General features: G+C 37.1%; 2 protein-coding genes, 1 long non-coding RNA gene and 1 pseudogene across 3 annotated transcripts in view; 1 reads left to right on the top strand and 3 right to left on the bottom strand.

Annotated features, from left to right (window-relative positions):
- Window positions 1–7,336: 7,336 nt before the first annotated feature.
- TRPM7 (transient receptor potential cation channel subfamily M member 7) lies at window positions 7,337–135,631 on the bottom strand. The gene is made up of 39 exons (XM_060005233.1): window positions 135,535–135,631; window positions 109,425–109,504; window positions 105,242–105,280; window positions 103,287–103,485; window positions 100,915–101,128; window positions 98,422–98,546; window positions 97,437–97,608; window positions 88,797–88,971; window positions 87,596–87,719; window positions 84,803–84,875; window positions 82,916–83,016; window positions 75,851–75,985; window positions 72,436–72,489; window positions 69,739–69,879; window positions 69,315–69,449; window positions 68,449–68,729; window positions 67,197–67,425; window positions 65,956–66,111; window positions 65,735–65,878; window positions 59,570–59,698; window positions 57,815–58,093; window positions 51,740–51,914; window positions 49,237–49,363; window positions 47,982–48,166; window positions 46,838–46,970; window positions 45,363–46,078; window positions 43,277–43,344; window positions 31,488–31,584; window positions 29,114–29,184; window positions 25,836–25,870; window positions 23,871–23,896; window positions 22,323–22,373; window positions 22,171–22,236; window positions 21,270–21,553; window positions 21,062–21,144; window positions 20,508–20,713; window positions 17,840–17,891; window positions 17,632–17,738; window positions 7,337–9,053 (listed from the first exon to the last, which is right to left on the bottom strand). Exons 1-39 carry the CDS (start codon window positions 135,535–135,537, stop codon window positions 8,923–8,925), a joined length of 5,601 nt encoding a protein of 1,866 aa, XP_059861216.1. The 5' UTR covers window positions 135,538–135,631; the 3' UTR covers window positions 7,337–8,922.
- Window positions 135,632–149,401: 13,770 nt separating this feature from the next.
- Window positions 149,402–201,758, bottom strand: SPPL2A (signal peptide peptidase like 2A). The gene is made up of 15 exons (XM_060005234.1): window positions 201,524–201,758; window positions 184,160–184,279; window positions 183,249–183,431; window positions 182,736–182,825; window positions 182,116–182,249; window positions 178,054–178,205; window positions 173,741–173,837; window positions 173,216–173,317; window positions 172,153–172,234; window positions 171,121–171,195; window positions 167,248–167,304; window positions 166,468–166,570; window positions 163,887–163,961; window positions 161,945–162,105; window positions 149,402–153,239 (listed from the first exon to the last, which is right to left on the bottom strand). The coding sequence occupies exons 1-15, from the start codon at window positions 201,587–201,589 to the stop codon at window positions 153,168–153,170; spliced, it is 1,569 nt and encodes a 522-aa protein (XP_059861217.1). The 5' UTR covers window positions 201,590–201,758; the 3' UTR covers window positions 149,402–153,167.
- A 40,149-nt stretch (window positions 201,759–241,907) lies between these two features.
- Window positions 241,908–242,332, top strand: LOC132418558 (large ribosomal subunit protein eL32-like; annotated as a pseudogene).
- A 4,192-nt stretch (window positions 242,333–246,524) lies between these two features.
- Window positions 246,525–275,304, bottom strand: part of LOC132420630 (uncharacterized) — a 60,462-nt gene continuing 31,682 nt past the window's right edge. The window contains exon 3 of the long non-coding RNA XR_009518401.1: window positions 246,525–246,653. This is a non-coding gene — a long non-coding RNA (uncharacterized lncRNA). The remainder of the gene's footprint in view (window positions 246,654–275,304) is intronic.

The raw sequence follows: 275,304 nt of genomic DNA on the forward strand, positions 1-275,304 counted from the left end.
AAAATAAACTGGAAGAAAAAAGGTGGGAGGAGAAACCTATATATTAAAAGAAAATTTAAAGACAAATCAAGCAACTGCAAAACATGAATCATATCTGGGTCCTGATTCAAGCAAATTATAAAAAATATTTTTTGAGAATGCCTATATTATCTGATATTAAGTAACTTAAGTTTTTTAGATGTGAAGATACTACAGTTCCTGTATTTTAGAAACATATACTAAAACATGTAGTTCCATAATGCAGGACTCCAAACAAATTCCAATGAAAAAACAAGGGTGAGAGCTAAATGTGGGGTGGGACAGTGCATGAAAGAAAGTACCCTGATGAAAAGTACTGTTTACTGTAAACTGGCGCATGTCGCTTTTCTGAAGAATAACCATACCCTTTCCCACCCCTCTCATGCCCACTAAGGTAGAATCAAGAAACCCAGGAAGAAACTCTGCTTTGAGGAATTTCCAAAAGGCCTAGAAAGAGGAAAACATATTCCAGAGAGGATCAGAACCTTACCTTGGGATTTCTCCTAAGAAAAAGCTCACAGATCATCTAATATTGGAAATCTTCTGTGGTACTTCTTCAATACGTACTTATTGAGTACCTATATTGTATGCTACAAAATCCAGCAAGGATCCAAGGGAAATACAAAAATAAGACAACTCTTTGTTGGTAACACAGACGATCTAGTTTTGAGAGACACACATAGTGGGTGAGTAGTTTTATTCCAATATAAAATTACTGAGTATTTAACTAGGTGTTTAACTGTGACAGATCTGAGGAACTGGGTTCCTCAAATACAGATGCCTTGTGTGAAATCTAGCTAGGAAACAATCAGAACAGATGTGGTAAACAAGGAGTACTCAAAAATCCCTCCCTGCCCATAGATGCGCCCCTTCCTGCAAATAATTATTTCATCTCTCTTGTGATAAACAGCTGGGTCTGCACTGGGTGCTTCTGCCTTGTCTACATAAATATACAAGATGGTATCATTTTGATCTATCTTCAAGAGAAAGTTTGATATTGTGGAAAAACACTTAAAAACTCAACTATTTTTACAAAATGTCTGTCAGAAGGCCATGTGGTATACAAGGTGGTGGGTGCTACAGGAGCAAAAAATCTTAAGGGTCCTTTCCTCTGTGAATTGTACAGTCTAATGGGGTATAAAGACACATGGTAACTATGAAAGCAACATAGTTCAACTTAAAGGTCGAAAAGGAGGGTAATTCTATATTTTTCTTTACATTTAAAATTGTTTCCATATGTTCCAATACAATCAACGTGCATTACTTTTAAAATAATAGTGGCTCACATATACCACCAGACCAAGGAAGGCACATTATTAGAGAACATCTGCAGAAGATATTTTATGAAGTAATATTTGGTAAAGAGGTGGAGCTCTGTTCTAAGTAGGATGAGACTGACAAGAAATGTTAAAGAGATTAAAGTAAATGACACTTTCAGACCATGGAGTAATAATGAACTTGAGTAATCTAAAAACAACACTTCTTTGGAATGAGAAATGTGGTTTTCAGGTAAACTGTTACTTTCTACAATTAAAAAAAGTTAATGGAGTAAATCTGTTTCAGAAAAGTGACTAGGAACTGGTACAGAAATCATCATTGGTCATTACGCTTGAAAGTTAATACGGCACGGGGCTTAAAAGCATAGATAAAAGCCTATCTGCCGCTCATCCAGCAGAGGGGAGAGAGCAAAAGCAAGAAGAACTAAAATCTTGCAGCCTGTGGAACAAAAACCACATTCACATAAAGATAGACAAGATGAAAAGGCAGAGGGCTATGTACCAGATGAAAGAACAAGATAAAACCCCAGAAAAACAACTAAATGAAGTGGAGATCAGCAACCTTCCAGAAAGAGAATTCAGAATAATGATAATGAAGATGATCCAGGACCTCGGAAAAAGAATGGAGGCAAAGATCGAGAAGATGCAAGAAATGTTTAACAAAGACCTAGAAGAATTAAAGAACAAATAAACAGAGATGAACAATACAATAACTGAAATGAAAACTATACTAGAAGGAATCAATACCAGAATAACTGAGGCAGAAGAATGGATAAGTGACCTGGAAGACAGAATGGTGGAATTCACTGCTGCAGAACAGAATAAAGAAAAAAGAAAGAAAAGAAATGAAGAAAGCCTAAGAGACCTCTGGAACAACATTAAACTCAACAACATTCGCATTACAGGGGTCCCAGAAGGAGAAGAAAGGACCCGAGAAAATCTTTGAAGAGATTATAGTCGAAAACTTCCCTAACATGGGAAAGGAAACAGCCACCCAAGTCCAGGAAGCGCAGCCCTATACAGGATAAACCCAACAAGAAACATGCCGAGACACATAATAATCAAATTGGCAAAAATTAAAGACAAAGAAAAATTATTGAAAGCAGAAAGGGAAAAACGACAAATAACATACAAGGGAACTCCATGAGGTTAACATCTCATGTCTCACCAGAAACTCTACAAGCCACAAGGGAGTGGCATGATATATTTAAAGTGATGAAAGGGAAGAACCTACAACCAAGATTACTCTACCCGGCAAGGATATCATTCAGATTCGATGGAGAAATCAAAAGCTTTACAGACAAGCAAAAGCTAACAGAATTCAGCACCACCAAACCAGCTCTACAGCAAATGCTAAAGGAACTTCTGTAAGCGGGAAACACAAGAGAAGAAAAGGACCTACAAAAACAAACCCAAAACAATTCAGAAAATGGTCATAGTAACATACATATCGATAATTACCTTAAACATGAATGGATTAAATACTCCAACCAAAAGACACAGGCTTGCTGAATGGATACAAAAACAAGACCCATCTATATGCTGTCTACAAGAGACCCACTTCAGACCTAGGGACACAAACAGACTGAAAGTGAGGGGATGGAAAAAGGTATTCCATGCAAATGAGAATCAAAAGAAAGCTGGAGTAGCTATACTCATATCAGATAAAATACACATTAAAATAAAGAATGTTACAAGATACAATGAAGGACTCTACATAATGATCAAGGGATCAATCCAAGAAGAAGATATAACAATTATAAACATACATGCACCCAACATAGGAGCACCTCAGTACAAAAGGCAACTGCTAACAGCTATAAAAGAGGAAATCTACAGTAACACAGTAATAGTGAGGGACTTTAACACCTCACTTACACCAATGGACCAGATCATCCAAAATGAAAATAAATAAGGAAACAGAAGCTTTAAATGACACAACAGACCAGATAGATTTAATTGATATTTATAAGACATTCCATCCAAAAACAGCAGATTACACTTCCTTCTCAAGTGTGCATAGAACATTCTCCAGGATAGGCCACACCTTGGGTCACAAATCAAGCCTCAGTAAATTTAAGAAAATTGAAATCATATCAAGCATCTTTTCTGACCACAACGCTATGATTAGAAATGAATTACAGGGAAAAAACCGTAAAAAACACAAACACATGGAGGCTAAATAATACATTACTAAATAAACAAGAGATCACTGAAGAAATCAAAGAGGAAATCAAAAAATACCTAGAGACAAATGACAATGAAAGCACAATGAATCAAAACCTATGGGATGCAGCAAAAGCAGTTCTAAGAGGGAAGTTTATAGTTATACAAGCCTACCTCAAGAAACAAGAAAAATCTCAGTAAACAATCTAACCTTACACCTAAAGGAACTAGAGAAAGAAGAACAAACAAAACCCAAAATTAGCAGAAGGAAAGAAATCATAAAGATCAGAGCAGAAATAAATGAAATACAAACAAAAAAAAAACAATAGCAAAGATCAATAAAACTAAAAGCTGGTTCTTTGAGAAGATAAACAAAATTGATAAACCATTAGCCAGACTCATCGAGAAAAAGAAGGAGAGGACTCGAATCAATAAAAGTAGAAATGAAAAAGGAGAAGTTACAACAGACACCGCAGAAATACAAAGCATCCTAAGAGACTACTACAAGCAACTGTATGCCAATAAAATGGACAGTCTGGAAGAAATGGACAAATTCTTACAAAGGTATAACCTTCCAAGACTGAACCAGGAAGAAACAGAAAATACGAACAGACCAATCACAAGTAATGAAATTGAAACTGTGAATAAAAATCTTCCAACAAACAAAAGTCCAGGACCAGATGGCTTCATAACTGAATTCTATCAAACATTTAGAGAAGAGCTAACACCCATCCTTCTCAAACTCTTCCAAAAAATTGCACAGGAAGGAACACTCCCAAACTCATTCTATGAAGCCACCATCACCCTGATACCAAAACCAAAGACACTACAAAAAAAGAAAATTACAGACCAATATCACTGATGAATATACATGCAAAAATCCTCAGCAAAATACTAGCAAACAGAATCCAACAACACATTAAAAGGATCATACACCATGATCAAGTGGGATTTATCCCAGGGAAGCAAGGATTCAATATAGGCAAATCAATCAATGTGATACACCATATTAACAAGTTGAATAAAAACCATATGGTCATCTCAATAGATGCAGAAAAAGCTTTTGAAAAATTCAACACCCATTTATGATAAAAACTCTCCAGAAAGTGGGCATAGAGGGAACCTACCTCAACATAATGAAGGCCATATAGGACAAACCCATAGCAAACATCATTCTCAATGGTGAAAACCTGAAAGCATTTCCTCTCAGATCAGGAACGAGACAAGGATGTCCACACTCACCACTATTATTCAACATAGTTTTGGAAGTCCTAGCCATGGCAATCAGAGAAGAAAAAGAAATAAAAGGAATACAAATTGGAAAAGAAGTAAAACTGTCACTGTTTGCAGATGACAGGATACTATACATAGAGAATCCTAAAAATGCCACCAGAAAACTACTAGAGCTAATCAATGAAATTGGTAAAGTTGCAGGATACAAAATTAATGCACAGAAATCTCTTGCATTCCTATACACTAATGATGAAAAATCTGAAAGAGAAATTATGGAAACACTCCCATTTACCATTGCAACAAAAAGAATAAAATATCTAGGAATAAACCTACCTAGGGAAACAAAACACCTGTATGCAGAAAATTATAAGACACTGATGAAAGAAATTAAAGATGATACCAACAGATGGAGAGATACACCATGTTCTTGGATTGGAAGAATCAATATTGTGAAAATGACTACACTACCCAAAGCAATCTACAGATTCAATGCAATTCCTATGAAATTACTAATGGCATTTTTTATGGAACTAGAACAAATCATCTTAAAATTTGTATGGAGACATAAAATACCCCGAATAGTCACAGCAGTGTTCAGGGAAAAAAATGGAGCTGGAGGAATCGGACTCCCTGACTTCAGACTATACTACAAAGCTATAGTAATCAAGACAATATTGTACTGGCACATAAACAGAAACATAGATCAATGGAACAAGATAGAAAGCCCAGAGATAAACACACTTATGGTCAACTAATCTATGAAAATGGAGGCAAGGATATACAATGGAGAAAAGACAGTCTCTTCAATAAGTGGTGCTGGGACAACTGGACAGCTACATGTAAAAGAATGAAACTAGAATACTCCCTAACACCAAACACAAAAGTAAACTCAAAATGGATTCGAGACCTAAATGTAAGACCAAACACTCTAAAACTCTTAGAGGAAAACATAGGAAGAACACTCTTTGACATAAATCACAGCAAGATCTTTTTTGACCCACCTCCTAGAGTAATGGAAATAAAACCAAGAATAAACAAATGGGACCTAATGAAAGTTAAAAGCTTTTGCACAGCAAAGGAAACTATAAACAAGATGAAAAGACAACCCTCAGAATGGGAGAAAATATTTGCAAACGAATCAACGGACAAAGGATTAATCTCCAAAATATATAAATAGCACATGCAGCTCCATATTAAAGAAACGAACAACCCAATCCAAAAATGGGCAGAAGACATAAATACACATTTCTCCAAAGAAGACATACAGATGGCCAAGAAGCACATGAAAAGCTGCTCAACATCACTGATTATTAGAGGAACGCAAATCAAAACTACAATGAGGTATCACCTCACAGCAGTTAGAATGGCTATCATCAGAAAATCTACAAACAACAAATGCTGGAGAGGGTGTGGAGAAAAGGGAACCCTCTTGCACTGATGGTGGGAATGTAAATTCATACAGCCACTAGGGAGAACAGTATGGAGGTTCCTTAAAAAACTAAAAATAGAATTACCATATGATCCAGCAATCCCACTACTGGGCATATACCTAGAGAAAACCATAGATCAAAAAGACACATACACCCCAATGTTCATTGCAGCACTATTTACAGTAGCTAGGTCATGGAAGCAACCTAAATGCCCATCGACAGATGAATGGATAAAGAAGATGTGGTACCTATATACAATGGAATATTACTCAGCCATAAAAAAGAATGAAATTGAGTCATTTGTTGCAACGTGGATGGATCTAGGGATTTTCACACAGAGTGAAGTAAGTCAGAAAGAGAAAAACAAATATCATATATTAACGCATGTATGTGGAAGCTAGAAAAATGGTATGGATGAACCAGTTTGCAGGGCACAAGTTGAGACACAGATGTAGAGAACAAACGTACGGACATCAACGGGGGAAAACCGTGGTGGGGTGCGGATCATGGTGTGCTGAATTGGGCGATTGGGATTGACATGTATACACTGATGTGTATAAAATTGATGACTAATAAGAACTTACAGAATAAAAAAACAAACAAACAAAAAAGCCTATCTGCCTGTGTTCAAATTCTAGTGCTGCTACTTACTAAGTATAAGAATCTGAGGAAAGTTACTTTACCTAATGCTGTGATCTTCTAATCAGCATCACAGATAATAATAACACCTATTTCATAAAGGATTAAAAGGGTTAATGTATGTAAAGTACTTAGAATAGTACATGACACATATTAAGTACTAAATAAGTGTTTAACTACTATTATTATTATTTGTTTTTAAATTAATTAATTTTATTTATTTTTGGCTGCGTTTAGTCTTCCTTGCTGTGTGCGTGCTTTCTCCAGTTGCGGCGAGCGGGGGCTACCCTTCATTGTGGTGTGCGGGCTTCTCATTGCGGTGGCTTCTCTTGTTGCGGAGCACGGGCTCTAGGCATGCGGGCGTCTGTAGTTGTGGCTCGCGGGCTCTAGAGTGCAGGCTCAGTAGTTGCGGCTCACGGGCTTCGTTGCTCCGCGGCATGTGGGAACTTCCCGGACCAGGGCTTGAACCCACGTCCGTTGCATTGGCAGGCAGATTCTTAACCACTGAGCCACCAGGGAAGCCCTCAACTACTATTATTATCATGTGAAAATAATCAACAAAATATTAAATATCAGTAGACAATTCATATCCCTCTTTTCTGACATAACAAGAAACAGATCCAAAAATAAATAACTAAAAACACAGTAGGAAATCAAGATCACTTTAAACACTGTACAGGACAGGAGATCAAAATGCACAGGCATACAATTGGTTCATTTGAAAAGAACCTGATATTCTGAAAAAAAATTAACAGTGAAAATATTAATTTTTCAGAATGATTATACTCAGTAAAACATCTTTAAACAAGAATAAATTTATTTAATTTCTTTTAAAGATTTAATGACATACAAAATGTATATAGTATAATATCTTTAATACATTTTTTCTTTCTCCCCCCCCCATCAATATTAAACACTATTTGAACAGCTTATCTCTTTTTCCCTTGTCTGTATCTATGAGATACACTACTGAATACAAATAAGATTTACACTGCTCCCTCCCAAATAAAAATTAAAATTAGTACCTAGGGGAAAAAAAAGAAAGAAAAATAGTCAAAGCACAGTACTTCAGACAGATTGAAAGCTTTTCTTGTTGTTGAGTATTCAACAATATCTGGGGCAGTTAAATTACATTTTATTGGCATAAAGTTGCATTGCAATCTCCCAACATCACAAAATGATAATCCAATTCAATTTCTTAAGTACCACAAACAATATTCATGTTCAGATGTTCCTACACAATTTTAAATATATGCAAGAATTCATGTTTACATTCTGATTTGATATACTGGTCAATAAAATCTTTTGAGAAGTATGTAACTTCCAAGTTGTAACTATAGTAGATATAGATAAGAAAAAAGCACTTTAACTTTTCTCACAGGGTAACTTCTCTTGGACAGTGAGTTAAGTTTCTCCTTTGATATATTTAGGTTATACCAGTCTACCATGGCTTTCTTCTACTTAACAATGTTTAAAAAAAAAAAAAAACACTAATACTTTGCACAATTTGGGCTCTATTTAACGAAAAAACTGGCTCTACCTTTTAAATAGGAGCCTAACCCTGATTCATAAGGTCCCTCTTAGAAAATGGTTTTCTGCTTGGGCTTTCTATATCCCTGTAGATCTAGAATTGTAACAAGCCATCTCCTTTCCCATGAGATGGGAAACAACAAGCATCTAGCTGGGCACTAGTGACATCATCACTGAACACACTGAAACACACTGAGGAAGACACCTGACTGCCATTTAACCAAAAGACTGGGTGATTTCTTCATTTTGCTAGCTGAATGGCAGTAAACCAGCTGCCAATAAAATCTGCACGGACACCTAACTTTGGTTAATGGTATTGCACCACATGAAGAGAGGGTATTACCCTCATCAGAACAAAGTCAAATGAAATCCTCTGTTAAAAAGAGCCCTTTAAAAAGTTATAAATACTAATTTTTCTTTACTTTTAAAATTTAACAGCTGCCAGCTGTATTGTATAGGGAGTTCCCGACTAATTTAATCAGGTCAAAAGAATATTGACCTTTTAAATGTGCCAGTTCAGCATATTCAATTAGCACACGCTTTTCTTTATTACCAAACAGTTCCCTCCTAAATGAAAAGTGACAGTAACATTTTTGTGAGATGTAGGCAAAACCAATGATTCAGTAATATTATAACATCAGACGAATAGAATTAGTTGATTCTGATTCTTTGGTGGAATTTCCAGGCTGAAGAGTCAAATCAGAAGGCTCATCCTGAGGAAATATAATTTTGTCAGGTGTATAGTCATTCCTCTTCAGATCTATATTCATGACCCCCAACAAAAAAAGAAAAAAAGAGTATCGCTTAGAAACAAAAAATTAAGAACATTTTCTAAATCAATTTCCCTCTAAACATGCCAGATCTATTTTCTACAAGGTTGTTATAAATTCAAAAGTCACAAAATTTATACACATAAAAATGAAATCATTCAACAAATAATTATTACACTCCGACCATGAGTCAGTAACTCATGTAAGTGTAGAAATGCAGCAGTGAACAAGGCAGGTAAGGTCCCTGTTCTCATGGAGCTTATATTCTTGTAGGTGAAGAAAAACAAATAGAAAAATGACAATTATAAGTAGTAGCAAGTGCTTTGAAGAAAATAGTGTGATGAGGGTCAGGTGGGAGACGGTATGAGGTGATTCTTTTAGATAGGGCTGGGCAGAAAAGCCACAGGAGGTAACATATAAGACCTGAATACTAAGAAATGACCTATCAAAGTCCCAGGAAGAGTACTCTATGCAGAGAAAGTTAACTGCAGACTGCAAAAAGGAAATGGACTTGGTGTGTTCCAAGAATGGCAAGAAGCAGCATGGCTTGCATGTAGTGAATGAGGGAAAGACTAAGAGAAAATGAGGTCAAACAATCATTAACGGTCAGCAGTTGTCAAACTACAGCCTGTGCGCCAAATCTGGCCTACTTGTTTTTGTAAATAGTTTTACTGGAATGCAACCATAGAAATTTGTTTACAGACTGTCTATGGCTGTTTTTGTACTACAATGAGAGAGTTGGGTAGCTGTGACACAGGCCATATGGCCCACAAAGCCTAAAATGTATACTTCCTTTGTTTGCCTTTTACAGAAAAGTTTGCTGACCTCTGATTCATGGTTTGCAAACTAAGTATAGATTACGGTGAAAACCCACTGGAAGGTATTAAGAAGTCTTAAGGGAGGAATGTAATCAAATTTGTTTAAAATGACCATTCCAATCGTCACATGAAGTCATGTTAGAGGGCTACTGGTAAGAATCCAGGAAACAAAATGGTGGCAATGATGATGAAGAGAAATTGATAAATTCTAGGGAGATTTCAGAATTTGAGCAGACAGAATTTGACAGATTGGTTATGAAAAGTAAGAGAACAGGGCTTCCCTGGTGGCGCAGTGGTTGAGAGTCCGCCTGCCGATGCAGGGGGCGTGGGTTCACGCCCCGGTCCGGGAGGATCCCATGTGCCGCGGAGTGGCTGGGCCCGTGAGCTGTGGCCGGGCCCGTGAGCTGTGGCCGCTGGGCCTGTGCGTCCGGAGCCTGTGCTCCGCGGCGGGAGAGACTGTGACAGTGAGAGGCCCGCGTACCGCAAAAAAAAAACCAAACAAACAGAAAGTAAGAGAACAAAGGAACTGGCTAGCTTTTACGTTTTGAGCCTGAGCAACTGGGTAACCATTAATGAGACAGGGAAGCAGAATTTCGTGGGTAGGGGTGGAAAATGAAAGTCAAGAGTTCTGGAGTGAAAGTGTTACTTAAAAGTAATTCAAGTAGCAATGTAGGAAACTCAATATAGAAACAGGAGCTCAGGAAAGAAGTTAGTCTTCAATTAAATTTGGTACTATCAGGATGTAGACTGCCTTTATAGCTATGGGATAGGATGAACTCAGGGAGTAATAGACATATATGACAATGGTTGCAGAACTGGAAAACAATGCAGTAGTATCAAATTTATACTTTATAAACAAACCATAGTCGTGTATATACCCTTATACTTTTATCTCCATGTAAAATAGAACACTCAGAATATGAACTGTTAATTTTAATTTCAGTAATAGTCTATATTCAATGATCCAAATACATATTTGCTACAGTATGAACAATTTTTTTTTTGCGATATGCGGGCCTCTCACTGTTGTGGCCTCTCCTGTTGCGGAGCACAGGCTCCGGACGCGCAGGTTCAGCGGCCATGGCTCACGGGCCCAGACGCTCCGCAGCATGTGGGATCTTCCCGGACTGGGGCACGAACCCGTGTCTCCTGCATCGGCAGGCGGACTCTCAACCACTGCGTGACAAGGGAAGCCCCAGTATGAACAATTTTTGATAAACTTTAAATTCAAGACTTTGCCAGTAAGGCCTTAGGGAATGCAAATTAATTTGTAGCTGAAGTGTACACAAAGAACAATGGACAGAAACACAATTATAATTCAAACACAATTATAATTCAATTCACAATTATAATGCTGTTAACTAATGGTGTAACCATGGGCAAATCATGTAAACTCTTATTTTATGTTCTGTAAAACGATGGACTTGGACTGGGTTGCTTTTAAGGTCCCTTCCAAGCTGTAAAATCCTTTAAATGACAATTTAAAAAACAGATATGCTATTAAATATTGCATTGTATCAAAACCAAATAAAAATTATATCTGGGCTGCCTGTTAAATTCATCATTGTGTGTTCTACTTCTGGCTTAAATGGACTAAGCATATTTCATCCTCTCTCTCTCTCTCACTGATTACAAATAAAAACTGATTACAAGTAAAAACATGATACATAAAGCAACTATCTCAGATTTCTGAAAAGTAACAGCAGACATATAGGAGAAGGAAATCAGAACTTGAAGAACGATTTGTATGGTGGTGAGCTTCCTGTTTTTTTCCCATCTCTTATTTCTGGGCTTAGACTTGAAAATAGCTCAATCATAGAAACATACAGTGAGCATGGACACAAAAAGCTCCAAGACCTTCTCGCCACAGGATAAGGAAGGAGGACCCTGTGGGATGGAAAATGTTGAGGGGAATTCCCTCTTTTTAATTATTCTTTTTGCTCTTCTGCCCTTTACCTAAGCCCTGGTCATGAAGAGGCATTCCTACAGTGGTGGCAGTTGGGCAAGAACCTACAACTCCAAGAGGAAACCCTTCTCTCTGACCAGAAGAACTGAGAATATGTACCTCTATGATCCAAAAAGTATTATTTTCAGCACCAGAAACAGACCTAATTGCAGAATGTGTGTGACAGCACAGGGATGCCAAAATCCTGGCTTTCTAGTCAGTGTACCAAAAAAAAAAAAAAAAAAAGGAAAGAAGAGGCCCCCAGGAGTCACAAAGTTTGGAAGAAATCATGGAGAGGAGGAAAATGGAGAGAGAGATACCCTAAATTTATGTATGAAATCCCAGACTCAGGCTTGAGTGGCACATATATGGGAAGACGGCATAGCATAGGCTTTGAGAACTAAACTATGGTGCAGACCTTCACTTGTGTCCCAGACTTGCCCTTGTTTGACACACATGTGAAAGAGACCTGGTTAATAATGCAAAGCCTTTAAAAACTAAACTGACAGTAGAGGGACAACCACACAGAAAACAGACTGGGACTTGTGAACTGAATTTAACTGAGTTGATTGCCTACTAACACCAAAAATCTCAAGGATTCAAAATTCAAAATTCTCTATAGAGGATTTTTAATAAGACCTCAAAAATCTTATAATATTCAAAATATCCAGGACACATTCTAAAATTACTAGAGATACAACAAACAGGAACATTTCAAAGATTCTCAAAGATTCTCAAAATCTTATAACATAATATTCAAAGTATCCAGGACACATTCTAAAATTACTAGAGATACAACAAACAGGAACATTTCAAAGATTCTCAAAGAAAATCTTTGAATTCTCAAAGATTCTCAAAGAAAAATTCTTGAAAGAAAAAGAATCTTTCAAAAGATTCTCAAAGAAAACCAAGAGAATCCAATCCCAAGGTTACTCAGATGGTAGAATAATTAAAAGACTTTAAACTACTAGAACCATACTCCATGACGCAGGACAAACAGACTTGAAATGAAAGGAAAAGTAAGTTTTCAGCAGAGAAATAATCAGTATAAAAAGACCAACAGGAAATTATAGTACTGAAAAATATAACTGAAATAAAAAATTCAGTGTATGAGCTTAATAGCAGAATGAAGAAATAAAGAATGAGGAGTCAGTGAATTTGTGTGTAGATCAATAGAAATTATCCAATCTGAACTAAAGAAAAAAATTAATTTTTAAGGAAGTAATCAGAGCCACAAGTTCCTGGGTGACAATATCAAAAGGTCTAACATTCTTTTTATGAGAGTCCAGAAAGAGAAGAGATTGATGCGGACAAATATTTGATGAACTAAGAGCTAAAAACTCCCCAAATGTGATAAAAGTCATAAATTGGCAAATTCAAGAAGCTTAGTAAAACTGAAACAGGATAAACTCAGAGAAAGCTACAACTAGACATAACTGCTAACTACAGTTAACATAACCACAGAATCAAACTGCTCAAAACCAAAGATAAAGAATAAATCTTGAAAGAAGATAGATTATAATGATACATTATGTATAAGGGAAGAACAATTCAAATGACTGGAGTTTTCATCATAAATAACAGAGGCTAGAAGACAGCAGAACATTTTTTAAGTGCTGAAAGAAAGAAATGTCAAGCTAAAATTCTAGATCCAGTGAAAATACCCTTCAGGAATGAAAGCGAAATACATTCTTAGGTAAGGGGAACTAAGATCAACCACTAAAAGAACTAAACATAAAGATAAAACAGAATACTAAAACAGAGCAAGGGCTGTGGGGTGTGTGGGGGAGAAAACAACAAAAAAACCAAACCAGAGACATCAAACAGAAAACAATAAAACAGCAAATCAAAATCTAACCATATCAATAATTACATTAAATGTAAAGGGTCTAAAACAGCTATTATAAGATGGAAATGGTTAGATTTTAAAACACAAACCTAGGAACTAACTATACGCTGTCTACAAGAAAACCACTTTAAATAGAATTAATATATACAGGTAAAAAGAATGGGAAAAGATACCTGATGAAACCACTAATCACAAGCTATGTTAATATCAGACAAAGCAGACTTTAGAACAAGGAGAATTACCATGGCATTAATTTAATAAAAATTAAATCACCAAGAAGTCATAACAACTGTAAATCTGTATGTATCTAAGAGCAAAGCTTCAAAATACATGCAGGAAAAATTGATAGAACTGAAAGCAAAGCAGATAAATCAACAATTATACTTAGAGACCTTTCTTCTAAGTAATAAATAGAATAGACAGAAAATCAGCAAGGATATTAAAAACCAGAACAACACTATCAAAAAACTTTCCTTCATTGGGACTTCCCTGGTGGCCCAGTGGTTAAGAATCCACCTGACAATGCAAGGGACATGGGTTTGAGCCCTGGTCTGAGAAGATCTCACAGGCCGCAGAGCAACTAAGCCCGTGTACCACCACTGCTGAATCTGCGCTCTAGAGCCTGTGAGCTACAACTACTGAGCCTGCGTACTGCACCTACTGAAGCCCGCGCACCTAGAGCCCCTGCTCTACAAGAGAAGCCACCACAATGAGAAGCCCGCACACCGCAATTTAGAGTAGCCCCCACTCGCCACAACTAGAGAAAGCCCGTGCATAGCAATGAAGACCCAATGCAGCCAAAAATAAACAAACAAAAAAGACACCTGTAATTAATCGATAGGTCAAAGAAGAAATCTCAAAGGAAATAAGAAATATTTAAAAAATAAAACTAAAACATACCAAAAAAAATTTTTTTTAAATACCAAAATTTGTGGGATGCAGCTAACACAATGCTTAGATGAAAATTTACAGCACTAAAATGTTTTGTTAGAGAAAAAGTCTCAAATGAATATTTTAAATTTTTACCTAACAAACTAGAGAAAAAACAAACTAAACCCAAAGCAATCAGAAACATGGAAATAACAGAGAATAAATCAATGAAACTGACAACAGAAAATAGAGTAAAACAATGAAAACAAAAAGTGGTTCTTTGAAAGTATCAATAAAACTGATACACCTTAGCCACACTGACCAAAAAAACAAAAAGCACAAATTACCCTAATGAAAGATGGGATTCACCACAGACCCCCCCACAGACAAAAAAAAATAAGATGATAGTATCATTGACTCTATGTCCATAAGTTTGACAATTTAAATAAAATGAAGACAAATATTGTATGATCTCACTTATACATGGAACCTAAAAAAACAAACTCACAGAAACAGATGACTTGTGGTTACCAGAGGTAGAGGGGTGAGGGGAGGGAGAACTGGAGGAAGGTGGTCAAAAGGTACAAATTTCCAGGCTTCCCTGGTGGCGCAGTGGTTGAGAGTCCGCCTGCTGATGCAGGGGACACGGGTTCGTGCCCCGGTCTGGGAAGATCCCACATGCCACGGAGTGGCTGGGCCCATGAGCCATGGCTGCTGAGCCTGCGCGTCCGGAGCCTGTGCTCCGCAACGGGAGAGGCCACAACAGGGAGAGGCCCACGTACCGCAAAAAAAAAAAAAAAGTACAAACTTCCAGTTATAAGATAAATAAGTACTATGGACGTAATGTACAACATGGTGACTACAGCTAACACTGTTGTATGATATACAGGAAAGCTGTTAAGAGAGTAAATACTAAGAGTTATCGTGAGGAAAAGCTTTTTTTTTCTTTCTTTTTATTCTATCTATACAAGAAGATGGATGTTAGCTTAATCTAGTGTGGTAATCATTTCACAATATATATAAATCAAACCATCATGCTATCCACTCTAAACTTATAGATATGTATATCATTTCTCAATGAAAGTGGAAAAAAAAAATAAAATGGACCAATTCCCCGAAAGACACAAACTACTAAAACTCACTCAAGAAACTGACATCTATTTTAAAAAACTAAAAATTAAAAAGCATCTGACAAAACTTCAGACTGAGATGGTTTTGCTAGACAATTCTATCAAACATTTGAAGTTGGGATAATATCAATTCTATACAATCTATTCCCCAAAACAAAAGAGGTATAAACACTTAAAACTTATTTTTAAGGTCAGTATTATCCTGACACCAAACAAGACAAAGACAGTACAAGGAAAAAAACCCCATAGACCAATATTCTTCATGAACACAGATATAAAAATCGTCAACAAATATTAGAAAATTGAACCCAACAACACATAAAAAAGATAATATACCGTGACAGGGACTTCCCTGGTGGCGCAGTGGTGAAGACTCTGCACTCCCAATGCAGGGGATCCGGGTTCAATCCCTGGTCAGGGAACTAGATCCCACATGCATGCTGCAACTAAGAGTTCACATGCCGAAACTAAGGAGCCCGTGAGCTGCAACTAAGAAGCCTGCCTGCCACAACAAAGACCCAGCACAACAACAACAACAACAAATATATATATTATAATAATATAATATTATATATAATAATATTTTATATATATATATATATATATATATATATATATATAAAAATATACCATGATAAAGTGGAGTTTGTCCTCGGAATACAAGACTGGCTCAACGTTTAAAAAGTCAATCAATGTAATTCGATGTAATACTAACCAGTTGAAGAAAAACCAAATGATCATACAAATAGATGCAGAAAAGACATCTGACAAATTCAGTGAACATTTAGGATAAGTGTCTTCAAGAAATGAGGCATGGAAGATTAGTCTACTCTCACTACTCCTATTCAACATTGTACTTGAATTCCTTGCCATTACAAAAAGTCAAGAAAAAGAAATAAAAGGCATACAGATTGGAAAGGAGGTAATAAAACTGTCTCTATTGTCTACCCAGAAAATTCCAAGGAATTTACAAACAATAAACAAGAACAAACAAACAAAAACCTCCTAGAAGTGAGTTTAGCAAGAACACAGAATACAAGGTCAATATACAAAAATAAATAATTTCTGTATCTATTAATAATGAACAATTTTTAAAAATTTACAGATAGTAGTATTAACATGCTTACTATGTGCCTGTCACTGTTCTAAGTACGTCACAAATACCAACTAATTTAATCCTCAAAAAAACAACAAACCTCTATGATGTAGGTATTCTCTGAGGCCCTGGAGTCTGGCTCCCAGGTCCAAGCTCTTAACTACTACTATATTATTGGTCATAATGAGAGGGACTTTTAAAAATACAGCTCAAGGATGAGTGCCAGGCACCTGTAATTTTGAAAAAGTTCCACAGGGGATTCTGACACACACCAAAGGGTGAGAACAACTGGTTTGTGATACAACTTATGATTCAATAATAACTTGTAATTCTTCGAATATAAGATGAAGTTACTATCGTGAGAGACTGTATCTTCAGTTCCTCTTCCAGTTTCACAGGATACTCTTTTCCCAACTCTTTTCCAGGCTAACTTGAAAGTCTATTCATCCTTCAGTTTTAGGCAAATCTGTTAGTTCCCCAGGTAGCATTCCCTGACTTCTAAGTTTGTGTTAGGTGATCTGCTTACCTGTTCTATTTTTTCTCCTTGGCATTTATGATAGTCCTATAATTCTCTGTTAATCTTGTCAGTATCCAAGACCTGGGTAAACTCCACCGAGTGCAGGGACCATGTTTGTCTTGTTCACTGTGCATTGTTAATATCTAACACAATTCCTGGCATCCAGCAGACACATAATAAATATGTATTAAGTGAATGGACTTTGTGTTTTTATAAGTAATAAATGAAAGCACAGATCCACTTATAACCAAAAATATGTATTTATGCTTCTGGCCTTATGAAGTTCTGTAGTAATTAACTTTGCTAACAATTTATATATTATACTGATTAAGCAAATGCTTACCTGGAAGTTTAAGCTTTCTACAGCAAGAATTACAGTGATGTTTTGCTCTGAAGTTTTTTATTGCATCTTCTCCTAGGTTTGCTGGGCCAAAAACCATATCACAGGATCTGTGGAATTGGTAGTTAAAAGAAAAAGTCAGTTAATGAAAATAGAAATGTAGAATTTGAAATTACAAAAATGTCTTAATGAAATTATTAAAACTTATTACCTCTTTTCTTCTGCCTTTATCACAGATGGGTCAGTCAAATTTTCACCCACACCTTTATATGTATATATTAAAAAGACAATTTTATTATATAATTGATATAAATACATAAGTATAATAATATAATGTCACAAGAGATTCTACAGCATCATCAACCATTACATGATGTTAAATTATTCAAAAGAGGATAGGTTTTTCACTCTTGATATTTCATAACTTGACTTATGACCTCAACATTGCACTAGGAACAAACACAGTTCCTTTGACATGAACAACAGTTAAATGTCAGAATAGGTAGGTAGGCATGTAATCTCCTGGTGACACCAGTTTCTGATGCAACAAGGCCAAGCTGGAAGTAAATATCTCCTTATTTACAATTTGCCCTTGTTTCACCTTAGTTAGCGAAGAACAATTAGGTACATGAAGGCATGATCTGTAAGTCATTTTACAAGTCTTTTGGATTTTTTAAAATCACAGGCTAATTACATTTTCTTGCAAAAGATTTAGATTACATAAAGAGTAAGATTGTGAACATCTTCCTTCACCTCCAGCCCTCTCCAGAGGTGTTAAAAGTGTGGTTAAATCTTTTCAGTCTCATCTATTCATTCGTATAAAGAACAACTACTGATATTTGAATAATCATAAAATATTTAACCCATTAGAATGAAACCTAATAAAACGGGTAGAATTTCACAATAGGAAAAGCTAGAATTAAAACATGAGTCTAATTTCTACTCAGATTGGCAAAAATTAAGTAAATATTCAGTAATGAAGAGATGGCGAAGAAATGGGCGCAGTGATGAGTGCTCACAGTGCTGAGTATGAATTCACATAACCTTTTGGAAAAGTAACCTGGCCGTTGCTATTGAAATTGTACTCATCTCTAAAACTAAAAATAGGATGACTGTCTCATAATAGAGGATGTAAATCATGCTATGCCTCCATACTACAGCTGTTAAAAGGAATGCCTCAGATTTATCAATAATGATCCAGAAGATGGCCATCATGTATTATTAGGTAGGAAAAAAAAAAGTGAAATACACACACACACGTACATATATATAGCATGATCCCAGCTGAAGGAAAATCACAACACAAAATGATTAAAAGTAAGTTTAAAAATTTGTAATTTGTCTTCACAAAGGTAGAGGAACAGTAAAGATGGGAAGATTTTGTTCTTTATATTTCTATATTGTTTAACTTGTTTGTAGTAACTGTCTAAAATATTTCTATGAAAAAAATGGCTCCATGAACACATTAATTTTGTAGAGAACATCACTATTACTCTGCTTGTTAAAAATAACTGCCATCTTTTAATTAACAGTTTGGCCTCACTTCCTAGGCATATTTGAAGATGATGGACTAGCCCGTCTAATAATATACATCAGAAATTTCACTATATATATCACTTAATCATTTATGTAAAATGATGAATTTACTGAAAAAAGGATAGCTATTTTTACAAAGATTTTCTTTCTTGAGTTGGTATTGAAAATCAATACCAACTGTTTGCTTTTCAACAAATTGTTTATATTTGGGAGTATCTATATAATGAAAGAAGTCATCAAGTGATAAATATTCTAAACAATTGTTTTTATGTGATTGGAAATCTGGTCTTTGTTGACATTTGAAATTAAAGCTGCTCTTTAGGGGCAAAAAAAAAATGGAACCTATAATGTGAAAGTGCCATCCAGGCAGAGCTGGCAATTTGCTCAATTTCATTTTTCTTTGACCCTGCTGTGAAGCTGCATAAATATTACTCTAAGCAAATCATTGCTCTCTCCTAGTCATAATTTCTTTTTTTTCTCCCTTTTACATGTATGAAGGAATCTGTCTACAAAGATGGCTATGCTCAGTTTTCCCCTCCTTGTTTACATGCTGCTCTACCTTCTAAGTGCTTGAATCTATTCTCTACCTCTTAAATCTGAGCTGTCCTTATAACTTACCTTGACCGGTAAAATGTGGCAGAAGGGATATGGGCCCATTCTGGTCCTAACCTAAGAGTTTCTGCTTTCTCTCTGGAGGAAGCCAGCTGTCATGTAAGAAGTCTAATTACCTGAAACTACCATGCTACAAAAAGTCCAAGCTACCCAGCCATGTGGAAAAATCACTTTGTGGTGAACTGAGGAATTCAGCTGTCTTGAACAGAGACCTAAGACATTTGGCTCCAGTCAAGCTGTCCAAACTAGTCTCCAGCCATTCAAACCCTCCAAGGGGACAGTAGAGATGAGCCATCCCCAAATTCCTTAACCAAAGAAGTGTAAGCAAGCAAAATGGCTGTTTTAATCCACTATTAGGTAGTTTAGTTCACAGTAATAGATAACATAAACACCAGGAACAATACAGATAGTTGTTATTGTTTTAAAGAAATGGTCTTTATACTTTTAAAGAAATTAAGGCTACAGATCTATGAGTGGAATAGGGGATTTCACATGATTTTGCTTATTAAAACATCTGTATTACCTAAATAACAATTAAGATAGCATCTCACTCTTCAGGGCCCTGACAGCTATATACTATGGCTGTTATTGACTTGCTTTTTTAACAGCTTCTGCTGACCTAAGATTTTACCTATCCATAAATTAGCAGATTTCGGTATATTGCTCATAACACATGAATAGATGAGAACCTAATGCATAATTCCCTTTTAGCAATATTTTAATAAATTTACCTTGTAAATCAAGTACCAGTAACTCCCCTCTTGTATATTCATAAGTCCAATGGCTAAAGGCTAGCATGATCTCTTCCAGTGTATTTGTTGGAATAATCTCATCACCATTATTGTTGTTGTATTTTCTAAATTCTCCAGTCATACATTCTTCCACAGCGAACCACTGTCCTGCTGAATGGCAATACAGCAGGAAAACTTCAAGGAACCTTATGAAAAACAGTTATAGATATTACTAATAGTTTTTTTTATGATAAACAACCGAATGACAATTTTTATTGATTTAATCTTAACCAATACACAATCTATGCCATATATAATTCTTTCAGCTCTGCAACCACCTACACTTATTCTCATTTTTCAACTCAAGTTCAGTGCCCTCAGAAAGGTTCCTGCTCAATTTAGTCATTTTATCCTATACTAGTAGTTTTCTTAATAAAATTCTAATCCATCTTTAAAATGGGTAAATAATGAAATATTCAGCATCAATAATGAAGGTCAAAAGAGAATGCTATCCACATAACACTAAAAGATCTCAAAAATTTTAAGAGATTTACCTTGGAGAATATGGTATGGATTTGGGTTTCATTTGGTTGAAGGCAAATGTGAGCTTTTGTGCTGCTCTCTGTTGTTGAATTTCCTACAGAACAGAAAAAAGAAACCCTCATTCAACACTGAAATTAAGATTACTTGATTTATCATACTTTAGAAGTGAAAACATGAAGCTCAAATAATGCTTCACTGTATGCATTCACTAGCACTTACTCTAAGACAAAGATGCAGAACTGTATCTTCTTTATAAATACTTGACCATGTATTAACCACCTCAGGAAGAAAAGATTTGATAATATAAAGATGTCCTGATTTGAGGATATCATGTTCTGACCAAGTACACTGTACTTTGACAGCTCTTCGTAAACCTCCTCCCATCTCCTCTTTACTTAAAAACTCTATTTTGGCACAGAGGCCTAGCTGTGACCACGAAGACATGCTGTTATTCAGTATGTTGGGAGAACTCTCTTCCAAGCGATACACTGTGACAGGCTCACCTGCAACATGAATAGACATATTTTAAGGTCAAAGTATGACTCTGAAAATCACAAGGTAGAAATTGGCAGGTATCTTTGGTTAAGATTAAGTGAGGAATAGAATACGAGATGGACCAAGTTGTAGTTTTATAAAAGAAGTTTAAGGGCAAGAAATACTCAGAAACCAAGGATCTAATATCTCTAAATTCACCTGTATTTGGTAATAATAAGCATTTTTGAAATCATGAACATTTTCGAGAAAAACTTTTAGAAAGCAATTAGACGTCTAAACACTTCTAAACTTTTTAACAGGAGGTTAGATCTGTTCCACAAACCCTGTGGTATCAATTTATTAATGCTTTCATTGCTAAACTACGGATCAAGAGCTTTTCTGAATTAAAATACACCACTGCTTCCGATATGCCAGAAAGAGAGAAAATCAATACTTCTGATGCTTCCTTCAGTTTAAACATACCTGAATCTTGTAGTAATCAGACTGATTAAAATTTATATGAAATTAACAATTCTTAATGTGATCCTTCCTCTTTCTGTCACCACCCATGTTCTATATTACAGTTAAAACCACATGTTAATTAAGGGTTTATTTTCCCTCTTATTTCTTTACTTTTTGGATTTACCTCTTGGAGGCACAGGTGTAAATGGAATGCTCTGGGATAATCTCATCAAGTTATTTCTTTCCACAGCTGCATAAAAATGAGAGAGAAATAATGAAATCCCTAAAAGCTCAAAGAACTACTAAATTTTGTTTTTAATATTTACTATTACTAACCTGAGTAATAGTAATTTGTATCCATAACTGGTTTAAATGGAGAAGCAAGACCTAAAATGGTAAATAAACAAATGAGACCCTTTTAAAAGTACTAATGCAGCATAAATTTTTGTTCAAGCATTCTCATTTAATCATCCCAAGTTTCCTTCATGTAAGCTCTGTTCACAAAAACAGAAAAAAACAAGTAATAAATTATGTCCATCATGTGCTTTATTACCCTACTTCATTATGCCAGATTAGTGGTTAACTGTGTAGTATGACACCTGGAAGGGAAAAAGCACATGATGGTTCACACTCTCCTGTTATAAACTGCATTCTTCCCTATTCCCTACTCAAAAAGAAAAGTGTCAGACCTTTGGGGTGTGGGGCTGTAGCCCTGTAACCATTTTAATGGGTTGACCATGAGAAGATATAAAATAACAAAAAAGCCCCTCTTCCATCTCTAAGTATATCTGAGGACTTTACTTTTTTTAATTTTTTTATTGAGGTATAGTTGATTTACAATGTTGTGTTAGTTTCTGTGAGGACTTCACTTTTTTTTTTTTTTTTTTTTGCAGTACACAGGCCTCTCACTGTTGTGGCCTCTCCCGCTGCGGAGCACAGGCTCCAGACGCGCAGGCCCAGCAGCCATGGCTCACGGGCCCAGCCACTCCACGGCATGTGGGATCTTCCTGGACCGGGACACGAACTCTTGTCCCCTGCCATCGGCAGGCGGACTCTCAACCACTGCACCACCAGGGAAGCTCAGGACTTCACTTTTTTATTTTTTGGCCACGCCGTGCAGTTTGCAGGATCTCAGTTCCCCAAACAGGGATTGAACCTGGGGCCATGGCAGTGAAATCCTGGAATCCTAACCACTAGGCCACCAGGGAACTCCCGAGGACTTCACTTTTTAACTGTACTGAGAAAGATGGAGAATAAATTGAACCAGGAGAATAAATTGAACCTGCTACGTGTTAAGTTTCTAGAATATAAATGAAAAAGAACCTATCGTCTTGCAGAAGAAGAAAGCTAGTTAACAGTTGTATCATTGTGTGAGAAGTATAAAATATAGTGTGTGTGTGTGTGTATGTGTGTATGTGTGTGCATGTGTATGTGTGTTCTCACACATGCACACAATACAGGACTGTAGAGGAGGGGTACCAAATGTCTCCTGGTTGAAGAAAGGTTGAAGGATATCTCAGAGGAAGAGGGCTTTGTGAGTGCAAGGTCAAGGGGGTCAAGAATACCTCCTGCTCAGGTTTCACTTAGCTGACTGAAAAAGTACCATTCACTAACACACGGAATATAAGGGAAGAAGCAACCTGGGTAGCAAGGATAAAGGGGAGTGGGGAGACTTTTGTAAAACGATCATCATTCACACGGTGAGTTCTTGTATTTGTGAAACACTTATAATGAAGAGAAACAAGCTGAAGGGAGAACTTTCTACTACCTTGGCTTTTTCAAATATGAAGTCTAAAATTTCTTCCTTAGGACAATGTAGTATTTGCTAAAGTATATCATATACAATCCTCAGTTTTTCGCATTAAATCTACCACACAGACTCACCATTCAACGTTCCTTCTTCAGATGGCCTAAAGAAACAACAAAAAATATAAGTTACAATTTTAGGAACTTAAAATTAGTTTTGGCTACCACAAAATTTTTTATTTTATGAAGTTACTGTTATTTAATATAACATTATTAAAGGAATTCTGAGATTCAGATTCACTTTTGTTTGAATATTTGCCACTTCCCTTAAGCTTGTACCAAATTCATACACGGATATGTATAAATCCATATGCATATACTTTATCAACAACTTTTACCTCCAATTTATGCCTACATAAATATTACTAGTAGTTTGATGCCAAACTGAAGGTTCAGTACTAATACAGTAAAATATTCCATGACTCCTCTATTTGTGGAGATTCATTCCAGTACTTTAATAATGCCTTGAAATGACTTTGCAGGATTCTAAAAATACTTCAACAGAACTGATGGGCAAAGAACAGAGAGAACAGCAATTGTATATCATTTTGCAAAATTCAATTGCTAATGTTGAAAAAAATTTTTTTCCAATGTGAATATGTTTATTTATAACAACATATACTGGTACCAAGTGTAGGTTCTATTAATCCCAAAGATTCCAGTGCAAATTAGAGACAAGTGTAGTGGAAAGGAAAGGGGAATGGGAATCAAGAAAAATAGATTAGAAGCTTAGCTCTCCCATTATACAGTTATGTGGCCTTGCTCAGGACTAGAAGAACTAGATCTAGAAAGAACCACTTGAGCAGGAGACATTGGTAATCTCTTTCTAGCTCTTACATTCTATCTGATCCTAATATTTCCCGTTGGCTTTCACCTTAGTAACATCAATATTTCCTATAGGAAATACTTTGACCCTAGCATCAGCCCTTTGTCTACTGCTGATAAACCACTGTTAGCACATCCAAAGAGTACTGACCAACTCCACCTTTCTGGGTACTTCTATGGGTCAGCATTCTGTAACTCAAAGTTCTCTTGTTAGCCGAATTAACATCAACTTTAAGTACTGATTCTGCATTTCCATCCTACAGTTCTACTTATAAAAGACATTATTCTCTGAAGAGGTCTGATTATAAATAGATTTTCCAAATGCCATTCAGGGCCAGGATACCTCCACAATTTGAACAACTGCATACCCACATAGCACCTGGTTTATTCTCTTCTCCATATATTCACATCTATTTCTGATACAGAGAAGGAAATAGGGAAAACACTATATAATATATGATAAATTCCCTCAAATTGGCCTCCCTTCTCAAGCAGTTCACATTGGAGAGTAACTTTACCATGCTTCTAGTATCAAATGGGTGTCAAAACAAGATTACTTTTTTAATTACTCTTTTTTAATGTCCTTTGGAATCCTAAAATACTAATTTCGAGGCTGGAAAACAGAGATTATCTTTGATTCTTCTTTATCGTTATGTTTAATCTGTACTGAAAATTTTCACTTTCTGGGGATGACTACTTGTAAGATTGCCTTTTGTTTCTACTTTTGGTTCTGGATTATCACATCAGCTTTCTCGTGGAGCTTCCTGTATGCAGGCTTTCTAATGTACACTGTGTATTACTGCTCTAATTATCAAAGTGCTTCCCAAAAGCAGAAGAAAGGCTTGTTGATTAGAATGATGGGCAGAGAAATTATTAGCTAAAGTGTCAAACTAAGTTGTTGAACAAGTTTATTCAAAAGCAAGTTGGAAACAGGACTAAATAATAAAATCATAACTGTATCATTATAATGAAAATTTTATTTGAGTTGTGGTTATAATATGACTAATGTAACTATATAAAATCATAAATTAAAATATATACATTAACTTATAATAAATGATTCCCTAATCTCTTCTATGTAAAGACAGGAGATCACAAAATAAATAATCAGCAATAATTTCAAGAAGTGTTAAAAAAGATGATGCAAAGAGCAGGAAAAAAACAACATTCAATACCTATGATACTTTTCACACTAACGATGAGAAAAGGCTTACTTACATTTCTCTATTTGATGGTCTATCTTGTAGCCAATCCTTTAGTCAGAAACAAACACAAACAGAAAGTTAAAGAAAAAAGTCTCTAGATAAAGCATAACTGTTTATCTGTTTTGTATCCTACATGTTTGATGAATGAAGGGTTGAAAAGTTAATATGAATTTGTTTTATACAACTGAATAAAATAAAAAACTGGTATAAAAGCTACCATAAGGCCATTCCACAAAGTAGAATAAACAATTTCATGAGTGTTATTTCCTACAACATAACTGTAATTGTCTGCTGACAATTTTATTTTCTTAAAATACATATTTGTTTCTATGACTCTAAAAAAAAATATGTGCCTGGTGCCAAAACACATCAAAGTATAAAGATAAAAATTAAAATCATGCGAACTGTGACAAAGAAATCACTAATAACAGGCATATTTCATTGAAGCCCTTTTGTTTGTGTACGTGGTGGGCTTTATTCTGCAGTTTTATAATTATTTTTCTAGGTGTGGATTTATTTTTACCTCCCCACTTTGGGACTTATGCTTCCTGAATTTGAATCTTCATATATTTCATCAATTTGGAAAATTCTAAGTCATTTATAATCTCTTCAAATTGTCTACTCTCTCAAGGCCAATTTAGAGGTATTTTTCCATCTCTTTATGCTTAACACATTTTCCACCTAATTATAATTCTATGTTACATTGTGGTCCAATTTAGCAAAATTCTCCATTCAGCTGTGCCCAATCTGTTATTTTAACCCCCACCGAGATTTTTTTTTTTTTAATTAACTTATTTTATTTTTGGCTGCTTTGGGTCTTTGTTGCTACGTGTGGGCTTTTATCTAGTTGTGGCAAGCAGGGACTACTCTTTGTTGCGGTGCGCGGGCTTCTCATTGCGGTGGCTTCTCTTGTTGAGGAGCACGGGCTCTAGGCATGCAGGCTCAGTATTTGTGGCACACGGGCTTAGCTGCTCCACGGCATGTGAGATCTTCCTGGACCAGGGCTCGAACCCATGTCCCCTGCATTGGCAAGCAAATTGTCAACCACTGCGCCACCACGGAAACCCCTGAGATTTTTTATTTTTTCCCAAATTTTCCAGTATTTCTGAGTAATATCTTTTCTTTTTTAGAAATATTTATAATACTTTTTAATGGCTTTAATCAGACTTATAATCTGTAACCAATAATTCTACTATCTCAAGTTGTCAGAGATCTAATATGTTTGTATAAGCTGGCTCCCACAAGTTTTGTAATTTAGCATCGTGAGGTCATCTTCAATGGAACCTTATTTGTAGCAAAACTATGCAGCTTAGGTTCAGGATGAGTCCTTCAAGAAAGGAGGATTTGTTACTGTGAAACTCTGCGTTCACTAAACACCCTTCCCACTGAAATAATTTTTTTAATAAAATGATTTTTAATAATACAATCTATCTCCTTATAGCACACTGTAAGTTAATATGGTTAATATGTTCTTTTTTTCTTTTCTTCAGGCTTCTAAAATGTTTTAATAAGAATGGGCATCTGGGGGACTTCCCTGGTGGTCCAGAGGTTAAGAATGCGCCTTCCAATGCAGGGGATGCGGATTCGATCCCTGGTCGGGGAACTAAGATCCCACATGCCACAGGGCAACTAAGCCCAAGTGCCGCAACTACTGAGCCCGCACGCTGCAATGAAGATCCCGCGTGCCTCAACTAAGACCCAACGCAGCCAAATAAATACATAAATATTTTTTTTAAAAAAAAAAAAAGAAGAGAAAAAGAATGGGCATCTGGGACAACCGGCAGGCGAGTGAGCAGGGCAAACTGGGATCACTGGGCGGCTGGAACTCCTTGCTGGACCCGATCCTCCTGGTGAGCATTTCTCCGCTCAGGGTCATAGACTGCAGACTGGGCAACACTTTTCTCAAATGTTCCTGGGCAAGGTACGACTGCCAGGGAGGGGATGGATTCCTCACTTCCCATGCTGGGCCGGTTGTGGGCACTGGAATTCACTTCCAAGATTCACTGCTGGCTGGCCTCAGCTGGTGCGAGTGTCGAAAAATTTTTCCCATCATCTTCAGTAAACATTGCAACCTTTGTGCATGCGTGAAGAAAGTTTCCTCTCCCCCAACCCCCTTGCTGTCGCCACAACAAAGGAACATGCATAAATGAGATGAATAAAAATACAGTAATATTTTTTTAAAAAAAAGAATGGGCATCTGATGGACTTAGAAGATCCTCTTGTTTCCTTTCTGCATTAGATGATGGAAATGAGTGAAACAATAGCAGCAGCAGGTCAAAGGCTTCTAACAGGATAAGATAAAAAAAAAAAAAAACCTGGTGTACAAATACACTGACTGGAATATCCAAGGGGTTTCCCTTTCAGTCCATCACAGAAATGAATCCACATCCCATTCGCACACTGAACCACTTATAGTGCCCAGTTCTATGCACAACCTGGGATTTCTCCCCTGCCTGCTCTGGCAGCTTCCTGGAATCTTCTCCATCACCTTTGCTTGCCCCACCTGGGGCTGATAACACCTGGTTGAATGACTTCTTTGTCTTCTGAAGAACCTCCAGGCTCTCATGGTTGCCTTGCTTGCCAGGGTGGGAGCAAGCAAGAGGGTGTGAGTACATGTGTAGCGTTCAGTCCAGGGGGATGGGGCAAAGTTAATATGTTCTTGATGATCCAGGATCATAATTATGAGCACTAATTTCTATACTTGACTAGAAAGGAGCAACTGTTTTTGCTTTCTCCCAAGCTATTTGTCTTGGTTGCCAAAGTCTGCTTTTAAAGAGTGTTTGTAAAATCAAATATTACTCCAGTTGGCTGGGAATAATTTCATATCATTAGCTTCAATTCAAATAGAGATTCCTACCTTTCTTTCTTCTGCATACATTTTTCTTTAATAATTCCTGACTATTCACTACAGGAAGAAACTCTTTTCCATAACTGCTACTATGCACTGAGGTCAGTTTTCTAAGGTTAAACATTTTTTGAAAGCTAGATATAATCTCAGATAAAATATCACCATCTTTCAGCTCTTATCTAATAAATAATTTTTTTTTTTTTGCGATACGCGGGCCTCTCACTCTTGTGGCCTCTCCCGTTGCGGAGCACAGGCTCCGGACGCGCAGGCTCAGCAGCCATGGCTCACGGGCCCAGCCGCTCTGCGGCATGTGGGATCTTCCCGGACCGGGGCACAAACCCGTGTCCCTTGCATCGGCAGGCGAACTCTCAACGACTGCGCCACCAAGGAAGCCCTAAATAAGTATTTTTAAATACGCATATGTTTAATTGAAATGTACAAACCGGTAGTAAAGCTGCTTTGGAATCTACTTCATGACTGTCTTCTATAGATGGCCTTCTACTGTTACTTTCCACTAAAAGAAAATTTAAAAAAATAAAAAAGTTATACAAGTAAAACAAATTTTTTTTAATACCAACTAACCAAACACAAAGTGTTTCGAGGCATAATATAACTTACCTAAGATAACTTATCCTCTCCCCAACACTGATGAATGTAAGAGTTATATGAGTCTCACGGGTCTCTTGACAGGATATCAAAATTATTCAATTTATTTTTGTGAAAAGGCAATATGAAATAAAAGAGTATGGGAAAAAAAGTGTCTTGCTCTTCCTCTGTTCCCAAATTTCTTGTGTATCCTTCCAAAGATATTTTGTGTTTCTATATATACCCCTGAATCTTCTTTTTTAACATAAATGCTAGTATAATATATATATCCTCAGGTTTTTTGTTGTTGGTTTTTTAAATTTAAGCTTGGAGATCTTTCAGTATCAGTACACAGAGGATTTCTCTATTCTACTTTGATATTATGCTGAACTTCATACAATGGATATACAATAATTTATTTAACCAAACTCCTATTGATGGACATTTGACCTGATTTCAATCTCTTGCTGTAACAATGTTGCAATTAATAATCTTAAACATCATTTTACAGTAATGGAAAAAAAATAGTTCATCTTTCCCCCCATTTAAGATGCCACTTTTGTCACATTTTGCTTGTTTATGCTAAACAAACTTTAGAATTAAGCCTATTTTCCAAAAAAAGTGAGGATGTTAAATTTTAAATTAATTTAGAATTTACAACCTCATGATACAATAAAGGAAAACCTCAGAAAGAACAGTGAAGAGAAATCTTAGAACGAAAGAATGAACGGTGAAAGGAAATCTTAGAACATTCCAGGTATAGAGGGCAAAAAGAGCAGATTGAGATATATTAGGGGACTCTGGGCAAAAGTTTTTCAAGATGATGAAACTGAATATTTTGAAAAAATTTATTCAAAGAGCAGAGAATCCAGTGTTGATCTAACCAAAATCATGACATAACTACACTGGTGGGACAGGGTAAAGACATCTGTGCATGCATGTGGGCTAGGGAATAGAGAGGGGTGGGGACGGCAGTAGGGAAGAGCTCAATCCTTGTCTTCTTTAAGTGGGAGGTCAATAGATACTGCCTAAAACTGAAATACGAGGATATAAAATTACAGGCATCCTAACTTTAGAAATAATATCCATGTTATCCAAAAATAGTGAGTTTTATTTCTTCCCTCCTAACCCTTCTACCATTTATTTTTCTTCCTTTTCTTCTTTGGCTGAAATGTTAAATAGAATCCTTGTCTTGTTCTCCTTCTGGGGTGTTCAATATTTCACTATGAAGTATGGTACCCGTGGCAAGTTTTTGTTAGATACCCTTTATTCAGATTAAGGACACTCCATTCTATACTTACTTTGCTAGGAGTTTTAATCATGAATGGATGTTGAATTTCATCAAATTCAGCCTTTTCTGCAGCTATTAAGATAACCATATGATTTTCTTCTTTAATTTGTTACTATCATGCCTTATATTTTTGAATGTTAAACTAATTTGCACTCCTGGAATAAACCCAACTTGAAGAGAATAAAAGGAGAAATGATGGTGAGGGGAATAAGGAAGTACTGCTTTTCTTAAGGAACCTTATAAAGATTAAATGTACATAACTGAAAAGTTAGATAACAATAAATTTATACGCATATAACTATGATCCCAAAAAAGCATGATATGGAAACATCTCCAGATCATTCAACTTTTTAAATGAAAAATTAAAGGTGCAGGACAACATGTATGGTATGCTACCTTTTGTGTAAAAGATGAACAAGTAAAAAAGACTACTGTCATATATGACTACATAAGCATGAAACTAGAGAAAAAACAAAAATAACAGTGGTTACACATGGGGTTGGTGTGAGACTGAGACTGATTTTCAAAGTGCTTGTGTGTGTGTGTGTGTGTGTGTATTTTAATTTTGAACCAAATAAATGTATTAATTATTTTTAAAGGTTAAAGCAGAAAAATAAGTTGATTAAATGACTATACAGATTAAAATACAACCGATTCATTTGTAAAAAAGTCAGCATATTTGTAAAAAGTGAGTCTTTGCCTTTCATCTTTTAAGTCTAAACAATCTGTTGAAAAATATTAGAATGTTCAGATTATGTATTATTCAAGGTTAAGAACAACAATGATGGACCAGAATCTTCATTTTCTTACTTCTGCAACATTCACTGCTCAAGCGTGTGACATACATAAAATACATTTAAAGTTTAATGATGTCCATAAAATACCTGTAAAGCTTAAATGAGTATATTTGTTAGCATAATTCATGAAGTCAAAATACTCACCTTGCTCTGAATGAAGAGGAACAGAAGTTTTGTGACACTCAGTAAATCCAGCATGAGAACTCACATGTTTCAGAGTGTTTTCAGAAGGAATATCATTCTGCATATTATACATATACACAATTTTAAAACAATTGAACTAAATTTCAAATCATTGCTCTAAGTAGTATAAGAGCCTCTGGATCTATTTAGCTCAATATGCTTTAATCTACCTGGACTCCAAGGGGTATATTACAAATTACAGTTATTTTCTTCAATGTCAATTTCAAAAACTGCCATCAAAACACCTTACTTGCTTATTGTTCATAAATCCATCTGAATGAGTTCTTTTTCATAGCAATACAAGTTCATTTAAAAAATTGGAGGAAAATAGGAAACTGTAGGGAAAATAATAAAACATTTATCAATTCACCTTAAAAAGAAAAAAACTATTTTACACTAAAATTGAAACAGCAATACTTTCTTCTTTGGAGAGTAAAAAAGTGGAGGGGGGCTTCCCTGGTGGTGCAGTGGTTGAGAGTCCGCCTGCTGATGCAGGGGACACGGGTTCGTGCCCCGGTCCGGGAAGATCCCACATGCCGCGGAGCGGCTGGGCCCGTGAGCCATGGCCGCTGAGCCTGCGCGTCCGGAGCCTGTGCTCCGCAATGGGAGAGGCCACAGCGGTGAGAGGCCCGCGTACCGCAAAAAAAAAAAAAAAAAAAAAAAAAAAAAGTGGAGGGGAAATTTATTTTGGGGAGTTTTGGTAGCTTTCTTATTGCTTTGTATAAGCTATTTGTATAACAAAGATCTATCTGGTCATTATTTGTCAAATTTCAATTTTTTTCATATTTGTTTTATCTATGCTTTTATATTTTTAGGTACTCATCTCTTTTCATCCTTCCCTTAATATTTGTTCTAAAAGCCCTCCTGGCTTTACTGACTTAATATTTCTATTTTCTTAAGTTTGTTTATACTTTGAATTTTTATATTTAAATCCAGAATTCATCTGAGCTTATGAAGCGATATGAAACAGACGTTTCCTAATTTCTACCCAGTTGTCCAATCTGTGTGTTTACTGACAAAGCATTCCTTTTCTCATCAATTTCTAATCCAACTCTTATTAAATTTGTATTTGTAGAAGGGTTATTTTGGAGTCACCAAAATGTTTCACTAAATATTCATGTTTCAATTATACCACTTGTATAGATATTTTAGAATCTAACAACTAATTCTCCCCCATTTTCTTCTTTTTACCTATTCGTTTTTCCAGATGAACTAACGAAATTCATTAAACTAATGCAGAAGATCTGATACCTTCACCCTGTTTTTTTTTTCAGCTATACACAGGTCATACTACTATGTAACTTTAAAATATTTCCAAACCTCTACCACCGCTCAGAAACAATGAGTTTTAAAATGTTACTACCACAATAAGCTATTACTTTCATTAAATAAATTTAACTTAAACGTCTCAAGAAAATTAAGTTTTTCTACCTTTGATGTTTCACATTCTTCACATTACAGCTGATTTATTGATATATAGCCAAGCAAAAAGTGCTAACCTTTTTCCTATTGTCACAAAGCAACTCTGATTTCCTTTCTGATTTTAGTTGTTCCTTTTGGAACCAGTTCTAGCTATTTCTTGATTGTTTTACTTAAGTATTTTCCTTGATATATACTCTTTGATACAATGACACATCAATTTCATAGAACCGTCTTTGATAGAAATTCTAGTGTGGGACTGATGAGTGGGCTTCAAGGTATTTGTAAAACTCTATACTTTAAAAGAAAAAAGTTTGGGGCTTCCCTGGTGGCGCAGTGGTTGAGGGTCCGCCTGCCGATGCAGGGGGCGCGGGTTCGTGCCCCGGTCCGGGAGGATCCCGCGTGCCGCGGAGCGGCTGGGCCTGTGAGCCATGGCTGCTGAGCCTGCGTGTTTGGAGCCTGTGCTCTGCAGCGGGAGAGGCCACAGCACTGAGAGGCCCGCGTACCAAAAAAAAAAAAAAAAAAAAGAGAGAAAAAAAAAAAAGAAAAAAGTTTGTATATGTGCATTTGCCTGGGAAGGTGGTCTGTAGTTTTCATTAAATTTTCAAAGGGATGTATAACCCACAAATGTTCAAGAACTCAAAACCTCTAACCGTCATGAGCTAGAGCTCATTATTCTATTATTACAGTTCTTTTCCTCTAAGTAAAGTACTCACAGTTGTTAAATTTAAAACATAGCCACCACTTTTCTTCCCACTCACAGAAATTTGTTATTTCTTCTTGTTTTTACCAGGAAGTTATTTGCTCACTTAAAAATTTTCAGCATACTCCTGTTTTAAGTTCATTTAATAGGTCCATTGTTAAAAGGTGCAATCTGTGGGGAAATCCTAACATCTACCATTTACCATTAGGAAATGTCCATTCATTATAAATTATTTCCCACCATATATCAAGTGCTTCACAACAGCAAAATGCCCTCAGAGTGTCATCAAATTCCTTCAACTACTGTTGTGACACCTTGTTAAAGATACCTTAAAAGTTCAATGAAATATAAATTAGAGAATTAACAGCCTAAGTCAGGGTAACTATAACTACTATAACTAAGGATTGAGAAAAGTAGAGGCACTAAAAAAGTATTTAGGAAGCAAAACCAGGTAGACTTGGCTGTTGACTGGAAGGGTAGGATGCTGATGCTATTAACAGAGGTAGGAAATACAGGAGGAAAAGAAATATGTCTGCTGAGAAGGGAGATGACGGTGAATTTGAGGTTTTGACATCATGAGTTTAACAACTCTCAGAGTTCCAGCTAGTTAGCAGTTCTAACCTTTTACTGTGGTGTCATGTCAATTCTCTAAGTCATAATCACTCCAAAGATTTACTTTCTCCATATCCATTCCTAGCCCTCAGAATTTTCCTGGCTAAAATTGAAGTGTACAGGTTTAGAGTCAAACTTGGGGTCAAATGCCACTTAGGCACTAATGCCCCTATTACTAAGTTTTATAATTAACTGCTAAAAGGTATCAATAAATATCTCTAAAATTCTAGGATACCAAGTACTCAACTATAATATTTAAGCATTTAAAAAATTACTTTCACTAATAAAAAATGAACAAATATACTACCCAAATTATCATGTACATCTCTCTTGAACAACTAATTATACTATAAGGAAGGACTAAAATAAGAGGCATTGGGCTCTCTTACACTGACATAAATGGACTCTACAATTGAGCAATATAACATACTGGGTCCATATTTTTAATTAAAGGGTATCTGCATATAGGAGAAAGAGAGTGTGATAGAAATTTTATTAAACTTAAATAATTCCAAATTACAAAAAAACTCTATTAAAAGTTACGAAGGTCCATAAAAAACTTCATTTACTATAAAATCCCCTTCAGTTAAAACCTGTTCAAGAAAAACCCCATATGGAATGTAGATATATCACGTCTACATTTTAAGAATTATAAAACCAACTCTGGTAGAGCTTTATCAGTTCTTCTTTCTACTTATTACTTTTTCTCATTCATTTATTCTTCCCTTGTTTTTCATCATCATGTGTCAGCTAATGCTACCTAAATGCATTCAACCTATTTATTTAGTTCTCTTCTTCTCTGTAAGGCATCATATATAATGGAAAATTCAGATCGTTAGAAGTATGTCACAGAATTAAAATGGTTAGAATACATCATGCAAATTAGTCTTATGGTAAGTTTATCTTACCTACTTCCTCCATCTAAATGTATATGTATATTTTAAGTTAACTTTTTGACTCCCACAAGTACTAAAGAGACTTTACCTGATATTTACGCATCTTTGAATACTCCATAATCATTATTTCTTACATCATTCTGATGGTCTTATTTGAGTTAAGAAATACAAACAAAGGCAAATATGGAAAGAAAGGGACCTCATGGAATCACTACATCTCAATTTCCATATAGTCACCAATTAAATCCAAAGTTAACAAAATCTAGTTAATAGACATTAAATTATTCACTTTCATACAATAATTCAATCAAAATATATGCTATTAAAAATACAAATGTTGGGAGATCACCTTCCTCCCCACAGATACACCAGAAATACATCTACGCGTGGAACAACTCCTACGGAGCACCTACTGAACGCTGGCAGAAGACCTCAGACCTCCCAAAAGGCAAGGAACCCCCCACGTACCTGGTTAGGGCAAAAGAAAAAACTAAACAGAGACAAAAGGATAGGGACGGGTCCTGCACCAGCGGGAGAGAGCTGTGAAGGAGGAAAAGTGTCCACACACTAGGAAGCCCCTTCGCGGGTGGAGACTTCGGGAGGCGGAGTGGGGGAGCTTGGGAGCCGCGGAGGAGAGCACAGCAGCAGGGGTGCGGAGGGCAAAGCGGACAGATTCCAGCGCAGAGGATCGGGCCGACCGGAACTCGCCAGCCGAGAGGCTTGTCTGCTCGCCCGCCGGGGCGGGCGGGACTGGGAGCTGAGGCTCCGGCTTTTGTCGGAGCGCCGGGAGAGGACTGGGGTTGGCGGCGTGAACACAGCCTGCAGGGCGTTAGTGCACCGCGAGAGAGTCCGGGGAAAAGTCTGGACCTGCCGAAGAGGCAAGAGACTTTTACGTCCCTCTTTGTTTCCTGGTGCACGAGGAGAGGGGATTAAGAACGCTGCTTGAGAGAGCTCCAGGGACGGGCGCTAGCCGCGGCTAGAAGTGCGGAGCCCAGAGACAGACATGAGACGCTAGGGCCGCTGCTGCCGCCACCAGGAGGCCTGTGTGCGAACACAGGTCACTAGCCACACGCCCTTCCGGGGAGCCTGTGCAGCCCGCCACTGCCGGGGTCCCGGGATCCAGGGACAACTCCCCCGGGAGAACGCACGGCGCGCCTCAGGCTGCAACGTCATGCCGGCCTCTGCCGCCGCAGGCCTGCCCCACACTCCGTGACCCTCCCTACCCCCCGGCCTGAGTGAGCCAGAGCCTCCGAATCAGCGGCTCCTTTAACCCCGTCCTGTCTGAGCAAAGAACAGACGCCCTCCGGCGACCTACACGCACAGGCGGGGCCAAATCCAAAGCTGAGCCCCTGGGAACTGTGAGAACAAAGAAGAGAAAGGGAAATCTCTCCCAGCAGCCTCAGGAGCAGCGGATTAAAGCTCCACAATCAACTTGATATACCCTGCATCTGTGGAATACCTGAATAGACAACGAATCATCCTAAATTAAGAAGCCCTGTGGATGAAAGGCTCTTGGGGCTGCAGCCAGGAGTCAGTGCTGTGCCTCTGAGGTGGGAGAGCCAACTTCAGGACACTGGTCCACAAGAGGCCTCCCAGCTGCACATAATATCAAACAGCAAAAATCTCCGAGAGATCTCCATCTCAACGCCAGCACCCAGCTTCACTCAACGACCAGCAAGCCACAGGGCTGGACATCCTATGCCAAACAACTAGCAAGACAGGAACACAACCCCACCCATTAGCAGAGAGGCTGCCCAAAATCATAATAAGTCTACAGACACCCCAAAACACATCACCAGACGTGGACCTGCCCACCAGAAAGACAAGATCCAGCCTCATCCACCAGAACACAGGCCCTAGTCCCCTCCACCAGGAAGCCTACACAACCCACTGAACCAACCTTACCCACTGGGGACAGACACAAAAACAACAGGAACTACGAACCTTCAGCCTGCAAAAAAGGAGACCCCAAACACAGTAAGATAAGCAAAATGAAAAGACAGAAAAACACACCGCAGATGAAGGAGCAAGATAAAAACCCACCAGACCTAACAAATGAAGAGGAAATAGGCAGTCTACCTGAAAAAGAATTCAGAATAATGATAGTAAGGTTGATCCGAAATCTTGGAGATAGAATGGACAATAGAATGGACAAAATGCAAGAATCAGTTAACAAGGACCTAGAAGAACTAAAGATGAAACAAGCAATTATGAACAACACAATAAATGAAATTAAAAGTACTCTAGATGGGATCAATAGCAGAATAACTGAGGCAGAAGAACGGATAAGTGACCTGGAAGATAAAATAGTGGAAATAACCAATGCAGAGCAGAATAAAGAAAAAAGAATGAAAAGAACTGAGGACAGTCTCAGAGACCTCTGGGACAACATTAAACGCACCAACATTCGAATTATAGGGGTTCCAGAAGAAGAAGAGAAAAAGAAAGGGACTGAGAAAATATTTGAAGAGATTATAGTTGAAAACTTCCCTAATATGGGAAAGGAAATAGTTAATCAAGTCCAGGAAGCACAGAGAGTTCCATACAGGATAAATCCAAGGAGAAATACGCCAAGACACATATTAATCAAACTGTCAAAAATTAAATACAAAGAAAACATATTAAAAGCAGCAAGGGAAAAACAACAAATAACACATAAGGGAATCCCCATAAGGTTAACAGCTGATCTCTCAGCAGAAACCCTACAAGCCAGAAGGGAGTGGCAGGACATACTGAAAGTGATGAAGGAGAAAAACCTGCAGCCAAGACTACTCTACCCAGCAAGGATCTCATTCAGATTTGATGGAGAAATTAAAACCTTTACAGACAAGCAAAAGCTGAGAGAGTTCAGCACCACCAAACCAGCTTTACAACAAATGCTAAAGGATCTTCTCTAGGCAAGAAACACAAGAGAAGGAAAAGACCTATAATAACGAACCCAAAACAATTTAGAAAATGGGAATAGGAACACACATATCGATAATTACCTTAAATGTAAATGGACTAAATGCTCCCACCAAAAGACACAGATTGGCTGAATGGATACAAAAACAAGACCCTTATATATGCTGTCTACAAGAGACCCACTTCAGACCTAGAGACACATACAGACTGAAAGTAAGGGGATGGAAAAAGATATTCCATGCAAATGGAAACCAAAAGAAAGCTGGAGTAGCAATTCTCATATCAGACAAAATAGACTTTAAAATAAGGACTATTAAAAGAGACAAAGAAGGACACTACATAATGATCAAGGGATCGATCCAAGAAGAAGATATAACAATTGTAAATATTTATGCACCCAACATAGGAGCACCTCAATACATAAGGCAAATACTAACAGCCATAAAAGGGGAAATCGACAGTAACACATTCATAGTAGGGGACTTAAACACCCCACTTTCACCCATGGACAGATCATCCAAAATGAAAATAAATAAGGAAACACAAGCTTTAAATGATACATTAAACAAGATGGACTTAATTGATATTTATAGGACACTCCATCCAAAAACAACAGAATACACATTTTTCTCAAGTGCCCATGGAACATTCTCCAGGATAGATCATATCTTAGGTCACAAATCAAGCCTTGGTAAATTTAAGAAAATTGAAATTGTATCAAGTATCTTTTCTGACCACAACGCCATGAGACTAGATATCAATTACAGGAAAAGATCTGTAAAAAATACAAACACATGGAGGCTAAACAATACACTACTTAATAATGAAGTGATCACTGAAGAAATCAAAGAGGAAATCAAAAAATACCTAGAAACAAATGACAATGGTGACACAACGACCCAAAACCTGTGGGATGCAGCAAAAGCAGTTCTAAGGGGGAAGTTTATAGCAATACAAGCCCACCTTAAGAAGCAGGAAACATCTCGAATAAACAACCTAACCTTGCACCTCAAGCAATTAGCGAAAGAAGAACAAAAAAACCCCAAAGTTAGCAGGAGGAAAGAAATCATAAAAATCAGATCAGAAATAAATGAAAAAGAAATGAAGGAAACGATAGCAAAGATCAATAAAACTAAAAGCTGGTTCTTTGAAAGGATAAACAAAATTGATAAACCATTAGCTAGACTCATCAAGAAAAAAAGGGAGAAGACTCAAATCAATAGAATTAGAAATGAAAAAGGAGAAGTAACAACTGACACTGCAGAAATACAAAAGATCATGAGAGATTACTACAAGCAACTCTATGCCAATAAAATGGACAACCTGGAAGAAATGGACAAATTCTTAGAAAGGCACAACCTGCCAAGACTGAATCAGGAAGAAATAGAAAATATGAACAGACCAATCACAAGCACTGAAATTGAAACTGTGATTAAAAATCTTCCAACAAGCAAAAGCCCAGGACCAGATGGCTTCACAGGCGAATTCTATCAAACATTTAGAGAAGAGCTATCACCTATCCTTCTCAGACTCTTCCAAAATATAGCAGAGGAACACTCCCCAACTCATTCTACGAGGCCACCATCACCCTGATACCAAAACCAGACAAGGATGTCACAAAGAAAGAAAACTACAGGCCAATATCACTGATGAACATAGATGCAAAGATCCTCAACAAAATACTAGCAAACAGAATCCAACAGCACATTAAACGGATCATACACCATGATCAAGTGGGGTTTATTCCAGGAATGCAAGGATTCTTCAATATACGCAAATCAATCAACGTGATACACCATATTAACAAATTGTAGGAGAAAAACCATATGATCATCTCAATAGATGCAGAGAAAGCTTTTGACAAAATTCAACACCCATTTATGATAAAAACCCTGCAGAAAGCAGGCATAGAGGGAACTTTCCTCAACATAATAAAGGCCATATATGACAAGCCCACAGCAAACATCATCCTCAATGGTGAAAAACTGAAAGCATTTCCACTAAGATCACGAACAAGACAAGGTTGCCCACTCTCACCACTCTTATTCAACATAGTTTTGGAAGTTTTAGCCACAGCAATCAGAGAAGAAAAGGAAATAAAAGGAATCCAAATCGGAAAAGAAGAAGTAAAGCTGTCACTGTTTGCAGATGACATGATCCTATACATAGAGAACCCTAAAGATGCTACCAGAAAACTACTAGAGCTAATCAATGAATTTGGTAAAGTTGCAGGATACAAAATTAATGCACAGAAATCTCTGGCATTCCTATATACTAATGATGAAAAATCTGAAAGTGAAATCAAGAAAACACTCCCATTTACTATTGCAACAAAAAGAATAAAATACCTAGGAATAAACCTACCTAAGGAGACAAAAGACCTGTATGCAGAAAATTATAAGACACTGATGAAAGAAATTAAAGATGATACAAATAGATGGAGAGATATACCATGTTCTTGGATTGGAAGAATCAACATTGTGAAAAGGACTCTACTACCCAAAGCAATCTACAGATTCAATGCAATCCCTATGAAACTACCACTGGCATTTTTCACAGAACTAGAACAAAAAATTTCACAATTTGTATGGAAACACAAAAGACCCCGAATAGCCAAAGCAATCTTGAGAACGAAAAATGGAGCTGGAGGAATCAGGCTTCCTGACTTCAGACTATACTACAAAGCTACAGTAATCAAGACAGTATGGTACTGGCACAAAAACAGAAAGATAGATCAATGGAACAGTATAGAAAGCCCAGAGATAAACCCACGCACATATGGTCACCTTATCTTTGACAAAGGAGGCAGAAATGTACAGTGGAGAAAGGACAGCCTATTCAATAAGTGGTGCTGGGAAAACTGGACAGCTACATGTAAAAGTATGAGATTAGATCACTCCCTAACACCATACACAAAAATAAGCTCAAAATGGATTAAAGACCTAAATGTAAGGCCAGAAACTATCAAACTCTTAGAGGAAAACATAGGCAGAACACTCTATGAAATAAATCACAGCAAGGTCCTTTTTGACCCACCTCCTAGAGAAATGGAAATAAAAACAAAAGTAAACAAATGGGACCTAATGAAACTTAAAAGCTTTTGCACAGCAAAGGAAACCATAAAGAAGACAAAAAGAGAACCCTCAGAATGGGAGAAAATATTTGCAAATGAAGCAACTGACAAAGGATTAATCTCCAAAATTTACAAGCAGCTCATGCAGCTTAATAACAAAAAAACAAACAACCCAATCCAAAAATGGGCAGAAGACCTAAATAGACATTTCTCCAAAGAAGATATACAGAGTGCCAACAAACACATGAAAGAATGCTCAACATCACTAATCATTAGAGAAATGCAAATCAAAACTACAATGAGATATCATCTCACACCAGTCAGAATGGCCATCATCAAAAAATCTAGAAACAACAAATGCTGGAGAGGGTGTGGAGAAAAGGGAACCCTCTTACACTGTTGGTGGGAATGTAAATTGATACAGCCACTGTGGAGAACAGTATGGAGGTTCCTTAAAAAGCTACAAATAGAACTACCATATGCCCCAGCAATCCCACTACTGGGCATATACCCTGAGAAAACCATAATTCAAAAAGAGTCATGTACCAAAATGTTCATTGCAGCTCTATTCACAATAGCCCAGAGATGGAAACAACCTAAGTGTCCATCATCGGATGAATGGATAAAGAAGATGTGGCACATATATACAATGGAATATTACTCAGCCATAAAAAGAGATGAAATTGAGCTATTTGTAATGAGGTGGATAGACCTAGAGTCTGTCATACAGAGTGAAGTAAGTCAGAAAGAGAGAGACAAATACTGTATGCTAACACATATATATGGAATTTAAGAAAAAAAAAATGTCATGAAAAACCTAGGGGTGAAACAGGAATAAAGACACAGACTTACTAGAGAATGGACTTGAGGCTATGGGGAGGGGGAAGGGTAAACGGTGACAAAGCGATAAAGAGGCATGGACATATATACACTACTAAACGTAAGGTAGATAGCTAGTGGGAAGCAGCCGCATAGCACAGGGAGATCAGCTCCGTGCTTTGTGACCGCCTGGAGGGGTGGGATAGGGAGGGTGGAAGGGAGGGAGACGCAAGCGGGAAGAGATATGGGAACATATGTGTATATATAACTGATTCATTTTGTTGTGAAGCTGAAACTAACATACCATTGTAAAGCAATTATACTCCAATAAAGATGTTAAAAAAAAAAAAAAATACAAATGTTGGGGAATTCCTTGGCGGTCCAGTGGTTAGGACTCTGTGCTTTTACTACCAAGGGCGCAGGTTCAATCCCTGGTCAGGGAACTAAGATCTTGCAAGCTGAGTGGCACGGCACCCCCCCCTCAAAAAAAGTCGGCATTTATATTATAAAAAATGCACTTGAGTCTACCTTTTAGATGTAGGTTAATAAGTAACATGTCCTGACAGCAATTTCACAATTAACTATAGATCATATGAGAAATAATCATTTATAAAAGCTTATATTATATCATTATCATTTCCTTGACTCTAGTTTTAGGAAAAACTTTATTTCCGTTATATTTATCACTTGATCATTTCTACAACTTAAGTTCTTAAGGGATGGAGAAGCTTAGCACTTTTCCAGGTCTTCCTAATTATCTCGATGTAGCTGTTATTACCCTTAAAGCTCAAATTAGTTATTGGTAATTTATGAAAGCAACAGTTAAAAAATAAAAATTTTCAGCCAGGAAACACACCTTTTTGCTAGTTGTTCTGTATACTTTAAAACTCATTTAACCAACATTTACTGAACAGCTTACACTTGCACGCGATACTGTAGTTACTGGCATATTCAGCTTTTTATTGCTAGACCACAGGGTCCTTGAGAAGCAAGGTTATATTCTAATGACTTTTGGGGCCTGGGAAAGAGTTGAGTTCAATGAGTAGTCTGTGGAAACCATACAGGGAGAAGCATTTTTTAAGAGAAATATTAAATAGGTGATTTTTAACTTCAGTTAAAAAATGCAAGCTATTTGTACATTTTTTCATATTCTTCAACTGTTTCTTCTTTTTTTCAAATTATGTATAAGCTTCAAATATTTGGAACTCTCATGTTGATGATGGTTTCTGCTAACACTGTATTTTTCCTGAAAAATATGTTTAATTCTATTTGAACTAAACTCCAAAATAGCAAAATAATCGCACTGCTATAAGGATTTACTTACAGATAATATTTCTTTTATCTTGTTTGACGTTTCTTTAAACCTCTGTAAATCCATGCTATCTCTGTGTCCTTAAAAAAGAAAAAAGAAAAGATTACAACAAAAAATACTTGTTTTTTTTAGTTCTATCAAAATAATGTCATTGCCTAGTCTATTCAAACAAGTGACGTATGTTGTCTTGTGAGTAGTTTTGATGGCTCTGAAGTTTCCTGTAGCTTTCCTGATAAATACTGAAAATAGGTATCAAAAAGCTGGAGAAGATGAGTAGTTCAAGTTTACAGTAACAGGATCCTAAAAGAATCCAACATGTGATATGAAGTAAACTGCTTGAAATTTAGAAGAGGAGGAGCAGTCATTTTTACTCTCAATAAAAAAAGCATTATATATAATTATTATACATATATACATATTACATATAAATATAGACACCAAACATATGGATATCTATATCTACATATCCATACCAGTGGCAATATATTAACAAACAGACTAAAATATGTTTTTAAAAAATAAATTGGGATAGATTTTATGTAGGAAAAGTTGTCTCTATAAACCCACAGTGAACTCACATAGCCTAGCAGTAGAGATCAGCAGGCTCAGTACCTAGATAATCCATGGGGTTGGCCCTGATGTGGAGAATTTTACATGGACATAACATTCTGTGAACCATCTCTATACATGTTCTGTGACTAGGTAAATTCCTAGGCTGGGAAGGCTCATATAAGTGTTAAAGACAAGGTTGGGAAGCCACCTGAAGGAAAAATTCTAACTTGAAGAGACAGAGGGCCTTCTTCAAACCTTGGAACATTCTGGTTATGTCCACGAACAACCCAAGTTGTTTTCTAAAAATTCTTTGTTAAATACTTTTATCTTTAATAATCTAAGAGGAAGGCTGTTAGAACACTATATTCTACAAATATTTGGGGCTTAGCTAGCTCTACAAAGCATTCCCTCTTCATCTTTTCCTTCCACGTGGCATAATGTCAACATTTAAATAACAAAACATCATCATTAAAAACAAAACAAATAAAACCTTAAACATACAAACCACAATATTAGTTCTTTCTTTCTGCCTTCATTGCCAAGCTTTTGAGTCGCCCCCCCATCACTCTCCACATTCACTCCCATTTGTACTCTATTTCACTATAATCAGGCTTCTTCCTCTATCACTTCCTTCACTGAAACAGGTTTCACCAAGGTTATTAACATGTTATCATTGCCAAAATAAATATATTTTCAGTCCTTATTTTACTTGAGGTGAGGTATAAGAATGAATCATTCCTTTCTGAAATGATCTCTGGGTATATACTCTCTGGGTATATAAATGGGTTGACCATAAATACTCATTTTCCAAGTAGAGTCTTGGCTTTCCCTATTATCCTAATGTAAATATCAGTAACATACCCTTTCACTCTCAAAAGCGTACTGGCTTGGATGAAAAACTATATGGTCAGCCTATTTATAAAACACTGTTCTTTTCCAGTTACTTCTAGCCTCCCCTATACCTTTGTCTTGCAACACTTACACATCACTCAAATTCTTTCAACAAAAGTTGATCAAATTCAAGAGACTATGCTTAAATTCAAAAGACAGAGTCCAGGGCTTCCCTGGTGGCACAATGGTTGAGAGTCCGCCTGCCGATGCAGGGGACACGGGTTCGTGCCCCGGTCCGGGAAGATCCCACATGCCGCAAAGTAGCTGGGCCCGTGAGCCATGGCCGCTGAGCCTGCGCATCCGGAGCCTGTGCTCCGCAACGGGAGAGGCCACAACAGTGAGAGGCCCGCATATTGGAGGAAAAAAAAAAAAAAAAAAAAAAAAAAGTCCAAATAAGTTTTCCATACAATTGTTATTGTAGTAAGTTGCACCAAAGAGGTATGTGCTAATATAACTAGTATAGCCCAATTCAACCTACTTCCCCAACTTCTGACTCCTTAAAAAATTTTTAGAACTATACTCTATGAAAAGGTAATCCACTTGTCACACAAGTACATGATTTTATTAATTAGCAATTTATTTTTATTTCTAAGGTGATAATTATAATTAAAAAATAAATAATATTGATATACAAATATCAGTTTGCCAAACTTACCTACGAATGCTCCAAATTCTACATTATCTCCTTCTGCAGCTTTAGAACAAACAGTTTCTTGATCTTTGGTTACAGTTTCCAAGTGGCTTTTGCAACTTGGCTGGGATGGTGTACTAACAAAAAATTTGGTTGGTGGGGATGATAGATGTGGTATGCTATTAGACGAACTGCCTGATTTTTGATTTTTACTAAACATTTTTAAGGTTTCTACTCCATGTTGTCTCTGTCGCAGTTCTGGAGGAGAGACAGCACTTGGGAATAAGGCACCACAAGAGGAACCAGCCTCTGGAAAATTGAATTCTTTTCTCTGGGGTATTACAGGTAAATCCTGACCTGATATGTTAAATTGGGAATCTTTTTCATCTTTCATAAAAATATTACAAAGAAAAGGATTATTACTTTCAAGACCACCTTGAGGAAGAGAGGAGCTAAGTGTATTTACAACACTGTGCTTTTTCCATACAGAAGGTCTTACAGGACCATCATCAATAAGGTTTTGAGCCAAATGTTTGGAAATGCTCAATTCTCGTGTGATTTCATTGTGAACTTTGCTAGCTTCTGAAGCTTTCTGGGCAGTGAGTGTTTTTAATGTATCTACAGTCAGGGCCGAAAGATCTTGCAAATGGCCAATTTGAGAATCTAATGATTGTAATGATCTTTTGATATAGTTGACGCGATCTCCAACTTCTTTAATCTGAATGGACATCTGCTCCACTCTGTAAGGGAAACACAGGAGTTTTACAAATGTTAAAAATTAATGGTTTCGAAATATCCGCCTGCCAATGCAGGGAACATGGGTTCGATCCCTGGTCAGGTAACTAAGATCCCACGTGCTGTGGGGCAACTAAGCCCGCGTGCTGCAACTACTGAGCCCACAAGCTCTGGAGCCCACACACCATGACTAGAGAGCCCACGCACCATAACAACTGAGCCCACACACTCTTGAGTCCGCACGCCTCAACTAAGACCCAACGTGGCCAAAAATAAATAAATATTAAAAAAAAAAGGATCAAGTGCTAATCCTATTATAATAAAAATATAAGATTTTAAAACACACTTTTGTACCATAGGCTATTTATTCCCCCATCAGAGTAACACAAAACTGTGTATTCAGCTACATACACATAAACTACTATTACCATTATTGTACCTACACAAATACCATATACTTTTAGAACGTAGCAAAACTAATGGAAAGAAACATGTTTTAAAATAATTAAGACAGTTTAACTTTTCTCCACCAACTCTTTTCTGCCCTCTGTAACAAAGGTCAAAAAACAGTTAAGAGACTGACTGACTGACTTACATGAAGTCTTAGAAGTAAAGAACTGAACTGTCTCACAATTTATTATGTAAAACCATTACTAAACTTACTTGTTTGACAAGCATAAATTGAACAATGACCATGTGTAAGAGACATAACTAAGAGAACCCACTCTGACATAAAATCAGTTATAATTAAAGAGTTTCTGAACCTTTCAAAAGTGACACGAATTCTCTCTTCACTCCCAGAATGGAATTTGTCATCTTTTTCGTTAAAATACATCTCAACACACTGCTCTTCAAAATCATGAAGTTTCTTTTGATCTTCTTCTGTTAAAAAAAGTTCTAAGGCGGGAAAAGAAAAAAAAAAATCAACAGAGACATCAAGATAAACTTTAGCTCATGAGTTTTATGTTATTTAGAGTTCATAAGGCTATGTAAATCATCAGCATTTTTTTTTCTTTTTACTGGTGTGTTTCTAAAGCCCTAAACAAGTATTTCTACTTCTTTCTTCACTCACAGTGTGATGTTTGAAGAATAGTTTCCAGTATTTCCTCCTTTTCGAATCTCCTTTTCCTATAAAATACCCTACCCCATCTATCTCTCACACCTCTCCTTCGCATACCCAGGTACAAGAATATAAGAACTGATTTGATAGAATAAAAAGCCACTGTAAAATTTTAGGCAGAGTTTATTATGTCTCACGTAGTATACAGAATGTACTAAAAGTGTTATTGTTTACACAGCAGTCAAAATGGTTTGTAGAACGGCAAGTGTTATGGTTTACACTAGCATTTTAACAAAACCGAATTGAGGTGCCATACCAAAAAGGAAGTTTAATACTAAATTTACTTTTATAGATAAACATATTGCACTTTAAATTCTTTTATGTTTAGGCAAATTCAACAAAAGCCTTTACAATAACATTAACCAGTTAAGTCTTCTGAATAAAATTAATACTTAGCTTTCAGGGACTTCCCTGGTGGCACAATGGTTAAGAATCTGTCTGCCAACGCAGGGGACATAGGTTCGAGCCCTGGTCTGGGAAGATCCCACATGCCGCGGAGCAACTAAGCCCGTGCGCCACAACTACTGGGCCTGCACTCTAGAGGCCGCATGCCGAGAGCCTGTGCTCCACAACAAGAGAAGCCACCACAATGAGAAGCCCGCGCACCGCAACGAAGAGTAGCCCCACTTCACCGCAACTAGAGAAAGCCTGCGTGCAGCAACGAAGACCCAACGCAGCCAAAGATAAATAAATAAATAAATAAATGTATTTTAAAAAAATACTTAGCTTTCAGTGTGATACTGATAAGTGATAAAATAAAAACATTTGCCTTAATATATTTTACTTACTTGGTCCATCCGAAGTCTTGTCTTTTTTTCTTCTTTTACATATGCAGCAAAACAGAGAAACTATATGGCTGAGAATGATAAGTGGTGGAGGCAGAACTGGTTTCTCATGATAAGCCATAATAAAATGATAACGTTGGTACTTCCATACAATATTGGAAATTGCCTTCACTTGTAAATACACATTGCTTGAATAACAAAGAATAAAAATAAACAAACTTAGCTAATCACATTTTAAAATTTTAAATACTAAAATTTTATTGTAATTCTACTCTAAACAAGGATTCAAAGGAGTACTCCACCATAAACAAGACTAAAAGGTAAATGCGAAACCGGAAAAAAACACATGCAACAGTATAAGGCAAAGTTTGATAATGCTGAGGGTCTTAATTATAAACTCCCAGAAAAATAGGCAGAAAATATGATTTTAAGCTTTTTAAATTACATATAAATGACAAAAACAGAAGAAAATATTCAATCTGAGTAGTAACAAAATAAGTGCAAATAAAAACTCTTATGTACTGTCAAATTAGCAACCATTAAAAAGATAATACCTACTGTTAGCAGAGATTTGGAGACACAAGGCCTATTTTGACTTAAATAGAAGAAGTCTGAAATATACATATATTGAATAGTTCTGCTTTTAGGAAAACACTCTAAGGAAATACATAAGGATTAATAAAAAATTTAACCACAATGTGGTTTTGGGGAACAAAAAATTATAAACAATCGAATGGAGCAATATAACATATTGGCTTAAAAATTAGTCTATATCATGGAATACGAGGTAGTCATTAAAAAACTGGAGAGGGATATTTATTAATGTAGGATAATATTCATGTTTTGCTTAGTTAAAAACAGTATACAAAATATAAGAAAATTATTTTTAAAAAGAAAAAGTGGTTCATATATATAAAAAGGATGTATACCAAAATACTAAGAATGGGATTACTGAAGAATTTTCTATTTGCCTTTCTGTTTTGTATACTGCATGTGTATTCCCTGGCCACCTTATAATAAATACAAAATAAAGATTAAATTTATAAAAGAACTGTATGTTGAAAGATAGAGTCTCAAATTTAGAATTAATTTGATTTTGAAAATGCATGCTTTCTTATTTGTAATTTTCAAAAGTAATTTTTAGTAGTTTAAGCCTCAATAAAATCTTTATATACTTTAAATTTTGTATAGTTCCTTCAAAAAGAGAACTATATATTAAATGATCTCATTACAATTAGCAACCAAATAAAATTCTTACTTGAAAAATGCAATAAGAAGATTGACCATAATGATATACTGTACAAAGAGGTAGACTGCTTGAAGAAATGGAGTCAACCATGTCCCAGGACCACAGATTTCAGTGATAGTGGAATCCTTTGCACAAACTTGAGAAAGAAAAAAAAAAAATTAAAACAGTAATTTACCAGTTACTGCTTCTAGTCAATATTTGTGTACGTTTGTTTGAAGGAAGTTTTGATTATGTACATATCTGTTTCACAGATTCTAGCAAAAGCTTCTGGGCAGGCAGCCATACAAACACCAACTTAACAGTATTCCAAGAAAGAAGAATTTTGTGAAGGATGTGGGTACTATTCTACGACTCTACTCCATACAAGGAAGTATATATTTCTGTATTAAATTCTGTATTTCTGTATATATTTCTGTATTATCTAAACCCTCCAAGGTAGGGTTTAGCCAGAGGAGCATTAAGAAGAATAAAACTCCCAGATTCAGCCACACATTTCTATAAGAAAAATAACTGAACCAGAAAAGAGTATGATAAACTCATAGTAAATCTACAAACATAATGATTACTGACTTTAGCTTATTATGCCACAAAGGAGGGTTGAAGGAATGGTTAAAGTGCCTCTTAAATATACAATGATTAGATTTGAATTCCTTGCATTTCATTGCCTCCATCTGGAATGTTTCTGAAGCCATAACACAGCTGAATTAAGGAAGGGAAGAGCTTTAATACCCACCAGAGTTACGAGGAATAAAGTAAAATAAATTCAAGTAGGGCAAGGATTTGAATTAAATAGTCTTGAATTAGTGACAAGTTTTATACAAATATTTATAATACACTTAGCACCTGGTGTTTTGTAAGCATTTAAAAAATATACATCATTGAAATTCTCATCATGGCTGTATCATTCCTTTCACATAAAATGGTTTTACGGGCAAACTGATGCATAAGGTCCTTTCACTCCTAAAAAAAATTTTTTTTTTTTTTTTTGCGGTACGCGGGCCTCTCACTGTTGTGGCCTCTCCGGTAGCAGAGCACAGGATCCGGAAGCGCAGGCTCAGCGGCCATGGCTCACGGGCGCAGCCGCTCTGCGGCATGTGGGATCTTCCCGGACCAGGGCACGAACCCGTGTCCCCTGCATCAGCAGGCGGACTCTCAACCACTGCGCCACCAGGGAAGCCCCTAAAAAATTTTATGAATCTATTTCCACTCTATTCAGATTAGTTTGATGAAGCAAATACCCAAGAAAGAGAATGCAGGAGAGTAAAAAACTATATCCAATGCTGTATAACTAAACTAGAGCCACATAAGAAAAAGCAGACAATAAAAACCTGGAAATGACACTAAACAGGAAGCCATTAAACACAAAATTTTACCAGGCTGGTAAAAACCTCACTGTTTTAACCAACATCTCATAACAACTGATGACTACTATGTGACCATCCCCTGATCTAATCACCTATAAATAGGTGGGTAAGGAGCAACACAGAATGGGGGTGATGGAGGAGTAAAGTAAGATGGGTGAGAGAGAGCAAGAGAGAACATGAGCAAACTAACAAAATAAAGATTCTATAACTCAATGTGAAGGTCAGAAGAACATCCTTGAAAGTTGGCAGTATCAACTATGTCCACAAGTTATCTAGCCTTTTTAACTAAAACAACAGAATAGCTTTATGAAGAGAATGTATTCAGAGTTGAATTTTACAATTCAAGAATATACAATCCGGGCTTCCCTGGTGGCGCAGTGGTTGAGAGTCCGCCTGCCGATGCAGGGGTCACGGGTTCGTGCCCCAGTCCGGGAAGATCCCACATGCCTCAGAGCAGGTGGGCCCATGAGCCATGGCCACTGAGCCTGCGTGTCCAGAGCCTGTGCTCTGCAACGGGAGAGGCCACAACAGTGAGAGGCCCGCATACCGCAAAAAAAAAAAAAAAAAAAAAAAGTATATACAATCCAACTAATCAGTGTAATTCCATTACCCTTGCCCTGGACAGGTAGACTGAAGCCAATCTGAGCTAATGAGATTAAAAAATAGGTTCAATAGAAGGCATCTGGGAAAGGGACTTTTTCCCCTGAAGAGAACCAATGGAAAACAGTGTCTCTTTCCTCCTGTTGCTTGTGACAGAGTCTTACAATTGTAAAGGAAAACCTGTATGAATCAGACACTTATTACAGAGGACTGGGATGAAAAAGAATGTGTCCTTAGCATGAATTAACCAGTCCCAAAGACCACAGACCACTCTACCTCTGAACTTTCTGTTATGTGAGCTAATGTATGTCCTTACTGTGTAAGCCAGTTTAGGCCAGATTCCATTATTTGCAGCTAAAAAAAATTCTGAAATACTTTTTTTTCAATTAATTTTTGTTATGTTTCTTCTGGGATTAACTAATGTATCATGGGAGGACTTAGGCTAGTTAACAGTTTGATTTGTGAAAATTTGTAATATTACTATAATGCAATTTTGACTTTGAAATATGAAATAACCAAAAGATATATCTGTACACATAAATCCTTACCATCAATTTCATATGCATAAACTTCACCAAAAATCATCCAGTATGGATGAAAAACTATGTCTTTAGCAAGAGTCCAAGATGGTGCTTCGCGAGGATAAAGTATTGCCTTTCTGGGAACACCAAAACTAAGTAATACAAGAGCCATAATCACTACAATGTAGAACATATTGGCCACCTGTTAAAAAATGAACACTGTTAAAATACATGGGAATTTAAACACAAAGACAATTCTTCATCTTAAAAAACAGTTTCTAATGTTCCAACAGATAACTTGAATCTTTGAGTTTCTTTTTATTCCTAGCCATTAGCATTCAAGAAACCTCATCACTACATAAAACTTAACATCCAGGAAATTATGTAAAAACTGATCTGAACATCAGGTAAGTCATAGGCATCTTCTACATAATGAACCATATCACAGGCTCAAACTGGAGTCTGCCTATCTCATGTCCATGAAGATTTTAAAGAAGTAAAGACATAAGGGGCAGATTCAGGGAACCAATTTCCATGAGAGTTCTTTCCTAAAACTGTTCTGTTCTTATACAGGAGGTGCAGACTATCTTTTCTACCTTCCTTTGATAGTATCTTTTGCCCACTTCACAAAAGAAAGGCATTATTCTCACCCATCGTGAACCCTACCATGGTGCCTTGTCTCCTGGGCTGTGAAAACCTCCTAGGAGGTAAATAAAACAACAAACTGAATTATCAGTATGGGTGTTGAAAAAATTAGTGATACCCGTATCTGGTTAACAAATTCTTTTGCAAGTCACGTAGTTTGCAATTCTTTAATTTCAACAAAATTGAAAAAGAGCCTAACTGAACTATCACATAATAAATCATTAAAAAACAATTTTTATTACTAAATCACAATGTGAATTTTGACATCATTACTCAGGAACTCAAAGAATTAAGTGAAATGCTATAATGAAACTTCAATTTCTATCCACTTATTTATGTGTACAAGTGTTCAGCACTTACATCTAAGAAAGTGAATGTAGTGTCACTCTGGTAATATGTAATAATATTCATCCACAAATAATATCTAAGGGGAAAATCCCATGGAGATCAAGAGACTACATTTACAATAAATCTGTACTTTAATCTACTATGAACTAACAATAATTGCAGTAATAAATCTATCTAAAAGAAATTACTAAGACATTTTCATATGTTTTGAACAAGTATATAGTGAGAGTAGAAATGGAAGGCAGGACTGTGAAAAGTAAAGAGGACAGTAAGTCTACACTAGATGGAGAAATTATAAAATATTTATTTATAAATAATCATTTAGTCTTGATCCTTTACCTTTAAAATTGTTAGATCTGCCAATAAATTTTTTTAAAATTAAGTTAGAGTTGAGTCCCTGTGACTTACAATAAAAAAATCCCATACACCGCCCAAGATTCAGTTTTTTTCTTTGTAAAATGGTTAAATAATGCCTTATTTGACCACTTAAGAGAACTACTAAAAGAATATATGTTTTCAATAAACAAAATCTTGGGATAAAAGATTTTTAAAGGCAAATAATTCATCAAAACATTACTTGCGGCATTTGCTGTAATTTGGAATCCAATTAAATAAAGAAAAAGCCCAACTCAAAAGTTCAAATCAAAACCCAAACCTGAAATATTCTAAATTTATTCAAGGTCTGTTGGCTGATGATTCAGAGTTCTCTGGATTTCATACCTTTCGCATAAAGCCTATTTGACAATCTTCCTTATATTTGATCTAAATTTAACTAATTAAAATATCTGAATATTCCATTTCTTATATCTAAAATGAGGGTTCCTAGCTTGAATGTATAGGTATATGGAGTGAGTAGGACGAGTTCAGCATTTACCATGTAATTTTCATCAGTCTGATCTCTATTAAAGATGTCAAATGTGAAGATTTCTTCTACTTTAATCTTTCATATCTTTATGAAAGAAATGAAGCTGTTTTCTCTGATTAGAAATTCCCTGCTCAGGAAAAATTCCTACCTATTTTCTAAACTTTTTTCAAATACCATGTTCCTTGTGAAAGCTTTGTCTTCACAAAACAGCTTATCATATCTTTCTCTATCTGCTCACATGCTTGTCTTATATACTAGACTGTGAATTCCATGAGGATCTGGACCACGTCTTATTCATCTTTGTAGTCTCAGCTTAGTATAATGCATAACATAACAGATACCCAATGATTAAAAAATGTTAAGTTACTCTAGGAATCTACTACATGCTATAAAATCATCTCCTTTATTCATTAAAGCTATACTTTAATGAAGGATTTCTTATACTTTGCAGCATCTACTTTAAGCAGATAATTAGAACATTAACCATCTGAGAGTAATGAAGGAGGTAGAAAGGGAAGATGGCACTAGGAGAAAAGAGATAATGATATGATAAATAAATGGTTGACAAGGGGAAAGACATAATCCTGGTGGAGGGTGGTTCTAAAGAAGATCAAAGGTAGAGAAGAAAATGAAATATATATTTCAGCTCCCTATAATTGGGATGGGAGAACCGGTGGGAGTGTTGGGAGTACATTAGAGGTAAGATTCAGATGGAAATCCAGACAGCTCCACTCTCTCTTGGCTTCCTTACTTTTCCCATCTCCATCTGTTATTAAGATTGTTCACTTTTATACTTCCTGCACCTTCCATTTACTGTATATCACCATTAAATTAACCCAATAACACTAAGTCACTAAATAATCTGGTAGACAATGAGAGCTAGAGTGGTTTTTTGCCCTAAAACTTTAGGCTAAAACCAGTTCCTCCCCCAAAACCTTAACTCCCCTAACTTTTCCTGGAAATATCACTACTTCATGAAAGAATGCAAAATGGATAATAAGTACTTCTTTGATGTGACAAATAATAAACCAGTAATTCTTAACTGGGGAGAGTAGGATACACTCTCCTAGAGGGAAAATGTGTAGTGCGGAAAATCAAGTATAATAATGAAACTCTGTATTCAAAAAATGTAAAAATTTTGTCTTCATGATGCAAAGCAATGCTGATAATCCTGTGAGCTAGTGGGGTTACTTAAAAGATAAATTTAATCTAGAAGACCAATTTTAAAAAGAACTGAGAAACAGCATACACATAATGAGCCCATTTCGATAAAACTATTATATACATTTATTCGTGTGAAGTTTGACACAAATAAACACACGTATTCATATATATGTCTTGAAGGATGGAGAGGTATACATCAAACTGTTAATATTGGATGTCTCTGGAGGGTAGTTTGTCTGCACTTGCTAAAATTTTCTACAATGAATAGTAATTTTAGAATAAGGAAAGAAAAGTTACGTTCACAAAAGCAACAGAAGCATAATAGAGTTTGCCTTTTTCAACTTAAAACCGGAAGTAATTTATGGCAGGAGTAGGCCCAAATTTATGGCAGGAGTAGGCCCAGTACATTTTAGATTTTTTCAGCTCAGTGCATAAAATACTGCACATTAAACCTGACATCTGTATTTTAAAAACAAAACCTGCCAGTTGGTTAAGCCTATGGGAAAGAGCAAAATATTGGGCATATTATATCAGGAAAAGATTAGATGTTCTGGATATAAATTTTAAAAACAGTCTGGGTCAGTAAAGATAGGAGGAAAGAGATACCTAAAGATATAAACCACTGACGGTATTTGTTTAGTTAGCATTATTTTGCAAAGTGCATTAATAAGGGACAAGATTAGTGTGGTGGGTTGGAACTGAGCATGAGGAACCCTTGTGAGACTTCTTCGGACTGCCCCACTGGTTGAAAATCATCATAATGAACAATCTGACTAGCTGCTTTCAATATCCATACACTGAAAAGTCACTCCAAGATGATAAGGAAAGACAGAGAAATGTCAACCTACTTCTTTTATGGTAAAGAAAAATCAAAAATTGGCGGGAAAACTCTTCAATGGTTTCCCCTATATTTTTCTTCTCTAAAGTCCTAGTTTTCAATGTTCTAATACTCCAAGCTACTACGCCCTGTCTAACCAATTTGCTAACAAACTATACCTCATCACAAAAAAATTTCCAGTCAGTCTGTTCCTTTTTACTCCCATCTCTCTCAAGCTTTCGAAGAATGGCTCAGATTCCACTGCTTTAACAAAAACCTCCACAAATTCCTCTCTTTCCATGAATCCCTATATCCCCTACTCATTAACTTAATCAATAAACCACATTGATAGTTTTACTAATATCTCATATAATTTCCTAAAATACTTTATGTAGGATAGGCTCCTCAAGCTAGATTATGTAACTGTTAAAAATAACTAGAGGACTGATAAAGTCAAAAAAGAGAAATGTGGTTTCACAAAGTTCAGGGACAATATCCTAATAACCAATCTGCACTGTCTTGCGTAACAGTGAAAATATAATAAACATTAAAAACTACTTGGTGAACAATTACAGTTTTTTAATTTATAATCTGCTGCTAAGGATATAAAAATAAGAGAAAAAAATCTTAACTACCAACCTATGAAAATACAATTAATGTTCAGTATTTTTATGTTGTTTTTTTCCTACTTGAAATGGCTTATCCACCCAACCAACAAATATTTACTAAGGAGGAATCTACTAAAGTGATAAGTATTGAGATACTAGAGATATAAAGGTGACCAACACCAGACAAGGTTTCTACTCCAAGGAATTTAAAGTCTAGAGGAGAATATAAATAATACAATAAGAATGTAGTTTAAAATACAGTTAGACACAGATAAATATTCTGAAGGGAAAAACATGGGTCCCATAAAATTATACAGCAAATAAACTTGATCTAGTTGAAAAAGATCAAAAAAGCTTCCCTGAAAAAAAACATGTTGAAGCCAAGATCTGGAGGACAAAACTAAGTTAATTAATGAAAAAAGCTAAGGATATGAGTGTAGATGAGGGTGATCATTTTACACAGAAAGAACATGAGCTATTCTTGGTTCTCTGATAGGGGCTGTGTTAAAGGAAAAAGATAAAGGTTTGTGTGACTAGAACACAAATAAGAGGTCAAAAATGGTAAGAGGTGAGACTTAAGAAAGCAAGGAAGATGTTACTACTGGAGGAAACTAGGTAAAGAGTACACAGAATCGTTCTGTATTATTTCTTACAACTGCATGTTAATCTGTAACTATCTCAAAATTTAAAGGGAGGGAGGGAGAGAAGAAGGGAAGGAGGGAGGAAGAAAGGAAGGAAAGCAACAGTCAAATTGGACAAGGCTTATGGGTTTCATTATTAAGTACACTGATTTCTAGCAGTAATGCAAAATCATTAAAAGATGTTTTTAAGAAGGAGAACTGACATATACAGATTTGCATTTTGAAATATTACTCTGGCTATAATGTAGATTGAAGACAGGCCAGAGTGCTTGTGAGTAAACAGATTACTATACTACTGCCAGTGCCAGATGATGACAGATTGGGTTTAGGGTAGTGGCAGTAAAGATGAAAAGAAACTCATAGATTGGAGCTGGCAAGTTCATATTTTTCAAATAGTCCTAGCAAGTAACATTTAAAAATTAAAGTATTTCAAGAGAAAACAAATAAAATAAGGTTTCCTAACTTTATCCCCTCAAATATTTTCTTCAAAAGTTAATATCCTGGGCTTTCCTGGTGGCACAGTGGCTAAGAATCCACCTGCCAATGCAGGGGACACAGGTTCGAGCCCTGGTCCGGGAAGATCCCACATGACATGGAGCAACGAAGCCTGTGAGCGACAACTACTAAGCCTGCACTCTAGAGCCCGTAAGCCACAACCACTGAGCCCACATGCCACAACTACTGAAGCCCATGCACCTAGAGTCCATGCTCTGCAACAAGAGAAGCCACCGCAATGAGAAGCCCGCACATCACAACAAAGGGTAGCCCCCGCTCACTGCAACTAGAGAAAGACCACGCGCAGCAACAAAGACCCAACTCAGCCAAAAACAAATAAATAAATAAATTTTTAAAAAAGCTAATATCCTTAGGAATGGGTCTATTTGCAATATGAGGCAAATAAACATGAACTATCATTCTCTGGTTCAAGTAAAACTATATTAATAACATATTTTTATGATTTTAAGAAAAAATATCAATAAACCCATGAGTATTGTCAGACACCTCTCAACTTACCATTTTTCCAATCATCATTACATAAGGTCCTGCCTGTTGATTTACAGCTAGAAAATCTAGCAAACGCACATACCAAAATATTATGTTAAGACAGTAAATTAATCTTCCAGCCACAAAAACATGATTATCATATGCATTCTCAAAGTTCCATTTTGCTCCAAATCTTAGTCCAAATCCAATGAAGAAAGAAATTATGGCAATTGTATCACTGATATTGAAGTAATCACTAAACCACACTTTAATCTTCTGGCTTATTTTTCCAGCTTCAGACATAAAGATCTACAGGTTTAAAAAAAAAAAAAAAAAAAAGGTTTCATCACTTTCTTCCTATTAAAACATATACCAGAATTCAATTATACTGTCAGAGCAGAATTTTATATATCATTTAATATTTCAAAGTATTTTGACTGTCTTGGCATTTGATCACCAAAACAATTCAATAAGATATCAAAGGCAGATACTTCTTATCCTCATTCTCTATACATAGGGGCAAAAAAGGTAAAAAAAAGACCCACAAATAAATGACCTGCTCAACCAAGGTCATCCAACTAAGACACTGAAAATCCTGGATTAGAACACAATTCTCTAGACTTGGAATGTGAGATACCTATCAAAAGTTGTTTTATTTTTCACTGAAACAACACTAGGATATCCAGGTAGGATCTTCCAAAGGTGCCTTATTTGCAGAAAGTAAACAACTCAATGGTTTAAGTAGCTATACTTAGCTCTTTAATATAAAAAATATTTTAAATTTTTTGTGGGGAATGGTAATACATTTAGAGCTTCAAAATCATAGTGTATCAAAAGTAAATACTGAAAAGTCTCCCTTCCACTCTTCAACCCAGCCAACTAATTCTCCTTCCCACTAGAGGCAATCACTTTTATTACTATCTAATAAATCCTTGCAGAACTGTTTTATGAATAAAAAAATTATATGCAACTTGCTTTCACAATTTAACAACTTAATTTCTTCAAACATGTTAGTAAAACAACAGATTTCATAAACATATGGGCTGTGGCACTCAAAGGCATTTAAAATGCATAAGCTATTAAATTCCTATTATACCTAAGTGGGAGGGAAGTACAATGCCTTCTATTTTTGCAATTTCATGTACTCTCTAAATGTAGAGACATGAAATAATTCATATGTATTTAAATAACTGTGTTATAAAACAACATTTATATAGGTACTAGATTAAACAGAAAGTATAAAACTTTTTTAAAAACCTTTTTTTCCAAAATCAGGATATTAGAAAATTTACAATTTTAAACTGAGAACTCTGATAGACATAGGGATCTAAATCTAAATGATAATTCAATGGGCAATACAGTACACTTTAGAGCAGTACAACCTAAGAGCAAAGTAAGAATATACTTATAATTTATCTACCTGATTGGCTATATGTATATTTAATACTTTTTGAGAATGGCAAAGAACACAAATATGAATGTTGAGGAAATAAGACAAAAACAAATCTATTTTTTGAGACAAATCATTATCTTTGTAATTGTGACAAAGTTAACCACACAATCTCTATTCTTTGGCCATCACTTTTAGAACAGCAAAACCAAACAATCTATATACTTCAATAACATCACCTACTGGGTGATATAGGTGGGTATATGAATATACTCACCTACATCATGGTTATGTGTGTGGGTATGAATAACATATACCCACACACATAACCAAAACAAAACGTAACACCCTCCATATATACACTAAGTTATTGGTAGGAAAAACTAAAGACATACCTCACGGACTTTCTCAATAGCATAGGTAAAAATATAAGCAATAACAATCCATTCTTGAACTGAAGGTAATTGTTCCATTTGTACAAGAACGACAAATGTATAAAGCATCAGAAATCCTAAGTATGCCAACTAATAAAAAAAGAAAATACAAGATATGAATAAAATTTATTATAAAATACAATTTCTTTACTATGAAAATTTCCAAGCATACACAAAAAAAGAGACGAAATGAGCCCCTGTGAAGTATCTCCCAGCTTCAATCATTAAAAAAGTTTCGGAAGTAACTCTTCTTCCATGCAGACATTTCATTTATCAATCAACCATTTATAAATGGTCCCCAGGGTAAAAGTGTGTTATTCTAGACTTTAGTTGACTTTTTAGTACTTCTCATAGGAAGAATTTTATAATACCAGGTTTATGTTCTCAGTATAGTCCACATAATTCCACTTAACTTATATTATACCTCAAGTATCATACTATAGAACTTCATCACCATCAAGAAACACATAATATGTGGCTCCTCCTTCCCCCAACCAAGTAGTGTTCCTAAGAAAGACAACTGGTATTGGATTAGCCAAACAGTTCCTTTGGTTTTTAAGTAAAAATAAAAGACACATTTTTCATTTTCACCAAGAACTTTATTGAACAACATAGTCACCCTTTTGTTCCACTACCTTCTGCCATTTTTCAGGCAACTTCATAATTCCATCTTCCCAAAATTTTTGTATTTTTGAGCAAAGAACTGTTCCAGATGCCTTTTACAGTCTCCCAGGAAATGGACATTTTTTCCATTAAGAGAAGTTTGCAAAGGCCAAAATAAATGGAAATCTGAATGTGCATGTCTGGTGAATACGACGGATGAATGAGAACTACTCAGCCAAGCCATAAGAGGTCTTGCCTGGTCATCAAAGAAACATGTGGTCTTGTGGTATCCTGATGGAAGATTATGCATTTTCTGTTGACTAATTCCAGAAGCTTTTCATTGAGTGCTGCTTTCAGTTGCTCTAACTGGGAGCAGTACTTGTTGGAATTAATTGTTTGGTTTTCTGTAAGGAGCCCATAATAGAGGACTCCCTTCCAATCCCACCATATACACAACATCGCCTTCTCTGGATGAAGACCAGCCTTTGGTGTGGTTGGTGGTGGTTCATTTCACTTGCCCCATGATCTTTCCAGTCCACATTATTGTACAGTATCCAGTTTTCATTGCCTGTCACATTTTAAAAACGGAATATTTTCGTTACATTTAAGTAGGGAATCGCATGCAGAAATACGGTCAAGAAGATTTTTTCCACTTATGTGGAATCCAAACATCAAAGTGATTAACATAACCAAGCTGGTGCAAATGATTTTCAACACTTGATTTGGATATTTTGAATATGTCGGCTATCTCCCATGTGGTATAACGTTGATTGTTCTCGATGTCTTGATTTGATCATTATCAACTTCAACTGTCTACCTGACCACGGAGCATCGTCCAGCGAGAAATCTCCAGCATGAAACTTCACAAACCACTTCTGACATATTCAATCAGTCACAGCACCTTCTCCATACACTGCACAAATCTTTTTTTGCATTTCAGTTGTTTTTATCTTTCTTGAAACAATAAAACATAATATGCTGAAAATGTTGCTTTTTTTCTTCCGTCTTCAATATTAAAATGGCTACACAAAAATTCACCGATTTTGATAAGCTTTTTTTAAATGCACGCTGATATGACAGCTGTCACAATACAGCCTAACAAAATTGTTTTGAATGAAGTTGAAGACAACTAAGTGCTACTACAGCCATCTTACAGAAAAGACCCAACGAATTTTTTGGCCAACCCAATATTTTCTTAGCTCCCAATCACTGAGGTTGAATCCCAAGAAATGTAAACAAATATGGAAAACATTCTCCCTAGGTAAGAGAACATCCCACCTTTGAGACTCTTAACAAGAAAGGTTATAAGGAGATGATAAGGAACAATATATAATAACATTTGAAGAGTCATTTCATTTCAGAGGAAAACCCAGACTCTCTGACCCTTGAACAATTGTGGCTGAGAATTCTCTCATCGTTTTCCTTGCCTCTACCAGTTTTAAAATAAGCCATATCTTTGATTTGAACTATGGTGGAGTAGAGAAGTAAACTGCAATATGCAAAGAAAGAAGAAAGAAATTCCTAGAGCCACCTGAATTGTCCATTTTTAAATAGTTGTTCATACGAATGCAAACATACGAAACCTACGTTATTTCCATTAGTGGAGACAGAATTTGGGGATTATATTAGGTAATTCAGATTTACAATTTCAACATCTGAACAAGATGGAGCAAGAAAATTTTCGTATTGGGAAGGAAGCGTAATGAATTAGTCTCAGGTTAATGGGTATGTGTGTAGGTGAGAAAGCAATGGTTGAAGGAACAAATTCTCAAATGTTCATATTAGCATAAAGTTAACAGAGAACTAACATTTGCATACTTTGGCAATTCAAAAAAAGCCTGATAATGATGAAAATGAAACACAACAAACATGACAACAAAAACCAAAAACAACTTAAAAGTTTTCCTGGGGAGTAAAAACTCATTCACTCGGCCCCTGGAAAAAAGTAGGCACCAATCTCATGTGTTTCTCAGATGGAGTCCATTCCTCTATGGACATGTATGCTCTTTAACCTGGTAGTAAAATTTGTTCTTCCACTGGCAAGGGAAAAACCAATTATGTGACAGATAACCAAACATGTACTATGATTAAAGAAATAAGCTATCAGACCACTGAAAAATAAAACTATATGAATAATCTAGATTACTTTTCACCATCAACTAACACTGCAGAAAGGTTTATTTCCAAAATTTTAACATTATCTGCAAAATCCAAAAGCACGAAGAAATTATAATTGTGTATCAGAGAACGTACTATTCTTTTAAGTGGAAAATGGATTTCCAGTGATCTAAGTTATATCAAGATTAGTATGGACTCTAAACCAAAGGTACCCTTAAAGTCTATCTTTTAAAAACATTTTGCTGGCTCTGCGGGGACCTGGGCTCCAGCTCCATTCCGGGCGGGGGGTGGGGGGCAGTGAGGGTGGGGCCGCTCCGCCCTCAGTCACTTGGGGGAGAGTGCAGAATGCATGGCCCCACCCCTAGAGGGTTCCTGGAGGGGGTGCCCCAAGCCGGGGGTGGGGGGCGGGCGCCCACTGCGGCCACAGCCCCAGCCAAATAATACCTAAATGTTGGAGTTTGGAGCAGAGAAAGGTTTACTGCAGGGCAATGCAAGAAGACTGGTGGCTCATGCCCCCAAAAACCCAAACTCCTGAAAGGGTTTCAGCAAAGCATTTTTAAAGGCCAGGAGCTGGTTATTCCTGAGACAAAGGATGAGAGAAATTGGCCTTTTCAGCATTTCAAAGTCAACTATGAAAGTTCGGCTTGTGGGTAGGAGCTGGTGAGGGAGATGTGCTGACACCTTTGAAGGTATATTCTCAAGATGCTGATGTGTTTCTTCAACATAATATTGATGAAAAAACAACCCAGAGCAGGAGGAAGAACAGGAGGAAATGGCAGCTTCTCAGGGACTGTTGACATTCCAAGATGTGGCCATAGATTTCTCTCAAGAGGAATGGGAATGACTGGACTTTGATCAATGGGAATTGTACAGGGACAGATGTTAGAGAGCTATAGGGATCTGGTCAAGGAAATGGAGACAGTAGCCACATACCCAACTATGTCTTCTTACGACACCCAGATTTTGATGACCACAAAGTAGGCACGGAAGATTTATTCCAAAAAATGCTGCTGGGAAAACATGAAAGTTGTCGACTTGGAAATTTAAACTGCAATAAACTGTGTATGGTCTTAACCAAGAGCTCTATTTTTCAATAACTACAACAGCATTTATAATGGAACAACAAGCTATCCCTGCATTGAATCAGACAATAACTTTGACCTAGACTCAAGTCTTATGAAACATCAGGGCACTGAATTTTCAGAAAACCATTCTAAAAGTAATAAATACAGGAATGTCTTTTATCAAAGCTCAAATATTACTACATATAAGAGGATTCATATTGGAGAGAAGACTTACAAATGTAGTGAATGTGATAAAGGTTTTAATCAGTCTTCAACATCAACTTACTCAACATCAGAGTATTCATACTAGAGAGGAATATTACAAGTGTAATAAATGTAGGAAAGTCTTTAATCAATCATTAAATCTAAGTAGACAAAGGAAAATTCATACTGGAGGGAAACTTTATAAATGTAAAGACTGTGGAAAAGCCTTCAAATGGTGCTCAAAATGTACTCAACATCAGAGAATTCATACTGGGGAGAAACTATACAAATGTAAAGAATGTGGCAAAGCCTTTACCCAGGGCTCAAATCTTAAGCAGCATCAGATAATTCACACTGCAGAGAAGACTTACAAAAGTACAGAATGTGGCAGTACCTTTAATCAGCATTCATATCTTATTCAGCAGAGATCTCATACTGGAAAGAAACCTTACAAATGTAGCAAACGTGGCAAAGCCTTTAACTGGCTCTCAAAAACATCAGAAAATAACAGTAGAAAAAGTAGAAAAAAACCATAATAGCAAAAAACATACAAATGTAGAGAACGTGACAAAGCCTTCAACCAGAACTGTTACCTCGCTCAACATCAGAGAATCCATAGTGGAGAGAAACCCTACAAATGTAATAAGTGATGAAAGACATCAGTCCTAAATGTATACTTCAGAAAACACCTGAAGAGTTCACAGTGGAAAGAAACTTGAATGATGAAAAAAATGTGAAAGTACTTAATCAAAAATCAAATCTAAACAAATATCAGAATACATAGTAGAAAACATTAAAGTCAGTAACTTTTCTGGCGTTACTCTAATTGAGAATATTACAGAAAATAATCTAAAGTTAAAACACTTGTAAAATTTGTTTGTGGTATTGATCACAGGGAATGATGTTTGGGCAGGTGTAATTATTATCAGCATCTTTTTTATACTGGCATTATTTGAGATTATTTGAAAATAATATTAGGTAGGAATCATTTATTTTTACTACTCCATGGATGTTTAAAGAGTCTGTAATGTAAAATGTACAATGAAAATCTAAATGGAGATGACATCTGTCATTGATTTAAATCATTCCTATAGATCACCATTAGTTAAGTGTTCAGGGAATCATTCTTTGTATTAAAGACAGAGGATCACTGTAAATTTTAAATAGTTGTGACCATTTGCTTTTAGGATAAAAGGATGTTAATTCATTAAAATCTTGATAAACATTCATTAAATCAACAGAAAGTCATGAATATAAGTTGGCATATTTGAAACAAATACATCTTCATCAATAACTAAGAAAAATACAGGTAACCCTTCCATAAGAAGTTATAAAATTACCGTACATCCATGTTTACTAAATAACTAGGCTTCTTTGTGTAAATCAAAAAAATCACAATTCTCAGATCATTCTATCCAAAGAACAAGAATTCTTCTGAATTACTGTAATCTGTATTTTGATAGAGAATCATAGATGGATTGTTAAAGGTTTATTTAGACCATGTAGGAACTTAATACATTAACTAATAAAACTGAATGGTTTTTAATGTGGTAAAAACAATTTTTGCTCAATTTTAAAATATACCATGTTACTAATTCAAAAAGATACATGCACCCCAATGTTCATAGCAGCATTATTTACAATTGCTAAGATATGGAAGCAACCTAAGTGTCCATCAACAGATGAATGGACAAAGATGTGGTAAATATATACAATGGAATATTACTAAGCCATAAAAAAGAATGAAGTTTTGCCATTTGCAGCAAATGTCTCTGTCTTAAGTGAAGTCAGACAGAGAAAGACAAGTATTGTATGATATCACTTATACGTGGAATCTTAAAAATACAACAAACTAGTGAATATAACAAAAAAGAAGCAGACTCACAGATATAGAGAACAAACTAGTAGTTACCAGTGGGGAGAGGGAAGGGGGGGAGGGGCAATATAAAGGTAGGGGATTAAGAAGTACAAGCTATTAGGTATAAAATAAGCTACAAGGATATATTGTACAACATGGGGACTATAGCCAATATTTTATAATTTTATAAATGGAGTATAACCTTTAAAATTGTGAATCACTATATTATATACACTGTAACATATAGTATCAATTATACTTCAATAAAAAAAATCATACCGTGTTAAACCAGAATTTTACAATTGGTGCATGATAAAAGGCATAAAACTTCCGTGTGATTGGAAGCTTTTTTGATTTTATTTGTATCTCCAATTCATTCTTGCCTTCATTCCTGTCCAATATTCTTACTTCTTTAAATACTTCCTAAAATAAAAAGAACATTTATTGTACATTTATTCACAACAAATTTATGTTTACTTTAAATTTTTTCTCCTCCTTACCATGGGAATCTCTTCTGTTATGTTTTGAAAGTTGTTCTCACTATCTTCCATTGTCATTTGATGAGCATCTTGAGATTGTGGAATATGAGACATTTCAGCCTTAGTTTTATATTCTAACATTAATATGGCAGGTGGAACTAAAATGCTTAGTATGACCTAAAAATTTTAGAAACACAAAAGTTTACATTTTAAAATTAATGGCCTTCAAGAATATAATAAAGGCAATAAAAAGGTATACAATCTCCTGATTATTAGTTAGCCATTTTTCCCCTGGTGGTGCAGGGAAAAAAAACTTCATTTTACTTATATATAAAGAGGCCAGGTTGAATTGTTTTAAAGAGTAACAAAACATTTGAGTATTATGATATAAGGGTATAGAAAAGATTTAATAATTATTATACACTTGTCCTGTTAAAAAATCAGGTTACAATCTGTTCAGAAAATACATTTTTGTCTAAATAAAATGTAAGCCTTATGAAGTTAATATGTGCTTAATTTTATCCTAAATCTCTCTGCAAGTGTTCCATGTCACAACGTGATTACTCAGCTTGTGCCTCTATAAACAAAAAGGTTTATTTCCAAAATGTTATGTATTACCTGCAAAATCCTCAAGCACAAAGAAATTATAATTGTGTGTCAGGGTTTCTATTATAATTGTATATCAGGGTTAATCCTTCACCATTATTTTTAGTATATGATCAGTATTTATTATCCACTTACAATGATCAGTGATTAAACTACTTGCCTGATTTCTGCCTTCTATATTTCTATACCTTTTTTCAGACATAAAATAACAAAAAGGAAAGTGTAAAGTAAAGTCTCTCACTAATGAAACTGAAAGTACCAGACAACATTTTACCCCAATTTTTAACCATAAAAACCGAGCAGATCCAATATACTTCAAGCAAATTAAAAGTACAGATTATTAAGTTAGTAGATAGGTCCTGAATTTTAGAATTTGGGAATCATCTTTTCATAAAGCAACAACTTTTTTTTCATGGCTGCTATAAATGCCAATACTCCCATTTGTTGCTCTCATGCTCCTGGCTCAGACTGGGGAAACAATCACTATACACCACACCTGAAAAGGATTCAGAGTGAAGACTAAGAGGGATAAAATGCCAACACCGCAACCCCTACCACCCTCACAAATCAAGGCATTTTACTATACAGCTGAGCTAATTCCTCTGTTCTTTTTTATCTAATCACACACTTTATATTAAATTATTTCTAAGGTATACCTTGTACCAGGAATTTTTCCTCATATTCAGCCTTCCCATCCACATATCAGATAACAACATTTGTGTACAGGTGTGGGCTACAAAAGGTCTAAGTCTTGAAGAAACTGCTAACTTAAGACAGGTGGAATTACTCCAATTTTTCAGTTCGTAAGTGAGCAATTTCATAGCCATGGTTTCATCTTGTCTGAAGGATTGTTCTAATAATTCAACTGCCAGTTGACCAAAATCACTATCAAAAGATAAAAGCCAAAACATATTCAGATTACCAAATTGCAGTTTTAAACCATTATCCTTAAGTCATTCATAACATGTTCCAGTTTTTAGTATTTTCACACACACACTTAGGGAAATGTGAGGCATCAGAATCATAGTAGCCCTACGTTTTCAGATATCCACTACTATGTGAAAATCACAAAATATTAAAATATGCCACATTAGGAACAAGACTGAAAATGTGACTCCGGAGCACTTTCCCCTGGTCCTAGAAATAAACCTATAGACTCACAGGAAACCAAAACTGACAATATTCAGATGCTCTGTTCAGAAAGTCTCTATATAATATTTCAAACACAGAAGAGGGTTGGTACCCAGTAGAGAGGAAGAATAATGTGAATAGGGACTAACCTAATATGAAGAACATCTTAATCTTAAATCCCTGGTAACATGATCACAGGATCTCTATTTGAGTTATTTCCAGTAACAACTCTTACTCTCTTCCAAAGACAGCCCATTTTTGGGGAAGGTGGTCCTATTCTCTATTATAAAGCTTCCTACAAACTACCTTTCTAGCTTAATATTCTATTACTCCCCTAAGTAGACTGTAAAACTTGTGAACTATTTTATTCTTCTACGTATGTAGTCCCACCAGCTGAAATGCCCTTCCAGCTGAATTAAATTTATTTCCTTAGACTACAGCTCAAACCTCACTTTCTTCCTTTCCCCACCACTTCAAATGGAACTTTTCCTAATCTAATTGCTATTATGTACAACTAATTATTAAACTGATTTCTGGCATTTCTTCTTTCTTGTTGAGATATTTAACTCTTGAACTGCAAACAATATACATGCCTAGGCAGCAAAGTTTCTTTTTGAGTTTTTAAAAAAAAACTTAAACATCTAGAAAGTGGGTTTCTCTTAATTTTTCCAGTAAAATTATAATATGTAACCTAATTAGTGCATGGCACTATAATCTCCACTTAAACCCCCTCTATTTTGTATTTTAAAATGTTTCAAATGATAAAATGTAACTTACTTGGAATACTGTTTCAATTCCTCTGAAGTATCATCTACGAGGTCACTCTGCTTTGCTTCATATGCCATTGAACGATAGATCTTACAGGCAACTAATGCTTTAGCCATTGATTCTTCACCATGCTGCCACAAAAAACGGGCCATGACCTGCCTCTTCATAAGGCAAGCCCAAATTAGCAGTTCATTAAGTGGATAAGGAAAGCGTTTGGTTTCTGGATCATCAATATCTACAATTTCATCTTTGGTTCTTTTCTTCTTTCCTTCTTCCACAGCTGTATCAATCTTTAAGAGAAAATAAATGTTATAAGGCTCATCAAAATAAGGCCATAAGACATTCATGTGAGAATTTTAATAAAATACCCTTTATTATTCAATTTCATACAGCTGCACAAATCAAAATAGCATAAATTTTACACACTTGATTTTTATTATAGCTATTCATTTTATAGAAATGTCATTTCCAAAAAAATGTCTTTGCAACGAAGTTTTCCAGGATTAAAGAAAGGGCCTAAATATTTCAACTAATATCCAATAAAACACAGTATTAATGAAAGGAAAGTTTGGATAACACCTCTGTCTTGCATGTTGTTAATCAAGTAAATATGGAATAAAAGGAGGCAGTTAAGCAATAATCAAAGCATCTAAAAATTCTGGTCATTATCATAGTTAAATACTAAAAAATAACAGAATCATTAACAATGAATATCTTTTGGCATATAGGAAAATGAAGAATCAAGGATATAATACCATATCTAAAAACAAAAGATAATTCTTACTAAAACAAGTAGTTTTTTGCTTCATAATACTAAGTAATTTAGAAAGAACAAAATGTGAAAGCCAGAAAGGGTAATATTTAAACAAATATACCTTTGGTCGGTAGGGCTGTGCTGTTTTAATGAAATGATTATGCCTCATTTTTTCCTTTTTATCTGCTCTATTGCCAAAAGATTCCTGACTCTTTCGCAATTGAGGAGTGCTGCTGGAGGTATTTCTGCCAGACCTCTGAAAACAAAAGCTTATTAGATTTTATAGATTTAAATATGCTGTTATGCTATAAAAAAATCAGTTTTTACTCATGTATGTATATATAAATATGTGTACGCACACCAAAAAAAATATATAGTTTCTTCAGGATTTCAATTACAAAATATTTCTAAGTACTCTTAGTTTAAAATCTCATGTTTTTAAGGCAATCCCACTTTTACCATTCTAAGTAATTTTTAACTTTTAAAGTGTGTAAGTTCATTTTAAAGCACATCTATAGACTTCCCCCCAAATATTAATTACATACCCGATTATTTCCACCAAGACTATTATATATTAATCGAAAACGTTTCCGAGTGTAGGTGCATCTATAGGTTCCTCCCATAAGATATTCAATAACAAGTCCTATATCAATTAGAGTGATCTTATATCCTGGAGGAAGATTCCCCTGAAAACAAAGCATTAGTTTTAAAAAGACAAAATAGTATTTCTCAATATTTCCATGCCATGCCTAGAAATGTGCCTACTACTCTCCAAAATAACAAATGTTTACTTGTTACAGGAAGCTGGAGTTGCCAGCAGCTAACTTTACAGAAGAAGGGAGTGATTTGTTTCTGTTTCCTTTTGTAAGAAGAGAGATTCTGAAGTTTTGAAGTCCCAACGGTGTGGCTCAGGACAGGAGTATGGCTTACAACAGGAAGATAATTCGATCTCTCCACTGTACTAATACTTCACACACACAGGCAAAGAAACCTCTAAGTGCCAAGTATTCTGTTTCGCCGTGGCACATAAGTTGCATTTTCCTGCATAAATAATGCTATAAATGTTTCCTGAGGGGCCCATTAATACTTATAAATATTTTTAACCAAAATTATATTGGCCACATTGTAGATTACACGTTTTTATAGCCTTGACTAGAATTCAACTGCCGCCTATAACATTGTTCAGAGATAAAAATTCATTTTCCCAGGGTATCAATTTACAAATGAACTTTTGGAACATAATCCATTTGTGAGTTTGGAAAGACAGTTTCAGAATGAATTATTGGTTAAAGGGTTTAATCATCAGATGAGTTATATATGTTAACCAATTCTGCCCTCTTATACCATCCATCACCATTCTTTTCATTTCCCTAATTATAACTTCATGAACTTAGTACTTTTTAAAATGCTTATACTTTTTATATTTTGGCTGCATCTGTGAAGTTTCTAATTTCTAGATACCTATATTCTTTAGATCGCTAATTTAAAAACTAATCAAAAAACATATTTTCACCTTAAATACACGATTTTTGTTTTTATTTCATCTTAAGCAACCTCAAAATATGCTCTATGATTAAGGATGTCAGGTATGATAGATATTTTAGTTTTATTTTTTTTTAAATCTGACAAATACCCTTATGTTATGAATTCACTTGTATGGGAAATACTTAATTTAAGGAAAATAATGTGAGTTATCTAAAAAAAAGATAAGCAATTTCTCAAGTTATACAAATAACTCTTAGAAAACTCATTAATTTGAATTAGAAAATATTCAATTACTGCTTTTACTTCAGGATTTTTCACTTATGCAAGTAGAAAAACTGGGCTTGTTATTATAGCCATCAATGTAAAAGAAGTTAACATATAACAAATCTCCTATGTGAGGTTCCCAGAATTAATAACTATAGTTCTGCTAAACCACATAAGTAAATCATAATGCAAATGTGTTTAAGAAATCCCTGGACTGAAGGTCTCCCTCATTATTCAAGCTTTCTGGGAAGAAAAAAAAAAAAAAGAAAGCTTTAGTTACTTAAACAAAACGAACAAAAATTAATGTGAACTGTCCAGAATAGGAAAATCCACAGAGATAGAAAAGAATTAACAGTTGCTTAGGGCGGGCTCAGAGGCAAGGAGTAGACAAGTAGCAGGAATGGGGAGAGACTGCTAATGGGTATGAAGTTACTTTGGGGGGTACTGTAAATACTCTAAAATTGTGGTGACGGTGGCACTACCCTAAATATAGAAAGTCACTGAACTATATATACACTTCACATGGATGAATGTTATGGTATGTGAAATACATTTCAATAAAGCTACAAAGAAAAGCACATGGAAAAAAATAAAAAAAATTTTAAGTATGAAAAAGTCTAAGTTCTTTCTATGAAATGTTAGTTTAGTATTAAACATATTACAAAACACAGAAAATGACATTTCTATCAAGTTTTCCATTTTTTAATAGTATACTCACACTTAATGGCAAGTAAAACATTTGAATGAAGAATTCTAGAAGGAAAGCATTTCAGTTCAAAAACTTTAAAAATAATTCAGTTAACTAACTATGAGTACTTTTTCATCAAGGGAAATAAAACTATTGGATATCAATAGTTTAAATTGTTATAATTTTTAAATAAGCGTTTAAAACTATTAATTCACAGAGAATTCAGTAGAAAAGAAGAGGAATATCAGTGTATCAAATTTAGTCACCACAGAATGGCTTCAGACCATATGAGAGCCTTATATATGAAATCACTACCAATACTGAATATAAAAGAAGGGGGAAGAGGGAGAGAGACAGAGATGGTGGCGGGGGGCGGGAGAAAGACATACACAGAAAGAAAGACAGAACATTTACAGCCTTTTTATTGGCAAAATCTGCCATTGAAGATCACCAATCTGTGTTTCTCTCAATGTCCTTTACATGCCCAGGGAACAAATTTCTTCTTAACACAGACAAAGAAGACCTTCCTTTATGAACAAATGAGCATTAAGAAATTCATCATACTGTATCCTGGATGACTAGAAGCTCAGATTTTAATTTCATAAACTTTCCTTTCTCTTGATTTCTGATACATTATGCTCTTTACTCCTGTATTACTACAAATTTATCCCTTATTTTAATCTCGATCTAAAAAAAGTCACTTTATTGCTAATTTTAAGATGCACTGAAATGCTTTCTAGAAACAGATGAAGTATAAATGACTTTTTTAAAATAACATTTTTCGAAAACAAAAATAATCTTTTACCTGTTTGACATCTCGAACAAGATGAAATAGCATTGGATTAGTTGGGCCTTGTTTCTTTAAGGAGAAAATAATTAGAGCAAACTATTATTTTTCTTCTAAAATAACTTAAACAACTTCCTTTTTGTTACAGGACTTTTGTTCTTACACAAATTATACTGTTTTTGAGTTATACAAGTTCTGTTCATAAAATGGAACAAAGAAAAAGATGTAACTATTTCATGTTGTCATATTTACCTTTAACAAGATATATAATTTCTTATGCTCTTACATTTTTACTTATGCAAAACACAAAAGCTTTTCTTTTCTAAAAGTCATGCAAACATTGCAAGCTTCACAATTATATGTTAAATTTAATTTATATTTCATTGATAATGGAGGCATACATTCTCTTTCCTCTTGTTAAAATGTCTGTACCTCTGTTTCTGCCACTAATCATCAAGCTGTAGCAATACATTAAATATTTTGGGTAACAAACTTTTAACATTTATATAGGCCATCTTTTCCCTATTATCTTAATTCTATTTAAATATAATATTACAGTAGACTAATGACAAGTTTCATTTTTACATTAATCTTATTTTGATGGTATCCTGTATTTTGAAAAAATACCCAGGAGTATATGTTCCCCCATCAAAACTGAGATAAATGGGCCAAAAAGATATTCTTCTAAACTTTTTGGACAGTGCTCTGACCTATATGAAGTTTACTGCAATTGATTCTATGTAGCACAAATCAAGAGAATTATTGTCAATACTTTAAATCTATTGTTTAAAAGAAATACCAAATGAGATTTTTCTCCCACCACTGTGTTACTGTTAATTTTTATGAGGTCATTGTAGTAATCAATTCAATGTACTTCTCCATTTTGATTACATATACTTGGTAATACATTTTCAAATCTAAGTGGGTAAACTTATTATTCCTTTGAAAACAATATTATTTTCTTTGATTTTACGGGCTTTCAAATTCTATATAATATCTAAAGATGGCTATAACTGATACTGCATTCTTTTTACAGTATTTAGTCTATAGACTTAAGAGCTGAGTTCCCTCAGCTCATTCTCCCCTGTAAGTTAATTTTTTTTATTTAAAATGTCATTTATTTTTAACATAAAGAAACTTAGTAGAAATATTTACAAAAAATTGGTAATATTTTAGTGCACTTAGCCTTACAAAATATTTACAGCTCAAACATTTCTGAAATGCAAAGGATTATAAAAAATAAAGACAGAAGGCCTGTAAGTTAATTTTTTAAAAATAAATGTGTCTTCTAAGTGAATGTGAATTATTTCATAGTTTTTAAGTATTAGGAAGCTTCATTGTATTTTCTCTAATAATATATAATCAGAGAGAAACGCAATTTTTGTAATTCTATTTTATCTTAATTCATTAATGTTTATTCATTAAATATAACTTCTTAGTAAAAAAATAAGTATACTTTAACACAGCAGTTCTCAAAAGTACAATCTGGGGACTCCTGAAGGCCCCCAAGACCCTTTTAGGAGGCCCACAAGATCAAAAGTGTTTTCAGAACCATGTTAAAATGTTATTTGCATTTATTCATTCTCATTCTCTCAGTGTTCAGTGGAGTTTTCCAGAGGCTTCATGATGTGTGATATTAAATTCAAAAGCAAACATGAGAATCCAGCTGCCTTCTATGAAACCAGACATTAAAGAGATTTGTAAGCCATAAAAGTATTCTACTCTCCTCATTAATTCTTTTTTGTTTTCTTGGGAAATGTTATATACATTAACATGTAATGGATTTATTATTTGTATTGAAGTACAAATTAATAAATATTTTTAAAATTTCTTGGTGTTACATTCCAATATGGTACATATCAACACACATAAGCAAAACCTCTCTAGAACAGCTCTTTGATGTCCTCAATAATTTTATGTAATAGGATCTTGATAACAAAAAGTTTGAGAACCACTGCTTTATCATGTTATATATAATCCCTTAAATTTAAAAAATTTTATCAATAATTGATGCTGAATGTTAACTATTATCTTAATAACTTTGAGTTATACAGTTAAAAAAATTACTTTCCTTGCTAATGGGATCAATTTTTATTTTTAGTGTTTTATATTTGCTTTACATTTCAGGGATAAACCTTACTTTGGCACAATGAATAATTTTTACATCTATTTGCTAGAGACAGTAGAACGCCAACAAATCCCTACTCAAAGGAAATTTACAATCCACAGTAGAAGACATAACTGTACTTAACAAACTGCCCCACTGGGCTTCAATGTAGTACTGCCTCGGCATTTTAACTAGGTTCCAAACAAAGAATAAAATCCAGTAAGTGGGTAGTAGTAGCTGGAAGAAAAACACATACCAGCACTGTGTAAACAATTAATGCTTTTTAAAAAAGTTTATATTTTGGGGAAATAGTACGTAGATGACATAGTTGAAATATCCACTATGCGGAGGTGGGAGATAGGAATTAAAAGGCCAAGTGAGAGAGATAGCTGAGGCACAATTTCAAAAGCTGAAGAGCTCTGAAAATCAAGCGAAGGGTTTGAGTATTATTCTATACATACTGGGGAGCCATCAAAAGTTTTTAAACTGGGGAAAGATATGATAAAATATGTCACTATAAGAATATTTAGGTTAAAGATTTGAAAATAGACAAGGAAATGAGATTACTGAAGTAGTATAGGCTGGAAATGATTGAGTAGTACAAAGACATTAGGAATGAAAAGAAAGAGATAAATAGGTAGAAACTGATAAATAAAAGTAAACAGCTTTGCAGAGAAGTCAAAGTTAGAAAGCTAGGATTTGGTCCTAGTACTCCTCAAGGTATACTTCTATTAGTAATGAAAAACCATTAAGAAGAGTAGTATTTACCCTCTCCAATGTTAGTGATATGAAATTTGAAACAAAATGAGAAAGGCTTTGTAAAAGGAATAATTAGTTTTCAGGAGCTCTTTAAAAGAAAAATTGAAAAACAGTACGTAAGCTGAAAGTACGACACCACAAGGTCAAAATCATGAATGTAAACAACAAAAAGGAGAAAAGAAAAAGCAATGTGTAATTTCTCCATTGGTCAAAGGAATCAAAAGAAATTTGGTGTAACAAATGACCACCAAGAAAAAGAAGAAATATAATGACTCTATAATTAAGAACTTGATCTTATAGTTTTAAAAAGGGTTGAGGTGAAGGAAAGGGTTAACACTAACGACATCTCTTTCCTATGTGGCTATGGTGACAGAGAAGGTCTCCAGAAACAGGGAAAGGGTTTCAGACTGTCATATAAACAATCTATACTAAGACTGGCTGTAATTTTTCCATGTAATCCAGCAAAATATTAAAGGTTTTACCAATAGGAATGAATATACTCAGGTAAAATGACACTTTCCAAAGATGATAAAGCTTAGTCCACAAAGAATTTTAACATACACTTACAGTGTTGTAAAGTTCTTCCAGTCTAGGAATGGTAAGGAATTTATGCATGCTTACTCCATTTTCAATAAGAAGTTTTACAAATGCAACTCTATCCATTACAAGAGCATCAAGCATAGCTTGTTCCAAGGATCCAACCTAAAACAGTATCAAAATTAATAAAATTATACAAACAGTTCTACATGCAAGTCCTTAGGATTTATACATATTTGTTCCTAAACAGTTTTAAAACAAAATAAAAAAGATGCAAAGTAATAAAAGGCTAGGACTTAAGGTATATAGGGAATAGATAAAAAGATCTCACTAGGGTAGCATTCCCTAAAAAACATTCTGTAGGACAGCAAGGGTTACGTGGGGGTGAAAACAAGAAAGAATCCACCATCAAGTAAATTTTGGGAAAAATACCTTAGAGCAATGGTTCTCAGTGTTTAAGAAAGGTTTTTTAGAGGGATCATTTCAATAATTGGGGGCCACTACTACATTTAATGGACACGGTCAAAAGATACCAGAAATCATGCAATATGCCAGACAATGTCACTCAAAAAGGAATTGCCTTGTATCTCATACAACTTTCTATTATCCTGTTAGATTCTCACAAATGAAAATCCAGTAATTCTGCTTTACATATAAACACAAAGTATTCTGTCACAAACTTTCCAAAAATACAACTACTATGTAAGTCAGAAAAGATTGTACTTAGTTTTCTTTAGAACTTTAACAGAAACCATTCACCGTCAGAGAAAAATCATATCTCTTAACAGCAATACAACATGCGGCACTGCAGTTTAATATAACACGCGTATCAGTCAGCATTTGTAGCGCTCCCTTGTAAGTTTTTAGAGACACTTTTACAGACTTCAACAGACACTGAATCAAACACTCTAAAATCAGTAAAGACACAAATACAGAAATTTCACTGAGAAGCATTATAAAAGTCATCTTATTAATGTAATAATATTAGTATGTTTAGTATTACTGATATATTAATATTTTAATAATACCTCATTGCTTCTGTAAAATTTTAAATATTTTGGTATCATAGGATAAAAAACTTTGTGAAAATCAATACCAGAATCACTGGGGTTGGGCTTCCCTGGTGGCGCAGTGGTTAAGAATCCGCCTGCCAAAGCAGGGGACACGGGTTCGAGTCCTGGTCTGGGAAGATCCCACATGCCGTGGAGCAACTAAGCCTGTGCGCCACAACTACTGAGCCTGCACTCTAGAGCCCATGACCCACAGCTACTGAGCCCGCGTGCCTAGAGCCCGTGCTCTGCAACAAGAGAAGCCACCGCAATAAGAAGCCTGCACACGGCAAACGAAGAGTAGCCCCCACTCCCCGCAACTAGAGAAAGCCCGCGTGCAGCAACAAACACCCAACGCAGCCAAAACTAAATAAATTTTTAAAAAATCATTGAGTTTTTTCACCTCTTGTTTTTAAATCTTTATTGTCTTCAAAAGTTTACCATACAACTATACAACTTCTCTACAGCAGTTTCTATTACCATTTCTTTACCCAATCTACCCGATTTCCATTACTTTGCAAAGGATAGGGTCTCCAAAATCTTTTTAGCATACAGACTAAATGCATGCCTTATGCATGATGGATGATGATCAGACAGCAGATATGTTTTCTATCATTTTTTTTTCACCACTCAGTTCTATTTCATAACAAGGAAAATATTTTGGCATTGCACTTAAAAACAAGGCACAACTAACTTATAAGAATGTAATACTTATTCAATTTCTCATATATTAACAGCCTATAATTGATCATGGCATGTTATTCCTATTTTAGTTAAGATTATCTCCTACTTTCTCGTATCACATACAAATCTGATTTGTTATTAACTTATTCTAACATTAACAACATTTACTCTATTGCTCAGTTGGTCTTCTCTCCTTTCTTTTCTTATCCTGTACTTGTAAGGGGTGTTCTTCTGTTCCCCATGGGTTTTAAGTTACCAACAATAACATTCCTGTATTAGTCTGGTTAATTAAAAAAATCATCACCAAAACCTATGTCAAGGATCTTACCACCTATGTTTTCTTTTAAAAGTTTTATGGTTTCAGGTCTTATGTTCAAGTCTTTAATCCATTTTGAATTAATTTTTGTGTGTGGTATAAGACAGTGGTCAAGTTTCAGTCTTCTGCATGTGGCTGTCCAATTTGCCCAACATCAATAATTGAAAACACTGTCCTTCTCCCATTGTATATTCTTGACTATTCTGTCGTAAATTAATTGACCATATGTGCATGAGTTTATTTCTGGGCTCTCTATTCTGTTCCACTGACCTATATACCTATTTTTATGCCAATACCATACTGTTTAAATTACCATAGCTTTGTGACACAGTCTGACATCAGGAAGCATAATGCCTCCAGTTTTGTTCTTCTTTCTCAAGATTGTTTTGGCTATTCAGGATCTTTTGTGGTTCCATACAAATTTTAGAATTGCTTGTTTTATTTCTGTGAAAAATGCCATTGGAATTTCGATAGAGATTGCACGGAATCTGTAGATTGCTTTGGGTAGTATAGACATTTTAGCAATACTAATTCTCCCAATCAATGAGCACAAAATATCTTTCCATTTCTCTGTATCTTCTTCAATTTCTTTCATCAACATATTATAGTTTTTAGTTCACAGATCTTTCACCTCCTTGGTTGAATTTATTCCTAGGTTATTTATTCTTTTTGATGCAATTGCAAGTGGGATTGTTTTCTTAATTTCTCTTTCAGATATTTTGTTATTAGTGTATAGAAACACAACAAATTCATGCATATTTATTTTGTATCCTACAACTTTGCTGAACTCATTTATTAGTTCTAACAGTTTTTTGGTGAAGTCTTTAGGGTTTTCTACACATAGTATCATGTCATCAGCAAAGAGTGACAGTTTTATTTCTTCCTTTCCAATTTAGATGCCTTTTATTACTTTTCCCTTCCTAACTGCTGTGGCTAGGGCTTCCAATACTATGCTGAATAAAAGTAGCAAGAGCGGGCATCCTTGTCTTGTTCCTGTTCTTAGAGGAAAAGCTTTCAACTCTTCACCATTGAATATGATGTTAGCTGTAGGCCTTTATTATGTCATATATGCCTTTATTATGTTGAGGTGCCTTCCCTCTATACCTGCTTTGTTGAGAGTCTTTATCATAAATGGATATAGAATCATGTGAAATGTTTTTTCTGTATCCACTGAGTTGATTATACGATTTTTATCATCGTTTTTCTTAATGTGATATATCACGTTGACTGATTTGCAGATCCCCGGAATAATCCCACTTGATTATGGTATATGGTCCTTTGAAAGTATTGTTGAATTCAGTTTCCTAAATATTCTGAAGATTTTCAAAAGATGTTGTCTGAGGGTATGGATTCCAGTCAGTCTGAATCTGGATGCTGAAATACTCCCCTTAGGGACCCTGATAGGTAACTGCACATTCTCCACTACTGGGAGCTAGTAAAAATACAATACGTTGCTTGAACAAGCAGAAAGGTTTGAGAGAGAACAAAAAGCTGAGTCAAGGTTGATTGACAAGGCTCATCCGCTACACAAGGCTACTTCTTCAAGACTGGAAGAGGTGGTTATTTCATCTACTGTACAGAAACCAAAACACAGTCAAGTAAAATGGAGAAACTGAGAAATATGTTCCAAATGAAAGAACAAGATAAAACCTCAGGGAAAAACCTCAATGAAATGGAGATAAGTAATTTACCTGATAAAGAGTTGAAAGTAATTATTATAATGATGCTCACCAAATTGTGGAAAAGAATGAACACAGTGAGAACTTCAACAAAGAGATGGAAAATCTAAGAAAGTACCAAATAGAAGTCACAGAGCTGAAGAATAAAAAACTGAACTGAAAAATACACTAACAGGGTTCAAGAGCAGACTAGATGAAGCAGAAGAAAGGATCTGTCAACTTGGAGACAAGGTAGTGTAATTCACCCAGAGTAGCAAAAAGAACTTTTAAAAAAGTTAAGTTAGCTTAAGGGACTTATGGGACAACATCAAATGGACTGATACATTTTAGGGTTCCCAGAAGAAGAGAGAGACAAAGGGGCAGAAATTGTATTTGAAGAAATAATGGCTGAAACTTCCCTAACCTGGGGAAGAAAACAGACATCCAGATACAGGAAGCTCAGAGAGTTTCAAATGAACCTATAGAGACTCACACCAAGACACATAATTGAAATGCCAAAAGTTAAAGACAAGGAAAGAATATTAAAAGCAGCAAGAGAAAAACAACTTGTTACATACAAGGGAACCTCCATAAGACTATCAGCATATTTTTCAGCAGAAACTTTGCAGGCCAGAAGGGAGTGGCATGATATATTCAAAGTACAGAAAGAAAAAACTTCCAACCAAGAATACTCTACCTGGCAAAAATTCTTATTCTGAATTGAAAGAGAGAAAGACTTTTCCAAACTAGCAAAAGCTAAAGAGGTTGATTACCACTAAACCAGCCTTTCAAGAAATGTTAAAGGAGCTTCTTTTAAGCTGAAAAGAAAGGGTGGTAATTAGTAACAAGAAAACACATGAAAGAAATCTCACTGAAAAGGTAAATATATAGTAAAAATAGTAGATTAATCACTTATGAAGTTAGAATAAAGGTTGAAAGACAAAAGTAGTAAAAATAGCCATGATTACAATAATTAGTTAAGGGATACTCGAGGTAAAAAGATGTAAACTGTGACATGAAAAACAGAAAAGAGGAAAATAAAAATGTTGAGATTTAGAATGGGATCAAACAAATGGTTATCAACATAAAATAGACATTACAGATGTAAGTTATTATATGTAACCCTCATAGTAAACACAAAGCAAAAACCTATACACAAAAGACAAATACACAAAAGACAAAGAGAAAAAAATATAAGCATATCACTAAAGTCATCAAATCATAAAAGAAGAGAGCAAGAGAGAGAGAAAAAAGGAACAGAATGGAACTACAAAAACAGTCAGAAAACAATTAACAAAATATCAGTGAGTACATACTTATAATAATTATTTTAAATGCAAATGGACTAAGTTCAACAATTCAAACACACAGAGTAGCTGAATGGATAAAAACACAAGACCTATCTATACGCTGCCTATAAGACACTCACTTTAGATGTAAAGACACACATATAGACTGAAAGTGAAGAAATGGAAAAGGATATTCCATGCAAATGGAAACCAAAAGGAAGCTTACTTGTATCAGACAAAATAAACTTTAAAAAAAAGACTGTAATAAGAAACAAAGATGGATGGCACATAATGATAAAGGGGTCAATTCAACAAGAAGATACAATATATGTAAATATTTATGTACCCATCATAGGATCATATAAATACATAAAATAAATATTAACAGTCTTAAAGGGAGAAACAGACAGCAATACAAAATAATAGAGGACTTTAATACCCACTTACATCAGTGGAGAGATCATCCAGACAGAAAATCAGTAAGAAAACATCAGCCTTAAATGACACATTAGACCAATGGACTTAACAGATATACAGAACGTTCCATCCAAAAGCAAGAGAATACACATTCTTCTCAAGTGCACACAGAAAATTTTGCAAGATAGACCATGTTAGACCATAAAACAAGTCCTAATAAATTTAAGAAGACTGAAATCATGTCAAGCATCTTTTCTGACCACAATGGTATGAAACTAGAAATTACACAAAGAAAACTGGAAAATTCATAAATACATGAAGATCAAACAACATACTACTCAACAACCAATGGGTCAAAGAAGAAATCAAAAGAGAAATTAAGAAGTACCTTGAGAGGGCTTCCCTGGTGGCGCAGTGGTTAAGAATCTGCCTGCCAATGCAGGGGACACGTGTTCGAGCCCTGGCCCAGGAAGATCCCACATGCCACAGAGCAACTAAGCCCGTGCACCACAACTACTGAGCCTGCACTCTAGAGCTTGCGTGCCACAACTACTGAAGCCTATGTGCCTAGAGCCCGTGCTCTGAAACAAGAGAAGCCACTGCAATGAGAAGCCCGCACACTGCAACGAAGAGTAGACCCCGCTCGCCGCAACCAGAGGAAAGCCCACGCACAGCAACAAAGACCCAACGCAGCCAAATAAATAAATAAATAAAAAGTACCTAGAGAGAAACAAAAATGGAAATATAACATACCAAAATTTGTGGGATGCAGCAAAAGCAGTTCCAACAGGGAAGATCACAGCGATAAATGCCTACCTCAAAAAACAAGAAAAGTCTCAAATAACCTAACTTTACACCTCAAGAAACCACAAAAAGAAGAACAAACGATACTCAAAGTTAGTAGAAGGAAGAAAGTAATGAAAATTAGAACAGATATAAATGAAACAGATTGAAAAGACAACTAGAATGAAACTAGAACTAGTTCTCTGAAAAGATAAAATTGACAAACCCTTAGCTAGACTCAGGAAGAAAAAAAAGAGAGGACTCAAATAAATAAAATCAAAAATGAAACAGATGTTACAACTGATACCACAGAAATACAAAGGATCATTAAGAGGTTAATATGAATAATTACATGCCAACAAACTGGACAGCCTAGAAGAAACAGATAAATTCCTAGAAACATACAACCTATCAAGACCAAATCATGATGAAATAGAAATTCTGAACAGTCTGATTACTAGTAAGGACCAGATAGCTTCACTGGTGAATTTAACCAAACATTCAAAGAACTAATACCAATCCTTTTCAAACTCTTCCAAACTCATTTTATGAGTCCAGCATTACTCTGATACCAAAACCAGACAAGGACCCCAGAAGAAAAGAAAATTACAGGCCAACATTCCTGACAAATACAGATGCAAAGAGCACTATTTCTAAAACTTTTTTCAGTTACAGGATTTTTAAAGATCTATACCCTATAAAAAACACAGTTTTTATCAAGAGGCAAATAGAACTTATTAAATCCTAAATGGATCTGAATGTTGCAGAAATGTTTGGCTACAATAAGTTTGCACTTTTGACTGACAGGTAAATGTCAAGTTAGGTAACAGTTGCAGCAAATACTTTGATATTAACTTAGCTTAATTAAATTATACTGTTTATATAGATTATTTACATACCAGCCACTGCTGTCCATAAACAAATACATGATTTTTGGCAATGTCAACTCTATCCCATGCCAATGTAAGGATGAGCTGGTCAAATGCAGATGCATTAGTGCCTAATCAAATAAAGAAAACAGTCGACAAGTTCAATTAATTTATCTCCATAAAATATGAACACTTATGAATTCCCCTCCTCCCCCTTTAATTACACAGCTGGTGTCAGTCACTATTCAGAGGTAGCCTGCCTCAGAAAGATACGGTTACCCCAGGGTTGAGGACTTTTATTTTCCAACTATAGAAAAGACACAGCCTCATCCATCGCAAACAATTCAGAATGCACAAGAATGAATAGAAAAGAAAGATGATCTGTTTCTATCACAGCGATAGTATTGACTGTTAATATTATGAAAAATATCCTTACAGGTGTTTTCTGTGCATATATAAGTTCATACATATACTTTTAATTGTTTATGCAAAAGCAGGTCATACTATACAAAATACTCAGCCTGCTTTATGTATCATATTTAGTTTTCAATAACAGTACATACAGATGTACCTTATATATATATAAATACCTTTTAAAGGTGAACTAAAATTTATTCAACAAATATTCTAACTAGTGGACATTTCACGTTATTTTGAATTTTCTGGTGAGTGTATCTTTGTGCACATATTTAACAGGATGAATCTGTAGAAGCCAAATTGCTGTGTAGAAGGGTATATAATTTAAAGCTTTGGATACACTGCCAAAATATATTACAGAAAGGTTATACCATCCATCAGGAGTATACAAATACCCAGTAGGAGGATAAAAAGCTTTTTTTTTTAAATTTATGTTTTTTTTTAAATTATAACATCTTTCCATCATTTCCACATTTCCCCCAAGTATTTGTATTCTGCTAAAATCTTTCACTTAAATTTTGACTCATTTTTCCATGAGGTATTCATCTTTTTATTACTAATTTACAACACCTTTTTGTGATCCTTCCACATTCCTGTTCTCAGTTTTCTCATCTATAAAATGAGGAAAATAATAGGAAATCTTCCTCTTAGGGCTGTCACAAGGGTAAACAACATAAACCACTAAAGCACAGTAGCTAGTACACAGAAAGTACACAGCAAATATTAGGTGCTCTCTTTTTATTTTTTATTTTTATGCAATCGCATTTATTGATCTTGCCCTTTATGGTTTCTAGGCTTCCTATTACTTATGATCTCTTATTCTCAGATGATGTAAATATGTTATATTTTATTATAGTATTTTTCAAATGTCTGATCTATTGGCAATTCATTGTAGTCTGATATTTGGGAAATTCTTGTGAATGATAAGATAGTGCCCTCTTGCTCTGCTTCTGCCACCTCACTGCATATTGGACTTTCAGGTACTCGGACAGAACAACATTTTAATTTCTAATTTTTGAAAAGATTTTTCACTACAGTATTGTTTGTCTTATCAGTTAGATGTCTTTGGAAAGATAATAAGAGGAAAACAATTCAACTGCGTGTGCATTAACCCCTTAGTCCTAGAAGATACCATTAGTTTTCTTTCCAAATTTTCCTCCCTAATGAAAATAGCACATTTAAGAATGCTATCCTTAATTTCTATTAACTAATACTCTATTACTTTTAACACTTATTTTTCAGCCAATTAAAAATGTGACATGTTTGACACATTCTTAACAGGATAATTAAACAGGTCTAATGGCATAAATCCTGGTATGAACTTTTTAAAAAGTTATAAGATTAAAAACAAAAGCAAATTTGTCAAAGAAAGTGAACACTGTGTCTTTTTCAAAGAAAAACTATTGAAAAATTCAGTTCTCAAACATTTAGTCAAATTAAAAAATCCTAACTTATATAAAAACACCATAAATGAAAGACCTAACAAATTTTAAGTCTTACCTTTAAGCAGTGCAGTAAGTATTGCTACATCTATATCTTGATGTTCCTCTGATCCAATGTGGAAAACAGTAATCTATTTAAAGATCAATTCATAATATTATGCCTTTATATTTTATAAGCTAAGACATAAGGCATATAAATCGCAAAGTAACTGCAAACTACTTGGCAGATATATAGTTTTTTTGAGTCAGGAATAATTTCATTACCATCAAAACACAGAAAATTAAAGAATTTGTATCATTTACCAAATAAAATTCAAGTAGGGACTTCCCAGGTGGCACAGTGGTTAAGAATCCACCTGCCAATGCAGGGGACATGAGTTTGATTCCTTGTCCAGGAAGATCCCACATGCCGTGGAGCAACTAAGCCTGGGCGCCACAACTATTGAGCCTGCGCTCTAGAGCCCGTGTGCCACAATTACTGAGCCCACGTCCCACAACTACTGAAGCCCGCGCGCCTAGAGCCTGTGTTCCGCAACAAGAGAAGCCACTGCAATGAGAAGCCCACACACTGCAACGAAGAGTAGCCCCCACTCGCTGCAACTAGAAAAAGCCCACGCGCAGCAACGAAGACCCAACGCAGCTAAAAATAAATAATAAATTAAAAAAAAATAAAATTCCAGTATATTCAAAATGTTTGGTTTCATATTATATTAATTTTTTATATATTTTATGTCCATTACTAGAATAAGCAATTTATGAGCTAAGGCTATAGATTACTAATCTGAGTAAATCCTGCTGTTTCTTCTGCAGAGTGGACACTTACTCAGTTCAAGTAAATATATGTGTTCTTGAATGAGAAGTGTTTTGTTGAATCCTTTTACTGGAAATTTATTTAAAATTATTTGAAACATAATACCATTAGAGAAAGGTTTTCATTTAATAACCTTTTCATAAAATAAAAGTCTATTGTTATAACCCCAATACGAATTTTTCAACTAACTTCATTTCACAGTATACAAAAATGAAATGCATGAAAGAAAACAGCAGATCAAACCATGTTATCATCCACCTACTTAGAGAACTGTTAAAATTTTTTGTCTCTGTAAACTTAAGCCCATGTCTAGATGACTGAAATTAAGCAACACTGGTCTCTATTTTTTTTTATTGGAGTATAATTGCTTTACAATATTGTGTTAGTTTATACTGTACAGCAAAGTGAAACAGCTATACGTATACATATATCCCCTCTCTTTTGGGATTTCCTTCTCATTTAGGTCACCACAGAGCACTGAGTAGAGCTCCCTGTGCTATACTATACAGCAGGTTCTCATTAGTTATCTGTTTTACACATAGCATCAATAGTGAAGCAGCACTGATCTTTAATTTGAGCACTCACTCAGAGGAAAATAGGGTTTTTTCCTCCAAATATATTTTAGAGAAGCCAATAATAACTCTTTAGAGTTCTTCCTTGATCCTGAACATAATCTACTGAGGCTTAGTTATGAAACTTTTCCAAAAATAGAAGTGTAATACATGTCTCCACACCATATAAAAACTATATTCTAGGGGCTTCCCTGGTGGCACAGTGGTTGAGAATCCACCTGCCAATGCAGGGGACACGGGTTCAATCCCTGGTCCGGGAGGATCCCACATGCTGCAGAGCAACTAAGCCCATGCGCCACAACTATTGAGCCTGTGCTCTAGAGCCCATGAGCCACAACTACTGAGCCCACGTGCCGCAACTACGGAAGCCCGTACACCTAGAGCCCCTGCTCCACAACAAGAGAAGCCACCACAATGAGAAGCCCGCACACCACAACGAAGAGCAGCCCCCGCTCACAGCAACTAGAGAGAGCCCGCGCGCAGCAACAGAGACCCAACCCAGCCAAAGTAAATAAATAAATAAAATAAATTAATTTAAAAAAAAAACCTATAATCCTTCTATGCTATCTCTTAGCTTGAACAAAATTATAAATGACATCTTTACATGGTTAGAAAAGATTTTAAAATTTTAAATCCAAAGTTTTTAAAAAAGTATTTCTCCAATTGGGAATTCTCTGGAGGTCCAGTGGTTAGGACTCCATGCTTTCACTGCAGAGGGCCTGGGTTCAATCCCTGGTCAGGGAACTAAGATACCATAAGCCATGGGGAGCAGCCAAAAATTAATTAATTAATTAAAAAGCATTTATCCAGGGCTTCCCTGGTGGCGCAGCGGCTGACAGTCCGCCTGCCAATGCAGGGGACGCGGGTTCATGCCCCGGTCTGGGAAGATCCCACATGCTGCGGAGCGGCTGGGCCTGTGAGCCATGGCAGCTGAGCCTGTGCATCCGGAGCCTGTGCTTTACAATGGGGGAGGTCGCGGCAGTGGGAGGCCCGCGTACCACAAAAAATAAATAAAATAAAAATTAAAAATTAAAAAAATAAAAAAGCATTTATCCAATTTAGAATGTATTTGAATGAAATAAAAAGGCTTATTCTGGGCCTCCCAGGTGGCGCAGTGGTTAAGAATCCACCTACCAATGCAGGGGGACACAGGTTCAAGTCCTGGTCCGGGAATATCCCACATGCTGCAGAGCAACTAAGCCTGTGCGCCACAACTACTGAGCCTGTGCTCTAGGGCCCGTGTGCCACAACTACTGAGCCCACGTGCCACAGCTACTGAAGTCCATGTGCCTAGAGCCCGTGCTCCGCAACAAGAGAAGCCACCACATGAGAAGCCCACTCACCACAACAAAGAGTAGCCTCCGCTCGCTGCAGCTAGAGAAAGCCCGCACACAGCAATGGAGACCCAATGCAGCCAAAATAAATTTATATTAAAAAAAAAAAGGCTTATTCTGTGAAATGTACTTACGAGCTCCTTTCTTTTCATACATTCCATCAGTGTTTGAAATAAATGAACTGCTTCACTCTGGCCAAAGTTAAATGTTTTTTTGATGGTTGAAATAATATCAGGCTCTGCTGCATCATGAAGATTCCTAAAGTAAGAGGAAACATAACTCAATCCACTGATTTCAAATTCCATTATTTGCAGAATCTAATATCAAGTCCTAGTGGATCCAGGCAAGACATTTAAAGATACTGTATTAATATTAAATACTTGACCCTGAGTGAAATTTTCTCCTTCATTAGACTCCTACTATAAGTCATAAGGGTGGAAAATGGAATGGAGTGATTTTTCTCTTTGAATTATTTCTAATTTTTTTTATAAGGCATGTGTTAATGTTATCAGTTATACAGTATCTTATCATGTAAGATATTGTATAAAGATAATTTTAAGATTAATATGGTGTAAAAAGCAGTATTTTAACAAAATGTGTTAAATATCAGCACATTTGCACTTTTATTTTTTTCTCAATACAGAATATATTTACATGCTCAAAAATATAATATAAAATATAAAACTGTGAAAATTCATATTGAAAGTCTTTCCCACTGTCTTCCATCAGCCATTCCATCTCAACTGCTTTCAAGAAACGCTATTACTTTGTATAATGTTTGAGGATCTCTTTCAATACATACAATTATCTCCTTGTCTTTTTTCCTTCATAAAAGGTGCCAAAATCTACATGTTACTGTACATTTTCCTTTTTTTACATATATATTTTGGTAATCTTTCCAAATCTAATATACAGATACCTTATGTAACTACAAACTACTCCATTGTGCAGAGGTACCTTAAGTTATTTATCTAGTCTCCTTGATATAAATGTTCTATTTTGTTCCAATCTTTTACTGTTACAAACCACACTGTATTGAGTAACTTTATATATGTTATTTCACATGTGTGCAAGTACACTTGTAGGAACAATTATCAGAAATGGAACTGTTGCGTCAAAAGATACGTGCCTCTGTCTATTTAACAGGTCTTTGAAAACTGTCCACTACAAAGACTTATATTTTAATTCATTCCAATAATGTAACAGACAGGCTATTTCCTCAAGACTTAAGAAGGTATTTTCATATTATTAAAACACTGAAATGAATCTAATATTCTAAAAACCACAGCTTCTTTACATAAAATTATTAAAAATATGTTGTAATCATACACTTACCCTCCTTCTTCTGTCTGTTTATGAATATATGCTAGTAGATCTGCAGCCCTGCCTGTTCCTTCACATACGACGACTGGAACAGGAGGACTTTCCTGAAGGTATTCTAAAACTGTGAGGATAACGTTTGGCCCACCCTCAAATATAAGTGCCACCACAGGAACACCTTGACCAATTCCTTAAAAAAGGTAAAAGATTAATTATGATATTAGACAAAATTCAGTAATTTAATCTTAGTTTTCACTCAATCAAAAATAAAATGCCAAAATATAATTTCTTATAAGACTGTGTTGACTTAATTTTATGTACTCAACATGATATATAGTCTGATATAAATAAATTAAATACTGAATAAATTACTTTTGCACTGACTTTAAGTCTGTTCTAAATAACAAAATTAGAAAATCCAATATATAATGAGGCACACACTATAATTTATATATTCACTGAAAAGCAATAATTATTTTGTATATTTCACTAACTTTAACTCGACAAGAAATTAAAACACCAATTTTGTTTTCAGTTTTTTAATACTTTATGAGTTGAACTTCTCATATGTATTTGTCTTTAATCACTTTTAAAATGTCTATTGTTGATTCCAAATGCATTGAGACATTAATATAGAAATTAACAGAATCAGGATTACATAGACAAAACAGATCAAAAAAATCCAAGACCTCTACTAAGAGTAACAAAAAATTTAGTGAATACCAATTTTTGTTTTACAATAACTTGTACTGCAGTGAACGAATCCAAAATATAGGCATTCCCTAGTGGGGTATGAAGGATAATAAGATATTCCTAATTTTTAGGAAATGCTATGACTCCATCATAATCTGAAAATACTGTTCTATAAGTTTGTATTTCTATTTCACTTTGTCATAGAGCTCACCTCCTTGATCTCCTAAAATAATAAAATTTTTTTTTTGGAAGTAAAAATCCAGATGTTGAGCCAGAAAGTTTGACCATGGTCAGACAGGAAGACCAGAAAACGAGGGGAAGATGGCGGAAGAGTAAGATGCAGAGATCACCTTCCTCCCCACAGATACACCAGAAATACATCTACACGTGGCACAACTCCTACAGAACACCTACTGAACGCTGGCAGAAGACCTCAGACCTCCCAAAAGGCAAGAAACTCCCCATGTACCTGCGTAGGGCAAAAGAAAAAATAAACAGAGACAAAAGGATAGGGACGGGACCTGCACCAGTGAGAGGGAGCTGTGAAGGAGGAAAGGTTTCCACACACTAGGAAGCCCCTTCGCGGGCGGAGACTGCGGGTGATGGAGGGGGAAAGCTTCAGGGCCGCAGAGGAAAGCACAGCAACAGGGGTGCGGAGGGCAAAGTGGGGAGATTCCCGCACAGAGGATCGGTGCCAACCGGCACTCACCAGCCCGAGAGGCTTGTCTGCTCAACGGCCGGGGCGGGTGGGGCTGGGAGCTGAGGCTCGGGCTTCAGTCGGAGCGCAGGGAGAGGACTGGAGTTGGCGGCTAGAACACAGCCTGCAGGGGGTTAGTGCACCACGGCTAGCCGGGAGGGAGTCCGGGGAAAAGTCTGGACCTGCCGAAGAGGCAAGAGACTTTTTCTTCCCTCTTTGTTTCCTGGTGCGCGAGGACAGGGGATTAAGAGCGCTGCTTAAAGGAGCTCCAGAGAACGGGCGCGAGCTGCAGCTAACAGCGCGGACCCCAGAGACTGGCAAGAGATGCTAAGGCTGCTGCTGCCGCCACCAAGAAGCCTGTGTGTGCGAGCACAGGTCACTAACCACACACCCCCTTCCGGGGAGCCTGTGCAGCCCACCACTGCCAGGGTCCCAGGATCCAGGGACAACTTCCACGGGAGAACGCACAGTGCACCTCAGTCTAGTGCAACGTAACGCCGGCCTCTGCCACAAGCTACCCACCCCCACCCCGCACTCCGTGCCCCTCCCTCCCCCCCCCACCCCCGGGCTGAGTGAGCCAAACTCCCTGAAGCAGCTGCTCCTTTAACCCCGTCGTGTCTGAGCGAAGAACAGACCTACACGCAGAGGCGGGGCCAAATCCAAAGCAGAGCCCCGGGAGCTGTGAGAACAAAGAAGAGAAAGGGAAATCTCTCCCAGAAGCCTCAGAAGCAGTGGATTAAAGCTCCACAATCAACGTGATGTACCCTGCATCTACGGAATACATGAATAGACAACGAATCATCCCAAATTGAGGAGGTGGACTTTGAAAGCAAGATTTATGATTTTTTCCTTTTCCACTTTTTGTCAGTGTGTATGTGTATGCTTCTGCGTGAGATTTTGTCTGTATAGCTTTGCTTCCACCATTTGTCCTAGGGTTCTATCCGTCCGTTTTTTTTTTTTTAATTTTTTCTTAATATTTTTTGTTTTAATAACTTTATTATATTTTATCTTACTTTATTTTATCTTACTTTATCTTCTTTCGTTTTCTCCTTCCTTCCCTTGATCCCTCCTTCCTTCCTTCCTCCTTCCCTCCCTTCTTTCCTTCCTTCCTTCCTTCTTTTCTTTCTTTCTTTCTTTCTTCTAATTCTTTCTTTCTACTTTATCCCCCTTTTATTCTGAGCCGTGTGGATGAAAGGCTCTGGATGAAAGGCTCTTGGTGCTGCAGCCAGGAGTCAGTGCTGTGCCTCTGAGGTGGGAGAGTCAACTTCAGGACACTGGTCAACAAGAGACCTCCCAGCTCCACATAATATCAAATGGCGAAAATCTCCCAAAGATCTCCATCTCAACACCAACACCCAGCTTCACTCAACGACCAGCAATCTACAGTGCGGGACACCCTATGACAAACAAGCAAGACAGGAACACAACCCCACCCATTAGCAGAGAGGCTACCTAAAATCATAATAAGTCCACAGACACACCAAAACACACCACCAGACATGGACCTGCCCACCAGAAAGACAAGACCAGCCTCATCCACCAGAACACAGACACTAGTCCCCTCCACGAGGAACCCTACACAACCCACTGAATCAACCTTAGCCACTGGGGACAGACACCAAAAACAACGGGAACTACGAACCTGCAGCCTGCAAAAAGGAGACCCCAAACACAGTAAGATAAGCAAAAGGAGAAGACAGAAAAACACACCACAGATGAAGGGACAAGATAAAAACCCACCAGACCTAACAAATGAAGAGGAAATACGCAGTCTACCTGAAAAAGCATTCAGAATAATGATAGTAAAGATGATCCAAAATCTTGGAAATAGACAAAATGCAAGAAACATTTAACAAGGACCTAGAAGAACTAAAGATGAAACAAACAGCAATGAACAACACAGTAAATGAAATGAAAAATACTCTAGATGGGATCAATAGCAGAATAACTGAGGCAGAAGAACGGATAAGTGACCTGGAAAATAAAATAGTGGAAGTAACTACTGCAGAGCAGAATAAAGAAAAAAGAATGAAAAGAATTGAGGACAATCTCAGAACCTCTGGGACAACATTAAACGCACCAACATTCAAATTATAGGGGTCCCAGAAGAAGAGGAGAAAAAGAAAGGGACTGAGAAAATATTTGAAGAGATTATAGCTGAAAACTTCCCAAACATGGGAAAGGAAATAGGTAATCAAGTCCAGGAAGCACAGAGACTCCCATACAGGATAAATCCAAGGAGAAACACGCCAAGACACATATTAATCAAACTGTCAAAAATAAACACAAAGAAAACATATTAAAAGCAGCAAGGGAAAAACAACAAAATCACACAAGGGAATCCCCATAAGGTTAACAGCTGATCTTTCAGCAGAAACTCTGCAAGCCAGAAGGGAGTGGCAGGACATATTTAAAGTGATGAAGGAGAAAAACCTGCAACCTAGAATACTCTACCCAGCAAGGATCTCATGCAGATTTGATGGAGAAATTAAAACCTTTACAGACAAGCAAAAGCTGAGGGAGTTCAGCACCACCAAACCAGCTTTACAACAAATGCTAAAGGAACTTCTGTACGCAAAAAAAACAAGAGAAGGAAAAGACCTACAATAACGAACCCAAAACAATTAAGAAAATGGGAATAGGAACATACATATCGATAATTACCTTAAATGTAAATGGACTAAATGCTCCCACCAAAAGACAGAGATTGGCTGAATGGATACAAAAACAAGACCCATCTATATGCTGTCTACAAGAAACCCACTTCAGACCTAGAGACACATACAGACTGAAAGTAAGAGGATGGAAAAAGATATTCCATGCAAATGGAAACCAAAAGAAAGCTGGAGTAGCAATTCCCATATCAGACCAAAAAGACTTTAAAATAGAGACTATTAGAAGAGACAAAGAAGGACACTACATAATGATCAAGGGATCGATCCAAGAAGAAGGTATAACAATTGTAAATATTTATGCACCCAACATACAAGCACCTCAATACATAAGGCAAATATTAACAGCCATAAAAGGGAAAATCGACAGTAACACATTCATAGTAGGGAACTTTAACACCCCACTTTCACCAATGCACAGATCATCCAAAATGAAAATAAATAAGGAAACACATTCTTTAAATGATACATTAAACACGATGGACTTAATTGATATTTATAGGACATTCCATCCAAAAACAACAGAATACACTTTTTCTCAAGTGCTCATGGAACACTCTCCAGGATAGATCATATCTTGGGTCACAAATCAAGCCTTGGTAAATTTAAGAACATTGAAATTGTATCAAGTATCTTTTCCGACCACAACGCTATGAGACTAGATATCAATTCCAGGAAAAGATCTGTAAAAAATACAAACACATGGAGGCTAAACAATACACTACTTAATAACGAAGTGATCACTGAAGAAATCAAAGAGAAATTAAAAATACCTAGAAACAAATGACAATGGAGACATGACAACCCAAAACCTATGGGATGCAGCAAAAGCAGTTCTAAGAGGGAAGTTTATAGCAATACAATCCTACCTTAAGAAACAGGAAACATCTCGAATAAACAACCTAACCTTGCACCTAAAGCAATCAGAGAAAGAAGAACAAAAACACCCAAAGTTAGCAGACAGAAAGAAATCATAAAGATCAGAGCAGAAATAAATGAAAAAGAAATGAAGGAAATGATAGCAAAGATCAATAAAACTAAAAGCTGGTTCATTGAGAAGATAAACAAAATTGATAAACCATTAGCCAGACTCATCAAGAAAAAAAGGGAGAAGACTCAAATCAATAGAATTAGAAATGAAAAAGGAGAAGTAACAACTGACACTGCAGAAATACAAAAGATCATGAGAGATTACTACAAGCAACTCTATGCCAATAAAATGGACAACCTGGAAGAAATGGACAAATTCTTAGAAAGGCACAACCTGCCAAGACTGAATCAGGAAGAAATAGAAAATATGAACAGACCAATCACAAGCACTGAAATTGAAACTGATTAAAAATCTTCCAACAGACAAAAGCCCAGGACCAGATGGCTTCACAGGCGAATTCTATCAAACATTTAGAGAAGAGCTATCACCTATCCTTCTCAAACTCTTCCAAAATACAGCAGAGGGAGGAACGCTCCCAAACTCATTTTACGAGGCCACCATCACCCTGATACCAAAACCAGACAAGGATGTCACAAAGAAAGAAAACTACAGGCCAATATCACTGATGAACATAGATGTAAAAATCCTCAACAAAATACTAGCAAACAGAATCCAACAGCACGTTAAAAGGATCATACACCATGATCAAGTGGGGTTTATTCCAGGAATGCAAGGATTCTTCAATATACGCAAATCAATCAACGTGATACACCATCTTAACAAATTGAAGGAGAAAAACCATATGATCATCTCAATAGATGCAGAGAAAGCCTTTGACAAAATTCAACACCCATTTATGATAAAAACCCTGCAGAAAGTAGGCATAGAGGGAACTTTCCTCAACATAATAAAGGCCATATATGACAAACCCACAGCCAACATCGTTCTCAATGGTGAAAAACTGAAACCATTTCCACTAAGATCAGGAACAAGACAAGGTTGCCCACTCTCACCATCTTATTCAACATAGTTTTGGAAGTTTTAGCCACAGCAGTCAGAGAAGAAAAGGAAATAAAAAGAATCCAAATCGGAAAAGAAGAAGTAAAGCTGTCACTGTTTGCAGATGACAGGACACTATACATAGAGACATAAAGATGCTACCAGAAAACTACTAGAGCTAATCAATGAATTTGGTAAAGTAGTAGGATACAAAATTAATGCACAGAAATCTCTTGCATTCCTATACACTAATGAAAAATCTGAAAGTGAAATCAAGAAATCACTCACATTTACCATTGCAACAGAAAGAATAAAATATCTAGGAATAAACCTACCTAAGGAGACAAAAGACCTGTATGCAGAAAATTATAAGACACCGATGAAAGAAATTAAACATGATACAAATAGACGGACAGATATACTATGTTCTTGGATTGGAAGAATCAACATTGTGAAAATGACTCTAGTACCCAAAGCAATCTACAGATTCAATGCAATCCCTATCAAACTACCACTGGCATTTTTCACAGAACTAGAACAAAAAATTTCATAATTTGTATGGAAACACAAAAGACCCCGAATAGCCAAAGCAATCTTGAGAATGAAAAACGGAGCTGGAGGAATCAGGCTCCCTGACTTCAGACTATACTACAAAGCTACAGTAATCAAGACAGTATGGTACTGGCACAAAAACAGAAAGATAGATCAATGGAACAGGATAGAAAGCCCAGAGATAAACCCACACACATATGGTCACCTTATCTTTGATAAAGGAGGCAGGAACGTACAGTGGAGAAGGACAGCCTCTTCAATAAGTGGTGCTGGGAAAGCTGGACAGGTACATGTAAAAGGTTGAGATTAGATCACTCCCTAACACCATACACAAAAATAAGCTCAAAATGGATTAAAGACCTAAATGTAAGGCCAGAAACTATCAAACTCTTAGAAGAAAACATAGGCAGAACACTCTATGACATAAATCACAGCAAGATCCTTTTTGACCCACCTCCTAGAGAAATGGAAATAAAAACATAAATAAATGGGACCTATGAAACTTCAAAGCTTTTGCACAGCAAAGGAAACCATAAACAAGACCAAAGGACAACCCTCAGAATGGGAGAAAATATTTGCAAACGAAGCAACTGACAAAGGATTAATCTCCAAAATTTATAAGCAGCTCATGCAGCTCAATAACAGAAAAACAAACAACCCAATCCAAAAATGGGCAGAAGACCTAAATACACATTTCTCCAAAGAAGATATACAGACTACCAGCCAATAAACACATGAAAGAATGCTCAACATCATTAATCATTAGAGAAATGCAAATCAAAACTACAATGAGATATCATCTCACACCAGTCAGAATGGCCATCATCAAAAATTTAGAAACAATAAATGCTGGAGAGGGTGTGGAGAAAAGGGAACACTCTTGCACTGCTGGTGGGAATGTCAACTGGTACAGCCACTATGGAGAACAGTATGGAGGTTCCTTAAAAAACTACAAATAGAACTACCATATGACCCAGCAATCCCACTACTGGGCATATACCCTGAGAAAACCATAATTCAAAAAGAGTCATGTACCAAAATGTTCATTGCAGCTCTATTTACAATAGCCAGGAGATGGAAACAACCTAAGTGTCCATCATCGGATGAATGGATAAAGAAGATGTGGCACATATATACAATGGAATATTACTCAGCCATAAAAAGAAACGAAATTGAGCTATTTGTAATGAGGTGGATAGACCTAGAGTGCATACAGAGTGAAGTAAGTCAGAAAGAGAAAGACAAATACCGTATGCTAACACATATATATGGAATTTAAGGGGAAAAAAATGTCATGAAGGACCTAGGGGTAAGACAGGAATAAAGACACAGAGCTACTAGAGAATGGACTTGAGGATATGGGGAGGGGGAAGGGTAATCTGTGACAAAGCGAGAGAGAGGCATGGACATATATACACTACCAAACGTAAGGTAGATAGCTGGTGGGGGGCAGCCGCATGGCACAGGGGGATCAGCTCGGTGCTTTGTGACCACCTGGAGGGGTGGGATGGGGAGGGTGGGAGAGAGGGAGACGCAAGAGGGAAGAGATATGGGAACATATGTGTATGTATGACTGATTCACTTTGTTATAAAGCATAAACTAGCACACCATTGTAAAGCAATTATACTCCAATAAAGATGTAAAAAAAAAAAAGAAAGGAAGACCAGTGTCAAAAATACCAACTTTTAAGACATTATCTACCAAAGAGTGATACCTACTCGTGTTATCAACTTTAAGCAAGGTGATTCTTACTTCACAATAAAGTATATTTTTCCTCTTCAATCTTGAATTTCAAAGTCGGGTATTGGAATATGTCATACATTAAGAATATTTCTGAATTCCTTGAGCTGCAGTGGGATTACAATAGCAACAAAGCTTCCAATGAACCTCTGTGGCTTTGGCTTTGTTATCTGAGTACCCTATTTAATCTCAGACTTCCTTTCCTAGATCTTATTTTGTGTAAGGTCAGTCATTCATGGTTGTTTTGTATGTTATCCTGCTACATAAGGAAATGAACACTTAAAGAACAGTCTACCTTTTTTAGAATGCTGCTGGCAAGTAATACAGCCCAGGATAATTTCAACAACAAAAAATTTATAAATTCCCTTACTAGCATGAATTCTTTGCTGATTAATAGTTTTTTCAAGTTCTCTTCTCAGTCTGACTTCTGCCCCATACTTTCCAACAGTGCCATCATCCACCAATATGAAATGGGAATGTAGATTATTCAGAACATTCAATTTGCTCAGAGGGTTCAATAACGTTTGGTAAGGAGCAACCACCTAAACAATAGCAAACATTGAGAGTTAGTGGGCAGGATTAAATTTAATATAAAGTAAAAACAAATTTTGAAATAATCTGTAAAGGCAAGTAGGAGGTAAGATTATATTTATGCATAGCAACAAATAGAAAATGTAAAAGAATATATCAAAAAGCATGAGCTTTTAAGCAGCTGAAGATTATTCAATAATGGGTTGAACCACAGTATTGTATTTCGGCTATCACTGCAGAATATACCATATTTCATCATCATCCCATGCAAAGGAAACAGCAGCAAACAAGCAAATAAACAAACAATGTGAAGAAACTATTAAGTTATTACTGAATAAAGTGAAATATATAAAGGACACTGAATAAAAGCAATCAAATGTCATAGTTATTTTTCCAGTCATAAGTAGAATCTTTAAAATTGATGTTAGAAATTTAATTGCACTTGAAAGTGATCATTATAATTCAGTAATTCCTTTTTAATAATCTCTTGAAAGATATCTATAAGCAATTCATATGTCTTTAACCTACTTGAATAAAACACTGGTATTTGATTACTACTCTTACAGACAATACAATTAATTCTTAATAGAATGTCACCATTAAAAATATAATTACAAAGACTGGCATGACATGGAAACGGTGTGAAATAGTTATACAAAAGAAGGCAGAAACAATGTATTAACACTACTTTTTGTATCTATGAATGCATTTTCGAAACGGTCGTGGTATGATCATGAATATTTTAGGTTGACTTCGCATTATTCTTGCTCTAATTTTGTTTATACATAAGTTTAAATGTAAGAAAATTTAAAAAGCACTCTTACATCTCTCCCAACAAGATCATTTCTGTTTTCAATCACTCCCCACGGAGCTATTCCGATAGTGCAAATCTTTCGAGATGATCTGGAAGTATGTTCTTTAAGGGCATCACCAACATGTTTTGCCACACCTGTTCATACAAAATTTAATTCATTTTATTTGGAAGTCTTTACAGTGTTCAGAAGAATCCTTTGCTCAATAACATTACAATTGGTGGTATTTTTCTTTACATACACTAGATAAAAGGCAACAAGGTCCAAAAGACAAACTTACAAAAGAAAATACAAGGACAAAAAAGAAAAAAAAACCCCACAATGTCAAATCACTACAACTGCCTGAAACACACGTAAAACTAACTTTTACCATGTTGTTAGACCTAGTCTCCTCTCTTAGATTCCTCATGTTAACTGTAGTTTTTGTTACTGCTCTAAACATCATCTTAAAAAAAAGAAGAGTATGGCTCAGGACTATAAGCAAAGCACACATGCTCACAAAAAACTACAAAAGTTTTCCAACTGAGTCAAAACTGGGAGGAAAGTAAAAAAGATAATTCAAAAGAGCACACAACTTCTCATTATCACTTGTTATGGACTGAACTGTAACCTCTCCAAAATTCCTATGTTGCAATCCTAATCCCAGTACCTCAGAATGTGACTGTATTTGGAAATCGGTTCTTTAGGTTATCATGTGAAAATGAGGCTGTTAGGGTGGGCCCTAATCCAATCTGACTGGTGTCCTTATAAGAAGGGGAAATTTGGACACAAAAAGAGACACCAGGGATGCACATGCACAGGGGGAAGGCCACAGGAGGACACAGGGAGAAGAGAGCCATCTGAAAGTCAAGGAGATGCCTGAGGAGGAACCAAACCTGCTAACATCTTGATCTTGGGTCTCCAGAACCGTGAGAAAATAAATTTCTTTTGTTTAAGCCACCAAGTCTGTGGTATTTTATTACAGCAGCCCTAGCAAACCAGTGCATCACTCGATTTGATTTTTATAATGCATTAAATCTCATTCCTAACATGGATTATGGAAACAGCACCTTCACTGTTCTTCCAAGTGATGCCTTGCCTGTTTACAGTCTATTTTTAAACGATCATTCAAGTGATCTTTGCTCTTGTCAACTCTCTGTTTAAAATCTCCCCTTCTCATTCGATTAAAAGTCATAGTGCTTATGATGGCCTACAAGGCCTTATATAATGATCTGTCTATTGCCCATGCTATTCACCACCCCACCCCACGCCAGGCCTACCACCACCACCACTCACCCATGACTTTCTGATTTCATCACTTGGCACTCCTTGCTCATTCCAGTCAAGCTACACTGGACCTTTCTTACTATTCTTCCAACACTTGCCACTTCTCCTTTAAATGCTCTGCCCCACATTATTCTTATCTTGCTCACTTCATTTCCTTACATCTCTACTCAAATGTCACCTTATCAATGAAGTCCCCTCGACCATCCCTCACTATCCCTCCTCTGTATTTCATGTGTCTCCAAAGCACTTATCATCTAATTTATTATACACTATTTAGTTATGTTCGTTGTTTGCATCTTCCCCACTAGAATATAAGTTCCATGAAGGTAAATATTTTATTTTGTGGAATGATATATTTTCAGCAGCCAGAAGAGTGCCTGACACACCATGAGGTTCAAAACACAGTTGCTGATAACAAATTAGATTTTTCCAAGCTAATTTAAATAATAACTATGTTTTACTTTGGATATTAAAATTAATTTGCCTTCAATATATTCAACCTGTATATCTGACAGGGAAGACTTAGAATGAAAGATTATAGTACATTAAAAATTAATTTGAAAAGCTATTTCTTACCAGTGTCTAGGCAATGAATTGCCATTCTTCTCTCAATTTACCAGTAGTCACAGAGAGACAAGAACAACACTTCACTTTACAGTAGGGAGTCAACAAACTTTCTTATAAAGGACCAAATTGTAAATATTTTAGGCTTTGCAGGGCATACAGTCTTTGTCAGACCACTCAGCTCTGCTTTTGTAGCACAAAAGTATGATACAAATGAGTGTGGCTGCATTCCAAAAAACCTTTATTTACAAAAATAAGGAGTAGGCTGGATTTGGTGCATGGAGCCACAGTTTGCAAACCCCTGCTCTAAAGCATATTATTCTTGGGGATTCCCTGGCAGTCCAGTGGTTAGGACTTGGTGCTTTCACGGAGGGACGGGAGTCCCGGATTCAATCCCTGGTCCGGGAACTAAGATCCCACAAGCCGCACAGCATGGCCAGAAATAAATAAATAAATAAAGTCTTAATTAAAAAAAAGTGAATGATAAAGCATATTATTCTTTTAAAAGAATAAATGAAAACCAAATACTTTTTCAGTTAGCATTTATACTTAGGAAGTAGATTATTTAACAGAAGAATTGAATATATTTATATTCAGTGTTGACTTTTCAAATATCTAATTGATATTATGAAGAATTTACAAGCACATCAAATAAAATTGGTATAATCACATTACCTGTGTTTACTCCTCCTGTTAAAATCCAGGCTCCAGTTGTAACTGCAGCTTTAATAAGACCCTTTCCAAGCAACTGCTTGATTCGTGGGTGAAGCTCAAATTTCTGCATGCCACCGTGTACAGAGATAACAAGTTTGGGTAATTCCATTTGCCATTCTTTAAGCAGAAGTTGTAGAATGACTTCAGGTTTGGTGTCATATGATAGCCTCACATACTAATAAAAAAGATTTTAAAACAATAATTAACAATTGAATATTCATAGGTTTCAAAATGCAACAAAATTCATAGGTTTCAAAATGCAACAAAATTCATAGGTTTCAAAATGCAACAAAATTCAAAAATTTTGTTTGGATCAGATTATTATAAAATAGATTTCACAGGCTACTTGCAATATATTTACACTTCTAGGAATAAGCAATAGCAAACGATTTTAAAGTTGGAAAATCATTCCATAAGAGCTACAGAAGTAGTGGCACTGTAATTTTTAAACCAAGACGTAAATTTGTTACTCTTTCTGTTTATATAAACTTAATTACCATTCATCTGATTTACAAATTTATCCACAGTACTCATTGCCTTGTTTAACTATAAGTATGCATTGAGTGAGAAGTGTTAAGGATAGGTATGATGATGGGAAAAGGGAAAATAAGAGAAGAATGGTGAAAACATGGAGTCTTCTACAACTCTTGCAACTATGAGAGGCAAATACTGAATTATCTGTTTGAAAGTTTGATCAATGATCTAATCCATTGATCAGAATTGTGACTATGCAGTAAAGTAACACAGATTTTTTTAATACAGATGATTGTTTCCTTCACTGGAAGTAACTGTGGATTTGACTCACAAATTGCTGAAAATAATAAATTTTGCTCAGTATTTCAAGGTGTTCAGATGGAATCACCACTTTAATTTTTGAAAAATCATTCTATAAGAAAATAAGCTATCATATCTGTGGAGTAAGTTCCTCTGGTTTGAAAGATTAAAAAAAGGATCTTTCTGGTAGGTGACATCACAAAATTTACTTGCTATGACTACTGTAATTCATTTTCTTTATCTAAAGCACCTATGACTTAGCTCGTAAGAAATCTAAAATATTCAGATGTTGGAAGAAAAACACTTTTTTTTTTGTGGTACACAGGCCTCTCACTGTTGTGGCCTCTCCCGTTGCGGAGCACAGGCTCCAGACGCGCAGGCTCAGCGGCCATGGCTCACGGGCCTAGCCGCTCTGCGGCATGTGGGATCTTCCCGGACCGGGGCACAAACCCGTGTCCCCTGCAACGGCAGGCGGACTCTCAACCACTGCGCCACCAGGGAAGCCCAGAAAAACACTTTTAATCATCTCTAATAAAGGTTCTTTGCAAAACAACATATTGCCAATTCCTTTACAAATAGAGATCAAACACCAAGGAAAATTATCCCAAAATATCAGAATTATATAAAACTGAGAAGACTCCAGAATCCTTTAAGAATGATTTGTAATGAGATTTGTTCTGTACTCTTTCTGCATTAGTTCTGTTTAACTCATTACTATACTTGAGTACATTAAGTAGTGTTTGGAAAACAATCTAAAGTTATTTTTTTTTAAAAAAAGATTATGTTAGTAATAAATGAGGAATTCCATTTCCAGCAATGATGGACTAGGTTGTTTTCGACTAACTGCCCCTGGGAACTAAAGAAACTAGAAACTAGATAAATAACACCTGTTGTTAAGCTATCAGTGAGCTACCAAAGCAGTGACAACTTGTGGGATCAGGATCCAAGAGAATAGAAAAAATGGAGAGACAGGCCCAGCATTTGGCACTGCTTATCAAATCAAGGCAGGGAGGGAGGCAGGTGGAACAATCTACGGGATAATATGTTGATACATCTAAATGAATAATAATTATGATTTGGAAGTTTAATACACGAAGAAATAAAATTCATGCCAACAAGAGCACATTAGTCATGAGGGAAAAAAATGTAGTCACAAGTATTCTAAAGTTTCTTGCGTTGTCCAGGAAGTGGTAAAAGTACTAATTTATAATAGTAACAAGTTATAAATGCATTTTATAGTATTTATTATAAGATTAATCTAAAGAATAGAAAAACAATGTATAAATAAAATGCTATAAAGAAGGAAAGCTTAATAAAAAAATACTTAATCCAAAAGATCAAAAAGAAAAGAAAAAGTGAGATAGTAGACTAAACTAAAAAAAAAGGTTCAATTCAACAAGATATAACAATTCTATATTCATATATGTACCTATACAAAGAACTTCAAAATACATAAGGAAATGATTGAAACTAATTTTCTGACACAATATTATTGTCAGGTAATAAACGTACATTATTAGGTAATAAGGTAAATGAAGAAACTCAAATACATGACATACCTTAGCTCTGTAGGAATGAGAACCCCCTTGAAAATTTATGACTCCATAAGCATCCGTTGGGCTCTGTTCTGTATGTTTTTCCACAGACCACTCTTCTAATGTCTGATTAAAATGGTCACCCAATTTCACATCTGAGTATTTCATGGCAAGACTTGCAGTAAAACAAGCATGTTGCTTGACCAAGCGACCACAAAAACACCTAAAGGAAAAAAGTAATAAAATTTTAAAAAGCCCTTTCAAAAAATTAGTCAATGAAAAACCATATGAAAATAAATGAACTCAAGAGTATGAAAATTAACCTTTTTGATTTTAGGATATCAGTAAATTAATACCTTCACCATAGAATTAAAATAGTATAAATACATTAGTATTTGATGATACAGTCTTCTAAATTTAGTATGGGGCATCTACTTCCTACTGGATGGGCAAAACAGCATTGGAGATTGCAGAAGTAAGTGTTACTGAACCTGAAGACAGATCAATACAAATGATCTAATCTAATAAATGGGAAAAATTATTTTAATTAAATAAAAATGAAACAGGGCCTCAGTGACTTGTGGAAAATATCAAGCAATCTAATATATGTATAACTGGAGTTTCTGAGGGAAAAGAGATAGAGAATGGGGCAGGAAAGTATTTTAGGAAACAATGGCTGAAAACTTATAAATTTGGTGAAAAATATGAACTTGCAGATATTTATGCAAGAAGTACAAAAAGAACCATTCCTAGGCACATCATAGACCTAGGAATGAAATCCAGAATTACAGGGAAATTCTGGGGAAAAAAAAAAATCCTTAAAATAGCCAGAGGAAAAAAAGACCCATTACACACAGGAGAGCAACTACACTAACGACAGCTGACTTCTCACTAGAAACCAACAGCTAGAAGACAATATAATGGTATCTTCAAAGCACTGGAACGAGAAAAGTGTCAACTCAGAATTCCACATTCAGTGAAAATATCCTTTAAAAATGAGAGTAAAATAAACATATTTTCAGATAAACCAAGCTGAGAAAATTCCTCTCCAGTATATCTGCATTATACCAAATGCTAAAGAAAGCTCTTCAGCCTGAGTGTAAAGACACCAGACAGAAAACTTCCCATCTAGAGGAACAAATTAACAGGACTGGAGATGCTAAAACAACTCAATATATCTAAATGAACATATTCTATGCAATTCTTTTCCTAGCCCACCACCAAGAGACCTTCTCATCTTCCTCTTGTCTTCTTTCATCACAGCTTAAAAGAACAACATTACTCTTTAATTAGTTGCCTAAGTAAGAAATTTAGGTACCATCCTCAAATCTTCCCTTTCTCCATACATCCACCAAATCCTACTGAATTTGTCTGATTAATCCCTTCAAATATGCCTACTTCTCCTTCATCACCATAGCCACTATCTTAATTCAGGCTCTCATTTTTTGCCAGAATTACTCCAAAAGTTTCTAAACTATTTTTTTCTCCCAATCCAATCTCCTCAAAATACCAACTGCTTTTATTGAGGAAGAAAAAAAAAACTAAACATGTTACTTCCCTATATAATACCCTTTTAACATGAAATCAAAACTGTGTGGCATAGTACACAAAGAGCTTAAATGATCTGGCCCTACTTATTTCTCCAGACTCTGATCTCTCCAATATCCATCTTACATTCTACAGCCTACAGTTTCCTGACAGAACCATAATCTTTTTCACTGCCAGGCCTTCCCACATCCTGTTCTCTCTGCCTAAAATCCCTTTCCCTCAATCTTTACCTAAGTCACATTCAGCTTTAGAACTCTGCTCAGATACCTACACTTGAGTTTCAAGCAGCTTTGCCTGATCCTTCACCTCCCAAGTCTGAGTAAAGTAACCCTTAAACATAATGGCCTGTGAATTTATCCCAATGTATTCTGATTTCTTTTATACATTAGTTTTATTTTTCAAAATTTGTGCAATGAAGTTATGAAAATTACCTGACGAGTTGTTGACAAATTTGACATCCTGGAAGGCACCTATAAAACAAGGTAAATCTATTACTTAAAGGGAAAAATTTTTTTTAGTTTTAACTATATAAAATCCATTAAAAAATACAAAACAAAGGAAAAATTATGTATTTAGTTTAATTTTTCAGTAGATAGCACAAGACATTTATACCTTAATTTACATATTCAAATAACTACTTTTTAAAACTAACATGATTTTCATATTTTAAATATAATTAGTTGTGACTTAAAACCCAGAAACCATAAGAGAAAAGACTGACAGATTTAACTACATAAAAAATACAACATTTTTATGTGGCAAAAATATGTCACTCATAAAGTCTAAAGGTAAACTGAGAAAAAATATTTGCAGACAAGATGTTAGTTTTCCTAATATATAAGAGCTTCACTGAATCAATATAAAATAGGAAAATATATAAACAGATAATTCACAGTAAAAACAAACATGAAAAGGTATTTGATTAGAAAAAAAAATTTTTTAATCCTTTAAGACAATATCTTGGTGAGAATATAGAGGAAAGTTGCCTCGTATCTGCTGGGAGGAGTATAAACTGATAAACTCTCTATGGAGGGCAATTTGGCAATACTTATCAAAATGAAAAATGCAGACTCTTTCTCTAAGTCTAAAGTACTAAGAGTGAAGGTTAAAAAATATCTACAGCATATGTGTAAAATGATTCACTTATAAGGTTATTTACTATAGAATTTTTATTCATTCATTCATTCATTCATTCATTCATTTATTGTGGTGAAGGAAAGAGCAGCATTTATTGTAAGGTACCAAACAAGGAGTCAGGGACGGCTACTGCTGAAAAACCCAACAGAATTTTTTTTTCTAACAGCAAAAAAACAGAATAGCTAAAATGTCCTAAGGGAATATTAAAATTATGATCCAGATATATAATTAAAAAGGATGCAAAAATTAAGAGCAAAGTGGTTATTGCCAAGATAATAAACACGAGATAAACAGTATGAATTTAATAGGGAAGAGGGAGGAATAAATATACATCTGCTTGGTCAGACAAAGAGTATATCTATTTCTGAAAGGTATCCCAAGGAATAGGTAACACCAGTTTCCTTTAGGGAGGGGAACTTATAGTTAAGGCACAGTGGTAAAAACGAGGCTTTCACTTATAATTTTTGGTACCTTGTAAATCAATGATTAACCTATTCATATTAAATTAATTTTAAAATCCAATTAGTGTAGGAAAAAATGACCAGCTAATGGTGTTTGTAAATTAGGTCTCATATGGATGGCTACAGGCAAGGGTATTTAATAACAGCTTGAGATTTCTTTAACACCTAATGAGGATTTGTATTATTTCTACTGCAAAGTAAAATGAACAAAATTACAAGAAATAAGCTCCTTAATGATAATACAATCTATTTCTTAATAAAGCAAAACTATAATTTTCTCTAAATGGAAGAACAACACAGTCTTATTTAGAACTGGCAGATCTAAATTCTAATCCAATCTTTATGAATTATTAGCCATGTGACCTGGGAAATGTCACTTATGCTCTCTGGTTAAGAAATGTAATCTTATCTTGTAATAAAACCTATCTTTAATAATTGGTAAGAAATACAAATAAATCATAGAATAATGATTGGAAGAGACATTAAGGTTATCTATTTTAATGATCTAAAAAGACATTTACAGAAATTAACAAAAATTGGGGGAATATTAAAGAATATTAAAAATGTTTTCTCAACAGTAATCAAATAAATGCAAATTTAATACATACACTATTTTCTACTCATCACTTTTTCTTGAAGATGATGGATCATATTACTCTAGTTAATATTCAGGCAATCTCGTCACTACTGGTGATAATGTGTATTCTTTTATCTTTTGTAAAGTTTTTTGGCATTACACATACTAAGCGGGAATAAAACTTTAAACACAAAAAAGTTTTATCCACTAAGATCTCCATTGTGACCTAATTTTAATTTATAATGCTAAAAACTGAAAATAACTCAAACGGCAAAGAGGATAGGTATATGAATTGTGATACATACACTAACAGAATATTAACTACCGTTCTTATAAAATATCTGTATCATGAAAAAATGTAATTCCTATAACATTTTGTTAAAAAGCAGATTCAAAGCTTTACGTATAGACTGAATTTAGCAATATTTTAAAACGAAAGCTATGCACTGAGAAAAGATTAAAAATAGGTGCAATGTTATTAATAATGACTGTCTTCATGTTTTGAAACTAAGTATTGTGCCTACTTTCTTTTTTTTAATGACAGAGTAACTTTTTTAATTAAATAAATAAATATATTTATTTATTTATTTTTGGCTGCTCTGGGTCTTGGCTGCTGTGTGCGGGCTTTCTCTGGTTGTGGCGAGCGGGGGCTACTCTTCATTGCGGTGCATGGGCTTCTCATTGCAGTGGTTTCTCTTGTTGCGGAGCACGGTCTCTAGGCGCACGGGCTTCAGTAGCTGTGGCTCGCAGGCTCTACAGCGCAGGCTCAGTAGTTGGGGCACACAGGCTTAGATGCTCCGCTGCATGTGACAACTTCCTGGACCAGGGATCAAACCCATGTCCCCTGCATTGGCAGGTGGATTCTTAACCACTGCGCCACAAGGGAAGTCCCTGAGCCTACTTTCTGCATCTCAAAACTTTCCAAAAGTTATTATGCACATTCCTCTTATGATGGAAATTTGTTTAAGTGAGAGATATATTCAAAATAGGTATTTTTTGCTGTTTAAAAAAAAAGAGAAATGTTGAATTCAAACAGCAGGTTTATGTAATGTAACAAACAAAAGGTTCAGAAATTCTATTCAACAAATATTTACCAAAAACTCACTATGGACAATAATGGTGACAGGTGCTATAATTTAAAATACATCAGTTAATAAAAGATTACTTACTTGGCTGTATTTTCATAAGAGCCATATAGTAAATGGAAGTAAAGTTGCAGAGATTACTACATAGCAAACAGGGTTTAACAGGAGACAGCAAAGGTAAGAAGACTAAAAATCCTTGTAAATGCCTTTTTCAATTAATTTTTCCTAAATGCCTGTGAAAAGAGGTGCTCTGTAGGCCAGAAAATAACTGTATTTTTGATTTACCCTTTTAAGCTTCTTGCTATTTTTAGGTCTAAAGAAAAAGAAAAAAATTAGGAAAAATATTTCTTCAATAAATACCTCAACAGGTCTTTTTCTTGAATTCTAACTCCTGTCCTTTACTTAAAATTTTTTCTATTATCAAAGCCATTTTAAAGACCAAAAGACAATCAGAGATGCCAACAGAATCTCTGGTGACAAGTTTTCCACTAAGTGCTCATTATAGCTATATTTTGGCAAACAAAACCAGCAACTATTAGGTTCATATTGGTTTCTTCAGCATAAACCATAGTGTTGGGCACTCAGTAGATGCCCATTAAACCGATACACAAACATTTTTAAGTTCTCAGTATCAGTGAATCAATTAAAAAAGAGAGCCTTAACTGTCTTTGTAATACACTAGTATGATACGGGGGAGATTAGGGATGGAACAACACTTTGAAGAAGAGATTAGGGATGGAACACCACTTTGAAGAAGATGTTGTGAAATGTCATTAAGAACTCCAGAACACTGATATTTTGCTATGATAGCTCCTTCTCCTAATCCTAAAAGAATAATTAACAGTAAGCACAAAAGTTAACAGTAACTACAAATAATAATTTAAATTTTTAATAAATAAATAGCAATATAATTTACATCTAAATTTCTAGAAGAGGGACTTCCTTGGTGGTCCAGTGGTAAAGAATCCGCCTTCCAATGCAGCAGACGCAGGTTCAATCCCTGGTCAGGGAACTAAGATCCCACATGCCGCGCGGCAACTAAGCCCACGCACCTCGACAAGAGAGCCCACGCACCACAGCTACAGAGCCCATGTGCACTGGAGCCCTCGCGCCACAACAAGAGACAAAAATCCCACACATCGCAACTAAAGAGAAGCCCAAGTGCCACAACAAAGAGACCGTGCTCCATAATGAAAGATCCTGCATGCCTCAACGAAGATCTCGTGTGCCACAATTAAGACCCAACGTAGCCAAAAATATAAGGTAGGTAGGTAAATAAATAAATTTATTTATTTATTTATTTATTTATTTATTTATTTCTAGAAGAACCCAGAAGAAAGAGAAGTATGCTTACCTGTGAGGGTCTTTTGAACTTGGTATAATGTATACACATTCCCTCTTGGTCAAAGTGCTTTCTATCCAGGATTTCTGGGACTAAAACAGAAAGTTTAAAAAAGATGATTTATAAATTAACCAACTAATATTACAAGGAAAAATTTAATGATAAATACATTAAAATAATTTAATTCACTAAATATTTACTATATACAAACATGTTGACTGACGACAGCACACCTAAAATATTAGAATCATTCCATTTAAGTCCAGTGAGATTGAGATTACTAAATCAACAGTGCTATGCAGATACTGTGGCTTCAAATAACCAGAGAGGAGGGAAATCGAGTTTCAGCCAGAAACTTCAAGAGGGGCTGGTATGATCCTGGGAACTGGATCATTTTAAGGCCAATTAAAAGTGACTGTCAGGGCTTCCCTGGTGGCGCAGTGGTTGAGAGTCCGCCTGCCGATGCAGGGGACACGCGTTCGTGCCCTGGTCTGGGAAGATCCCACATGCCGCGAAGCGGCTAGCCCTGTGAGCCATGGCCGCTGAGCCTGTGTGTCCTGAGCCTGCACTCTGCAACGGGAGAGGCCACAACAGTGAGAGGCCCGCGTACCACACACACACAAAAAAAGTGACTGTCAGATTCAACTAAAAATAAAATAAAACCTAATAATAGCTATACTCTGTTTCTAAGACAAATACCTAAAGCATAGGCCATGGAATGGCTAATGGTACAGGGACAGAAAGAGATATCAAGCAAATTCTAATCAAAAGAAAGACAATACTAAAAAAAAAATAGATGCTAAACATCAATAGGGATAGTGCAGGTTATTATATGATTTCAAATATTCACCAGACTACTACAACAATCTTAAATATGAATCACCAAATAAAGTAGTCTCAAAATGCATAAAGCAAAACCATCAATATGGAGAATAAGACAAATCTAGGACGACAGTGGAAGATTAACACATTTCCGTCAATTACTGTAAACTTGAAATAATTTCAAATTTAAAAGTTTTTTTTAAATTACTTTTTATAAAAGCAAAACCATCAATATGGAGAATAAGACAAATCTAGGACGACAGTGGAAGATTAACACATTTCCGTCAATTACTGTAAACCTGAAATAATTTCAAATTTAAAAGTTTTTTTTAAATTACTTTTTATACCACCACTTAAGCTTCTGCTGGATCCCTAGACTCTGTATCCTGCTACTGGTGATTGATTAAAAAGGGATGAGGTGGACTTCCCTGGTGGCTTAGTGGTTAAGAATCCACCTGCCAATGCAGGGGACACGGGTTCGAGCCCTGGTCTGGGAAGATCCCACATGCCGCGGAGCACATAAGCCCGTCTACCACAACTACTGAGCCTGCACTCTAGAGCCTGCGAGCCACAACTACTGAAGCCCACACACTTAGAGCCCATGCTCTGCAACAAGAGAAGCCACCGCAATGAGAAGCCCGTGCACAGCAACAAAGAGTAGCCCCCGCTCACTGCAACTAGAGAAAGCCCGCATGCAGCAATGAAGACCCAAGGCAGCCAAAAATAAAATAAAATAAATAAATTTATTTTTTAAAAAAAGGGATGAGGCATTACATACTGAGATAGGTGAAACTCCATAAATTCGGACTGAGTAGATTGAAGATCTTGAGCTTCATCCTCCACATAATATATATATTAGACATATAAACATTAAACATCTAATATATCTATAGATATTAGATATATATTAAATATAGATATTAGCACGCTCTCTCTCTCAAAATCTCTCGCCCTTATCTCCCTCTTTCTTACCAGTACAGTACAAAAAGGAAGAGCCTGTATTCCAAAAAGAAACCTCTAGGGAACTCTCTGGGGGTCCATTGGTTAGGATTCTTCTGTGCTTCCACTGCAGGGGGCATGGGTTCGATCCATGGTTGGGGAACTAAGATCCTGCAAGCCACCACCTTCTTTTTCTAACTAAAGTCTGGTAGTATTCCTTTGAAGAATCTGCTTCCCTACATACCCCTCGGGGGGCGGGGGGGGGAATAGTAATCTCTCCAGTTTTACTGTACTAGGAATACACCTAGCAAACACAACCCTGATTCAATCCAATTCCCCATCTATTCCATAACTGCCTATATTAATATGACTACGGAAAAAAACAAACAAAACAACACCCTCTGGTTTCACTTTAAAGCCCTGACCACAAACCTCAAATGTCCCTTCATGATGCCCAACAGTCACACCATATTTCCCTGGTCCATTTTCTCATTCTTCTGTATGATTTCACACCACCTCCTCCTCCCTCAAACCTCCAACACTCCTTCACCATTCTTACTCTCAAGTGATGACCTACTTCCCATTTCACTCAGAAAATTAAGCAGCAAGAAGAGAACTTCTACAAACCTCTACCACATCTGTCCACCAATGAGTATCTATACCCACACATTCTGCCTTCCTTCCTGTGACTGTGTTCCTATTTAAGTCTAATCACTCTTGTGCTCTAGACCCCATACCCTTACTAACTCTCCACCAGTTCTCCCTGATTTTTTCCCCTTCTTTATTAACTTATTCCTATCAGCACGTAACATGCTATTATTCTTCCCATTTTAAACACAACAAATTTTGCATGACTCCATTTGCCCCTCAAGCTAACACATAATGTTTCTGTCTCTATCTACAGTAAAGATCATTGGAAGAAGTGTTTCCCTCTTTTCTTCTCTTCCTATGCTTTCTAAAACCCACTCCAGTCAGACTTTCAAGGCAAGCACTCTCCTAAAATAAGTTTCAACAAGATCATCAACGATTTTCTCTAAATCCAAAGGTCAACTTTCAGGACTCATCTTCATTGATATATCAGCAGCATTTAACAATATCAACCATTCTTATCTTCTTAAAACATTTTCATCAGTTAGTTTGATTTTCTTCCCTTCACTGGCCACTCCATTGCTGATTTCTCCTCTTCTCCTCAATCTTTAGACTTCTTTTTTCCAATTATATTCACTCAGACTTTGGACTTCTTTTTTCCAGTTATATTCACTCAGACTTTGGACTTCTTTTTTCCAGTTATATTCACTCAGACTTTGGACTTTTTTTCCAGTTATATTCATTCTTTTAGTGCTCACATCCAGTTTGCCATCAATACACTGGATAACTCTCTAATTTGTATTTCCATGTCAGATCTTTCCCTGAACTCCATGCTCACATATCCAACTGCCTACTTAACAGCTTCATTTTGATGTCTAACAGGCATCTCAAACGTAACATAGCCAAAACTGAGCTCATCTTTCACCCAAACACTATTTCTCATAAAGTCTTCCCCATCTCAGTAAATGGTAACTCTATTCTTCCAGTTGTAATTCTTTCTTTTTTTTTTTAAGGCAAAAAATCTTTTTCTTTTTTTTTTTGGCTGCATGGCATGCAGGATCTTAGTTCCCCAACCAGGGATCGAACCTGTGGCCCCTGCAGTGGAAGTGTGGAATCTTGACCGCCAGGGAAGTCCCTTAAGGCAAAAATTTTAATGTCATCTTTGATTTCCTCTTCCTATGTACTTCATATATAATCCCATGGCAAAACCTGTCAGCTTGCCTTCAAAACCCATCCAATATCCAACCACTTCTCACACCTCCACTGCTACTATTCTGGCCCAAGCCATCATCACCTCTTGCCTGGCTTACTGCAGAAACCACTCATGCCACCCTTGGCAAAAGAAATAAAATAATCTTTTTAAAACATTTTTATTTTATTTATTTATTTTTGGCCATGCCACACAGCATATGGAATCTTAGTTCCCTGACCAGGGATCGAACCCATGGCACCTGCAATGGAAGTGCAGAGTCTTAACCACTGGACCACCAGGGAAGTCCCTAAAGTAATCCTTTTAAAATATGTCATTATGTCACTTCTCTGCTCAAAACTCTCCAGTATTTTCACATTTTACTCAAAGAAGTTTTATAAAAGCCAAAGTCTTTATAATAATCTTTAAGGTCCTAGTGCTCTGCATCTCTGCATCCTGACTCATTACTTTCATTCTATCACCTCCTTCAAGTCTTTGAGCAAACGTTACCTTTCTCAATGAGACTTACACTATTTAGGAATGCAATCTCCATCACCTCCTACTCCCTTATGCACCTGTAGAGCAATAGAACCATCCCCAGGATCACATTTAGAGCATTCTCCTGAGAACCAAAAGATCTGGCCACGTCAGTTAGACTGCTGGTATATTATTGCTATCCTGGCCCCTTCTCCCACTCCACAACCATAGTACACTGAAGGTAGGCAGAGCATCTGGACCTGAAGACATTTATTCATGTGACTTCTGCTTGTAACTTGAAAAAATACCATTTGGTAGGCTGCTCTGACACGTGATAACGTGAGGTTGAATTTCTACCAAAACCAACTTAACCTACTGCTTTAAACTCATGAAATTTTCATTAAGCTCCTATTATTAAAAATGCAGGGTTTAGGGGTAGCACTAAAATTATACTGTGATTTATCATTTAAAGGGTTGCTTCTCTCTTCTAGAAAAAATTGGAACTGGTTTGAGGGGGAAAAACAGATTAGTGGTTGTACTTGCTGCTATATTTTTACTGGTTGTTAAAGCAAGACAAAGATTTGTTTGGAATTTCTCCCTGTGAGCTTCTTTGCAAACAAATGGCAATGACCACAGCTCAGTCTCATGCTATGGTAATGAAGTCCACCAAAATCAGATTCTAGAACTAGACATTTAACATATGCAAATAACCTACTAAAATAATGGCAATATACATGCATGAGAAGCACTCAGACTACTCCGGTACGAATTATATATATATGTTTTTAACTAAATCATTTGCAGTTCATGAGCGTATGTCTAAAGCCTACAATATGAATGAAAGATGGGCAAAAAGGGAACACAACATGAGCAAATTTATTAATTAACAGTGGACCTTTCTAAGGAGTTCTGTCAAAGACAACCACTTGACAAAAGAGGAAAACGTCTTAGGGAGAACTTGGAAATATACGGGCATAGATAAATGCTATGAAATGCAATCCTGTACAGTTCACATCCCCTTTTTTTTCTTTTTTTTTTAACCTCGTCTTTTTCTTGATAGGAAAACTAGAAAGAATAGAGTAGACTTAAACAACACTGTCAATCAATTTTACCTGATGGAACTTATAAAATACTCCACCCAAAATAGCATATACTGATTTAGGACTTATTTGCAAATAAGATAAAGGAGTCAGAAAACTCAACATTAAAAAAAAAAATCCAATTCACAAATGGGCAAAAGACATGGAGAGACATTTCACCAAAGAGAATATGCTTACTTTACCAAATAAGTATAAGAAAAGGTGCTCAATTTCACTGGCTATTAGGGAAATGCAAATTTAAAACTACAATGCAATACCACTTCACAACCACTAGAAAGGCTTTAATCAAAGGCTGACAATACCCAGTGCAAGCACAGATGTATAAACTGGAATCTCATACTTTACTAGTCGGAATGCAGAATGGTATCAACACTTACAAAGGAAAAGTCTGGTTGTTTATTGAAATGTTAAACATAAACTTACATATGACTCCAAGATTCCATTCCTAACTATCTTCCCCCCAAAAATGAAAACATGTCCACACAAAGATTTGTATTTGAATGTTCTAGAAACATTATTCATAATAACCAACAAAGTGATATATCCATGCAATGATATATACTACTTAACAATAAAGAGGGACAAACTAAAGATAACACGCAACACTGCTGGACCTCAAAAACATTATGGTAATGGAAAAACCCAGACATAAGGTATTCTGATTTCATTTACATGAAATTTCTAGAAAGGCAAAACCATAGAAACAGTAAGTTTAGTAATTACCTGGGGCTGAGAGTGAGAGCAGGGATAAACTGCAAACAAGTACAAGGAAACTTTGTGAGGTATCTAAAACTGGATTATGTTGGTTATAAAAGTAAATAAATTTATTAAAAACCATCAAATGAAAAAAAAAAGGAAAAAAAACCCACCAAATGGGGAACTCCCTGGCAGTCCACTAGTTAGGACTCTGTGCTTTCACTGCCGAGAGCCTTGGTTCAATCCCTGGTTGGGGAACTAAGATCCCACGAGTCACACAGCATGGCCAAAATCAAACAAACAAAACAAAAAAACCCATCAAATGTGTATACTTACAAATGGCAAATTTTATAGTATGAGCATTATTCCACAACAAATCTGTTAAAAAGGCAGGGGAGGGTTACAAGACATGTAAAACAGAATGAGAAGATCAAACGTAAGTTTAATCAGAGCTCCAGAAAGAGAAAAGGCAAGGTATGGGCAGAGACTTAGACATGAAAGTTACAAGACTGTCCAAAGTCACACAGCTAGTAGTTTACCCTGACTCCAAAGCCTCTACTAGCTTTCTTTTTTTAGCTTTTTAAAAGAAATTTAAGATAAGCATTTCAAAATCGTTTGATGATATGCTTTAAATAAGCACCTTTCTTACATCTTTTTTTGAAACCAATGAGTACAAATATATTAATTACTTTCAAAAGTAGAATTCCTATGTAATCACTATGTATATAATTTTCTGAACATGGAGAAAAATAGAAAGAACAGAGAGTTAACATACCTCTCCTAAAAGGTATTGTTAATTGCTAACTACTGCTAAGCAGTATTAGCTTTTCCCCTTTTCTTTCTCCAATTCCACTCCTCAGCAACAGTCTACCTGAAGCAACTCTAACTATAGCTATTCAAACCCAAGTGGCGATAGGGATGGAAGAATAATATCAATAGATTTCAAAATGACTGTTCTACAGCAACGAACTAATGCCCCAGTTAAGTCTAAATGCTGGCTTGTAAAACTTTGGATAGTTATTAATTGAAATACTCATAAAAGTGAAACACAGGTATATATACTTTTCATACCTTATGCCTTCCTATTAAATGTAAATATAAACATTTTCATTGACATTTTAATTTACATACGGAAGAAAAATGAATCCCAAGTAGCATTTAACATAAGAAATCATCAGAGCTCTCTTTAGGAAAATTAATCAGGGAGATAAGTAAAAGTAAGCTAGAGCCACCAGTCTTTTGGGGAGGGGCAATGGGAGCCTGGACTAGTAAAGGAATGGATACAACAGATAATTTCCAAATCCTTTATAGTTTAACACAATGCCTTACAAAAAAATAAACACTACAGATCAATTATTAATATAGTCCTGGTTTCTCATCCTTCCTTCAAATTCACCTCTGCAATTATTTGTCCAACAACAGACAACTCATCAGGGCCTAAAGGAACACCTTTCCCCTTAAACTGATGCTTCCTTCAACTTCCCCGCTTCTTAGAGAAGTATGGCTATACTCTAAATAGGCAATCAGTAAATTTTTTCTATTAAGAGCCAGATGGTAAATGTTTTAGGCTTTCTGAACCACATACTGTCTCCATCACCTATTCTTTGTTTTGTTTTTTAACCACTAAAAAACATAAGAACCATTCTTAGCTCAAGGCCATACAGAACAGGCCTTGGCCAGATTTGGCATACATAACATAGTTTGCCAACTCACACTCTAAATCCCACAAAAGCTTCCCACAAAAAAATCTCACCATTCCACTGAGTCAATTCAATCTAACAAGTACGTGCCAAGCCCTTCAGATTCTTCCCCTACACTGTTTCTTGGATATTACTAATGTCCCTTCTACCAGCCCTACAATCCCAAAAGATCCTTGTATTAAGAGTTGCTTTCTAGAGGAGGAACCAAGATGGCGGAGCAGAAGGACGTGCTCTCACTCCCTCTTGCGAGAACACCAAAATCACAACTAGCTGCTAGACAATCATCGACAGGAAGACACTGGAACTCACCAGAAAAGATACCCCACATCCAAAGACAAAGGAGAAGCCACAATGAGACAGTAGGAGGGGTGCAGTCACAGTAAAATCAAATCCCATAACTGGTGGGTGGGTGAATCACAGACTGGTGAACACTTATACTACAGAAGTCCACCCACTGGAGTAAAGGTTCTGAGCCCCACATCAGGCTTCCCAACCTGGGGGTCCGGCAATGGGAGGAGGAATTCCTAGAGAATCAGACTTTGAAGCCTAGGAGGAATTGATTGCAGGACTTCGACAGGACGGGGGAAACAGAGACTCCACTCTTGGAGGACATACACAAAGTAGTGTCCGCCTCGGGACTCAGGGGAAGGAGCAGTGACCCCAGGGTAGAAAGAGACCTACCTGCTAGTGTTGGAGGGTTTCCTGCAGAGGCGGGTGTGGCTCTGTTTCACCGTGGGGACAAGGACACTGGCAGCAGAAGTTCTGGGAAGTACTCCTTAGCGTGAGACCTCCCAGAGTCTGCCATTAGCCCGACCAAAGACCCCAGGCAGGTTCAAAGGTTGGGTGGCCTCAGGGAGGGAACCCAGCCCCACCCATCAACAGTCAAGTGGATTAAAGTTTTACTGAGCTCTGCCCACCAGATCAACAGTAACCTCTACCCACCACCAGTCCCTCCCTTCGAGCCTCTTAGATGGCCTCATCCACCAGAGGGCAGACAGCAGAAGCAAGAGGAACTACAGTCCTGCAGCCTGTGGAACAAAAACCACATTCACATAAAGATAGACAAGATGAAAAGGCAGAGAGCCATATACCAAATAAAGGAACAAGATAAAACCCCAGAAAAACAACTAAATGTAGTGGAGATAAGCAACCTTCCAGAAAAAGAATTCAGAATAATGATACTGAAGATGATCAAGGACCTCGGAAAAAGGATGGAGGCAAAGATCGAGAAGATGCAAGAAATGTTGAACAAAGACCTAGAAGAATTAAAGAACAAACAAACAGAGATGAACAATACAATAACTGAAATGAAAACTACACTTGAAGGAATCAATAGCAGAATAACTGAGGCAGAAGAACAGATAAGTGACCTGGAAGACAGAATGGTGGAATTCACTGCTGTGGAACAGAATAAAGAAAAAAAAATGAAAAGAAATGAAGACAGCCTGAGAGACCTCTGGGACAACATTAAACGCAACAACATTCTCATTATAGGGGCCCCAGAAGGAGAAGAGAGAGAGAAAGGACCAGAGAAAATATTTGAAGAGATTATAGTCGAAAACTTCCCTAACATGGGAAAGGAAACAGCCACCCAAGTCCAGGAAGTACAGCAAGTCTCATACAGGATAAACCCAAGGAAAAACATGCTGAGACACATAGTAATCAAATTAGCAAAAAATAAAGACAAAGAAAAATTATTGAAAGCACCAAGGGAAAAATGACAACATACAAGGGAACTCCCATAAGGTTAACAGCTGATTTCTCAGCAGAAACTCTGCAAGCCAGAAGGGAGTAGTATGAAATATTTAAAGTGATGAAGGGGAAGAACCTATAACCAAGATTACTCTACCCAGCAAGGATCTCATTTAGGTTTGATGGAGAAATCAAAAGCTTTACAGACAAGCAAAAGCTAAGAAAATTCAGCACTACTAAACCAGCTCTACAACAAATGCTAAAGGAACTTCTCTAAGTGGGAAACACAAGAGAAGAAAAGGACCTACAAAAACAAACCCAAAACAATGAAGAAAATGGTCATTGGAACATACATATCGATAATTACCTTAAACGTGAATGGATTAAATGCTCCAACCAAAAGACACAGGCTTGTTGAATGGATACAAAAACAAGACCCATCTATATGCTGTCTACAAGAGACCCACTTCAGACCTAGGGACACATACAGACAGAAAGTGAGGATATGGAAAAAGATATTCCATGCAAATGGAAATCAAAAGAAAGCTGGAGTAGCTATACTCACATCAGATAAGATAAAATTGAATTAAAATAAAGAATGTTACAAGAGACAAGGAAGGACACTACATAATGATCAAAGGATCAATCCAAGAAGAAGATATAACAATTATAAATATATGTGCATCCAACATAGGAGCACCTCAATATATAAGGCAACTGCTAACAGTTATAAAAGAGGAAATCGACAGTAACGCATAATAGTGGGGGACTTTAACACTTTACTTACACGAATGGACAAATCATCCAAAAATGAAAATAAATAAGGAAACAGAAGCTTTAAATGACACAATAGACAACAGAGATTTAATCGATATTTATAGGACATTCCATCCAAAAACAGGAGATTACACTTTCTTCTCAAGTGCGCACGGAATATTCTCCAGGATAGATCACATCTTGGGTCACAAATCAAGCCTCAGTAAATTTAAGAAAACTGAAATCATATCAGCATCTTTTCTGACCACAATACTATGAGATTAGAAATGAATTACAGGGGAAAAAACATAAAAAACACAAACACATGGAGGCTAAATAATATATTACTAAATAAACAAGAGATCACTGAAGAAATCAAAGAGGAAATCAAAAAATACCTAGAGACAAATGACAATGAAAGCACAATGAATCAAAACCTATGGGATGAAGCAAAAGCAGCTCTAAGAGGGAAGTTTATAGCTATAAAAGCCTACCTCAAGAAACAAGAAAAATCTCAAGTAAACAATCTAACCTTACACCTAAAGGAACTAGAGAAAGAAGAACAAACAAAACCCAAAGTTAGCAGAAGGAAAGAAATCATAAAGATCAGAGCAGAAATAAATGAAATACAAACAAAGAAAACAACAGCAAAGATCAATAAAACTAAAAGCTGGTTCTTTGAGAAGATAAACAAAATTGATAAACCATTAGCCAGACTCATCGAGAAAAAGAGAGAGAGGACTCAAATCAATAAAAGTAGAAATGAAAAAGGAGAAGTTACAACAGACACCGCAGAAATACAAAGCATCCTAAGAGACTACTACAAGCAACTGTATGCCAGTAAAATGGACAGTCTGGAAGAAATGGACAAATTCTTACAAAGGTATAACCTTCCAAGACTGAACCAGGAAGAAACAGAAAATATGAACAGACCAATCACAAGTAATGAAATTGAAACTGTGAATAAAAATCTTCCAACAAACAGAAGTCCAGGACCAGATGGGTTCACAACTGAATTCTATCAAACATTTAGAGAAGAGCTAACACCCATCCGTCTCAAACTTCCAAAAAATTGCAGAGGAAGGAACACTCCCAAACTCATTCTATGAGGCCACCATCACCCTGATACCAAAACCAGACAAAGACACTACAAAATAAGAAAATTACAGACCTATATCACTGATGAATATAGATGCAAAACTCCTCAACAAAATACTAGCAAACAGAATCCAACAACACATTAAAAGGATCATACACAATGATCAAGTGGGACTTATCCCAGGGATGCAAGGATTCTTCAACATATGCAAATCAATCAATGTGATACACTATATTAACAAACTGAAGAATAAAAGCCATATGATCGTCTCAATAGATGCAGAAAAAGCTTTTGACAAAATTCAACACCCATTTATCATAAAAACTCTCCAGAAAGTGGGCATAGAGGGAAACTACCTCAACATAATAAAGGCCATATAGGACAAACCCACAGCAAACATCATTCTCAATGGTGAAAAACTGAAAGCATTTCCTCTCAGATCAGGAACAAGACAAGGATGTCCACTCTCACCACTATTATTCAACATAGTTTTGGAAGTCCTAGCCACGGCAATCAGAGAAGAAAAAGAAATAAAAGGAATACAAATTGGGAAAAGAAGAAGTAAAACTGTCACTGTTTGCAGATGACATGACATTATACATAGAGAATCCTAAAAATGCCACCAGAACACTACTAGACCTAATTAATGAATCTGGTAAAGTTGCAGGATACAAAATTAATGCACAGAAATCTCTTGCATTCCTATACACTAATGATGAAAAATCTGAAACAGAAATTATGGAAACAATCCCATTTACCATTGCAACAAAAAGAATAAAATACCTAGGAATAAACCTAACTAGGGAGACAAAAGACCTGTATGCAGAAAACTATAAGACACTGAGGAAAGAAATTAAAGATACCAACAGATGGAGAGATATACCATGTTCTTGGATTGGAACAATCAATATTGTGAAAATGACTACACCACCCAAAGCAATCTACAGATTCAATGCAATCCCTATCAAATTATCAATGGCATTTTTTATGGAACTAGAACAAATCAACTTAAAATTTGTATGTAGACACAAAAGACCCCGAATAGCCAAAGCAGTCTTGAGGGAAAAAAACAGAGCTGGAGGAATCAGACTCCCTGACTTCACACTACACTACAAAGCTACAGTAATCAAGACAATATGATACTGGCACAAAAACAGAAACATAGGTCAATTGTACAAGATAGAAAGCCCAGAGATAAATCCACGCACTTATGGTCAACTAATCTATGAAAATGGAGGCAAGGATATACAATGGAGAAAAGACAGTCTCTCCAATAAGTGGTGCTGGGAGAACTGGACAGCTACATATAAAAGAATGAAATTAGAACACTCCCTAACACCACACACAAAAATAAATTCAAAATGGATTCCCGACCTAAATGTAAGACCGGACACTACAAAACTCTTAGAGGAAAACATAGGAAGAACACTCTTTGACATAAATCACAGCAAGATCTTTTTTGATCCACCTCCTAGAGTAATGAAAATAAAAACAGAAATAAACAAATGGGACCTAATGAAACTTCAAAGTTTTTGCACAGCAAAGGAAACCATAAACAAGACGAAAAGACAACCCTCAGAATGGGAGAAAATATTTGCAGACAAATCAATGGACAAAGGATTAATCTCCAAAATATTCAAACAGCTCATGCAGCTCAATATTAAAGAAACGAACAACCCAATCCAAAAATGGGCAGAAGACCTAAATACACATTTCTCCAAAGAAGATATACAGATGGCCAAGAAGCACATGAAAAGCTGCCCAACATCACTAATTATTAGAGAAATGCAAATCAAAACTACAATGAGGTATCACCTCATACGAGTTAGAATGGCCATCATCAGAAAATCTACAAACAACAAATGCTGGAGAGGGTGTGGAGAAAAGGGAACTCTCTTGCACTGTTGGTGGTAATGTAAATTGATACAGCCACTATGGAGAACAGTATGGAGGTTCCTTAAAAAACTAAAAATAGAATTACCATATGATCCAGCAATCCCACTACTGGGCATATACCCAAAGAAAACCATAATTCAAAAAGACACATGCACCCCAATGTTCACTGCAGCACTATTTACAATAGCCAGGTCATGGAAGCAACCTAAATGCCCATCGACAGACAAATGGATAAAGAAGTTGTGGTACATATATACAATGGAATATTACTCAGCCCTAAAAAGGAACGAAATTGAGTCATTTGTTGAGACGTGGATGCATCTAGAGACTGTCATACAGAGTGAAGTAAATCAGAAAGAGAAAAACAAATATCGTATATTAACACACGTATGTGGAACCTAGAACAATGGTACAGATGAACCGCTTTGCAGGGCAGAAGTTGAGAGACAGATGTCGAGAACAAACGTATGGACACCAAGAGGGGAAAACCGCGGTGGGGTGGGGGATGGTGGTATGCTGAATTGGGCGATTGGGATTGCCATGTATACACTGATGTGTATAAAACTGATGACTAATAAGAACCTGCAGTATAAAAAAAAAACAAAAAAACTAATACTAAACTCTCTTTGGGTTAATTTGTATGGAAATATGTTAATATAAATGTTTCAGACATTACATGAAATTTCTAAAAATCTTATATGTTCTGATATAATGTTATAAGTCATAATTCTAGTTATTACTTTAAAATGTATATCTCAGAAATAACTAAATTTCCTTGTCAATTATTATGAACTTTCACCAAATCTTTAACCGTGGTCATTTTTAAGTCTTTTTTCATTTACAGACAGTTCTGGATGTACTCTGATGCTTTTCCAAAAATGTTCCTGTAAAAGGGTTTCATCTTCAAGGAATTCATGGAAAAGACTCTGACAAGTACAGGTTTCTGGTAACTGACTATACTGCTGAACTGAATGAATAAGCATTTTCAGAACTCTAACGGAAAACTGATGAATTCATAAAAGTGCTAACAAAATATCAAGATAAATAAATTAATTACATGGGACTGAGTGAACTGATTAGGATGATTATAATTTTTGTGACTTTCTGTTTGAATAAAAAAAAAAAATCCCGTAAGGACTCAGAGGCAAAAAACATACAAATCAATTTTCACTGCAAAGTAAAGGAGCTGTTACAGTAGAGGATTACTGGACTGAATGTCAATATTATGACATAGTATGAGTGTGTTTCGTGTTTGGTAAACTGCAGTCATTGTTGCTTTTGTTGTGGTCAAAAAAATAAATAAAAATAAATAAAAATATTTTTAAAGAAAAAAAAAGAGTTGCTTTCTAATGAGGTGAAAAAAGAGGTGGGGCTAAAGAGTTTTAGATGTAGATTAACAAAAGTTATTTTTCCTGCAGGTTTCCTATAGCTGATAGTCACATATCCCAGCTGATAACTGCAAATCCTTCCCAATGACTGGTTTCTGCAATTTTTGAGATTCTGAGTTTCTGCTCTGCCATCAGGTATCCAATCAAATGTACCCTGGATTACAAATATATGTATATTTATATTCCTGATTTTATACTTCTTTTGCTAGCCTGTATTACTGAATTTTACCAAAAGGTGGCACACTACAAACACAAATCTGAAAATTCCTAACTTAGGAACTTTTACTAGGTAAAGTAAAAACTAACTATATCCACAGAACATTAGCAAAAGAGGGAAACTTAGGGATCACTTAGTGATCTTCAGTGGTTAAAGAGCACAGATTCTGGAGTCAGATTAACCTGTTAGAATTCTAGCTTTGTTGTTTATACTGTCGATGCAACCTTAAGCAAGTTCCTGAATTTGTACCCTCACCTATAATACAGAAAAATAACAGTACCTAATTCACAATGTTGCTCTGAAGACTATGGTCCGTGTTTTAGCAAAATGCCACACACACAGTCATATTTCAACAATTCTTCAAAATTCAGTTATAAATTCTTCCTGTCTCCTAGCAATAAGGGGCACATATGCTATAAATAAATCTTCTAACCACATATGACTCTTCAAACAAGTCAGTAATAGCACATCCTTCTTGCCTATATGCTGAGAACAAAAATTGGGGGAAAAAAAGATTGCTTTAAAAATTCTACTTTCAAGGTAACATATGAAAATCAATCTATTTTTACAACTAAATACACTCTATGGTTCTATATATTAATATTAGAAAGGAGCTTCCAGCTATGGAGGTTCTACTGGATTAACCCTCCCACAGATAACCATAAACTCTGGACAAAATAAAAATTAAAAACAAAAAACAACTACTTAACGGCACTGGAGAGGCAACCAAAAGCAAGCAGAAATCAGATGAAGTTTGTACTTAAGATATAGGGACAGCACTGAGCGAGTTTCCCATTTTTTGCCTAAGACAGTCCCCACTCCACATCTACTATGTAGCTAAAACTCCAATAGAAATTCCACAGTCTTACTCGCTTGAAGAACCAGAACAGCAACTTCAAGGTGACAACAGCAGCTGGAAAGTGATGGGAAAAGTGACTCTGCAAAGGACAGAGTCACAGAAAGGGAAGCTTAAATGCTGCACAATAACTCTGTTCAAATCTAGCTGACCCATGAAGTACGTATACATGGGGCAGATTTCAAGCATGTCAGTTAAGAATAAAATAACTGAACAGATATTTTTGCTGCCCACTGAAGGAGACACAGTTTGGAATTTGAGTACAGTCAAGTTAATCAACTACTATCCTAGTCTGCTTTGACTGCTGTAACAAATACTGGAAGACTTAACTGTGGTTTCAACAACCAAAATTCATTTTCTCACTTCTAGAGACTGGAATCCAAGATTAAGGTACTAGTAAGGTCTGTGTCTGGTGAGAGCCCCCTCCTTGGGTTGCAGACAGCTGTCTTTTCACTGTGTCGGGGAGAGGGAGCAAGCTCTCTGGTGTCTCTTCGTATAAGGACCCTACCTTCATCACCTCATCTAACTCTAATTACCTCCACAAAGCCCCATCTTTAAATACCATCAACACTGAATTCTGGGAAGACACAAACATTCAGTCCATAACAACTACTTTTAAAAACAAAATCAGTAGTCTTCAGAGGACTATAACAGAACCCAGAGTCTCTCCAAAGTAACATTCACAACACCTATGATAACAATCCAAAATTACTAGATATAAGAAGAAACAGGAAAATGTGACCCATACTCAAGAAAAAAGGCAATCAAATTAAGAGGAAGTTTGCCTACTAATAAAATGCAATAGCTTAAAAAAGTTAAATGACACTACAGATCTAGAAATTTTGAGTTACATGATAATTTTGTACATAGGTCAACATGCCTGCCAGCAACAGCACAATGACAAAGAAAAATTAAGGCTAGCCTGAAGCAAAATGTTGAAAACAGCTGGCACTCTTTGACTTCCTCTGTCAAGTCCAATTTATTTGATCTCCTGGCACTCCTACAGGCCCTTACGCTAGAGTTCTGCTCTTGTGCTTAATTGGCTGCCAACCACTTATTAATAATTACATATTACTGATAATTCAAATATGAATCCTCTGAACAGGTTTTTAAGACAGTGTTGAAAAGCTTCTGTGGAATGATAAACAGTTGGGGAAGTTTTATATATTAAAAAATAAACAGGGCTTCCCTGGTGGCTCAGTGGTTGAGAGTCCGCCTGCCAACGCAGGGGACACGGGTTCATGCCCTGGTCCGGGAAGATCCCACATGCTGCGGAGCAGCTGGGCCCGTGAGCCATGGCCACTGAGCCTGCGCGTCCGGAGCCTGTGCTCCGCAATGGGAGAGGCCACAACAGTGAGAGGCCCGTGTACCGCAAAAATAAATAATAATAAAAATAAATAAATAAACAGAATCAGATTCAGACCATGACTATGTTTGTAAAGAGTCCAACTACTACAACCCGTCTTATTTTCTGTTGGTTTTGCTGTCCTGCTGACCTCGTGGAGATTGCTACCCTGACTGCTTACCAGCCCAATACTGCCCTCAATTTAAGGGATAGAAAATGTTTGATAAAGATAAGTATGAGCAGTTACCATCATGCCATACCATCGAGTCCAAGACATTAAATAATTGAAGACTAGACATTGAGTCTAAAAAGTGACCAACCTCCATTTAGCTCAAACAGCAGTAATTTTTTCCTCAGTTATTCCAGATAAAGTCTTACCCAGAATAATTCATTTTATCATAAAGAATTATTATTAAAATGAAAAGGGATCAAAATTCATCATTTTAGGAGAAAAAAAGATAAGTATGTTGGCAAAAAAAAAAAAAAAATTAAATTTCTTACACTAACTCAAGAAATTTTACCAGACTCCTAAGATTGCTAAAAAATCCAAATAAATATATTGACACAAAAGACAAACAGAACAACTGAGTAAATCACTTAGAAACTTGCACTTAAGGAAACTTGGTGTGTGACAGACACAGCAATACAAATCAGGAGATAATACCAATATACTATATGTATATGAACTATCACACTAGAATTCAAAATGAATACTAGATGGGTTAATAAAGTCATAACTTTAAAACTTCTACCAAAAAATAAATAACTTTATAACCTCAAGATAAGAAAAAGCACATGCTATAAAGAAAATACTGATAAATTATTACCTAAAATTAAAAACCAATGTACACCAACAACCTAAAAATAAGTAAATAGCCCACCATTAACAAAGTAAAAATTTTAAAAGCTAGAGACTGAAGAAGGTATTTGTAGCTCATAAAACAAACAAACAAACAAAAAAACAAAAATTAGTATCCAGAATACATAAAGAACTTCTAGAAGTAAATAATAAAAAAGAAAAAGATAATCCATTAGAAAACTGAGCAAAGCAATTCATCAAAGAGGAGGTAACCATAGCCAAAAACTTGTAACCTGAAATGATACACAACATTATCGGTGGACAGGGACATGCAAATTAAAACAATGAGGAACTACTACACATTCATGAATCTGGCAAAATAAAAGAACTGCATCAAAAGTGCTGGCAAAGGCGTTGGGGGAAAAAAAAGAATTCTCATATATTTCTAGAGGGAGTGGACACTGCACAACTACTTTGGTCAACACTTTGGCAATATCTACAAAGATGAAGATGCACCTACCCTATGACCCAGCAATTCTACGTCTAGATATATACTTCCTAGAAAAATTCTCACATGTGTACATAAGACGATACATATAAGAATGTTACATCATTATTTGTAAAAAAAACTGGAAACAACCTAAATGCCCAGTAACAGTAAAATGGACAACATACAGCATATTCCTATCGTGGAATAATATATAGCAGCTGAAAGGGATAAACTAAACCTTACATGTATCAACATGAATTAATCTCCAAAACCGAATATTCATTAAAAAGAAAAAAAAGAGGTCTTCCCTGGTGGCGCAGTGGTTGAAAGTCCGCCTGCCGATGCAGCGGACACGGGTTCGTGCCCCGGTCCGGAAGATTCCGCATGCTGCGGAGCGGCTGGGCCCATGAGCCATGGCCACTGAGCCTGCGTGTCCGGAGCCTGTGCTCCGCAACGGGAGAGGCCACAACAGTGAGAGGCCAAAAAAAAAAAAAAGCTGTAAGGATATATGGTTCAGCACAGGAAATATATCCTGTATTTAATAACTTTATTTTTTTAATATCTTTATTGAAGTATAATTACTTTACAATGTTGTGTTAGTTTCTGTTGTACAACAAAGTGAATCAGACATAAATGTACATGTATCCCCATATCCCCTGCCTTATAATAACTGTAAATGGAGTATAATCTATAAAAATATTGAATCACTATGTTGTACACCTGAACCTAATATTGTATATCAATTATATTTCAATAAAAAAAGAAAACGAAAAAAAAAAGATCCATAAAGCGATGTACATAATTCTATATATATCAAACATAGAAATACCAAAAGACCACTATATAGTATACATACTCTTGGTAACAACATTACAAAAGCATCCAAAGGAACAATAAAGGCTAAATTTAGAATAAAAGTTATATCTGAAAAAGTAGAAAGTGGAATGGGATTTTGATGGGGTACATCAAATTTTGTCTGTAATATTTTATTTCTTAAGCTGGGTGATAAGCACTGTCTGCTATATTATGATCTACACACCTGAATTCCATAACAAAAACAACCAGCAAAGAACTCAAATTATATACATTTATTTTAAAATATTATGTACTTTCAGTCAAATAGTATACAATTTAAATTCTGCACCTTTTTTCCTGGCTCCTTATTACCTAATAAAATATTTTTTCCAAAGCAACAGCATCTGTTGAATTAAATGGATCTATCACATATACCTAATTCAATGACCACTGATTGATATGTTTTCAGATGATACCACAAAAATTAATCTGAAAAAGAGAAATCTAAAGAAGTATTGGACATTCTCTATTACAAATCTTGAGCCTTCATATTGGAGTAAACCATAACAACCTATTCTCTGTCCCTGAGTAGTGTGATGATACTTTGTTGATACACTCATTATAGGCATCTATGGTTTTTATTAATGAGTTCTACCTATAACAAAATCTATTTAGTTTAGTTAATGACTTTTCCAATCTATTAAGGATTCCCTCAGAATAGTAAATCTCTGCACTTCGTCAAAATACCATGTAAACAACTGAGTTATAAATAACCTATCCTAAAGTTATTACATAGAAATTTGGTAGTAAAGGAAATTCTACTAAGCTTTATAGCATTTAAAGAAAATATGGTACGACAAAATTTTTTTAAAGGTGACACATCTTTTTTTTTTTAAAGGATGCACCTTGCCTTTATTGAAGTCTTTAAAGAATTCAGTAGCTTACTTCATATTTTTTTTAACATCTTTATTGGAGTATAATTGCTTTACAATGGTGTTAGTTTCTGCTTCATAACAAAGTGAATCAGTTATACATATACATATGTTCCCGTATCTCTTCCCTCTTGCATCTCCCTCCCTCCCACCCTCCCTATCCCACCCCTCCAGGCGGTCACAAAGCACCAAGCCGATATCCCTGTGCCATGCGGCTGCTTCCCACTAGCTATCTACCTTAGGTTTGTTAGTGTATATATGTCCATGACTCTCTCTCGCCCTGTCACAGCTCACCCTTCCCCCTCCCCATATCCTCAAGTCCGTTCTCCAGTACGTCTGTGTCTTTATTCCTGTCTTACCCTAGGTTCTTCATGACATTTTTTTTCTTAAATTCCATATATATGTGTTAGCATACGGTATTTGTCTTTCTCTTTCTGACTTACTTCACTCTGTATGACAGACTCTAGGTCTATCCACCTCATTACAAATAGCTCAATTTCGTTTCTTTTTATGGCTGAGTAATATTCCATTGTATATACTACTCAGCCATAAATGACACATCTTTTTAAATGACCTTAACTTTTTTACTTAACAGTAACACCTGTCATCTGACATCTCGCTAATAAAGATCCTTCTCCAGGTTTCTATAATTTGGCAAGTCAACAACTACTCTTCCACTTATAAGCCTTATGACCTCTGGTGAGTGATTCTGCTTCTCTGTTCTTTATACAAATAATGGAGGGCGGAAAAAGTGTCTACTTCATAATGGAGTCTTGAGAGTGATATATGTAATTGATATATGTATAGCATTTAGAACGATGGCCACAAAATGCTAATACATGTTAGCTAATATTGTGAAAATTTGTCTAAAGCCTATAACACACTTTGTTTAGTCAGGAGTACCTTCTGGGTAGAGCACCTTCCAGGTGCTGGGTATGGTAAATTATACTCAAAAACAAGGAAGACTGCTAGTTCACATACTGAAGGGTAATTTACAGTCCCATCTTTCTATTCTAGTTAATGTTTCTCCAGTCTCCTCCTTATAGTATTAGTCTGCTTCCCAGATAACTTTCCTTCTATCATTCCTAATGTACTACCAAACTGTCAGAGAAAAGTAGGTAACTAAGCCTATTAAATTTCACTTTGCACATATTTTTCAACCAGTGAACTCTGGGCTTAAGGGTGCTATATTTCTGATAATGGCTTGGCTCAAAAGCTTTTTTTCTTTCTATGAGGAGTTGGGTTTCCAAAGGATGAAGTTTTCAGAAGTCTGGCAGCTGGGATAGTTGAGGTGTTAAGTTATTAACATGTTTTCATGACGCAAGGAGGGACAAATAGTGTTTCACAGACTTTAATCCTAGTACTGCTCCTGAGGTGAAGTAGAAAAAAGATTACCATCTGTCTTTCACAGAGTAACAGTGTGACTTGGCAAAGATGCTTAGGTAAACAGGCAAGTCTATCAATTTCAAAGAACTGCTTACCGCCATACACCAAAATTTCTTCAACAGGGTTCTAAAACCTTTAGATAGTCAGGAAACTAAACACATATTCCCCCAAAAGATCCAGAGTAATTTTCTAAATCCTAGGTGAACCGAACCAAAGGGTCAACAAAATATCTAAAAGTAGTAACTTAATTCAAATTAAACCAACATTTTTATAAAGATAAACTAGAAGAGGTCCAATTCTCCAAGTCACACATTTCACTTATATTCAAACTAATCTAATAATTACAAAGCCCCTTCTAAGAGTGACACACATCTAAGTGTTTTTATACCAATTCATATAAATGACTCAGTTCAAATTCCCATAGATAACCAAATGTTCCTCATGTTCTAAACTAATCTCAACCACTCTGAACTTTGCCTCCAGGCAACAAACTTAAAACAGGCATTTTTAAGACTGCTCATTTTAAGAGCAGTCTCTTAAAAACAGAAACAACAACAACAAAAAAAACTGTAAAATTTAATCATATGCTGAAAGGTTCCCCCAAAAAGAAAGGAGAAACAGAAACCCAGAGTGAAATAACTGAGCAATGGCAATAATCATCAATTGCTACCATTATGTGAATGTATGATGGGGAACGTCACAACTCAAAGATCAGGCAGCTGACAACACCAACCCACTGGTCAATCTTAACATCAAAAAAAGAAAAACAACCAGACAGCATGTGCCTCTTAATGTAATGCAATAAAAAGTACACAGCACCACCTGTGAAGCAGTCTTGCCAAAACATTCAACTAGAATCTCATAGAGTCTTTAGATTAACCACTCGTTCACAGGAAATACAGAGGAGAAAGGAACATGTTACAGGATGCTATATGGATACATTCAACAAAATCCAAACTGTGGGAAATTCTACAGGGCAAATGATCTGGATTTTTTTTTTCATTAAATAAATGTTAAATGACAAGACCAAAAAAGGGGGGGAGGGGATACAAGAGACTGAGATTTATCAACCAAATGCTGTGTGGACTTCTTTGGATCCTGATTCAAACAAACCAACTGGGAAAAAAAACATGAGAAAATTAAGGAAATATACTGAATATTTAATGATATCAAAGAATTATTAATTTTAGGTGTGCTAATAGTACTGTGGATATGTTAAAGTTTTAGAGATACACATAATGAAGTACCTGTAGATGGAACATGTCTGGGATTTGCTTTTAAATTATCCAGTTGAGGAGGAATGAGAGGGATAATAGCAGAAACAATATTCACATGTTTCAAACTGTTGAAAAGGGTCATGGGTATATGGTGATTCATTGTACTGTTATACCTTTGTAAGTTTGAAATCTCCCACATTAGAATGTTAAAGAAAGAGATTATCAGAGTACTGTATCAAAAATATCTATGGTTGGCAAAACTCTCAAACTTAAATTTTAGAAGTGTTTGCTTCAATAGACCTTCATTTAAAAATCAAAACCAGGGACTTCCCTGGTGGCAGAGTGGTTGGGAATCCGCCTGCCAATGCAGGGAACAAGAGTTCAAGCCCTGGTCGGGGAGGATCCCACATGCCACGGAGCAGCTAGGCCCATGCACAACAACTACTGAGCCTGCACTCTAGAGCCCGCAAGCCACAATTGCTGAAGCCCGCATGCCTAGAGCCCATGCTCTGCAACGAGAGGCCACCGCAGTGAGAAGCCCGTGCACTGCAACGAAGAGTAGCCCCCCTCCGCTCACTGCAACTATAGAAAGCCCGCGCAGCCATGAAGACCCAATGCAGCTATAAATAAATAAATTTGTAAAAAAAATAAATCAAAGTCAAAAATACAATTTTAAGTACTGCCTTTAAATATTATATTTGCACATATTAAGTAATGACTTCAACTATTACATGTTTTCACTTTATGTCTGGTTCTTCTTACTGACGTTTGCTAACACACACACACACACCCCTCCTCGAAAGGAACCAAGTTCTAAATATTCTAACGCCTAAACATCTCAATCAGTTCCTTCTTTTCTTCTACTACTTCTTTACGTCAAGCCCTAAATATTTTGGTCAGTCTTGCTACAGCCTCCTTATGGACTCTCTTTTCAGCTTAAACACACAGCAAGTCACCCTCCATACTGATTCCTTCAGTGGACCCCTCATCTCCAGAATAAAATCCAAACTTCTTTGCATAACATACATTGCCCTCAGAAATCTGGTCCCTGCCTATCTTTATAACACTCCCAGACTAGTACCCCATATATTATCCCATACTCCACTCTTTCTAAACTACATACAGTACTCGTACAACAGATCTTAAGATAAACTATGGATGCTTTTTTTTTTTTTTTTTTTTTTAGCCGCACAGCACAGCTTTCAGGATCTTAGCTCCCCGACCAGGGGTCGAACTCAGGCCCTCAGGAGTGAAAGCGCCGAGTCCTAAACACTGGACCAGGGATTTCCCTGGATGCTCTTCTCTTCTAAAGCTCAGTTCCCTTAGACTAACACCACCAATACCAAATTCTACATACCTTCTATTTCCAGGTTAATTAATTCCTATTGCCTCTACGACACTCACTTCTCCTATCAGCTCCTTTGCAAGCCTAACTAGACTTTCCTTTCTCTCTCCCTGACTAGCCTATACATTCACAGTAATCTATGCAGTAATATCAAACTACCTTTTTGCTTTTTGCATATCTATACTGCCCTTCAAGACAGAGTATCACAGAGCCTGCTAGACACTAAATGTTTGTTTTGTGATGTATGCATCTCCCATTGACAACAGACAGGTAGTTCTTTTATAAATAACTGGAATGTAAGCGGTTTGAAAGTGGGAAATTTGTCTAACACATCTTTGCCACTCCAGTGCTTGGAATATATTAAACACTAAGTGTTTACCAAATGAATGAAACAAATATTTCTAATAGCCATGGTTTTTAATTTTGTAACAAAATTTATTCCACTGCAGTTTCCCTTGTGTTTCTTGGTATTTTATTTGTTTTGTGTTGTTTTTTGGTCTGTTGGCTGATTAGTTTTAAAGCAAAGGCCTTAAACAAGAGTTTACAATAAGAATTATACAGTGTAGCTACAACATACTTAGGGAAACTTTCAGGTCACAGTGTTTACCTTAAAGTTGAGGAGGCTCAACGAATTATCATTATTGGAGAACCTCAGTATTAGGTTATCCTAAGGTTTCACTGTAATTTAATTGGAAATTGTAGGGAAAAATCACAAAACTCAATAGCAGTCAGGACCCAAGCAACGTAAAAAATAAAATCAGATTCTTAATTTCAAATTTTAAAGTGAAAACTTCTCCCTGTAGAAACAACAATGCTGCATACAAACGTTGTTTCGGAGGCGGGGGGTGCATCTGCCACAAAAATGGAAAGACAACAAACACAAGAGAAACTCTGACCACGTCAATTTTTGAAGGCTAGATTTCAAAGTGTGTAGATAGCGACATTAAGAGGCTGAACTTAAGAACAGCACCTGAGGTAAGACTAAGAAATTGACTTTCACTAGAATGTCACTAGAAACAAAGTCATCTGGTTGCTTTAACCAAACAGTAGGAAGCAATGGCTTTTAAGATGATGAATCGTCTTCATTTCCATTTTCTAACGTATCCAAATTTTTTTCTAAATACTTAAGTGGCATGTTCAAATGTATGCTATTTACCATATAAAAAAAGGAAAACTAGACACATCACTGAACAGTATTAATGGTTTGCTTTTTTTTTAATGAAAGGCACTTTGATTCAACTTCCCCCCCCAAAATAGATTCCCTTAAAATCCACTTAAGTAATAAATGTTAAAATTTAGCGTCGGTAGAGGAACTTAACAAATCCTTCTTTTAAAAATTACGAAAAAAGGTAAAATGACGTTTTTATTGACTTTACCGAAAAATGTGGAAAATAATGGAAAGGTGTACTATTTATTCAAAGCATAACTACTTTCGTGGTTTCAATTTGTATGGTACTTGAATTAGTTTCTAGAGAAAAGTAAACCTGCCAGACTCCAGCAAAGAGAGAATTGTTTGCATGAAGCCTATCTAGTTCAACTACTGACCAGGAATACCTATCCGCTCGTCAAGTCTCTGATCTAAATGACTTTCTCTGTGAGAAATCTTCTAATTTTATTCCTGGCCTTAACAAAAACCTCTATCAGAAGGTGAAATGCGCCGCATCCCTCTCGCAACTTTGGTTTAAAACACGACCAACCCTTCTCTGGGGCAACGGATGAGGCGGTTCGACACAAATCCAGACAACACATCGCCTCGGTACCTACAGCAGCGCCCCAATAAAACCCTTAATTCTTGCTAAAGAAAATTCCAAACCAGATTTAGCGTCAATATCGTCTACTCCCTCCTCTTGGGCTCCAAAGGAAAATGGACCTGTGGAGTACACGCTGCGCAGCAAACAAGGCACAGCTCCAAAGCCGTATCCTCTATCCCGTTTTTGCTCCCTCTCAGCCCTCCCTCTGCTTCCATGCAGAACTTGAGCAGAGCATTTGGCTGCCTTATCTGCCAGCAACAAGCGCCAGGAGGAACGCGCTCCCGGGAGATGCGGAGCTTGCAGGCTGAGCGCTGCCTCTGGCGCGCTGCGGCCGCTCAGCTCTGCCAGGTCCTCCGCGGCTCCCGCCTCTGCCGCCCCGAAGAGCCCTCGCTTGAGCCCTGGCTCCGCTCAGGGGATTCCCGCGACGAGGTGTCGCGCTAGATTTGCTACCTGCTTCCTGCTCCTCACCCGCGAAAGAACTGCACTCCCATCCCGCCACGGCAAGTCCGGAAGCCTCAAGGCAAACCGGCGGTGCATAGCCCCAGGAAGAGCGGCTCCGCGCACACACTTGCCAGCCGAGTCCTCCCCCTTCCCTGCCCGCAACCCCCAGGGCCATTCCCCCGCCTGGGCCTGCGTGGGTCCAGTACCATTCTCCTCACGGGGCGGACTCCGGAAGGGCAGCAACTCCACCTCCTCCTCCTCCGCGGCCTGTAGCCATCTATCGGGAAGCGTCTCCGGAGGCGGCAGCAGAGGCCGCCGGACAAGGACAGCCCAGGGAAACCTTCTCAGAACTAACTCAGCTCCGGCACTAGCAGCAGAAACTGAGTCTTTCATAATTGTGCGACCAACTCCGCCGGGTGACTGGCCACAGGGACGCGCCCGCGCCCGCCTCCGCCGGCGACGGGGCTGGAGACAGACCACGTGAGGGGCGCGTCGTGTGCGTAGCCGCCCGCGGCCCGGGTCACGTGAGAGGCGCGCGCTCCCTCACTTCCAGGCCGCCTCCATGCGCGCCGCGCGTACGCGTCGGGCACGAGCGCCCCCGTCCCAGCCCCTCGGCTATGCCGAGTTGGGTGAGGTGTTCTCCCCAGATCTCCGTGGGATACCTAGGCGGGACTTGCACAAACATCTGCCTTAGCTCGGGGAGTGGAACTTAAGGAAGCGATAGTTGAGGTTTAAGGTTTCAGGCCGCTGGGATCCCGCCGGGAGTTGTGGCGTGGTCTTGTCTGTGTTAACTGGGCCTGGCGTCTGCCTGCAACCCCGTAGCTGTGCCTCAGCGAGGGTGGAGGCCTTCCATGTTTTTCTCTCCTAGTCCAAAATGGAAAATTATCTTGACCCAAATCATGTTCTTCCTCTAGCTTCCCCTGTTTGTGCCAGCAAAAATTCTTCTGGCTTTAACTGTGGGCACTAGCCTTTCCCTCCAGAGATATCTCCCGCCGGCGCAGACACACCACACACCTGAACCTAAGACTGTGGCTTTTCTGTCTTTCCTTTTCCTTTGTTCTCACACCAGCCCAGGTTTGACCATTAGGGTTGCTTTTCACACTCCGGAAAAACGTCAAGAGTTCCTCTGTCTGATGCTAATCTTATCTCTTTTTTAAAAACAGTTTTATTGGGACTTCCCTGGTGGTGCAGAGGTTAAGAACCTTCCTGCCAATGCAGGGGACACGGGTTTGAGCCCTGGTCCTGGAAAGTTCCACACGCCAGGGAGCAACTAGGCAGGTGCGCCACAACTACTGAGCCCGCAAGCCTAGAGTCTGTGCTCTGCAACGAGAGAAGCCACCTCGATCACCTCAATGAGGCACCTGTGCACCGCAACTAGAGAAAGCCTGTGAGCAGCAACAAAGACCCAATACAGCCAAAAATAAATAAATAAAGTAAAATTATTTTAAAAACAGCTTTATTGAGGGATAATTGACATGTCAATTAAGTAACCTATGCCTATTTAAATGTACGATTGGACAAGTATTGACATATTTATACACCCATGAAATCGTCACACTCAAGGCAGTGAACGTATTCATTACCTCACATTTTCCTTCTGCCCTTTATAATTCTTCCATCCTGTCCCTCCCCATCTCCATCCTTTAGCAACTACTGATCTGCTTTCACTCACTATAGATTAGTTTGCATATTCTAAAGTTTTATGTAGTGGAATTATACCATATGTACTTTTTTGGGGGAAGGGAGAGGAGGTCTGGCTTCTTTCACTCAGCATAGCTATAACCTTGTAAACCTTTTAAAACACAATTCACTGAAGTAGGATCTTCTCTTCAACAAAACTGATCCACCCATTTTCCCTAACAAGCTTTGGCCATACTTGTGAACAATCTTCAATTACAGGCATACCCTGGAGATATTTCAAGTTCCATTCCAGACCACTGCAATAAAGTGAATATTGCACTAAACTGTGTCACATAAATGTTTTGGTTTCCCAGTGCATATAAAAGTTATGTTTACACTATACTGAGGTCTATTAAGTGTACAATAGCATTATGTCTAAAAAAAACTACATACCTTAATTTAAAAATACTTTATTGCTTTGAAAATAGTATCTTTGGGCTTCCCTGGTGGCGCAGTGGTTGAGAGTCCACCTGCCAATGCAGGGGACACGGGTTCGTGCCCCGGTCCGGGAAGATCCCACATGCCGCAGAGCGTCTGGGCCCGTGAGCCATGGCCGCTGAGCCTGTGCGTCCTGAGCCTGCGCGTCCTGAGCCTGTGCTCCGCAACGGGAGAGGCCACAGCAGTGAGAGGCCCGCGTACCACAAAAAAAATAAAATAGTATCTTTGAAGAGCAATAAAATGAAGTTCAATAAAACAAGGTATGCCTGTATTGTATATTCCTTCCCCATCTGGCAGGTCCAGCAGGACCAAGGTTTAAAAAATGGTTTTTTTTTTCTTTTTGGCGGTATTGGGTCTTTGTTGCTGAGCGCAGGCTTTTCCCTAATTATGGAGAGCGGGGGCTACTCTTCGCTGCTGTACGTGGGCTTCTCATTGCGGTGGCTTCACTTGTTGCAGAGCACAGGCTCTAGGCGCTTGGGCTTCAGTAGTTGTGGCATGCAAGCTCAGTAGTTGTGGCTCGCAGGCTCTAGAGCACAAGCTCAGTAGTTGTGGCTCACTTAGTTGCCCCGCGGCATGTGGGCTCTTCCCAGGCCAGGGGTTGAACCCATGTCCCCTGCATTGGCAGGCAGATTCTTAACCACTGTGCCACCAGGGAAGTCCTAAAAAAATGTTTTAAAACATGTGTCATACCTTTCCTACTAGATTGTCAGCCCCTTGGGGCAGGGATCTAAATGTTTATTTTCTAGATCTCAGCTGGGCCTACGCACTTTCTGCCTTTAGGGAGTTTATAATCTAGAAGGTGGAAACAAACCAGAAAATCAAAATAAAATGAGATAAGAGTGCTCTGTTCTCCTTGGTCTTTGTGTCTCTGGCCTTTTTGTACCCACAAGTCCCCTTGCTTGGATGGTGTAGAAAAGAAACAAGAATAGCTCAATGATAGTTGGTCTCCAGAAATTTTTGGTAAATTGGAGCATTTAGTGTAGAGTTAGAAATGTTGCTTGCCATTTCAGTAAACAGCGAATGTTGCCCATGATCAAGCCATCAACCACTATCACCTTGTGCTCTGAGGGGAATTCAGGATAGAGAAAGACAGGATACTGGCTCTAGATAGTTAAGATGCATATCAAAGGAATAATTTCAATGAGCCCAGACCCTTATTTATTTATTTGGCTACATCAGGTCTTAGTTGCAGCATGCGGGATCTTTCATTGCGGCACACGGGCATCTCGCTAGTTGTGGTGCACAGGCTCAGTAATTGCGGCATGTGGGCTCTAGAGCGCTCAGGCTTAGTTGCCCCGCAGCATGTGGGATCTTATTCCCGCCCCCCCCCCCCCCCCCGCCAGGGATTGAACTGGCATCTCCTGCATTGGAAGGCAGATTCTCAACCACTGGACCACCAGGGAAGTCCCTCAATGAGCCCAGACTCTTGCATCTTCCCATACATAGAAAAGCACTAACATCATTAACTTGAGATATCTGTTTTTTTGTAATTAGCAGTAATGTTTTGATGTTCGACTACATGTCTTTTTCTAGCAAAGACTCCTACATAACCTGGCTCCTCCCTTACCTCTTTGAAACAGTTTCTCAAAGCTATCTGAGAATCTGTTTCCAGGCTACAGTACTCAGTAATGTTCTTGAATAAAACATAATTCTCAACTTTTAGGTTGTGCATTTTTTCCCACTGACACCTTAATTGAACTACTGAAAATAAATTATTTAATTTACAGGTGATCAGACAGCCCTGAAGTTCACATATGCTGACCTTCAGTGAGCAATCAGTTCTGGAGGATGAATATATTCATTCAAAAAAAAGTGTTGGGACTTCCCTTGTGGTCCAGTGGGTAAGACTCCGCGTTCCCAATGCAGAGGATCCGGGTTCGATCCCTGGTGGGGGAACTAGACCCCACATGCATGCTGCAACTAAGACACGCCTCAGCCAAAGTAAATAAATATATTTTTTAAAAGACACTCAAACAGCCTCTGAAGAGGTACATGTGGCAAGGGGCTGAGACCTCCCAACAGCCAATACCAAGTTACTGGCAAGAAAGTGGAGCAACAGGAACTCTCATTCATTGCTTGTGGGAATACAAAATAGTAGTGACACTTTGGAAGATAGTATGACAAAAACTAAACATACTCTTTTGATAGGATCCAGAAAGTGTGCTCTTTGGTATTTACCCAAATGAGGTAAAAACTTTTGTCTACATAAAAGCATGCAAATAGTTGTTAATAGCAGCCTTATTTATAATTGCCAAATATTCAGAGCAATCAAGATGTCCTTCAGTGAGTGGATAAACTAACTGTGGTACATCCACAGAATGGAATATTATTCTGTGATAAAAGAAATGAATTATCATGCCATGAAAAGACATGTAGAAAACTTAAATAAATATTTCTAAGTGAAAGAAGCCAATCTGAAAGGCTACAAACTGTATGATTCCAACTGTGTGACACTCTGGAAAAGGCAAACTATGGAGACATTTAAAAGATCCGTGGTTGCCAGAGGTTTGAGAGGAGGGAGGGAGGGAGGGATGTATAGGTGGAGGACAGGGCATTTTTAGGGCAGTGAAACTACACTATATGATACTGTAATGTGGATACCTGTCATTATACATTTGTCAAAGCCTGTAGAATGTACAACGCAAAGAGTGAATGCCAATGTAAATTACGAACTTTAATTAATAATAAAGTATCAATATGTGCTTATCAACTGTGACTAATGTACCACACTAATGCAAGATGTTAATAATAGGGGAAACTGGGGGGAGGGAGGAGGGTTGTGAAAGGGGTATACGAGAACTTTCTATACTTTCTCACTCAATTTTTCTGTAAATATAAAACTGCTCTAAAAATAAAGTGTATTAATTTTTTTAAAAGCATATGGGCAAAGTAGAATAGAAACACAAGTTAAGGACAAAAAAAGAATAATGCAAAATTTCCTATTCTTGAGAAGGTTACCTTTCTTAAATGAATAATGATGGGTATCAAGTCATATTTAAAATCTAAGTGATAAAATTTACATTTTAAAGTCTATAAATTTTTAATATTCTGTTAATTACATTTATTGCAAATATTTTAAATTATGATAAAATATACAAGGGTTACATAGTATTTTTTACACTGATACATATTTTATTGAGATATAATTGACATATAATATTATATTAGTTTCAGGTGTACATCATAATGATTTGATATATGTATATATTGCAGAATGTTCACCACAATAAGTCCAGTTAATATCCATCCATCCATAGTAGTTTCTCAAAATTATTTTAAGTGGTATGTAAACAAAAATACTTGAAGACCATCACTCCAAGTCTCTTTCATTATTTTGGAAGAAGATAGATACAGCCATAGTGTTTTAGACTTCACGTTTCATAAGGACATTTAAAAAAATAAGATTAAGAACCATGAGAAAAGAAATGGATTATATAACTTCCAAACTGTAGAGGAGAAATGGATTAAAACAAAAACAAAAACTCGGTCAATCTAAAATATGTCAGTGATTAGTCCACAATTTCCTCTTGGTTTTTGTAATTTAAATTTGTTAACTAAAATATACAATACTTGGTGTTGTATTTACATTTAGAATGTTTCAGAAGCACATTTTGCTGTTTTAAACACATCAACAGCTGCAGTAAGGATGTGGCAATTATAAAACAACCATTTTAAACATTAGCAGATTCTTTGTGGTTTTAGGGTATTTAATAATAAAGAGGCTAAATTTTAACCTAGGAAAAGTATTTTTAGAATGCTGCAAGTTTATTGTAATTTATATTTAAAGGGACCAATAAATAGTGCAGTTTATGAGTGATGACTATCTCTGACACTAGCCAGGTTTTATGACTTCCCACAATTATTTAAAACATGTTTCACCTTGATGTCCACACAAATGTGTATAGAGGTTTACATTCAGATAAGTAAAAGCAGGCTCCATAGTAAAACAGTTGGAAAGCATCAGAGTCCTTACTTCCTAACACTGAAGAGCAAGCATTTATTGAATGGTTTCTCTCTGCCAGGTATTATTCTAGTCACTCAACTTGTATTAACTTAGGTCCTCTGAACTCTATGAGCTACATACTATTATTATCATCCCTATTGTACAGAGGAGGAAACTGAGGCACAGGGCAGAACCACAGTTTCAACCAAGGCAGCCTAATTCCAGAGTTTATGTCCTTAACACTTCTGCTATATTACCTCTTGTGACAGTAAAACACATTGAGAAAGCTGTTACTAATAATAGAGAACAGATTATATATGATTCAGCCTTTCACAAAATCTTTTCTTCAAACTACTTAATCAGCTAATCAAGATTCTTTATTTACTTCACTAGGTCCAAATATTTGGCTTATATGATTGTTTTCACATTAATCATGCTCTAACTTCTCCCTAAACGGATTTGCCACCAGCATTAAGTCCCTGAGCAACCTGAGAAGGGGACACTGTGTTGAAAACTGAAGAACACTGGCAACATTAAAACAATTAAAATTGATTAAAGCATCAAATTAAAACAATTAAAAAGAGAGCCAATATATAAAGTATATGTTTTATGATCAATTTCCCTGTCACTTAAAATTAGACCCTCATAAATGTTTGGCAAATCCTTTGTATAAGCAGAGCTATTAAACCAGTTCCAAGAAATTTTGCAGTAATTTGGATTGAGGATTAATGGATTTTCTTTCTTAGGCATTCTTTCAAAAGAATTAACCTGTTTTGTAAGAGGAAAGCTAATAAAATGGCACCAAAAATACCTGGAATCTTTCAAATATTTTTTTTAATTAATTTATTTTTGGCTGTGTTGGGTCTTCGTTGCTGCGCGCAGGCTTTCTCTAGTTGGCAGTGAGCTGGGGCTACTCTTCGTTGTGGTGTGCGGGCTTCTCATTGCGGTGGCTTCTCCTGTTGCGGAGCACGGGCTCTAGGGCACGTGGGCTCAGTAGTTGTGGCACACTGGCTTAGTTGCTCCGCGGCACGTGGGATCTTCCCAGACCAGGGCTCGAACCCGTGTTCCCTTCATTGGCAGGGGGATTCGTAACCACTGCACCACCAGGGAAGACCCTCAAGTATTAATCTCTAACCCCAATAGTTTAGTACAGTGCCTGGTATATCATAAGTATTCAATAAATAGTTCTTGAATAATTGAGAGGATGAAAATCAGGCTTCTTGAATTAGAGTGTATGCATATATGTTATTTATGCAATATACAAGTAATAAACATTTTTTATAACTGTTTTCTTTGCCCCTAGTTTATTTTTAAAATAAATGAAAATCATAGGGCTTCCCTGGTGGCACAGTGGTTAAGAATCTGTCTGCTGGTGCTGGTCAGGGATGATCCCACATGCTGTGGAGCAACTAAGCCCGTGCACCACAACTACTGAGCCTGCACTCCAGAGCCCTCGAGCCACAACTACTGAGCCTGCATGTCACAACTACTGAAGCCTGCACACCTAGAGTTGGTGCTCTACAACAAGAGAAGCCACCGCAATGAGAAGCCCGCGTAGCACAACGAAGAGTAGCCCCCGTTTGCTGCAACTAGGGAAAGCCCATGCCCAGCAACAAAGACCCAATGCAGCCAAAAATAAATAAATAAAATTAATAAAATTATTTTAAAAATAAAATAAAATAAATCATAGACATCATGCCATTTTGCTTCTCTATACTTCAAAATACATCTGTTTAATAAAATGGACATGATGTCATTATCACATCTAAAAAAACAATATTATTTGGTATTGTTTTATATCTGGTTCATAACCAAATTTTCCCAGTTGGCTCACAAATGTCTTGTTTAATTGGTTTATTAAATTGGGATCCAAACAGCATCCACACAAGTGATTTGGATGTCATGTCACAGAAAAGTCTTTTAATTTAGAGCAGCCCTTCCTTCCACACTTTTTCCCCCATGGTATTCATTTATCACAAGAACCAATTCAGTTGTCCTTGAGAATGTTGCATATTCTGTATTTGTAAATTTGCTCCCTTGAGTGTCATTTAACTTCTCCCTTCATCCTCTATATTTCCCATAGTTGGAAGTTTGTGCTGTAGATTTGATGAGATTTCAGGTTATCTTTTTTTTGGAAGAACACTTCATGGTGCTTTGTGCTTCATACTATACCATGTTGAAATGCCTACAATGTCTGGTTGTCCCACACTTAACAATGCTAAGATTAATCAATGATTTCAGGTGCTGACAGATTTAGCCCTCCTCTCATCTAATGGTTTTATACCCTGATGATCATTGCCTAAACCAATTATTTCGTGTGGGATTACAAAATTGTTATTTTCTAATCCTATCATTCATGAAGAACCACAAATCTCCTCTTATACTTCATGTAGCTGGGCAAATTTTTTTCCCTGACTCTGGCAGAAAACTGGAGCTTTGTTCTTTGGAGAGAGTAAAACAGGGGTTTTACTGACTGGGATGATACCAGTTACAATCGAGGGTGTGCATGGGTAACAGACTGAAAATTGTGTTTGAGTGAATGTTTGCGTGTAGAATGCTGAGACCCTCAACACTTTCCCAACCACATGACTCCAAAAGATTTGGAGACATTTTTCTGAGAAATCTGATCATCCCAAGAGAAAACATTTAAATATACTGGTATTGGGGTTTCCCAGCAGCAAAGCCAGATCATCCTACAATGTACCTCACATTTAATAAGCCCATTTATGTGCTCAGAGTATCCAACTGTATTTTTAGCCTCTCACTCTTAAACATGAGCAGAAAACTAAAGATTACCTTCTCTCTGAAGAAAGCTTCTAAGAAATAACACACAAAAATGGAGTTGAAAGAAAACGGTGGTTATACACAGAGGACAATTTCAAAAACAAGCAAACAGAAACCCTACGATTAATATTTTCAGAGCGTTAAGAGAATATATGGCATCAATGAAACAGCAATAGAATACAATAAAAAATAAAGTATCAGAGAGCAAAAAAGAGCTCTTGGAAATTTTTAAATGTTAGCAGAAATAAATTCAATAAAAGGATTAGATACTGTTAAGGAAATCTTCCAGATAATGGGCAAAAAGACAAGAGGTGGAATATTTGAGAAAACAGGTAAGACAGGAGGTACAATATCAATATATTAGGGATTCCAGAAAGAAAGAACAGAGAAAATGAAGGGGAGGAAATAACCAAATAATTTAAGAAAATATCCCAAAATTGAAGGACAGAGGTTACTAGGCTGAAGGGTCCCATTGTAAGATCAGCATAATGGATGAAAATAAACCCTTTCTAAGTATACTTTGGAACATACTTATACTAAGAAGTATCCATTGTTTATCTAAAATTCAAATTTAAATGGGCATCATGTATTTCATCTGGGAAACCTACATTGACCTTATCATTACCAGTAATGGCAATTCCTCATAATTTCCACTTCTAACAATCATCTTGGACCACCACTTTCCATCTATTGAACTTTTTCTACTATTCCAAACCCAACAATCATTCAGTTCTATAGGTATCTATAATGCATTTATCCTAACACCTTTTCACCATCATTTACTGCCCCCCCAAACCCTCATGTTCTTCTTTACCTAGCTTAAATTTCATGGTTAATAAGTTATATTCACTCCTTCACACACATCCTAAATTCCCTTGCTCCTCTTTTGCTTTTGAATTTGCTTGGCTAAATCACAGCCCTGGTTCAATTCAATATTATACCTGTATAACTGAATGTGGCTGGGGAAACATACACACACAAACAGAAAGTCCAATTTAAATTTAAGACTACGGACCTCATGATATGCCCCTGATGCAACTATATCATACTATATTTCCTTAGACCAGTAGTTCTCAAAGTGTGGTCCGCTGGCCAGCAGTACCAACTTCATCTGGGAACTTGTTAGAAATGGAAATTCTTGGTTGGGTTCCACCCCAGACCTGAATTAGAAAATCTGAGACTGGGGCCCAGCTGCCTGTGGTTCAATAAGCCTTCCAAGTGAGTCTGATATGCCTGGTCTCAAATTTTAGCTTGTAAAAGAATCACCTGTAAAGCTTGTTAAAAACCAGATTGCTGTGCCCCACCCTTGGAGTTTCTGATTCAGGTCTGGGTGGGGACCAAAATTTTGCATATTTAACCAAGTGATGCAGTTGCTGAGCCAGGGATCACACTTTGAGAACCTGTCCCTATACCAATCATTCTTACTTTTGAAAGATTAACTTTTTTCTTTCTCTTCAAACTTTCTGCATCTGCTCCCGAAACTGACTCAGCTGATGACCCTGATTAGCACTTCATTGGCAGAATATAAAAGCAATCAGAATAGAACTTTCCATGCCCACGCCTATCACATCTACCTCCCTATTATGCATTTATACTTACATACACTACCTTATCTCCAGTTACTGGAGGCGAACGCTCCATATTTCTATTTAATGCAAGCCCTTCCACTTGGGCACTAGATCCCATCACCTCTGGCCTACTTAAGGAAATAAACTTAGTTAATTCTCCAATCTCTTTCCAACATCATCAAAATATCCCCTTTTATTGGATCCCCATTAACATTCACAAATGCTGTTATTTCTTCCCTTGTCAATACCCCACCCCCATTCCAAACTTCTTTTTTAAAAAAATTTTTAATTTTTTTAAACTTTTTATTTTATATTGGAGTATAGTTGGTTAACAATGTTGTGACAGTGACAGTTTCAGGTGTACAGCAAAGTGATTCAGTTATACATGTATCTATTCTTTTTCAAATTCTTTTCCCATTTACCAAACTTATTTCTTGAGCCCATTTCTCATCTTCCTTTTTAATAAAACTCCATAAAGGAATTGTATTTGTTCTTTCCACATTTATCTCTTCCCATTCCAAACAGTGATACCTAAACTGAGATTTGAAGGGGATGGCTGGGTGTGGGAGGTGGGAGTGTGTTTAGAAGAGCTTCCTAGGAAGAGTGTAAGGGGGCAGGAATGAAGGAGAGGAAAATAATGGGAGATTAAGTTGGAAAGAAACAGGGACTAGAAAAACCACATTAAGGTATCTAGACTATTCTTAAACAAATTTGGTGCTATTAAAGGGTTTTTTTAAAGTGCTTGAATTGCATGATTAGATTTTCATCTTGGAAAGATCACTGGCTATGATGTGGAAGGGGGATTGATAGTGAAATTAGTATTTGGAAGACCAATTAAAAGTCTGTTACAGTACAGATGAATTAAATTGAGTTAGTGGCAGTGGGGATAGCGAGTACCAGGATTCTTCGAGAGACGTTTAGAAGAGTATGGAGAGGACTTGGCACTTGAATTTGTCTATTTTATTTCTCTGCACTGAAAGGGGCTGGGGTAGATTTTATAGAAAAAATAATAATACGTGAGGCTTCAATCAGTGTTCCAAACACATATAATAAATTTTTGGATGAAGCACTCTTCATTTGTAAAAAATTACTTGGTTTTCCATAGCTAGCAGAGCCTATTAACACGTAACTATTAATTAGAATCCAATTGATACCTTTCCCACTTATCTAAAGAAGTGACCCTATGATCTAAATTGGAAAGTTGTTTTTAACATAATGACATGCCAAACCATAGACTTTCATTTACAGCTAAGGTTAAGAACTATTTACAGTAAACTTTCAAGTTGTGAACTTTCAAAGATGCAAACCTGTGTTCACGTGTCCAATCACGTTAGTTCACATGTCTGGCATACATTGTCACGTGCATGCATCGTCTACAAGTGGTTGTGCTGTTGTGGACTTACCTTGTGTAGCTTACTAATGAAGACCTGATGGAATTGGAAGCCCAGAGAAAGGACGAAGAGAGACAAGAGGAAGAAGTAATTGAAGAACTAAAGAGATTTACTATGCAGGAAATGGCAAGGGGATAGTCTTCATTTGAGGAGGCACTATTAGTTTGTTTTTGTTTTTAATTTATTTTTGGCTGTGTTCGTTCTTAGTTGCCGCACGTTGGATCTTTTGTTGGGGCACACGAGCTTCTCTCTAGTTGTGGTGCCTGGGCTCAGTAGTTGTGGCATGCCTGCTTAGTTGCCCTGCTACATGTGGGATCTTAGTTCCCTGACCAGGGATCGAACCCTCATCCCCTGCATTAGAAGGTGGATTCTCAACCACTGCACCACCAGGGAAGTCCGGAGGCACTGTTAGTTTTTGAGGCACAGGACCAGAACATAGAATGGTACACGAAGTTTGCAGCAGCCGTTCAGAATGCAATCCAGTGCTACCGTGTCATCTATGACGAGAAAAAATGAGCTACTACCCAGACATCACTGGATCGTTTTTTCAAGAGAGTAGATAGAATTGAATCCAGCAAGGAAACAGAACCTGTGCCATCAACGTCAGGCATGAATGAAATTGCAGCTTGCTCTCCTTGTCTATTGCTGACAATCCTTCAGCTCTACCACCTCCCACCTCCTCTCCCTCCATCAGTCAGTAACTCTTCTTGGCTCTTCACTTGATGCCAGCCCCTGTATGCCAGCTGTTGCATTGTACTACTATACTTTTCAAGGTACTGTACTGTAAGATGAAAAATGTTTTATTTTTGTGTTTGGGTTTATGTATTATTTGTGTGAAAAGTATTATAAACCTATTACCCTATATAGCCGATTGTGTTAGTTGGGTACCTAGGCTTTGTTGGACTTACAAACAAATTGGACCTACGAACACGGTCTCAGAATGGAACTCGTTCGTATGTAGGGGACTTACTGTACCCATAACCTCCTAAGAGAGCTGTTAAGAATTAGTGCCTTACTGCAATTTACAGACCTCTCTCTCCAGAATTCTGCTGAGTCTGGCTATTGCTGCAAGTGCCAAGTGTCTATTCTAAGAGCTCATATGCAGGTTGTTGAAATTTCCAAAATTTTTAGGAAGGATACTTTGTTATCATTAGTGTTGCCTGGAATTGGACATTGTTTTCCATTGTCAATGCTTTTCAGTGATTCATTATTTTTACTTTTTATTTTTTTTTGGCCAGGTCACACAGCTTGTGGGATCTTAGTTCCTGGACCAGGGACTGAACCCTGGCTCCAGCAGTGAAAGCACTGAGTCCTAACCACTGGACCGCCAGGGAATTCCCACTTTTGCTTTATTTTTAATTTGTGTGGGTCATTTGGTTAAGGGCCACAAAGAAATATTAAGTTGAGAACTTCTGATCTCAATTCTAGAGTCTTTATGGGATTATAGAAATGGGAATGAGCTCATAAAATTTAGTTCTACTCTTATTTTCTAGCAAAAAATGAATTTCAAGCTAATAAATTTGTACAGAACATAAATTTCAAGACAAAAAACATGACAACTGGTTATTTCTCCCTCTTCTCCCACTATACATATTAGACTGTTTCCAAGGCTTACTATCTTAAGAAAAATGAGTAATTTATTAGTTAACCATCTATTTAGTATGAATACCTATTAAGAGGAAAATAATTCAACAGATTTTTATGATTTGTATTTTGAATCTTAATAGAAGTATATGATAGAAAATGTAAAAGGTACTAAGTCTCCCTCTAACTCCTGTGCTCAACCCATCTTATCCCCTCTCTTCTTAAAGAGAGCCTCTCTTTCCAGTTTCTTATGCATCTTTTCAGGTATATGGGCCTGTGGGATGAAACAAGCTTCCTCTGAACAGGACTCCTCAACATATGGTCGAGACAAAACCACTACAGATACATATCTGGGCCATCCACACCTAAGTTTAAAAAAAAAAAATACCCCATACAATGGCAGCAGGGATCTTAGTAATTTGTGAGAACATAAGCAAAGCTGCAAATGTCAGGGATGTTCATTACAACAGGTAGGATAGTTTCTTGGTAAAAAAAAGTCTATAGATATATCAATTCAATAAATATTTATTAAGAGCTATTATATGTCAATATAAATTTCCAGTAAATGACACTTATGGAATCTAGGTTTTATGGATAATTTGTCAGATTTAAAATAACCACACAATTTCATAAGTGGTTATTATCATTTTCACCTTATGTGAACATGATCTAGTAGCTTTTAGTTCATTTTCAATTATTTTTCACCATTCAAAATAAAACAAACTCAAATTTTATTTTAAAATAGAATTTATTGAATACCATAGTGAATTCAATACATTAAAAAAACTGTTTTTCTTGTCAGTATTGGCACATAATGAAGAGTTTTAAAGCACTGCCAGATTAACACTTCAAAAAATTTTAAATCATGTTCCATAAAAAAATAAAGCCTAGTAGTGCTATTAAAGTACTAATTTACACTAACATATCAAAGTGTTAAAAGAAAAGAATTTCACACTCAAACCTCCATCTAAGAAGTAAAAATTCAGTCATGTACTTTGAAAAAGGTTCTCATATGATCAAAAGACAACAGAAGGTATAAAACAAGCAAAACCCACGTAATTTAACTTGACTTGTCTCATTGGGAAATCTCAAGGCTAACCAGGTAAACTTTAGATACTGAAAAAAAAATCCATATTCCAAAGCAAAATAAGTTGTTTACTTTTTATGCCTAATCAAAGAAACAAATAATGACATTAAATATTCCACATTTTTTTCTTCTAGTTGCCCCTTAATTGCAAATAATGTAGGACTATTCTAAAAAATTTAGTTAAAAAAATTTTCCCCAGTGAACATTTTCTTAGATACAAAAAGCTGTCCTTATGGAAACATTAAACAAGAAAATTTACATATATGATTTTCACTGTAATATGGCCTGTATATTACTCTTATAAATCATTTTGTTTACTCTGAAAATTCAGTAACCCAAATTGTGAGTACTACATAGTTTCTTTCAAATTCCAAAAGGTTAAGTCATTTGATTCAGATCTCTTGAATTTATAGAGTATCTTTCTTCCAGGAAGCATAAACTGATTTTTACTCAGTATTTTGATTTTATTTTCATTACCCTCCCCTACCTCCTTTAGAATTACCTCTGAGGTAAATAGAGCACTGAAAATAAATTTTTTAAACTGTAAAACGGGTTGTTTGGCATAACAACTTTTTTCCTTGTTAATGGGAAAATATAAAGCCTTTCAAACTAGTACAATCCACTAGTCTGAAAAGCAATTCCTGTTTGTGAAGTCTCATTAGCTGAGATCAAGTTGACATTTTAGAGACCAAACTTAAATAAATTAGTTTCTGCTTATATCTAAGGCAGAAATTAAAAAAACAAAGGAAAACTGGAAAGCTCATTTGTATTTACTCTAAATGTACCATTTCATCAAAATCTCTATGAACATGTAACTAAAATCAATGAATGCCAACAGCAGATGGGTTAAAATTTTCTTCCTTCAAAAGAGAAATAAATTGCTGAGTCTACTAATAAGGTATTGCTAATCTAAAAAAAAAATCTACAAGCTAGAAGGAAACATAACATTGTAAAATATCAAAGTCCTTTCCCACAAACCTCATATTTATCTTTGCTGAACTAAACTGAAGTAAAAATCATTGACTTTACAATTTGAGGTATTTAATAATTTGTTTGATAAACTAGAAACATGTTCACAGGGAATTTCTCACTTTTTTTTTTTGCAGTAAGTAATCTCCTACAATATTTCTTATTGTTTTAAAGACATGTTTAGGAAAAAACCAAACTTCTCTTCCCCTTAAAGTTATTGGTGGTGGGAGGGCAAGAGAGGAAGAAACGATACAGTCTTCTAAAGCCAAATTTCCATCTCCGCTATCTTTTGCTTATATTTTGATTCCCCAACCATTTCTGCACTTTATTGTAATTTCTATAAATATTTTCAGTTCAGTTGCTAGAAGGACTAAGTACAATATAAAGTTGATATTGAAGATGGAGAAACTTAAGAAAGTTCACTTTTTATGTTATTTCTATTTAATCTGTAAGATTTAAATAGCAAACTAGAACAAGGTTATACCTTCTTGATAACTAATGGTTGGATAAAGTAGAATTTGCATCAAAGAATTAAGATTCCAGACTTCTAGATGTAAAATTTTCTCTTAACATTCTTCATAAAATGTGGTTGAGGCTTTTGAATATTCTAAAGCTGGGATAAGAGTGCAGATAATTTTACTTAAAAAAGCTGTATTTTGGCAAACATTTTATTGATATTATAAATGAAAATATAGTTGGAGCTTTAACATGGCACTTAATCTGTTCTCTCTATCAGAGTCTGCCAAATAAATTAAATTCTTTGGAAAAAATTCAAACTTTATATTATAGAGGCAAAATTAACATGAACTCTTACTTGTCAGATACTTGTCATTTGCCATAAACCAAATGACCCATAAGTGTATTAAGTAGAAAGAAGGGCTGACTGTCAAGGGAGCTTCTACATCTATAAATTACCCAGCAACTTAACAATTAATCAAAAGCATCTAATTCCCTCAAATACTAAATTTAGTTCAAACATCAAAGGTCTGATCCATTTTTAAAGGCATTAGCTTTATCTTTTAATCAGTTAAACTGGCCTTAGGATGAAAAATCATGGATTTGTTCACATATCTTGTACATTATTCACAGAGAAATACAAAATCCTGCTGTCTTTGCAATCACTTTTCATTTGGGAATTTCTTAGAGAAAATAAAAGAAAATGGAAAGATAATGTGACCTATGACTCCCAGGATAATGTTCAAGTCCACATCTGAGATTTAGCAAAGAATGAGAAAGATTTTTTCAAGTTGGAAGATACCAAAGTGATTAGTTGGTCTAACATACTCATTTTGCAGATGAGAAAGCTGAGATACAGTTTTATTGCGCTAATAAAATTTACTCAAACTCTTGTAATTAAATTGAGACTAACACCCAGTCTCCTGTCTTCTGTCTCCAATTCTTTTCTCTGAAGCACACTTTGTATATTAGTAAACCACTCTCCATCCAAATTTTAAAAAGTTAACAGTGGTTTCCTATGGAGAAAGGAGTAGGGATCAGGGGAAAAAAAGGTAGGGGAGGGGATTATTAGGGATGTTAACACTCAAACAATGAGTCATATGTATTAATACATAATTTAATAAGAAAAATAATTTTTACAAAATATTAAGTCTTAACATTAGCAGAACCAAACTTCAGAGATCAGAAATACCATAGTGGAATTAAATGTTAGTTTAGAAATTTAAGCTACATCTTCAAGGAAACAGCAGAACTGAAAACTGTGGATTTCAGTTTTTGTTTCCTTTTAATGACTAGTTCTATATATTATGTTTCTCTATATCTGGAAAAATATTCTAATATAATACATATGTAGTCTGAAGTAATTTAGGTTCTCAAGTTTAAAAAAGGATTGGGATTTTTTTAAACTTGCTACAAAAATACACATTTATATATATTCCCAAATTATATATTTCTAACCTCTGCAGTGATAAAAGGTCTAAAATTCCATTGCTGAACTGCCTTCTTACATGGTCTTAAACAGTTGTTTCTATACAGCATAAAATTTGCATAATTCTTTACAGTAAAATCTGCTCAGAAATTCACTTTGACAAATACTTTTAACTATCATTAGAGTTGAAAGAAAGAGATTTCAGTAAGAAAAGTACAGGGGTGGGTGAAGACTTTTTTTTTTAGAAAAATATACTGTATATATTACATCTTAAAAATTACACAGACCATATGCTTTTATTTAATGTGAAGGCACAACTTTAATGTAGTTAAAAGCAAATGTATTTTAATTACTTATCATGTAGTCGTCAGTACCAGCTCTTAAAAATACATATTTGCAAGCACAGCATTGAAGTTTCTTTCAGATTGTCAATTCAAAAGCCAATTTAAAATGGCCAACTCTATTTGTAGAAAGTCAATTGACACATTATTGCAAGTCCACATAATATTATTATTGGACAATCTGTTCACCAGCAGTCACAGGGTTTTCTTCATTTGTTGCATAGTCCAGATGGTCCATCATCTAGGCATAAATAAAAGATGTTAGGAAATGCAAATTTTCAACTTGCCCCTAGCATTCACTAATTTGGCAAAAGAAGTCCCAGTTTTTAAGAGACACAGAGTGCTCCATGGAACTGAGCACTCCTTTTGGAGCAATGTACTGTTTCAACATCCACACTCCTAAGGAAGGACATGCTCAGAGTCCTTACTCTTTCAGGAAGCTTAATCATTAGACTAGGGCCAATCTGATAAGTGCTTTCTCTGGATCTTCCACTATTTCCATCTCCCAATATGAATACTGCCCTGCATGGCAGTGGGAATATCCATCACAAGATATTCCTGATGCTTATTCCAGGACACTATTCCAAGCAGTGTCCACTCCTACAAGTGGAAAAACTAAAAACGGCACCACAAATCACTGTGAGAATACTAGCTGGTTCAGGGACAGTATAACCTGGTTGACACCTTGAATTGACCTTAGGATCATTTAAAAATGATACATGAAATATTAAAAAGACTGTATGACAAAAATTTCTACTAAGAGCAAAGAAATTAAAGTCAAATGATATCTGAAAACAAAAACAAGAATATACTTGCCATAGACTATTTTAGGGGAATTACCAGTTGAACTTCTCTCAAATGATCACTTCAGTTCCTCCCATATTCTCATAAAAATCTTTACATGTTTGGGAATGAAGGAAGAAACACTTAAATGTTTTCAGTGTTTTTACCCTGTTCTTCAGATAAAACTAATTAAAAATAGGAAAAAAGGGACTTCCCTGGTGATGCAGTGGTTAAGAATCCACCTACCAATGCAGGGGACACAGGTTCGAGCCCTGGTCCAGGAAGATCCCACGTGCCACAGAGCAACTAAGCCCGTGCACCACAACTACTGAGCCTGCACTCTAGAGCCCATGAGCCACAACTACTGAGCCCACGTACCACAACTACTGAGCCCACAAGCTGTAACTACTGAAGCCTGTGCACCAAGAGACCGTGCTCCGCAACAAAGAGAAGCCACTGCAATGAGAAGCCCGCACACCACAACGAAGAGTAGCCCCTGCTCGCCGCAACTAGAGAAAGCCCACGTGCAGCAACGACCCAATGCAGCCAAAAATTAATTAATTTAAAAAAATAAAGTGTGACCTATAAAAAAAATAGGAAAAGAAAAAGTACTTAATGTCTTTCTGAAGATTGGCAAAGATTTTTAGATTGGTGATTAAATTTAAGTATTGTGATGTAGTTTTTCCCTTCTCCTTTACTAAGAAGTAGAAGACAAGCAAGATAAATGTTCCCATTTTTATAAACTGATTCTAAAAGCTTTAGTGTTTTTTGGAAGAGGAAGCAGAGAGAGCATTAATTTTCAAATGGGGTCTCTGGACATGCCAGACAAAGAAGAATACAAACATGAGCTGAGGCTTTCAGCTGACAACTGTCTCAAGTGACGGAGACACCTTATAAAACCCAAACCTGCTGATACTCTGAGTCATTTCAAGCCCCTAAACAATCAGTTTTGAGGTCCTCTATTTGCCAAAGATATCCCCTAGATTAATGTAGTTGCATATTCATAGCGCTTCTGCAGCAGGTCAGTGGGGGGGGTGGGTGGCACATAAAAGCCAAATCAAGATAGGTAACAAAAAGACGAAGTTGTTGAAGAGCTGATTTTAGTCACAATTTAAACGAGAGAGGGAAAGAAGAAGCACATAAGATATATTTAGCCTCCCTCTTTTTCTATAGACACTCCAGTGTAAGAGGCTGGAGCTGTGGGGACAGAGAACTGCAGAATGGATGTTGGGGAAAAACCCTCTTTCTTCCCCAAGACCTGCTGATCCTGGTAACTATAACCTAATGAAATAATAGCCTACATAACTCTAAGTTATAATGTGCCTCTTCTTTCCTAATCCTCTGGTACCTCATTGGTACTGTAATCTAATCTCTAAATATAGAAATATATTAGTTAAAAAGAAAAAAACTTGCAAAATCAACCTATTGAGAAGTGACATCTCTACTCTGTATTTACTTTTCTTTACTGACTTTTCAAAAAAAAACAACACAGAGAAATAAAGAGCAAACTTGAAACAGGATTTTAAAAACACAACAAAAATTAACATAGATAATAAAATTAACCAGAAAATTCATGTAAATTTTTTTCTTAATATTTGTAAATAGGCAAGGTCAATTTAGAAAAGATGTTCTCTGAAACTGGGTCGACTAACCTGGCATTACTGATAGCTCTGAACCAATCTCCAGAAACAGCCTAATAAAATGCTCATTAAAGTGCAGGAACTGGAGAGTTGTTGATAGTACAGCAAAGTTGTTCTAAGTATTTCTGTATTCTGACTTGTCAGTTACAGCTTGTGACTTCTAAAAATAATTAGAAGCACTAGTGACATTTAACAGAGACAAACCCACTGTTTACTGGATCTTCACAAACTGAAAACTTACTTCCCAACCAGAGTAAAACAGCCCATTGGAGGTTGCTGCATAAATCTAACTCCACTGATTTAGGATTAGAAACAAAAAAAATTCTCCCCAAAGGATGATTTCTATTAATTGTTCTATATGCCGAAGTAATTATGTCACCGCTTAATTTTTCTCCTTAGAGAAAAAACACCTTAACTTTCTCTACACTCATTATAAAATAAGGGAAACTGAATATTGTAGCTCTTAAAGCACTCCAGAAAAATAGTTCATAAAAAATATAGTGTAAGTAGCTTTGAGGTACAGAAAAGAATATACAATTAAGATTTCCAAAATAGTATCATTTAATGAAATCCTATAGGAAACTTTACTTTTTTGATTAGAGAAATTCATGGAAGGGCTGAATGACTCCAAGTAAAATACTGAAGTATCTCTATGAAGTCTCTAAGTTTCAGCAAAAAACAAGGTATAATTTGCCCTTTGAAAACAGTATAAAAAGGCTATCAGGGCTACCCATGACTTTTAAAAATCTCCAGTGGAAAAGTCCTGCTTTCTGCTACTCTTACACTCAATGCTAATATCAGGAATTAGAATGAATCAAATGATAACAGCATAAACAAATGTGCTGTTAGATTCTGACTTTAATTTATATTATTTGCTTTACATTTGATTTTTTTTTCAAAACAGTAGCAAAAACTTTTGGTACTTGCAAAAAATGGTTATATATAAAGACTGTAGAGATATGTCTAGTTCAATGTTTCAAAAGTGCCACACTTTTACAATACCTTATTAACATTTTTGGTAATTTTATGAAGGTTGCTTAAACACAACCCAGAAGTTTACACACACACACAGAAGTGATTAAAGGTCAGTGCCTTAAGGACTGAACATTATAATTGCTTTGCATGAAGAATTTCAATAACATAGACTGAGAATTTACAGTGTATAAAAACACTGTTATCAGCACTGTGGGTTCCTAACACCTAGGAGCTAATAACTTAAGTGAGGGAAGCATACACAAATATCTACACTACAAGGCAGGTGTCAATAAGTATTTAAAGTCAAAGTCTAAAGAAAATATGGGGAAAGGTGAACCTGATTTCAATTGGAGAACTCTTGGATATCTGCTTGGAGAAGGCAGATTTTGAGTTGGGAGTTATATAAGGGATATTCTGGAAAGAGATACTGGAGGTAGGGGGAGAACAGGGAAAGAATTATTATACTGTTAGCCAAAGAAATGAACCAGTAATGGCCTGAGGGTTGTCTTCAGGGCTGATTCTCAGGCCTCTCCTACACTAAGTCCATACCTAGTCTCCCTTTATTTTCCCAGGCTTGTTGAGGTTCCCTGTTCTACTTCCAAAGCCTCTGCTAGCCTTATCTGATTTCAACATCCACTTGCCTCACTAAGCTTTGGGATAACCTACCTCTATAGATTAGATTCTCCTACCTCCCTGTAAGTCCAACCTCATTTTATCAACGAGGAGTCTTCAGAGATTAAATAATTTGCCAGAACTGATGCCAAAGCTATAATATACTGTCTTCCACAAATGACAACATTTGAGCTAAATTAAGTTGGACTTTAAAGGCTGGACAAAAGGAATGAGAGATTTTCTTTTTCACATTAACAGAAGGCATTACATTCTATAACTTTTAAAAAGGCTAGTTTTTTTGAAAAATAGACTCTCTCCTGGCAGCAGTTTATAATATTCTGCAACTAGCTTGCCTAAAATTTCAGGAAATGTCCATGCTTAATATTTTCTGTGGGAAAATGACCATGTTTAACAAAATCTTTTCTCTGAGGCTTCTGATGGCCTTTTACAAATAAGTTAAAAGGAAGCAGATTTATCAAAGACCCAAAGTTTTAATATCCAAACCAGGAAAGTAGAAATCAGTTAATGAATTGAAAAATAACCACCAAACCAACAAATAAACCAAAACAAGAAAACTCAATTCCTACAAATAATAATAGCAAATACATTTATAGTGCTAACAACGTGCCAGGTACTGTACTAAGCAATTTGCGTCTATTACAGCAACATTCTGAAGCAGGTTGATTATTATCCCATCTTACATTGGAGGAAACTGAGGCACCGAGAAGCTAAGTAACTTGCCTAAGGTCACATGGCTAATAATTAACAAAATCAGAATTCAAACTTAGGCAGTCTGGCACCAGACTCCATGCTTTTTATTACTGTGTGGTATTTTATATTCTGAATGTCTTATGTAATAAAATTATGATACCACACTACAAAAGTGAGAAGTGTATTACCAAAATTGTCTTATTTTTTGACACTTTAAGATGGATTTTCCTACAATCAACTGTCTTATTTACTGTCTCTGTCTTAGAGTGAAGGCCCTGGAGACCACCCTTCTGTAACTATTTACTATGGCTTTGTGTCCAGCTGCAATTATCTTTAACTTTATATGTAGCTGTTGTGAATCAGAATCATCATTTCTTTCAAGGTCACAATTTTTAAGAATGAAATTTGAATGGTCCAGGGCAGAGCACTTATTCATAGGGAATATAAATGCATCCCTTGGTTGAAGTCCATTCTTACCTACCATCCCCATTCTCCTCAATAAAAAGCATGGAGAGAGAAAGGTGCTATAATAAACCACCCGACCCTTAAAGCTGCATTAAAGGGGAAGGAAAATTTTACAAGTAAAAATAAAATGCTGGTGATGAAAATAACAACAAACATACTTCATTCTGTAAGATAGTACCATGTGCTCTCATTAACTGTCCCAAATTTAAACTTTAACCCTAAACAAAGTTTCCCCATGTTGCTCATCCTCTTTGTCCTGATTTGCCTCATAATCAGTTAATAAGATAAGTGCCCCTAAAAGGAGAAACCTCTTGGCCACAGTTCTGTCCTGAGCCTTTTCTTCTCCCTCTACATTCTCACTCACGGAGTATGCTAGTGACACTCCCAAATTTCTGTCTCTAGCTAGGCCTGTCTCCTGCATATCAGGAGATGTTTATTCAACTGCTTACTTCTCTTTTCCTGGTAGTCCCATAGGTATTCTGAAATGTCCAACATTGAATCATCATATTATCTCTCAAATCTGTTGCCCTTCTTAATCTCAGTGAGTGGGTGTCACCATCCACCCACTCAGCTACCCAAGTCAAAAATCTTGGACTCCACTTCCTCTCCCTACACTGAATCTATCACCAGATCACATTAATTATGCCTCTAAATTTCTCTTGACCTTGTTCTCTTCTCTCAATCTCACTACCTTTCTAACTCTGGCTACCACTGCTTCTAATTGTAATAGCTACCTCAAGTTTTGCTCCCTCCTCCAATCCATTTTCTAGATTTTTTAAAACTCTTAAAATGGTCTCCAATATTCTTAGGATAGAGTCCAAGCCCTTGAATGTGGCTTACAAGACCCTACAGATTCTTTCCCTTGCTTCCTTCTCCAGTTTTCATCTCCTACTGCTCCCCTATTCTTACTCAATAGGATAGCCACCCTAAACTTCATTTCATTCCTAAATCTGTCAATGCTCTTCCCTCCAAGCCTTTTTTTTTTTGCACTACACGGGCCTCTCACTGCTGTGGCCTCTCCCATTGAGGAGCACAGGCCCCGGATGCACAGGCTCAGCGGCCATGGCTCACGGGCCTAGCCACTCTGAGGCATGTGGGATCTTCCCGGACCGGGGCACAAACCCGTGTCCCCTGCACTGACAGGCAGGCTCTCAACCACTGTGCCACCAGGGAAGCCCCCTCCAAGCCTTTGAAGTTATGGTTCTCTCAATATGGAAAACATGGCTCAGTCTTAAAGTCTCAACATAAACTTAACATTCTTTTTTTTTTCTTTTTGGCTGTGTTGGGTCTTTGTTGCTGTGCACGGGCTTTCTCTAGTTGTGGCCAGTGGGGGCTACTCTTTGTGGCAGTGAGCAGGCTTCTCATTGTGGTGGCTTCTCTTGTTGCAGAGCACAGGCATGCGGGATTCAGTAGTTGCAGCACGTGGACTCAGTAGTTGTGGCTCGTGGGCTCTAGAGCGCAGGCTCAGTAGTCGTGGTGCACAGGCTTAGTCGCTCTGTGGCATGTGGCACCTTCCCAGACCAGGGCTTGAACCCTTGTCCCCTGCATTGGCAGGCGGATTCTTAACCACTGCACCAACAGGGAAGTCCCATAAACTTAACATTCTTTAAGAAGCTTCCCTTCCTCAAATCACCTTTGACTGTCTCAAAACCATAAGCACTGGGTGTCCCACTTCTAGTTTTCATGGCACCTGCCATAACTAACATTCATCACACTTTATTGTTAGTGACTCTATTTGTATCCTCCACTAGACTCTAACTTTCAAGAGGCCATGAGAGTAGGCCTGCTTCTAACTTGTTCATCTTTTATCAACAGCACATACAACAGTACCTGGCTCAATAGAACTGCTCAATAAACATTTGCTAAGTGAAGAAATAGAAAACTATTTTTAAAACATGATGACAAAGAGCACTTCTTGGGATGTGACTTTCAAAAACTAGTATTAGGGACTTCTCTGGTGGCACAGTGGTTAAGACTCCGTGCTCCCAACGCACAGGGCACAGGTTCGATCCCTGGTCAGGTAACTAGATCCCACATGCATGCCACAACTAAGAGTTTGCATGCCACAATTAAGGAGCCCATGTGTCACAACTAAGGAGCCCACCTGCTGCAACTAAGGAACCTGCCTGCCACAACTAAGACCTGGAGCAACCAACCAAATAAATAAATAAATATTAAAAACAAAACAAAACAAGTATTAGAGTATGTGTTGTAGGACATACTTTTACTTTTCAAAATCTATAAAACATTCCACGTGGGTGTCCTCTTTATGGAAGTTACAAGCTGTCTTACTAGTTTAGTCAAGGACCTTGTGGCCATAAACTAATTCTATGTGTATAAATACAAGTTGAGACAATGGCATTGTGAGGTAGGAAAGGCAGGTATTTATCCTAATCTCAAAGAAATTATAAGACTTAACCCAAAGAATTCTAAGCTGGTGCTTTTTCAATTATAGTAGTCTAACTTAATGTGCTAATCACCTCTTGTTAAATAAAGATGACACTACAGGGTTTCCCTGGTGGCGCAGTGGTTGAGATTCCGCCTGCCGATGCAGGGGACACGGGTTCGTGCCCCGGTCCGGGAAGATCCCACATGCCATGGAGTGGCTGGGCCCGTGAACCATGGCCACTGAGCCTGCGCTCCGCAACGGGAGAGGCCACAACAGTGAGAGGCCTGAGTACCGCCAAAAAAAAAAAAAAAAAACCAACCACAAGGTGGATATGAACTTTGAACTGTTTATCTACTAACAGAATTGCAGCCATCTACCCAAAGTATCTCTATTTTTGTTCATGTGATCACTGACATGCATGCATGAGGGTGGATGACAGAGGGTAGTTTGTTGTAATAGGGCAAAGAAGAGCTAACTGCCTCATGAAGGGATCAATGCCATGACCATGACCTCAACAGGCAAGGGTTTCCCAACCCTCTTTAATTTCGAAGCAAACAAACAAACTTTACAGGAATACCAAGAACATTTAGGAAAAGAAGAAAGGGGTTTAACTTCAATGAAGAAATAACTCAAACATGATAGATTCTGGTATCTGATATTCTCTGTTCTAGGAATTTTACAGAAAGGTTAATCTTGATCAATTTAAATCTGAGGGGCTTCCCTGGTGGCGCAGTGGTTGGGGGTCCGCCTGCCGATGCAGGGGACATGGGTTCGGGAGGATCCCACATGCCGCAGAGCGGCTGGGCCTGTGGGCCATGGCCGCTGGGCCTGTGCGTCTGGAGCCCGTGCTCTGCAATGGGAGAGGCTGCAGCAGTGAGAGGCCCGCGTACCGGGGAAAAAAAAAAGAAAAAAAATCTGAAATGAGTGCCCTCTTTCATTTCGTTAGGCCCATTTAGATGCTGGAGAGAGTACTTTTTATCTGCAAAATCTCAGGACTCTTACTATAAATAGCTAATGTCAGTATCAAAATTTATTACTTAAACAAGGGTTTTATCTTTCATGAAGGCGACTTTTGTGTGGATTTTGAAAACTCATGTTGAAATGCCGTTTTGATTTTCCCTGATGCCCTCCCATGCTTCTTGGTAGTTTTATCTTGAGTCACCAGAATTTTGGCATCAGATTGCAGTGGGGATGAGAACTGATGATGCAGCAGGTGAATAGTAAGGGAGTAGTAGTGGAAAAAGCTTAGGACATCCTGACAAATTCAAGGCAACTTTTTGGCATGTAAAAGCTTTGATATATACAAGCAGTTCCCATCCAAAGTTAGGCAGTGTCATAAGATAACTTGGTAACCAAGATATAAGCACATACCTGATAGCCGCTACCTTTCCAGAACTTTTTCATTTCCTTACGTCTCCAAGCAACAACTGAGGCAGTAATAAGTGTGCAAGGTACTAAATAGAGGAGAGCAGGTTGCCCCTTTTTCATCAGCACCAGAACAACAAATGTAAGTATCATACCGACGGCATAGGCTGAAAGAATAATATCAAGTATCAGCAATTTCTATATGCTATCAAAGGTGGATTTTAACTCTGTCACTAAAGTACTGGTTTTCGAATACTTCTAAGGACGTTTTTGCTCTATGACTTCTTTTCATAATTTCATTATTTTCCTAGATAGTAGTTAGGAGAGACATTCTACAGAGCTTTTGAAAAATTTGGAAACTGGTTAGTGTTTTCATTATAATTACCCTAATCATTAATCATTGATAAAGATAATAATTCAAGGAAGCCTCAATTATCTGCCACTATTAGGATATTGAGTTGTTCCACATTTTAGGTAACTAAAATCTGTGCCTCTAGGTACTAAAGTTTGCTTTTAAAAATCTTCCTAATATTGATTATATACTTCCTGGTCTTCTTCAACAAGTGCACACCAAACATCATTTGATCTTTTATTAATGATTGAGGGTCTCATTATGAACACAGGATCTCAGAATATTGGAGCCAGAAGGGGCTTTATGGACAATGCAGTCCACATTCTTGCTTTATAGATGAGACAATGGAGGACCAGTGAAGTTAAGTGAGTTGCCCAAAGTTACACAGCAGAGTTGACAGTCCTATTATCTGTCTTTTCATTGAGTTCTTTTATTCTATCACACTGATTGGTGCTGGACTCTAATATGTTCATACCTTTTGGGAGTACTATACTTAATGGCCTCAGACTGCTTTTCTTATTCCTTTATAATTTCCCCTTTTTCATCCTTTCACTTACTTAGCTGTTCTTTCTTACTGTCAGGGTAACTATTTCTAGCAACACCCTTTTCTACCACTAATGTACACTTTTAATTTACTAGATTTAATTCCACTGTGGAATTGAAAACCTTGCTAGAACAGTATCTAAATGGCTCTGGTGCAGGCCATTTACCTAAGAATAAAGAACTTTGGTGTACAGACTTTGAGATATCTATTTGATATGTTCAGAAGCAGAAAAGTATTTTTTGGCTTACAGCCTGTTCCTGTCTGTTTTCGATAATAGAAATAAAAGGATGAGTGACAACTACCGCTGCTGTCCCAGGTGAAATGTTATTGTGCCATAAATTTATTTATATTAATACGTAATTATTGTACCGTATTTTTAAAGATTTATTATTTATTTAATTTTTGGCTGCATCAGATCTCAGTTGCAGCACGTGGGATCTTCATTGAGGCACACAGGATCTTTCGTTGTAGCACACGGGCTTCTCTCTAGCTGTGGCATACGGGTTCTCTCTCTCTAGTTGTGGCACACATGCTCCAGGGTGCATGGGCTCTGTAGTTGTGGCATGTGGGCTCTGTAGTTTGCTGTAAGCAGGCTCTCTGAGGTGAGTGAGCTCAGTAGTTGTGGCATGTTGTTGTGGCATGTAGGCTTAGTTGCCCCACAGCATGTGGGATCTTAGTTCCCTGACCAGGGATCGAGCCCATGTCCCCTGCATTGGAAGGTGGATTCTTTAACAGTATAGGGACCATCAGGGAAGTCCCTATACTGTATTTTTTAAAAATCTAGTATTATAGACTTTATTGACTACTTATGTGCCATGTGCTTTAATAAGAATTTTATGTGTAGAACCTAAAGTTTTTCTTTCACATATAATTTCCTTTTTAAACCTCCAAAACCTTGTGATATAGGTAGTAAAGTATAATTACCTTTTTGATGGAAAAAATATGTCTGATTCATTCATGGTGAAGAACTAGAATCCAGGACTCTTTATTTTTAGACCTTTTCCTACAGACAGTACAATTCAATATAATAAAAAGAAAAAACAAAAACTTACCAACTGTGGAGGAAACATAGTATATAGAAGAACCAGCCTGAACATCAAATCTTCTACAGTATGCAATCAACAGGCCTAAAAAAACACTCTACATTATTTTCTTAAAACAACAACAGCAATACAAATTCAACTGTTAACTATGGCAACAGAACATGTTGTATTGTATCTAACCTTCATTTTTGCATCATTAGAACATTAAACTACCTCAAATTCTGGACAAAATTTTACATGCTGATTTTTTTAAACTTAATATCATATATTAAACATTTTCCTAAGCCATCAAACAGTCTTTAAAGATATGATTTTTATTAGCTGCTTAATATTCCATCTCATGGAGAAATTTTTCTAATATTTTTGTGGTATCACTTGTAATGTCTCCTCTTTCATTTATAACTTTACTGATTTTTTCTTGGTTAGTCTAGCTAGAGTTTTGTCAATGTTGTTTATCTTTCTAAAGATTCAACTCTTGGTTTTGTTAATCTTTCCTATTATTTTCCTGTTCTCTATTTATTTTTGCCCTAATCTTTATTATTTCCTTCATTCTGCTAACTTTGGGCTTAGTTTGTTCTTCTTTTTCTAGTTCTTGTAGGTGTAAAGAAAGGTTGTTTATTTGAGATCTTTCTATTTTCTTGATGTATATGCTTATCAGTGTAAACTTCTTAGAACTGCTTTTGCTGCATCCCATAAGTTTTGAAATGTTGTGCTTCTCTTTTCATTTGTCTCACAACACATTTTTACTTCTCTTTTAATATTTTCTTTGATCCACTGGTTGTTCAGGAGTGTGTGTTAATATCCATGTGTTTGTGAATTTTCCAGTTATCCTCCTGTTACTGATTTCTAGTTTCATTCCACTGTGGTCAGAAAATATACTTGGTATGATTTCAATCTTCTTAAATTTGCTAAGATTTGTTTTGTGGCCTAACATATGATCTATCCTAGAAAACGTTCCCTGTGTGCTTCGGAAACGTGTATTCTGCTGTTGCTGGATGGAATATTCTGTATATGTCTCTAGTCTATTTGGTCTCTAGTGTTGACAAAAATTTTTAAATGTATCATCAAAAAAAATGTATTGAAAGAGCATCAAGGAAGACAATTTCAAATTGTGATCAAAGAAATCTCTTTTCCAAGGAGAATAAAATAATTTGGAATTTTAATACAGAGAGTTCAAATGGCAATGAAATATAAGGTTTAATTTGTAAGCATGCAAGTGTACAGGAAAAAAAAATTTATTACCTATTTAAGAAATGTGTTGAACCTCTCCAAAGAAGAAATCTCAGACTGTATTTATTTGCTAAACACTATTATGAAACAGTAAGAATGACATTCAACTGCTTAAAAATATCAGAAAATAATTTTACTATCTTTATTAGTTGTTTCAGTTAATTAGTTTTGGTCCTTACATAATTAATCAAATACGATTCTTGGTAGTTCCTTGTTATTTTTTACTATATTTGCTGTTTAATCAACATTTCCATACATTAAAAACAGTGATATCCATCCTCCCAAATTAGAATTTACCTTTTAGAATTAAGTCACATATTATAAAACACTCTGCTTTTTGGGGAAATATTTGTTAGTGACCTTTGTCATTTACTTCAAGAATGCAGTATTTACATACGATCACACTATTTTCACCAATTCTATGCTATGTGCTTTTTATAGCACATGGTGTTGGACTGGTAAAGTTGGGGATAAGTTTAAAGATATTCAAGAAACCTTAAGTTTACTCAACAGAATGCTTTCCCTACTTAATCAATTATGTGAATGGAGACTCACTGAGCTAAGAGAGCTGCTACACTGGTCTTTGCGATCCAGCTCACACGGCAACACTTTTTGCTTATTTCTCTATCCAGCTTTACTATGTCAATGAAAGGGCTTTTTCAGAAGAGCCAGTACTCTTTACCCAGCCACAGGCAGTTAGTACATAAGGAGACTATAAGAAAAGTGAGGAAGGAAAAACTCTCAGCTGATTGAGAAACATTATTAATTATTTCTACACTATATTATTCCTGGGCTGGGATTAACTTTATTCTACAGGTAGCCCAGTGAGGAAAATAATGCAGAACTGCAATAACTGTCAGAGAAGACATGCTAGGAGAAGGTGATCAATTTCCACCACATGCTGTATTTTTTTTGCATTATAGTGCCCTACAAGCTATTGTTGTTCTACTATGTTTTCCACTTGGTCATGACCTTGCTTAGTATTCCTAAACCACTTTTCCTAGAATATAACTATTATTTTATTATGATACATTTGGTAATATTAAATTCAACTTTTAAAGGGGGATTTGTTATATACTTTCTTGGGAAAGAAGGTCAAACTGATACTAGTTACTTCTTCTAAGACACTTTTTGAGCCATGGAAAATATACTTTGGTTGTTACTATTTGGGCTTTATCTTCTACCCCCCAAAACACTTTTTCTCCACCTCTGTCTCTGTGGCTGATCCCAGATCTAGCTATAGCCAGAAATACTTAATACAGAGTAGGTAACTTTTAACATTTGACATTTGATACTATACATATGACAATGTTAAACCATCAGTATATTTCCACTCAAATTGTTACAAACAACCGCTTACCTGGTACAATAATGTCTCCAAAACCCAATATTGAAACTGGCATGAGGCACACACTCATTACTGAGAAATAGGCCAGCTTTGGTACTCTGATGACTACTGGTAACTGTAATTACAAAAAAAAAAAAAAAGAGGCCACCAATAAACCTCTTAGGAATCTTTACCCATATCTTTAGAAATGGAAGGAATGATATTAGAATAATTGTTTTAACATTTGAGAATTAACATTTTAGGAAAGCTTAGAATCAGAGAACATAAATTAGGCATATATATACTCTGAATTTATAGAAAGCTTGAAAGAAATAGATATGTAGTTTTGGAAAAACAAAACCCAACACACATGTAGGGTTAACAGTATTAATCCAGTATCCGCATATCTAACCTTTTTCTCTTTCCTTTTTACCAAAAATAGGACTCAGGCCTTGAAACTTTTTTTTTTTTTTGGCAATCTGGATTTTTTTTCCCCAAAGAAGAGTCTTGTCTCAGAGGGTATGATTTAAAGTCCAATGAACATATCTGAAATACAATCCTTACTTTCTCATGGGGAGCTGAGGGTTGAGCAGTGGCTTCCACCAAGTTTCCATCATTCTAGGATGAAACCCAAGTCAATAGGTATTTAATAATTTAGAATAACTAATAAAAGGGCTATATTTTGTGAGAAATAAAGTTTTACAATACCTTAACATGCACTACGTGACCAATGAATTACACAAGAAGGTAAAATTATTAACTGGACACACACACATACACTGGCAGCCATTTGTATTTAATTGCCATCCCTACCTTTTCATTATTTCCAAAAGGTCCAGCTGCAAGTTCAATCATGATACTCTCACCATTCTAAAATTGAGAAGAAAGGTGAAAGAAATTGTTCAATCACTTAAAGGGAACAATCTGTCAGTGTTCAAGACAGATTTGACCCCATTGCTCATGGCCTACTGTAAGCTGATGAAAAATGGGTTGTAGACTGATTTTTTCCTAAAACGGTCTCTGTAGATAGCAAAACTTGGAGTCATCTAAAACAAATTTCATCTAGCATGCTGTTCCACTTTATCAGAGCTCAACAATTATCAGAAACTTACAGATAAACCATACAAAGATTATCCAATTGAGTTTGAGCACTGATTTATGCTGACAACTAATATCTAACATTTCTAATGGGCTATAAATTTTAAGTGCTTTTAATTACATTTGTCATATACTATGTGTCCTTAGTCATTCTTAGCAATAACAATGAACAGAGACACAAGAAATATTGAAATTTTTTATATTTAGATTTGTAATAAATATTGGTAACTTTATTTACATTTGACCTTCCGACTACTCACCACAATAACAATGAAGCCAAACTTGAAAAGACCCAGCCCTAAAGAACTTGAGAACATTTCTCTATCCTGACTCCTGTCCAATTTCAGCCCTGCCTGCTTTTTATCCACCAATCAAAATATTAACCTTAGCTGAAGTTTTTCTTTGTGTATGCCTAAGGTCTTTTTATGTGGGCTGTATTTATTAAAAAGTTATTTCCTGACAGCCAAATCTACTGGGGAGAGGGAAAACATTTAGATGTAGCTAAGACTGCATGAGCACCCATCTTACACTTCACATTATGATAAATACATGCCCCAAATAGGCAGTCGGAAGATAAATAAATGCTGAATTTTAGGAAAATTTGATTGATTAGCTATACTATTTGCCATGTGGGTGGGGTGCATAGGAGAAATTACTTGAGTATTTTTAAGAAGACTTAAAAATATTTTTAACACTCACTGACACCTGAGCTGAGTAGAAAGAAGGCTAAAATCCTTAGTTACAGAAATCTTTTCCTCATGTTAAGCTTCGGGTTACAGAAGGGTTAAATCACAGGAATTTATAAAAATAAACTAATATTAAATACAGTTCTTTACAGCAAACTCCCATGATATGATTCAATTTCCAGATAGAGTTCACGTTGGTTCATTTTTGAATTGCTATTTAAAACATTTAACTGAAGACCATTATTAACATCCTCTTATACATTCATAGATACCTACCTGAGTAACTACTATTTGCAAGATACTATACCTAGTGTGGTGGTGGATGAAAAAAAAAATGAAGACAGGCTCTTATTACCGGTACTCCTATGGCTACCTGTCCTGCCAACTCATTAACAGTCTACTAATACCAGGGTCAAGAACATGTTTAGAATGTCTAATATTTAATCCTTGAAATTTTCAGTGAAAACCACAAAAATCAGAAATTACGTATCTAATTTTCATTTTGAGTTGCCTAACAAACAAACCAGACTGAGAAGAAGGTGTTAAGGTAAATCTACAACAGTGAACACTAAAGAGCACTTCAATCTTTTCCAGTGGATCAGATTACCAGAAATCACATTCCTAGTCACTGGGAACAAAGAAGGAAAAAAAGAAGATGAAAAATTCCCTAAGCACAGAAGAAAGAAGACTCAAAGATATCTTTATTATTACCATATACCTTTAATATACTAAAACTTTTTATGTGTAGCGAATGGACATAGTTTGCTGGCAGACAAGTTTGGCATTTATAAAGTGATACTAGTGTTAAAACAGAATGGAAAAATAATTTTTATAGAGTTTAGTTAGGGGCTTCTCTGGTGACGCAGTGGTTAAGAATCTGCTGCCAATGCAGGGGACACGGGTTCGAGCCCTGGTCCGGGAAGATCCCACATGCCGTGGAGCAACTAAGCCTGTGTGCCACAACTACTGAGCCTGCGCTCTACAGCCCGCGCGCCACAACTACTAAGCCCACGTGCTGCAACTACTGAGCCCATGTGCTGCATCTACTGAAGCCCGCACACTCTAGAGCCCGTGCTCTGAAACACGAGAAGATACCGCAACAAGAAGCACGCGCACCGCAATGAACAGTAGCCCCCACTCGCCGCATCTACAGAAAGCCCGTGCACAGCAATGAAGACCCAATGCAGCCAAAAATAAATAAATAGAGAGTTTAGTTATAGTTCATAGCTATGCCCACTGTGCAATATATGTATCATATGGTATAACTACGTGTTGACTTATGGAAATGCCTTTGTAGAGAGAATGCTTTACTTTCATTATGAGATCTCTGATGGAGTGACTTATAGAAACATTTTTTTTTAACCAAATAAATTGACACAAGCTAGAACAGCTTTGGATAGAACTTTAAAATATGCTTTAGTAAATTAACAATTTTGTTATAATCCATAATACTAGTGCTATGCTTTTTTAGGTTACTATTGCAAATGAAGTCAGTGAGCCAGATGGCTCATCATTAAAGCATGGAAAGGTGCTAATGTTTTGGGACAGTTAACTACATTTGTTACCTAGTTGCAATTTTAGCTCCCCAATGGAGCACATGTTTGTCTTATGCCATTATAGCAAATATCAGAAATGCAGAGATTTCACAGATAGTAGGGGCTAAAGAATAAAGAACTACTAGGGAAAAAAGCAGTGATTATAATATCAATCACTAAATATATGAGAGTGACAAAGGATAAAGAAATGATATAAAGTTACAAAGCAAGACTCAAAGTGGGGAAAGTGGAAGAATTAAGCAATAATTAAAAATATGTTCATGAGACAGGAATAGGCACAAGGTAGAAAAACTGGGCAACGAAGGACTACCACACTCATCCAACACCTCTCCCTTATTCTAAGAACAGCACCAGGATTTTATTGAGGAGCTAATGGTAAAGCTGGGAATAGATGAACTAATTTTTTTTAATTTACTTTCATTTATTCCAAGGATATTTATTGATCACTTATGAGGGTCAAAACACATGAGAAAAGTAAAAATACAAATATGAGAACAAATATAACTTATAAGTGAAGGGACTATTATTTGTGTTACAATAATTACTTTCAAATTCATTCATAGCAGAATTTATTAAGATTTAAAACGTGACAAGTGATTCCAGATTTTTGATCAGTCAACATTCAACAGATATTTGAGTGCTATAATTCTAAACTCATGGAAAAAGCCAGTCTGAGACAATGAACATATGGACAGAAGCAGAAAGGAAGAGCATGTGCCCCTGAGTCTAGTTTCTCCTGAGGCCAGGCCCAACCTGGCCTTTGCACATGTCCTGGGTAGATGGGACCTCTTTCATATAGAAAGGTTAGGTTGGGTTCTGGCAGTGGCAACCAAAAGAATCCTACTGATGGAAAGAGAGGATGGAATGCTAGCAATACTCCCTCACCTAACTGATTAGGAAACTGAGGGCTAAGTGACTAGCAGCCCAGGGTTATAAAGTTACAGACCTACACTTGAGGTCTTCAGACTTTCAGTGTGGTGCTCTTTCTTAGTCTCACACTAGGGTTACAGAAATCAAAGTAGCAATGACACTTTTTTTATTCTTTTTGCTGTCTATATTCTCTATAGCACATATTTATAGTTTTACAATAATAAGAAAAGTTACTTTAAAATGGGTAGGAAAATTTATATTCTCATGTTTACATCAATCAGGACAGATATTTTTATTTAGCAGAATGGCTTAAAGGCTTAAAAATATCCTCTACGAAAAGGCCAATTTCAATGATAATTCTCTTAAGAGAATTAAAACTCAGTCAGTGGTAAACATCTGCAAAATCAATACTCTAAGAGCATGTTTAAGATTCTCATCTTTTAGCATGTTTCTCATGGATTTCAAAAATATCATACCTTTGTGATGAATGGTGTTATGAAAACAAAAAATACATCATAGAGGAGGAGAAGGCTTAGAAGTATCACACATGACTGTTGAAGAAAGAAACAAATTTAAAGGTCAAACTTCCCATATCTAAATTAAGAGATATTATTTTACAAATACAAATAAACATGTAACATACATTTGAACACTTTTTAAAGGCATTTAATGTTATTACTATTTGTAGTTTTATTCTACAAATCACATTCAAACTTTTATCTGCTTTAAGTCCTTCTTTTTTTTTTTTTTTTTTTGCGGTACGCGGGCCTCTCACTGCTGTGGCCTCTCCCGTTGCAGAGCACAGGCTCCGGACGCGCAGGCTCAGCGGCCATGGCCCACGGGCCCAGCTGCTCCGCGGCACACAGGATCCTCCCAGACCGGGGCACAAACCCGCGTCCCCTGCATCAACAGGCGGACTCCCAACCACAGCACCACCAGGGAAACCGTAAGTCATTCTTTTAAAAAAAAAATCACTGAAGGACTTCCCTGCTGGTCCAGTGGTTAAGACTCCGCGCTCCCAATGCAGGGGGCCTGGGTTCAACCCCTGGTCAGGGAACTAGATCCCACATGCATGTTGCAACTAATAGTTTGCATGCCGCAACCAAGGAGCAGGCAAGCCGCAACTAAGGAGCTGCCTGCCGCAACTAAGGAGCCCACACACAAAAAAATCACTGAATCAAAGAAATGTTCTTCCCTGATATCTAGTCTTGCACAGATTATATGAATTTGGCATATTATATGAATGATTAAAAATATTTTAGCTAGCAAATTAGTGGTTGCTTGGGGTTGGGGATTAGGATTGACTGCTAAAGGGCATGACAGAGCTTTTGAAAAGATAAGAAATATTCTCTAATTGATTGGGATGGTGGTTACAAAGTTACATATTTGTAAAATTTCAACAATCTGTACACCTGAAATGGGTGATTTAATTCTCTGTAAATTATACCTTAATAAAGTTGTTTTAAAAAGAAAAAAATTATTTTAGCTAGCAAAGTAGTATACTTTACCTTGAAGTTGGGTAACTTCAGTGTTTTAATTAAATTCAGACAGAAAGCAATCCCTAAAATATCCTGTAAAATCCAAGCCCACCTAAAATCAAAAGAAATTACTCTATTGTTTTATTCAGTTATTTTTAAATGGAACATTTCAAAAGAAACAGATCACTAAAGTAATACTGTTCAATTGCTATGATATGAGTATTCAATTATTAAGCAGCAATTATAACAACAGAAAAACCTCTTATATTCTCCATATTTAGTAATTTACTGTCCTAGTAGAATAATGAATACTACTACTACACTAAGAAAAAGTTGAAAGGCTACCTCAGAAGAATGTATATCATGTAAGTGCATATTTATCTTTAATCTTTGATTTTATACATGTCTCTTTTAAGAAAGGTAGCTCATAACAAAGGACATTGATGTTAATATACATCCAGATAGCTAAAACATAAAGGAAATGAGAGCTATACAACATACTGTACCAGAAACTGACATGAATAATTATCAATTATCATACCTGAAGCTGCCTAAAATTGTATGAGCTTTGCTCTCAAACTTTAGGCTGTTAAATCCTTTGGGGTATTAATAATTTTATTAATAAACTGTTAAATTTTTTATTCTTCGTGCAAATGGACAGATACCTATATATTTTCTGATATTTCCTTTCTCATATGAAAGGTAACATACTCTAGATATTCTTTCATATTTTGCTTTTTTCACTTAAAAATATATCCTGGAAATCACTGCATATTAATTCAGAGAGATCTTCATTCTTTACAGCTGCATTGCACTCCACTGTGCGGCTATACCATAATTAAGTATATTTTTGAAGCGTATTTCAGCTTAGATGTTTAAATCCTAATTCATTATTTCCTTCTCTAGACAACCTCAAATCCATTAGCACAAGATCTGCTTATTTAAGAATTTATTTAGCATGTTTCAAGACTATGATGTTCTGGGATAAAAGCCAAAAAAATCCATAATAATCATAATGAACAATTATAAAGGCAAGATATAAAGTAATCCATCCTTAGACTAATCTAAAAGTAAATACAATGAGTATTCATACCTATCTTCATTTCGAAATACAGCCCAAACAACAGCTATTGCTATGCACAGTCCAGAGAGAAAAATAAGTCTCACTTCAATGCTTTTGCCACGACACATAATCCTAAAAGAGAGAGTGAAATAGGTTAATTCACCCTGCAGATGAAACACAATGTTCAGTTAATGTAACAAATCAATGTTAGCCACAGTGACAAGAAAACTTCTGAAATATCAATTTAAAAGTCTTGATTTTAAGTATAACAAATGATACATAATAAAATATTTATCAGTTCAGTAGAACTGTGATGATGAAAATGCTTTATATCTGTGCTGTCCAATACTGTAGCCACTAGCAACATGTGGTTATTTAGCACTTGAAATGCAGATAATGAGACTGGGCAACTGAATTTTTAATTTTATTATTTTAAATTAAAATAGCGACATGCATATTGGACTGCACAGGTTTAAAATAACGCTCCTGTTTTTCCTTGTATTATTTTAAATTACAAAACCCAACATTATAGGCTTCCTCATAAGAGATACATACATGCATTGTCCACATGGTATCTTCTGAATTAGTGCAGCAAGACAGTTGTACAGACTCATCGCTGATGCTATGCAGAAAATTGCTATCATAACATAAACTAGAAAAAAAAAGACACTAAATTACATGAGAACAGAAAGAAACATGATAAGAAAATATTTATACAATCAATATTAATTCTTTAGCTTTTTTACTGGATCATAATACTTTCAATGCAGAGACCATACCATAATCTGAATTGGTTACTAAACTGAAAATATTTAGATCTTGAGCTTTAAGGGTGGGTATTTTATGTGTTGTTTTAGTTCCATTACACACTGGTAGGATTTCTTTAGGGGCTGAAGCTGGCTCCACAGTTTCTTTCTTTTTGAAAAAATTTACTATTTTTTTTTATTGAACTATAGTTGATTTACAATATTGTATTAGTTTCAGGTGTACAGCTTCAGATTCTTTTCCATTATAGGTTATTACAAGATATTAAATATACTCCCCTATGCTATACAGTAAATCCTTGTTTATCTTTTTAATATATAGTGGTGTGTATCTGTTAATCCCATACTCTTAATTTATCCCTCCCCCTTCCCTTTCCCCTTTAGTAACCATAAGTTTCTTTTCTATGTCTGTGAGCCTGTTTCTGATTTGTAAATAAGGTGATTTGTATTATGTTTTAGATTCCACATATGTGATATCATATAGTATTAGTCTTTCTGTCTGACTTACTTCATTTAGCATGACAATCTCTAGGTCCATCCATGTTACTGCAAATGGCATTATTTCATTCTTTTTAATGGCTGCATAATATTACACTGTGTGTGTGCGTGCGTGTGTGTGTGTGTGTGTGTGTATATATATATATATATATATACACCACATCTTCTTTATCTATTCATCTATAGATGGGCACTTAGGTTGCTTTTATAATTTGGCTATTGTAAATAATGCTGCAATGAACATAGGGGTGCATATATCTTTTCTAATTAAGTTTTTTTCTTAGAATAAATACCCAGAAGTGGAATTGCTGGATCATATGGTAGCTCTAATTTTAGTTTTTATGGAACCTCCATACTGTTTTCATAGTGGCTGCACCAATTTACATTCCCACCAACAGTGTAGGAGGGTTTCCTTTTCTCCACATCCTCTCCAACATTTATCTGTAGACTTTTTGAAGATGGTCATTCTGAGAGGTGTGAGATGAAACCTCATTGTAGTTTTGATTTGCAGTTTTCTAATAATTAGCGATGTTGAGCATCTTCTCAAGTGCCTATTGACCATCTGAATGTCTTCTTTGGAGAAATGTCTATTTAGGTCTTCTGCCCAGTTTTGGATTAGGTTGTTTGTTTTTTTGATATTGAGTTGTATGAGCTGTTTGTGTGTTTTGGATATTAACCTCTTGTTGGTTGCATCTTTTGCAAATATTTTCTCCCAGTCCATAGGCTGTCTTTTCATTTTGTTTATGGTTTCCTTTGCTGTGCAAAAGCTTATAAATTTAATTAGGTCCCATTTGTTTATTTTTGCTTTTATTTCTTTTGCCTTCGGAGACTGATTTAAGAAAATATTGCTACTATTTATGTCAGTGGCTCTGCATTTTCTATCATTCAATGATTCAAACTCACATGTTTGCTAAAGATGTCTATAAAGTGAGTTGTAGACATTTGTATTTAATTTAAATGTAACGAATGGAGCAATTAATAAAACATTATAAATGCTTTTTAAATTGCAGCTTAAGGATGAGAACTGACACCTACCTTGGACGTTAATCATGATGTCTATATTTTCCTACAGTGGAACTTATCTCTAACAACTTTATATGTGTAAAACTAAATCCACTTAAACAAACCTCTTTGTCTAGATACAATACTAAGGTAGTTAAAATTCACAAATGTTTTTCTATATTAGCTATACTTATTTGAGAATTATTTAAAATTAAAAACATTTGATCTCGCTATTGTTAAAAAGGGGGAGAAATTATTGTACTCTAAAAGTGTTTGTTTTCTGAACTTTCTCAAAATTTCACAATGGAAATACAAATTTTAACTGAATTTTGCAAATTCCACTAGATTTCAGAAAACTATAACTCTGTTTTGTATGTGAGAAAAGAGAGTAAACTAGAGACAGTAAATAAGGGATAGACACTTTCTAATTGGTGACCTTGGACAAATTATTTTTTCGTTCCCTTATTATTCGTTATTGTTATTATTGGATACATATGGTAATCTGAGAAGTAAGATTGACAGTCAAAGATTGCCAAATTGAGTTTGGTTAGTCATCCACCAAAGGTCTCCAACCCAAGATTTAAAACTCTGGTGGAAATCATGCTCTGGAGGCCCTAAGAGAGTTTTAAGGTGTCTCATTCAATGTCATACTATACCTAAGAAAATGATTTGACATGAGAAAGAATTTGGTTAATATAACTATCTTTAGTTACTTTTTTGTGTATGACAACATAAAATGGTAAGGAGAACCTGCAATTTCGTACATTGAACATATTAAGAAATGGCAGCAATTTTAGCCACAACGAACCATTTGAAAGTATACTAAATCTTGCAATATCACACACCATTGTCAGAGTCATAATTAAATCCCATGTCCTAGGATAACCATGAGGTTAATTGATTTTCCTCCTACATTGAAAATTAGTTATAAGCAGGGTTAACTTTTTAAATACGGATGAGTTTAAGGAAATTCCTTACCAAAAATGAAAACATGCTTTAGGGTAAGGTAGAAAAATCTCTTTTTTCTGTCAAAGACCTCTATATATATCAACTGAGGGTCAGACACAAACAGTTGAAAGCTGAGAATTAAATCAGAAAAATTAGCTGTGCAATGATGACCTAATACAAATATCACCCTGGTATCCACTCTCCCAGCAACATATTGAAATATGAGTGATATTCAAAGAAAATTTTTTCTAATTGGAAATATATGTCTTAAGTATAGTTTTAAAGCTGCTGCCATAGGACAGGAGAAATTGAACAATAAGCTGAAACTAACCTTGGGGCCTCATTTTTCTAATCCAGAAACTTATACTAATATTCTCTAAATAAGCATTATAGCCTGTGGTGGTTTTTACAAAGGGTTTCTAATTCTCATCAGGCACACTCTCTCTTTCCCTGGGCTCCCTCCTCTTTTTGCTATATGTCGGCCACAAATAGCAAATTTCCATCCTAATAGACCACTAAGAAGACAGGCCAGGGGATGGGCAAGCCATTATCCTACCTTCTTAAAGGAAAAAGTGTAATTTATTCTCTAGACCACAGGCAAGTACCTGTGTGTTTTTAGATGTAGTATGATCTGAAATGTTTATATAAGTAAAACAAAATTGGAGCAATACAACATCTTGGTTTGCAAAATGACAAAAAGAACAAACAACACTTTGGGGGTAAGCAGAAGCAATAAATCCATAATTTGAATAATCTTCTATTTCATATAACTATATATAGCCACCAAGAAATCCTTAGTCTGCTGCTTAGATACTGGCCTATCATGCTTTAACTGCAGAGAGGGAAACTTAAGGGCCATAGCAATTCTTTCAAGTCATCCATGAAGAAGTGTTCTTATTTCAAGACACTGTATATTTTTTTCCTTTTTTTTTTTTTTTAAATTGGGGTATAGTTGCTTTACAATGTTGTGCTAGCTTCTGCTGTACAGCGAAGTGAATCGGCTATACGTATACATACATCCCCTCTTTTTTGGATTTCTTTCCTATCTAGGTCACCACAGAGCATTAGAAGAGTTCTCTGTGCTATACAGTAGGTTCTCATTAGTCATCTATTTTATACATATTAGTGCATATATGTCAATCCCAACCTCCAAATTCACCCCCTCCTCCCTTCCCACCTTGGTGTCCACACGTTTGTTCTCTACATCTGTAGGACACACTATTTTTTAATTTTTACTATTTTTAAATTGCTTTTCTTTTCTTTTTTTAAAATTTTTTTATTGGGGTATAGTTGTTTTAAAATGTTGTGTTAGTTTCTACTGCACAGCAAAGTGAAGTAGAGTTCCCTGTGCTATACAGCAGGTTCTTATTAGTCATCTATTTCATACATAGTAGTGCATACATGTCAATCCCAACCTCCCAGTTCATCCCACCACCACCCCCACACCGGACACAGTATTTTTTTAATTGGAATATATTTTTTTTAATCCCAGAGTAATAGGGGCCTAACACTTCTGACAGTTTAAAAAGTTCATATCACTCTTTAACTATTCACTGAAGTTTTCCAGGTAGAATGCCTTAAAGGAAAAGATAAATCTGGCAAAGTAAATAAAAAGATGTATGCTAAAAGTAGCAAATATAAAATATGATTTCTTACCCAACCATTTGTAGAAGAAATAAAGTAAGACCATCATAACACAGCAGATGACCACAAATATTACAACTGTTAGAGGACTAAAAGTAAAATATTCTTCCTTCTTTTTCCTCATTTCTCTATCTTCAGTGTTTGTCACTGCCTTCATGCTTTCCCTGCATAAACATACACAGGAACTTCAGCAAATCTCTGCCAAGTATAGTTATTTTAAAAATCTATCTCTAACACCAACTTAGATTTGTTTCTGATTACAAAGTAATATACTTAAAAATTACACACCAAAAGGAAATATTTAATCTAGAAAGTAAAAACTCCCTATAATTCTACCCTCAAGAGTCGATCTGTTATTAACCACTAACTTTTGAAATAGCATTTTTTTCTGGAGGCAAAATTGTTGAAACAGATGACATTTATTACATAAACAAATTAATGTGTATATTATCTAATTTGGAAACTACATTGACGTAATAAGTTTCAAATGATAACCAATTCTTTTTACACACTTAATATTACCAACTTGCAGATAGGAAAGTACATTTAAAATTAGCTTCTCTTCAATGTAAAACACTAAATTCTTCTCTCAGTCAACTCAGTATTTTCTATATGTCTGTTCAGGGCTCACTGACATACTATGAAGGATTCAAAAGGAGTTCAAGACATAGCTTTGTCCTGCCTTGATATAAGATAGCAAAATAGTTTCTAATTCTCCCAACAACATTGCTGGGTCACACAGCTAATAAAAGGCAGACACAGGAGTTGAAGAGGAAAGGGTCACAAGCTTCTTTTGTTGAGCAGTGAGTCTCTGTTCTGTCACCTAATTGTCTCTTCCCAGTTATATGGAACCCACTACATACTTTTCCAGCTCCAGTTCCTTCAACTCTGGTCTACTAAATTCTGTTCCCTTTTCGTATATCCTGACCCTTTTCATCAGGTCTGGGCTCAATACAAACTTTAGGTTAAAAAAAGATTTATTTCTATGAAACTGTACATTTGCCAAACTGCTTATTTACCAACATGCCACTTTCTTATTAGAAAACTGTGGATTGGGATGGTTACTATTCTAGGCATCTGTGACTCTAGGGAGGCTGCCTGGGAAAAGAGCTGGGAGAGGGTCTGGGGAGAGACACACAGTACCTCCCTGAAACTGTAGAGCTGGATGACAGGGTATTAACAAAAGTTTCAATGAAAGTAGTACCTGAGTGGGAAAACATGCCAACCTTTGGTATCTATCATTGCAAACAGATTCATTTAAAGACATTTCTATCACAGAACATATATAAGCCATAATAATCAAAGAGTCATATATTCATATTCAGTGTACTAAAAAGCACCAGGCAATTTCTTGAAGGAAAACATATACTAGATTTAAATCATGTTAAAATAATATAATTCATCTTTTTAAAAAATCGTACTCTTAAATCAGCTCAAGAGCCACATGCAATGAAAAGCTAAGCTTTCTTTCCTGCCATCTTGAGTTTATGATGAGAACCAGTTATAAGAAGGACTCATTATAATAGACTTTAACTCTCTACTGAAAAGTCTTTATACAGAATCAAGGCATGTTTCCCTTTTGCAAAAAGTACCTCTTTCATTTGGCAGGGTAATTCTGGGTTATGAGATCCTGTTCTGATAAATTTTCCATTCCCTAAGCCTTATTCTCTTTTCCCTTTTCTTTCAGTCTAACTCTCTTTACTTGCTAAATAACAGTCCTTGTTTTATTTTTTAAATTAAGATATAATTGACATATCATATTAGTTTCAGATGTACGACACAATTTGATATTTGTATATACTGCAAAATGATCACCATAATAAGTCTAGTTCACATCCATCACCACACAGTTAAAACATTTATTTTCTTGTGATGAGAACTTTTAAGAACTACTTTCTTAGTAACTTTCATATATGCAGTACAGTATTATTAACTATGGTCACCATGCTGTACATTACATCCCCAGGACTTATTTATTTTATAACTGGAAGTTTGTACCTTCACCCATTTTGCCCCCTCCCCACCTGTGGTAACCACCCATCTGTTCTCTGCTCTATGAGTTCTTTTTTTTTTTTTTTTTAAGATTCCACACATAAATGAGATCATTTGGTATTTCTTTGTTTGACTTATTTCACTAAGCATAATGCCATCAAAATCCAGCCATGTTGTTGCGAACAGTCCTTATGTCCTCAATAATTCTACTTTTTATGAAACTTTCTCCATTTTATTACTGATTCATACTCTCTTTCTCTATACTGTCACCCCCACCACCACCAACACACACACTTAGTTCTTTCTATCTTTATCCTGCTCTTAGAATCAGCCTCCTCAATTTCAAAATCCATAATCCTGCAGGTAAAGGACATCTCTCCCAACCCGGCTACTGAAGGCAACACATTCTTTGCTTTTGCCCATCATGTTTTATGAATAAAAGAACTTATACGTGCTGCTCTCCCACCTCCAATTTTCTTGAGGAGGAGCCTGCCCTGACATGTATATGAAGCTTGCCTTGCTAACTCAAAGTGTGGTCCACGGGCCAGTCTGTCAAAAATGCAGAGTCTCAGCACGCATCCTAAGCCTACTAAATCTGAATTTTTAAAAATTTTAATGAGCTCTCAAGACAGTTTGTATGCACATTACAGTTTGAGAAGCACTACTCTAGAGAAGAAACAATTTACATTATAATGTAACTATAGTGAAGATATATATTAAATGGAAAAACATTTTCAATGAATCAGTAGCTTTTGGGAAATTATTTATAAAGTTTCACCATATAATCTAGAAAATGATTTTGGAGCTCTTACATACTATGCTTTATAAAGATTAATAATGAAGAAAAATAATGCTTACTCATGTGAAATCATGTGACTAATACATGCTGAAATGTGTTTTCCAAATATGTAAAATATTTTAAGCTCAATACTCTAGGAATCTACACATGTTAAACCCTAGACTTCTCTCTTGATGAAAGTCAATCAAATTTTAGTACTTTAAGAAATTACAAATAAGCTTATTAGCTTTGGCTAGCGTCAAGTAAGCCCTTTTTAATGGAATCTATAGATCAATTCACAAGTGAATATATCGTCCTTTATGCATAAAATAATATGCTCTGAGCACAATTTTTTACTCAGAGTTATAAATATGAACTGATCCTTCTAAACTACATTGCTGGGACTTTCCTGGTGGTCCAGTGGTAAAGAATCTGCCTTACAGTGCAGAGAATGTGGGTTCGATCCCTGGTCAGGGAACTAAGATCCCAAATGCCGCGGGGCAACTAAGCATGTGTGCCACAACTACTGAGCTCACACACCACAACTAGAGCCCGCATGCTGCAAACTGCAGAGCCCACGTGCTCTGGAGCCTGTGCGCCACAACTAGAGAGAAGCCTGTGCCCCAACAAAAGATCCCGCATGGCTCAACGAAGATCCTGCGTGTCACAGCTAAGACCCGATGCAGCCAAAAGTAAATTAAATACATAAATAAATAATAAATAAATCTTTAAAAAAATAAACAAACTACATTGCTTGCTTTAGTCTACAGCCAAAGGTACGTAACTGTAAGAAGACTGGGCCTAGGTTGTTATTAAATAGAGAAATCTAAATTTCACATACATTTGGCATTTCTATATTTAAATTAAAATATGGACATGTTTAATTAATACCCTTAGAATTACTAAAGCATTAAATAGAATGATGAGGTCACACTGTAATGACTCAACTCAGGAGGAGCTGAAAAACTTCCCACCTTCTCTTGTTTATTTTCTTCCAATCTAAATAGGCACATTAGAATGTTAACTATCTCCACCTTTTCTGGGAGAGGTAATTAAACATTTTAATTTAAGAGTCTCTGGTGAAATTTCAATGTTTCCTTCCCAGCAGAAGAACAAGAGGAACCTATGACTCCCTTCTTCTCAGTGAAAAGTTAAAGACCTGTATGAGGACAAACCTGGCAATCTAATGGTCAGCACTATATTCTAAGAACAAGCAGAACTTTATCTGTTGTTACACGATAAAATGATTAACAAACAATTTTTAACCATTTATCTTAAAAACAATGAAGTTTAATTAAGCTTACAATTCAATTAGCCCACTCCAGTATCCTCCTAATGCCACAGTGAACACAGCAATTACAAAAATAACCACCATAGTATAGTCAAAGTTAGGCCACGATGGAGAATACATTTTCACAGTAATGTTATCTCCGAGAGTCTGAAAGGCAAAATAACAGTTAATACACTGGAATTAGTTTTCTTTTTACTATAGCATATGGCAGCAATATTCCAATTTCATTCTGGAATGGACACTATACATAAGATAGCCAAGAATAATAGAACTGTTTTGACAACATGATATATAGTCTCTTGTCAAAATTATGAGGCTATGCTTTGGTTTATTAAATCTTGAAAGTGCAATGTTCCACACATCACATTTTGTTCAAGGATTTAAAGTTAAATGATACAACACAAAGATTTCTAAAGAGGTCAAAGTAAAGAAATATCCCTTCTAAAGTCAGGACTCTGAAACACCTTGTGCTCAATGGGGGGGGTGCATACTTTCCAAATAAAAACTTGATAGGCCTTTATAACTTCCTGTTAGCAAATGGAACACATATAATAATTTAAATTAAATATCATGGTTAAAAGTAAAAAGCTGTACTATTTATAAACTTTATCTAATATATAATTACTAATTTACCTGCTTTGTATCTTTAAAGTCTTTGTGGTTTATAAATGCAATCAGTATTTTCACATCATGAAATTCAGATTTGTTCCCTGAGGGAGGAAACTAAAAGAAAAAAACATATTGTGAAGACTTATGAACTACTAGTGTATTTACAGAATAAAATACAAGTTATTCATTAAGTACAAACATTACATCTTTTTAAAGTAATAAAACGAAGTTCCATGTGTTCTTAATGTTATAGTAAGAGTTCTCAAACTGGAATCCTTTTAGCATAAACTTAAACTGATATTTTACACACACATACACACACACACACATTCCTAACATAGTCTTGTCTACTTTAGGAATGGAAAAGAAACAAAATTTTCCAAACACCTATCATAACCAGAATGTTTATTTAAAAAGAATCCTACCATCAGATTATTCAAAACTCAGCCCCTAAACCACACACAAAGAAGATAGTTCAATTCCTGTGAAATTTGATATCATGAATTCAAAAGAAGTTATTATAGTTTTATAACTTACGAGGACACTGTTATTGGCAACCAACAATGCTTCAGCACCTCCTGTTTGTGCAATTCTGGCTTTTTCAAGAAAATGGCACGTTCCCCACTGTACCACAACTGCTTTGTTCTTTATTCCATCAGGAGGAATATCAGAAAGGTTGCACAGTGGTGTGGTAGTCAGATTCATCAAACTAATGGAAGTCTGGAAAGAAGAAATGTCTTTAATATTATAAATATCATATTTCACCCTAAATGCATTCAATGACAAAGTGTCAACATTGGTTTAATACAAGGTTCTTTTTTTTTTAAAATTTTATTTATTTATTTATTTTTGGCTGTGTTGGGTCTTCGTTGCTGCACACGGGCTTTCTCTAGTTGTGGTGAGCGGGGGCTACTCTTCATTGCGGTATGTGGGCTTCTCATTATGGTGGCTTCTTTTGTTGCGGAGCATGGGCTCTAGTCACGCGGGCTTCAGTAGTTGTGGCACGTGGGCTCAGTAGTTGTGGCTCGCATGGCTCACAGGCTCTAGAGTGCAGGCTCAGTAGTTGTGGAGCCCAGGCTTAGGTGCTCCGTGGCATGTGGGATCTTCCCAGACCAGGGCTCGAACCCGTGTCCCCTGCATTGGCAGCTGGATTCTTAACCACTGTGCCACCAGGGAAGTCCCAAGGTTCTTTTAAATTAGAAATATTTGATGACAATCAGGCTTTGAGGCAAGTATTTTTATTTTTTTTAATTTATTTATTTATTTTGAGGCAAGTATTTTTAAATTCTCTAACTTGTTTTTCTCACAGACAGAAATACTTAAGCAAAAGCAATAAATATTTATTAATCATAATATAACTAGTTTACATTCTAAAACATAATAATCACTCATTCTTACCATTCAATATTTTTATGTTTATAAATAAATAGAAGCTGTGATTTACTTACTGCGTTTTCTAGGGTACTTGGAAGAGCTGTCCAATGAGGGTTATATAGCATGCAGTAGTCCTTAGATGGTGAAGGCATGCCATTTCCAGATGCATGCAGGATTGCTTCCTGAGCAGCTGTCTAGGACACAAACAATAATTTTCACAGTGGCAATAATTCGGCTTGCCAAGAACTAAGGATTTTAATAAAGCTATTTATATACAGGTTTGACCACATTTCCTTAAGGGGGAAGGTCCTCCAATAAATTGATTTCTTCTTGTTTGAGGAAGTGGTAAAACTGTACATGGTTGCCCAGAACACATTCTTTAAGGAAGATAAGTCACTTTCTTACAGGCCCTTGTTATAAGGGCCATATCCCAGGGAGGAATCTTGTTATGATTTTATAAGTTCAATACTCCCTTTACAGTCTGAAACTTTATTTCCCAATCTCTTATGAGTTATTATTCCATTGTTCATATTCTATAAAAGAAAATGAACTTGAAATCCCTCAACCTATATTACCTTCCATATTCTACGAGTAACTGGGGTGAAAAAAAAAAAAGGTATCATTATTTCTAAGTGCTATCTTTGGAAGAGAACCAGAGCAACTGGAAATCTCAAGTTTTCAAGACCCTGCAACTGCCTATTGCAAAAGACCAGTCTAGAGTTTAGAGTGGAAAAAGAAGATATAGAAACATGTTCGTTCCTTTTACCTCATTTCTCACTACCTAGAAAAGAGAGACAAGAGGTAAGAAGTGACTAAAAAGAACATCCATTGTACATGGGGGTGGGGGGTGGGAGTGGAGCCTATGACATGAAGAAACAGCCTAAGATAACTAGAATACCACTCCACATCTCAATTCCCTTCAAACTTGCATCAGTCCAGATCCTTCCTCTCTCCTCCTTTGAGAAAATCTTACTCTACAACATAAGGGAGAAAAATGATTGTTTGGCAGATAAATATGTTGTACTACTAAGCCTCTGCCACTAAAGCATGCATTAGGTCGAGCTACAGGAAACTGCTGATATTTGATCATTTTTGATCTATAAAATTGTTTATTACATAGAAGTCAATTTACATGTCTAAGAAGTACAGAAATGCTCTAATCCATGCTCTCCTACCTGAAATCTCCCTTGAACATTCGAGATTAGAAAACTTTCTAGCATACTTGGGACTTTATTAGCTTATGGATCTAAACAAGTATAGGGAATTCTTGAAACATGCCATCAGATTACATAAAGTAATTACATAAGGAATCTACTTCTGGAAAAAAGAAATGTAGTTTTCATTCAGCTATATACTTGGTGGCTATGAATGCATTCTGACAGGAGAGGTAAACTGATATGTTAAATTCTTACTGTATACAAACTATTTTTAGGTGTAAACAAACTACACAAATTCAACAAAGTATATTTAGGTTATTGTCATACATTTATTTGATTCACTGTCACTGTTTTATAAATGATGGCTCTGAGACTCAGAGTAGTTACTAACAACCTACGTAAGGTCACACTAACATCATCTACAGTTCTAACTATTGCTGGTAATTTTACAGATAATCATAAGGGTTGATTAGACCCTTATGACATTAAATATTTTTTAAAGAATACTATGTAAGTGAATTGGGTACTTCTTATTGCACCCAACAAAATGGCGCATGATATCAGGATGTCCCGCTATTAGCAATGCTGAGTTTGATTATTTGGTTAACATAGTAACTGCAGGGTTTCTCCAGTGTAAAGTTAAATATTTTTTCCCCTTGTGATTAGTAAGTAATCTGTAGTACAATGTGAACAGTTCAGCAACTTATCACCTAGTGTTTTAGCCTCCATGCCTGAATTTAATTTTACATATTATGTTGGGGGTTGTGAAATGGTGAATGTCAATCCTCTATATTTATTAGCTTGTACTCTTCTTTTTTTTTATAAATTTATTTTATTTATTTATTTTTGGCTGCGTTGGGTCTTCATTGCTGCGTGTGGCCTTTCTCTAGTTGCAGCAAGCGGGGGCTACTCTTCGTTGCAGTGCGCGGGCTTCTCATTGCAGCGGCTTCTCTTGTTGCGGAGCACGGGCTCTAGGCACGCAGGTTTCAGGAGTTGTGGCACACGGGCTCTAGAGCACAGGCTCAGCAGTTGTGGCACATGGCCTCAGTAGTTGTGGCTCGCAGGCTCAGTAGTTGTGGCACGCGGGCCCTAGAGCACAGGCTCAGTAGTTGTGGAGCACGGGCTTAGTTGCTCCGCGGCATGTGGGAACCTCCCAGACCAGGGCTTGAACCCGTGTCCCCTGCATTGGCAGGCGGATTCTTAACCACTGCACCACCACAGAAGCCCTTGTACTCTTCTTTTCTAAAAAAAAAAAGAGCTTTACTCTCTCTCTCTACCACCTTTTGTTTACTATCACTAGAGATTAATTGACTTTTTAAAATTCAATGTAGTGCAATTACAATTATTTGTCTGATGTTCAAATTACCCCAAATTTGGCCAGTAGGGCCTCTTCCACCTTGCTCTTTGTATCCTTTTGGCAAGACCCCATTAGTCTTTGAGGACTTCCTTGTTTTAGGCTGACTTTATCCTTTACCTGCCATAGGTTGGAACCAGTAATTCTACTAAGCTCCTTTTAGAGAGAACTGTATTTAAATTAGGATTTGGGTTTTAACAATGCACACTGCTGAAGTGGTATAACCTTTACAATAGACAATTGGCAATATCAATCAAACTTTTTTAATACTTATAATTCTCTGATTCATATCCTACAGATGTATTACATAATGCACAAAGATTATACAAAGATAGATGTACAAGGACATTCACTGCAATATGTTATAGCAAAAACAAAAAACATCTTCCACAGATAAGAATCCATTACATTATGGTATGCATAGTACACAGCTATTAAAAAGAAAGAACTAGAGGACTTCCCAGGTGGTGCAGTGGTTAAGAGTCTGCCTGCCAATGTAGGGGGCACAGGTCCGAGCCCTGGTCTGGAAATATCCCACATGCCGTGGAGCAACTAAGCCCGTGCGCCACAACTACTGAGCCTGAGCTCTAGAGCCCGCATGCCACAACTACTGAAGCCTGAGCGCCTAGAGTCCATGCTCCACAGCAAAGAGAAGCCACCGCAATGAGAAGCCCACACACCACAACAAAAAGTAGCCCCACTTGCCACAACTAGAGAAAGCCAGTGAGCAGCAATAAAGACCCAATGCAGCCAAAAATAAATGAATAAATAAATTTATTAAAAAATTTAAAAAAAGAAATAACTAGATCTACCTGTAGAAATAGATGTCCATGGTGAGAAAAGCAAGTTCCAGAAAGATATTTATAGTGTTTTCTATTTTTATAAAAATGACCCCCCCTCAAAGCTCCCTATATGTATTTGTACTGTAATGTGAACCTAAAGAATGATGTGGAGAGAGATCAGGCTATTAAAAAAAAGGAGAGGAAAACAAAAGCAAAGATGAGGGTGTAAAAAGATTGGAATGAGAAAATTTAAAAAGGAAAGAAATAATCAAACAAAACAAAAAGGTATGAAGTCCCTCTCCTCTCATCCTGGTTCTCACAGTCACCCCTTAGGGGCTTCTCTTATGTCTTTCCAGATACTATCTATGAATATTTAAGATAGATAGATGTTGGGTTGGCCAAAAAGTTCCTTCGGTTTTTAAGTAAAAATAACAGACACATTTTTCATTTTCACCAAGAACTTTATTGAACAACGTATTCACCCTTTTGTTCCACTACCTTCTGCCATTTTTCAGGCAACTTCATAATTCCCTCTTCCCAAAACTTTTTATATTTTTGAGCAAAGAACTGTTCCAGGTGCCTTTTACAGTATTCCAGGGAAAGGAAATGATTTCCATTAAGAGAATTTTGTAAAGACCAAAATAAATGGAAATCCAAAGGTGCAATGTCTGGTGAATATGGCGGATGAATCAGAACTTCCCAGCCAAGCTGTACAATTTTTGCCTGGTCATCAAAGAAACATGAGGTCTTGCATTATCCTGATGGAAGATTATGCATCTTCTCTTGACTGATTCTGGACACTTTTCATCAAGTGCTGCTTTCAGTTGGTCTACTTGGGAGAAGTACCTGTTGGGATTAATCATTTGGTTTTCTGGAAGGAGCTCATCATAGAGGACTCCCTTCCAATCCCACCATATACACAACATCACCTTCTTTGGTTGAAGACCGGCCTTTGGTGTGGTTGGTGGTGGTTCATTTCACTTGCCCCACAATCTCATCTATACCACATTATTGTACAGCATTCACTTTTCATCACCCATTACAATTTGTTTTAAAAACAGAAACTTCGTTACATTTCAGTAGAGAATCACGTGAGGAAATATGGTCAAGGAGGTTTTTCTCACTTAACTTATGTGGAACCCAAACTTCAAAGTGATTAACATAACCAAGTTATTGCAAATGATTTTCAACGTTTGACTTGGATATTTTGAGTATGTTGGCTATCTCCTGCACGGTATAAAGTTGATTGTTCTCAATTAATGTCTCGGTTTGATCGCTATCGACCTCAACTGGTCTACCCGACCATGGAGCATCGTCCAGTGAGAAATCTCCAGCATGAAACTTTGCAAACCACTTTTGACACGTTCGATCAGTCACAGAACCTTCTCCATACACTACCCAACTCTCTTTTTGCGTTTCAGTTGCATTTTTACCTGTCTTGAAATAATGAAGCATAATATGCTGAAAACGTTGCTTTTTTCTCCCATCTTCAATTTAATAATGGCTATACAAAAATTCACCAATTTTGATTTTTTTTAATGCATGCTGATATGACAACTGTCACATTACAATCTAACAAAATTGCTTCGAATGAAGTTAAAGACAACTAAGCCCTACCAGAGCCATCTTATGGAAAAACCGAATGAACCTTTTGGCCAACCCGATAGATAGATAGATAGATAGATAGATAGATAGATAGATAGATAGATAGATCTCAAACATATACATTGTTGTCTGTTTTACACATATGGGATCATACTATATATACTACTGTGTAGCTTTTCTCAAATTTTACTTTTTAAAGTTTATTTCTTTGAAGTATAACCGATTTACAATGTTAGTCTCTACTGTATAGCAAAGCGATTCTGTCATATATATATTCTTTTCCATTATGGTTTATTACAGGATATTGAATATAGTTCCCTGTGCTATACAATAGGACCTTGTAGTCCATCCTATATATAATAGTTTGCACCTGCTAATCCCAAACTCCCAATCCTTCCCTCCCCCACGCCCCTCCCCCTTGGCAACCACAAGTCTGTTCTCTATGTCTGTGAGTCTGTTTCTGTTTCATAGATAAGTTTGTGTCATATTTTAGATTCCACATGTAAGTGATATCATATGGTATTTGTCTCTTTCTGATTTACTTCACTTAGTATGATAATCTCTAGGTCCGTCCATGTTGCTTCAAGTGGCATTATTGCATTCTTTTTTATGGCTGAGTAGTATTCCATAGTATATGTGTACCACACCTTCTTTATCCATTCATCTGTTGATGGACATTTAGGCTGCTTCTATGTCTCTGCTACTGTAAATAGTGCTGCTATGAACACTGGGGTGCATGTATCTTCTTGAATTATAGTTTTCTCTGGATATACGCCTAGGAATGGGATTGCAGGATCATATGGCAACTCTATTTTTAGCTTTTTGAGGAACCTCCATACTGTTTTCCATAGTGGCTGCATCAATTTACATTCCCACCAACAATGTAGGAGGGTTTCCTTTTCTCTATACCCTCTCCAGTATTTGCTATTTGTAGACTTTTCAATGCTGGCCATTCTGACTGGTGTGAGGTGGTACCTCATTATAGTTTTTTGTTTTTTGTTTTTTTTTGGTCGTACGCGGGCCTCTCACTGTTGTGGCCTCTCCTGTTGCAGAGCACAGGCTCCAGACGTGCAGGCTTAGCGGCCATGGCTCACGGGCCCAGCTGCTCTGCGGCATGTGGGATCTTCCCAGACCGGGCCACGAACCCGTGTCCCCTGCATCGGCAGGCAGACTCTCAACCACTACGCCACCAGGGAAGCCCTGTATGTCTTTTTGGAGAAATGTCTATTTAGCTCATTTGCCCATTTTTCAATTGGGTTGTTCTTTTGTTGTTGACTTGTATGAGCTGTTTGAATATTTTGGAAATCAAGCCCTTGTGGGTTGCCTCATTTGCAAATACTTTCTCCCAGTCTGTAGGTTTGTCTTTTCATTTTGTTTATGATTTCCTTTGCTGTACAAAAGCTTGTAAGTTTGATTAGGTCTCATTTGTTTATTTTTGCTTTTATTTCTATTGCCCTGGGAGACTGACCAAAGAAAACACTGGTATGATTTATGTCAGAGAATGTTTTGCCTATGTTCTCTTCTAAGAGTATTATGGTGTCACATCTTATATTTAAGTCTTTAAGCCGTAAAATTTAAATTTTATATGTTAGATTTTCCATATTGATACATATACACTACCTCCTCTTACACAACTGTATAATAGTCAGTGTTACTTTTATAATTACAAAAGCTAAGGGATTTTTTAAAAAGCTTAAAAGTACAAGGAAGTACAAAGGTATCCAACTATGAGTAACATTTATTGCTATAGACAGATTACAGTCTTTTCTACAGTGGTAGAAAATTTATCATTGATATAAGCAAAATTCATTGATATGGGAATTACTAAGGCAAAACACAAATTTTAGTGGAAGATTAGTATGAGAGAGGAAAGTATAACCATACGTAATTGTAGAATAGTTCATATTGGATGTGCAACATGCAGCAAATTTCATGAGCAAGCTAATATACCCAAATAACTTAAGCATTTCCACTACATTTTAACATCTTAGTAAAATTTCTCATAGAGATGATATAGTTTTGAAAATTCAGTTTATCAACAATAGATATCATATGTTCTGGAGTTAGAGACCTGGGACAGAATGGCAATTTCACCATTTACTGGCTATGTTACAAGTCATTTAAACTGTTTAAGCGTCAACATCTTGGTTTTTTTGTTTTTTGCTTTTGGTCCCGCCTCGAGGCTTGCGGGATCTTAGTTCCCCGACCAGGGATTAAACCTGGGCCCTGGCAGTAAAAGCACGGAGTCCTAACCACTGGACCTCCAGGGGATTCCCTCCTCAGCTTTGAGATGACAAAAAATGTCCAGACCTCACAGAGCTGTCATGATGATTAAGTCAGATGATGCAAATGTTTACACATATTAAGCTCTTAATAAATGGTAACTATTATTATTAATAATACATCTAGCACCTTGCCAAGTACTTGCACAATGCAGAAGAAATACAAGATGATTAGTGGTTGCTTAGGGTTTGGTAGGATGTGGGGATGGGGGTGATAGCTACAGAATATGAGGTTTCTTTCTTTCTTTTTTTAAAATAGACCTTATGTTTTAGATCACCTTTAGGGTCACAGCAAAACTGAGCATGAAGTACAGTGTTCCTACATATCCCCTTACCACACACACGCATAGCCTCCCTCCAACCTCCATTATTAACGTTTGTTACCATCTATGAACCTACACTGACAATTCATTACCACCCAAAGTCCACATTTTACATTTAGGGTCTCTCCTGGTGTTTTACATTCTATAGGTTTTGACAAATATGTAATGACATGTATACACCACTACAGTATCGTATGGAATATGAAGTAGTTTTATTGCCCTAAAAATCCTCTGTGCTCTACCTATTTGGTTTCTTTTTGAGGTGATGTAGATGTTTTAAAATTGACTATAGTAACGGTTGTACATATCTGTAAATATACTAAAAGCCACTGAATTGTACACTTTAAATGGGTGAATTTTATGGTATATGAACTATATCTCAATAAATCTGCCCCCACCAAGAAACACTAAACAAGAAATTATAGTCTTACTGGGAAGATTAAAAAGAAACCTGAAAAAGATAATGACAAACAGAATATGATTTAAGTCAGTCTCTAGTAAAAGCTTTAGTAGTTCTTAGGGTGTTGGAAATGCAAATTTTTGGACCCTATTCCAGACCTACTGAATCAGAAACTCTGAGAAGTTTATTTCTAACAAGGCCTTATGGAGATTTTGATGCTTGTTAAGGTTTGAGTACCATAGCTATAGGAGCAGTGCTTCTCAAGACTTAATGTGCATACAAATCACTTAGTGATCATATTAAAATGGAGATTCTGATTCAGTTGGCCTGGGTGGAATGTGGGATTCTGCATGTCTAACAAGCTCCCAGGTGATCCTGATGCTGCTGCTCTGTGGGCCCAACCTTGAGCAGCAAAAGCTATATGGGAACAAGAGCACAGTCATCCCTCGGTATCTGAGGGAGACTGGTTCCAGGACAGATAACAAAATCCAGGTATGCTCAAATCCCATAGATTTGATTCCACACAAATTCAACAAATTGTAGATCATAAACAACGTATATGTATTGAAAAAATCCAAGTATAAGTGGACCCGCGCAGTTTAAACCCATGTTGTTCAAGGGCCAACTGTAGTAGAAACCACATCACTGTGGGCCAGTTAGGTTGGGAAGCACAGAGGCCTGAAGCTCAAGTGTCCCTTTAAACATTACAAGTACCAAATCAGGAAAGACCTGTGGTCTACCCGCGCTAGTATTAGATCATCTGACAAAGGCCCTACGGTGGATGGACAGGATACCTTCCTTTATATTTTTCAAGTTAGAAACATGCTTCAAGACATCTGAATTTTCCTTTGTAATCAACTGTGGTCTGTTCTTCTATGACTTTACTCAACCCTTAAAAAATATCTGTTTATATTTTCAACCAATAATGAAAATATTCTTTGTAAAAAGCTTAGTATCAAGAGCTTGAAGGGATTTAGGGATATCTAGTCCCTTCATTTCACAGCTCAAACAGGTCCAAAATGATCAAAATGAAGTCTCAGGGGCCAGATTAGAATTGAGCTCTCTAAAACCCAGACCAGCAGTCTTTCAGCTCTGCTATCACTTCAAGTTTCCTTATGCAGCTAGATCTGCCAGCACCCCTTAGTACCCAATCATCACCCTCCAGTTTTAATATTGGTCATATATATCTCTGCATTAGCTGTCAACTCCCTCTCTGCTGTGATTCTGGGCATGGGTCTCCTACCACCACTCAAATTCCTCTAATACCCAATTAGTTCCTCCCACACCCTAAACATCCCAAACTCTAACTCCTTTCCTTACCCTCTTCCAAGTACCCCCACTTCTAGGACTCTAGAGTTTCATGGAATTCCTTTCCCTATGACAAGTGCTCCTTACTGCTCACCCCAAATCCTGCCTCTTAATGGCAGTTCCTACAACCACTGGCGGTGGAATCAAGTGCTCTTCATGGCCATCAAATCTTTATATTCCACATCTTGCTTGATCCTCACACGCAAGGGAAGCAAGTTTACTAGCCCACAGTGTGAAGTAGTACTTCCTGTTTTTCCGATTCAAATATACCTCACATAAAAATTCATCGGATGCCTTTTGTTTGTGAACATTTCCAAATTTACTTTACCCAGATCACTTGACTTCAGTCTTATTCCATATCATCTTCTTTTTAAATCAATGTTTAAGTCTATCTTAATGTCAGAGTTGCCTATTCTTTTGATCATTTTTCTCCTAAATAATTTTTGGTATGATAAGTGCCAAATGATTACTCAAAGTCTAAAAACACCTCAACTGTAATGGAGTACACTATACTCACATCCTTGCAGGTGTCCCATTTCCTCATTTTCCCAAACCAATCAGAGCTTAAACAATAGGACATATATAAAGAGCTTTATTTCGTCAGTGTACTTTCACTGAGTCAGTCTTGCACTGACCTTCACGTCCCTGTCTCTTGAGGCTATATCTATGCTTTATACTCCAGTCTCTTGGTAGTCCCAAGCATGGGCATTTGTATTCCTGGCCTCTGTTCAAACGGCCTCCTGATGCTGACTCACCAGCCCAATATTAACCTAGGAAACAGGCCTTTCTACTCCTGTCCAAGCTAATAGCACAGTTCAATTCTTCTGTGACTTTGTTTCACAGGTTTAGTTTGCCTTCTACTCTTCTTTCTCCTTCAAAAGGTATCTACCAGCACTGGATCTACTTTCCATATTTAAGTCTTCACACATTCCTTTTGAAAATAAAAATTCTTTAGCTAAAAATTTATCTAATATACTACCCCCTACCCTGAATCCACGCCATACTTTGGGTCTGCCAGGACTCTGTATCTTGGCCCATTTTCACCTCATCATGATGGAGCTCTGACTAATACAATGCTAACTTTTACCCACGTATATATTTAATTCCCTTTAAAAACCTTAAAAGATTAGTAAAGCATGGTTCTTCTTTTTTATTAGAGATTATGGTGAGTAATCTGGGCAACAATTTCTTACCCTTTATTATAAATCAGTGCTTCTTGAATTTAATGTTCTGTTAAAATCAGATTCTGATCCAGCAGGTCTTAGGAGGAGCCCATGATTATACATTTCTAACAAGCTTCCAAGTGATGCTTTGATGTTGGTCTGCAGAGTACATGGTTATAGACTTCATCATGAATAGCAGTGAAACTCATCAGATTTCCAGACATTACTCGGGTTCTCCTAGGAATTTTCTTAAGAGGTGAAAGTCGCACTGTACCTGCAGTATGCTGGTATAGCCAACGTTCATGTATTGGCCAGCAGTTCTCCCATTTCACCCATAAGTTCATTCAAAACTCTTCAGCATTTGTATCACTGGGTCCCAGCTTCCCCACCCACCTCCACAGTCTGTCAATTAAACATGGTTCACATTATTCATATTGTTATCCATTAGATATACTTAATCCTTTGGTTTCAAGGGACAATGTGTGAATATGATGAACTCTCTCTCCAATGAACCCCCCTTACAATCTTTCTTCATAAAATCTACAAATTAAACTACTCCTCTATCTTTAGATACCGAATATGAGGGCTGGGGGTTTGGGGCAAGTTTTGCTAATAAACAGAATTTATTTAAAATGAGAACTAGCAATTTAAAAAAAAATTATTTCTAAACCAGAAGGTAAAAGTTAAAATGTAATCACTGAGTGCTAGATGCCAAAGAGTAATAGTCATCTACCCATTACCCTTATTTCATAGCAATGTAGGAGGTATCCTTTTCTTTACAAACATCTTTCTCCTTACACAGATTGAGTTTTAAGTCAATAGCAATACATTAAGAGTTGAAAGCAGCCTCTACAAGAAAGGCAGAATTGGGGTTATATGTCTGAATGACACATGTTCCAAAGCCAGGTCTAAATAACTTCCAGATTCACTATTCACTATTATATTTTCTATGCCTCTTTCCTCACTAATAAGTTAGACAATCAAGACAATCTATGTTCTTTCTACTCCTACTTCCAATATTCAAGGTTTATGGAAACCATGCACTGAAACTGACTAGACTCAGACCCTCAGAGATGAAGTGAAATCTTGATTACTTAATTAGTGGCTCAGTGGGAGCTAGGGCACCAAACAGGGATTTATAGAGAATCAGAGGAGTCTGTGGGACATGGGGAAAGTAGATCCCCAGGATCATTCCTTACACTTGGAGAATCTGGGGCATGTAACAGGCTAAGATGTACTAGGGTGGAGGGAAGAGACAAGGTAACCATTCTTCATTCAGTACTCTGCAAACTATGAGGTGCTAAGGGAGACAGCAGAGAATGAGTCAGGTAGCTTCTCCTTCATGGGGCCTATATTCTACGTTACCTAGATCCAGCCCTCTCCCTGGGTTTCCTTAAGTAATCTTACTACTTAACTATTATAGAATTTACGATTTACACTAGAATTCATAAACTCAAATGCGTAAAAGGCCAGGCAGGTAAATAAGAGTTGATTTAAGACCATAGGACATGGTAACATTTGGCAAATTCTGGCCTAAAGGCAATGAAATTTTTGAAAAAAAATTTAGTATCTTGGGGTAAGAATCCATACCTGGAGACTTTATGGTCTAGATTTCTGTAAACAGAACCAATTTCAGGTAAATTTTTAACAAAGACAAATTATTAAATATATAATAAACATGACTTCTATCTTTAAACCTTTTTTCATGAAAATAAATTCACAAATTTTTCCAATCAGTCTTGTGATCTATTTTTGATCCAAAAAAAAAAAACCACTTAGTGGAAATGTATAAACAAATGTCTTAGAAACTCTGGGTTCTAGTCCTCTTTTTCATGACTTTCTATCTGGTCTAGGACAAATTGTAATCTTCCTGAAACTTCTCTCAGGATCATTTTGAGATTCTAAGGAGATGTATGTTTAGGTGTTGTATTTTGAGAAGGAGATAAACAGCAATTAGTGCCTTAAAAATTGGACAACGGGATGCAGAATCCACAGAGACAGCTCTGATTGTGAAGAATCTGACAGTTAAAGGAGGAATGTGACATAACCAGCATGTCTAAGCTTGGGCTTAGACATGTACCACAGACTAGGTGGTTTAAACAACAGAAATTTATTTTTCACAGCCTGGAGCCTAGAAGTTTCAAGGTGCCAGCATGGTCCAGTTCTGGTAAGGGCTCTCTTCCTGGCTTGTAGAGAGCCACCTTTTCACTGTGTCCTCACATGGTTGTGGGGGGCAGAGGGAGAGAGAGCAAGGCAATAATCCCATTGTAAGGGCCCCACCCTGATAACCTCATCTAAACCTAATTATCCTCAAAGGCCCAGTCAATCTCCAAATACCATCACACTGGGAGTTAGGGCTTCAACATGAGAATTCAGAGGCACACAATTCAGTTCATAGCATTTCTCCCCTGGCTCCCAAAATTCATATCCTTCTCACATGCAAAATATTTATATTCATTCCATCCCACAGCCCTAAAAGTCTTAATTCATTCCAGCATCAACTCTAAAAAGTCCAAAAGCTCATCTAAATGTCGTCTAAATCTGATATGGGTGAGATGCAAGATTCTTCATGAGGTAAGATTCCTCTCCAGCTGTGAACCTGTAAAACCAGACAAGTTATGTGCTTCCAAAATATAATGGTGGGACAGGTATAGGATAGACATTCCCATTCCAAAAGAAGAAATCAGAAGGAAGAAAGGGATGAGGGGACCCAAGGAAGTCCAAAACCTAGTAAGACATAGATCTTAAGGCTCAAGAAGTATCCTTTTTGGCTCTATGTCCCACTTTCCAGGCCCACTGGGGAGGAAGTGTCACGCCCATGGCTCTGTGGGGTAGCCTTTGGTTCTGTGGGATACCACCCCCAAGGCTCCTGGTAGAGGCCAAAAGGTGTTGAAACTGAAGCTGTGGCCCTGATGATCTCTGAATCACCTTTGGGGGTCATTTCTCCCTCTTCTTGAAGAATAATGCACGTTCACAGCCTAATAGCTCTATCATCCCATCCTGTCAGATCCAAAAGGTCCAACAGCCTTTCTTCATTTCATCCTGTCTCCTTCCCCCGGAGTTAAAAGTGGCAGTGTTTTTGCTCATAGAATCCCATAAGCTACTTATCAAGTGATTGTTCAGCCACACTCTTAGTGTTCTTTCCAGAACAAACTTTCTCTCTTTTTTTTTTTTTTTTTTGCAACATGGATAGGCTGAGAATTTTCCAAATCTTCAAATTCTGGTTCCTTTTTGCTTAACAATTCCTTCTTCAATTCCTCTGTCCCCTTTGCATTTCACTAAAAGCAGTTAGAAAGAACCAAGCTGCTCCTCCAATGCTTTGCTTAGAAATCTCCTCAGCTAAATATATTTCACTGCTTACAATTCTTCCTTCCACACAACACTAGAACATAGTTCAGCCAAGTTCTTTACCATTTTATGACAAGAATTGCCTTTCCTCTAGTTTCCAATAAACTGTTCCTCATTTCCATCTGCGTTCTCACCAGAATCACCTTTAATGTTCATATTTCTAGCCTCTACCCATTACCCAGTTACAAAGTTGCTTCCACATGTTTAGGTATTTGTTACCACAGAACCCCACTCCTGGTACCAAAATCTTAGTCAGCTTGGGCTGCCATAAAAAAATACGATAGGGAGAGGGGGAGGGGGCAGGGAGAGCAAGCTCTCTGGTGTCTTTTCTCATAAGGGCACCAATCCCATCACAAGGGACCTACTCTCTGACCTCATCTAAACCTAATTATCAATATCTCCCAAAGGCCCCATCTCCAAATACCATCAATACTGGGGGTTAGTGCTTCAAGATATGGATTTTGGGAGGACATGATTCAGTCCATAGTACAGTAGCTCAGCATGTCTCTGATAGGTTGGGTAGCAGAACACTACTAGTTTCTGCAGGAGGTTGAGGCAGGAGGACAGAAGAGAAGGAATTAAAGAAGACTCTTTGAGTTGGTGTAGTATACCAAAGGAATGCAGATTTCAGTAAGAGATTTTCCTGTTGGGGATTCTTATTACCACTTCATTTTCATAAGCTCAAGATGTGGCTATATGACACTTCAAATTCTTTGAAGTAATGAAAACATGAATACAACTTTTATAAAAACATTATGAGAAAGACTCAGGATTCTTCAGAGAACTCTGAAGCAATTTTAGAAAACAGATCCAGGCTAAATTTCAGTCATTGTCTTTGAAACAGAACCCTGTGACTGGGTCCGAATAACACTAAAATAAAGGTCTAACAGTTGGGGCTAGCAGTGGGAGTTGGACTAGGGAAGGACAAGTGTGATATGGAAATATGTCAAAGCCAAGAGAGAATTAATTACCCGCCAGGCACTCTTTTCATGTCTAGACTTAAATGTTTAATGGGTTTAGAAGTTATTAAAACAGCCAGATGTGCTGTAGTTTGTGTTCAAGATACACGGTAAGGTCACTCTGATGTGATGAGGACAAACAGAGTAGGGTAGGCTACATGATGTTGAAGGGGCTTTCCAATGCTAAATACTCTGCCTCTTCTACAAGGATGTGACTCTTTCTGGAGATTAAGTGCTGCTTCTACATGAGGATGATGACCCTTATTTTTTCTTTTAATTTTTGGCTGCGTTGGGTCTTCGTTGATGCACATGGGCTTTCTCTAGTTGCGGTGAGGGGGGGCTACTCTTCGATGAGGTGTGAGGGCTTCTCATTGCAGTGGTTTCTCTTGTTGTGGAGCATGGGCTCTAGGTGCGCAGGCTTCAGTAGTTGCAGCACGCGGGCTCAGTAGTTGTGGCTCACGGGCTCTAGAGTGCAGGCTCAGTAGTTGTGGTGCACAGGCTTAGTTGCTCCGCGGCATGTGGGATCTTCCCAGGCCAGGGCTCGAATCCTTGTCCCCTACATTGGCAGGTGGATTCTTAACCACTGCGCCACCAGGGAAGCCCATGATGACCCTTTTCTAACATGACCAAGGGGAAAGAGGCTCAGTAGGGCCAGCTTCCACAGACCAGAAAGAAGAAATGAAATGATTAAGCTGGCATCATTCATTCAAATGAACTCAGAGAGGCCACCTAGGGCTGTAAGAGTAGGGAAGAGGAGTAAACAAGGGCTTCAGGTAGAAAATGGTTAAAATAACAAAAAACTTAAAATAGTGGAGGAAAGGAACTAGGTATCTAGTAAACAGAAGGAAAGAGAGAGCTCCTGCTGAGAAAAAGGATACCAGATTTATTTGAGTTCCTCAGAAAAGGAAAGGAATGAGAAAGAGATCCTTTCATGAATTTAAAGGAAGAAAGAGTGTAGAAAAAAAAAATCCACTATGGAATCACTAAGAAATAGAAAATCAATAATACTAGTTAGCACTGAAAAAGATCTTCCCAATTTCGAAACATCTTGTCAGTGTATTCACAGTTACCAGCACAGCTCCTGGCATATAAGAGATACCACACTAAATATTTGTGGAGTGAAAGAATGCTACTGAGTCCTCACAACAACCCCGCAACCGGGGAATATAGAACTCAAGATTAACATGGTGAAATATGACAAAATATATATGTGCAATATAAAAAGAATAAAATCTAGAATATGGGAGAGACAGACTAGCTACAATTTAGAACACGGACAAACTTTAGACTTGTGAAGCACTTGAAATTACATGAAAATTTTGCTTCCATTTTTCTAGTGAGAGGCTTCAGAGCTTTTATTAAGAATTTCAATAAGAGTTTTTGAGCAATTGATGTATTATTAGGTTAATTATTAATTTGTGTTGAGAAAGGACAGGTGGGAATTTATACACACATGTATATATTCTTACAATTAGCTTAAGAAGTTCAAATGAAAATGAGTGCAAAAACACTCAAAAAAATTCATACCTAGGTTATAGTTTTATGTGTATTTACATACTACCTGAATTATCTTCTGGACACGTCTGATTACAAGGTAAACAACACCTCAAAGATTCAGACCAACACTGCCACTTTGCTATTCTCTTTATATCCTACTCCTCCCCCCGACCCACCTCAAGCAATTTTTACATACATTCTTCCTAATGCTGCCTAGCAAAGTTATGAATACAAGGAAGGCACTTAACCACTTCAGGCTTTGAGTTTGGTTTCTCAATAAATGTTAAAAACACTTTCATATTGAATATATTCACTGGTAGTAATCATTTAAACTGGAGAGTAAGCAAAATATACTCTTTCAGAGAAGTTACACATTCTAATGGAAAGAACTAGACAGGCATACACCATACCAATTCTGTATAAAGCTCATAAAAGTTTCCAACCTGAAACTCCCTAAGTGAAATTTACAAGAAACAAAAACTGAACACTGGCGTCCTTATCACCCATTCACTGAACCTTCTGCTTGGTGTTGAATTTTAAGACATTATTACTTTTCTCTAATTACGAAAACAAACTTGTGTACACATATTTGTTACTGTTACTTAACCGGCTCTCCTCCCCTTTAAACTAGGCCCCTTTAAACTCCCCTTTAAACTAGAATTGAAACCCACTAAAACCCACTAAAAGAATTACACTTTGGTGTGTTCTTTAAGAAATTATTTTAAATTATTACTGTTACCAGAAAGCCCCAAAATGGAATCAAATGAGCCCTAAGGCGAAACAGAAACTAGAGAAAGAAAAAAATCTGTATGAGAGCAATTAAACTAAAGCGCAGTCCTTGAACCGCTAAACATCCAGGGATCGCGTATACGTTTTTTCCTTCTTTCGGGGTTGGGGGTAGTGCGGGTTAAGCAGCGGTAAGAAAGACTGGACAATAAAATTCAGAGGTCAATTCAAAACGCCTGGAACAGTGAAACTACAGAGGAGAAGCACCAAAGTCCGAGTCGTATTAGGGGCTCGGCAGGTAGCTTTCTCGGGGGTAGGTACCGGGACTTCAAAGGACGGGAATGGGGGCTGGACCAAAAGGGAGTAGTGGGACAGGGATGGGTATGAAAGCAAAAACCCAGAGCAGGCCGCGTAGGCGCGGGAGAGGGCAGGCCGGCAGGGAGCCAGTGGGGGTGAGGCGGCAGCAGCGGCGGCGGAAGGTGGGGGGCCCGGCCCCGCCCCGGGGAGGCCCGAGCGCCCGCCCGTCCCCCTTACCAGAGGGAGCAGGAAGCCCCACAGCAGGGCGGCGGCGGCGGGGGTCAGCGGTTGCTGCAGCCCCATCAGACTGCCTGGTGAGCGCCCGGCGGCGCGAGGCGGGGCGGGTTCCGGGGTCCCCTCGCGGCGCTGCTTCGGTGGCTGGGCCGGACAGGGGCGGGCAGCGGGGTTGGGTTGGGGCCGCCGCGGCTGCTGGAGCCGCCACTGCAGCGCCGACTTCCTCTTCCGGCCCCGCCCGGAGGCCGCGGAAACCCCCACGGGGCAAGTGGAGGCTGGGTCAGCGCGCGCCGCCCGCCGGGCTCTCTCAGGCTCCCGGCGCTGGCGAGCACCGGCAGCGGGTCTGGGCGTGTCTCTTTACAGCTGCGTGACCTGAACTGTTGCCCGGTCCGGGCAGGCGAAGGGACTTTTTCAAGCCCTCCTTCTTCCTAGAAGCGGCGGAGCGCCTGTTCAGTTCCCCACCAACTACCCAGGTGCTCGAGCCAAAAACCTACATGCTCTGAGTCTTAATTCACCTGCTCATCAGCCGTCCTAGGCTCTCTCACATGTATGTCCCCAAAACGCCCACCTTCTCCTAAACCGCAGTGACCACCCCCAGACCACCGTTGCTTCTCTCCTCCAAACTGGTTTCCGTTTCCACTCCCCACAGCCCATTATCCACACAGCTGTCCTGGAGAGATCTTTTTGAAAATGTAAATCAGATCATGTCACTCCCAACCACACTTAGAATAAAATCAAAGCTCTACTCCAGGACTTCCCTGGTGTCCCAGTGGTTAAGAATCCACCTGCCAATGCAGGGGACAGGCGTTTGAGCCCTGGTCCCAGAAGATCCCACAAGCCATGGAGCTACTGAAGCCCACGCGCCTAGCGCCCGTGCTCTGCAACAAGAGAAGCCACCGCAATGAGAAGCCTGCCACTGCAACAAAAACCCAACACAGCCATAAATAAATAAATTTATTTTTTTAAAAAAAACGGAACACTCTACTCTGGAGGACAAAGTTTATATAACATGGTCCGTGCCTGCTTCTCTGACCCCATCTTCACTGTTTTCCCACGCTCGTTTCAAGCCACATGGGCCGCCTTCGGTTCTTCCGGCCTTTGTACTGGTAGTCCTCCCTGCTGGAACGCTCCTCTCTCTGAATACCTGGCACGCTGGCATTCACTTATCAGCTTAAATGTCACTTCCTCAGAGGGAACTTATTTATTTACTTTTTAAGTTAATTAATTAATTAATTTTGGGCTGCATTGGGTCTTCGTTGCTGCGTGTGGGCTTTCTCTAGTTGCAGTGAGCAGGGGTTACTCTTTGTTGTGGTGCATGGGCTTCTCATTGCGGTGGCTTCTCTTGTTGCAGAACTCGGGCTCTAGGTGCGCGGGCTTCAGTAGTTGTGGCACATAGACTCAGTAGTTGTGGCTCACGGGCTCTAGAGCGCAGGCCCAGTAGTTGTGGCACACAAGCTTAGCTGCCCCACAGCATGTGGGATCTTCCCAGACCGGGGCTTGAACCCGTGGCCCCTGCATTTGCAGGCGGATTCTCAACCACTGCGCCACCAGGGAAGTCCCGAGGGAACTTATTGACATACCCAATCTAAAGTAGCCACCCAGTCACTTTCATATCACATGATTTAATTCTCTGCACAGCACTTTTCACTCTTACTTATTTATCTCATCGTTTATTTATGATGTAGATTCCCACTTGATAGAAAGGTGTATCTTTGCTTTGGTCACTGCTGTATCCATTACAACATTTGGCTTAAATTTGGTCCTCAAATATTTGTTGGATGAATATTCAATACCAAACACTGAATAGAATGCTGTCCCTGCCATCCCACAGCTCATGGTTTAGTGAAGGACATAGATGTGTGAGCAAACAGTTCAGGGTGAGTAGTGACCCTTTTGTTTGCACAAGATGCTATGGGAGTATCAAAGGGACATTTTACAGGGGTGCCAGGAAATATTTCAACCTAAGCTGAGTCTAGAAGGCTGAGTTAATTTTAGCCAGGCAATGGGTAGGAGAAGGGGGAGACTTCCAGGAAGAATGAACCATTAGTGTCAAAGCCAAAGGTGACATTGGAGGAACTGCAAAACTTGGGCTTGGCTGAAGTTATGAGTGATGATAGATGAAGTGAGAGAAGAAGGCAGAGGCCAAATCACAAATAGATAGGGGTATCCTGCTTGGAACTTAAGGCTTCGTCTAGTTGGTGATGGAAAGCACAGTGACAGACAATTTTTGTTTTAGAAAGCGCTCTGTGATGGCAGGAGGGGTGGCAGATGGATTGAAACAGGGCAAGAGTAGAAGCCAGGAGACCTATTGGACAACAGTAGTAACCTAACCCAGGCAGGGATAGTGAGGGCCTGAACTGAGACAGTGGCAGAAGAAATGGAAAGGAGGAGGAGGTGGTGGATCTGAAAATTCATAGCAGAATTTGGTATAACTGAGGGTACATGAGAGATGAAGGAGAGGGATGATTCCCAGGATCCTGCCCTGGGCCCTTTATTGAGATGATCATCCCAGGAGATGGAGGAGGTGGGGGATGGGTGAGGAAGAGGAAAGAATTTTGGACTTGAGTTTGAAATGTTTGTGGGACATCCAATTGCAAATGTCTGTAGGTTGATGGCTAAGTGGGTTGGTCTGAAACTTAGTGGCACAATGAGACCAGAACTCAGGTCTCCTGCCTGTCAATCTGAGACTTTTCACATTTTCTAGCTGCCTAGGGCAAGCCAGATTTCCCTTTTGTAAAATGACTGTGATTAGATGACTTCATCTCTAAATATTCCCTTCTGTCCATAATGGTCCTTCGCCTAGTGAATCTCCAAGGTGGCTCCTGAAGCTGAAGATCTCTGGTTTTCCTGTCTAGAGTTATGCACATTTTTTCTTCCCCTCAGTCGGAGAAAATTTTGTACCTGCAGTCAAAGAACCTGTGTTATAGGCTAGTTCCTTGTGCAGTCTCTCTTTGCCTGCTTTAGTTTTCTCAGCTGAAAAATATGGAGAGTAATACCTGTTCTGCCTGTCTCAGATGAGTATTGTAAAAATTACATGACTTGTAATTTGGGTATAATTACTCTGAAAATTTTTTAAAAAAGAAAAAGAGGGAGAGGAGAGGAAAAACAGAAGACTGTGTTATTGCTGTAGTCCAGTGTCAGCACTGTTTGTCATAATTCTTCTGCCAGAATTTTTTCTTCTTGGTCAAAGTCCCTGTGCATGATGAAGGAAAATGGGAGGGTTAATGGAATATTGAAAAGATTCTTATTTCATGACTTTACTGTTGGAATGGCTGTTAAAGGATATTTGGAGTATACCTCTATTACACAAGAATTTCCCTGGAAGTATTAGGTAGGATAAAATTTACCTGCATAATTTTTAGTCGATATTTTTCTTCTCTAAATAAGCTATGTATAAAAACCCAATTATGGAAAATAACTATCATTAAAGATTGTTTTAATTTCTAAATATATTTAGTTAATGGAATTTTTTCCCCAATGATGAAAGATAGAATGTTATTGGTTGTCAGAACCTTTCTATAGTCTAAGAAATGGTCAAGAACTATTGGCTTCATTTTACAAATGTGTTAGATGACAGCAGCAGAGGAGGAGCTAAAACTCAGTCTCCTACCTTAGTACACTAACAGTAAGTAAACCTGTTGTTTGCTGTACTTCCACAGTGTTTTTTACTCAGAGGACATTGATGAAGTGTTAGTAATGAGCCCCAAAGACTTTCTTGCGCAATCTAGATCATTACTTTAGTATAGAGCAGTGATTCTTAGTCTTGATTATTTATTAGAGTCACATAGGAGAGCTTAAAGGATACTGATGCCTGGGTCCCACTACTCCCCTTTCCCCATGCAGATCCTAAATTTAATTGGTCTGGATGTAGCCTGTGTATCATAATTTTTAAGGCTCCTCAGGTGATTATAATATGCAACCGAGGTTGAGAAAGTGGCTTAATCAGTGATTTTTAAAATGTGGCCTCGTGGACCAGCAGTATTGACACCACCTGGGAACTGTGAGCAGTGCAAATTCCTCCAGACCTATAGAATCAGAAACTCTGGTTCTTCTGACTATAGAATCAGAAACAAAAGCAATTTGTGTTTTAATAAGCCCCCTAAGCAATTCTGATGCGTGCTAAAGTTTGAGAACTATTGGTTTCAGAGCAACATTCCTTAATTCTGCCTGCATATTAGAATCAGATGCAAAGTTAAAATAAAAAGCAAACCATTTGCTCTAACACTAATCAAACTGAAAGGAAAAACAGACAAATCCACAATTACAGTTAAAGATTTCAACTCTTCTCTTTCAATAATTGAAAGAATGAGTAGGCAGCAAATCAGTAAATACAGAAGACTTGATCAACATTATCAACCAATTTGACCTAATTGGCATTTATAGAACACGCCACCCAACTTATGCATGATACACATGATTTTCAAGTGTACATGGGACCTTGACCAAAATAAACCATTTGGCCATAAAACACGTCTCAATAAATTTAAAGTTTCCAAATCATACCAAGTATGTTCTTTGCCCACAACATAATTCAATTAGCAATTAATAACAGAAGGATACCTTGAAGATCTTCAAATAATTAGAAACCCAACACACTTTTCTAAATTACCCATGAACCAAAGAAGTCACAGGAATTAAGAAAATATTTTGAATTGAAGGAAAATGCAAACATGACACGTCAAAAGTTGTGGGGTGCTTAAAAGAAATTTGTAGCACTTACAATAGAAAGGTATAAACATTTAAAATCAATGACTGGGACTTCCCTGGTGGCGCAGTGGTTAAGAACTCATCTGCCAATTCAGGGGACGTGGGTTTGAGCCCTGGTTGGGGAAGATCCCACATGCTGCAGAGCAACTAAGCCCGTGTGCCACAACTACTGAGCCTGTGCTCTAGGGCCCGTGAGCCACAACTACTGAGCCCATGTGCCACAACTACTGAAGCCCGCGCACCTAGAGCCCGTGCTCTGCAGCAAGAGAAGCCACCGCAGTGAGAAGCCCGCGCGCCACGACAAAGAGTAGCCCCCACTCGCCACAACTAGGGAAAGCCTGCGTGCAGCAATGAAGACCCAACACAGCCAAAAATAAATAAGTTTAAAAAATAAATAAATTTATTTATAAATAAAATCAATGACCTAAGCTTCTATCTTAAGAAACTAGAAAAGAAGAGCAAATTAAATCCAAAGGTGAGCAGAAGAAAGGAAATTAAAATATCTGAGAAGAAATCAACAAAATAGAAAACAAACAAACAAAAACAATAGGAGAATTGGTGAAGCCGAAGACTGGCTTTTTGAGAAAATTGATAAGTGTTGGGAAAACTCTAGTCAAACTGATTAGAGGAAAAAGAGAAGATCCAAATTACTAATATCAGGAACAATAAAAAAAATATTACTAAACATCCTAAAGACATTAAAAGGATAACATGTAAGTATTATGAACAACTTTATGCCAATAAATTTGACAACCTAAGTGAAATGGAGAAAGTCCTTGAAAGACAAACTACTTAAAAAGAAATAGATATTAGTGATAGATTATCTATTTAAAAATTTGAACTTGGGGAATTCCCTGGCATTCCAGTGGTTAGGACTCCATGCTTTCACTGCTGAGGGCCTGGGTTCTATCCCTGGTCAGGGAACTAAACTCCCATAAGCTGCATGGTGCAGCAAAAAAAAAAAAAAAAAAAAAAATTAATTTGTCATCAAAAACCTTCCCACAGAGAAAACTCTAGGCTCACATGGCTTCAAGAGTGAATTTTACCAAACATTTGAGGAATAAATAATATCAATTCTACACAAACATTTTCAAAAACTTGAAGAGGGGGTAATACTTCCCAATTCATATTTTGAATCTAGCGAAATAAAAAAATGATATATCAGTTCTAATTAAGATTCATCCAAAACATGCAAGGTTATTCAACATTTGTAAATTAATCAATGTACCTCACCATCTCCACACTACTACAAGGTCAATAATAAAAGAATCAACTGTATTTCTCTACACTAGAAACAAACATTTGGAAATTGAAAATACCATTTACTATAACATCAAATAATATCAAATACTTAGGGATAAATTTGGCAAAGATGTGCAAGACTGAAACATCAAAACCTACAAAACATTACTGTAATCTCTTGATTATTAAGTAGTGTATTGTTTAGCCTCCATGTGTTTGTATTTTTACAGATTTTTTCCTATGTTCATTGCAGCTCTGTTTACAATAGCTAGGACATGGAAGCAACCTAAGTATCCATCAACAGATGAATGGATAAAGAAGATGTGGCACATATATACAAGGGAATCTTACTCAGCCATAAAAAGAAATGAAATTGAGTTATTTGTAGTGAGGTGGATGGACCTAGAGTCTGTCATACAGAGTGAAGTAAGTCAGAAAGAGAAAGACAAATACCGTATGCTAACACATATATATGGAATCTAAAAAAAAAAAAAAAAAAGGTTATGAAGAACCTAGGGGCAGGACAGGAATAAAGACACAGATGTAGAGAATGGACTTGAGGACATGGGGAGGGAGAAGGGTAAGCTGGGACGAAGTGAGAGAGCGACATGGACTTATATATACTTCCAAATGTAAAATAGATAGCTAGTGGGAAGCAGCCGCATAGTACAGGGAGATCAGCTCGGTGCTTTGTGACCACCTAGAGGGGTGGGATAGGGAGGGTGGGAGGGAAACACGAGAGAGGAGATATGGGGATATATGTATATGTATAGCTGATTCACTTTGTTATAAAGCAGAAACTAACACACCATTGTAAAGCAATTATACTCCAATAAAGATGTTAAAAAAATTACTGTGAAGTGTTAAAGGGGGACCTAAATAAATAGGGAGATACACTATGCTCATGGATTGGGAAAGTCAAAATACTGTTAGGATGTCAGTTCTGGGACTTCCCTGGTGGCGCAGTGGTTAAGAATCTGCCTGCCAATGCAGGGGACACGGGTTCGAGCTCTGGTCCTGGAGGATACCACATGCTGTGGAGTAACTAAACCTGCGAGCCACAATTACTGAAGCCCGCGCGCCTAGAGCCTGTGTTCCACAACAAGAGAAGCCACTGCAATGAGAAGCCCGGGTAACACAACAAAGAGTAGACCCCACTTGCCGCAACTAGAGAAAGCCCGTGCGCAGCAATGAAGACCCAACACAGCCAAAAATAAATAAATAAATTTATTTTTTAAAAAGTCAGTTCTTTCTAAATTGATCTTTAGAAATAATGCAATTCCAATCAAAATCACAGCCAGATTTTTGTTGTTGTTTTTGAAACTAGGATGCCAATTACAAATTTATATGGAAATATAGAAGAGCTAGAGTAGCCAAAATAATTTTGAGGAAAAAAAAAGAACCAAATGGAGGACTTAAATACATGATTTCAAGACTTTTTAAAGCTCGACAGTAATCGAGTGGGGTAGTGGATATATATATATGTGTGTGTGTGTGTATATATATATATATATATATACACACACACATACACACACACATATATACATATAGATCAATGAAAGAGCATAGAGAGTCTGTAATTAGACCTACACATATATAGCCAATTGATTATTGATAAAGATGCTAAGGCAATTCAATGGGGTAAGGATAATCTTTTCAATAAATAACTGGGTTATTTGGTCATGCCTCCCAAAACAAAACTTCCCCCAAAATGAAACTCAGTTCTCACCTCATAACATATTCTAAATTTAACTTGAAATAGATCACAGACCTAAATGCAAAGGCTAAAACCAAAAAATTTCAAAGAGAAAACATAGGAGAAAATCTTTTTCTCCTTTTTCTCTGCTACCTTTTGTTAGGCAAAGATTTCTTAAATAAAACACAAAAACCAGAAACTATAAAAGAATAAAAATTGATAAACTGGACTTCATCAAAATGAAAATTTTCTTTTCTTTGAAAGATAATGTTAAGAGAAGTAAAGGCTAGCCACAGACTGGGAGCAAATATTTGCAAAACATATCCAACAAAGACTTGTATCCAGGATATATAAGAAATTCTCATATCTCAATAATTAGAAGACAAAAAACGCAATTGAAAAAATGAAGAAAATATTTGAAAAATATAATCTTACAAATAGTCACCAAAAGCAGATTCATCGTTCCCTGGGGAGGATATGGATGGAGGGATGGGATATGAGAGTACATAAAGAAATTTTGGAAGATGATAGAAATATTTGTTATCTTGATTGTGGTGACGGATTCACAAATGTATATTTACATCAAAACTTGTCACACTTTCAATATGTACAGTTTACTGTAGCCATATATACCCCAATAAAGCTGTAAACACACACACACACACACACACACACACACACACTAATAAACGATACCAAAAAAGATTCTATGCCCAAACCTCATCCCCAAGAAATTCTGATTTATTTGGTCTGGGGTAGGGCCAGTCGTCGATATTTTAAAAGCTCCCTAGGTGATTCTACTGTGCAGCCAGAGCTGGGAATTACTGGTAGAGAGAAATCAACTCATTATTACTAGGAAACTCAGACTTTCTAGGCGTTTCCAATAGAGGAGGCTATAGGCCAGATCTCATTCCTTCCTTCTTCTCTAAGAGTGGGAAAAAGTATCCCACGAGTTTTCATTTAGCGTTTTGTGTTGTTGGGGTTGGATACATGTGTTGCAATCTATCTCTGAGCGCAACTTATAGGAGACAATCTTTTTTATTATTTTATTTTATTTTTGGCTGCATTGGGTCTTCGTTGCTGCGTGTGGGCTTTCTCTAGTTGTGGTGAGCGTGGGCTACTCTTCATTGAGGTGCACAGGCTTCTCACTGAGGTGGCTTCTCTTGTTGCGGAGCATGGGCTCTAGGCGCACAGGCTTCAGTAGTTGTGGCACATGGGCTTCAGTAGTTGTGGCTCGCGGGCTCTAGAGCGCAGGCTCAGTAGTTGTGGCGCACGGGCTTAGTTACTCTGGGGCACGTGGGATCTTCCCGGGCCAGGGCTCGAACCCGTATCCCCTGCCTTGGCAGGCGGATTCTTAACCACTGTGTTACCAGGAAGCCCAATCTTATTTTTTCTTAAACAGCTCTTTTGAGGTGTAATTGACATACAAGCATTGTATATGTTTAAGGTGTACAACTTAGTGGTTTGATACATATACATTGTGAAATGATCACTACAACAAGCTAATTAATATATCTATCACTTCCACATAGTTACCATTTGTGTGTGTGTGTGTGATGAAAAAACTTCATTTAAGATCTACCCTTTTAGCAAATTTCAAGTATTCAATACAGTGTTGTTAACTGTCATTACCATGCTGTATGTTAAATCTCAAGAATTTATTCATCCTGCATAATTGAAACTTTGTACCCTTTGACCAACTTCACCCCATTTCCCCCTTCCCCCAGTCCCTGGCAACCACCATTCTATTTTCTGCTTCTATGAGTTTGACTAATTGGATTCACATATAAGTGAAATCATGCAGCATTTGTCTTTCTGAGTTTGACTTATTTCACTTAATATAATGTCCTCTAGGGCTTCCCTGGTGGCGCAGTGGTTGAGAATCTGCCTGCCAGTGCAGGGGACACTGGTTCGAGCCCTGGTCTGGGAAGATCCCACATGCTGTGGAGCAACTGGGCCCGTGAGCCACAATTACTGAGCCTGCACGTCTGGAGCCTGTGCTCCGCAACAAGAGAAGCCGCGATAGTGAGAGGCCCGCACACGGCGATGAAGAGTGGCCCCCGCTTGCCACAACTAGAGAAAGCCCTTGCACAGAAACGAAAACCCAACACAGCCATAAATAAATAAATAAATAAATTTTAAAAATAAATAAATAATGTCCTCTAGGTTCATCCATGTTTTTGCAAATGGCAGGATTTCCTTCCTTTTAAAGGCTAAATAATATTCCACTGTGTATCTATTTTATCTATCTATCTACCTATCTATCTAAATGTGTATGTGTGTGTGTATCACATTTTAAAATCCATTCATTCATTGAAGGACATCTGAGTTACTTCCATGTCTTGGCTATTGTGAATAGTGCTGCAATGAACGTGGGAATGCAGGTATCTCTGCGAGATCCTGATTTCAATTCTTTTGGAAATATACCCAAAAGTGGGATTGCTGGTACACATAGTAGTCCTAATTTTAATTCTTTTTCAAGAATCTCTGTAGTGTTTTTCATAGTGGCTTCATCATTTTATATTCTCACTAACAGTGTGCAACTCTTCTAGTGTCTCCACACTTGTTATCTTTTGGGGTTTTTTAATAATGGCCATCCTAACAGATATAAAGTGATACATCAATGTGGTTTTGTCTTGTATCTCCCTGATGATTAATGATGTTGAGCATCTTTTCATATACTCGGCCATTTGTATGTCTTCTTTGGAGAAATGTCTGTTCAAGTCCTTTGCCCATTTTTAAATTAGCTTTTTAACTATATAGAGTTTTAGAAGTTCTTTATACGTTTTGGAGATTAACCCTTTATCAGATATATAGTTAGCAAATATTTTCTCCCATTCCATAGGTTGCTTTTCATCTTGTTGTTTGTTTCCTTTGCTGTGCAGAAATTTTTTAGTTTGATGTAGTCCCACTTGTTTGTTTTTGTTGCCTGTGCTTTTGGTGTCATTATCTATGAAATCATTACCAAGCCTGAAGTCCTGAAGTTTTTCCCCTATTTTTTCTTCTAAGAGTTTTATAGTTTCAGGTCTTATGTTTAAGTCTTTAACCCATTTTGAGTTTATTTTTGTGCTTATAACTCTTTTGATAGGAATAATCAATGTTGCCACCTCAGCCTCAGTAATTATCCTGTCTGCAGATTAAAAAGCTGCTTAGTTTCCTGGTATTGTTTTCCTGTAGCAACTACGTGGCTTTGGTTAAACACTTTCCTCCTCTAATACCTGTTTCTGAGGTATTTATCCTTGAGCAGAACATGTGATTTGAATGCTTCCTGGGTCATAGGAGGTGACTAGGAGCAGAGACGCAAGCTGACAGCTGTGGTTTTATCACCAGATCTTCTGTTTACCTGTGCAACATATATACTGTTCTTGATGGAGCTGCCTCCCAGTTGGAATTTTGTCAGTAAGTGAAACATAGTAGACACTTCCTACTGAGAGGTGAATTTACATATTAACTTGAATCTCAGGGCATGCAGAAGAGAAATATGCAATGGACGGAAATACTCTGAGAAAAAATTCATGAAGCTCACAGTTGTGGGGGAGCAGGTGACTCAAGGTGACAGGACCAAAATGCAGGCTCTGGTCACCTTCTCTTGGGAAATCTTTGTAAGCTCTTAGCAAGGGAACTTCTTGAAGGCAAAGCAATGCAAAGTTTAATAATAATGTCTTATAAACTACTTTATTATCATTTTAAAGCTCCTATTTACTTCTGGGTTAGATGCTTTGTATACATTATCTAATTTAATTAATTTGAAGCAATTTTATGAGATAAATTATTGCTCCCATTTTGCAGATTAGGAAATTTAGATATCAAATTATGCATATGAAATCTCCCAGCAAGTTATAGAGCAGGAATTGAAACCCAATCAGAGAGGATTCTGGAAAGATAGCAGAGTAGGAAGCACCGGGAATCTGCCAGTTGGATTCCTATGTATATCATTGTAGGTGCTCAATAAATGTTTCCTGAATTAGTAAAATTTGTCAATAATTAAGAAGCCTGTATTCTGGTTTTGAATATTTTTGGATTCAACGAAAGCATCATCTCAAGCTTAAAGAAATCTAGTCTTTTGAGGAATAGCCAGATCTAATTTTTCAAACAAAATCAGTTCTTTGAATTTTGATTTGCCTGGAAAATCTGAGTCTCCTCACTGACTGGTAACAAGGAGGAAGAAAGTTAAGTTGCATATTCAATATTAAGATGAATCATTTTGACAATTAAGACTTATTAAATCCCAGAAATTTTTTTAAAGTTTTGTAACTTTCTGAACAATTTAAATTTACCAAGTGAGTCCCTAATAATAGCTTTGATTTTTTTCCTTCCAGGACATATTTCCACACTAAAAATGAAAAGATAACCTGATACATACATAAGATAATCTTAAAGATTATAGAATACCCATATGTGTATATATATTTTTGTACATATTTGTATGAATGAATTTTTTAAAGTAAACTTTCTGAAAGTGATAACCTATTGTTTTGTAAACTAGAGTTATATTGTTCTTGCTGTTGAGGCATAACAAGAGGTGCTATTGTCTGTATAAATCAGTGTGAGGAGCAGTGGTTGATTTTAGATGTTTCTGGGAAAGACAAAGCCTAGCTCGTTCCCAAGCTTCCCAGGCAGAGCAGATTGACTCACATGTTGCTAAAATCCCCCCCTGGCTCCAGATGAATGAATGAATCGATGCGGTATTCTTGCTTGGGCATTACAGTATTGTCTATTGACATGTTGAGACTACTCTGGGCTTTTAAAACCAAAGAAGCTTATTTATAGGAGCCTCCAGATTAATAACTTATCACACTCAGCAAGTAAATGCAACTAGATGCTCTTTGATACACAAGGATGCTTTCAAGCCTCTAAGGTGCCATACATTATACAACAGAGTACTTTCCACATGACTTTTCTGGCTCTATTTTGCTGTGATTCTATGAACTATTACCTGCTCAGAAGAAAACGGACTCAGGACTTTTTGGCTAATAGTGCAATTCAACAACAAAACTGTATTCAGCCTCTATTATGTGCAAGATGAATAAGGGATATTCTGGGTCATAAACCAGTACCCTCCCCACTGCCAGATAAAGGATGATACAAACTCACAAAAATAAATTAACATTTTAAGTCAATGTTTTATCAACTGTCTGATTTAGTAGGAAGATTATTACATTCATCCCAATGTGTAGGCTGACCTCCATGAGTTATTTGCTGAAAATGCAAAGTATATATTTTCTAATTAACAAGCCTTGACAGTATTGAGCTTTTCCCCTGCCTTTCCTTGTTTTTCATTAACCTACACCTGCCATTCTGTGTCAGGTGTACATGCCAGAGATCCCAATGATAGGGCCATGTGATATTGACAGCCTAGTCTAGGGATTAGTGTGCAACCCAGTCAGCAACTGCAGCTGGTCATTTCCAGCCACTTGGATCAGCTGAGATGAGAACATCAATTTAAATGAAAGTGTAATTAGAGTGGTGACCCACTGTCACGAGATACAGACTTAAGGCCAGGAGTTTAAAATTCAATAACAAAAGTGTGGAGCACAGGAAATAGGAAAGAGTGAGAGAAGTATTTTACAATTTATGAAGATGAAAGAGCTCTCTGTACCTTTAAATTAACTTTTTCTTCAAGTACAATACACAGACAGGAAAGCACACATATTGTAAGGGTTCACCGCAGTTCTACACATCTGTGTATCCAGCACCTAATCAAGAAACTGAACATAACTAACTCCTGAGAAATCCCTGTTGTATTTCCTTCTAGCTAGTATTCGCTCCCAAGAGTAACTGCTTTCTGACTTCTTTATTTCCCCAGTGTTATTGAGATATAATTGACGGACGTACAGCATTGTTTACCTTTAAGGTGTACAATATGACGGCTTGGTATTTCTGTATATTGTGAAATAATTACCACAATAAGTTTAATTAACACATACGTTTCCTTACATAGTTACCTTGGGGTTTTTTGTTTGTTTGTTTGTTGTTTTGGTGGTGAGAACATTTAAGATCTTCTCTCTTAGCAACTTTCAAGTATACAATACAGTATTGTTAACTATAGTTACTAGGCTGAATATTAAATCCCCAGAACGAATTCATTTTATGACTGGAAGTTTGAATCTTTTGAACAACATCTCCACGTTTCTGCCACCCTCCAGCCTCTGGCAACCATCAATCTACTGTTTCTATGAATTCAACTCTTTTAGATTCTACATATAAGTTAAATCATACAGTATTTGTCTTTCTCTGCCTGACTTATTTCACTTAACATAATGCCCTCAAAATTCATGTTATCACAAATGGCAGGATTTCCTTCTTTTTTTATGGTATTGTATCATATTCCATTGTATATATATGCCATATTTTCTTTATTCATTCATGTTTTTCTTTTTTTTTGGCTGCGCTGGGTCTTCACTGTGGCACGCAGGCTTATCTAGTTGTGGTGAGTGGGCTCCAGAGCATGGGCTTAGTAGTTGGGGGGCTCAGGCTCTCTAGCTCTGGCACGCGGGCTACAGGGCACACTGCTAGCGTGGGCTTAGTTGCCCCGAGGCATGTGGGATCTTAGTTCCCCGACCAGGGATTGAACCTGCATCCCCTGCATTGAAAGGCGGATTCTTAACCACTGGACCACCAGGGAAGTCCCTATTCATTCATCTGTTGAGGGACACTTAGGTTGTTTCCATGTCTTGGCAATTGTGAATAGTGCTGCAATGGACGTAGGAGTACAGATATCTCTTCAAGATCCTGATTTCACTTCCTTCAGATATATACCCGTAAGTGGGATTGCTAGGTCATATGGTAGTTCAATTTTTAATTTTTTGATGACTCTCCATACTATTTTCCATAATGGCTCTATGAATTTATATTCCCACCAGCAGTGCACAAGGGTTCCCTTTTTTCCATATCCTTGCCAACAGTTGTGATCTTTTGGGGTTTTTTGGTAATAATCATGCTAACAAGTGTGAGGTGATACTTCACTGTGGTTTTGATTTGCATTTCCCTGATGATTAGTGATGTTGTACACCTTTTCATGTACCTGTTGGAATTGCTTTCTGATTTCTATCACCCCATATTTAGTTTTGTCTCTTCTTAAACTTCAAATAATCGAAATCGTACAATTTTTACTCTTTTGTGTTTTGCTTTTCTCTCAACATTGTGAAATTCATCCACATTGTTGCATATGGTTGTAGTTCAGTCATTTGCACTGCTATATAGTATTCCATTTTATAAATGTACTACAATTTTTTATCCATCCTTTGCTCATGAGTATTTGGGTAGTTCTCTACGTTTGGTTAATACAAAAAGGAAAAACACATATCTTAAACAATGAAAAACTTGATTTTACAAGGTCCTGGTGACCTGGCCTGAACTCATTCCTCCAGCCTCAGGCCTTGTTATTTCCCTGGTCTCATTGAAAGTTCCAGTTATACTGAACTTTCTGTTGTAGAATCCATCTCTTGCTCATTTCCTGGCCTTTGAACATTCGGTTCTTTCTTTCTGGAATATGTGTTTCCCACCGCCTATGCCTTAACCTGGATAACACCCACTCCTCCGTTGGGTCTCAGTTTGGATGCCTTTTCCTCTAGAAAACAACCACCTCCCTCTAATTGACTAATTAGGTTATCCTCCTGCATTGCCAGTTTACTCGAATATGTCCCCAGGAGACTCCGGAGAGAGGCTGCCTTATTCTCTGTGTATTCTATCTCCGGTGCTTAGTGTAGAGTGCGCGCAGGTTTGGCTGGATACATTTATTTATTACAATCTAATAAGTAATTAATCCAGTGATACACACTCATCATTTTAAGACCTAGTAAACTTTCATAGAAACAGGACATGATCTGGTTATTTTGTAATTTCTCCTCAGTTTTGATGAATACAGAAATCGAATATGCACATTTTCAAAAGGAAAATATGTTTCTTTTCAAACATCATTCTTGAAACACAGCCTCCTACATATCCTGCTGTTTCAATGGTATTTTATACTTGTTGGTTAGAGAACTGGGACCATTGTGAAGCTAGATTCAAAACATGTCTGCAGTACTCTCAAGTCTCCATGTTCTCTGGAAAAAGAGGTGGGTTGAAGGTTTGTCAGGAGTTTTCCCACCGAGTCTCTGTATTTTTGTTTGGATGATAGGCTGGTTTCTCCAAATTCTCTGGCCGAAGGCTAGTTTTCAGCTTTGGAAGGAATAACCTGAGTTGGAAGGTGAATGTGGATTGGGCTACCTTGAGGATAAGAAGCACGTAGGGTATTTGTTAAAAATATAAATTCCCGGGACTTCCCTGGTTGCGCAGTGGTTAAGAATCCGCCTGCCAATGCAAGGGACACGAGATCGAGTCCTGGTCCAGGAATATCCCACAAGCCGCAGAGCAACTAAGCCCGCACGCCACAACTATGGACCCGCATGCCTAGAGCCTGTGCTCTGCAACAAAGAGAAGCCACTGCAAGGAGAAGGCCACACACCGCAATGAAAAGTAGCCCCCACTCGCCACAACTAGAGAAAGCCTGCGCACAACAACGAAGACCCAATGCAGCTTTCTCTTCGTTGTAGTGTGTGGGCTTCTCATTGTGGTGGCTTCTCTTTGTTGCAGAGCACAGGCTCTAGACACGCAGGCTAATTTATTTATCTATCTATCTATCTATCTATTTATTTATTTATGGTTGCATTTAATCTTCATTGCTGCGCAATGAAGCAATATATATATATATAACTCCCAACGTAAATTGGTGAAAGCACTATGGAGAACAGTATAGAGGTTCCTTAAAAAACTAAAAATAGAGCTACCATGATCCACTCCTGGGTATATAGCCAGAAAAAAATGAAAACACTTTTTTGAAAAGATACATGTACCCCAGTGTTCATAGCAGCACTGCCTAGAATAGCCAAGATATGGAAGCAACACAAGTGCCCATCAACAGACGGTTGGATTAAGATATACACATATCTGTCTATATATATATATATACACAATGGGATATTATACTTAGTGAAATAAGTCAGAGAAAGACAAATACTATATGATATCACTTACATGTGGAATCTAAAAATAAAATAGAAATGAATGTATATGCAAAGCATAAACAGACTCTTAGACATAGAAAACAAATGTGTGATTACCAAAGGGGAGAGGGAAGTGGAGGTGGGACAAATTAGGGGTATAGGATTAACAGATACAAACCACTACATATAAAATAGATAAATAACAAAGATATACAGTTACAGCACAGGAAATTATACCCATGATCTTTTAAAAACCTATAATGGAGTGTAATCTGCAAAAATACTGAATAACTATGCTATACACCTGAAACTAACACAACTTTACCTCAATTAATAAAATCAAATTCTCAGTTCCCATCAGAGCCTCTTAATCAGAATCCCCAGGGGAGGGGATTAACTAGGTTTTACCCTGTTTTAAGAGCCCTGGGTAATTCTTATCAAGAGCAAAGTATAGGAAATGCTGTTTGACAAATTCCAAGTGTTTTAGGAATTGGGGTATAGTTAATGGTGTGCTAGAGCTGGCTTGATTTGCAAGTTGATTGTGCATATCTCTTCCCAGATCCACGTTGGGTAAATTCTTGTTGGTAAACTGAAATTGTTCATAGTAGGAGTACTTATACCACAGAAATTGGCAAATGCTACAAATCAGGGCATTTCCCTCCCAAAGAGCCAGTTTTTAAACATTTATGTGCATAACACTGACTATAGAAGTAAACAAACCAAGGAAAATCCTTGCCCTCGTGGAACTCACATTCCATTCTAATTGGGCAGACGGACAAAATAAGTAAGTGAATTATGTTAGAAGTATGTTAGAAGGAGCTAAACACTAAAGAGACAGAGTTGCAGAAAGAGATAAGGAGTATGCATGATGATGGGCATTGCAATTCTAAATAAAGTGGTCAGGAAAGTTTTCACTGAGAACATAATATTTTAGCATTAATTTGAAGGAGAGGAGGGAGTAAGCCATGCATATAGCTAAGAGAACAGTGGTTGAGACAGAAAGAAGCATCAGTGGGAAGGCCCTGAAACAGGAATGCTGCAAGGGGCCCACTAGAGCTGGAGCTAAGTGAGGAAGGGGTAGAGTACTAGGAGCTGAGATCCTACAGGTAATGGATGAAGAAGCAGGAGAGGGGTGGAAGGCCAGAATATGAAGAGTCTAGAAGGCCATTGTGAAGACTTGAGATAAATTAATAGGAGCAATTGCAGATTTTTACAGAGTTAAAATATATTATCAAATGTTAACTTGTTAGATTCCCTGCTGAATTCAAAGCTGACTTCCGAATTGCTTTCTTTCCGCTGGTTTAACCTCTAGACTTGCCTTGGTAGCATTAGTCACAGATGGCTATTTAAATTTAAATTAATTTAAACATTAATTACTAATTTAAATCTATTAATTTAAGTTAAATAAAACTAATTTAAATTATTAAAAATAAAATGAAACTAAGAATTTAGTTCCTTGCTTGCAGTGGCCACATTTCAACTGTTCAACAGCCACAGGTGGTTAATAGTGACCACGTAGGACAGCACAGATGTAGAACATTCCCATCATTGCAGAAGGTTCAATTGGATGGGGCTGCTCTAGGCAGTAACCTTGGTGAGATTAACTATAGACTGGGCACGAAGAAGAACTACAACCTGCAGCCTATGGAACAAAAACCACATTCACAGAAAGATAGACAAGATGAAAAGGCAGAGGGCTATGTACCAGATGAAGAAACAAGATAAAACCCAAGAAAAACAACTAAATGAAGTGGAGATAGGCAACCTTCCAGGAAAAGAATTCAGAATAATGATAGTGAAGATGATCCAGGCCCTCAGAAAAAGAATGGAGGCAAAGATCGAGAAGGTGCAAGAAATGTTTAACAAAGACCTAGAAGAATTAAAGAACAAACAAACAAGATGAACAATACAATAACTGAAATGAAAACTACACTAGAAGGAACCAATAGCAGAATAACTGAGGCAGAAGAACAGATAAGTGACCTGGAAGACAAAATGGTGGAATTCACTGCTGTGGAACAGAATAAAGAAAAAAGAATGAAAAGAAATGAAGGCAGCCTAAGAGACCTCTGGGACAACATTAAACGCAACAACATTCACATTATAGGGGTCCCAGAAGGAGAAGGGAGAGAGAAAGGACCAGAGAAACTATTTGAAGAGATTATAGTCAAAAACTTCCCTAACATGGGAAAGGAAATAGCCACCCAAGTCCAGGAAGTGCATAGAGTCCCATACAGGATAAAACCAAAGAGAAACACGCCGAGACACATAGCAATCAAATTGGCAAAAATTAAAGAAAAGAAAAATTATTGAAAGCACCAAGGGAAAAACGACAAATAACATACAAGGGAACTCCCATAAGGTTAACAGCTGATTTCTCAGCAGAAACTCTACAAGTCAGAGGGAGTGGCATGATATACTTAAAGTGATGAAAGAGAAGACCCTACAACCAAGATTACTCAACCCGGCAAGGATCCCATTCAGATTCGATGGAGAAATCAAAAGCTTTACAGACAAACAAAAGCTAAGAGAATTCAGCACCACCAAACCAGCTCTACAACAAATGCTAAAGGAACTTCTCTAAGTGGGAAACAGAAGAGAAGAAAAGGACCTACAAAAACAAACCCAAAACAATTAAGAAAATGGTCATAGGAACATACACATTGATAATTACCTTAAATGTGAATGGATTAAATGCTCCAACCAAAAGACACAGGCTTGTTGAATGGATACAAAAACAAGACCCATCTATATGCTGTCTACAAGAGACACACTTCAGACCTAGGGACACATACAGACTGAAAGTGGGGGGATGGAAAAAGATATTCCATGCAAATTGAACTCAAAAGAAAGCTGGAGTAGCAATACCCATATCAGATAAAATAGACTTTAAAATAAAGAATGTTACAAGAGACAAGGAAGGACACTACATAATGATCAAGGGATCAATCCAAGAAGAAGATATAACAATTATAAATATATATGCACCCAACATAGGAGCACATCAATACATAAGGCAACTGCTAACAGTTATAAAACAGGAAATCAACAGTAACACAATAATAGTGGGGGACTTTAACACCTCACTTACACCAATGGACAGATCATCCAAAATGAAAATAAATAAGGAAACAGAAGCTTTAAATGATACAAGAGACCAGATAGATTTAATTGATATTTATAGGACATTCTATCCAAAAACAGCAGATTACATTTTCTTCTCAAGTGCGCACAGAACATTCTCCAGGATAGACCACATCTTGAGTCATAAATCAAGTCTCAGTAAATTTAAGAAAATTGAAATCATATCAAGCATCTATTCTGACCACAATGCTATGAGATTAGAAATGAATTACAGGGAAAAAAATGTAAAAAGCACAAACACATGGAAGCTAAACAATACGTTACTAAATAACCAAGAGATCACTGAAGAAATCAAAGAGGAAATCAAAAATACCTAGAGACAAATGACAATGAAAATACGTCAATCCAAAACGTATGGGATGCAGCAAAAGCAGTTCTAAGAGGGAAGTTTATAGCTATACAAGCCTACCTCAAGAAACAAGAAAAATCTCAAACAAAAAATGAAACCTTACACCTAAAGGAACTAGAGAAAGAAGAACAAACAAACCCCAAAGTTAGCAGAAGGAAAGAAATCATAAAGATCAGAGCAGAAATAAATGAAATAGAAACAAAGAAAACAATAGCAAAGATCAATAAAATTAAAAGCTGGTTCTTTGAGAAAATAAACAAAATTGATAAACCATTAGCCAGACTCATCAAGAAAAAGAGGGAGAGGACTCAAATCAATGAAATCAGAAATGAAAAAGGAGAAGTTACAACAGACACCGCTGAAATACAAAGCATCCTAAGAGACTACTACAAGCAACTGTATGCCAATAAAATGGACAACCTGGAAGAAATGGACAAATTCTTAGAAAGGTATAACCTTCCAAGGCTGAACCAGGAAGAAACAGAAAATATGAACAGACCAATCACAAGTAATGAAATTGAAACTATGATTAAAAATCTTCCAACAAACAAAAGTCCAGGACCAGATGGCTTCACAGGTAAATTCTATCAAACATTTAGAGAAGAGATAACACCCATTCTTCTCAAACTCTTTCAAAAAATTGCAAAGGAAGGAACACTCCCAAACTCTTTCTATGAGGCCACCATCACCTTGATACCAAAACCAGTCAAAGATACTACAAGAAAAGAAAATTACTGGCCAATATCACTAATGAGTATAGATGCAAAACTCCTCAACAAAATACTAGCAAACAGAATCCAACAACACATTAAAAGGATCATACACCATGATCAAGTGGGATTTAACCCAGGGATGAAAGGATTCTCCAATATACGCAAATCAATCAATGTGATACACCATATTAACAAATAGAAGAATAACAACCATATGGTCATCTCAAAAGATGCAGAAAAAGCTTTGGACAAAATTCAACACCCATTTATGACAAAAACTCTCCAGAAAGTGGGCATAGAGGGAAGCTACCTCAACATAATAAAGGCCATATAGGACAAACCCACAGCAAACATCATTCTCAATGTTGAAAAACTGAAAGCATTTCCTTTCAGATCAGGAACAAGACAAGGATGTCCACTCTCACCACTATTATTCAACATAGTTTTGGAAGTCATAGCCATGGCAATCAGAGAAGAAAAAGAAATAAAAGGAATACAAATTGGAAAAGAAGAATGAAAACTGTCACTGTTTGCAGATGACATACTATACATAGAGAATCCTAAAAGTGCCACCAGAAAACTACTAGAGCTAATCAATGAATTTGGTAACGTTGCAGGACACAAAATTAATGCACAGAAATCTCTTGCATTCCTATACACTAATGATGAAAAATCTGAAAGAGAAATTAAGGAAACACTCCCATTTACCACTGCAACAAACAGAGTAAAATACCTAGGAATAAACCTACCTAGGGAGACAAAAGACCTGGATGCAGAAAACTATAAGACACTGATGAAAGAAGGTAAAGATGATACCAACAGATGCAGAGATATACCATGTTCTTGGATTGTTCTAGTATAGTCATTTCTTGTGAAAATGACTATACTACCCAAAGCAATGTACAGATTCAATGCAATCCCTATCAAATTACCAATGGCATTTTTTTTTTTTTTTTTTTTTTTTTTTTTGCGGTACGCGGGCCTCTCACTGTTTTGGCCTCTCCCGTTGCGGAGCACAGGCTCCGGATGCGCAGGCTCAGCGGCCACGGCTCACGGGCCTAGCCACTCCGCGGCATGTGGGATCTTCCCGGACCGGGGCATGAACCCATGTCCCCTGCATCGGCAGGTAGACTCTCAACCACTGTGCCACCAGGGAAGCCCTACAATGGCATTTTTTATGGAACTAGAACAAAACATCTTAAAATTTGTATGGAGACACAAAAGACCCCAAATAGCCAAAGCAGTATTGAGGGAAAAAAACGGAGCTGGAGGAATCAGACTCCCTGACTTCACACTATACTACAAAGCTACAATAATGAAGACAATATGGTACTGGCACAAAAACAGAAACATAGATCAATGGAACAAGATAGAAAGCCCAGAGACAAACCCACGCACCTATGGTCAACTAATCTATGACAAAGGAGACAAGGATATACAATGGAGAAAAGACAGACTCTTCAGTAAGTGGTGCTGGGAAAACTGGACAGCTATATGTAAAACAATGAAATTAGAACACTCCCTAATACCATACACAAAATAAACTCAAAATGGATTCGAGACCTAAATGTAAGACCAGACACTATAAAACTCTTAGAGGAAAACATAGGAAGAACACTCTTTGACATAAATCACAGCAAGATCTTTTTTGATCCACTTCCTAGAGTAATGGAAATAAAAACAAAAATAAACAAATGGGACCTCTTGAAACTTCAAAGCTTTTGCACAGCAAAGGAAACCATAAACAAGGCAAAAAGACAACCCTCAGAATGGCAGAAAATATTTGCAAACAAATCAACGGACAAAGGGTTAATTTCCAAAATATATAAACAGCTCATGCAGCTCAATATTAAAGAAACAAACAACCCAATCCAAAACTGGGCAGAAGACCTAAATTGACATTGCTCCAAAGAAGACATACAGATGGCCAAGAAGCACATGAAAAGCTGCTCAACATCACTAATTATTAGAGAAATGCAAATCAAAACTACAATGAGGTATCACCTCACACCAGTTAGAATGGGCTTCATCAGAAAATTTACAAACAACAAATGCTGGAGAGAGTGTGGAGAAAAGGAAACCCTCTTGCACTGTTGGTGAGAATGCAAACTGATACAGCCACTATGGAGAATGGTATGGAGGTTCCTTAAAAAACTAAAAATAGGGCTTCCCTGGTGGCGCAGTGGTTGAGAGTCCACCTGCCGATGCAGGAGACACGGGTTCGTGCCCCGGTCCGGGAAGATCCCACATGCCGCGGAGCGGCTAGGCCCATGAGCCATGGCCGCTGAGCCTGCGCATCGAGAGCCTGTGCTCCGCAACGGGAGAGGCCACAACAGTGAGAGGCCCGCATACCGCCAAAAAAAAAAAAAAAAAAAAAAAAAACTAAAAATAGAATTACCATATGACCCAGCAATCCCACTACTGGGCATATACCCAGAGAAGACCATAATTCAAAAAGACTCATGCACCCCAATGTTCATTGTAGTGCTATTTACAATAGCCAGGTCATGGAAGCAACCTAAATGCCCATCGACAGACAAATGGAAAAAGAAGATGTGGTACATATATTCAATGGAATATTACTCAGCCATGAAAAGGAATGAAATTGGGTCATTTGTTGAGATGTGGATGGATCTAGAGACTGTCATACAGAGTGAAGTAAGTCAGAAAGAGAAAAACAAATATTGTATATTAACACATGTATGTGGAACCTAGAAAAATGGTACAGATGAACTGGTTTGCAGGGCAGAAGTTGAGACACAGATGTAGAGAAAAAACGTATGGACACCAAGGGGGGAAAGCTGGAGGGGGGTGGGGATGGTGGTGTGATGAATTGGGCAATTGGGATTGACATGTATATACTGATGTGTATAAAATTGATGACTAATAAGAACCTGCTGTATAAAAAAGTAAATAAAATAAAATTTAAAAAACCCCGAAACCAAAAAAAAGCTATAGGCTGTGCACTTGTTCTTAGCCTTTTCATGGATGGTGCATTTTTTAAAAATTGAAATATAGTTGACATACAATGTTATATTAGTTTCAGGTGTACTACATAATGATTTGACATTGTATACATTATTAAATGATTACCATGGTAAATCTAGTAACTATCTGTCCCTATACAAAATTATTATAATATTATTGACCATATTCCTTATGTTGTATATTACATCCCTGTGACTTACTTGTTATATAACTAGAGGTTTGTAGCTCTTAATCTCTTTCACTTATTTTGCCCACCCCTCACCCTTTCCTGCTGGCAATCGCCCATTTGTTTTCTGTATCTATAAATCTGTTTTTATTTTGTTTTGTTTGTTTGATAGCCTCTAGATCTAGCCATACTGTCATAAATAACAAAATTTCTTCTTTTTTATGGCTAATGTTCCTCTGTGTGTGTGTGTGTGTGTGTGTGTATGTGTATATACATACCACAATTTCTTTGTCCATTCGTCCATCAATGGACACTTAGGTTGCTTTCATATCTTGGCTGTTGTAAATAATACTGCAGTGAACATTGGAATGCACATATCTTTTTGAATTAGTGTTTCTGGGTAAATACACAGAAGTGAAATTTCTGGATCATATGGCAGTTCTACTTTTAATTTTTTGAGGAACCTCCACACTGTTTTCCACAGAGGTTGCACCAATTTACAATCCCACTAACAGAGGGTTCCCTTTTCTCCACATTCTCACCAACACTTGTTATTCCTTGTCTTTTTGATGATAATCATTCTAACAGGTGTGAGGTGATATCTCATTGTGGTTTTGATTTGCATTTCCCTGATGATTAGTGGTGCTGAGCATTTTTCATATGTCTGTTAGCCATCTCTATGTCTTCTTTGGAAAAATGTCTATTCAGGTCCTCTGCCCATTTTTTTTTTTTTTTTTTTTTTTGTAAAAGAGAAAATTCGGTTGAACTTCTTATTTATTTATTTATTTTTATTTTTGCTGTGTTGGGTCTTCATTTCTGTGTGAGGGCTTTCTCTAGTTGTGGCAAGCGGGGGCCACTCTTCATCGCGGTGCGCGGGCCTCTGACTATCGCAGCCTCTCTTGTTGCGGAGCACAGGCTCCAGACGCGCAGGCTCAGTAGTTGTGGCTCACAGGCCTAGTTGCTCCGCGGCATGTGAGATCCTCCCAGACCAGGGCTCGAACCCGTGTCCCCTGCATTAGCAGGCAGATTCTCAACCACTGCACCATCAGGGAAGCCCCCTCTGCCCATTTTTAATTAATTTATTTTTTTGGCTGCACCGCGTGGCTTGTGAAATCTTAGTTTCCCAAGCAGGGATCGAACCCAGTCCCTTGGCAGTGAAAGTGTGGAGTCCTAACCACTGGACCACCAGGGAATTCCCTTTGCACATTTTTTAATTGAGTTGTTTGTTATTTTGATGTTGAGTTGTATGAGTTCTTTGTATATTTTGGATATTAACTGCTCATCAGATATATCATTTGCAAATATCTTCTCCCATTCAGTAGGCTGCCTTTTCATTTTGTTGATGGTTTCCTTCATTGTGCAAGAGCTTTTTTAGTTTGATATTGTTCCATTTGTTTATTTTTAGTTTTGTTTCCCTTGACTGAGGCGACATATCCAAAAAAATATTGCTAAAACTGATGAACTGATTACTGTAGCTTTGTACTATAATTTGAAATCAGGGTGCATGATACCTCCAGCTTTGTTCTTCTTTCTCAAGATTGTTTTGGCTATTCATGGTCTTTTGTGTTACAAATTTTAGAATTATTTGTTCTGTTTTGTGAAAAATGCCAACAGTATTTTGATAGGAATTGCAATGAATCTATAGATTGCCTTGGGTAGTATGGTTATTTTAAATATATTAATTCTTCTAATCCATGAGCATGGTATATCTTTCCATTTGTTGTATTGTCTTCAATTTCTGTCCTCAATGTTATAGTTTCCCAAGTACATGTCTTTTATCTTCTTGGTTAGGTTTACTCCCAGATATTTTATTCTTTTTGGTGCAATTGTACATGGGATTGTTTTCTTAATTTCTCTTTCTGATAGTTTGTTGTTAGTGTATAGATGTACAACAGATTTCTGTATATTAATTTTGCATCCTAAAACTTTACTGAATTCATTTATTATTTCTAATAGTTTTTTGGTTACATCTTTAGGATTTTCTATATATAATGTCATGTCATCTGCAAACAATGACAGTTTTACTTCTTCCTTTCCAATTTGGATTCCTTTTATTTCTTTTTATTGTCTGAATGCTGTGGCTAGGACTTCCAATACTATGTTAAATAAAGTGGCAAGAGTGGGCATCCTTGTCTTGTTCCTGATCTTAGAGGAAATGCTTTCAGTTTTTCACCACTGAGCATGATGTTGGCTGTGGCCTTTTTTTATGTTGAGGTATGTTGCATATATACTCACTTTGAATTTTTGTCATAAATGGATGTTGAATTTTGTCAAAAGCCTTTTCTGCATCTATTGAGATAATCATGTGATTTTTATTCTTTGGTTTGTTAATATCATGTATCACATTAATTGATTTGCAAATACTGAGCCATCCTAATTCCCTGGAATAGATCCCACTTGATCATGGTGTATGATCCTTTAATATACTGTTGAATTTGGTTTGCTAATATTTTATTGAGGATTTTTGCATCTGTGTTCATCAGTGGAATTGGCCTGTAATTTTTTTGTGGTGTCTTTGCCTAGTTTTGGTATCAGGGTGATGTTGGCCTCGTAGAATGAGTTCAGAACTGTTCCTTCCTCTTCAGGTTTTTGGAATAGTTTGAGAAAGATAGGTGTTAACTCTTCTTTAAATGTTTTATAGAATTCACATTCTAAGCTGTCTGGTCCTGAACTTTTGTTTGTTGGAAGTTTTTAAATTGCTGTGTTAATTTCATTGCTGGTAATCATTCTCTTTGTATTTTCTATTTCTTTCTGATTAAGTGTTGGGAGATTGTACATTTTAAGGAATTTATCCATTTCTTCTAGGCTATTTTATTGGCATAATTGTTTGTAGTAATCTCTTATAATCCTTTGTATTTCTGTGGTGTAGATTGTAACTTCTCTTTCATTTCTGATTTTATTGATTCAGGCCTCTTTCTTTTTTCCTTGATGAGTCTGGCTAAAAGCTTATCAATTTTGTTTATCTCTTCAAAGAACCACCTCTTAGTTTCATTGACCTTTTCTATTTTTTAGTCTTTTATTTATTTCTGCTCTGATATTTATTACGTCTTTCCTTCTACTAACTATGGGTTTTGTTTGTTTTTCTTTTTCTAGTTCCTTTAGATGTGACATTAGATTTTTTATTTAAAGTTTTTTTGTGTCCTGAGATAGTCTTTTATTGCTATAAACTTCCCTCTTGGAACTGCTTTTGCTGCATCCCATAGATTTTGGATTGTTGTGTTTCTATTTTCATTTTTCTGCAGGTATTTTTGATATACTCTGATTTCTCCAGTGACTTATGGATGGCGTAGTTGCCCTAGCAGAACTTTTGGCAAGGACAACTTGGTACAGGCATCCTGGAGCCATTTGATTTCTGCTCAGATTGTAAGTTTCTATTTCAGGACCTTATTTCTGAAAGCAGCTTTACATAAAACCTGTAATCTTCTCCAGAGACATCCTCCAGTTCATTTATATATTCATAAAATGTGAGTGGTCACTGGCTATTACCTGGCTTGTATAACCTGTTGTTGTGAAAAGCAAGGATGAGGTAGATGCAAATTACTGGTCAAAAATGGCCCAAATTATAGCCTAGAGACTTTAATTTATTCATTTATTTATTTTGTGGTTGTTTTCAATACTAAGGATTCACATTAAATAGTGATTAAATCTAAGATGTATATTGCTCAGAGTCAAGAAATGCAAAACAACTCTTTAAAAGAAAGGATGTTTTGGAGGGTTAGCTCAGGGTTCTTCACCTCCTACTTCTCCAGTGCTTCCTGAATTGGGAATAGAACCATCAAAACTTAGTGGTCTGACCAGAGACTTTTCTCTAGCTGGCTCTGTGTGATGAAGGGAATGCAGTCTCTAAACTTCATAAAAATGGCAGTTATCCTGTGAGTGTCTAAGCTGGCTTATTTGGAGCAAGGTGATTCATAAGCAGCTGGGAGCTCGTCCTTTATATTCTGCTAGAAATGAGATCTTTATATTCTGCTAGAGATGTGTCCCCTGGGGCTAGGTGAGCATGGATCCTTTGGGCCAATGAGGCTTGCCCGGCCTTGTGGTTCCTTGTGGATATTTCTCTGAGTTAAGACTAGGTCTTATGGTCAAGGTCATCCTCAGACTTCTCCAGCTTCCCTCATGCAGTGTTCTTTCCCTTTTCCCTCAGCCAAATACAGTCCAGAATTCAACAGACTGGCTTTTCCTCTCCCTCCAAGCTTGCCCTCTGGGAAGAATCTGAAAGGTTTATTCATGTTAAAATATAAATTACTGGACTTCCCTGGTGGGGCAGTAATTAAGAATCTGCCTGCCAACGCAGGGGACACGGGTTCGAGCTGTGGTCCGGGAAGATCCCACATTCTGTGGAGAAACTAAGCCCATGTGCCACAACTACTGAGCCTGCACGCCACAACTACTGAGGCCCACACACCCTAGAGCCCGCACGCCACAACTACTGAGTCCATGCATCACAACTACTGAAGCCTGCAAGCTCTAGGGCCCACATGCTGCAACTACTGAGCCCACGTGCTGCAACTACTGAAGCCCACGTGCCTAGAGCTCGTGCTCCTCAACAAGAGAAGCCACTGCAATGAGAAGCCCACGCACAGCAACGAAGACCAAAAGCAACCAAAAAAAAAAGACAAAGAAATAAAGCTCTAATTGTGGAATTTCAGACATCAGCTGAGGATCTATCTACTTCCTCAGAAATAACATCATGGTTACAATTAGAGGAATTATATACATCTGATTTGCTTGGGACAGTCCTGATTTATACCTATTACTCTTGTATATTTATTAACCAGTGTTCCCTTTCACTTTCAAAATATCTGCATGATAAATTAGTTACCTTATTTATAACCCTTTCTCTGCCTAAAGTCTGAAGAATAGGTGCAAGGCAGAATCTTCTCAAAGTTACTTCCTTGAGTTGGCTGCCCCTAATAATCTCTAAGCCTTTCCCTCCTTTTTCAAATTTCATATTCAAATTGGAAAGCACCAGGAAACAAATGACAGCATGTGGAGTATTACTTTTTTTCAGCAAGTGGTTAAATAACGTAATAAGTCTTGATCCTTGAATAAAATCCTAAAGGGGCACATCTTTTCAAGGCTACTCATCAATTTAGTAATCTTGATTTCAAATATTTTCCTTTCTGCTTGTCTACGAAAACATGATTCCTCTGAGAACTCCCTTTTTTGAATTATTTCCTCATATTAGCATTGTGATTGGATTGATTCCACTTTCTATTTTTAGAACTGCAGTGACTTTATTCACAGATTTTTGTCTGAAGTGTACACAATTAGAATTTGTTATAATCTTGCCTTTGGGCCCCACATCTTATCTGAGATAAGAGCCTGGAGTATCCGTCATTTTCAAAATTCATTACCAGCTAGACTAGCCTAGAGGCAAACTGGAACACTAGTCACTAGCATGAGTTACACCTGCATGCATATAAATGGCATTTTAAGAAGAAGAAAGCATAAAGCCACAAAGTCATAACGTTAATTTACAGCTGGACTGTAACTATAAAAATCACACCATGTAGGCACTTACATTTTTAGCTGTTCTAAGTTCTCCACTGGTTTTTATGAAAGTAAATGTGTATTCATTTGGATTTTTATATCAAGGAAATAGTCTGACAGTTCTCTTTGCTCGTGCAGCTATTTTCCTTAAAAATTTCATTATTTATCTTTATAAGCTAGGCCCAAAAGGATTTGTCTTGACACTTTCCTTAGCACTTTAGATTATAGAATTTCCAAATGCAAGCATGACCTAAGCATTTTCATAATTTTGCCCCTGTAACCCTTGGATTCCAATTAGTTAGAAATTAACCTATTTAATGTCCTTGGGAGCAAAGGGTTAAATCCTAGCATCAAAGTTAATTTAAAACAACAGTTGGCCTCTTGTGCAAATAGTCTCTTCCACTTAAGGACACACTCCCCCCCTTTTTTTTTCCATTCCAAATGCCAGTTTACGATTCAGTGAGCTACTTTTCTATTTATAGTCTCCTCACCTTAAATGTAGTCCCTCAAATAGTATCAGGAGTTATTTCTAAAACACAAGGAAGGGATATCTATCCTCATACCAAAAAAAAAATCTATGTTGGCCAGGAAAATTATCTGGGTAGTAATAGCAGTGACAATATGAAAACTATTAGTGCAAATGAGAAGATATTAACAGTCTAACTCGTTCCATTTACCGAAGAACTTAGACAATGAAACAGTAACTGAGTAGAAATAAAAATGAACTTTCTATCTGAAGGAAAGGGAGGATGCATTCTAGCTAGACAGAAAGGTGAGATCCAACTTTAATAATTAGAATCTCCAAACTTAAGGTTATAGTTAGAGAGATGTGCTGGTTGTGGACTATGAAGGCGGATTACTCAGGGGAGCTGACTTTGATGTGGGTCTTTAGGCCTTGGCTCAGACTCAGCACAGGCCCTGAGACTCGTTTTTGTCAGGACATCTACAAGAAATCACAAGAAAGGGAATGAGCAAACAAGAATCTTCATGTGTTCATTTTTAACTTTTAATAATTTGTATCAATATATGTATATATAAATAACTATGTCTGTATATGTGCTTGCCTGCAGGTGCTAAATGATTTATTTGGATCTCAGGTGCAGAAGGTTAGTTAATGACATTCTTCAATTACTGGCATGTTATCATTATCGGTACCACTGAGACCACTCTGTCCTATTTATATATCTATCTATCCATCCGTTCATTTTTTTGATCATCATACTCTACTCCCATTCCCCATCCCCATAGGTAATTTAATGTATTTAATGTATTTAATATGTATCTTTTTTTTTTTTCTTTTGCAGTACTTGGGCCTCTCACTGCTGTGGCCTCTCCCGTTGCGGAGCACAGGCTCTGGACGCGCAGGCTCAGCAGCCATGGCTCACGGGCCCAGCCGCTCTGCGGCATGTGGGATCCTCCCAGACCAGGGCACGAACCCGTGTCCCCTGCATCAGCAGGCAGACTCTCAACCACTGCGCCACCAGAGAAGCCCTAATGTGTATCTTTTTATTTGAATGTGTTATGCAAACTGTATATTATGTGCTTGTATTTTTAGTTTATATGAATAGTATTGCATTCTATATCTTTTGTCATTAAGTATTATATATTAAAGACCTATTCTTGTTGCTATATGGTACCTCTAATCCATTGCATCCAACCTGTTCACTCTCTCAGTGATGGCCACCCAGGTTACCTTCAACTCTCCAGAACCATAATCAAAGCTCTAATGAATGCCCTCCTGTGTGTTCCCTAAGAGACCAGTCTAACTGATGTAAACTTGATGTCTCATTGTCTTTGTGAAATTTTGTTTAAAATTTTTCTCCCAAATGGGGAGCCAGTTTTCCCAACATCTCCTAAACAACTTGTTCCTTTTACAGTGATTTGTGTTTCCACTTTTATTGCATAATAAGTTTCAATTTGGACATGGGTATGTCTCTGAGCTCTTCTCTCTGTCCAAGTGCAAGTATTTATTTCCAGTGGGAACTCTGTACTCTCAGAGAAACAATAACGCCTGTAGACTCACCAAGGGAGCTCCCTCTCCCTTCCTGGTTTCTGCTTACTTGGCAGATCAAATGAAGAACCAGAAAATTTCCTGGTGAGCATGGAGTCAAGAGAAATCATTTTAAGGGATGTTTTTATGTGTACATCTAATCCAGCTGAACAATCTCTGCCCCGTAGAAGAACAGTTCTCTGCTGAGCCGAATCTTTGTGAATTGTGCTTATATGGCTCTTCATCTCTAGGCTCCAAACAAATCCATTCCCTTTTTTTAGATAGCATACTCATTCTTCAGGCTGCCATGATACAAGTAATCAAAGTTGAGCATGTTTAGAACAATGGCGTTCCAGGTTTGCCTTCTGAGATGACTTCGGGTCACCTCAGCTACAGTTAATTCAACAGATGCAAAGTAGTATAGCTTTGGATACAGATGGGTTGAATCTTGGCTATACTATTTCTTAGCTATGGCATACATGTTTAATGCCTTTCCCCACTTCCATTCCCCACTTACCTCCATGTCTTCCTTGCTAGATTTTTTTTTTTTTTAAGCTGGCAATGTGTCCAGTCTCAGGGGGAATGAATTGTGTTTCTAGCCACATACAGAGGTGACACTTGCAGCAGAGATAGCCATCTTGTGACCATGAGGAAATAGCCTAAGATAAAAAACTTATTTATGATGGCACATCAGGTAGATGGAAAGAGTCTGTGTCCTGAAGGACACTGTAGAGCTGTTGAATAAATCCTGGAACTGCCTACCTCCAAACCTCTCACTAAGTAAACAATAAGTGTTTTTGTGGTTAAACACTTGCTATTCACTGTATGGTCTCCAGACCAGCACTGGCATCACTTGGTTGCTTATTGAAAATGTAGAATCTCACCCCCAATTCCCAACCTACTAAACTAGAACCTGCAGTTTAACAAGATCCTAGGTGATTCTTATTCACATTAAAATCTGAGAGGCACTGGTATTAGCCACTCCTCATAAGTTTTTATTTCTTGCAGCCGAATTCATCCTAATTGACACACTGTGACATTGACCAAGTTCCCTAAAGCATCTAAACCTCTGTTTCTTTATCTGTAAAATAGGAGGGATAGTAATAATCATAGCACCTACCTTGTAAAAATGCTGCAATGAGTAAAGGAGTATGTAAAATGTGCTGCCCAATATCTGGCATATAGTTCACACTCAGTGTTAGCTATCTCACTGGATTCTGCAAACATCCTTAGTGTAGATAATAAAGTTTGAGTGAAAATGCAATTCTCTGCCATTCTAGGATGGAAACTGGGTGTTTCCAGAACATCTGTAGGGCAAGGCTTTTATTGTCATTGTTGCTGCCAGGAGTATAGGACAGACTACTTCTAGTAGCTGCTTTCCCGAGAATTGACTATTGGCAACTCGTACCTACATGTAGCAAGTTTGATTTTATTTTTTAATTTCCTTAAGCTCAATAATAAAAGTCATTGTTTAGAAATGACTTTGTCTATTTAGCTGGACAGTAAAAATATAGGCCAGCAAACGAAAGCAAGGTACATTAGAAAAGACTGTAGGACAAAAATGAGATTAAAGAAGAAAGGCACTTTAAATGCTTGGGTATTTGGTGACTGTGCAATAGGACGACTGGCTAGGACTTTAGTAAACTTGCATATTAAGTCATTAACGGTTAAGCTGAGGTACCAGTAGACTTGATTTAGTGCAATAAAATAATGTTTGCATGCCAAGCATGCCCTAAATGTAATGTAGTGTATCCATATCTCATAAAAATATAAGGCTCTAAAACCATTAACCTATTTGCTATACTCTAAAATTAAAGTATATTTATCACAATATAAAACATTCACTGAAACACTAAATGCAATGAAAAACAAAGGACCTGATGACATCTGAACTGTGCTAATCTCAGAACGTCCCTGTGAGGCTGCACTGCTTACTCTAGGCTGGAGAGGAATGTCAGGAGGATACTTTGCCCCAGACCCACCCATCCCAGGTGGTGAAAGGAAGGTGTGGGCCCAGCTGAATGTAAAGGCTCTGACAGCTCAGCAGGGCAAAGGTGCCTCAGTGAACTGCAGGAGAAATAGACATAGTTTAAGCAAATGTTTGGTCTGCAGCTAGGTCATCAGGGCAGAGCGAGGTTTCCCAGCATAAGTTATGAAGGGGGTAGGCAAAACTCAAGACTACAAACAGACAGAAAGCCAACTTACCATGCTCACCATGGTTAATTAACATGTAATGGCCTTTGGATTAGGGGGCAGAGCTCTGGTGCAGGACCCAGCAAAAGCGAAGCAAGGTCTCATTCTTAGGAACTCCTGGGATATTAAGCTAAAAAATCCAAAAGCAGGACTAAGCTTTATAAACAGTGTTGGAACCCAGCCTCAGGAAGCAGTGCCCATTACCAGAACAGGGCACCTCGTGGGCATAAAGAACTGCAACTCCTTAGTTCTCCGCTGGCAGCACTGACCAAGTCCCATTCTAGATCTCAGTCAGGGAGGAAGCGATGGAAAACACAGGAGCCAGGGGTCAGCACTACAAGAGAACCTGCTTCTTTCAAGTACTTACAGATTGGGGGGGATGACTGGTGTGTGCCAGGCTGCTTAAGTGCTTTTTATCCCAGCCCTGCATGGGTGAATATAAGGCTCTGAAGGTGATAAACAATCCAAAATCCCAATGCCTAACAGAATAATCATTTCTTATTAATCTCATAGTCCAATTTGATTGGTTGGGATGAAGTAAATGAAGTAAGTAGAAGTTTACTCCACACAGTCATTCAGGCACTCAAGTTCCAAGCACTTTTCATCTGGTGGCTCCAGCATCTTCTCAGGTATTGGTATCCTCCATTGGTTTCTCTGCATCCAACAGAGGGGACCAACAGATAGGGAGGATCTCAAGGAAGGTATTTTATGGGCTCAGCTTGAAGGAAGATACATCATTTCTGCTTACTTTCCATTGGTGAGAATTAGTCACAAAGCACTGCCTAGTTGCAAGGGGAATGATAAATATTTTCCAGAAGTATGTTATGGAAGAGGACACAATTTTAATAAATAGGTAGCCAGTCTGCCATGAGAGAAGAAAGCAGCAGGAATGAGATGAGGCTTATAGGAAGTAGGTTAAAATGGTTCCCCTTTGAAAAAGTCAGTTTACTTATGGGGAAAGGCAAGAGATAATCATTTATTCATTAATTGATTTATTCATTGCTCTATTCATCCAATCAATAAAAATTTATTAAAGATGGACTGTGCTGAGCACATCAAGAAGAGTTTACTTAACAAATATTAGTAGAACACTTCTTATTGCCGAACAGAGTGTTCTAGGTGCTGGGAATAGAACTGCAAACAAAATCAGACAATGCCACTAACTTCTAGTTATTCATAGGTTAATGGGGAATATAGGCATGGATGTAAAAAAATATAATGGAAGACAGTTAATGTTATAATAGAGGCACTATTGAAACCAAGAGGAAAATGCATCTGAATTGAGCTGGGGTGGTGGAGGCCTGGAAATAATAATACAGCTAGTATTTTTCCTATGTGGTAAACATTGCACTAAGCAATTTATACCCCTGATGTTATTTAATCTCACAAATATCCAATGAAGTTATTTTCCTCACTTTGTAGATAAGGAAACTAGAGCAGAGAAAGTTTTAATAACTTTTCTCACATTGCCTAGCTTTTAAGAGATGGAACCACATTTGAACCTGAGCCTAGCAAATTCTGAAACCCATACTCTTTTCTCTGTATGTCATTCTGCATTTCATTAGGCACAAGATACTGGGGCTGGATCCTGAAATAAAGAGCTGGCTTGATGGTTGAGGTGCCAGGACCTTTCAGGTATTGTGAACAGCATGTGCAAAAGCATGAGGAGTGAAAGAACAGGTTGCATTTAAGGAAGTATTGTGAATTGGGACAGACTAAATTAAATTATTGTAAAAAACAACCCCCAAAGTTGCAGTGGTTTAAAACAACAAAAATTTATTTCTCTGACACACTGTTCCAGGCTGGTAGGCAGTGGGTTTTACTCCACATTGTCACTCAAGGACCCATGAGGCCACTCGAGTCAGAGTGGAAGGAAGGAAATCTAGAGAATCAAGCACTGGCTTTTTTCTGCCTTGACCTGGAAGTGACACACATCAGTTCCCGTCAAAGCCCATTGACCAGATCTAGTCACATGGCTCCAACTACTTGCTATAAGCTGGGTAGAAGTGGGAGAAAGTGTATGAGAGAAAATGAGTATTGTGTGAGTATTACTGTCTGCTGCATCTTGCATTTACTTAAAAAAATATATTTTAGGTAATTTTTAAAAAATAATTAAGGTAGAACGCATCAAAGTGAAAAATTCTCATCCCCAACTTAGACCTTGGTCTGATTTTAACTTGTTTTAGGTAAATTCTCATTGGAGGATTTCTGGAGGGACTAGTTCAATTCTAGGCCAAACCAAGGTTTTGAATCTCTTTGAGCTGGTAGAGCGGTCCAAATTTTCAGATCAAACCTTCCTTAGGTCCAGAACTGAACCACTATGCTCTGTGCAACACAGATTAACCTGGGCTGAACTAAACCTCTTAGCACTTGAACCAGATAAAAGTGTATTAAATTATAACTTCAGTGTATTTTATATAATTTCATTGAAAGCTTTTCTTAGAATATGACTGCATGATAAATCAGTTTTAAAATGAAAATAGCTGTATAAAAAAATAGAAATGATTTTTCAAATTTTAATGTTTATAAAATCTCTCAATAGGCTTTCTGTTTAACAGTAAACAATTGGAAAAAATGCAAGCAATCCCAAGATTATAGTTCCTTAATAATATGGAACATTAGTATATTTTGATAAAATATTTCATATTCCAAAACTGTGTGTATAAACTTTTAGTATTAGAAGGGGGAAGGGGTTAGTGAGAGGTTAAGGAGATTAATAAATTGATTATTTGTACTAAAATCTCCTGTTACCAGTCTTGTTTTTGTTTTTTAAAAAATATTTTTCTATTTATTTATTTATTTATTTTTTGCTGCATTGGGTCTTTGTTGCTGCGCGTGTGTTTTCTCTAGTTGTGGAGAGCGGGGGCTACTCTTCGTTGTGGTGTGCAGGCTTATTGCAGTGGCTTCTCTTGTTGTGGAGCATGGGCTCTAGGTGCACAGGCTTCAGCAGTTGTGGTGCATGAGCTTAGCAGTTGTGACTTGCAGGCTCTAGAGCGCAGGCTCAGTAGTTGTGGCGCACGGGCTTAGTTGCTCCGCAGCATGTGGGATCTTCCCAGACCAGGGCTTGAACCCATGTCCCCCACATTGGCAGGCGGATTCTTAACCACTGCGCCACCAGGGAAGTCCCCTGTTACCAGTTTTGTGATTAATCTCTCAGGAGTTTTTAGATTGGTATACTTTATTCCAAATTTGTATCAAAACCTGGTTCTCAATCTTTTAACAACAAAGCACAAAACAGTTCCTAGGTATTCACCATTGGTCAGTGCTATTATGTTCTTATTTTACAGATGAAGAAAGCAATCACCTGAAAAGTTCAATAATCTGGCCAAGGCATAGCTGGAATTTGTATCCAGGCTGACTGATTTCAGAGCCTATAGCTTTTTCCATGTTTACTTGTTCAGTAGACAAGGTGAGAGCAAGCAACAGGATAATTGGCAAGAGGGTGAATGAAAAGTGCTCTTTATCCTATGGCCCATATTTAAACCTGGGCCATCAAGCAAATTTTCAAAACAATGTTCTTTATTTTCCCAATCTGCTCATGCAAGAAATGTTCTTGCTGCATACCCTTGGGATCCTTTTTTAATTCCCTGAACCATTGTGGGTAGGCTGGACACATTAACAAGTCATAACATGAAATCAGCCGTGACAGGCCTTTATCTGTCCTGTCATCAGTTTCCCAAGTGTCAGAGAGGTGGCTCAATCTGAGCTTCAGTTTATGTTGTCACCAACTAGAGAAAAAAAAAATGTACTGGGAATACTCTGTGCCAATCATTTCAAGATAAAACTCTAGTAATTTCTTTTTAATAACATAATTATCCCATTAGAGAAAGTATTTATAAGTTCAATTCAGTAATGGTGAATAGAATTTTTAATGGACTTTATTTTTTAGAGCAATTTTATGTTCACAGCAAAATTGAGTGGAAAGTACAGAGAGTTCCCACACGCCCCATGCCTCCACACATGAATAGCTTTTCCTATTATCAACATCGCTCACCAGTGTCATACATTTGGGTTTTTTTTGTTTGGTTTTTTTTGGCCACATTTTGTGGCCTGTGGGATGACCAGGGATTGAACCCCGGGCCCACAGCAGTGAAAGCGTGAAGTCCAAACCACTAGACCACCAGGGAATTCCCACCAGAGTCATACATTTGTGACAATTGATGAAACTACACTGACACATCATTATCACCCAAAGAATAGAATTTTTTTAAATTAATTAATTAATTAATTAATTTTTGGCTGCATTGGGTCTTCGTTTCTGCACGCGGGCTTTCTGTAGTTGCAGCGAGCAGGGCTACTCTTCGTTGCGGTGCACAGGCTTCTTATTGCGGTGGCTTCTCTTGTTGCAGAGCATGGGCTCTAGGTGCACGGGCTTCAGTAGTTGTGGCTCACGGGCTCTAGAGCGCAGGCTCAGTAGTTGTGGCGCACAGGCTTAGTTGCTCCGGGGCATGTGGGATCTTCCCGGACCAGGGCTCGAACCTGTGTCCCCTGCATTGGCAGACGGATTCTTAACCACTGTGCCACCAGGGAAGCCCCGAATTTTTTTACTTGAAAGATTTAGTTGTGTCATTTCAAATGACCCAACCACAGCTGATGAATTCATTGTGAATATTAAGACTAAGCATTATCAAATGTCACCTTTAGTTAGAAATACATATTTCCAGTATGATATTCAGAGATTTTCAGAAGATTTTGATTTTTTATTTTTGCAATGGCAATAGCTTTGTAAATTTTTTGTTGCTGTTTTTCCTCCCTGGTTTTATTTTATTTTATTAAAAAAGTTTTTTTTTTGGCCATGCAGCTTGCGGGATTTCAGTTCCCCTACCAGGGACTGAACCCGGGCCATGGCAGTGATAGCCCGGAATTCTAACCACTAGGCAACCAGGGAACTCCCCTCCTCACTGGTTTTAAGTCCCTAAGGGCAGGGAAGAATGGATTGACAGGACACCCAGAAAACAAGGTCTGTGTGCAGACTGACTCTAACCCTGACTAACCCTGAGCCATTCTCATTCTCATTATCATGAGGTAATCAGAGTGAGAGGAAGCACTGTCTTTTCTCCTCTAACACAAGTTGGAAAAACAGAAATTCAAAGTTTTGTTTGGAACCAGCAGAAAATGTTAGAAATAATAACATGAAAAGATAATAGTATTTATTGATTAAATAGCATTTATACTATGTGCCAGACACTGTGCTTAGTCCTTTGCATATGTTGTCTTATTTAATTCTCACAAGCATTCTGTAAGATAGGTATTATTATTATTTCCATCATAAAAATGGGTAAATAAAGGCTAAGTACCACACAGAAAGTCACACTAGACTGGTGGATTATAGTGCTGGATTTTAATCTCAAGTGTATTAGGGTAGGGTAACTGGTTTAGCAATCCCAAAATCATAGTAATGTAACACAATAAAATGTGTTTCTTGCTGGGGCAAAGTGCATCATGGATGGTCCTCATCAGGTGGCTCTCTTAGGCAGCTCACCTCTAAGCAGTGACTCATGTACACAGGCCCCTTCCATCTTACGGCTTAAGCATATTGTAGCTTCAAGATCTCCCCATCATCAGTCAGCCTGGAGTGATGGAAAGAGAGCATGGAAGACTGAATAGGATGTTTCAAGGTCAGACCTGGAAGTAGTGACATCACTTCTGCCCACATTCCATCATCTAGAACTCAGTCTCGTGGGAATCTAGGATGCAAGGGAACCTGCGAAATGTGGTTTAGCTCCATGTTCTGGAAGGTGAGGCAACCTGTATATTGGTGAGCCCAAGAAATCTCTCCACAGCAGGTTTGTCTGACTCAGGACCCTTAACCATTAGACTCTGCTGTAACTCTAATCTCCACCCCTACTCTTTGACCAGAGGGAAAGTATCAAGTCTCTCTGAGACTTAACACTACATGAAATAAATCAATTTGGGAGTTTAAACAGCAAGAAGAAATAGCATAGTGCAGCCATTATGAGCCTGGGAACTAATGCTAAATCTGATGACCTGTTTATTAACTAGGTGACCTTGGGCACGTTTCTGAATTTCTGCTTTTCCTTATCTATAAATTGAAAATAATATTTTCCTTTGCATGTCTTGCAGATTGCTGTGAGAGTCAAAGGGAATAGTTTATGTAAAAATACTTAGTAAAAGGTAAAATGATACACAAAACACAAATGTCAGAGGTTGTTGGTGTTATTATTGTTACTTCCTAAGTGTCAATATGATTGATATAGGTAATAATCACTCTGTAATATCGGAGAAGAAATCACTGTGAGTTGGGCTGGTCAGGGAATGCTTTACAGGAGAGTGGAATTTGAATCTGATCTAGAAAGATGAATAAGATTTACATAGTAGAGGAGTAAGGAAAAGGCATTCAAGGCAGGGAGTATTGGACCACCAAAGAAGTAGAAGCCAGGATGAACAGAGTGCTCCTGAAACACTGAAAAAACTGTTTGCTCTTGGAGGCTTCTGAGATTGGGTTGGGCAGGAGCAAGTGAACTTCAGGCTGCTGCCACCTCTGCTTCACTTCAGCCGTCTGTTGAGACATTTCTCCGTGGGTCATTCCCATTCTGCAAGTCCTGTAAATGAGGCACCAACTGCACTTTGTTCCAGACTACCTTTTCAAGAATGTTTGATGGCAACAGGGTGTCCTTCTGGAGTAAAGGGTAGGCATATTTACTGCCCATTATAAAAGATTCAGGGGAGGTAGCAGCCATCTCCAACCCAGCATCATGACTGTTCTCAGACACCTTATGAAGCCCACAGTGATCAAAGAGAAGACCAAGAAGTTCATCCAGCACCAGTCAGGCTGATATGTCAAAATTAAGCGTAACTGGCAGAAACCCAGAGGCATCGATAACAGGGTACAGAGAAGATTCAAGTGCCAGATCTTGATGCCCAATATTGGTCATGGCAGCAACAAGAAAATGAAGCACATGCTGCCTAGTGGCTTCTAGAAGTTTCTGGTCTACAACATCAAAAAGCTGGAAGTGCTGCTGATGTGCAACAAATCTTGCTGAGATGGCTCTCATTTCCTCCAAGAACCTCAAAGGCATTGTGGAAAGAGCAGCCCAGCTGGCCGTGAGTCACTGATCACAATGCCAGGCTGCACAGTGAAGAAAATGAACAGTTCATGTGCAAGTTTTATTTGTGTTAAATAAAACCATGAAAATTCTGCAAAGTAAAACAAAGATTTTGGCTCCCTAAGCTCAGAGTTCTTCATGTACAGGTGTTAACTGGCCCTATTCCCATTGCCCTATGGAAACTAGGTCTTGGGGAACTGACTTTAAAAAGGCAGATACTCTAGCTACTACTATTGCTATGAGTAATAAACCATTTTTGACTCTGACACAGGAGTCTCATGTCTTCTACCAGCATCCATGAAACTATGACAGGCTAACTTGTTAACTTGCAAGTAGGGTAAAACTCAGACTCTTTACACTTCTTGACAGAATCTATCTCTAGGAGGGATTTCACTGAACTGTACTACATACCAGGCGGGGTACTAAGTGCTGGGGATACAGAACCAAAAGGCACGGTTCTTGCTTGCAAGGAGCCTCCAGTGTACAAATTAGGAGCTTACTGAGCTTGGTACTAATAGAGTTTCAGAGTGGTTAAATCGTTAAGCTAGTGAATACACACAGAAAAAGGTCAAACTCAGACTAATAAAATTCTAGCCATGATTGCGACTATATCCCAACAACAGGGTGGAGACCATATGGTTTTTCAGTCCTCTGAGAACAGGTGTATTCTCTATAGATGGCAGAAGCTGAGAAACACAGAGGTACATGGAGCCTTACAGAAGGCTTTAAAACAATACCCTTCAGTCCTCAGTGCCAAGAAAGAAGGTTGCTTTTAGATGGACTTGCCCTTTCTACAACTCTTCCCTAAATAAATTGCCCTGAAGGGTGACAGTAGAAGCATCACTTTCTGGCCCAGAGATCAAAGGGTATCTCTCGTGTGGATAACTGGTGGTGTTGGTAAGGGAATTTCTAACTTTGGGATTGTATCTAGGATGGGAGAGAAGGCAGGTACTATGTTAAATGTGGGCACAACCAAGGAACAGAACTATACTATGAAGGGTGGAAAAGTTGCATATAGATGGAGAAGGATCTAGAGCCCTAAGGCTGTGGTCTCTGAAACAGAATTGGTTTCACATACAGGGCCAAAGAAACCCTGGATCTATGATAGGGGCTCCATCAGAAAAGTGGGATTAGGACTTAGGAAGGGAGTGAGGAAAACTGGCAAGCGAAGTACTTAGTTGACTGTGCATAACAGACAGTGCTAAAGGTGCTAAAACAATTTAATAAATAAACAGGGTATTCTAGGCTCATCCGACACATTAGATACAAAGATGTATTATATGGCATTTGGCAAAAATGAGTGCCTGACACTGACACCTAATATGTGACAGCACAAAACCAGGAGCTTTACACAATGTGGCAGGTGGGAGTTTGGTCCTTGGCACTGGAAGCAAGAATCCATTCATTCAACAAAGTGTATTGGCACTGTTCTAGGTGCTAGGGATAAAGCAGTGAACAAGATAGAGAAAAATCCATGCCCCTATTTTGTTCTAAATGAAGTTAAATCTGGCTCTGAGCCACCTAGGTCAAGGGAGATGAGAAATTCAGGATTTGTCATGTTTACTTTAGGGGGAAGACAATTTATTAGGGGTTTCTATACCATCCCAGGGTCCTACACATTCCATAATATTCTGAGATGGGCTCTCTGTTCTTCAGACCACATTAGCTACCACTGTTGGTTGTTCATGATCCAAGTCCTTATGGCCCCTTTTCCAGGCCACCCCAAATATTTACAGGGCCTAGGACAAGGATACAAATGGAGGTTCATATACCATATGTTAAACATCTTAAAATTATAAATCCAGCCGAAAAACTGTTAAATAGGTTCTATCATTCTATCTTGACACATACAATTTTGTAACAAGCTGGCCACCATCAGAGGCCCTGGATCCTGCTACTGTGTGGGAGTAGGGCACATGTCCCTGACTCTCTTGAAATCCATAAATGCATCCCCTCGAAACATGGGGAGGTGTTTCCCAAATAGTTTACTGTCTAGTGTTGGTCCACTTCTTCTCCCAACCCTTAATGTCTCCTGCCATCTGCAACAATCTAGCTGGATCACCTTCAGGACTAGACCAAAGGTTATGCTCTGAGTGTCAGACAACTTTTAATTTTGGCCCTGCAACATTAAAGCCGTTAACTACTCCTGGAGGCAGACATGGTTGCTTTCCTTGGATGGGGGAGGCAGAAATACTTATAGCAGCCTGAACAAGATATAAATTAACATCTCAAACAGCTGCCCCACCAACTACATATTATCTCATTCATTTCTTTATAACAGTCTTATTAAGGAAATAAAACTGAAGCTCAGGAAGATTAAACAAACTTGCTGAATGCCATAAAAGGAAAAGAACAAGAATTCAGTCCCAGAGTTGTCACCATCCACACTTCCATCTACCACACCTAAGAGCTTTGAAGAAATTCAGAAACAAATTTGTGAAACTGCCTGCCAAGGTGTACAAACTTGTATAACTGTTCCATTCACTAGAATAGATCCTGAGATTTGTTTTTGAGACTTCACAGTACAGCAGTCCCCCTTATCCGTAGGGATATCTTCCAAGACCCGCAGTGGATATCTGAAACCTCAGATAGTACCAAACCCTAGGTATGCTGTTTTTTCCTATACTAACTAGTGGGTAGTGTATACTCCATGGATATTCTGGACAAAGGGATGTTTGCGTCCCAGGTGGATGGAGCAGGATGGCACAAGATTCATCACGCTACTCAGAATGGTGCCCAATTTAAAAGTTATGAATTGTTTATTTCTGGAATTTTCCATTTAATATTTTCCGACAGTGGTTAACCACAGGTAAAAGAAACCATTGATAAGGAAAGACTACTACATTATAAGGGATGCAGTGAGAGAGAAATCAGAGCCTATTAGAGGATGCATTTCTGTTATGTGATCTTGCAGCATTTTATCAAAATGTCGATCAACTCATTTTGCACTACAGTTTTAGTTCCAAAAGGCCACTAAGAAGCTCAGCAAAAAAGCCAGACATTGTCAAAAATAAAATTAGATAAATATCACTTGTAAATAAAATAAAATCGATTGTGAAATGCTGTTTGGTCAGTTCTTATTGTTTGCTGTTCTTTTGTTCCCTTATTCCTATTATCCTGCTCAGGGCAGAACGTGTCCTCCTAAAGGGCAGGGCAGAAAGACTCTCCAGTCTTGGTTTTGTTGATGGTTTTATATTGCTCATTATGAGTTTCAAGAATATACACCCAGGGTGAAGAATAAACAAACATTTAAATCTTGGAACACAAAAGTTTTTTTCCCATTATTTTTATGCAAAAACTCAGACACTATCAAATTCAGATCCTGTCTCGAAGACGCCCTTTTTTAAGGGTGTAGAGGGAGTAGGATAGGGATGGGGTAAATGAAGCAAGCACGGGTGCCTGTGCCGTTTCATGAAGCCCTGGCCTTGGCCTGATCCTGTGAGGAGCTCTGGAGCATAAATTATACCTCAGGGTTCATCCAGCCTTGAGGCAAAGGTGGTGGGCTTTCTATTCAGGCACCAATCAATCAATGGCTATGGTTCCCCCAGGGCAATTCTGAATTTCTGCAAATACTGACAAAGCATCTTCTTTGGAAGCAAAGCAAACACAGAAGTGTTTGATCACAGAAGTGATCAAAAGTGATCAGAGGGTCTGTGAGTGATACACCAACAGCGTCAGCTATGCTAGTGACCATCTATTCTGCAGTTTGTAATTCTTTCACTGTAGGTTTGACTCTTCTGATCAGCAAAGGGTCCATTAACAATCAGTAAGTGGTGGAGAAAGAAATTCTAAGTGATTTGAATTGTTAGAGCAGCGAAGGATTTTTTTTTTTAAGTTCTCCAACAATTTATATATTGTATTTTTTTGGCCGTGCCACACTCTTGTGGGATCTTAGTTCCCCAACCAGGGATTGAATCCAGCCCTGGGCAGTGAGAGCACAGAGTCCTAACCACTGGACTTCCAGGGAATTCCCAGAGGAATTTTTTAAAATCCGCTACTCAGAATTCTAGGGGAGTCAGATTGGCAGGAATATGCTCATATATCCTTGTACAGTGTAAAAAAAAAAAATCCCTTTAGGCAATTGATCACTAAGTATATACCACATCACCAGCCCTGTAGGGAAGGCAAATTTATCTGACTCAGTCCTTATCTTGAGATGCTTACACTATAGTCGGGTAGATGAGGTTCACATGCATGAAACAAGTATAAGCAACATCAACACTGTATAATTAAAGACTGTTGGATTCTGAGAAAAGAGAAATAGAATTCCCTTGGCTACATTTTTTTTCAGATACTCACAGTAGGAGTGGTGAATAAGGTCACATCAAGCCCATGCATGCATTGATTCCATCAATCTAAGTGACCTCTTTGTGCCAGATGATAAGCATGTTAGGCCTGGGGAAAGAGATGGTAAGATACTGTGATAAATACAATAATAAAGGGTGTACTTTGGAGGATTATTTGGGTGCTATTAGTATTTTTTAGCAGAAAGCTCAATTACTCTATTTCATTGAATTTAAGATGCCATGAATTTTAAGATTTGCCATTATTTTATTTAGCATTAAGAAAGAAAAAACCCTGCTAGTTAAGCAGTGTAAGATGTATCCCTATTGCAGAGGTGTTATAATGTGAAATAAATGTTCATTTTAGAATTGATGAACTGGGGCTACAAGAGACATGACTTGGCTTAATCCTCTTCTCTGACTATCCTTTGCTTTCAGAGGATAGACAGAAGAGTGCCTGCTTTTCCCTTTCTATAGTTCCTAATGTTGTCAGTCTCTGCATTTCCTAAGGAAAGAGGGAAAATGATAACAGCAAGGCCTTTGATTTCTTTCTCTTATTTCTAATTAGAAATAGCTCGATAGTGTAATGGAAGGCAATAACAGTATTTGAAATAGTTGCTAATATTGATCAGGTGCTTAATATGGATCCAGGACTGGGCTAATTGCTTTTTACCCATTACTTAATTCTTACTTAATCCATTGGGAAAAGGTATTAATATCTCTATTTTACTGATAGGTAAAGTGAGATTAAAAGATGGTAAGCGGCGCCTTTCCGGCTTTGCACGCGGCGCCGGGGGAGAACCCTGGGGGCGCTGTGCTGCAGCCTCTTGGTCCCTGTTATATCTGTTCGAGCCCTGCACTCAGGGGTCCGTCCCTTGCCACCCCGGTACCCTTACGTCTCTCAGCCCCCAGCTTTTGCTCTGAGAGGCCCTGACCGGGCGCCGAGAGGGGGGCAGTGTTGTGTGCTACCACCCCTCTCCCCCGAAGGCAGCGTCCTGTGCTAAAGAAAGGACTTGAGAGGAAGAACCACCGTAGGATGGTGAGCTGAAAGTGAGAACCTATAGGCAAAGTGTAAAGGGCAGCTTCCCAAGTTTATTGCTCCCTTGTATCTCCACAGCAATTAAAACACTGGAGGTGAACTGGAAAGATCTGGAAAGACCTAGATCCTACCACCTCAGATCAGAAGAAATGTCAGCAGCAACCCCTGCTCACCAGAAGGAATCAAGAAAGGACAGCTCTCCTGCTCAAATATTTGTCCTGCTCTTTTTACCATCCCAGTCATCATTGCACAGAGTTTACGTTTAATACCAAATGCTTGTAGGGCTACCAGGTCCCATCTCTTTTTTTTTTTTTTTTTTTGCGGTATGAGGGCCTCTCACTGTTGTGGCCTCCCCCGTTGCGGAGCACAGGCTCCGGACGCGCAGGCTCAGCGGCCATGGCTCACGGGCCCAGCCACTCCGCGGCATGTGGGATCCTCCCGGAACGGGGCACGAATCCGTGTCCCCTGCATCGGCAGGCGGACTCTCAATCACTGCGCCAGCAGGGAAGCCCCCCATCTCTTTTTTAATTGTATTCTATTTGTATCTTTAAAGTGCTTCTCTTATAGACAATACAGGTATGCAATGCTTTTTGAAAGTTTGCTTTACCTCCTTCACTTTGATGAAAGACCTACATTGGTACCTGTTGTCGCTAAATGAAAGAAATCTGAAGAGGATTTTCACTTTTACGAAAAAAGGTGAAAACCGAAAATAGCTTTCAGTGTTTGTTGTGCAGTGAGCTGCTTTAGAGGCGGTGCAAACCCTGAGCATCAAGAGCGGCACCTCCAAGCTCCTTCCCTGGGAACTACACTCAGAATCCCAGCATTAGGCCGCCATAGCTTTGAGCATCTGTGCTTTATCTTGATTTATTTTGTGCATCTATTAACAAGATGTGTCCTAAGGTAATTGCTTTTTTGCTTTATGCCATTTTGGCTTACAAAAGTTTTCACAGGAATCCTCCACTTTTGGATAGTGGGGGAGACCTGTATATGGTTGAGTATTACTTTTTCATACAAATTAACAACCTGTGTCTTTTAACTGGAGTCCATTTACACTTAATGTAATTACTGATATGGTTGGATTTAAATATGTCATCTTGGTATTTGTTTTCTAATTGTTCCATCTGATCTTTAGTTTCTCCTTCCTTTCCTGCCTTCTTTTGGGTGAATAGAATATTTTTAGCTATGCTTCTTTGTGTTATTTCACATAAAAGTACTACTTATCCATAAAAAAATTTTTTTAAAGTAAAAAATAAAATAGAATAAAAGATGGTAAGCAATTTGCCTGAGGTCACACAGCTACTAAGTATCTGAGCTGAGATTGGAATGCAGGTTTGCCTACCAGGCAAGTTTTTAACCACTATGCCTGTAGGTGACTTGATAAGACCTGATTTCCTGCAAAGGAAAAGAATTAAGACAGTTTCAGTCAGCATTTACCAGAAACATCTTTTCTCAAGGATCTTTTAGAAAGCAAAACATGGTTATACAGACTAAAAGAAGACTGAGTGACCTATCTTAAACTATGACTATATTTCTGATGTCACTATTTTATAACTAGTCTTTATACAGTCTTTGCGAATTATATGCTGGATAATGAATTTTAAATTGTATGTCTAAGTAAAATAAGAACTCTAAAATTAGTGGGTTATGTTTAAGTGACCACAAAATAGATAAGGTGCACAATTAAAAAGTACATTTCTTTCAAACCCCTAATTTGTGTTAGAATATTCAACTGCCATCCTCTATGTGCAGGCATGAATTTTGATCCAGTAGCAATAAAGTCAGGCCCAGAAGTTTGCAGATTCAGAATTATTTATCAGCAAGCAGTATTACTTAACCCACATTTGACAAAACTGTTTATGTTCACAGACAATTTTGGGTTTTATCTGAATCTAGAAGAGTTTGGAGATTAGCCTGATTAACCTGAGGTAATGGGTAAAATTTTAGGTGAGAAATGTCATTTTGTTAGTATCTTAATGGGTTTGTCTGATCACCCTATAAACTGGACCAGCAATTCTCAAAATTTTGGGTCTTGGGACAACTTTACACGCTTAACAATATTGAGAACCCCAAAGTTTTTGTTTGTGTAGATTTTATCTATCACTATTTTCCATATTAGATATTAGAGAAAATATTAAAATACTTACTAATTCATTTAAAATTATAATAATAATCCTATTACATGTTAATGTAACAGGGAAGAGCCAAATCTGACTACATGTTGGATCTGTTTCTTTTATTTAACCTTTGCTTCCCGTTGCTTTTCTTCACTAAAAGAAGGAAAGCAACGGGAAGCTTGCTTATGTATCATGTGTCGGGGAACCCTGCTCCTCTGCCTGAATGTTAAACCAAAGTGCCTTTGTTTAGGGAAACATCTAGACCCTGTCCACCTGTGGATGGCTGTGAGAAAGAAGAAATTAACACATCCCCTCCCTGAGGCTGGCCATTCCAGGGGATATTTGCAAAACTTATGGCCTTTTTACTTTACTTCCTCATCTCCTCCCCCTCTCTGTGCTATAAAAGAAACTGGCATCCAAACCCCATAAGATGGTTTTTAGGAGACTAGTCTGCCATCTTGCTGGCTTTCTGAATAAAGTTGTATTCCTTGCCTCAGCACCTCCTCTCTGATTCATTGGCCTGTCATGTGGTGAGCAGAGAGAGTTTGGACTTGGTAACATTAACATAAATAATATATTTTATGAAAATAACTATATTTTTGGAGACAAATTTGTCAGACAAAAATATGTCTGATTTAATTTAATTTAATTTAAGAGAGTAGAATTCTCCTTGCTGCTTCTGAATTCAGTCTTTTGTGATAACATATGTCATATAACCTTTGCAGAACTCCCATATTTACTCATGAGAGAATGAAGGTAAAAAAAACACAAATAACATCTTCGTATTGCTATGAAAATAATTTTGACTTTATGAGTTTCCTGTAAAGGTATTGGTGACCTCCAAGGGTCCCCAGATCACACTTTAAGAACCACTGAACTGGGAAAATGGGTTATTCAGAGTTCAGAGCTACAAAATAAAGAGCTAAAACAATATCAGATACTTTCTAATGACCAATATTCTTTAAAAATTTTTGTCAACATTTTTCTTTTTTTATTGTGGTAAAATATATATTACATAAAGTTTATCATTCTAACCATTTCTAAGTATATAGTTCAATGGTTTTACATACATTTACATTATTGTGAACCATCACCACCATCCATCTCCAGAATTTTCTCATCTTCCCAAACTGAAACTTTGTACTCATTAAACAATAACGCCTCACTCTCTCTTTTCCCCAGACCCTGGCAACCACGGTTCTACTTTCTGTCTCTAAATTTGACTATTTCTAGGTACCTCTTTTAAGTGGAATCATACATTATTTGTCTTTTTGTGACTAGCTTATTTCACTTTCACTTAGCACCGTGTTTTCAAGGTTGATCCATATTAAAGCATGTGTCAGAATTTCGTTTTTTTTTTTTTTTTTTTTTTTAGTATTTCATTATTTGGCTGCATTGGGTCTTAGTTGCAGCATGTGGAATCTTTAGTTGTGGCATACGGGATTTTTTAGTTATGGCATGTGAACTCTTAGTTGCGGCATGTGGGTTCTAGTTCCCTGACACAGGAATCGCACCTGGGCCCCCTGCATTGGGAGTGCAGAGTCTTAGCCACTGGACCACCAGGGAAGTCCCAGAATTTCATTTCTTTTTAAAGCTGAATAATATTCCATTGCATGTATATACCACATTTTAAAAAAATCCATTCATTTGTTGATAGACATTATGGGTTGCTTTCACCTTTTAGCCATTGTGGATAATGCTGTTGTTACAGGGAAGAACAAAATCTGGCTACATGTCAGATCTGTTTCTTTTACTTTAACCTTTGCTTCCCACTGCTTTTATTCACTAAAAGGATACTGTCTATACATAATGGCCTGCCTCAGGGAACCCTGCCCCTCTGCCTGAATGTTAAATCAAAGTGCCTGTATTCAGGGAAACATCCAGACCCTGTCCACCTGTGAATGGCTACAAGAAAGAAGAAATTAACACATCCCCTCCCTGAGGCTGGCCATTCCAGGAGATATTGGCAAGACTTATGGCCTTTTTACTTTACTTCCTCACCTCCTCCACCTCTCTGTTCTATGAAAGAAACTGGCATCCAGACCCCGATAAGATGGTCCTTTTTTTGTTGTTATAAATTTATTTATTTGTTTTTATTTTTGGCTGTGTTGGGTCTTCATTGCTGCATGCGGGCTTTCTCTAGCTGCAGCAAGTGGGGGCTGCTCTTCGTTGTGGTACTCAGGCTTCTCATTGTGGTGGCTTCTCTTGTTGCTGAGCACGGTCTCTAGGCACGTGGGCTCAGTAGTTGTGGCTCACGGGCTTTAGAGTGCAGGCTCAGTAGTTGTGGTGCACAGGCTTAGTTGCTACGCGGCATGTGGGATCTTCCCAGACCAGGGATCGAACCCCTGTGCCCTGCATTGGCAGGTGGATTCTTAACCATTGCTCCACCAGGGAAGCCCAAGATAGTCTTTTTGAGACACTAGTCTGCCACCTTCTCACAGTCTGCCAGCTTTCCGAATAAAGTCATTATTCCTTGCCTCAACACCTCGTTTCCCGATTTATTGGCCTATCGTGCTGCAGGCAGAGTGAGATTGGACTCGGTAACACTGCTGTGAACACTGATGTACAAAGATCTGTTCGTGGGCTTCCCTGGTGGCGCAGTGGTTGAGAGTCCGCCTGCCGATGCAGGGGACACGGGTTCGTGACCCGGTTCGGGAAGATCCCACATGCCACGGAGCGGCTGGGCCCGTGAGCCATGGCCCCTGAGCCTGCGCGTCCGGAGCCTGTGCTCTGCAACGGGAGAGGCCACAACAGTGAGAGGCCTGCGTAACGCAAAAATAAATAAATAAATAAATAAATAAAATTAAAAAAAAAAAAAAAAAAAAAAGATCTGTTCGTGTCTCTGCTTTCACTTCTGTTGGGTGTATACCCAGAAGTGGAATTGCTGGATCATATGGTTGTTCTATATTTAATTTTTTGAGGAACCACCATATAGTTTTCTCACATCAATATTTTTAACACTACTTATTTCTTGCTAAAACTTTTAAAATACATTATTTGTAGTACAGAAATATTTTTTATTTTCATTGGATTTTGTCCAATAACTAACATTCAATGGATTTTATATACATTGTAAAGAATGATGAATTCTCTGGAAGATAGCTTTCCCATAGCTCTAGCTTTCAAGGAACTCTCAAACTACATTTAGAACATGTAAATTAAATTCCACTAGTAAAAGAATAAATATAAGAGAAGAAATAATATTTATTGGGCACTGAGTATATTCCGAATACAGTTCTAAGTACTGGGGATATAAGCAGTGAACATGACGGAGTCCTTCCCTCAAAGGTGAGCTGTAGTTTATCACAAATGTTCTGGAACAGTGACCCTCAGACCACAAGTGATCAATGTACCTTCAGGTGGTCTGGGAGCTGTCAGAAAAATCAACAGTAAATCATCATGATAGTGTGTATCCTTCACCAGTGGTGCAACACTGGGCAACCTTGAGAAACAATCCCAGTAGCATAAATCCCTGTCCACCAAGAATTCAGGGACAGATAACCATGAAATGCTAAATATCTATGCTTGCCAACACCCAGAACTCCAAGGGTCAGAGAAGTTTTTAGAAGCTTTTCTAGAAAATGCAGACGAACAGGAGAGGATAAAGAAAAAACTTGTCAGAGGGAAGGAGTGGGCAGTAGTTCTAGGTGTCTTTGTGCTCCCTCTACCTTGAAGCTCTAAGTCTGGTGGTCCTTAGGTGAGCCTAAGCTGTGACTTCTCTCCAAGATCTGGGCAGCTGGGGAATAGTGTGGGCTCAATTGACTGTCCACCTATCCTATCCTTCAAGGAGTTCGGCTACGGCTAAGTAGCAATGGCATTCACAGCAGAAATGGTGTCTTTATCTGGTCATTGTGGTAAGAGGAGAAGGTGTTAAAAGTATCCACATATATCTTCCTCTTTCCGCCCCATTTTTCTTCTCTTACTAGCTTTCTTGTCCCCTCAAATTATCAGTTGGTAATGTGAAATTGCATATTTGAGTGCGATGACTTTTTGTGCATATATTCTGCTATAATTACTCATGTCAAAATATCCTAGTTCAGGACAGATTTGCCACAGAAGAACATTAGAGTAAAAAATATGAATAAGATTGATTTATATTTGTTTGTTTCAAGTGCAAAGTCAACAGGATTATGTGAATTCCAGGAAGGTGAAGAAACAGTCAAGTATGAAAACTATGACTTCTGATTTGGTATCCTTCTGAACAGGTGAGAAGCAGATCCCAGCACTCAATAGATTCTGTACTGTGAAAAGTTATCATTATAAAACAATGAAGCACTGCCTTAACTGTGACAGTTTATATACTCTGATGAAGTTCATTCAGTCTTGAACCTGAACACAAGGAATACATTGGAATGATACAAAAACCTCCCACACTAAAAATACACATTAAAAAATCCATAAAAGAAACGCTTGATTGCTTATTTTTTCTCCTGGAAGATACACTAATGTTACACAGAATAAGAAGGAGGTACCATTGATAGTAATAAATGATGCAAATCACAATGCAGGAAAAAAAAAAAGAGTACTGTATTTTAATACAATTAGGGTAAAGAACACCACAGAAAAAATTTTGAAATACATTCTATAAGGTCAGTAAGATTCATGGCTGACAATGTAGAATGTGAGCACTTCACAGGTTATTGTCAGAGACTGTGCATTTCATTTTTCTCCACATCTCCCTTAATACAGAGGCCGATGGTTCTAAGTTTCTGGTCTATTTTAGCTATTCATGGTCAGGCTATAACTGATGGCTATTCTGCTGGCCATAATGTGCACCACCATGATAGGAGAAGCGATTCTCAAAGAAAACAGTAGAAAATCAGTTCAAACAATTTAGCGTTAGAATAAATTGTGCCTTAACAAAACCCATGAGTTGGGTTATTGGTAGCAGTGAGCATTCATTCATTCATTCTTTCTTTCTTTCAACATTTATTGGGCGCCTGCTATGGGCCAAGCACTGTGGTAAGCACTGGGTATAGAGTGGTGAGCAAAATAAACCTTGACCCTGTCCTTAGATCCGTTTCTTGCTGTTCCAAATTTATTTATTAATTCTGTAGTGATATTGTTTTGGCCCTTGTGCCAGTTTATAAATATCATCTCTCACCTCCATACCCACCCTTCATTTCTCCTGGTTTGTGATGCTGGAGCTGGGACCATGCAAACCACATTTCTCCTTTGCCAGTTTCCCTCTGTTAGGTGCTTCTAATAGGAAGTGTCAGAGAGAGACTTAAAAGCTGGAGGAGGGAGGAGGGATTTCCTCATTTCTCGTTTTCCTGCTCTTTTCAGTGGCACCTCAGCCTCACTTCTTCACTAGGACAGTGTTGCTTTGATCCAGGAGAAGCATAGTCAGTTACAAAGTCCAATTTACAGTCACTGTTTGTTTAACACTTGCAGAACCAGCCTCATTGCAGCCCCTCAAAGACCTCAGCACCAGCTGGTCAGCACCTCTTCCTTACAGGTCTGGGTCACAGTTCTACTGAGCTCCTCTTCTAAGAGACCCCAGAACCAGCTAAGCAACACTCCCTTCTCAGAAGCCTGGTACTCAGTTCATTGGGGCCCCTTCTCAAAGTTGCAATATATCTATATCTATATCTATATCTATATCTATATCTATATCTATATCTATGTTTATCTATAATCTTATTGTTCCTTTTTTCCCTTTCAATTCTTCAGTACTTAGTTAACAATTCTTCAACTCCCTTGGTTAAAATAGCTAGTATGGTTTCTGGCTCCTGATTGGATCCTGACTAATACAGTCTTAATTTGTTTCCTAAATTCTATGTTCTCTCTTTTACAAATCTCATTTTGTTGTTTTATCATTTTCTAAGTTCTTATTTTATCATAAACATGCCAGCAGAAAGAACTCTTACATTTTTTCTATACTTTGTGTTGTTTTCCAGACTGCATTTGGTGTGCCATGTTCCTTTCCTTGTTACTCGGTTGTTTTTTTTGTTTTGTTTTGTTTTGTTTTGTTTTATGAGTATATTTGCATAGTTGCTATGTGTTTCTTTCATCTTGCCCATGCATAACATGGTCAACTCTTTTCTAGACATGTTTTGCTCTGATACAAAACAGGTAAATCTCTCTTGACAGCCTTTCTTCCTACCTGACAAGTGTTTGTCTTTTCCTATAGCTACGGTTTGAGAATTTGTATCAGGAAGAGATTAAGACCTATGAAATGAGAAATAAATATACCATATTTTCTTATTATAGAATCTCAGTAATTGTTACATAATGAAATCTCTCCCTGCTGGATTATGACCTTTTCTAATTTCAGATGTCACTCTGCAAATATGAATCATGCTGAACAGAGTATGGTCATATTTTTATTGTATTTTTAAAATGGACAATTAAGGGCAACTTGTATTAAGTGTATAACTAAGTAATGTTCATTAAGAAACTTTAATTTTGGCTTTCAGGTTGCAAAAATAATGTAACCTCAAGATTAAAGAAAAAAAGCATATCATACAACCTTGCTATCCTTGCTGCTATTAACTGGACTAGGGCTGTGGACATTGGATCCTGGTCAGAGGTCTACAGTGTGGTCTTGTATAAGAGCTCTGCTGAAGAAAGACCCCCCCCCCACACCCAATATCACATAGCAAATGTCAAAAACAAACAGTTACTCTTTTTGAGGGCATTTGAACTTGAGACATAAGAGAAATAGTTTGGTAGTAGTAGGAATAGTAGAAGTAAAGTTAAAGAGTATCTAAATCTCCTTAAAAGCAGAGTACCAGAGTTGGGACTGAGAGGTTATCATTGTTTGATGATGACAATACAACTTAATGTCTTATACTTTAAGACTTTCCAGTTCTGGAACTGTGACATTCCTATAAGCCATGCTATTATCTTTCAATAAATCACCATTATTTAACATGGCTTGAAACATAAAAGAGTATAACTTATAATTTGTTTCTAGTTTTTCACTCTTCTATATAAACAGCTTCATGTATACAATTTTAATCTTCGGTTAAATTATTTCCATAATATAAACTCCCAGATGTGGTCTTAATGGTTTCAAGAAATAAAGATTATGGTTTTTGCTACCTATGTTGCCATATTACTTTCCAAAACTATTGTAGGAATTTATCAGCAAGATTTGAATAAAGTCTTAGGTATTGATTTTGTATTTATGCTAATTTTATAGGTATACAATTGTACCTCAAAACTTTCTTAGTTTATATTTATTTCTTTGATTTATATCCAATATTGTTGAGAAAATTTTGATGAACTTTGTGCAGACCCCCTAGTCCACATGCCCTATGAACCAGCAGACACAACTTCAAAGCTGCAAGTTGATGACATTTGAGTCAGCAATGTGTAGATCTTAGATTGAATTCTAGCATTTGTGCATTTGAAAACAAAGACTTGATTAAATATAGACCACAATGTGAGATCGACAGGCTTCTGCTTGGACTAGACATGATCTCATCAGTGCTTCAACAAAAGACCACTATTCATTGCATTAATTTTGATGTGAGGATTGGCTTTTATTCTCTTTCCTTTTGGTCTTAACTAACAGGAATAATCAAAATGAAATCTCAAAAATTTGGGGGTCCCCAGATTGATTTTCCACTTGAACTCATGTATAATTGCCAAACCAATGCTTTCATATACTTCTATTATCATATAGCTGTCACTTTTAATAGGATGTCTTCAGATTTCATTGTGGTCCTGAAATTACCTACTCTGAATAAAGAAAAACTCTTCTGATTTTGTTTTGATGGTTTTGATAACTAAGAACTTCCAGCATGGAAGGGCAAACAGACAGAAAGCACCAGTTAATACCTGCTTTTGGATCCACTCTCTGGTTTCTCAAGATAATCTGTACCAAAGTAAAAGAGATAATGTGGAGGGATTCAGCCAAGATGGTGTACTGAGTAGAATCGTTTTACCCCATTCAACATACAGAAATGCTAGATTAAAAAATAATTTAAAAAAATTTATACCCAAGTTCAAAATTCGGGAAAAAAAATTCTCCAGAAACCTATAGACATAGAGGGGAGAAGGAGTTGACACTTTGCTGCCTGTAGGAGGAACCAAACTGACCTATGCCTTTGGGTTGGACAAATCTAGCCATGGAAGCTGAGGCTGCTGGTCCTGCACCTGCAGGGAGCTGTGAAATTACTGCACTGTCCAAGAATGGGGACCAGGAAAGCTCAAGGCCCAGAGTTCTTGCAAATGTGAGCCAACTAGCCATGGATGAAAACAGGATGACATGCAAGTGATGGAGACCTCACGGACTACTCAGAGTGAGAGTTACCCTAAATTTGGACTGCCCAAATCAAGAAACAAACATAAAAATGTGTGAAAACCATAGTACTCAGGCATAAGTAACAGTGAAACCATCCCATAGGGAGGCTTCCATCACCCTGGTACTCATGGGACACCATGTAATTCTAGCTGAAGAGAAACTCTCAGGCAAAAAATAAAAGTTTGAAAACAGCACATTGATGTTTGAGCTGGATTTAGAAAACAAATTAATACCCAGATATCTGTTATTGAACAGACTTTTTCATATATACAAATACTAAGAGAGTTTATTATCCATAGACACCTGATGAAAGAACTACCAAAGAATGTACTTCAGCAAGGAGAATGAATACAGGAGGAGTGGACCTGGAGAAGCACTGAACTTGCGAAAAATCACAACTGAATTTTAAAAAGTGTGTAACTTTTGATTTTGCCTTGGGAAATACATTTCTATTCAATGTCAAATATAATGTTGAAAGAAAAATTCTTGCTTCTGCAAATTTTTCCAGTAGACACTGAAGTTATAGCTGTCATCAGATAGATCAAAAACATTTGGTTTACTTAACATAATGCCCAGACTTGTACCACAAGTATCACAAACTCTTAAAAATGAAAATTATACATTCAACAGTCATAATTAAGTCTATAGCTAGGGGCTGAGAAAAAAAGAAGGGTCAGCTTTTAATTTGGACTTAACTGTTATAAATTCCAGTAAGTGTTAATGCCTAGAGTGAGATGGAATCCCCAGTATTAATCAAGAATAAATGACATCAATCTTTAAACATCCTATACTTGGTCTGAGGTGAGTCTATCCTTTGACTTTTTGTAACCTTTCAACTTCTTTCTTGAATTAAAGGGTTTGAAGAAGACTACAATACTTATTACTGTAAACCTGTATTTCTGTGGTTGTAACGGGCATATTAGCAGTTCTGAGGCTGACCTCAACTTTTAAATACCTTTTCATTTGATATCTCATTTTGAACATGTTATTTTCTACTTGCTTCTGCCATTAGTATTTTTCTTTGTGTGAGGTCAGGTGAGTTACTCCAAGGTGAAAAGAGTTGCTCAAATGAATTTTAGCCATTTCATGTGAGGCATGGAGCATTTATTCAAATAGTTTAGTAAATTTTAGTTGACTTTAAGAAACATAGTGTCCTATTTGCCTGGTGCTGCAGTTTTTAATCATGACATTTCCCAGGATGTTGATGAGGAGGTATGAGTGTAAGACATGGTACCTATATATATGGAATATACAATCTGCTGGGGAGATGAGAAGTGGGAAACTGAATGAGGCCAGTTTACAGGTTTCTCTACTGACAGACTTGAGCAGTTGGATTTGATCTGATAGGGAATGGAGACCTGTTGACTTTTCAGAGTAAGCAAGTGATGTGCCAAAAATAATGTTTCAGAATGATATAAGTATAAATCCAAACATTATTTTATGATCTTCACAATTACTGCCAGTTTTTTATGATCCATATCAAGGTCATCTACCTATTGTGAGAATTAACTTCAGTAGATATTTAGACTGAAAACTGGAATCAGCCTGTCATTCAGCATGATTGTGGTCTGCCTTCCCCACCATCTGTTAACATGCCCTTTGGAATGCAAATTTTAACATTTGCCTTTCTAAAACATAATTAGATAGATAACATTGCTGTCAAATTATAAAACCTAATATAAATTTCCACTATAGTCATCTTTTTTGGCTAAAATCTACATTTTTGGCATCATAAACACTCTCTCTTTATGGCTTCTTCATGACACAACACCATCCTGTTTTTCTTTTTTAATTATAAAAATAATACCAGGAAAATATCATTGTGATCTAGTTGTGGGGAAGGACTTTTTAAACAAGATACACCAAGTGCAATCCACAAGGCAAAAAATCAGGGCTATGTATGGCTGTATACATTATTCACTGCACAACTCCAGGGGGACCATGTACACAGATCTTCATGTGAATTCCCCTCCCAGAGTTGTATAATGTGGTAGTCAGGTGAAAAATGGATGGATTTCTTGAAAGAAGCTATAAACAAACTTAAGATGGAGGACAAAGTGAGAGACAATATTTTCAATGTTTAAAACCAAGTAAGAGGGCTTCCCTGATGGCGCAGTGGTTGAGTCCGCTTACTGATGCAGGGGACACGCGTTCGTGCCCTGGTCCACGAAGATCCCACATGCCGCGGAGCGGCTGGGCCCGTGAGCCATGGCCGCTGCCTGCGCGTCCGGAGCCTGTGCTCCGCAACGGGAGCGGCCACAACGGTGAGAGGCCCGCATACCGCAAAAAAAACCCCCAAAAAACCAAGTAAGAATTAATATCTAGAATAGCACGTCCAATAGTAATATAATATGAGCCACGAATGTGAGCCACTTACGTAATTTTAAGTTTTCTAACAGCCACATTATGAAAAGTAAAAATGAATAGGTAAAATTAATTTTAACAATATATTTTGTTTAACACAGTTTATCTAAAATACTTTCATTTCAACATATAATCAATACAAAATTATTAATGAGATATTTTACATTGTTTTTGTATGAGTCTGAAATTTGGTGTGTAGTGTACACTTACATTACATGTCAATTTTTGTGCTTATAGCAACATAATGTGGTGAGAGAAAAAAATAACCTGATGAGTTCTACAGCATAATACCATTTATTTACATTCAAACACACAATTCCACAAACCCCTCATATTTTACAGGAATATATACATATTTAAGGAAATATGATTAGAGTGGATGTCTGGGGTAGAGGGAGAAACTGGGATCAGGAATAAAAATGGAAAAATGTAATACTGTTCATGGTAAAAAGTTCTCACTCTAAATTCCCAAAACCTCTTCTACTGATTCCTTTTTTGGGAGGTTCTCTTTTTTTCTTACAGTTTGGAGGAGAGTTTTCACCATTTCTGCTCACCATTTTATTCTCTAAGAGAGCCTGATCTGACTTCAGTTTTCTTCTCTATGCCAAATCCTCCTACATCTATATTTCCAACCAAATCCTCTTGTACTACCTAGTCTTCTCACTCCCTACTGCACATTTTCACCATCAGCTAAACTCAACGCCATGAGCATTAGCTTCACCTCCAACCTAGATACTGCTCTTTCTAAGATTTCTTGCTTCTACCACCATCATTCCTTCAGTCTCTAACAGGAATATTTATAGTCATCTTTGACTCTCTCCTCTCCTTTTCCTTAATATCTAGTCAGTTATCAAGACTTACTGCTTTTACTTGGAACATCATTGCTATCTTATTCTCATTGCCACCCTCTAAACCTGGAGAACTCACCAACAGTCATGAGATTTTTTTAAAGATGATTTTTTAAGAGTAGTTTTAGGTTCACAGCAAAATTGAGAGGAAGATACAGAGATTTCCCATATACCCTCTGCCTCCACATATACATAGCCTCCCCCATTATCAACATCCCCTACCAGAGTGGTATGATTTTTATAATTGATGAACCTATAATGACACATCATAATCACTTAAAGTCCATAGTTTATATTAGGATTCACTCAGTGGTGTACATTTTATAGATTTGGGTGAGTGCATGTATTCATTATTATAGTATTATGCAAGGGTATTTTCACTGGCTTAAAAATACTCTGTGCTCCACCTATTCACCCTCCACCCACCACCTTTAGATTTTCATTCCTCTGGTTCATTTGCAAATTGCCAAATCTCCCTGTAGCACTATTTTCATCATATTGCTACCTTGCTCAAAACCTCCAGTGGTGCCAATAATGAGGTTTCATTGTCTTTAGGCTGCTCAGCATTTATTTCTTTTACACCTCAACTCCCTTTGGGGAATTATCTCTTCCCATTGGATATAATTTGGAAAAACTGTTAATCTAGTACTCATCTTCAGCTAGGAGAAGGGAATGTGACCCAAGCTAGGGCTTTGGACCAGTCTATCCCTCTATTTGAATCGTTAGCAGTGTGATAAAGAGATCAAACATGGTTGGGTATTCATTCACACTAGCATGGTGCTTGGCCTGCTTTAAGACCACTATTTTGTTTCCTGCATTTTAGCCCTTGGAGGCCATCTTGCTTTCTAATGTTTCCAAACCTGGTTTTCTAGCTTTCTCATTGATTCTGGGAACTCCTGTTATTTTTCCTATAAACTCCTCTCTTGAAGTTTGCCAGAGTTGGTTTCTGATGCTTGCAGGCAGAACCTGACTGATTTCTTCTCTATTATACAAAGCATATAAACTTCTTTCCTGGTTTCATATTCTCCATGATCCCACCTCAGCCTATTTTGTCTTACTCACCAAATCCTTAGCCAGGTCCGTCACTTCCTGATACTGGAAAATGCCATGTTAGTCCTGCTTTCATGCTTTATGACATCCTGAAATGACCTATTCTCTTTCATGCATCTATATCCATTTACTGATTCTTCAAGGTTCTGCTCAGGATTTGTTTTCTCTATGAAAACAAATATTATGCTCTATATTGTTTTCCACTATCTTTGAAATCCAATAATACTTAGTTATTAATTTTCTAGTTAGAATAAAAATAATTTTGCATTTGTAGGGACATTTGATGGACCAATCTCCTACTCTCTCCCAAATTTTTTTGACTGAGAATGTATTGCCTAATTCATCGTTGGGCAACTGTAATTAAGAAGTCTCTCTTACGTGGAACTGAAATTTCTCATCCTATAACCCATTAATTCCTTTGCTCATTTCAGCTTGATATTGCAAACTAAGAATATGTTGAATATAGATTCTGTGCTTTAGCTAGTGGCTAGTCCTTCCATCTTTGTGTCATCTGAGAACTTGGCAAGGCTGCCTTCAACGTCTATATCTAGGTTGTTGATAAAAATAGGAAAGAGAACAGGGCTAAAGACTAGCACTCTATTGGATACATATGTCCATATATATGAATATGATATTTAACTATGAATCACTTAATAATCTGCATTTCATAAATTTTCCAAAATGATTTTGTGAGAAAATTTGTGAGAAGTTTTGCTGAAATCAAAATACACTAAGTCGGGCTTCCTTGGTGTCGCAGTGGTTGAGAGTCCGCCTGCCGATGCAGGGGATACGGGTTTGTGCCCCGTTCCGGGAAGATCCCACATGCCGCGGAGCGGCTGGGCCTGTGAGCCATGGCTACTGAGCCTGCGCGTCCGGAGCCTGTGCTCCGCAACGGGAGAGGCCACAACAGTGAGAGGCCCGCGTACCGCAAAAAAAAAAAAAAAAAAAAAAAAAAAAATTAAGTCTGTGATATTCCCCTGAGCTACTAATCTAGTTACCCTACCAAAAAGAAAATAGATTATTTTGTCATGGTTTGTTCTTAGCGAATCCATGTAGGCTGCTGATAATCACCACGTGCCTTTTAAAATGTTCACAAACCAACTGTTTAATAATCCATTCTAGACTTTTACTGATCAGTCTCTAGCTTTGTGGTTTGCAATTTCCAGAAGCTATTCTTTACTCCTTTCTGGAAATCAGAACCCTTGACCATTTTCAGCCTTCTGCCACCTCTCATCTTCTCTGTGAAATCTTAAGGTTGTTGATAATAGACTGTGAGAACTAAACATTTTTGTTCCTCCCCTTGGTGCGTGCTTTGTCTGGGTGCAGGCGTCAGAACGACTTTAAGGCAATTACATTTTCTCTGACTCTTTACTAACCTCAGGCTGTAATACCCTGACCACCTCTTTTTCCCCTTGATTTGCACTTTAGTATGTATTTTAACATTATGGAAATGATATATGCTTATCATAAAACTATTCAAATATTATGGAAATTTACAAAGGAAAAATAAAAGTCTCCCCAGTCAATCCTGGTGTTAACTGATTGGAATGTATCCTTCTAGAAATCGTTCAGGCACTAACAAACATATTCTTATATAATTTTTAGATGAGATCATACCCTGAATACTGTGCTGCAACTCAGTTTATTCACCTAACAGTATATCATTAACACCATTCTATGTGTGTCATAGAGAGTTATCTTATTTTTGCAATGGGTACATGGTATTCCTTTATAAACACTGCAAAAACACACCCTTGTATGTGTGTGTGTATATATATATATATATGACTCTCTTTCTCCACCTCTTTTTCTACATGCTTTCTCTTGAGACTAAAGGAAAACTTCATAGGGAGCTACCTAGAGAAAATAAGGGGAGGAAGGGCTCTACTCTGTCCCAGGGGCTCTGAAGTACACAGTCATGCTGTTATCTTGACATGGCAATTTATGATTTACAATCGCTTTGACATTTCATTTGAACTTCATACAAGTCTGTGAAGTAGATAGGCCAGACAGTTAAATCATCCCATTTTATAAAGTCTCAGAAATATTAAATGTCTTGCTTCATGCCTCACAACTAGTTAGGGGCAGAGTGAGGTTAGAATCCACGTCTTCTGTCTCCTAAATCCTCTGCTTATTACAACGTAGACAGCTACCCGCATGTGGGAAGAAAATAGGACTGACTGAAAAAACCTGTGTAGTGATTCACAGGGATCTCAGGATATGGTTGTCAGGAATGTGCTGCATCAGTCAGCTAGTGTCATGCTGAGCAGTGTTGGTTTGGGGAGGTTTTTTATATGATGAGAAACAAAGAGAATGAAAGTCTCTCCGTGTGTTTCTTAGGTTGATCGATGATTTCTGCTTACGCAGTAGAGACAGTTGTAGTATGAACTTATTCTTATATGTAAGGCTGGGATTATTAACCCTGTCTGCACATTGCAATCACCTGCAGAGCTTTAAAAAAATAACCACCTTGGGGGCCTCAAACCCTAAATAGTCTGACTCACTTGCCTGGAAGTGGAAAGCTCCTCAGGTGATTCTAATATGCAATCAGGGTTAAGAACCACGGAGTGGGAGGGCAGCCTGAATTGTGAGTTAAGCTTTACTAAGTCTCTGGGAAGTAATTTCTTCCTCCTTCCCTGCAAGTTTGCCCCACCAGAAGGGTTTCCAACTCCTTGAATTTTTAGACATCCTTCCAGCGTAGGACCATATACATAGATGTTGGTTGATCAACTGGCCTGATAGGTAGAAGGTTCAGCTGTCAGCAAACAGAAGAGACAGGAAACAAAAAGCCTCTATTTTGGGAATGGGGGAAAATAAAATAAAATAAAAAGGAAGTATCACAGAGTGGAAAATCAAGATTTTCTTCCTAAGGGAAATTCCATAAAGTAGTGTGACTTGATCCTTTGAGTAGACAATAGCCAGTAGTGTCAGGAAGAGTCAGGGAGGTTGTTGGGCAATCTTTCCAGGAAAGGGGGCACTTATCATTCCCAGGGCCTCCACAAGTCCTTAACCCTATGTTCACCTTCAGGGCTAAAACAGTAATGCATCCCAGTTCAGCTCCTGCTTATAGTTCTGGAGTCTTAGACACTGTGGTCAAATCCAGAACCTCAGAATAGGACCTAGAAAACATGGCATCCATTTAGAGGATATTCATCTTTTAACTAGGAGCCAACACCCTGAAGGATACAGGTTGAGAAGGCTGAAGTCACTCTATACTTATGGTGACCCTTAAAGCAAGTTTGTTATTCTGTTTATCTACACCAGAAATAATCAAGCAACTTTTAGACACTGATCACCCTGGATGAATGGTCACTCACTGATCCCAAGAAGGGAGGTAGCAAGAAAATGACCTAGATTTTACTTCCATAAACATTATAGACTTAAGAAAACATCTTAAAATGTTACATGGTTTATATCACCAAACAGTTACTGTGTATGACTTCTTCTCACATTGGAAAACAGATACCACTCGGGTATGAAGGCACAAACACCAAGGAACAAAGGCACTGAATAGAAATAGATGGAAAAAAATCTTACAGAAACCAATAGCTCCCAAGATAAAATCAGGATAGATAGAGAGGAGCAAACATTAAACAGGTAGTTCAATAAAGGAGTGATAATTATCTGTACCCAGGAATTTTAAATACTAGCATGTGGTTAAATATCATATTAAAAGACAAATGCAAGTAGGGTAATTAACCATCTCAGTTTTATTGGGACTGTCCTGATTTTAGCACTGAAAATCCCTTGTATTGAGAAAGTACTCAATCCTGGGTAAATTGAAAGGGTTGGTCATCCTACGTACAGGTCCATCTTCTTGGAGAATTAATGAATATAAGAAAGTCTGTTAGTTAGGGTCCCACTGTACACTCAAGTTATGATAATTGGAGGAGAGTTTAATAAAGGGACTATTTTAAAAGCTGTGGGCATATCGCAGGAAAATCACAAGGGAGAGTGTAGTACCCTATGACTGATAACAGCAGGACTCCCTGTACCACTTGAAGGCTTAAAGTGGTGAGTGAGAGAGGATCTGGAGCTGGATGGATGCTAGAGATAGAGGGATATATGAAGAGGGCCACTTGACTGAGGCTGAGATTTTAGATGGAAGGACATAGCTGATGCATAACAATACTTCAGGGAGTGCGCCAGGGCATAAATATCCTGATGTCTCTCTCCCTCTTCCCTCTGACATGTGGGTGCTTCCCATTGGCCAAAACCAACCAGAAATTAGAAGGAAGGAAGCTGTTGATCTGCCTCCTGGGGTACAGAGCAGGGTGATAAAGAGTGGAGGGTGTATCTGAAGGACAAATAAAACCTATCCGGCACAGAAAGAAAGAATGAATAATTATGTTTATCTCTGAAAAATAAGGTGGATAGTACAATGGTTGCTCTCCAAAGATTCAGGTTTGGGGAGAGAAAGGTGAACAGAAGGAATAACAAAATTGACCTTGACCTTCAAAACAGCTAAGAGTCAAAGGCTCCAAATTGTTTAGATCAATGCTGTTCAAGAAAATTTTTTGTGATGACAGAAATATTTTATATCTGCCCAATACTATGGCTGTTGAGCAATTGAAATCCTAGCTAAAGTTACTGAGTATGTGAATTTTAATTTTTATTTAATTCTAATTAATTTAAACTTAAAGAGACACTCATGGCTTCTAGAGACTGTAATGGATGGTGCAGGCCTATATGCAGAGGTCAACTATGCCAGAGTACTGTTGCAGCTGGATAGAAGCCAAAATGAATTGGATTTCACGCACTCTCAACCTTGTCCTAACTGCTTTGAAACATTTTACACTGTTGACTGTTCCTTCTTAAACTATTCTTTGTATTTGGCTTTCATGATACTACAATCTTCTGGTTTTCTCCCTGCTTCTCTGCTCTCATTCTCTTTCGAAGGCTGGCCTTCACTTTCCCCTTAAATGTTCCTCAGTATGTGAGGACACTTTGGTCTGCAAGCAACAGAAAATCCAACTCAAAGAAATTTGAAAAATAAGGAGTCCCAGAATCCAGTTGATTTAAGGGTTGCTTAATTCAGTGGCTCAATTAAGTAACTGAAGTCCCAGATTCTTTTCATGTATTTCTTCTTTGCCATCCTTAGTTTGTCAGCTTTGTCCGTGGACTAACTCCTTTCATGGTTGCAAGACAGCTGCTGCAATTCCAGTCATAATGCTCAAAGGAAGAGGATGTATATTTTCCTATAACTCATTGAAAGCTGTCCCAGAAAACCTAGGCAAACTTCTTACATCTTATTGGCCAGAGTTGCACGTATGCCCATGCCTAAATCTATCCCTGGAAAACTAACCATGATTAGCTCAGTTCAGTGGTTATAAAGATTTGCTGCACATTTGGATCACCTAAGAAGTTTTTAAAAAATCCTGATATGCCTCAATCCAATAAAATTGCAATCTCTGGGGATAGACCCAATAATATATATAAATATATGGCAGCTTTATGGAGATATAATTCACCTATTTAAAGTAAACAATTGAGTGGTTCCTAGTAGTATATTTACAGAGTTGTGCGACCATCACCACGGTAAGTTTTAGAGCATTTTTGTCACCTCCGAAAACTCTCACTGTCATTCCCCATTCCCCCTAAGACTCCAGTCCTAGGCAATCACTAATCTTTCTATCTCTATAGATCTGTCTATTCTGGACATTTCATATAAATGGAATCATACAATATGTGGGCTTTTGTAACTGGCTTCCTTCACATAGCATAATGTTTTCAAGGTTCGTCCATGTTGTAGCATACATCAGTACTTAATTCCTTTTTATGGTTGAATAATTCCATTGTATGGTATGCCACATTTTATTTATCTGTTCATCAGTTAATGGACATTTGGGTTGTTTCTGCTTTTTGGCTATTATGTATAATGATTCTATGAACATTTGTGTACAAGTTTTCGTGTGGACATATTTTTCATTTCTCTTGGGTATATACCTAGGAGTAGAATTTCTGGGTCATGTGATAACTCTAGCCTTAACCTTTTGAGGAACTTCCAGACTGTTTTCCAAAGTGTCTGCACCACTTAGAATTTCCATCAGCAGTATATGAGGGCTCCAATTTCTCTACATCCTTATAAATAATTATCATCTGCCTTTTTTATTGTAGTCATCCTAGTGGCTGTAAAGTGGTTTTGATTTGCATTTCCCTGATGGCTAATGATGCTGAGCACCTTTTCATGCGTTTATTGACCATTTTTATGTCTTCTTTGGAGAAATGTCTGTTTATATCCAATTTTTCTCATTTTAAAAGTGGGTGGTTTTCTGTTTATTGAGTTGTAAGAGTTCTTTATATATTTTATTTTTTAAATAAATTTACTTATTTCTGGCTGCATTGGGTCTTTGCTGCTGTGCGCCGGCTTTCTCTAGTTGTGGCGAGCGGGGGCTACTCTTGGTTGCGGTGCGCGGGCTTCTTATTGCGGTGGCTTCTCTTGTTGAGGAGCACGGCCTCTAGGCGTGCGGGCTTCAGTAGTTGTGGCTCACGGGCTCTAGAGTGCAGGCTCAATAGTTGTGGCACATGGCCTTAGTTGCTCCGCAGCATGTGGGATCTTCCCGGACCAGGGCTCGAACCCGTGTCCCCTGCATTGGCAGGCAGACTATTAACCACTGCTCCACCAGGGAAGTCCCTTTATATATTTTAGATACAAGTCCCTTATCATATACATGATTTGCAAATATTTTCTCCTATATTGTGGGTTGTCCTTTCTTTCTTGATGATATCCTTTGAAACACAAAGGTTTTTAATCTCTATGAAGTCCAACTTATCTATTTCTTTTGCCACATGTGCTTTGGTGTCATATCTAAGAAACCTTTGCCAAATCTGAGCTCATAAAGATTTATTCCTTTATTTTCTTCTAAGAGTTTTATCATTTTCGCTCTTGTAATTATGTCTATGATCCATCTTCAGTTAATTTTTGCATATGGTGTAAGGAAGAGGTCCAATTTAATTCTCTGCATGTGGATATCCAGTTGTCCTGGCACAATTTGTTGAAGAGGCTATTCTTTCCTCAATGAATTGTCTCATCATCCTATAGCAGATCATTTGACTATAAATAAGAGGGTTTATTTCTGGGCTTTCAAGTCTATTCCATTGATCTATATGTCTATGCTTTTGCCAGTACCACACTGTCTTGATTACTGTAAATTTGTAGTAAGTTTTGAAATCAGGATGTGAGTCCTCCAACTTTGTTCTTTAACAAAGATTGTTTTGGTGATTCTGGATCCTTACATTTCTATATGAAATTTAGGATCAGCTTGTCAATTGCTGTGAAAAAACCCAACTTTGATTCTGATAGGGATTGTGTTGCATCTGTACATCAGTTTGAGGAGAATTGCTTACTCTTAACAATATTAAGTCTTCTATCCATGAACATAAGATGTTTTTCCATTTAGTTAGACCTTTTAAAATCTATTTTAACAATGTTTTATAGTTTTCAGAGCATAAGAACTAGTGCTAGGATGGTGTAGAGTGGGTTGTTGTTGGTTGTAGGATGCTTAGCTTTCCCTAATGCACGTGAGTTGCATGGGGGAGACTAACAAATAAAAACCTAGATTCTCTTCAGACAGAACAAAAGGACATACAGTGAGAAGTAATTCCTTAGGCTTGATTGGTGCCTTGGGAACCACACTGAGGAAGGGGAGGTGTGGCATAGCTTATTTTTCACTTTTCTTGCTCCTACTCTTTTTCAGTTTCTGACTTCTCCAGGGCAGGGAGGGGTGAATGGATGACAGGTCAATGGGCAAAGGTTGGTGCTATTTGTAGTTTTCTCTTGGCTGAGGAATGCCTTCTGTAATAGCAGGTGACCAAATATTTGTGGGACACCTTTATGTGTTCTTTGGCAAACCTGTGGTGGATCTCCACATACCTTTCTGTGCCAAAGGTGATCTTCTCTCTGGGTGACCTTTGGTGATCTCCCCTCCCCTTTTCTGTCCTCTTGTTATACATCCCCTCTTTTTGGTGAGGTGGGGGCTGTCACTCAGAGATCAGTTCTCTTAGACAGGGTTCTTTCAGACAGCTCACAGCTGGCTACCTGAAGCCAAGGTGATTTGGCCCAGGGAATTCATGTATTCTTGCCATGCCTAATGGTGGAAGAGCAGTTTGACTAGTTCTGACTCTCTTCCCCTTGTCTTGCTGTCATAGTAGCTCTAGCCAGTCTCCTGCCTTCAGACCTCTCCAGATAGAGAGCAGGCATCAGGCCTAAGACTCCTGGGACACTTATCAGATTCTCCCAGGACTCCCAGGCTCTGCTCTGATAGTAAACAGCTTGGTGCGGCCTAAGAGTTTCTGTAACTCAGCCAGCATTCATTCAGGGGCTGATATATTAGTCTTTCCTGTCACAGGCTATCCCAACTTCTGTGAAGATTCTCTTGGAACTCTACATACTTGGCTTGGGGGAGGGTGTAGAGGAGAAGAAGGAAAAGGAATAGCGCCTTTCCTAGCACATATGACCTTGTGTGAATTAGGAAAAGTACCTTACTCCTCAAGATACTTTACTGCCATCTGCTGGAAATTTGGTAAAATACTATACAAATCTCCAATGACTGCGGGGTGAATGGTGCCTCCTGTAGTTGTGCAACTTACACTTAGCACAGCTGTAGGGAGTGTTCCCAAGAACAAAAACCTCCACATCTTTTGATTCTATGAATTCCTTTTCTAACAAACTTTATTTTCTCATATTTAGATTATGTGTGCATAAGGGTTTTATCTTTTCGTAAATCCTGCATAGATGTATCTAGCACCTTTCTTCCCAATGTGGGAGTATTTATTACCCTTTGTTTTCAACTTTATGGCCTTAAATGAAATTCTGAGAAAACAGAAGAATCTCATTTTACTTCTTGTTATTGCCAGCTGTTAGTCAGAATGCAAATGTAACTTCTGCAGAATCCAGAAGGTGACAGCTCTTTTGAAGTACAAAAATCACTTCCCTGTTGTCAAGGGCTTTGTAGTTAATAGATACTGTTTAATAATCATCAGGAGTATGTGGCGTCTATGCTCCGTTAGTTCCCAAACAATGATGAAGACTTTTGCTGGCGTATTCCCGGTGCTCATCAGACTCGTTACTCATTCAGTCATCTTGACTGAGGAACGCACTTCCTGTTTCCAAGCACGTACCCCATACCCTAGGTTAACTGTAAAATTGTCCCAGTAGGCCCTTGGCAGAATGCAGCTGCAAATGCTTCAGATCGTTGTCCTTCCAATCCCACTCTACGAGTAAGCTACCCTATCGTAAATTGATCCATTGATTATATGGAGCTGCCTGCCTCCTTTTTTGGTCTCAAGATACCATCTCAGTTTGATGGGTACTTTTCATTCCCTCCATCCTCCAATAATTACATTCACAGGTACCAGGATTAGAACTTAGAAATCTCATTTTGGGGACTATTATCCAACCCACTACACCAGTGAAAATCACTCATACTACGGTCCATACTTGTGTTCTGCAATACAAGTGAATGGTTTTTTCCACAGACACTTTCCAGCAGACAGTAGGATTCTATTTGTTCAGTGCAAGTGTGGCTTTGACTTTCCACCAATGTCACCATCAATCATGAGGAACACACCCATCACTGCACCCACACTAATGAGGTCATATTAGGTGTCTGGACCTTGCATGATAACAAGCTAAGGGAATCACAGATAGAAAATCATCTGTCTTTAATACTCTGAGAGGTACAGTCATCAAATAAATTGAGATGTAAAAAATGACAGTCTCTTTGAAAATACAGAGAAATAAGAGGCACGCTAGAAGATTCCTTCCTTGTTAGCTCAATGGTTTTTCCTGATATTAAAATTTTTTAGAGTATTCAAATTACTCAAAAGCCTCTACTACAAAAATGAAGTAAGAAAAATCTTGTTCTTCAGCAGATATGTATAACCATAGCTTCTGAACTAGAATGAACCCACCATAATACATTTTTTTCAGATATAGTATCTTTTGGTGAGCATGGAGACCTTGTTTCTTCTCACTGAATTGCAGTTGAAAGTGCTTGGCCACCATGCCGTTCATCATGCTGAATGCGGATCTGTACTGCTCTGAACCAGAATCCTATTAGTCCTTACAGTCCACTAGGATTCCTCCATGAATAACATTCATTGTTTCTTGCTAAATTCCTTCTTTCTGAAGAATATCCTTTGTGTTCAAATAGACACAAAGAGGGACTTCCCTGGTGGCACAGTGGTCAAGAATCTGCCTGCCAATGCAGGGGACACAGGTTCGAGCCCTGGACTGGGAAGATCCCACATGCTGCAGAGCAACTAAGCCCATGCACCACAACTACTGAGCCTGTGCTCTAGAGCCTGCGTGCCACAACTACTGAAGCCCGCGTGCCTAGAGCCCGTGCTTTGCAATGAGAGAAGCCACCGCAATGAGAAGCCCACGCACACCTCAACTAGAGAAAGCCCGCACGCAGCAACGAAGACCCAACGCAGCCAATAAATAAAATTTAAAAGTATATATATATATATACACACACACACACACACACACAAAGATACAGGGAACTCTCACAAAGCCATCACCAAGATTCTAGAATTATCAATATTTTGTTATACTTATGTAACCTATCTATTCTCTCTCTCTCTTTTTCTTTGCTGAGATATTTTAAAGAAAATCTTAGACATCATGCCATTTTATCCCTACATACTTTGGTATGCATATCTAAAAATCAGAGACATTTTCTTACATACAGTACACAAGACTAGTATCATGGCCAACAATAATTCTTCAGTATCATCTAATACCCAGTGTATATTCAAATTTCCCTGAGTATCTCAAAAATGTCTTTTTGTGGTTTTGGTTTGTTTAAACCAGGATCCAAATAAGACCCAGACACTAAATTAGATTGTTGTGTCTTTTCAATCTCCTTTAGTACAGGCTTTCTTAACAGTGGCACTATTGACATTTCGGACCAGATATTTATTGTAGGGGTGGGAGTAGGGGCTGTCCTCTGTTGTAAGATGTATAGCAGCATCCTTGACCTCTACTCCCTAGATTCCAGTACCACTGCTCACACTGTGACAATCAAAAATGTCTCCAGACATTGTTAAATGTCCCCCTGAGGATAAAATCATCTCTAGTTGAGAAAACTGATTTAGTACAGTCCTCCTTCTTTTTTTAAAATATGACATTGACTTACAGAATAAATTAGATGAGTTGTCTTGTACAATGTCCCACATTCTGAATTTGCCTGCTCCCTCATGGGATCATCTAACTTACTCCCCTATCACTTATTCCTGTCACTGAAAACTAGGTTAAGGGAGACAAAGTTAGGCTCAATACTTCTGACAAAAATACTTCAGAGTTGGTGCCATATTCTGGACTTCATATTGTATCAAATCAAGAGGCCTAGCATGTCTGATTGTATCATTATTAGTGATGCTAAGATTGATCAGTAGGTTCAGATGGTGACAGTCTGGTCCCTAACTTGTTCTCCATCAACCTTCTATCTAGTGGTTTCATCCACTGATGAGCTTTGCCTGTATCAGCTATTTGATTAGGCTGAAAATTGGAGATTTTCTTATTCTATTTTTGCTTTATATTTATTAACTAAAGTTCTTTTGTGAAGAAAATTCTCTTATCAACCATTTGGTTATTCTGAGGCATAGCTCCTTCAGGAAAGGCAGGATAAATCCTTAATTATTTTTAATTGCCAATTTTCAAAATAAGTATTTGTACCCTAGTTTTCAATAATGACCAACGTGTGCAAATTGTGTGTACTTGCTTTCTCTTGTTTGCTTTTTGATTCTGTAAAATTATGAACTTGGGGATTTTCATATATTTAATGTGTCTTAATCTAATAGTCAATTTTCTATTTGATGCTCACTTTTTCTCCTATATTTGGCCAATGGGAGCTTCTTCATATTTTTAATTTTATTTTTCCCAAATAGGAAAGTTTAATAGTTCTTTCAATGAGGGTCTGGGCAGTAAATTGCCCTGGTCTTTAAATGTCTCAAGAAGTCTTTATTTTGACTTCATTATTAATTAAGGTTACATAGATTACGTTACTATTATTTTTCCTCAGTAGTTTGAAGATATTAATCTACTGCTTTCTGAAATCTACTGTTTTGACGAGGAGTCTATTATCTCTCAGGTGACATTCTCTTATAGGTATTTTCTTTTTTTCTCTCTGGTAGTTTTTTAAAAAAATAAATAATACATTTTATTTTTTCAAGTATTTTAGATCTATAGTGGAAAGTACAGAGAGTTCCCATATATCCCCTGTCCCCACCCACCCACATCCTCTCCTACTATTGACATCCTACACCATGTGATATATTTGTTACAATCTATGAACCACAACATCATTATCACAGAAAGACCATGGCTTACATTAGGTTTCACTCTCAGTGTTGTACGTTTTATAGGCTTTGGCAAATGTATCCACCATTGTAATATCATACAGAATAGTTTCACTGTCCTAAAATCCTCTGTGCTCTGCCTATGCACCCCTCCTTCCTCCCTAACCCCTGTAACCACTGATCTTTTTACTGTCTCCATCTTTTTTTACTGTTTTCCGTTTTCAAACCTTATCATATGGTTTGAATTACACAGTATGTAGCCTTTTCAGATTGGTTTCTTCAACTTTGTAATATGTACTTAAGGCTCTCCATGTCTTTCCATAGCTTGATAGCTCATTTCTTTTTAGCACTGAATAATATGCCATTGTGTAGATGTACTACAGTTTACTTATCCATTCACCTACTGAAGGACATCTTGGTTGATTCCAAATTTTGGCAGCTATGAATAAAGCTGCTATAAAAATCTGTGTGTAGATTTTTGTGGACATGTTTTCAACGTCTCTGAGTAGATACCAAGGAGTGTGACTGCTGTATTGCGTCGTAAGACTATGTTTTGTTTTGTAAAAAACTGCCAAACCGTCTTCTAAAATGGCTGTACTCTTTTGCATTCCCAACAGCAGTGACTGAGAATTCCTGTTGCTCCATATCCTTGTCAGAATTTGGTGTTGTCAGTGTTTTGGATTTTGCCCATTCTAATAGGTGTGTAGTACTTTCTCATTGTAGTTTTAATTTGCAATTCCCTAATGACATAACTTGTTTAGCGTGTTTTCATATGCTTACTTGCCATC

The sequence above is a fragment of the Delphinus delphis genome, chromosome 2 (assembly GCF_949987515.2).
Source record: "Delphinus delphis chromosome 2, mDelDel1.2, whole genome shotgun sequence".
NCBI lineage: Eukaryota > Metazoa > Chordata > Mammalia > Artiodactyla > Delphinidae > Delphinus > Delphinus delphis.

Bases quoted from the DNA above. Each gene is read 5' to 3' on its own strand.
- TRPM7 (XM_060005233.1), bottom strand. The intron at 31,585-43,276 runs GTAAGTAAATCC...TATAATATGCAG, and splicing joins AGATAAAAGAAATATTATCT to AATGATATTCCTTCTGAAAA. The intron at 17,892-20,507 runs GTAAATTTATTA...ATACATATAAAG, and splicing joins ACTGGTACTTGATTTACAAG to GTGTGGGTGAAAATTTGACT.
- SPPL2A (XM_060005234.1), bottom strand. From the start codon at position 201,589: ATGGGGCTGCAGCAACCGCTGACCCCCGCCGCCGCCGCCCTGCTGTGG. The intron at 166,571-167,247 runs GTAGGGATGGCA...TTGTAATTACAG, and splicing joins CTTTTGGAAATAATGAAAAG to TTACCAGTAGTCATCAGAGT. The intron at 163,962-166,467 runs GTAAGCGGTTGT...GTGTTTTTTTAG, and splicing joins TGGAGACATTATTGTACCAG to GCCTGTTGATTGCATACTGT.